General features: G+C 43.5%; 3 protein-coding genes, 1 long non-coding RNA gene, 1 other non-coding gene and 2 pseudogenes across 5 annotated transcripts; 3 read left to right on the top strand and 4 right to left on the bottom strand.

Annotated features, from left to right (window-relative positions):
- The first annotated feature begins 45,574 nt into the window (after window positions 1-45,574).
- On the top strand, window positions 45,575-52,687 carry LOC124033741. Its single transcript, XR_006838444.1, has 3 exons — window positions 45,575-45,704; window positions 49,138-49,400; window positions 51,542-52,687. It is a non-coding gene; the product is annotated as an uncharacterized LOC124033741 (long non-coding RNA).
- LOC124033740 (retinal dehydrogenase 2-like) lies at window positions 46,736-70,556 on the bottom strand. Its single transcript, XM_046345959.1, has 13 exons — window positions 70,341-70,556; window positions 59,909-60,013; window positions 59,241-59,381; window positions 56,490-56,619; window positions 55,021-55,082; window positions 54,147-54,275; window positions 53,767-53,880; window positions 50,595-50,697; window positions 49,161-49,345; window positions 48,628-48,792; window positions 48,235-48,392; window positions 47,923-47,997; window positions 46,736-47,723 (listed from the first exon to the last, which is right to left on the bottom strand). Exons 1-13 carry the CDS (start codon window positions 70,461-70,463, stop codon window positions 47,651-47,653), a joined length of 1,563 nt encoding a protein of 520 aa, XP_046201915.1. The 5' UTR covers window positions 70,464-70,556; the 3' UTR covers window positions 46,736-47,650.
- Window positions 70,557-74,609: 4,053 nt separating this feature from the next.
- LOC124033742 (aquaporin-9-like) lies at window positions 74,610-94,863 on the top strand. Its single transcript, XM_046345960.1, has 6 exons — window positions 74,610-74,963; window positions 76,379-76,505; window positions 82,851-82,988; window positions 83,203-83,321; window positions 86,820-87,037; window positions 93,624-94,863. Exons 1-6 carry the CDS (start codon window positions 74,847-74,849, stop codon window positions 93,784-93,786), a joined length of 882 nt encoding a protein of 293 aa, XP_046201916.1. The 5' UTR covers window positions 74,610-74,846; the 3' UTR covers window positions 93,787-94,863.
- A 4,716-nt stretch (window positions 94,864-99,579) lies between these two features.
- On the top strand, window positions 99,580-110,663 carry LOC124033482 (annotated as a pseudogene).
- trnar-acg lies at window positions 110,195-110,267 on the bottom strand. The gene has a single exon. It is a non-coding gene; the product is annotated as a tRNA-Arg (tRNA).
- A 3,530-nt stretch (window positions 110,664-114,193) lies between the features above and the next one.
- Window positions 114,194-243,578, bottom strand: LOC124033743 (disintegrin and metalloproteinase domain-containing protein 10-like). Its single transcript, XM_046345961.1, has 16 exons — window positions 243,415-243,578; window positions 212,863-213,013; window positions 172,800-172,918; window positions 156,433-156,591; window positions 142,723-142,823; window positions 141,888-142,055; window positions 138,013-138,105; window positions 126,223-126,406; window positions 120,740-120,903; window positions 120,317-120,500; window positions 119,909-120,059; window positions 119,575-119,758; window positions 119,351-119,459; window positions 118,966-119,186; window positions 118,622-118,748; window positions 114,194-117,609 (listed from the first exon to the last, which is right to left on the bottom strand). Exons 1-16 carry the CDS (start codon window positions 243,476-243,478, stop codon window positions 117,500-117,502), a joined length of 2,289 nt encoding a protein of 762 aa, XP_046201917.1. The 5' UTR covers window positions 243,479-243,578; the 3' UTR covers window positions 114,194-117,499.
- Window positions 193,230-193,749, bottom strand: LOC124033745 (annotated as a pseudogene).
- Window positions 243,579-243,793: the final 215 nt, after the last annotated feature.

Consider the following 243,793-nt stretch of genomic DNA (forward strand, 5'->3'; position numbering starts at 1 on the left):
AGTTATGTGTTCCAGGTTTTTTTGTTTCATTCATTGGTGTTTTGATATGTGGATTGTTGCTCAATTGTACATTTCAGTCTAATGTTCTATTTATGATGTAGAGCTTTTTCGATCGATGGTATTCACCAGAAATCTGTTTTCATAATAAATCCTGATGCGTGGAAGACATACGTCAAAGCAGGTCAGAAAATGGCAGTGTTTTGATAACAGAGAAAAAAATTATTCAGGGAGTGGGTGCTATTGAACTGCCATCCTGCTGTGTTTTCTCATGGTTGTACATGTAAGTGCAGATATTCAGTATTATTTTACCCTAGTCCGCTGCTGTTCATTAGTCTAGTCTGCTCTGTCCAATGAGACCAGCTAACTCATAACTTTAACAAGACAACAGTTAGTTTCTCAAGCCTCTGTCTCTGATTTTTTTTCTGTGCGAAAGTTGTGAGACAGACGGCAGTAAGGAAAAGGGTTGTTTATGTCATGCCTGATGTCTTCCAGAAGAGACATCGCACGTGGCCTCAACTGTTCTGAAAGTGTGTGCAGCTGCCCCATCATCAACACCATATGCAGATAAGATCACTGAATTCCCTGGCTGGTGTTACTCCTATTAAAACACTGCATTAGAGATGCACTACAGCTGTCTGGAACTGGGTCTCATCATGCAGGAAGTAAACATCCCCTTCAAAATGCTGCTATCTGGTATTTTTAGATGAACTCCATCCTTTACTTCTCCATGAGTTGAAGTTGATTTTAATGTTTGGTTTGTATGAAGACAATGAAAGGCTTGGTAGTATACATTTTCTTTGTCATATTGTGATTTAGTGCCTGCAGAAAGTGTTCATACTCTTTGACTTATTCCACATTTTGTTGTTCCAGCCTGAAATGAAAAAGCATTAAATAGATTTTCGCTCACCCATCTCCACACAATATTCCTTAATGACCTTTGCACACCTGAATTGTACAATGTTCAATATTCCAGTTTATATTTGGTCTTGTATTTTAGGTTATTGTCCTGCTGAAAGGTGAATTTGTCTCCCATTGTTTGTTGGAAAGCAGACTGAACCAGGTTTTCCTCTGGGATTTTGCTTGTGGGTAGCTCTATTTTATAGTTTTATTCTGTACAGGTTTCCTTCTTTTCACTCTGTCTTTTAGTTTAGTATTGTGGAGTAACTACAATGTTGTTGATCCATCCTCAGTTTCCTCCTATCTCTGTAACTGTTTTAAAGTCACCATTAGCCTCATGGTGACATCCCTGAGCGGTTACCTCCTCTCCTGCAACTGAGTTAGGAAAGACGCCTTTATCTTTGTAGTGACTGGGTGTGTTAATACACCATCCAAAGTGTAATAACACCATGCTCAAAGGGATATTCAATGTTTTTTTTGCCCATCTACCAATAGGTGCCCTTCTTTGCGAGGCATTGAAAACCTCCCTGGTCTTTGTGATTGAATCTGTTTCTGAAATTCACTGCTCGACTGAGGGACTGTATGTGTGGGGTACAGAGATGAGGTAGTCATTCAAAAATCATGTTAAACACTATTATTGTACATTGAGTGATTCCATGCAACTTTTATGTGTCTTGTTAAGCACATGTTTACTCCTGAATTTATTTAGGTTTGGCATAACCAAGGGGTTGAATACTTGTGGACTCAAGACATTTCAGCTTTTCATTTTTAATTCATTTGTAAACATTTCCAAAAACACAATTCCAGTTTGACATTATGGGCCAGTGACACATCTCAATTTAATCAATTTTAAATGTAAGGCTGTAACACAACAAATGTGAAAAAAGTCGTGGTGTGAATATTTTCTGAAGGCACTGTATGTTAGTAGATACATTAGAGAAGGCCCTTGAACACGCAGGGATAAATAGAAAAGCTGGTATGTGTTATGCAAAAATAACACAACCATATAAACATTATTTAGATAGAAGCTGATTATGACTTTTAAAAATTATGGCCATGAGTAGTATTTGATATCTTTAATATAGTGCTTTGCCAGAATAGCATTCTGAGTGATATATGTCAAGATATAAGCTACTGTACTGTATGTCCAGGTTACACATTGCATGCAGAACTGTATCCTACCGAGGTTCCATGTGGAATACAGTATGCCAGGCTCTGCACCCCTGTGGCCTATAAGAATAAGCCACGTTAGTTTCCCTAACAAAAATATTTATCTTACAGTAGCTGTATCCCTGACCACATATGGGGGGAAAAAACATTACATGGCTGTAATAAATTACTATGAAGTTTTCAAGCTTCCTCCAGCAGATGGGACTACAGACGCGTTACCTACAGTATGTAGCTTCCACAGTCTAACAGTAGATGGCAGTAGCACCACTTTGTGCCCTTACAGTACCTGGAACCTGTTGTCTCGCACCTTTTTACACTGGACAGACCACCAACACAGTAAACTTTGGATAAACATAGGAAGGTTTTTATTGGCCAGTTGACGATAATGATATGCACACAGAAAATAACTAGGTTCTGTTTTCATGCAACTGCTCTCATGAGGATACAGTCAGTGTTGTTTGTAGGAGTTGGAATGCAAGCACACCAGCAAGGCCTCGGCTATGATGACACCTCATCATAACTTTAAGTAAGCAACGAATGTTACCATTTCTGAATGGATCTGACTGAACAGCTGTCAGCTGTCATTTGCAGTCCTGAGCTGACATAATTGTGTTTAATTCCAGAACCTGCTGTTCTGAGGTGTGGTGGATGTCCCTCATGATTGGCCCAATGGGCCACAGCCCAGCATCTGCTTAGTCCAGATAACACCAACAATCAGCCCAGATCTACGTCTACAAATCTACCAAGAGGGAAACAGTGTGAAATCCCTGTCTACATCTGTGGCTAAGCAGACTCCAACAACTGTTGCTTGGAGAACTTTGCATAACAATCATGAGGATGCAGAAAGAAAAGCAGAGAAAAGAGGGTCTAGATGGGCCGAGGCCCATGGTGCGCGGAGAGGGCCAAGAAGCTGCCAGCGTCCCAGCCGCCCCATGTCTGGGCTGGCACGGCATTAAGCGGGCCGTTTAGAGGCCTGTCAAAAGCTCATCACGGCGAGGAAGCCGTCTCCGTGGGGATGCTGCGGGAGTGCCAGGGCACGGTAGGGGAGAGAAACCAGTCTTGCCCAGCAGCTTGGCCATAATGAGGAGGAAAATTCCCATTCTTGCATCCAGATTCATGTAACAATAACAATCTGCTTTTGTCCAACTTTTCTTCTTTTTTTTTACTCAATACCCATTTCCCCCCTTTAACTTTTGCTCAACAGCTATACCAAGTCCATTAATGATGATGGCTTATATTTTTTTTGTCTCTCACCTATTTATATTTAGTGGAGTTATGTTATGTAGTAACCTCCCAACACAAGTCCAGCCGCCTGGCTTATTAGAGGAGTTCAACTGTATCCTGGTGCATGAGACTGCTAACTCTGACGTTGTGTAACAAACATCATTACTTAATTCATGTGGTGTCTTATAGGGGTACAAAGTGAGCATGTTTCCATTCAAAGTGACAGATAGAACATTGGTTGTCTCTGTATATTTGCTAGTAGCCTGGTAGATGGCATTAGAGAGGTTGTCATGAGGCTCTGATGACTGTGGATGATGTCAGTTATGGCAATCAAGATGCAGAATACCAGTTTTAAGTAATAACTTCCTGGCTGGGGCATTTATATGTGACGTCAATCTAAAGTTGTCAGCAAAGAGGTGTGATGAGTACAATGTAATTCTGTTTTTCATTATTTTCATTATTTTTTAACTGAAATCATGCCTCTTGATTTGTGAACGCACCAATTGACAAGCACCAGGAGTGTAAATTAGCAGCAAATCAGGGAATGGTGCCAGACATTACACATTGAGAGCACTAACTTCATTTAAAGGGTCATGAAATACAACCTCTGAAATGTCAAATATAATTTTTGCCTACATTCTTTTTAATGTTGCAGGTGTGAAAGTTGGATGTGGGCAGGGAGTTGAAAGGGGTTTTAGATCAAATCTGAAGGACAGTTCTTCTCTCATAAGCTGCAGTCATGGAGTAGGCTACAGATGAGGGGGTGTTGCTGGGGAAGGTGGAGGGGGGTTCTGTACTGTATGCATTTTGGCGAAAATGTCTTGTAATTCTATGAAGTCTGCATTGTGTAATAAAGTTCTGATCTGGGCACTGTGTCTTACAACAGTAGTAAAATCTTGCTGTAAAAAAAGAGGCAATCCTCCTTAGCCCAGCTCATAACAATTACAGGGCCTCTATAAGGAACTGCAGGCTTGTTTATATGCTGTAATGTTGTGTCCACGCTAAGCACGCTCTGGGGCCTGGTGGTTTTGATTGCAGCAGGGAGTGTGTTGGAGTGCCGAGTCTGCAGCATGGTTCTGGCTCCATGGGGAGGCTCCTGAAGGGTGTGATCCGTCAGAGGAGACAGGGTGGGAGTGGGAGTCTTTTCCCTGTTTTCTTGTTTATTTGTTTGTTAGTTTGATACAAACTGCATCTGTCAGGGAAAACAGGAAGCCCCGCTCTCTTTTTCCTTTCACTCCAGTCCCGTCTCTCCGTCCCCAAAAGAAAACATCTTTGTTCAATGAGGAGGAAGACACTGTCCAATTCCAAACGTTAATTCTCTTAAGCTGCTCCAGGCTGTCAGCGTTAATATTATTCACAAATTATGCTTAGTCAGCACTTTTCTGATCAAGTTTCTGAACGACTGAGTGTTACATCTCTGTCTGATATCTCCTTTTGTAGCCTCTCACAGTCGTCTTAATGGTCCTGTGTGCCTCATATGACTGCACAAGTTGACTGCCACAAGTCTCCTACAAGTTGTTGGGGCTGAGGAAAGACATAATGTACCTGGGTGTAATGTCAGGAAGCCTCCCACTGGTCGTGACAGGAGAGAGCAGTACTGTAGTGTATGGCCCTGCTCTCACTGCGCTGCACTGGGACTGCTTCATATCCATTTACAGCCTGAGCTGCTGCTATTGTCATTAGGATTGGGTTCTATTATTAGTCAAAATCTCATGAAATCCAATCCCTTTTTAATGGTGAGAGAGTCTGGATTGGCCACCTTAATCATGTTCAGGAACATGGGCCATGTGACTGTGCAGTGTGAGAGTGTGTTACAGGATAGTATAGACTCCTGTATCCATGGCCCATTTAGAGGAATCAGTCTCCTGTTCCTGTATTAGATATTTTATTTTAAATTAACCTTACACACTCATCCTCCTCTAGTGTTACATACAAACATATACTGAACAAAAATATAAACGCAACATGCAACAATTTCAAAGATTTGACTAAGTTACAGTTCATAGAAGTAAATCAGTCAATTGAAATAAATAAATTAGGCTCTAATCTATGGGTTTCACATGACTGGGCAGGGAAGCAGCCATGGGTGGGCCTGGGAATGGCATAGGCCCACAAAAGGGCTTTATTACAGACAGAAATACTCCTCAGTACCCCCCCCCCCCCCCCTTCTCAGACGATCCCGCAGGTGAAGAAGCCGGATGTGGAGGTCCTGGGCTGGCGTGGTTACATGTGGTCTGTGGTTGTTAGGCCGGTCGGATGTGATGCCAAATTCTCTAAACAATGTTGTAGGCGGCTTATGGTAGAGAAATGAACATTCAATTCTCTGGCAACATCTCTGTAGGACATTCCTGCAGTCAGTATGCCAATTGCATGCTCCCTCAAAACTTGAGACATCTGTGGCATTGTGTTGTGGGACAAAACTGCACATTTTAGAGTGGCCTTTTATTGTTCCCAGCACAAGGTGCACATGTGTAATGATCATGCTGTTTAATCAGCTTCTTGATATCCCATACCGTCGGGTGAATGGATTACCTTGGCAAAGGAGAAATGCTCACTAACAGGGATGTAAACAAACTTGTGCACAACATTTGAGAGAAATAAGCTTTTTGTGCATATGGAATATTTCAAGGATCTTTTAATTCAGCTCACGAAACATGGGACCAACACTTTACATGTTGTATTTTTATTTTTATTCAGTATACACTACCGTTCAAAAGTTTGGGATCACTTAGACATTTCCTTGTTTTTGCAAGAAAAGCAACTTTTTTGGCTATTAAAATATCAGATTGATCAGAAATACAGTGTAGACATTGTTAATGTTGTAAATGACTATTGTAGCTGGAAACGGCTGATTTTTTAAATAGAATATCTACATAGGCGTACAGAGGCCCATTATCAGCAACCATCACTCCTGTGTTCCAATGGCACATTGTGTTAGCTAATCCAAGTTTATAATTTTAAAAGGTTAATTGATCATTAGGAAACCCTTTTTCAATTATGTTAGCACAGCTGAAAACTGTTGTGCTGATTAAAGAAGCAATTAAACTGGCCTTCTTTAGGCTAGTTGAGTATCTGGGCATCAGCATTTCTGGGTTCGATTACAGGCTCAAAATGGGCAGAAACAAAGGACTTTCTTCTGAAACTTGTCAGTCTATTCTTGTTCTGAGAAATGAATTCCATATGAGAAATTGCCAAGAATCTGAAGATCTCGTACAATGCTGTTTACTACTCCCTTCACAGAACAGCACAAACAGTCTCTAACCAGAATAGAAAGAGGAGTGGGAGGCCCCGGTGCACAACTGAGCAAGAGGACAAGTACATGCTGCCATCTTGTGGACACCAACGAAATTACAACCAGAGTGATGGCTAGATGTGGGATTTTTCTGTTGCATTTCAAAGATGGTGGTAGAAAAAACAGTTGTTTTTTTCTTTGTATTTTCTTCTACCAGATCTATTGTGTTATATTCTCCTAAATTCACATTTCCACAAACATCAAAGTGTTTCCTTTCAAATGGTACCAAGAATATGAATATCCTTGCTTCAGGGCCTGAGCTACAGGCAGTTAGATTTGGGTATGTCAATTTAGGCAAAAATTGAAAAAAAAGAAGACTATCCCTAAGAAGTTACAACATTAACAATGTCTACACTATATTTCTGATCAATTCGATGTTATTTTAATGGACAAAAAACAGATTTTCTTTCTTAAACACGGACATTTCTAAGTGACCCAAAATTTTGAACGGTAGTGTACATACATTTGATATTTTATTTATTTATTTTACTTCACCTTTATTTAACCAGGTGGACAAGTTGAGAACAAGTTCTCATTTACAATTGCGACCTGGCCAAGATAAAGCAAAGCAATTCGACACATACAATTTGTAAGTCGCTCTGGATAAGAGCGTCTGCTAAATGACTTAAATGTAATGTAAATGTAACAACAACAGAGTTACACATGGAGTAAAACAAACATACAGTCAAAAATACAGTAGAAAAATAAATATATATACAATGTGAGCAAGTGAGGTGAGATAAGGGAGGTAAAGGCAAAAAAGGCCATGGTGGCGAAGTAAATACAATATAGCAAGTAAAACACTGGAATGGTTGATTTGCAGTCAAAGAATGTGCAAAGTGGAGATAGAAATAATGGGGTACAAAGGAGCAAAATAAATAAATAAATACAGTAGTGAAAGAGGTAGTTGTTTGGGCTAAATTATAGATGGGCTATGTACAGGTGCAGTAATCTGTGAGCTGCTCTGACAGCTGGTGCTTAAAGCTAGTGTGGGAGATAAGTGTTTCCAGTTTCAGGGATTTTTGTAGTTCATTCCAGTCATTGGCAGCAAAGAATTGGAAGGAGAGGCGGCCAAAGGAAGAATTGGTTTTGGGGGTGACCAGAGAGATATACCTGCTGGAGCGCGTGCTACAGGTGGGCGCTGCTATGGTGACCAGCAAGCTGAGATAAGGGGGAATTTACCTAGCAGGGTCTTGTAGATGACCTGGAGCAAGTTGGTTTGGTGACGAGTATGAAGCGAGGGCCAGCCAACGAGAGCGTACAGGTCGCAGTGGTGGGTAGTGTATGGGGCTTTGGTGACAAAACGGATGGCACTGTGATAGACTGCATCCAATTTATTGAGTAGGGTATTGGAGGCTATTTTGTAAATTACATTGCCAAAGTCGAGGATTGGTAGGATGGTCAGTTTTACAAGGGTATGTTTGGCAGCATGAGTGAAGGATGCTTTGTTGCGAAATAGGAAGCCAATTCTACTTTTAACTTTGCATTGGAGATGTTTGATGTGAGTCTGGAAGGAGAGTTTACAGTCTAACCAGACACCTAGGTATTTGTAATTGTCCACATATTCTAAGTCAAAGCCGCCCAGAGTAGTGATGTTGGCAGGCGGGCAGATGCAGGCAGTCCAGTTGAAGAGCATGCATTTAATTTTCTTGTATTCAAGAGCAATTGGAGGACACGGAAGTTGTATGGCATTGAAGCCCGCCTGGAGGGTTGTTAACACAGTGTCCAAAGAAGGGCCAGAAGTATACAGAATGGTGTCGTCTGCGTAGAGGTGGATCAGAGACTCACCAGTAGCAAGAGCGACATCATTGATGTATACAGAGAAGAGAGTCGGTCCAAGAATTGAACCCTGTGGCACCCCCATAGAGACTGCCAGAGGCCCGTACAACAGACCCTCCGATTTGACACACTGAACTCTATCAGAGAAGTAGTGATTGACAGAGTCGAAAGCCTTGGCCAGGTCAATGAATACGGCTGCACAGTATTGTTTCTTATCGATGGCGGTTAAGATATCGTTTAGGACCTTGAGCGTGGCTGAGGTGCACCCATGACCAGCTCTGAAACCAGATTGCATAGCGGAGAAGATATGGTGGGATTCGAAATGGTCGGTAATCTGTTTGTTGACTTGGCTTTCGAAGACCTTAGAAAGGCAGGGTAGGATAGAGATAGGTCTGTAGCAGTTTGGGTGAAGAGTGTCCCCCCTTTAAAGAGGGGGAGGACCGCAGGTGCTTTCCAATCTTTGGGAATCTCAGACGACACGAAAGAGAGGTTGAACAGGCTAGTAATAGGGGTTGCAACAATTTCAGCAGATAATTTTAGAAAGAAAGGGTCCAGATTGTCTAGCCCAGCTGATTTGGAGAAGGAGAAGTGGTGAAAGCTTGGGCGAGTTGCTGTGGGGGATGCAGTGCTGTTGACCGGGTTAGGGGTAGCCAGGTGGAAAGCATGGCCAGCCGTAGAAAAATGCTTATTGAAATTCTCAATTATAGTGGATTTATCGGTGGTGACAGTGTTTCCTATCTTCAGTGCAGTGGGCAGCTGGGAGGAGGTGTTCTTATTCTCCATGGACTTTACAGTGTCCCAGAACTTTTTTGAGTTTGTGTTGCAGGAATCAAATTTCTGCTTGAAGAAGCCGGGCTTGGCTTTTCTAACTGCCTGTGTATATTGGTTTCTAGCTTCCCTGAAAAGTTGCATGTCACGGGGGCTGTTCGATGCTAATGCAGAACGCCATAGGATGTTTTTGTGTTGGTTAAGGGCAGTCAGGTCTGGAGAGAACCAAAGGCTATATCTGTTCCTGGTTCTACATTTCTTGAATGGGGCATGCTTATTTAAGATGGCGAGGAAGGCATTTAAAAAAAATAACAACCAGGCATCCTCTACGTACACTACATGACAACCTGCTCGTCGAACATGTCATTCCAAAATCATGAGCATTAATATGGAGATGGCCTCCCCTTTGCTGCTATAACAGCCTCCACTCTACTGGGAAGGCTTTTCACTAGATATTGGAACATTGCTGTGGGGACTTGCTTCCATTCAGCCACAAGAGCATTCGTGAGGTTGGGCACTGATGTTGGGCGATTAGGTCTGGCTCGCAGTCGGTGTTCCAATTAATCCCAAAGGTGTTCGATGGTGTTGCGGTCAGGGCTCTGTGCATGTTCTACTGACAATGTTTGTCTATGGAGATTGCATGGCTGTGTGCTAGATTTTATACACCTGGCAACAATGGGTGTGACTCAAATAGCCAAATCCACTCATTTGAAGGAGTGTCCTCATACCTTTGTATATGTAGTGTACATACAGTGCAACTGTGAGTAAAACTCTCCTGCTGTTGTTATTGGATTCATTGTTTATTGGTGGGTTTCGAGATGTATGTCATATATATGTCTAGAAATGGCTCACAAACAAAATCCTATGGGAAATGATTACATGGAATTCTCCACCCATAAACATATGGTTAAAATCCAGAATAACTAGCCCTTTATCTATAAACAATCTCTGCTGACATAATCACAGTACGAAATTTAAAGGTAAAAGGGGCAGAAAGAAAGTGCTGTCTTCCTGTTATGGAGGGCGGCCCTATGATTCAATCATATGAAGGGTGGAGTGTCATCCACCCATCCACTTAACTAAATTCATAAAGGCTGTTTGTATTCCTGTTCCTCTTTGTTCTTCGCCAGCACAAAACAAAGTGGAATTACACAGAGGGCCGTGACCAATGGAGAATGTATCACAACGTATCACACACTGGCAAACGCTCACAGAGCTGCAGATGGTTGTGTCTGTACCTCTCTGCCTGAGCCCCTACAGGTGCCACAGTGCTGTCTAATAGAAAGCAGAGTGTGTGGAAAAGGAGAGCAGATCAGGGCGAGGGATGATGGAAGGAAGGAGAGGGGAGGGAGGGGATGGCTCCACTCCTCTCTGACATGTTTTACATGCAGCATGGGGTGCCTCCGCGGGCAGGGACTGTCAGTCACCCCACGGCTGCAGTATCCACCCTCTCATATCGTTTTCACTTCTCGCAGATATACAGTGGGCTCCCAGAGAAATAGAGCCCTCGTAAGACATAGACAGGCTATCCACCATACCAAATGATCTCCCGTCTCTGTGTGTGAAGAGACAGTGTGTGTTTCAGATGTTGCACAGGAACAACAGTCTCAGATGGTGTTACACTGTGAGGTCTCAAGGGTGGAGTGTTTGTTTTATCTTCCGGAGAGATGTCTCTTCCTCTTCCTCCTTTCAACAAAATAAATATGTCAACTCTGACAGTTATTGAAATACCTTTAACGGCACAACATAATCTTCAAACCCTTCTGGATTAATATTTCTACTGGGAACAATCCACCCTTACATCTGCTGCTGAGCAGCGGCTTGCTCCATTCAACCTGAGTGGGTCTCCCCTTCCTGTCTGGCAGTGGATGGGGACTGGTGGACATCCTTTGGCAGGAGCTACACACGTCTCTTATGGCTTTCGGCTCGCGCAGGCCCCTGACAACGCTCTTGAGAGTTCTTATGTTTCTCTGACAGCGTCTATCAATCCGCTCCCAACAGAAGGGTCATTATCAAATCAGCCACATGAGAGCCTTCTTCTTCCCCCTCCCCCCGACTGGCTCTCCTCTTTAGCGCAAGAATAGGGTACAAGTGGTCCAAGAGATTGTGTTCTGTGAAATAACGCTGGCTGTATAAAACCTGCTCTGTGGGGTCCTCTTTCACTGAAGCACTTGTAAACTAACCCTACTTCCCACCAAACCATTGAGTTTCCTCCAGCTTTGTGGTAGAGGGGGGTTTGAAGTCAGTGTTACTTAAAATCTCTAAGAATTATTAAAGCAGTTATATATTAACATGGCTTGCTCCTCAGAGACCATATTGTACAATCCAATATAATACTGTCTTTTGGCACGCGCAGGATGTTAAAGACTTTAAGATTATATGACCTTTCATAAGATATAGGGTATAATAATGACTAGTATAGCCCATAGCTACAGTGTGTAGTATTATAGATGGTTCACAGTAATGGACTCAGTAGTCTCTCTCAATATATCAACATATCTCCATATTCTCTCCAGCCCTTAGCTGCAGACTCACCAGTGTGTCAGTGGTAATTTCAGTGGGGAGGTTTCTGGACCACTTCAGAATGCCCAGGGACTACGTCTCTCCATGGAGGCTGCTCCCACACTGTCAAAGCTGTTGGTTAATATTGTGGTTTCTCCTCAGCCGGGGAACAGAGCTGGCAGAACCACTCACTCTTCTCTCACAACAGCCTAGTCAGCACAACACAGGGGAGGTACTTAACTACTTAAAAAGCAGGTAATCAGGTACCCAGGTTCTTCAGAGAAAGATTGGAGAGAGAAAATTGTGTCCTCTTTTTTTCTTCCCTTTCTCTCTGTTTCTTGGTTGATTCAACAAAGAGTTTAACCAGGGGCAGACTGGTACCAGAAATCATCTCTGGCATTTTTATCACACCGGCCCATTTTTTGCCCATTTTTCTTTCCTCGTGGCCCCCCACGTGGCCTATTATTAGCCCATTATTAGCCAGATAATTATCATTTTGTGCAAAAAAGCCAAATTAGACAGGCCCAATAGGCTAAGAATTGACCAGTCCATCTGGCATTTTTGGCAAATGCACAGTCCACCCCTGAGTGGAACTATCAGAAGGATTCACTCAGCATATAGACACACAGCTTTAAAGTTCATTCATTTGGGTTTATACTTTGAGCGTGTTGTTAGCGCTGTGCTGTCAGTTTGACAGTTTCCACGGTTTACACCGCGGTCACATAAAGTAAAATTTTTGAAGCATCCTCTTCTTTGCGTAGCTCCTCTCTCTGTGCTGCTCATGGCTGCTGACAGGAGGATTTATTGATCCCAGAGCCTCTGGCACGGGGCCGGTGTTGGCTCATACAGCCAGAGATGTGTGAAGGTTATGTTGTTTAACTGGAGGAGGCAGGTATGCTAAACACCCTGAGAGGGCAGGAGGGACATCTGCTCTCTTACTCACTGGGCTAACTGAGTGCATAACTCAGAGCAGGCCCAGAGCCCCCCTGTCCCCCAACCGGCCCTGCCTTCCTCGGTGCCGGTCCCTGGTACTATACAAGGATCTCACAAAAACAAATAGCAACAGAAGACCTGGCAAAGGGAGGGACCCAGCTGGGGCTGGAGGTCCTGTGTGACTATTCTTTAATCCTGACACCTGCAAGCCATTTCATCATGATTTACAGTGGGGGGACGCAGGCTGGGGGCAGGGAGCCTACGACGGTAAATGTTTTCCTAGCAAATGACGGGGAAAGCACTGTTGTCGGTTGTTGTCCAGGCATTTGAAATGTGTTGCCCTCTAAACTACTGGGAACTCCTATCTGCCGTTTAAAAGCATATGAGAGAAAAACGACAAGTCTCTCACTATCATTCTCGGTGTGTGTGTGTGTGTGTCAGGATAAATAGGTGGGCGGGATGGGGACAGGAAGGAAATGGAGTCCACATGGACAGTCATTAGCAGGATCTCAGCAGACCAGAGCAGAACAGCTTAGCTGCTGAAACCCACCCAGCTGCTAGCCCAGAATGCCTTCATACTTGGGCCTGGTTTACACTTAGATGCATTCTCATGTAATCGTTAGTTGATGGATTATTACATTGAATCAAATGTGTTTTCTAGTGTGTTGTGCAATTCAAAAATGTGAATGGTGGTCTGTTGGCTGGTATAGCTGATATACTGACTGTTCACATGCCTTCTATGATGAAACAAGATTAAGTTGTCCACCCATTCAGTTTAAAGTGTACTCCCTGTCCAGTCCCACTACACACAGGGTGGATGGGAGGATTGTTGGACTGCTGATCTGCTAAGTAAAAGCCAATCTTCCTCTTTTACCTTCACCTTGCCAGACAGCAGACTGAAAGAACATCTGAGAGAACTGATGCCAAACTAAAAGGATTGACTTAATCTACAGCTATGAAGCAATTGTTTGTTTGCCGTTGCTAAATAGGAGCCCCTCAGTTTTCATCCACAGCGCTCTGTATGCTAAGTCATTTCATGCCTTATTTGTTAACACGGTTATTTGATAATGATGTCAAAACGCTCTACTATGTCATTGTTCACTAACCTCACTATTTATTTATATTATCCGAAGGGTATGGTAGTGGATGCTATTATATAAATATAAGGATTGCTCAATTCAGTAATTGCCTTGCATTTTCCATCCACATAATTGCACACTCTCTCCCACCGAACGTGGTGCGAGCTTTGGGCTGTCCGTCACTGGTGCCCATTAGAGCTGAGAAACATGTCAGCGATGGGGCAAACTAAAAACACATTGAGAAATGGAATTAACACCTTTCTCTCTCAGGAGCGGGGATGCAGGGCTCCATGTGGAGCGCCGTTAAATAATAATCCCCAACCGTTAAACCGACTCCTCGCAGTCTGCCCAGAAAAACAAATCCTGCCGCCACTCAGCTTGCCTGCACCACTGCTGCGGCCGTGGCGAGGAGGGGGCGAGAACGGGCTGCGAGTGACATCAAACACACAGCACAGAGCACTGGATATGAGTCAAACACATAGGATGGGGCCAGAAGGCTCATACCAGAGCCTGCTGGCCCCATCCTATATGTTTGACTCACATCCAGTGCTCTGTGCTGTGTGTACAGTTCTGAAGTATTAGGAGGAGACACTGGAAGGTGCCTGCACCTTCAGTGTCATCTGTTATTTTCTCCAACTGACAGGAGGTTTGCCAGTTAAAACTTGGGTATACAAATGACAAAATAAATCAAATATTAAGCAATAATTGGCTATAACTATGAGGCCTTCCACCTGAACACTGGGATATTTGTGTGACGTTGCAAGACAGCCTCCATACTGTGCAGTAATCGAGATGTTTGCTACCATAAGGGCTCTGTATGACATCACCCCTAAAGCATTGTGATTATTGTGATGATGTAAATCTTCTTTTCATTATCACCCATGTCATTGTCATAAAGCAATTATTCACCCCGTCCGCTTTCCCCATCCGCTCCCACGAGGGTCTCGGTTTCACAGGGCTCAGCCAAGCAGCTTGTGTTCCACCTTTGTGTTTTGGCATTAAGGTGGATGGATTTAAGATCCCAGACTGTCGGTCTGATAATACCACAGACAGTTTGAGTTTAACAGGATATACCAGTACCGTATCCCACTTGGCCGCTTCCCTGCAGCAGCTATATTTAGTGCTCTCATCCATTGTGCCATGCCAACTCTTCCTTGTTTAACCCAAACCCTTCCATTTTGTCACAATTATCTGATAATGTTCAGTCAAAAAAATATAAAATATGAGTCATTAATCATTCTCCTTGGCTGCACCTCAGTGAACTGTACTGTGTGACTGAAGCGAACACACATGGTTGTAGTGTGTTCATGTCTTCATAGTTTGGTCTTTGGGATGATTATTGTAAGTATCTACATTTAAAGTTGGTCTGATTGCAAAATGACCGCAAATTCCCATAGAGGGGAGAGAGAGATGAGTGGAAGTGGCATCAGTCTGTGTGGGGAGGAAGGCCCATTGGCTAATAAAAGGTACACAGATCCAAAATTATATTGAACCCATATCCAGAACATTCCATAATGTGAGATGAGTGTATGAAACCATGTATAAAAGACAAAGCCCCTTTACTGCTGTAATGCTCCAAATTGCCATTTGTTTATGAGTCTTTGCCTTTTTCAGGTACAGTAACAACTAAGGCACAAGGGCCCAGTGTCTCTCTCCTCTCAAACGCTCTCTCTAGCTCTTTCTCTATCTCCTTCCTCTCTCTCTGTCTACCTCTAGCTAAGCTCCAAAAGTCCCACTGGGCACAACACGTCATTTCAATGTGGATACTTGGGTAATATTTGGTTTAGACGTTGATCATTGAGATTACAACCTATATTCACCCAAAGTTAGTTGAATTGTCAATGTGTTATCATTATGCTTTCAAAAATCTTTAAGCACAACCAAATTCCAATGGAAAAACAATGTCCGATTTTTTTATTTAGCTGTCACCCAAATGTCTATCACTGATACGGAGGGGTAGTTCCTCTTGCTGCTCTGTTTGAGAGTACCATGGTCTTTTTGGTAATGTGAGCTTCAACTGGAAGCTAGTGGAGTGTGCAGAGGAGCAGGGTGTCATGGGAGAACTTGGGAAGGTTGAACACCAGGCGGGCTGCAGCGTTCTGGATAAGTTGCATGGGTTTGATGGCACAAGCGTTGAGCCTAGCCAACAGTGAGTTTCGGTAGTCCAGACAGGAGATGACAAGTGCCTGGATTAGTAGTACCTGCTCCACTTCCTGTGTGAGGTTGGATCGTACTCTATGGATGTTGTAAGAGCAAGTCACTGCTGTGATTTTAGAGGAGGACAGATCATGTTCAGGGCCACACCAAGGTTCTTTGCACTCTGGGAGGGGGACACTGTGGAGTTGTCAACAGTGATGGAAAGGTATTGGAGTGGGCAGGCCTTCCCTGGGAGGAAGAGCAGCTCTGTCTTGTCAAGGTTGAGCTTGAGGTGGTGGGCCAACATCCAAGCTGAGATACTGTATCTGCCAGGCACGCAGAGATGCGTGTCACCAAAAGGGTGTCAGGATGGTCGAAGGAGAAAAGTAGTTGAGTGTCATCCGCATTGCCATGATAGTAGAGACCATGTGAGGATATGACGGAGCCGACTGACTTGGTGTATAGAGAGAAGAGGAGATGGGCTAGAACCAAGCCCTGGGGGACACCAGTAGTGAGATTACGTGGTGCAGACACAGATCTACTCCACGTCACCTGGTAGGAGCGGTATGCCAAGTAGGAGCTGATTTGCTGGTGTTTTTTCAATCTTTAATGTCCAACAATTGAGAGGGGGCAAATAAAATCACCCACAGGCCAAATCCGGCCTCTGGCTGTCAGTTGGGGAACCCTGCCCTAGCCCTATTGTATTGCCTATTTTTGTTGAATTCTAGGTTGAATTGAAACAATAGCTGTTGATAACTTGGCAAATGCTATATACTGTAGGGCTAAATAGCAATGTTCATGATATGAGTGATACATAATAGTCACATTTAATTTGCTCTCTTAAACCTACCCATTTTTAAGTGGCAATCTCTCAAAAGCCCATTGGTAATAGTCATTGACAAATATCAAAGCTAAGCAGGGTTGGGCTTGTTTAAAACCCTGTATGGGAGATCAAAGGTTAGCTGTAGATAGATCAATACTCCAGTAGAAAGTGCCTATTGTTTGAGTTTTTTCTGATATTGGATTTAACGCTGAGGTTATTTTAAAGGTACAAATTCAACCTATTTTATACAAGGTTGGTTTATATTGAATTTGGTTACCATTATGACATAATCCAGTGGTTGAAATTTCACCTTCAAAGCAATCACATTGATGACGTTTTCCAAATCCAATGTATTTTCCACGTCACAATACATTGACAAATTACTTTGAAACTACGTTGATTCAACCAGTTTGTGCCCACTGGGTTGGAGACTTAACCTGGAGTAGGTTACTGGTTTGTAGATCCTGTTTTACATGTCTTACATTTTCTGGCCATGGAAACCTCCTTCCTCCCCCAAAAGACCTGATTATAACCACCTTCTTCCTCTCCTGTTGGCCAGAGAGCGCTGTATTTCACCCTTTCCTCCCCTCTGTGACCGCAACATTCTGCAAACCCTGGTAAAACAAGATATTATATATTAGTTTGGATATCAACAAATCACTCCCATCTGTGTGAGTGTAAATACTCGCACCCTTTGGCTTTTCATGAAGCAAGTCAACTGGTATTTTGGAGGCTATCTTATGTGTATATGATTGATTCCAGATAGGAAACTACTGATTTAGAGGTAGGGAAAAACTGTATTGCAGTAAAAAACTAAACACAGACACAGCTGTCTAATCAAATATAGACCAGTATTTCTGTGTTTTATCACCTGTGATCCGATGGCATGTATGTGAGTGACTGGTTCAAGAAACATACATTTTTGCTTGACTGACTAAGTTAGACTAAGCATTCTCTTTGGATGCGAGGTTACACACCCATATGATAGCAGAAAAACCTGCTTTGGGTATTCCTATTCCCCTCTCCTCTCTGTGACTCCCAGATTCCTCATCAAGTCTCAACAAACCTCAGATACCTTTGGCACAGCACAAGCTCGCATCAGATGGAGGGTGGGGAGATGTGTCCCCCTCCCTCCCACGCTGGAACAGAACGTTTGTCTCTGCGCTGCCCTTATCTCCCCATCCCTCTACTGTCTGATGTGGCATAAATCACAGGAGCACAGCAGTATTTACGATGCACGGCCGTTTATTAATCTCTCCCAGCTGCCTGTGTTTCACTGACACAACACCTTCAGGGCACTGGATCTGTACCATGTGCTCCGGAAAAGGCCGTTCTCTTCTCTCCATCGAGCAAGCCACAAATAAACCTGATTAAGGGATTTGTGCTCTTTATGGTGAATTTTCACAAACCCACATTTGAAGATCCAAACTGGTTTATGGTATTTATAGTCTACATTACTTGTGTTTTTATTGCAAAACATGATCCTCATCTCCTGTATGTGATGGTTAAAAAAGTAAAAATGTCTGTAAATGATATCACCTGTGTTTACTCTAGAAATAGGAAATGGGAGTTTGCCCTTATTAAAAGCTATAATATACTCCAGTATAATAATCTTACTGCTCTAATTTGGGATCCATGGTTTCAATGGCTCTCATACTATCAGCTCCAGGAGGGAAGCATAGTTCAATATATATACAGTACCAAACGTTTTGACATGCCTACTCATTCAAGGGTTTTTCTTTATTTGTACTATTTTCTACATTGTAGAATAATAGTCAAGACATCAAAACTATGAAATAACACATATGGAACCATGTAGTAACTAAAAAAGTGTTAAACAAATCAAAATAGATTTTAGATTTTAGATTCTTCAAAGTAGCCACCCTTTGCCTTCATGACAGCATTGCAGACTGCATTGCAGACACTGCAGGCCTCTCACATTTATCCAGGCCTACTAACAGGTACCTACTATAATATAGAGTTATTCCCCTGCAAATCCAATTGGATGCTTTAATTCACTCCTCCTCTGACACCTCTCACACTACCATTCCAACTTTGTCCTTTCCTCCCATGGCATGACTCACAACACGTCTCTTCCTAAGCTTTATTGTATTTTTTCTTCCACCCCCCCCTGCCCAGAAATGACAGTGTCCGATTTTGAAACATCTCTCTCCTAGTTGGCACTTCCCTACATTTCCCTCCATCTATCTGTTTCTCTTTTGTGAGGACCACACAGAGGGATGACATGCCAGAGGCACGTCCAGACTGGGTGGCCCAGCTGCAAAATGTGGGTGACAGGATCAGCCTTCAACCGGCTATAGAAGTAATGCGTGTAGACAGTGTAAAACCAGTCTCTAAGAGACCTAAGGAGGAAAACAACGCTGGCAGATCTGAATAAATGGACATTTAAAAAACCTGAGTATTTTGCCACTCTTTTCAGCTGGAGCCACATGCACTAACTCCCATGCACAGGACTCACTAATGGGTTCACACGTACACTGCCGATGTTGCAGGTTTTTCTACTTACAGAGCATGTAGAAGTCTGTAATTTTTATCATAGGTACACTTCAACTGTGAGAGACGGAATCTAAAACAAAAATCCAGAAAATCACATTGTATGATTTTTAAGTAATTAATTAGCATTTTATTGCATGACAAGTATTTGATACATCAGAAAAGCGGAACTTAATATTGGAATATATAATATATATATATGACCAAGGAATTGGATATGTAGTTATGTTGGATGGCCAACCTGTTAGGTTTACTACAGATGTTGCAGGAATCATGAAACTAATCATGAAAAAAACATTTAGTAAACTGAAATAAAATCATTAAGAAACCTCTTCAAAACTTAACTATACTGAAACTATCGTTGACTCCAAAATAAAATTAAAAAACATCATTTTCAGTTGTAGTTTTTCTCTTCTAAACGTTTTTTTTTCCAATTGTGTTTCAAGCTTCTGAATCTGGCAGGTAAATGCTGCCAGAAGTAGGTGATGTTTCAAATGGGCATAACTTGTGCATCACTATCACTATCTATCTTTCCAGACAGATGGGTTGCCTCCCACAATACACCAATGTTTCAGCATACATACAAATACAGTACATGTGTCAGTTGGGACAGAGAGGAAAAGTCAGAACAGTGAAGACTGTCACTGCCTTATCCGGTGACATCACCACCTTATCCGCTTGTTGCCCTAGCATAAACATCCCAGCCGGACACAAAGAAGTAGCGAGATGGAGAATGTGGAGGTTATTTTTAATGAGTGCATTTCAAGTGGCTAGTTTGCATCATCTACCTTCACTAAAACCACAGCAAAGATTTTGCCAGAAAACTGTTTCGTATCACGACGTTCTGAGATGTCTGCTTACAGGCTACGGAAAGAGTTAGATTTTTCAGGCTTGGCCCGCCTACTCAAACTTATGATTTGTTGGCAGAGTTGTCTGTCTGAAGGCGACCCTCCTTAGAACAAGTTTTTCTAAATGTCCAAGAGAATCTGACATCCTCCCCAGACCTAATGCTGAAAGCCTGGTCATGGTTCACATTAATACCTTCATCCCAGACCCACTGGACCCACTCCAATTTGCATAGTGCCCCAACAGATCCACAGATGACGTAATCTCTATTACACTCCACACTGCCGTCAACCACCTGGACAAGAGAAATACACATGTCAGAATGCTGTTCATTGACTACAGTTCAGCATTCAACATCAAAGTCCCCTCCAAGCTCATCACCAAGCTCAGGACCCTGTGACTGAACCCCTCCCTCTGCAATTGGATCCTGGACTTCCTGATGGACCGCCTCCAGGCGGTGAGGGTAAGCAGCAACACATCCGCTATGCAGACCATCAACACAGGGGCCCCTCAGGGGTGCTTAGTCCCCTCCTGTACTCTAAGTTCACCCATGACAGCATGGCTGCACATGACTATAACACCATCAACAAGTTTGCTGATGACACGGTGGTAGTAGGACTGATCACCGACAATGATGAGCCAACCTATAGGGAGGTGGTCAGAAACTTGTCAGTGTGTTGCCAGGACAACAACCTCTACCTCAACGTCAGCAAGACCAGGGAGCTGATCATGGACTACAGGAAGCGGAGGGGCGAGCACGCCCCTATCCCCATTGATCGGGCTGCAGTGGAGCGGGTCGAGAGCTTCAAGTTATTCAGTGTCCACATCACTAAGGAATTAACATGTTCCACACACACCCATACCCACACACTCACAGATACTTACACTGACACCCCAACACACACACACACTACATAAACCCACAAACAAATAAAATGCGCACACATGTATACTGACACCACACACACTTACACTCACTCGCACACACACACAAATGAGAAATATCTCGTTCATATAAGTATTCACACCCCTGAGTCAATACACCTTTGGCAGCGACTACAGCAGCGATTACAGCCATCTTTCTGGGTAAGTCTCTAAGAGCTTTGCACACCTGGATTGTACATTATTTGCACATTATTCTAAAAAATATTATTCAAGCTTTTCAAGATTTTCATGTCTTGCCATAGATTCTCAAGTCAATTTAAGTCAAAACTGTAACTAGTCCATTCAGGAACATTCAACGTTGTATTGGTAAGCAACTCCATTGTATATTTGGTCTTGTGTTTTCGGTTATTGTCCTGCTGAAAGATGAATTTGTCTCCCAGTGTCTGTTGGAAAGCAAATTGAACCAGGTTTTTTTTATCCTAAAAAACTCCCTAGTCCTTGTCGATGACAAGCATATCCATAACATTATGAAGCCACCACCATGCTTGAAATTATGAAGTGGTACTCAGTGATCTGTTGTGTTGGATTTGCCCCAAACATAACACTTTGTATTCAGGACAAAAAGTACATTTTCTTGCCAAATGTTTTGCAGTTTTACTTTAGTGCATTGCAAACAGGATACATGTTTTGGGATATTTTTATTGTATACAAGCTTCCTTCATTTTACTCTGTCATTTATGTTAGTATTGTGGAGTAGCTACAATGTTGTTGATCCATCCTCAGTTTTCTCCTACCACTGTTTTAAAGTCACCATTGGCCTCATGGTGCAATCCCTGAGCAGTTTCCTTCCTCTCGGGCAACTGAGTTAAGAAGAGCGCCTATATCTTTGTAATGACTGGGTGTATTGATACACCAATCAAAGTGTAATTAATAACATCACCATCCACAAAGGGATATTCAGCTTGTTTTTTACCCTTCTCCCTCGTCTTTGTGGTTGCATTTGTTTTTGTATCTCACTGCTCAACTGAGGGACCTTATAGATAATTGGATGTGGTGTGATCATTAAAAAATAATGTTAAACACTATTATTGGACACAGAGTCAGTCCATGCAACTTTTTATGTGACTTGTTAAGATAATATTTACTCCTGAAATTATTTATGTTTGCCATAACAAAGGGGTTGCATAGATTTTGACTCAAGACATTCCAGCTGTTCATTTTTTATTAATTTGGAAAAATGTGGAAAAACATAATTCCACTTTGACATTATGGGGTATTGTGTGTAGGGCAGTGACATAAACTCTAAATTGTATACATTTTAAATTCAGGCTGTAACACAACAAAATGTAGAAGAAGAATGAATACTTTCTGAATGCACTGTATATATTCTGTTGCCTTGTCACTTTACCCCCTCTTATATGTACATACAGTTGAAGTCGGAAGTTTACATACACTTAGGTTGGAGTCATTAAAACTTGTTTTTCAACCACTCCACAAATTTCTTGTTAATAAACTATAGTTGTGGCAAGTTGGTTAGGACATCCACTTTATGCACGACACAAGTAATTTTCCAACAGTTGTTTACAGAGAGATTATTTCACTTATAATTCACTGTATCACAATTCCAGTGGGTCAGAAGTTTACATACACTAAATTGACTGTGCCTTTAAACAGCTTGGAAAATTCCAGAAAGGGATGTCATGGCTTTAGAAGCTCCTGATAGGCTAATTGACATAATTTGAGTCAATTGGAGGTGTACCTGTGGATGTATATCAAGGCCTACCTTCAAACTCAGTGCCTCTTTGCTTGACATCATGGGAAAATCAAAAGAAATCAGCCAGGACCTCAGAAAAAAATTTGTAGACCTCCACAAGTCTGGTTCATCCTTGGGAGCAATTTCCAAACACCTGAAGGTACCACGTTCATCTGTACAAACAATAGTACGCAAGTATAAACACCATGGGACCACGCAGCCGTCATACCGCTCAGGAAGGATACGCGTTCTGTCTCCTAGAGATGAACGTACTTTGGTGCAAAAATTGCAAGGAAGAAGCCACTGCTCTAAAACCTCCATAAAAAAGCCAGACTACGGTTTGCAACTGCACACGGGGACAAAGATCGTACTTTTTGGAGAAATGTCCTCTGGTCTGAAGAAAACAAAAATAGGACTGTTTGGCCATAATGACCATTGTTATGTTTGGAGGAAAAAGGGGGAGGCTTGCAAGCCAAAGAACACCATCTCAACCGTGAAGCACGGGGGTGGCAGCATCATGTTGTGGGGGTGCTTTGCTGCAGGAGGGACTGGTGCACTTTACAAAATAGATGGCATCATGACACAGGAAAATTATGTGGATATATTTAAGCAACATCTCAAGACAGGAAGTTAAAGCTTGGTCGCAATTGCATCTTCCAAATGGACAACGACCCCAAGCATAATTCCAAAGTTGTGGCAAAATGGCTTAAGGACAACAAAGTCAAGGTGTTGGAGTGACCATCACAAAGCCCTGACCTCAACCCTATAGAAAATATGTGGGCAGAACTGAAAATGCGTGTGCGAGCAAGGAGGCCTACAAACCTGACTCAGTTACACCAGCTCTGTCAGGAGGAATGAGCCAAAATTCACCCAACTTATTGTGGGAAGCTTGTGGAAGGCTACCTGAAATGTTTGACCCAAGTTAAACAATGTAAAGGCAATGCTACCAAATACTAACTGAGTATATGTAAACTTCTGACTAACTGGAAATGTGATGAAATTAATTAATTAAAGCTGAAATAAATAATTATCTCTACTATTATTCTGATATTTCACATTCTTAAAATAAAGTGGTGATCCTAACTGACCTAAGACAGGGAATTCTTACTAGGAATAAATGTATTTGGTTAAGGTGTATGTAAACTTCCGACTTCAACTGTAGCTACCTCTATTAACTCATACCCCTGCACATCGACTGCACATCGGTACCGGTACTCCATGTTTTTAGCCATGTTATTATTTACTTGTTATTGTTATTTGTTATCCACTGTGTATTTATTCCTTATGTTACTATTTCAATTTTCTATCTTCATCTTTAATTCTTTAACTCTACATTGTTGGAAAATTACCCATTAGTAAGCATTTCACTGTTAGTCTACACCTGTTTTTTACAAAGCATGTGAAAAATAACATTTTATTTTATTTATTTGTTGCTCTAGGTTTGGGATTTCCAAGACTAATTGATAACACTAGCTAACAGGAGACTGCTAGCTATCACTAGCTAACAGGAGACTGCTAGCTATCATTAGCTAACAGGAGACTACTAGCTATCACATGCTAACGGGAGACTATTAGCTATCGCTAGCTAACAGGAGACTGCTAGCTATCACTAGCTAACAGGAGACTACTAGTTATTACTAGCTAACAGGAGACTGCTAGCTATCACTAGTTAACAGGAGACTACTAACTATCACTAGCTAACAGGAGACTGCCAGCTATCACTAGCTAACAGGGAATAAATAGATCCTACAACACATATAAGGTTCCTAGCCTCCAATGCTTGGCCTACTTTATGTCCCTAACACTAAAACTGAGACTGAATAATATAAAAACAAAATATAAATGTTTTATCAAACAAAAACTGAATAAAAACTAGTAAATCAAGTCGGAAGACTAACTGAAACTGAATTGAATTTCCCCCCCAAAATCTAAAACGAATAGAAATAAAAACTAACATAAAGACACAAAACTACAATAACCTTGATCATTACATTATCGGTAAGAAGTGACCACAGTGCATCATGGAAATATGTTCATCCCTTCAGCCCTGTTCTCCTCCTCCATTATTAGGAAGGGGAGACTCTGTCATACTCTGGACAGGATTTGTAAAAAGACCCAATGTTCACAATTCCCCTCCATTAAACCATGTTTTCAAAGCTGTGAAAATGTTGCATGATTTGTATCAAGGCAAAGTTGTGAAAGCAAACATTCCCCAATAAAGACTTGGAGCTCAGCTGTCTCCAAGATACAATGATAAAAACGTATCATATTTTTATTGTTTATATTTCCAGTCCAAAATATTTAATTTGATGTCTGTTGCCTGTATTGAGGCTCACTGACAGGGCTTGGGAACTCTCAGCACAGTGAGGCCTCGCCACTGAAGTTCAAGGAGGACTGTGAGAGTCACAACAGCCAAGGTGTTCTTACAGGACAGGGGGCAATTAGTTGCCCCTCCTGATAATCACCTTGTACCATTTAGCACACACTTAACAACACAAATGGCCCACAGTGTAGTAGGTGTGTGTGTGTGTGTGTGTGTGTGTGTGTGTGTGTGTGTGTGTGTGTGTGTGTGTGTGTGTGTGTGTGTGTGTGTGTGTGTGTGTGTGTGTGTGTGTGTGTGTGTGTGTGTGTGTGTGTGTGTGTGTGTGTGTGTGTGTGTGTGTGTGTGTGTGTGTGTGTGTGTGTGCGAGCGTGCATGCGTGCGTGCGCTGGGTGTGCACTTGTGCATGTGATACAAAGAGAGGGGGTTGATTGCTCTGTCCAGAAGTTAGAGAGATGTGCTGGGCTTCGTCAAAGGAGAGTGCCTGCAGAGGGAAGAGATCAGTTGTCATCACTAACCAAGACTCTCCATCCCAGTGGTTGGAGGCCTGGGACATTCTAGCACTCGCTGAAGAATGGCCACAGCCAGCGACTGTTTATTTTTTTTCTCTATCTTGTCTTGGCCACCTTTCCAAATGAGGATCTGCAGTTGTAAACTTAGCTTTTGCCCTCCTCCTCTCATCGGTTGTCAGAGATGAGAAATCAGAGGTAATGTTATTTTGGGGGGGATGAGAGAATGAAAAACACTGTCAAATCCAATTTCCTCTGGTTTTTATAGCTTTGCAGCTGTATTTTCTGGGGGGGAAATGGTTGAAGGACAGCGCCGTAAATCATAAGTCCCGAATATATAAACAGCTTTGATGTAAAATTCCATTAAGTTGCCAGAATATTGCCATAACATTCAAATCCAATCTACTAAATCTAAATCCCTTGCTACAGTATATCTGTCCAACAATGCATCTCCTTTTTGTTTCACAACTATTTTAATGTTAAGAGTAAGACTTGGAAGTAAAAGATATACAGTAATTATGAAACTATGTAAGTCAGACAGGCGTGCAGATAGATACGAAGGAGGGATAAATGGAGCGATAAATGGAGGGATGGTTGAGTGAGTGGATGAGTAAATAGATCTCTTATTCCAAAAGCTATTTGGGAAAAAACAATGAACTGGGAATTGATTATATTTAAGATGTGTTTGTGTGTGTGCATCAATACATAACAATACTCCTTAAATATAGAATGGGTGGGGATTTAATGAACACACAAGTGCATCTGCTGTCACTAGGGGGGAAGAGTCACAATTATGGTTTTCAGGCAGCTGTGTGTGTGTTCTCCAGGCACCAGTGGGAGGTCAGGTGGTCAGCTGGGCTCTCCAGTCAAGTGTCACGCCAGTCCACCATCCTCGCTGACGCCATTGTGGGTCACAGAGGCTGTGCGGATGCAGGGACAAAGAGAAGCACTTGATCTATTAAGATGTGAATTGTGTTCTCCCCACACTGTGCTGTGCTGCATGGTAAAGGAAATGAGTTGATCCTCTCGTGCAGACTATCACTAAGCTTTACAGCGCTAGTAGCTCCTAATTTACAGTTTCAGAATGAGGGAACGTTGAATATCTAAATAACATGTCTGTCCTCGAGTCTCAATGGTATAGGCCAAGCAATGGAGATTCAGCTAGGGTTAGGGTTAGGGTTGAGCCGGGGTTTGGACATGAAGCTAGGGTTAGGGTTAGGGTTGAGCCGGGGTTTGGACATGAAGCTAGGGTTAGGGTTAGGGTTGAGCCTGGGTTTGGACATGAAGTTAGGGTTAGGGTTGAGCCGGGGTTTGGACATGAAGCTAGGGTTAGGTTTAGGGTTGAGCTGGAGTTTGGACATGAAACTAGGATTAGGGTTGAGCCAGGGTTGGGAAATTAAGCTAGAGTTAGGGTTAGTGTTGAGCCGGGGTTTGGACATGGAGCTAGCTTTAGGGTTAGGGTTGAGCCTGGGTTTGGACATGAAGCTAGAGAATAGGGTTAGGGTTGAGCCTGGGTTTGGACATGTAGCTAGGGTTAGGGTTGAGCCGGGGTTTGGACATGAAGCTTAGGGGTTGAGGGGTTTGGACATGAAGCTAGGGTTAGGTTGAGCCTGGGTTTGGACATGAAGCTAGGGTTAGGGTTAGAGTGAGCCAGGGTTTGGACATGAAGCTAGGGTTAGGGTTAGGGTTGAGCCTGGGTTTGGACATGAAGCTTTGGACATGAAGGGGTTAGGTTTAGGGTTGAGCTGGAGTTTGGACATGAAACTAGGATTAGGGTTGAGCCAGGGTTGGGAAATTAAGCTAGAGTTAGGGTTAGGGTTGAGCCTGGGTTTGGACATGAACCTAGGGTTAGGGTTAGGGTTGAGCCGGAGTTTGGACATGAAGCTAGGGTTAGGGTTAAGGTTGAGCTGGGGTTAGGACATGAAGCTAATAAATAGGGTTAGGGTTGAGCCAGGGTTTGGACATGAAGCTAGGGAATAGGGTTAGGGTTGTGCCGGGGTTTGGACATGAAGCTAGGGTTAGGGTTAGGGTTGAGCTGGAGTTTGGACATGAAGCTAGGGTTAGGGTTAAGGTTGAGCTGGGGTTTGGACGTGAAGCTAGTGTTATGGTTGAGCTGGGGTTTGGACATGAAGCTAGGGTTAGGGTTAGGGTTGAGCCTGGGTTTGGACATGAAGCTAGGGAATAGGGTTATGGTTGAGCCGGGGTTTGGACATGAAGCTAGGGTTAGGGTTAGGGTTGAGCCGGAGTTTGGACATGAAGCTAGGGTTAGGGTTAAGGTTGGGGTTTGGACATGAAGCTAGGGTTAGGGTTGGGGTTTGGACATGAAGCTAGGGTTAGGGTTAGGGTTGAGCCGGGGTTTGGACATGAAGCTAGGGTTAGGGTTAGGGTTGAGCCTGGGTTTGGACATGAAGTTAGGGTTAGGGTTGAGCCGGGGTTTGGACATGAAGCTAGGGTTAGGTTTAGGGTTGAGCTGGAGTTTGGACATGAAACTAGGATTAGGGTTGAGCCAGGGTTGGGAAATTAAGCTAGAGTTAGGGTTAGTGTTGAGCCGGGGTTTGGACATGGAGCTAGCTTTAGGGTTAGGGTTGAGCCTGGGTTTGGACATGTAGCTAGGGTTAGGGTTGAGCCGGGGTTTGGACATGAAGCTAGGGTTAGGGTTAAGGTTGAGCCTGGGTTTGGACATGAAGCTAGGGTTAGGGTTAGAGTGGAGCCGGGGTTTGGACATGAAGCTAGGGTTAGGGTTAGGGTTGAGCCAGGGTTTGGACATGAAGCTAGGGTTAGGGTTAGGGTTGAGCCTGGGTTTGGACATGAAGTTAGGGTTAGGGTTGAGCCGGGGTTTGGACATGAAGCTAGGGTTAGGTTTAGGGTTGAGCTGGAGTTTGGACATGAAACTAGGATTAGGGTTGAGCCAGGGTTGGGAAATTAAGCTAGAGTTAGGGTTAGGGTTGAGCCTGGGTTTGGACATGAACCTAGGGTTAGGGTTAGGGTTGAGCCGGAGTTTGGACATGAAGCTAGGGTTAGGGTTAAGGTTGAGCTGGGGTTAGGACATGAAGCTAATAAATAGGGTTAGGGTTGAGCCAGGGTTTGGACATGAAGCTAGGGAATAGGGTTAGGGTTGTGCCGGGGTTTGGACATGAAGCTAGGGTTAGGGTTAGGGTTGAGCTGGAGTTTGGACATGAAGCTAGGGTTAGGGTTAAGGTTGAGCTGGGGTTTGGACGTGAAGCTAGTGTTATGGTTGAGCTGGGGTTTGGACATGAAGCTAGGGTTAGGGTTAGGGTTGAGCCTGGGTTTGGACATGAAGCTAGGGAATAGGGTTATGGTTGAGCCGGGGTTTGGACATGAAGCTAGGGTTAGGGTTAGGGTTGAGCCGGAGTTTGGACATGAAGCTAGGGTTAGGGTTAAGGTTGGGGTTTGGACATGAAGCTAGGGTTAGGGTTGGGGTTTGGACATGAAGCTAGGGTTAGGGTTAGGGTTGAGCCGGGGTTTGGACATGAAGCTAGGGTTAGGGTTAGGGTTGAGCCTGGGTTTGGACATGAAGTTAGGGTTAGGGTTGAGCCGGGGTTTGGACATGAAGCTAGGGTTAGGTTTAGGGTTGAGCTGGAGTTTGGACATGAAACTAGGATTAGGGTTGAGCCAGGGTTGGGAAATTAAGCTAGAGTTAGGGTTAGTGTTGAGCCGGGGTTTGGACATGGAGCTAGCTTTAGGGTTAGGGTTGAGCCTGGGTTTGGACATGTAGCTAGGGTTAGGGTTGAGCCGGGGTTTGGACATGAAGCTAGGGTTAGGGTTAAGGTTGAGCCTGGGTTTGGACATGAAGCTAGGGTTAGGGTTAGAGTGGAGCCGGGGTTTGGACATGAAGCTAGGGTTAGGGTTAGGGTTGAGCCAGGGTTTGGACATGAAGCTAGGGTTAGGGTTAGGGTTGAGCCTGGGTTTGGACATGAAGTTAGGGTTAGGGTTGAGCCGGGGTTTGGACATGAAGCTAGGGTTAGGTTTAGGGTTGAGCTGGAGTTTGGACATGAAACTAGGATTAGGGTTGAGCCAGGGTTGGGAAATTAAGCTAGAGTTAGGGTTAGGGTTGAGCCTGGGTTTGGACATGAACCTAGGGTTAGGGTTAGGGTTGAGCCGGAGTTTGGACATGAAGCTAGGGTTAGGGTTAAGGTTGAGCTGGGGTTAGGACATGAAGCTAATAAATAGGGTTAGGGTTGAGCCAGGGTTTGGACATGAAGCTAGGGAATAGGGTTAGGGTTGTGCCGGGGTTTGGACATGAAGCTAGGGTTAGGGTTAGGGTTGAGCTGGAGTTTGGACATGAAGCTAGGGTTAGGGTTAAGGTTGAGCTGGGGTTTGGACATGAAGCTAGGGAATAGGGTTATGGTTGAGCTGGAGTTTGGACATGAAGCTAGGGTTAGGGTTAAGGTTGAGCTGGGGTTTGGACGTGAAGCTAGTGTTATGGTTGAGCTGGGGTTTGGACATGAAGCTAGGGTTAGGGTTAGGGTTGAGCCTGGGTTTGGACATGAAGCTAGGGAATAGGGTTATGGTTGAGCCGGGGTTTGGACATGAAGCTAGGGTTAGGGTTAGGGTTGAGCCGGAGTTTGGACATGAAGCTAGGGTTAGGGTTAAGGTTGGGGTTTGGACATGAAGCTAGGGTTAGGGTTGGGGTTTGGACATGAAGCTAGGGTTAGGGTTAGGGTTGAGCCGGGGTTTGGACATGAAGCTAGGGTTAGGGTTAGGGTTGAGCCTGGGTTTGGACATGAAGTTAGGGTTAGGGTTGAGCCGGGGTTTGGACATGAAGCTAGGGTTAGGTTTAGGGTTGAGCTGGAGTTTGGACATGAAACTAGGATTAGGGTTGAGCCAGGGTTGGGAAATTAAGCTAGAGTTAGGGTTAGTGTTGAGCCGGGGTTTGGACATGGAGCTAGCTTTAGGGTTAGGGTTGAGCCTGGGTTTGGACATGAAGCTAGAGAATAGGGTTAGGGTTGAGCCTGGGTTTGGACATGTAGCTAGGGTTAGGGTTGAGCCGGGGTTTGGACATGAAGCTAGGGTTAGGGTTAAGGTTGAGCCTGGGTTTGGACATGAAGCTAGGGTTAGGGTTAGAGTGGAGCCGGGGTTTGGACATGAAGCTAGGGTTAGGGTTAGGGTTGAGCCAGGGTTTGGACATGAAGCTAGGGTTAGGGTTAGGGTTGAGCCTGGGTTTGGACATGAAGTTAGGGTTAGGGTTGAGCCGGGGTTTGGACATGAAGCTAGGGTTAGGTTTAGGGTTGAGCTGGAGTTTGGACATGAAACTAGGATTAGGGTTGAGCCAGGGTTGGGAAATTAAGCTAGAGTTAGGGTTAGGGTTGAGCCTGGGTTTGGACATGAACCTAGGGTTAGGGTTAGGGTTGAGCCGGAGTTTGGACATGAAGCTAGGGTTAGGGTTAAGGTTGAGCTGGGGTTAGGACATGAAGCTAATAAATAGGGTTAGGGTTGAGCCAGGGTTTGGACATGAAGCTAGGGTTAGGGGGTTGAAACTAGGGTTAGGGAATAGGGTTAGGGTTGTGCCGGGGTTTGGACATGAAGCTAGGGTTAGGGTTAGGGTTGAGCTGGAGTTTGGACATGAAGCTAGGGTTAGGGTTAAGGTTGAGCTGGGGTTTGGACATGAAGCTAGGGAATAGGGTTATGGTTGAGCCGGGGTTTGGACATGAAGCTAGGGTTAGGGTTAGGGTTGAGCCGGAGTTTGGACATGAAGCTAGGGTTAGGGTTAAGGTTGGGGTTTGGACATGAAGCTAGGGTTAGGGTTAGGGTTGAGCCTGGGTTTGGACATGAAGCTAGGGAATAGGGTTATGGTTGAGCCGGGGTTTGGACATGAAGCTAGGGTTAGGGTTAGGGTTGAGCCGGAGTTTGGACATGAAGCTAGGGTTAGGGTTAAGGTTGGGGTTTGGACATGAAGCTAGGGTTAGGGTTGGGGTTTGGACATGAAGCTAGGTTTAGGATTAGGGTTGAGCTGGGGTTTGGACATGAAGCTAGGGTTAGGGTTAGGGTTAGGGTTGGGGTTTGGACATGAAGCTAGGGTTAGGGTTAGGGTTGAGATGGGGTTTGGACATGAAGCTAGGGTTAGGGTTAGGGTTGAGCTGGGGTTTGGACATGAAGCTAGGGTTAGGGTTAGGGTTAGGGTTGAGCTGGGGTTTGGACATGAAGCTAGGGTTAGGGTTAGGGTTAGGGTTGGGGTTTGGACATGAAGCTAGGGTTAGGGTTAGGGTTGAGCTGGGGTTTGGACATGAAGCTAGGGTTAGGGTTAGGGTTGAGCTGGGGTTTGGACATGAAGCTAGGGTTAGGGTTAATGTAACAGTAAGGTTTCCCACTGGGCAGAGACTTCAGTTCAAAGTCTAGTTTTGATTTACATTTGGTCGAGGTATCAACTAACATGAGTTCAACGTGAAACAAAAAATAAATGTTACCAAGTCTTTGGAAAAAATTCCCTAACGTTGATGACTTTTGTAAATTCAGTCCGTCTTCCAAGTTGATTCAATGTCATCACATAGATTTTGTATTTTTTTTATTACGTGGAAACAACGTTGATTCAGACAATTTTTGTCCAGTGGGTTGGTTCAGGCCCAATTGAACCACTATGTAGAATGCTCAGCTTTTAATACAGCCTCTATAAATGTCTATAGCCATTTTAATTGTAAGTTTAAGTACACTGATAGTTTAATATAGACTGAATAAGAATGTGACGCAACACCCACTAGAGCCCAGCACCCTGCCAGGTGGGGTACTGCTAGTGCACCCTTGAGCATTGTACTTAAGCTCAATTATCACAACTTAATTCAATTGGTCCAATAAAACTATCCAGCTGCATAAACATGTTACAGAACGGGTGAGATCTAAAACAGAGAGCATCTTTAACTCTCCCTGGATCAGGCCGTCTGCTGTGCCAATCAGTCATTTCACACTGTAATGTAATGATTTAGGAGCTCCTTATTTGTCACGTAGTCCAGTGGCACCACACTGAGCCAACGTGTCGCTTTCTTATGAGTCTATCGACGTGAACGACCACTCTCCCAAATGGCTAGCTGGCCAGCAATTTGCCAATGGAGGGGACAGGGTGGCCCCATTTGGGCGGCTGTATGTCTTTGGGGGGTTTCTGCTTGTCACTTTCCCTGTGCCTGGCTCTGTGTTCAAAGCCAGGGCTTTTAAACCTGTGTGTGACTGTGACAGCAGGAAGGTAGTGCTGTGAGAGGGGATGAATGCATGGGGCCGGGTGGCCGGCCAGCTGTGCTCTCTTGTGGTAGCTCCAGGTATAGCTTGCCCTGCCTGGGAGGTGTCACTTCACTGTCATTTGTTTTGCTGTAAGTCGCCGAAGTCTTTTTAAAACAATGAACAATGTTTTTTACGACTTCTGAAACCATACGTTCTTATGATTCAAAGTGAACACCCTGATTAAGGAAATGCCAATGTTACATTGAGCCGTTTTCTTTATTTCCCTGCTTATGTTCTGTTCATGTTTCTCAGAGGCTGTGCATGCAAACGTTTAACTCATGAGATGAGGTCACGAGATTAACATTCCACAAGTTTTGGGGTTGAGGGGGACATTCCCGTTGACTCCCTCAGTCCTGTGAGATGCATAATTGCTGGCTAAATACCCATCTCTCAGGGGTGGCCAGCCTGCCTTAATGCAGAGGTCTGCTCTGTGTCCATCCACATTTGCAGCCAGTCTGACACGTACAGTGGCTTTCCTCTGTCTCACAGGACAGGTCCACTGGCTGCCTCATCAAGGCTGATTGCTGGAGACACTTCCTTCCCAGCAGTCATTTCACCTGACGTGAAGCAGACCTGTCTCCTGTAGACCCGCACTATGAATCAGGAAGACTGACTGGCTGAACTCATCTCCCCTGGTGAAGCTGGAACCACATGACTGAGGAAGGAGAGAATGTCTCTGTGGAGAGTGGATATACCAAGAAGTCAAAATAAAACTACCTTGTTTAATGCTAACATAAACATTCCACTGGGCACCCCAAGTTGTTTCAACATGGAAATTATGGTAATATTTGGTTGATCAATGATATTTCAACCTTTATTTACCCACTCAAAAAGACAGACAGAAGTTTGTTGAAATCCATATGTGTTATTACTATGCTTTCAACCAACTAAAGGCTTAACCAAATTCCTGGTTTAGTTGTCATCTAAATGTCTTATCACTGTGCTATCAACCATTTTAAAAGCACAACAAAGTTAAAATGGGAATACAATGGCAAATAAATTGTATTTATACAACTTAATGTGTTATCACTGTGCTTCTTCTAATAGCACAACCAAATGACCTGGATTGTAGTTGAGATTACATTAAAAGTACATATTGCAATGATCAATGCTTTTCAAGATTCTGCACAGATTATTAAAGCAACTGTGAAGATTTCCACAGACCTACGACCTTTGCATGCTATCTTGAACATGTACGCTTCTATGATGACATAAGAAGACATTTATAGTTACAGTAGGCTAACCTCAAAATGTGGCCAGCGATATTGAATTGTGTTTGGTTGTCAACAAATTCCAGTTTGTCTACAAAGGAATAATGTATGTGTTGGATTCATGTCTCCATCTCAACCAAGAATCAAAGGTAAAGAATAGGGCTCAATGCTAAGTATGCATAACTGGCTGAAAGGGAGTCAAGCGCAGGAGAGCAGAAGTTGGGTAGCCAAAGGAGCATTTTATTTCCGTGAACAAAACACACTGCACTAAGAAAACTAAACACAATATGGGTTGACATAACCCAGCGCAAACTAGTCTAGCGTGCACATACACAAAACAACAAACAATTCCAGACAAAGACATGGGGAGGGTTATATACACGTCTAATACTGAGGGAATTGAAACCAGGTGTGTAGGAAAACAAGACAAGACAAATTAAAAAATTAAAGGTGGATCGGCGATGGCTAGAAAACCGGTGACGTCGACCACTGAACGCCGCCCGAACAAGGAGAGGAACCGACTACGGCAGAAGTCGTGACATTCAAATTAAACTTTATTTAAAGCGGATTTAAAGTTTCCTATTCTTTAACTTTGAAGATGAAGATGTGAATCCAAAATATCGATTAAACATTTGTAGACAAACTGGAGTTAAAGCCGGACTAAGTCAGTGGCACAGATGGAACTATCCAAGCAGAAAATACATCTCCTTCAAATGTAATCTAATCAAACTTTAAATGCACTTCAAATAAAGTTTGATTCGATTTTGTGGTATTTTGTGGTATTTCTGGTTGACATGGAGACAACTCCAACATATTAGTGATAAACTTGAAGCCATAGGCCTATTTGTACATACAGCTATTGTCTATTTTTAGTTGAACCCTGTGTTGAACATTGTGTTGAACACTATGTTGAAACCTGTGTTTAATTGAAACAATAGCTGTTAATGACTTTGCAAATGCTATATAGGCCTAAATAGTATAATTGATGATATTTGACTTATAGAGAGAGTATGGTTACATTTAATTTGCTCTGTTGAACCTATCCTTTGGAATTACTTTTATAGCAACAGTAAATATATTTTGTTGAGATCTCTCAATAATAATTCTCACGTTAGCAAATTGGTAGTAGTCAGTGACAAATATAAAAAATGGGTTTGGTTAAAACCCTGGACGGGAGACCAAATGAATAGATGTAGATAGATCAAATCTCCAGTTTGAGGTGCTGACGAAATCAAATCAAATCAAATGTTTTTATATAGCCCTTCGTACATCAGCTGATATCTCAAAGTGCTGTACAGAAACCCAGCCAAAAACCCCAAACAGCAAGCAATGCAGTTGTAGAAGCACGGTGGCTAGGAAAAACTCCCTAGAAAGGCCAAAACCTATGAAGAAACCTAGAGAGGAACCAGGCTATGTGGGGTGGCCAGTCCTCTTCTGGCTGTGCCGAGTGGAGATTATAACAGAACATGGCCAAGATGTTCAAATGTTCATAAATGACCAGCATGGTCAAATAATAATAATCACAGGCAGAACAGTTGAAACTGGAGCAGCAGCACGGCCAGGTGGACTGGGGACAGCAAGGAGTCATCATGTCAGGTAGTCCTGAGGCATGGTCCTAGGGCTCAGGTCCTCCGAGAGAGAGAAAGAAAGAGAGAAAGAGAGAGTGAATTAGAGAGAGCATACTTAAATTCACACAGGACACCGGATAGGACAGGAGAAGTACTCCAGATATAACAAACTGACCCTAGCCCCCTGACACATAAACTACTGCAGCATAAATACTGGAGGCTGAGACAGGCCTATTATTTAGTTTTTTATAGTGGATATAATGTTGAAGATCAGACATTGTTTCAAAGGTACAAATTAAACATATTTTATACCAGGTTTGTCTATATTGTAAATTGGTTGCAATGATGACATAAACCTGTGGTTGAAATTTCACCCTCAAAACAGCAGTTGACATTGATTACTTTTTTCAAATCCAATGTATTTTCCACGTCACAATACATTGGCAAATTATGTAGAAACAATGTTGATTCAACCAGTTTGCACCAAGTGGGATAGCAGCGTGCACATACACACCAATACACGCATGCTAGTACACACACACACACAAACACACACACACACACACACACCCAAATATGGCAAAATATACACACTGAGGCAATAGCGCCAGCCATGATGTCATACCATATCTGTTAGGCCTTGGCTAGATGAGCTAATCTTCAGCTCCTTTATTCTGAAGTGGTGTGGATCTCCCAATCTGCAAGGTATCGCTTCACATGGATGTGCTGATTCTCTCTGTAACACTAAATCGCATTCTCAAAAAAACTCTAAATTAATTATTTGTCTTGCCTGTGAAAAGACTTTAACCCTTGAGAGCAGCCCTTTGGCCCTCCACGTTGACACAATACCAGGAGTTGGTCTGACCCAATTCATATAGAAATAATTTCATCAGAAAGAGACAAAAATATATTTATTCATGACCCCAACAGCGAGACAGGAATAGGTTCAAGCCCTTTTCCATCTGTGCGCAATCCTAGCGTAATGCTATCATCACCTGTTTCCATGCATCTTGCTCACATCTGGCTTGCATTAAAAAAAAATCACACAAGGTGCATTTTTTTCTGCCCCTTTTTGTGTGCACTTTAGCAGTTGGCTCATATTTCTAAAATAGGCTACAACAACAAATTAAGATCTGAGGCTTGGAGAAAAAAGCACTGATTTCAAACAGCAATTTGCTTTAAATTTCAGAACCAGACTCTCCAGGGGGTTCGATATACTAGACACAGGAGTTTAAGAGCTCACTAAGGTTTATTGCTGTGTGGACTGGAGCCTGGATGCTAAGATAATGGGGGTTTTAATTTATCAAGCTGGCACAGAATGGGTACAATTTTGTCATAGTTAAATCCATTTGGCTTGTAAATAAACCAGAATTCCCTCTTATGTTTGAATAATTTGAAGGTAGTGCTTCCTCATAAATGATGGTAATATAGTAATTAATACCAATACAGGATCCACATCACAGTAGATAGACTGTCACTACTACTACAGTGCTTAAAATGAATTGTATATAACTTTTTACTCTTCCCCAGGTCAAATTGAAAGGTTGCAATGTATCAATAGATGTCCAGCCCTAAACACTTCCCCTTGAGTACATTAGGAACTACCTGCACTTCATCATAGGTACAGTACATGTTGTGTAAATAAGTGTCATGTGAGCGTCTGCTAAATGACTTAAATCTAAATGTAAATGTATGTGAAAGAGATATTGGAGCTGCCTCTGTCATAATAATAACAGGGATGTAGCCTATGTAGGCTTCCAATGTGCAGTATGAGAACTCCTGCCCAATGAAATGTTTTTCCCTCGTCCATAACAGACAGGAATCTGTGTATCCGCTCTGCCTCTCCCATGGACACCAGCTGTGCAGCTGGTGCTTGCTGGGAACTGCAGTCAGCCTGTAGTTGTAAGGGATTTCTAACACAATTCTCCCATGTGCATTTAAGGAAGCAGTAATGTCATGCAATTGGGGTTATATTATTATTGTGTGGATCCCGGAGAGTGATGTCAGAGGAAAGAGGAAACTAGCTAACTCCCAAACCAAGAGAGCAAAGGTTACAGTCGAACTGGCAGAGACCCAGATTGACTTAAATACTTTCCTTTCTCTCTTCCCCCTTTCTTTCCTTAAAAAAGTAAGATGTCCCGGTTTGCTTCCTTTGGCATATCTGATTATGAGCTGTAATTTATTATCATTGAGTAATTGTCGTCACAAGGGGGTTTGAGATAACAGCTTTTCAAAAAGGAACATCCTGTGAAAATGTCCAACATAACTGGAACATAGTAGAGGGATGAAATGGAGACAAATGACTGAATGGATTAAATGAATTTAATTTATACATGAACGTTGACCTTTCATCATCTCTAATGAAAAATCAACACTTTTCTAGTCTATCAAAGGGAAGATCATTTGAGTGTTCCAGATACAGTTGAAGTCGGAAGTTTACATACACTTAGGTTGGAGTCATTAAAACTCGTTTTTCAACCACTCCACAAATTTCTTGTTAACAAACTATAGTTTTGGCAAGTTGGTTAGGACATCTACTTTGTGCATAACACAAGTAATTTTTCCAACAATTGTTTACAGACAGATTATTTCACTTATAATTCACTGTATCACAATTCCAGTGGGTCAGACGTTTACATACACTAAGATGACTGTGCCTTCAAACAGCTTGGAATATTCCAGAAAATTATGTCATGACTTTAGAAGCTTCTGATAGGCTAATTGACATAATTTGAGTCAATTGGAGGTGTACCTGTGGATGTATTTCAAGGTCTACCTTCAAACTCAGTGCCTCTTTGCTTGACATCATGGGAAAATCAAAAGAAATCAGCCAAGACCTCAGAAACAATTGTAGACCTCCACAAGTCTGGTTCATCCTTGGGAGCAATTTCCAAACGCTTGAAGATAGCACAGTCATCTGTACAAACAATAGTATGCAAGTATAAACACCATGGGACCACGCAGCCATCATACCGCTCAGGAAGGAGATGCGTTCTGTCTCCTAGAGATGAATGTACTTTGGTGCGAAAAGTGCAAATCAATCCCAGAACAACAGCAAAGGACCTTGTGCAGATGCTGGAGGAAACAGGTACAAAAGTATCTATATCCACAGTAAAACGAGTCCTATATCGACATAACCTGAAAGGCTGCTCAACCAGGAAGAAGCCGCTCCTCCAAAACCGCCAGACTACGGTTTGCAACTGCACATGGGGACAAAGATCATACTTTTTGGAGAAATGTCCTCTGGTCTGATGAAACAATAATAGGACTGTTTGGCCATAGTGACCATTGTTATGTTTGGAGGAAAAAGGGGAGGCTTGCAGGCCGAAGAACACCATACCAACCTTGAAGCATGGGGGTTGCAGCATCATGTTGTGGGCGTGGTTTGCTGCAAGAGGGACAGGTGCACTTCACAAAATAGATGGCATCATGAGGCAGGAAAATGATGTGGCTATATTGAAGCAACATCTCAAGACATCAGTCAGGAAGTTAAAGCTTGGCCGCAAATGCGTCTTCCAAATGGACAATGACACCAAGCATACTTCCAAAGTTTTGGCAAAATGGCTTAAGGACAACAAAGTCAAGGTATGGGAGTGGCCATCACAAGCCCTGACCTCAATCCTATAGAAAATTTGTGGGCAGAACTGAAAACGTGTGTGCGAGCAAGGAGGCCTACAAACCTGATTCAGTTACACCAGCTCTGTCAGGAGGAATGGGCCAAAATTCACCCAACTTATTGTGGAAAACTTGTGGAAGGCTACCCGAAAAGTTTGACCCAAGTTAAACAATGTAAAGGCAATGCTAACAAATACTAATTGAGTGTATGTAAACTTCTGACCCACTGGGAATGTGAGGAAGGAAATAAAAGCTGAAATAAATCATTGTCTTTACTATTATTCTGGCATTTCAAATTCTTAGAATAAAGTGGTGATCCTATCTGGCCTAAGAAAGGGAATTTTTGCTAGGATTAAATGTCAGGAATTGTGAAAAACTGAGTTTAAATGTATTTGGCTAAGGTGTATGTAAACTTCCAATTTCAACTGTATATACCAATATGAGTGTCCTGAAATGAAAAACCAAAGCTGAGATGGTACGTTTGCCTATATCTTCATTGTCTACAGTGCACATTTCCTTGTACTTGTAGGAGCAGTGATTTAAGCTTACTGTATGAGAACACTTTGATCTTACACTATGTACAAAACATTACAGCAGAAACATGAACCATGGAAGAGGAAAGAATGTGCTCTTACAGTGTGTCAAATCTGCTCGTAAAATGGTCACATTTCAATCTAACCAAACTTTATCTCCACCTCTGTCCAGTGGCATGTCAATAGAATCCACAGATGAGGAATCAAAACCTCCGTTCCAGGTGCTCAATGCTGCCATGATTTACGGTTGCTTTGCTACCTGTCGTGGTCACTTAGATTAGAAGAGCAGCTGCGGTAGGGAAGCAGCTTACCAGTGGTGGTATTAGGCAAACTGTTTATGTTGGAGGGAGTTGGAGAGCACAGACAGGTCTTGTGGTTTCTGCCAGCACAAGTTCCATCTATAAACTTTGGATTAACTAGGCTACCCTGTGAGCATTTAGCCAAGAGGGAGACTTGATATTAATATGTGTGTGTAGTGTGTGTGTAAACCTAGTTTACACCCTGTCTCTACCCAGGAACTAATTTTACCTAGGACAGCAGGTGAGTACAAGTACCTGCCAGGTAGAAACAGAATTAATATTTCGGACCTCCAGGACTGTAATTGATTTGCCCTGCCCTATTTATTTGAGTGATGAAGTCAGCATTGGCACACCTGTGTAATGAACCAGGGTCAGACCCCCATATAACCAGTTGGATGATTAGTCTACATCCCTACAAACCAGGACCGACCTGAGTTTGGGAAATCCTGTAACTGTTAGAGCATCATGAAATTATGAAATATTTCATCGGTTTGTTCTGGAGTCATCAATGGCCTTATTGCTTTATGGAAACTTTTTCAACAATTGAAATGAGTCACCATATGTCTAATTATGTAATTACATATAATATATCAGCTCATTGGCACAAGGTGGTACAGTTTCTCATACCAAATTTAAAAAATACTTAATTGCAATTATTTAAAGGCCCAGTGCAATAAAAAAATCAGTTTCTCCTGTGTTTTATAACATATTGCACAATAGCTGATGAAAATACAGAAACACTGTAAATGTGTGGAAAAAAATATTATTTCTTGATATTGCTGGTTGAAAATACAATCTACACAGGACCTTCTAATCAGCAGGTTTGCATGGGCGGGAGTTTCGGCTTTCCATGGTGACATCGGTTTATAGACCAATAGAAAATAGAGTTCTAAACCTTTCTCCCAATAACAGCTAGTTTTAATTTCCCTCCTCCCACTCAAACCACCCCCAGACAGTCTTAGCAAAATTCTTGCTTGAGAAATAGGTTTTTGCTAATGTAATGCATTGAGCCTTTAATGAGCATGATGACCAATGACAATTGTACTGGTCAAATGACCAAATGCATAGAGAAAATGTAAACTGTTAGTAGAGAAAGATATGTTTCATTTTCCCTCTGTCATTGGGGCTGATGTTACATTTAATTGCTATGGTATTAGGCCAGGCCTGATCTGTATTGAGCCCCAAGGAAGGCAGTGGTATGGAAATAGGTGTCTCCCCCTAGAGGGACAAAGTGGTAAAGTTTCTTCTGATCTCTGTCCATTAGGTGTCAACTTCTCTGTCCCATCACTACGGACAAGAAAGTGCTCGAGCTCAGGAATGGGTAAGGTCTCCTCTAAGCTTAATGAAGATAAATGACAACATTTAAGACTGCAATGTCACATTCTCATTTAGGTTCTTACGGCTTAAATGACACATTGCATTCGTCTCAGAATCTATTTGGCAAACCACGTAAATGATCCATAGATCATTTAAGTAATTTCATTCTTTGGAAAGTATGTCTCGTTGGTTGAATTTAAGAGATTTCACAGAAATATTGAATCCTTCACCCTATTCAATATATGTTAAGGTTATATGCAAATGGTTTTCATAAATCAGTTTAAGGAGCAAAGGGTAATGGTTAGTGAATGATACTTATCAGACACCATAAGTGCTATTTCCAATAAATACAAAGAGTGGTTCACTCATATGGGGATTCAGGTCCTGATGGATATAGGATCATCACCTTGGAGTGATTCCAAGACAGCGCTTAAATCAACCTGTACATCATCTGTCCCATAAAGGCTTGACCAATCTTTGAGGATAACACATCTTAATGGAAAAGGTATTTTATGTTACATATTAGACTTCTGGTGTCACTGATTCATTCATCATGAAGATCTATTCTTGACAAGGTATCACGGTGCCGTCTCAGTTTTAAGCAAGCTTTTAGTACATGTTTTTTTGGTTGCTTTTACAAATTTGTAAGAAAATGTGTTGTTCTAAACACGTACAGTTGAAGTCAGAAGTCAGAGTAAAAATTCCCTGTCTTAGGTCAGTTAGGATCACCAGTTTATTTTAAGAATGTGAAATGTCAGAATAATAGTGGAGAGAATGATTTATTTCAGCTTTTATTTCCTTCATCACATTCCCAGTGGGTCAGAAGTGTACATACACTCAATAAGTATTTGGTAGCATTGCCTTTAAATTGTTTAACTTGGGTCAAACATTTCAGGTAGCCTTCCACAAGCTTCCCACAATAAGTTGGGTGTAATGAGGTGCGTACTGGCAGGAGAGAAGTCAGGTGCAGGAGAGTGAAAACTGATTTACAACAGTGTTGTTTAATATCCATAAACCACCATCAACAGAACAATACAATAAATGGGTCAAACAAAACCCGGTAAATACCAGCATACCGTGCACAAGCACTACAATAAACAATTACTGACAAGGACATAGGGGGGAACAGAGGGTTAAATACACAACATGTAATTGATGGAATTGGAACCAGGTGTGATGGAAGACAAGACTAAACCAATGGAAAATGAAAAGTGGATTGCGATGGCTCGAAGGTCAGTGACGTCGACCGCCGAACGCCGCCCGAACAAGGAGAGGGACCAACATCGGCGGAAGTCGTGACAGTACCCCCCCACCCCCACCCCGATGCGTGGCTCAAGCACCGCATCGACACCAGCCTCGGTTAAGGCCCGGACGGTGAGGTGCAGGGCGATCCGGACGAAGCCGGTGGAACTCCTGCAGCATTGAACACGTCCTCCACCGGAACCCAGCACTGCTCCTCCGGACCGTACCCCTCCCACTCTACGAGATACTGAAGGCCCCTCGCCTGACGCCTCGAGTCCAGAATGGAGCGAACGTAGTACCCCGGGGCCCCCTCAATGTCCAGTGGGGGCGGGGGAACCTCCCGCACCTCAGACTCCTGGAGCAGGCCAGCCAGACCCGGTCCTCACTGCGGTGGCGATCTGCGTTCTCCTTTTGGCGCATTACGGCCTGCTGAAGGTGAACACGGACAGCTTCCCATGTCTCCTCCGCGCACTTGAACCAGTCGTCCACCGCAGGAACCTCGGTCTGACTCTGATGCCAAGGCGCCAGAACCGGCTGGTACCCCAGTACTCACTGGAAGGGAGAGAGGTTAGTGAAGGAGTAGCAAAGCGAGTTCTGTGCCATCTCGGCCCAGGGCACGAACACCGCCTGCTCCCCCGGCATGTCCATGTCCATGAAAGCAGAAACCTGCCCACATCCTGGTTCGCTCTCTCCACCTGCCCATTACTCTTGGGGCGAAACCCTGAAGTAAGGCTGATTGAGACCCCCCAGACGTTCCATGAACGCCTTCCAGACTTCCAGACACTATATCCTCAGGCACCCCGTAGTGCCGGAAGACGTGTGTTAACAAGACCTCTGCAGTCTGTAGGGCCGTAGGGAGACCGGGCAGGGGGAGGAGGTGACAGGACTTAGAGAAAAGATCCACAACAACCAGGATCGCGGTGTTACCCTGTGAGGTGGAAGATCAGTCAGAAAATCCACCAACAGGTGCGACCAAGGCCGCTGTGGAATGGGTAAGGGGTGTAGCTTACCTCTGGGCAGGTGCCTAGGAGCCTTACACTGCGCGCACACTGAGCAGGAGGAAACATAATCCCTCACGTCCTTAGCTAAGATAGGCCACCAGTACCTCCCGCTCAAACAGAGCACTGTCCGACCAATCCCAGGATGACCAGAGGAGGGTGACGCGTGGGCCCAAAAGATCAACCGGTCACGAACAGCAGACGGGATGTACAGACGCCCAGCGGGACACTGGACGGGAGCGGACTCTGCACGTAATGCCTGCTCAATGTCCGCATCCAGCTTCCACACTACCGGTGCCACCAGGCAGGAGGTGGGGAGTATGGGAGAGGGACCAACTTCGGCCGAAGTCGTGACATTGGGTGAATTTTGGCCCATTACTCCTGACAAAGCTGGTGTAACTGAATCAGGTTTGTAGGCCTCTTTGCTCGCACACACTTTTTCAGTTCTGCCCACAAATGTTCTATAAAATTGAGGTGAGGACTTGTGATGGCCACTCCAATACCTTGACTTTATTGTCCTTAAGCCATTTTGCCACAACTTTGGAAGTATGCTTGGTGTCATTGTCCATTTGGAAGACCCAAGCTTTAACTTCCTGACTGATGTCTTGAGATGTTGCTTCAATATATCCACATAATTTTCCTGCCTCATGACGCCATCTATTTTGTGAAGTGCACCAGTCCCTCCTGCAGCAAAGCACCCCCACAACATGATGCCACCCTCCCCGTGCTTCAAGGTTGGGATGGTGTTCTTCGGCTTGCAAGCCTCCCCTTTTTCCTCCAAACATAACGATGGTCATTATGACCAAACAGTTCTATTTTTGTTTCATCAGACCAGAGGACATTTCTCCAAAAAAGTTTGATCTTTGTCCCCATGTGCAGTTGTAAACCGTAGTCTGGCTTTTTTATGGGGGTTTTGGAGCAGTGGCTTCTTCCTTGCTGAGCGGCCTTTCGGGTTATGTCAATATAGGACTCGTTTTACTGTTTATATAGATACTTCTGTACCTGGTTCCTCCAGCATCTTCACAAGGTCCTTTGCTGTTGTTCTGGGATTGATTTGCACTTTTTGCACCAAAGTACGTTCATCTCTAGGAGACAGATCGCGTCTCCTTCCTGAGCGGTATGACGTGGTCCCATGGTGTTCATACTTGCAAACAATTGTTTGTACAGATGAACATGGTACCTGGTACCTTCAAGCATTTAGAAATTAGTCCAAAGGATGAACTAGACTTGTGGAGGGTCTACCAGGTCTTGGCTGATTTCTTTTGATTTTCCCATGATGTCAAGCAAAGAGGCACTGAGTTTGAAGGTAGGCCTTGAAATACATCCACAGGTACGCCTCCAATTGACTCAAATGATGTCAATTAGACTATCAGAAACTTCTAAAGCCATGACATGTTTAAAGGCTTGTTTAAAGGCACAGTCAACTTAGTATATGTAAACTTCTGACCCATTGGAATTGTGACACAATGAATTATAAGTGAAATAATCTGTCTGTTAACAATTGTTGGAAAAATTACTTGTGTCATGCACAAAGTAGATGTCCTAACCGACTTGCCAAAACTATAGTTTGTTAACTAAACAATTGTGGAGTGGTTTAAAAAACGAGGTTTAATGACTCCAACCTAAGTGTATGAAAACTTCCGACCTCAACTGTATATGCTTTCTATTGTAGGTTTTTGGGGCGTTGTGGCCTCTATTTTGATGTTTTGGTATGTTTTTACAGTGCACACAAAAAAATGTCCACGTGGAATATGTCTATCTTCAAAATGCCTGTGGAAAAGATGTTGCCCTACTGCAGGGGTTTTATGTAATTAGTGCTACCTGTACCATACAACTTTCCCATTCATATCAATTCAATTCTGTGTATTCACATGGACTTGTACCCATTTACTTTGTAGAGGGAGACATGAGGCTTTAGAGAAGCCTTAGAGAAGTTAGAGAAGCCTTTAGAGAAGTTCACTGAGCTTTGGCTCATACTCTGCTGGAGTGAAATGCTTGTATAGAAACTGTTGCACAACATTCTAGTGAGAATGATCAGACCTTTCCTGCAATCTCTTAGCTCTACGCATACAGTCCTCCCTCCTTCGTGAGTGTTCATTACACACACAGTGCCGCAATCCATCTCACTAAAGCTATAGCATACCATGGCACAGTAGAGGTCTGGGCTGAAAACAAAAAACAACCTTTCAGGAGGAAAGAAATAGAAGAGGACCGTCCTGAAGCAGACTCTGAGACAAACACTGAGACAGAAATTGATTGATAAGGTATGTGAGCACTTTGTTGAAGTTGATAAAAGGAATAGCTTCTCCACTATGTGGGGGATGACAGAAGTCCAAAACGTGGTGCTTGAGAGATAAGGAGCTGTCTGAACAGCAGGTTGAACGTCCCTGTCAGTGTGGTTTGTTTCCAAGCGGATGTCCTTAACTGGAGGTTATGTCCGTGTGTTCCTGGCCTGCTCTGACGTTCTCTGTTGAGCTAACAGAGTGCCGTAATAAGACGATCACTTTTTCATCTTCCCTTTGGAATGACTACAAATACCGACAGGGGGATTGTGGGAAAATCCACCCTGACATTTCAAAAGACCATTGCCAAGGGAAGGCTTCAGCGAAGGGTGCTCACATCTGCACAACTCCTCTCCTCCAAGGCGGCCTCTCGCACACACTCTGATTCTTAATCCCTTTCATTGGTCCCTTGGCCCTAGATCTCTTATTTTCATTCGGTCTTTGGCAAATCAAATAGCAATACTGTTTGCAAATGTATATGTGTCCAGAGAGCATAGTGTTTATAATGCTCTTGTGCAGGAGCTGCATGGAGGGACCTACCAGATGTATTGGCCTACGTACTGTAGAAATATACAATTGTCTTTCATGGTATGAATGTTAAGCTAAACACTATTATTCAAGACATTGTAATAATCACCAGAAGAGCATCTCTGTTAGCCTTGTTACTGCAGTTACAGTTTAGTGTCTTCCTCCTCAGACATAACATAATGCTTGCACCAGATGCCTCGTTAAGAGAGTAAACTCCTCTTGTTTTTCACCATGAGTTACAACAGCAGCCTCGTCTTCGTCTTGCTGATAGTTAAATATGAAACGAGACTTGGGGCCCTCCCTGTCTGCCCTCCTCAGATCTCTGGCCAGAACGGAACTGTAAATTGTGCGACCTCATGAAATATCTGAGCAATATGTCAGAGCTGAGATAGCTGAGGCATGAATGTGGAAACTGAGCTTTGACGCAAGTGACTGCACAATATATTACTTCCCATGGCATTGAAACAAACACAGCCGAGCCAGGATTTTGAGAGAAAAAAACTTTTTTTTACTAAAAAAAGCTATGGTCCATTTTTATATCTTATAATTTCATAGTACATAATTGTATAAACATGAACATAAATGGACATCAATAAGAAACTTACATTATGATTAAAATACATTACTCCTCTTCTTAGCAGGTATGACTAAAATGCTTTTAAGAGGTTAACCATTTTTGTTTTCACGTTTACATTGGTCATACATTGACATACAGTGTTAAGTGGTAAAATTTCAAATAACAACATGAACAATTAGATATCAACAATTAAAAATTCTAATTAACAGTTTCAATGGACTCATCCATTCATTTCTGAGGTTGAGCGCTTCAGTGGTCTTAGAATGAGCTGATATGCTTCCATGAATGTTACCTGGCAAATCAAAGCAATGACACATAATAACATACAGTGTGAGGTTTGACAATGATACCCCACAACACGACCACACTGCCTCCCAACACGCTACAATGATTAGCTGACATGGGGCAAAGCAGGGATGGCGGTGCGGTGCTTAAGTCTGTGAGTGTCCAACTCCTGGGGGTTAGGGGGGTTTTGGGGGGGACTTGAACAGAGTAGCCTCTCCCATCGTCTCTCCGAGTGCTTTAGTGTGGTTAGTGGAGGAGGTGGGTGATGGCAGTAGGTGGAGGTTAGGTTTGGTGTGAACTTGAGACCGCCGGTGGACACCGGGCTGATGGAGACAGCTGATGTTGATGTGAGGACTGCCCATGGGAGGTGAGGGAGAGGAGTGGGCAGGGAGTTTTCACAGCCAATAGAGTTAGTTGCCCATGGTCATGGCTAGTTGGGATGATCCGTGTGTTTTACCACCACAGACAGACACCCAGAGGGTCAGTGGTGCGCCTCAGAGGAAGTCCTCCTCCACTACATGTAGTGTGGCCGGCCGCCTTAGGAGTTCTTGGCTGAGATCTTTATGGTGATGGTCTTCACCTCTGAGTATTCCTTCAGGCCACAATCCCCCCTGCAAACATACACACACAATGTCAGTTGAAATAGATTTCTAATGAACTGTAGCAAGCTTATTGTGTACAACGCTTAATTTAGGAATATTTTGCAACCAAGCTTTTCTCTATTGTAAGCACACAGTTTACAGGAATACTTGCTTGGCTTTAGTCAAACACTTTCAGACAGTGGGCTAGGAACCAGAAAATAATACTTACAATTCACGCCCGTTGCCAGACATTTTATATCCTCCAAATGGACACTGCGTGCTCAGGGCATTGAAACAGTTTATCCTAAATACACAAAACACACATCAAACATCAGCTTTTGATTCTTCTGCATTGTTTAATAATTGTGTTGAATGGTAATGCTGTCAAGACTGGGTAAATGAAGAGCATGCTGAGGGAAGTGTAGTTGAATACTGTATGAGCTATTGTTTAAAAAGATACAGTAATATGAGTCAACCTTTTATACGATCTATGGGGTTAACCAGGGACACATAGATAGTTATGATAATGAGAGGGTCTTACCAGACGGTGCCAGCCTGCATGGCTGTGGAGATGGTCATGGCTTTGGTGATATCGCTGGTGAACACAGCTGCCACCAGGCCGTACTCTGTGTTGTTGGCCCTTTCAATCACCTCATCAATAGTCTTGAACTTCATGATCTGCTGAACTGGTCCAAAGATCTGGAGTGGACAGTCAGCAGTATGTGTAAGATGACATGTTGAAACATTCCATGATGACATCCTTGCTTAGTCACACCATTAAGTATGTGGGGGGCAAGGCCATTAATAGACATTTTAACTTATTTGGAAACCACCTTCCGTAAAATCATAGGGCATGGAAAGTCATACTGTGTTTCAGTCATACTGGGAGTTGTAGTCATAATTTGTATCAGTCATTCAGTGTACCAGTCAGTACCTCCTCTTTTGCGATGCGCATGTCATCTTTGACATTGGAGAAGACAGTGGGCTCGATGAAGAATCCTTTCAGGCCCAGGGCTTTGCCTCCACATTCCAGCCTGGCTCCCTCACTGATGCCACTTTGAATAAACTCCAGCACGCGGCTCTGCTGCTCCTGGCTGATCTGGATTAAGAGAGAGACGGGGAGAGGAGAGGAGAGGAGAGGAGAGGAGAGGAGAGGAGAGGAGAGGAGAGGAGAGGAGAGGAGAGGAGAGGAGAGGAGAGGAGAGGAGAGGAGAGGAGAGGAGAGGAGAGGAGAGGAGAGGAGAGGAGAGGAGAGGAGAGGAGAGGAGAGGAGAGGAGAGGAGAGGAGAGGAGAGAGAAAAAGGAGGAAGCAAGAAGGAAAGGCAAAGGAGTATATTTAACATACAGTAAATAAAATACATTATATTTGGTCATGCACATATTGTGTCGATAACTGATATGTTTTGACATAGAGGGTATTGTTTGACTCCTCCATCCCTTGCAGGGTCTATGGCCCTCTATCCTCACCTGTGGACCCTGCTCCGTGGTGGGATCGAAGGGGCTTCCTACTGTCCTCCTCTTGGCCCTCTCCACACTCCTGCGCACAAACTCCTCATAAATGGGCTCTTCCACGAAGATACGAGAGCCTGCAGTGCAGCACTGGCCTGCATTGAAGAACACTCCCTGGTGGGCCTGCTCCACAGCTAGATCCACTGAGGAAAAGGAAGAAGAGGAAAAGTCGGGCTCAGTATACAGTTCATTTTAGCGGTATGTGGTAGAATATTATAACATATTGAAAAATGTTGATGAAATTCCATATGGTTCTTATAAATGACATGAATTAAAAGTGAATATCATTAAGGCACACTACAAATGCACAAAATATATTTTCCAATCATAGTCAGAATGTTTTCTACCACTGTCCAGCTATTCTCTGTGCTGTGCATTTGCTATCTGACACCTGAGAGACAGGCCCCTGCCGTGGCACGCAAGGGGTTAACGGAGCCCAGTGATTTATGGGTCTCGGGCTGATGCAGGCGGCCGCGGCAGGTTCCATTCCCCTGATTTACGGGCCTTGGGGAGCCCCTCTCGCGGCTGCTGAAAGCATTTGAAAGCCCTGGCATCCCCAGTTCTGTGAGACACTTAGAGCTAACATGAGAGCCATCCATCCATTGGTTTTCACAGCCCTGTGAAGCCCAGCGGAAGCTTTTGAAGATGCCAGCGCTCTCACTCCATGTGGACATATCCGCTGTCTCATTTTGCATGTCAGACTAAATTATTGGACAAAACATTGTAAATATTCCCACTCAACCCTCTATCAAGACAATGTCTTTAAGGCAGGGGTTCCCAAACTTTTTTGTCCTGCGACCCCATTTTGATATCAAAATATTTTCGCGACCCCACCATGTAAAAGAAAATTCATTTAAAAAATCCTTTTAAAAATCGGGTCTGTGACAGTCTATTACAAATCAGCCTGACAGTGCTTTTGACAGTATTTCAATCTGAAGGAAGTACGGTTTAATGTTACTGAAATGCAGTAGAAAGATATTGAAAAGTTCAGAAGATCATCAGGCATTAATTTTGTATGATCTTCTGTGTAGAGAAGAACTTCGTCATTGATGATGTTATTTTCCCCCCAGTCTGATTTATTGCTTGGTCTTGTCCACTCTGTTCTAATGAGTCCTGGACGACTTGTGGGCATTGTGGAGGGAAACAGTGACGGGGGTCATAATATTTTTTGGCAGCTTAAAAGCTTCAAAAGATAGAGCCAAATTTGCCGGGAAAAAAACTGAAATGACTCTGTTAATTACAACCCCAATCTAGCGCATATTTTATATCATAATTTCTCTCGCGACCCCATTTTCAAATCAGGCAATGCCACATAGGGAACCCCTGCTTCCATCTGGACGACCACCTATGGGGAAACGGGAGGAACTAATAAAACAGTGTCATCAAACTTACAATCAGCGTCTGCAAAAATAATGTTGGGATTCTTTCCTCCAAGCTCCAGGGTTACTCTCTTCAAATTACTCTTCCCAGCTGCTTCTTGGATCAGCTTGCCGACCTGGGGAGGAAACAGGGCTTGGGTTTAGTTTACTCACGCAGACACAAGCAGACCTGTGGCCGGAACACTAAATGGATGCAGCCATTAAATAGCTTAGCAGGTTGGTTAGGCCCAAAACAAGGGACCACTGGGCCCGCTGAAACACGAGTGTGCCAAACACACAGCCAAAATATCTATTACAGGTTCTGGGAGGCTTCAGCAGGAAAATAAAGTGATGTTTCAGCAGCGAACAGCATCTCTTGTTTAATCAAGCGCAGGAAGAAGCAACCACAGGTTGTGTGGATGGCAGCAGCAGCCTGGGCTTGTGGCAAATTGAAGTACCTAACTGTGAAAAGTTGTAAAGTGGTGCCTGTTTGGTGCAACGTGGGCCTACACTGCCCTGGCTGGCAGCGCTGAATGTTGAGGATGATCTGAGGAGTTGGGAGTGTTTATGAAATAGCAGCAAGAGCTTTCCTTTCGAAATTCTCTGTTCACAATTTCTCCCTCATCAAAAGTGCTGCTCTCACCATTATCCAAATACTGCTGAATTCCACAGCCCTTTCCCGTCTCCCTCCAGACTCACACAGTGGAGACGTGTAAAAACAGTGGTTCTCTAGTAATGCATGGCGTGAGCTCTCAGTGAAAATGAATCCCTTGCGAGTATCTGAGTCTGCCCAGCTGCTCTTATTATACTGATGTATTGTATTGACCCCAACAATATTTCTCAACACCATGAGATGAGATATACCCTTATTACATAGAGACAAGCCTGAGAAAGTGAGCGAGCAGCATTCATAACCATAAACTAACAAGCACACTTCCTGTCCACCCAGGAGTTACTGACACACATGATTTTATTTTCCAGTAGATAGAGAGAAGACCAGCGCTGGGAGAATATAGAGGGAGTCAAAGGAGGAGGAAAAAACACATCTGAGACCCCCCCCCCCCAGTGGAAAAGAATGATGCCTCATCTCTTCGCACGAACAATGTTTAGCACTGGAATGTCTCCCTTTCCCAATATTGCCAGACTGCGTTATTCTGTGTAAGGAAATGAGCAGGGCAGCCTGCTGAGTGTTCTGGTTGGAGTGGTAGATCAGCTGTGTGATAGGGACTTCAGGACAAACCTTCCTCTGGCAGTCAGGCAGCAGGCAGGCAGCACGGTCTCTAAAGCTGTCCTGTCGCTGTCTTTGATGGCGGGGTTCAAGGGGTGCTGACTAACATGACGTTAGCATGCATTCACTGAAGTGTAAAGGAGACACGGTGCGCTGGCTCCCACTTGGGCCGCTACTGTGGAGAGTCATAGTCCGGTGTGTGTGTGAGAGTACAAGGATGAGGCACCCCTGACGCAATGGCCACCTGAAAACACACCCCCCTAAAAGCCTCTACCCATTCACCCCTCTACCCCCTCCAGCCTCTCAGAGGATGCTGTGTCCACTGTCCCCTCTCGCCCGGTGTGACTGAAATCCAAGGTGACTCACAGTCTGGGCATCTACATTCTCTCACAGCAGCGCTTCATCCACTCTGTAATTGACTCCAGATCACAGGAAACAACAACAGAGAAAGCAGTTAAAGACAACTGGCCACTTTTTGGGGAAATGTTCTGTAACCGCCGATGGTTAAAAAAAAGTTTTAAAAAGAGGAAGGCTCGTATGTGTGTGCTGCCTGGTAGCATGTACAGTGATGGTGGAGAAAGTCCTGTGGATGTTCATTGGTTAGGTAATGGAGCATTGATCAAATTATTAAATGACTTAAGTTCGGGCTGCATGAATGGACTCTGAGGATCAATTGAAACCCTATTCACTCTCATTAACTTTATTACTGCATTCAGATTCTCATTATTAACCGTTCAGATGATTTAGACATCTGAGTCGTTGTCATCCTTACAGTGCTTGACAGAGATGTTGCACCATGATGTAAAAAAAAAAAATGCAAATGAACAAATCCTGTATATTCTCCATAAAGGCCTGGATTTGATTCAACCACACAATTTAAATAAATATTTTTCTCCATAGTATGTGAGTTTGCTTTGGTTACAGTGTTTCTGTTTGTCCCCTTATCACCAAGAGCAATCTATTATGTCTGCACATGCGTAGCAGTGTTGGTGGGTGCTGAATACCACACACAAACAGTCACTCTCCTCCCTTTCTCTCCAAACAGATCTCCAGAGTCAAAGCAAAGACACTATAAACTCTAGGGCTTCTCTAAACACTACAAAACCCTGTTTCATTTACGACCGATACACGTGATATATACGCAGGTCATTTCAAAACATATCAAATCCATCGATTTATGGCACTTCATAATTATGTTAAGATTACTGTACGTGCTCTTACTGCCTGAGGGGGTGCATTTGTGGTTAGCAATAACAGATGTTTATAAAATGATCTACATGAATGGAATTGGTTGTCATTCTGACTGATCACACAAGACGGAGGAATTCAATCCAACCACAACATCTCCTAATGCTCACTGCCTAACACGGTGTGCCCTTGATCATTCCTAGTTTTCCATCAACATTTTTCCACTACGAAGGCGGCTGTTTTTCCTAGGGACCTGATAGACAACTCAATGTCTGTAAGGTACAGTAGCAGGTTGTCACTACACTGGCTGGGACACGTATGAGCCAGTTTGTCTGTGACTGGTCTATGCTATGTATGTCAGTATATGTACAGTATGTCTATGGTATGTGTGTGTGTGTGTGTGTGTGTGTGTGTGTGTGTGTGTGTGTGTGTGTGTGTGTGTGTGTGTGTGTGTGTGTGTGTGTGTGTGTGTGTGTGTGTGTGTGTGTGTGTGTGTGTGTGTGTGTGTGTGTGTGTGTGTGTGTGTGTGTGTGTGTGTGTGTGTGTGTGTGTGGTAGTCCAGCAGCAGACTGCTCACCTCTGATCCCCCTGTGGTGAGAAGTAATGACAGGGCACACAACTTATGTAAGCCCCCATTTGTTTGTCATTTAGACTTCAATACAGGAACCCAATGTCCCCTAATTACCCAGCCCTCCATCACTGCTGCTCTGCACATGTTGGCCACTGTGTCACTAAAGAAAGCAATAGGGACAGTGGATTATCCGTCAATCGTTTTGTTCAGGGAAATTACCTCAGTTGATCCTGTGAAAGCCACTTTGTCTATGCCCATGTGCGAAGCTATCGCAGCTCCTGCCGTTGGCCCGAATCCTGGCAAAATATTGACAACTCCCGGTGGAAACCCGGCCTGTCAAAACAATATGAGAGGAAACAAGCTTAAGAGGAGAGGACAGGAGAGCCAAGCAAAACCACAGGCAGTGTGGGGGAATCCGGACCCAACCCAACCTCCCTACCAGCAGACCAGAGAGAATGGACAGAACATCAAAAAGACAAGAGGCGAGAGAGACACACTATCAGTGAAGGGGAGAGGCCGAACACAGAGAGAAGACATGGAGGATGTGGAGAAAGAGGCTCTAAGGATTGGGTTACTGTGGTGATTGTGTTGTACTGTACCTCTTTGACCAGAGATCCGATGTACAGGCAGGTGAGGGGTGTCTGCTCAGCAGGCTTCAGGACCACCGTGTTCCCACAGGCCAGTGCTGGACCTAGCTTCCACGCAGTCATCATCAGTGGGAAGTTCCACTGTAGACACAAACACCCCCCCACACACACACAGGACATCAGACTTTTGACAAAGGGCGCTCACTCATACTCAATAACTCATCACTGCTCTCCCTGCTCTCCCACACATTCCGTCGCTTACTCACTCATAGACTCTCACTTTCACTTGCCCAACATAGTCATGACAGGAAATGTTCTCTCGCCCTATCTATTCTCTTCCCACATCACTGAGAAAATAAGGAAATTGCAACACATATGCAGTACTTAGAACATGTCATGGTACTGCACAGGAGGGTGTTATTTCTACTTTACACTGAACCCCAGTAGGCCTCAGCACAGACCCACACACGCTTCCTCAAGCTCTTGCACAATCAATGTTCTGTTCTTACTTCTGTCCTCCTATCCCTAGTCTCTTTCATAATGCCCCCCTCTTTCTCTCTTTCTCTCTCCCCCTTCCTCCTCCCTTCTCTCTCTCTGAGCTTATACTGATCTGACACAGTCTCTTTCTCAGCCTGCCAACAGATTTACCCAAATATACACTCACTGATAAGCACGTCAGAGACTTCCAGGAACCTGCACAATATGTTTTAACAAAAGGGCTGCCTCTGTCCCAGACCTCACAACAACCACCACCATCCCAACACCTTTCCTTCTATCCACCTCTCACTGCATATTGAGTGGGAAGCTTTGCAGATGTGGGAGATTGACTGTTTGATTTGTCCTCTGAGACAAGCCATCTGAATAGAAAACAAACTGGCACACTCACAGGGATGATCTGTCCACACACTCCTATGGGCTCGTGTCTAGTGAACGTAAGATAGTCTCCATCTGTAGAGGAACACACAAGAACAAGGCTCGTTACTATCCTCTGCTCTAGCTGGCTTTGGGAAATGAGCATGTATGAGACATTAGCAGAGCAGTGGCCGGATGACACATCGAAACATCAGGTGTCCTTGTTGTGCTTTTTACCAACACAATTCATGTTGATCGAAAAAGGCAATACATCACACAGTACCATTCTTTTGTTACGCTACATTGAGCAAAATGATACGTGTCACTGTTTAAAGTCAGGAGAAAGCAGTGGGTGTTAAGTTGGAAGGAGAGTTTCATTCCTCTTACATTACCAGAGTAAAGGGAGATACATGTTGAGGGTGTGTCATGTTTATTCGTTCCCTACAACAGTAGTAATAACAATCGCTATTGAGTGGTAGAAAACTGAACAGTGTTTATTACAATAGAGTTATGTGATGTCCATGAGAACAGGATGGCTAAGGCTTCAGCTGATGAAACATTGCTCCATAGAGGAGGAGGAGGAGCTTGGACCTGGAACTAAGGCCCAAGGGTGGACTGGCCAAGTGCTTCATCTTCCCTGGTGGCCAAGATAAGAACATCGCTGACATCTCAACATCATCCAGGCCACAGAAACAGGTCTATTTGTTTGTTCTGTAACACTGCTGCACATTGGAATAGTGCTCAAGCCAAATTCTGAACTAGCTGAGGACTGGCTGGGTTTGGTGAAGAAACACAGGAGGGGCTTGAAGAGCGACCAGACCACAGTGCTAGTCTCAGGAGGTTGTCAGTACTAGTACTGCTTTCTTAGGTCCTCTGTTTTCTTGGCTACTAAACAATGACTTAACATGCCTATTAAAAGAGTGTGGATGACTTATATAGACTCCCTAATGCCAGGCCCTCAATGACCAGACCACATCTGGTCCTCAGGTGGGTCCCTGAGAACCAACTACTACCCCAACACCACCCCAGCCCACCCAACCCCTCGCCCAGCTAATGGCTGCTCTATGACAGAGCTGCGGAGTGGCTGTCCTAACTCCTATAGACCCCCCGTTGCAACGTTTTCAAACGGCTAAATTAGGCAGAACAGCCAGCGGCCCTCGCTCTTTAGTCCTGTCACTGGGCTCCACTGGTGGCAGTCTCAACAGGAGGGCGACCATTAAGGCTCAGATTTACAACTGGCCAGGGAGCAGCCATGTTTACCCTCACATCACCTCTGTGCCCTCAGCACAGCTCATCTCCTGTCCCGCAGGCCCCCAGAGAGAAGCCTGGTGCTCCGCTTATCTGCTGCTAGCTAACTAGATTTCACCTGGCACTGGCATCCACCACATACCTCTGACCTGTAACATTCTGCCTGGGTTCTAGGTCGTTGAAATTGAAGAGAATAAGAATGTGCTTTTGGCTACATAACGTACAGTCAGGAAGCCTGAGTTGGAATAGACTTACCCATTGGAATGGACGTTCCATGGATCTTGTCTGCGTATCCAGCATAGTATCTGAGCGTCTTTATGGTTCCCTGGAGGTCCACAAACAGGGTGGGCAGGAAAGGCTTCCCACTGTCCATGGACTCTATAGTCTGGAGAGAAATATATATTAAAACACAATCTTTGTCTTTTTGTTTTTTCCAAGAAACAGTGGGTCTTAACATTATCTCCGGGGGGAAACGTGATCCTAAAATAACACCATGCTACAGTGCCTATAAGTTATAAATCATCCTTTAAGTCTTAGGGTTATTAGGTTGATTTAACACTATTATAACCACATGGGCAAAAACGTAGTGCTTTTCTCCGGCATCTTTTAAAACAGTCCTCTTGTTTTGACATGTCTCTTTCACAATACGTTTGTTTAAAAAAATGGTTTTTAAATATTAATTATTGGAAGCACATGCTTTAAATTGAAAACATCTATGTTAATGTAAAGTGACATAGGATGTCTAGAAAGGTGCCTAAAAGAATCAAGTTATTATTATTAGTATTATTATTTACAGTAAAACATTTACACATTTATATTTTAAGGGGGTCTGGTATTATGAAGATCCTTCTCTGATCTTCCGTGGTACATTACATGGCCATTAATATGGAGTTGCTCCTCCCTTTCCCGCTTTTAGCATCCACTCTTCGTGGAAGGCTTTCCACTAGATGTTGGAGCATTGCTGCCGGGACTTGCTTCCATTCAGCCACAAGAGCATTCGTGAGGTTGGGTGTTGGACTATTCGGCCTGGCTCGCAGTCAGCGTTCCAATTCATCCCAAAGGTGTTCGATAGGGGTTGAGGTCAGGACTCTGTGCGGGTCAGTAAAGTTCTTCCGCACTAATCTTGACAAACTATTTCTGTATGGACCTCGCTTTGTGCACTGGGGCATTGTCATGCTGAAACAGGAAGAGCCTTCCCCAAACTTTTGCCACCAAGTTGGAAACACAGAATCATGTAGAATCTCACTGTATGCTGTAGTTAATTTTTCCCTTCAGTGTAACTAAGGGGGGCATAACCTGAACCATGAAAAACAGCCCAAGACCATTATTCCTCAACCACCAAATGTTACAGTTGGCACTATGCATTCGGGCAGGTAGTGTTCTCTTGGCATCTGCCAAACCCAGATTTGTCCGTTGGACTGCTAGATGGTGAATCTTGATTCATCACTCCAGAGAACGCGTTTCCACTGCTCCAGAGTCCAATGGCGGTGAGCTTTACACCACTCCAGCCAACACTAGGCATTGTGCATGGTGATCTTAGGCTTGTGTGCGGCTGCTTGGCCATGGAAAACCACTTCATGAAGTTCCCGACGAACAGTTATTGTGTTGACGTTGCATCCAGAGGCAGTTCGGAACTCGGCAGTGAGTGTTGCAAACGAGGACTCACTATTTTTACTCGATACACGCTTTAGCATTCAGAGGTCATGTTCTGTGAGCTTGTGTGGCCTACGACTTTGCGGCTGAGCCGTTGTTGCTTTTAGAGGTTTCCACTTCACAATAACAGCACCTACAGTTGACTGCGGTAGCTCCAGCAGGGAAGAAAGTTGACGAACTGACTTGTTGAAAAGATGGCATCCTGTGACGGTGCCACGTTGAAAGTCACTGAGCTCGTCAGTAAGGCCATTCTAGTGCCAATGTCTGTCTATTGAGACTGCATGCCTGTGTGCCCAATTTTATACACCTGTCAGCAACAGGTGTGACTGAAATAGCCGAATCCACTAATTTGAAGGGGTGTCCACATACAGTTCCTTCTAAAAGTATTAAGACCCCTTGACTTTTTCCACATTTTGCTAGGTTACAGCCGTATTCTGTAAACCCAAAACAGGTTTTTATAAATTTTTGCAAATTTACATAAATATTCAGACCCTTTACTCAGTACTTTGTTGAAGCACCTTTGTCAGCAATTACAGCCTCGAGTCTTGTTGGGTATGACGCTACAAGCTTGGCACACCTTTATTTGGGGAGTTTCTCCCATTCTTCTCTGCAGATCCTCTCAAGCTCTGTCAGGTTGGATGGGGACCGTTGCTACACAGCTATTTTCAGGTCTCTCCAGAGATGTTAGATTGGATTCAAGTCTGAGCTCAGGCTGGGCCACTCAAGGACATTCAGAGGTTCTCCAATCTCCACAGAGGAACTCTAGAGCTCTGTCAGAATGACCATCGGGTTCTTGGTCACCTCCCTGACCAAGGCCCTTCTCCCCCAATTGCTCAGTTTGGCCATGCGGCCAGCTCTAGGAAGAGTCTTGGTGCTTCCAAACTTTTTGGTCTGACATGCACTGTAAACTATGGGACCTTATATAGACAGGTGTGTAATTTTCCAAATCATTTCCAATCAATTGAATTTACCACAGGTGGACTCCAATCAAGTTGTAGAAACATCTCAAGGATGATCAATGGAAACAAGATTCACCTGAGTTCAATTTCGAGTCTCATAGCAAAGGGTCTGAATATTTATGTAAATAAATATAAATAATAATAATTTTTTTAATTAGCAAAAATTTCTCAAAACCTGTTTCTGCTTTGTCATTATGGGGTATTGTGTGTAGATTGCTAAAGATGTTTTATTTATTTAATCAATTTTAGAATAAGGCTGTAACGTAGCAAAATGTGAAAAAAGTCAAGGGATCTGAAAATTTTCCTAAGGCACTGTATAGTGTATGTTTCTTTGAGCATGTTGCTAAAACGAAGAAGTCCGGGATCTGGACTTTGAGCACTATGGTAAACTCACTGCTAGATAGGCACTGTCCCTCTCCACCAGGTCAGCCAGTTTAGCCAGCAGTCTACCCCTTTCTGACGCATCCATCCTCCGCCACACTGAACCAAGGGTGAAGGCCAGCCGGGCCGCCTGCACCGCCTTGTCCACATCAGCCTGTAGAAGAGAAACAGTTTAATGAAATGAATCAGCCTGCGGTAGAGGAACCGAGAAACCGTATCCAGTACACAGTTTAATGATAGAACCTAATCCAGTTAACAGGTGTTTCTCCACCTCCACTGAGACAAATAAAATGTGTCTGTATATTCCGTATGATACTTAATGGATCTTCCATTAGCATGTTTAAGGCTTGTTCTGCTTCAGTTATTCCACACAGAGGTGCTGATTTAGGGAAGGAGAGGAGGAACTGCCGAGCCAGAGAACCAAACCACATTAGACTAAACTCCCAACCCGTTTGCTTTCCTTATTTTTTGGACACATAACTCACACATGGACAATGCATGAAGGAGGGGATGCCAGGGCAGAGGTGGTAGGAAACACGTGTGGAAACCCCAAGCATAGCTCTGTATAACAAACATCTAATCCTCAAACACTCCAAGGGAAAATACCTGTGTTTTCATTTCTGAAAATATAAGATATGGGGAATGCAGAAAGTACAGATTTGTTTTTATTTTCTACAATACCTTCTCTGCTTCTTGGACCTCACAGATCTGCTCTCCGCTGGCAGGGTTGTAGACTGGGAAGGTCTTTCCGCTCACAGAGTCTTGCCACTCATTGTTGATGAAAATCTGCAGGGAGAAAAGATGCAGCGTTCAGTGCACAGGATGGAGAGGCCCATGTTAGAGGGAAAATCTGGTTCTAGGAGCAGCTCTGTTTCTCTCCAGACACTATTCAGCCATTCCTGCTCTAAAGAGGCACGGGGGCCCTGGTATAACATTATACTTGTGCAGTTTTCTCAACACACAATCAAGACAAAAGTATTTATCTGATCGAATTAGAAATATGCTGTTCACAAACATGATGTGTTTTATGATTAGATTATTGGGATCAGTTTGAGAGGGAGCATAATTGGAAGGTTGATGTCCAAAGTGAATCATTGGCATTGTGTGTTATATTGTTACCGTGGCGCAAATAAACCAATAATCTATTCAGTAACTAATTGTAGTTCTTGATAAAACAGTCTAGTGAGAGTGTGCCTGGCTCCTACCAGTGCATCTCAGTTCTTGTGTAAGGGGGAGGGAGGCAGGCAGGCAGGCAGGCAGGCAGGCAGGCAGGCAGGGAGGGAGGGAGGGAGGGAAGGAGGTAAAGGGAAGAATCTGTGAAAATGTGGACAGAGATTCCTGCCTGCCCGGCATGGCTCTCTGGGGAGTACTCCAACATCCAGACAAAGAGGTGGGGGACAGATAAATCCCTATCAGACACTAGACACCCCCTCAATCTCTCACACACACACACACACATACACATATATACACACACACACAGAGAGAGACACACGTTTCACAACATCGCTGCTCGTTTATGAGATCATAAAACACAGGCCACACTTGGTTTCTGTGATGCGTTAAAGCAGGCCGTCCGTTAAACAACCACCTGGGATTCCAAACAGACTCTTTTCAAGCTCGATAAAGACCCAAAGAAAAATACATGTTTAGACAAAAACAGAAATGGGACATATCTCGAGGAATTGGCCTGAGTGAATGTGTTTCATAACAGTCGTGTGAGCTTTAAAAAATGTAAAAAACTAACAAACTGGTGTGATTTGATCATACAAATGTGACGGATGTCTTATGTAAGAGTAAGGTAAATAGAAGCTGTCTCAGTCCCGTTGGCTTATTGACATGTTTGGGTCTATCACAGCGCCTCCTAAGACACTGTTTTTAATTGATGTCAGTCTGTCTGATAGATGGGGTGTTAAGAAAACATCTGCTGGCTTAAATCCTCCTGTATACACATCTGCTCTTACCATACTTTTATTTGAGAGGGAGAAAAGATACACTGAGAGCAGAACTGAAAGCAGGGTTCAAGTGTCCCGCTGGCCCAGGCCTCTCTAGCTCTACAACATGGTTACCAACGTAAACTTAGAGGCTTAAGTACAATTTAATTGGCTGTAAACTGTGAGGAGTGTTTACTTTAGGGCAGGTATAAAATGCCAGCGTGCTTGGAAACCATTGAAGACTCAGCACACAGACATCACTCTCACTCCCTTCCACTCACTCTCTCCTGCAGTTGGCTGCTTTACAAGAAGAACCTTGCACATGAATAACTCATGTTTGAGTGTTCAGGTGTTCGGTATCTGCCTGTACCACTCTGTGGGCCATACCATACAGCCTTGTACACCACTTCAATGAATCTGCATTAGCCTGCTCTGAACGCTTCGTCACACACACAACAGATAGAAACAGGCCCACTGAGGGTCCTCGTCCAACACATCTAAGCACAGCACACAGAGTGGGCCCACAGCCATTTCAGACAGCAGAATCAACACAGGCCCCCAGTGGGCTCTCTCCCATCCACAACCCAGTCTTTATTAGTGGACTCTCTCCCGGCCACAGCTCAACCTTCTCAGTGAGTTCTCTCCCAGCCACAGCCCAGCCTTGTCAGTGAGTTCTCTCCCAGCCTATCCAAACCAAGTGTTCTCAGGCGCCTTCCATCGGGGGCCACCTTTAATCTGACTCTCATTAAGAGCACTTCATAAAAGTGTCAGTGACGACGAGGAGCTGAGGGCCTGCTACAAAAACAGAAAGCCCTATAGAGCACGGAATTAGTTTTAAAATTTATAGGGGCCACTGTAGTGGAACGCCCTAAATCAGGGGAGCCCCCTGAAAGCCCTGACAGTCTGAGCAAGAATGCAGTCCGTGGGTAGCTTTATGCACGGCGTAACCCCTCTCACAAGGCACCGCCGAAGGAGAGGGGATAAAACAGGGGAACAGTGGACCAGGCAGCCATCTAAATCATGGCTAGAAAAGGACAACCATCAGCCACCGTTTGGCTCGGCCGTCTCGGGGCTCAGGGGGCTGTTAGACTTTTGTCTCGTCCCATTCAGAGAGTTGATTAAGACGACAAGGCTGAACACTAAATCAACTCTCAACGTTTCTTAAAATTGCTTTTAGGTTCATTTAGAAACTAAGGGAAAAAAACAAAGATGGAAACTCAAGAGCAAAAGTGCAAATTTTGAAATGATGTGTTTTCTTTTTGTTTTTCCCATCCCCCCGTGGTGTCCTTGCTCTCACCACACATGGCGGGTTCATTTGTATACAAATCCTTATTCCCATATAAGTACTCACTGCATTTGATAATGAGCCACTATAAATAAGTTGAACATGTCTTAGCCCCAAACTGCTACAGTACTAGTCAAAAGTTTTACGATTTTCTACATTGTAGAACAATAGTGAAGGCATCAAAAATATGAAATAACACATACAGAATCATGTAGTAAGCAAAAAAATGTTAAACAAATCAAAATATATTTTAGATTTTAGATTATTCAGAGTAGCCACCCTTTGCCTTGATGACAGCTTTGCACACTCTTGGCATTTACTCAACCTGATTCATGAGGTAGTCACCTGGAATGCATTTCAATTAACAGGTGTGCCTTGTTAAAAGTTACAAGGTAACCTTGTGACAAGGTAGGGGTAATATACAGAAGATATCCGTATTTGGCAAAAGACCAAGTCCATATTACGGCAAGAACAGCTCAGATAAGTAAAGAGAAATGACAGTCCATCATTACTTAAAGACATGAAGGTCAGTCAATATGGAACATTTCAAGAACTTTGAAAGTTTCTTCAAGTGCAGTCGCAAAAAAACATCAAGTGCTATGATGAAACTGGATCTCATGAGGACTGCCACAGGAAAGGAAGACCCAGAGTTACCTCTGCTGCAGTTACCAGCCTCAGAAATTGCAGCCCAAATAAATGCTTCACAGAGTTCAAGTAACACACACATCTCAACATCAACAGTTCAACAGGAGACTGATTCACAGGAGACTGTGAATCAGGCTTTCATGGTCAATTTGCTGCAAAGAAACTACTACTAAAGGACACCAATAAGAAAAAGACACTTGCAATCACCCGACCTCAAACCAATTGAGATGGTTTGGGATGAGTTGGACCGCACAGTGAAGGAAAAGCAGCCAACAAGTGCTCAGCATATGTGGGAACTCCTTTAAGACTATTGGAAAAGCATTCCAGGTGAAGCTGGCTGAGAGAATACCAAGAGTGTGCAAAGCTGTCATCAATGCAAAGGGTGCCTACTTTAAAGAATCTAAAATATATTTTGTTTTGTTTAACACTTTTTTGGTTACTACATGATTCCATATATGTTATTTCATAGTTTTGATGTATTTACTATTATTCTACAATGTAGAAAATAGTGAAAATAATGAAAACCCCTAGAATGAGTAGGTTTGTCCAAACTTTTGACTGGTACTGTATGTCAGTCCCAAAACCTGTTTTAAGATGATAACTGATATGAGAAAGCTATATGTTGTGTGTATTGTGCAACTAGGCAAGAAAACAAGTGGTGGGATCCAGACCTCTCACAGTACACCAACATGAAGACAATTGCTAAAAATGCATAGAACCTTTACACTGAATGAAATCAATCGATTTGTGTTTACAAGGAACTGCTTCAAGCTGTGTGGTTTCTTATTATTTGGTAAATACGCAGGCCATTTTGGTATTACAGAAAGTTGGCAGAGTTTATGCTCCCGGTGCAGCCGTGACATCTGATCCTCCTACAACACAGAGAGAGAGAGAACTGCCTGGCGTGGATGGGAACTGGACAGTCTGCAGATAGGTCAACACTTTATGCATGGGCCACAGGACAGCTGCAAACATTTAGCAACCCCCATGTTTTTCTGTTAAAACTGTCAATCTCACAGTGCTGACAGTACTTGTCTGTTTGGCTGATGAAATGATGAGACATGCGCGCCTTAAGCCAACGACGAACATAAGGGCTACAGAATACACGTTTCTGATCACATCAGCGTAGCTCTATTATTCACTGTAAAGGGCACAACATTTCAAAATGAAAATATGCTCTGCTTATCTACAACATGCTCTCAATTCAATGGGACTAGGTGGTTATCATCTCGACCAAGCAAAAGGTAGATATACAGCGGAGTCCCCTGGGAATACATGTGCAATCAGCAGACATTGAGAAACTAAAGAGTAATGTTCCGTCAGTTCAGTGAAGTCAAAGCGCAGTCCTGCTGATCCATTTCTCATCTGCCACTGGGCTCTCTCTGGAGGCTGCTCTACAACTGCACTAGGGAGTGAGGGCAGGCAGGGGATGCCAAAGTACTCACAGCAGCCAGCAAAACATCTGTTTGGCCTCTAGCGTCTTCTCATGGCTCACACGCTTAAGGAATATTTAATGGGACTCATTTCTCGTCCATTTTCGGGAGGCAGAAGAGAGTAAAAAACATACATACATATATGTTTATACACAACAGGCCAAGATTCCACAGCCAGACATATGCTGATCAGGGCACCTGCAGCTTTTGTCTGCACAGGAAGTTTCATATCCTTTCCTATCACAGGACCTCTATTTCCGTTCTGTTTTCTGGATCTGTTTCAATACATTTATAATTACTACTGTTACAAGCGAGGGGAAGGCATGTGAAACTGGAGCCCAGTTGGTGTTTTTTCCCCAGTCTTCCTGACACCAAAGAACTTTCATGTTTTCCATTCACACACCCGGAGACAATGCCACCCTGCTCTACTGGGTGTGGATGGGATGACCCCGCTGTCACCGACTGGCAAACATCTTTGTCTTGACTGTGTGTGTGGTGAGAAAGTTGAATCTTTTCCCCCTCACTCCTTAACAAGAGAAATAGAAATTCAATAGGAAACTGTGTTTGAATATGAATTGTCATTTGTTCAAATGGATGGAAGATGTGGGAGTTGAAGTTGGGCAGCACAGACTCTTCTAAGCAGCCATGTGGTGCCAATGTCCACAGAGTCTGAGATTGACATTTTCACTGAGGTACCCTGAGTTAGTCTTTCAATCAGCTGTATCATCTGTGTAGAATTCAAACATAACATTTATCCTAATTAAATAAATATATGTGTTAAAGAAATAGCCTAATTTCATAAAATAATATTGTGGATATCAAATCTCAGATTTTCATAAAGAGCATAAGCCTTTAAGACTGAAAGACTTAACCATGCTTTTCTAAGGGTTCAAATTATCAAATTATTACATTGATGTAAGAATATAATATTCTATGCTTCCACTACATTCTGTCAGTGGGAGAAATAACACAAATAAATGTAATCTGGGTAGAATATAACTACAGTGATCCACTAGTGATAAGGGGTGACTGGGGCCTGGTGACTATGACTTCATGTCTGGCAGACTTCTGCTCTCTGTGTATCTAAGACTCTCTAGAGGGGAGAGTTTTTTTATGGATATCAGAGGATTTATGGAGCCAGCAGTTTTTCACAATGACACCATGTTCCATGTCAACCGGCCTGAAGACTTAAGGTATAGAAGTTAATGGGATAACCTCCCTGTCACCAGACTTCCTTAAAGAGTGATTAAGAGACAGGCGACGCGATGTTGACGCCTCTGCTCAGATGATAATTTAAATTTACACTCACTGCACAAACAGCCATTTCACACCGACGTACATATTGATGGTACCGCAAGCTCACCCTGTCACAACCAGGGATGTGTATAACTACTTTTGTGAGTGTGCATTTTAGAGAAAGAAGGGGGGAGAGTGTGAAACGAGAAAGAGAGGGAGAGAGAGAGAAGAAGAAAAAGAGAACACTCGCTGTGCTAGTTGTGATAAATCATTCAGGCTCCAAGTATCCTCTACCTTGGGGTTTGTTTGATGTTCATCGCAGTAAGATGGTGGTTTTGAAGTGAAAAACTCCAGAAGTGCAGGTCAGGCTTTGGCAAGGCAGGGCACTGACCCACACTGTGAGACAGGCCCATAATTTACAGCCCAGTGGACAGCACCTAGCATTGGGGAGCCCCAGCCTTCATCTGTACTATCTCAATCAGTGACGGATTGATGGGGCCTCTTCCATTCATCCACACTGACTGACTGACTGGACCTCTCCTCACAGATTAGTTTACAAAACTCTTCCTCGCTTCAATAGACAGGTTATAGGTTCCTATTAGGGCCAAAAGTGTCAGCAATTGCACAATGAGTTAACTTAAGCCAATCTGGAAAATAATAGCCATTATTTATATTGGGAAGCTATGTAATGAGCAAGGCAACTGCGTCTAGTTAAAGTCTGGTATGTTTGAACATTGTGAAGGTTGCATATGAATAGCTATTCCTGTTTTCAATGCATTTGACACATTTGAAAATTCAACCCTATTTGGATTACGGTCCAAATTCCTGTACCAGGATTCACTGATTTTACAGTCCTCATTCCCCACAGTCTATGTATGTTTACAGGTGTAGGATCTTAATTTAAGCACCCTGTTGCAGGAGAACTGCAATGCAGGAAATGTAAAACGTGTGGTGTATTTGAGGTTTTGAAAGGCTTCTGAAGTTTGTAATATCCACTTTGAAATGTTCGACTTGATTTTCCCTTACGAAAAATTGATCAACCCCGACAAAAATGTCCATGAATTATAAACCACATAATAATTCACATCTCCTGTTGCTGTAGGATTATTTTCTCAAATCAAGATCCTACATCTGTATTAGTACACTGAACTACAACCGTGCTACAATGACTCCAGTTAACATTAACTTCAGTTACTTATGTCCTGCTGACAATGAGGAATCCTTGCATAACAGTTTTGTAGTAAACAATGAGAGAAAAAATGTCTATAATCTTGGCCGTTCAAACATAATTAAGTGTCATACACAATAAGTATCAATTCAAACACATTTTGTGAACTCAACTTTGCATTTCCAGGTGTCGCTCTCAACAACCTGAAGGAGAATGTGCCAGAAATGCTCCTTCCCTCCATCTCTAAAGATTTATTCTTCTAGGTGTCTGGTTTAACGACTCCTAATCATTGAGCGGTGTGAGAAGCCACCCGGGCCAGAGAAATCACTCACTAAAACCCTGAGAACACTGGCTCTGTCTCCATTCATTAACTATACACCACACAGTTGATCCTTCTCCTCTCTCTCCCCGCTCTGCAAAAAGCTAAAATCATCAATAAATGCCCATCAGGGTAGGCTAATTTATGGCTTCCTTCGTGGTGCTATCAGCCCTGTGGACTACCTCACAGACGGAGAGCTCTAAAGCTGACTCTCCTGTGACCATTCAAATGCTATGTTTTTATACTAGCTTAGTGTCTTACTAGCCAGCTGGTTTCAGGCCACAAGCTATGGTGAAGTGGGGGTAGGGTGGATGGAGGAACCGAGACCCGAGCACCCTCTTTTTACGGCTGTAGCTACAGGAGAGCGGGGGTGTGAAAAAGGGAGATTTGTTTTTTATAACAAAGCAAAGGGAGACCTGAGCAGACCTTGAAAAGTCTCACTGATCTGCACAATCCCACGCAGGGAGGGAGATAGCTTAACTGACACGTTCACACAAATGTCTCTTTGACGGCAAACAGTTCATGGCTCAGTGAAAGGGACAAGGGGCAAAACGTCTATGGAGATGACACCTCTCTATCTCACACCTCTCTACAGTCACTGTTGGTGCTAAACATACTATGGGCATATCTTCAGGGACACACTATTGGTAACCTTCGTGTGTAAAACAAAACTGTTGACTGAAAAGAATGCATGCCCAGTCATGGTGACTATCTCAAAGTGTATTCACATTCACTTATCAATGATCATGTTTCACAGTAAGTAGAAAAAACATCAACATACTCAAGCTCATGTGAGACCAAGGAAACAATTCTAACCCTGAGTGTAAGGAGCTTCGTTACAAGCATGTTCATTCTCATCTCTCTACTGGACATCTGGCTGCAAAAGGCAGAGGCACATCACACAACTAGCCTACAAGGAGTGGAAGAATGCGTAGGGCTACACAGAGAGCATGCGCCCACAGTCCAGAAGGCCAGCTCTCTCCTAGCTAAGGACCCTGCTCGCAGTGTTCATTCTCCCCCTGGCAGGCAGGCGGTGGGGTGGATAGAACATGAACAGGGTGTGAGGAGAGGAGCGCCTGCGTCAGGGGTGGCCATAAATCAGTGATCTCCTGCCCCCCATGTCCACCAAACCAACAGGGACTGGAGGATTCAAATTCCTGGGGGTTAATTCACCAAGGCCTGCGCTCCCTAAAGGTTCTCCCATACATTCCACCCTTTGCGTGCATTCTTTTAAATAATACTAAGCATTAGGGAGGTAGAGAGAGGGAGAGAGGGAAGCAGAGCTGATAGCATGACTGTGCACATCAGGCAGGCATGCTAAACCAGCTCTCCTCTTATGGTGAGTAGACCACTGTAAGTTGCTTGTTGCCTCAGCGAAGTGCCCTTTGAACTTACAACAACGAGGTGTGAGGCTAATACTGATCATAACACTGTACTTACATATTGCGCTGTTATGGAGCTCTCCTCAATAAGGAGTGCCCTTTACTCACACTCATGGCAATAAAAGCGTTGGATTTCAAACTGCAGAAGGGACCATGCTATAGCAAACAGACAAACATCCACATATTATACATGTTCAGATGGTGACTCTACAGTCAGGTCCTAGTGATTTGATTGAGTGTATACTAGCATTAAATAAAGGGGAGTTTAGAAATAGCCTATACTGACATCACAGGGCCTATATAATTCTCATTAATGTAATCCTCAAAATGCAAGCATAAAATGTGTAAACAATAATGACCAAAAATATGACACTTTCAGAGGAAGCCCTTGGAGTCTGATTCCTGCTATTGCTGTGTAGGCCTAATTAAATGCCCACAGAGCCCATAATAACGAAGCACAAGTGTAAACGCACAAAAATAAATTAAAATACCATTCAAATACAATTTATAGGCTATAGTGTACACATAAAAATAAAATATGTAGGAAATATTAGACTTGTGATTGAAATGGGTCTTCTTCACATTTCATTGGGTGTTCTTGCTAATTTTGCATGAGGTCAGAAGAGTCAATCGGACTTCTAAGGACAATAATGGACTAGAGCACCAAGACTTTGCAATTAATTCCGTGAATCTAATAACTTACTCTGAATCACAGTGAAATTAATAGAATTTACAACATGCCTAAGGCGTTCTGAAACCAGCTAAATTGCTTATTACAGCAGGCAAAGAAACCAAAACCCTCCTCATTTTATGAGGAGGTTGAATAAAATTAGTTTAAATACATATTTTGAAACGAAAAAAAGCACACTTAACATAAAATATTATAATATGGCTATGAAATGTATATCAGACCAAACCATGGATTTTTGCAACAACAAAAATATCTTCCAAAGTGAATATTTTCAATTCAACCGTCTTTTGAAATTATAGGTGTTAATGAATCTACACTCATCACAGCAACACGGTAATTTTTCAAATGTTATGCAAGTGATATAAGATACATGGGAATCATGTTTCTAATCAATAAATAGTTAATTATTAGCAATCACATAACGGTAGGTTAAGGGTTTATTCTATCTGGACAGAATTGCATAACGGCAACATTCTATCTGAAAAAATGCTGACCTTTACTAAATGACTGCTGTCACCTGTGATAAATACTATTCATTGTAGCCACTGCAGATGACATACAGACTACATGAGTCATGGTGAATATAAAAGTGAAATAAAAACCACCTGTGCAATATAATTATGTTGGCAGCACTGTTAATCATTCAAACATGCCTTGGAGATGACACTCGATGTGGCCGTATGTGATAACTTTTAGAAAAGTTTCACACATACTGTACGCCACATGTTGATGAGCTATATTCTATGCTATGAGTTGAGCAATGAATGTGAGCAAAGATCTGAAACAAATTTTACGACGGTAAGTCCAGAACTTGAATGAACATTTCAAACCTGACTCAATCACCTGTACTGTGGGGAAAGACATTGCCTAAATTGGGCAGTTCCATACTTCGAAAATTGTGCGCTATCTATCATCTACAGACAAATACCTTTGGGGGGGAATATTCTGCATACGAGAAGAGATATGGTACATTGAACATAATATGTGACTCGGAGTAAAAGTTCAAGTTGTTTCACAGACCTTGGTGTACTTGATCTCCGCGTTGGGCACCGGCGAGGGCATCAGCTGGAGAGATGCCATGAGCGCAGCGGCATCGGCGTCGGTCTTCACTTCACCAGGGAGTTCAATTTTACTGGATGTCATCGCGCCTGCCTCCGTGTGTCTGTTGCAGATGCGTCTTCGTTTTTTTCTACTGATTTCTGATTAGGACTTTGGAATCCTTCCTGTGTTTATAACCAGGTGTCAGCCGCAGTCCATTTTTATTGGGTAGAGAACAGGGCCGTCCTCCTGATAGAATTAAAATCTAGCCTAATTTACATAAACGAACCCAGCCATCCATGTTGGGAGGGAAAGTACTTATCACAGTGTCTCTCGTTATAAGTCAAAAGGAAACGCATTGAAATCGACACGATATCTGTATTGAATAGATAGATCCAGTTTAAACACACTGACTTACATTTAAGATATTATAATGAATATACTAATACAAAATGGGATCAGAGTAAGATGTTATAATTGAAGAAGTGGTGCTTGTGGTATTTACGAGATAATTAAACACCTTGGTAAATGGTAAGTGTGAAAGCAATTCCTTAAACGACTCTTTAATAAAAACAACATGCACAGACTTGAGCTGTAAAGACTCCACCGTGCGCCTTTAAGTAAACGAACCTTCTTTATATGAGACTTGAGTGAAAGAGAGATTCTGAACTTTTTTCTCTCCAGATATGGGTCTATAATAGGCAAATATATAGAGTATTTTTAAGTACCCGGATAATTATTTTGTAGCTAACACTTCAATCTATTAATGAAATACCAGTGACCTTATTTCCATTAAAGGTGATAAGAAGCATAAGAATGAATCCTGATGCTGGACTACTTAGAACAAACCCGAATGACATCATGTATTTATTCTTCAGCTACACTTGTAATATTTAAGTGTGATGTCTATGAATAAGGTCCGTTTGCCACACATTTCATCAACTCACCTGTTACACCATCCCCACAAGGTCTTAAGATGTTATTTAGTGTGGATTTAAAGCTATCACTATTATTTCCTAATCTGTTGATGAGAGGGTTCTCTCCTGTGGTGATAATTCCCTGTTAGCATTCACTTCAAACTTCCCAATACACATTTGAACGATTTAAGTCGGCTCAAGCAATGTCTCAAAAATAAAAGGAATTACACGGATATTTACACCTCGGGAGTGATGCCTACTTGGCAATTGCTCACATCTCAAGATAGGCGTATAACAATTTTGGGCTAAAATAGTTAACTAATAAAACCAAAAATGACTGACATCGCATTATTGCTATTGGGTCAAACTTTTGTAAAAAAAAAATTATGTATCAATAATGATTGGAAGCAAAGCTCTTATACCGGCATGAGTAATCTCTCATCACGGAGATTTAGGCCTACGTCCTAAAATACAAGGTATATCCTTTACAATGTTGGTTGGGCGAGTTTATTTGAACTCTCTCGTGTGATTCCATGTTTTGATAATACATCTACAGGCTACATTAAATTATAGCCTACTAGGAAATCCACAAGGTCTAAATGTAGAATTTCATTGTCTTAAAATACAATGTTCTTGCTATCTTTTTTTTAGCAATAAAATATTGGATAATCCCATTTTTATTTATTTATTCCAACCTAATGGCTACTTATTGATGAACATCTATAAAATAGTCTATAGGTTACTGTTGTTGGACATCTATCTAGGGGAATATATTGACAATCCAAGAAGCGGCTGACAGAATTTTTAAAAAGTGGACGGAGTTGTATAATTTTGAAATACCCCGCAGTGGTGCTTTTTCTCCATCACCACAGCTCCCTTTTTTTCACAGCATGGGCAACACTCCTAACGTGTCTGTTTCACATCAAAGACGACAAAGACGAAAAAGTGACATTGATTAATGCAACCAAAACATCCCATCTTCTACCTGTCGCCTCTCCTTTTAAAAGACTACAGGGAGCAGAAGATAAGACGTACATGTAGACAGTGTCACTTCCCCGCTACCACTCCACTCATTCTCCGTTCATTGAGCTCCCTCTGTTGGACAAAACATCAACTCGAACTCGGTCTAATACAGTAACATGCCACCCTCTGATCCTAGTTATAATTTCATTTGGTGCCAACTTGATTGATCAGAAGGTAGCCTATATGATAGCAATGTTTTAAAGGTCAAAAGCCTCGAGGGGATTTATATTCCCATTGAAATAAATGGCTATTGAATGATCTGAATAGCATTGCTCTATAGGTGTTTGAAGTAAGGTATCAGGTATACGTGCAGGCAGTCACCCATGATATCAGTGCAGACAGGTGTAGCTCAGTTGGTAGAGCATGGCGCTTGTAACGCCAGGGTAGTGGGTTCGATCCCCGGGACCACCCATACGTAGAATGTATGCACACATGACTGTAAGTCGCTTTGGATAAAAGCGTCTGCTAAATGGCATATATTATTATATTTATTATATTAAGTTAGTATTCAACATCCATCTTTGAGATGACGTGGAAAACGGCCACTAGGGGCAACAGTGAGCGATGTTACCTTCAATCAGGTTTCGTAAGCATCTGTGACTGGTTTCAAAGGTTGCATGTTTGAATCCAGCTATAGAGAGTTGTTTTGATATATATTTTTTAAGCCAACCCCACACCTTTACAGTTACTTTAACCATTTGGAGTTGGTGCCTATAACCTTAAGAATTCGGAGTTGATGCCTAAACTTAACCCTAACAAACATTCTGAGTTAATGCCTAAACTTAACCTTAAACACTTCGAAATTAGACATTTGGAACAACTTAGAAATGTGATGTTTGAGAAACATGGATGAATGTCTAATTCTGACATGAGATGGTGAGAGTTTGTTGATAAGTGCCTAGGGTTAAGTGCCTAACCCTAACCCAACACTCTCAGAAGAGGACAGTGGTTGGCTCTACACAATATTCTCATTAACATCAAATGGATTCATGAAATTAAAATGGGTCAATATGATAAGACATGAATAGTTAACAACACATATGTATAGCCAAATGAGTCACATTATCATACAGGCTAGGCTACTGCTATTCCATGGCATTCCCTCAAAATCCTCATAGCCCATCCCACTGGGCACACCATGTCATTTCAACGTGGATAATTGAGAAATATTTGGTTTAGACATTGATTACTGAGATTACAATTCACCCACTCAATAAGACAGCAAAAAGATTGTTGAATTTCCAATGTGTTATCGTTATGCTTTCAACCATCTAAAATCACATCTCCATCTCAACCAAAAATCTAAGTTAAAGAATATGACTAAATCCATTCGAATCAAACTTTAAATGCACTTGAAATAAAGTTTGATTTGATTTAGTCCTATTCTTTAACATTTGGTTGAGATGGAGATATGAATCCAACATATCTTCATTTGTAGACAAACTGAAATTAAAGCCGGACTAAGTCAGTGGCACAGATGGAACTATCCAAGCAGAAGATAAATCTCCTTCAAATGTTGATATTAACTTGAAGATTACATTTGAAATCAACCAAAGTTTGAAACCATAGGCCTATATGTATTGTTTATTGTCTATTTTAAGCTGAACCCTGAGTTGAATTGAAACAATAGCTGTTTAACTCGATAGCAACAGTGACTTGAGTTATTAAGAGATTTCTCAATAATCATTCTCACAATAGCACATTGTTAGTAGTCAGTGACAAATATCAACGCTAAAATGGGCTTGGTTAAAACCCTGGATTGGAGACCAAATGAATAGCTATAGATTGATCAACTCTCCACTAGGAAGTGCTGCTCATTTTATAGTTTTTTTTTCTGATAGTGGTTATAACTTTGAAGATCTGACTTTGTTTCAAATGTACAAAATCAACATATATAATACCATGTTTGTCTATGTTGAAAATCCGTTACAATGATTGCAAAATCCTGTGGTTGAAATTCCACCCTCAAAACAACAGTTTAGATTATTTGCTTTAAAAAAAAATCAAATGTATTTTCCACATAGATTCCACACCACAATTACGTTAAAACGTTGATTCAACCAGTTTGTGCCCAGTGTTATCAACCATATAATTACAACTTGAAATAATGACTTTGTTGATCGAAAATAGACAAGTTGTGAGTAAAAGCACACTGTCTAAAATTCGCGCGTATAAATGCGCACTGTCCACATTCAGTCAACTGCTGACCATTGGAGTCAGTTTGACCAATCAAACACTTATTGACCAATACAGCACTTAGATCCAACGAGTGCACGGTGATGGGGGACAGATAAAGCACTTAGATCCAACGAGTGCACGGTGATGGGGGACAGATAAAGCACTTAGATCCAACGGTGATGGGGGACAGTTTCAAGAAAGAAAAAGATTAACAGGTCATGTCTGTCGAGTGTACATAATACACGTGTAGTAGGCTACTAAGGGGAGGAGGGGTTACGTCCTAAACTACCGGAGAGACGCCCATGCTGAAGCTCACGCTCACACTCACACTACTTATCAACTGTCTGTCCTGACAAGACTGAGACATCAGATGTCCGCGGGAAATATGGAACTTGAGGGAAAAAGAAAAATGAAGGAGCAATGTGCCCTGAGGAAGGACATCATCAAAGAGTTCCTGGCAGAATTTCTGGGGATATTCGTATTAATAGTAAGTACGTGGACACTACCCCTCATCACCTGACTGTCATTTAATAGCCTGCTTTAAAGCAGCAACAATATGGTAATAAGGTGTCAAAATTGTTCTCAGGGGACTTGATCTGTCAACAGGGAAATCATGTTTTGACATGTTTAGGTGCTGATAATATATCCTGATAATGTGGCTTCTCTTTGATGTGCTCATCCATAATTCTGGTATGAGAAAGTACTTGGGAGATAATTAAGACATCTAGAGAATGTTGTAATGGCAAGAATGACAGGTGGGGAATAGGAGGGGGAGAATGAATGGGATGCTTGGTGTTTTCAGCCATAAATAAAAACATGATCAAACACAATAAACCTTTACTGACATGCACCATTCACCATGCACCATGCACCATGCACCATGCACCATGCACCATTCACCATGCACCATGCACCATGCACCATGCACCATGCACCATTCCATATGATGTATGATCATCACAGTGATTTGACATTCACATTTCTTTAGAATGTATCTAATCTGTGAATAAATCGACCCAATTTATGTAGCATACTGCACACCATTATATTTCCGCAAAGCTTAATTATTTGATGAACAAGTCTACCCTATATGTTGCTTGTAGGCTGAAAATCATCATATGACAGCATCAATATGTAATACATTTTTAAAGCATACCCCCCCCTATCAATTGCAATCTTCTTGCCAATGAATACAGTGACTTGATATAGAATGAGAATAGATTTATATTACACTGAATACAGAGAAACCATTAGCATAAGATAGACCACCTGGTCCAATTCACTATTTTTCTCCTTAACAGACACACTCTTTCTCTCTGCATTATTACTGCAGTAAAAACACACACATTTCCCCATCATCACCAAGCTTGGAGGGAAACACTGTTTACTAAGGTGAAATCTACAGGGGTCCTTAATAAGCTGACATGTCTTTTGCCTTCCACCTGTCCCCTCTAGGTTCACCTCCCCATCCTGTCCTGTCTGTCTGAGTGGCACAGCTCAGTGGCTGGGCTTACTGAGGCTCAGTCTCAGTGGCTTCAATGAGTCAGTGGTCATCCTGATCAGCGCCACAACATAAATGGACTAATCCACTCCTCACAACAGAAACAGCTATTTTTGGACAAAATCATTCTTTCAACACTTTTGTTTTGATTTACTTGTCCTTCTCATAAAACAATGAAAGGATGAATGATAATTTCCCATGCTTCAAATGGGACATCTTCTATGGCATTCTTCTTACAGAGTTCAGGGGGAACGGACTGATCTAAAAGGAAATCTAATTAGAAATGAAGGCTGTAGAACTAGAGGACTAGTATTTTGTGCATAATTATAAATGAAAAAACAACGACTCTTTCTTCCTCCTGCCAACATGTTTTTGCTTATTGTTTTTTGTCTCTGTCTCAGCTCTTTGGATGTGGCTCGGTGGCCCAGACGGTGCTGAGTAAGGGAGCTCTGGGAGAACCCCTGACCATCCACATCGGCTTCACTCTGGGGGTGATGATGGCCGTCTACGTGGCTGGGGGAGTGTCAGGTGAATACCATACCTCCTTTACATAACTTTTGATTCACAACATCCATTTCTACAGTCCACTCTGCACATAGCCAGCATACAGTGTTCTAACATCCCAAAAAGTTGATTTTGCAGTATGATTGAAGTTGCAACACAACATGTGTGTTTAGTGTTGAGACTTTTCAGTTGGTCAGCACCTCACTTTATAGGTCAGGCCTTTTTTTATGTCATTATATCTTCTTTTGTATATATCATTTTATGTCATTATACCCTCTGTACAAAGGCCACAACTAGGTATTCAATGGGTTCTCCTATGGGGACAGCCTAAGAACCCTTTAAGGTTCTAGATAGCACCTTTTCTTTTAAGAGTGTACCGTTGCCCTAGAGCAAGGCACTTAACCCCCCACAACAACAGCTCCCCGGGTGCCCAATGTGGCAGCCCCCTGCACCTCTCCAAAAACCTGCTCATGTGTGTCTCAGAGGGGTTAAAAGCAGAGGTCAAATTTTGTGCAATTGACAAATTAAAGGATCGTAATATTAAAAAGGGTTTTGGGTAAAAATATGTGAGCAGGACTCAAAGGTCATCAATGGTTGTTTGTCTTTGACGAAACGGCTTTACTTTGCCATGAACTTTGACCATGAATGTCTGGCTCTCTTTGCTCTCAGGTACTAAACTCTTAAAGGACAACATGTACTTCCCACATGTCTGGGTAAATGTGTGTTATGCCCCCATGGATGTCCTCACATCCACATGTTCACCTGTTCATTGATTGAAACATGTTGTCAGGTACAGTTGAAGTCAGAAGTTTACATACACCTTAGCCAAATATATTTAAACTAATTTTTTCACAATTCCTGACATTTAATCCTAGTACAAATTCCCTGTCTTAGGTCAGTTAGGATCACCATTTTATTTTAAGAATGTCAAATGTCAGAATAATAGTAGTTAATAGTTGGATAAAAGCGTCTGCTAAATGGCATATATATATGTATATATATATATATATATATATATATTATATTATATTATATATTATTATGTTATTATATATTATTTATTTCAGCTTTTTGTCTTTAATCACATTCCCAGTGGGTCAGAAGGTTACAAACACTCAATTAGTATTTGGTAGCATTGCCTTTAAATTCTTTAGCTTGGGTCAAACGTTTCGGGTAGCCTTCCACAAGCTTCCCACAATAAGTTGGGTGAATTTTGGCCCATTCCTCCTGACAGTGCTGGTGTAACTGAGTCAGGTTATTAGGCCTCCTTGCTCGCACACGCTTTTTCAGTTCTGCCCACAAACTTTCAATAGGATTCAGGTCAGGGCTTTTTGATGGCCACTCCAATACTTTGACTTTGTTGTCCTTAAGTCATTTTGGAAGTAGTGCCAGTTGGAGGCCTCGGAAGGAGAGTTGTATGGCATTGAAGCTCATCTGGAGGTTAGTTAACACAGTCTCCAAAGAAGGGCCAGAGGTATACAGAATGGTGTCATCTGCATTAAGGTGGATCAGAGAATCACCAGCAGCAAGAGCGACATCATTGATGTATACGGAGAAGAGAGTCGGCCCGAGAATTGAACCCTGTGGCACCCCCATAGAGCCTGCCAGAGGTCTGGACAACAGGCCCTCCGATTTGACATACTGAACTCTATCGGAGAAATAGTTGGTGAACCAGGCGAGGCAATCATTTGAGAAACCAAGACTGTTGAGTCTTCCAATAAGAATGTTGTGATTGACGGAATGGCAAGCTTTAGCCAGGTCGATGAATACGGCTGCACAGTAATGTCTCTTATCGATGGCGGTTATGATATCGTTTAGGACCTTGAGCGTGGCTGAGGTGCACCCATAACCAGCTCTGAAACCAGATTGCATAGCGGAGAAAGTATGGTGAGATTCGAAGAGGGGGATGATCGCGGCAGCTTTCCAATCTATGGGAATCTCAGACGACATGAAAGAGAGGTTGAACAGGTTAGTAAAAGGGGTTGCAACAATTTCGGCAGATCATTTTAGAAAGAGAGGCTCCAGATTGTCTAGCCCGGCTGATTTGTAGGGGTCCAGATTTTGCAGCTCTTTCAGATCATCAGCTATCTGGATTTGGATTTGGATGAAGGAGAAGTGGGGGAGGTTTGGGCGAGTTGCTGTGGGGAGCGCAGGGCTGTTGACCGGGGTAGTGGTAGCCAGGTGGAAAGCATGGCCAGCTGTAGAAAAATGCTTATTGAAATTCTCAATTATTGTGGATTTATCGGTGGTAACAGTGTTTCCTAGCCTCAGTGCGCAGTGGGCAGCTGTGAGGAGGTGCTTTTATTCTCCATGGACTTTACAGTGTCCCAGAACCTTTTTGAGTTTGTGCTACAGGATGCAAATTTATTTTTGAAAAAGCTAGCCTTAGCTTTCCTAACTGCCTGTGTATATTTGTTCCTAACTTCCCTGAAAAGTTGCATATCACGAGGGCTGTTCGATGCTAATACAGAACGCCACAGTGTAACTTCTGACCCACTGGAATTGTGATACAGTGAATTATAAGTAAAATAATCTGTCTGTAAACAATTGTTGGAAGAATTACTGGTGTCATTCACCAAGTAGATGTCCTAACCGACTTGCCAAAACTATAGTTTGTTAACAAGAAATGTGTGGAGTGGTTGAAAAACGAGTTTTAATGACTCCAACCTATGTGTATGTAAAGTTCCGACTTCAACTGTAGATCACAGGGGAGAAAGTAAAGAGTACAGTCAAGAATCACTAACACTCTCCTGTGTGCTCCACCCTGACTTGTGTCCTGGGGAAAAGTCCACACACAGTAACAGAAATGGACTGTGGAGACCTAGGTCATCACTAGAGACTCAGCAACATGGCAAAATGATGCAGAGAACATCATCTTAGTATTCCATAGCAGTTTGGACTCAACGTGGGTACCATTTAGCATTACCCGAACTGGGGGAGAGGCACAGAGCAAATGGAAGAAATATGTAATAGCTCAATTACCCATTCCTAATGCCTGGCTGCTTCTTGGTGTCAGAGGATGAAGTGTGCCGGCTAGATTTACAAGGCTGGAGTTGTGTGTCCTCGTGTCCAGGGGGACTTTATTGGGTACATTCCATAGAGATTAAAGCAAGGAGAGTCCTCTCCCTCTCGCTTCGGCAGCAACAATGACACAGAGGGATAATATTAGGGGGAATCACGTTTTAAATGTCAAGCTGCCTTAGGTGAGCATGCTGAGCAAGGTGGAGAGTGGTTTTTAATCATCAATCAAGGGTTTCATTATGTCTCAGCAAGGCTTTACGTAATGGGAGATGATGAGTTGTAATTTGACATTTCCGTGGTAATTTCCATCACAATTGGGACATAAAAGAGCAACGAAGTGATTAAAGCTTTTAATGCTCAGCCCCGGGATAATATGAACACTGTAGCATATGAGCTAATATGAGTGTTATATGAGTCATACTCAATGTGCTTTCATCTTAGAAAATCCAATGTTGGCAGAGTGTAAGCTTAGCCTTTGTGCTGTACCTCTAAAACTCAACCCAGGACTCAACCCACCCCTCATCCTCAATGCCTGGTTTACAGCTACAGCAGATCAGACCAGAGTGTTGGAAAGCCAACATTTATGCCATGTTTGGAGGAGCTTCCTTGAGCAAAAATGACATTTTTATTTATTTATTTCACCTTTATTTAACCAGGTAGGCCAGTTGAGAACACGTTCTCATGTACAACTGGGACCTGGCCAAGATAAAGAAAAAGCAGTGCGACACAAACAACAACACAGAGTTACACATTGAATAAACAAACGTACAGTCAATAACACATCACAAAAGTCTATATACAGTGTGTGCAAATGAAGGAAGATTTAGGGAGGTAAGGCAGTAAATAAGCCATAGTGCCAAAATAATTACAATGTAGCATTAACACTGGAGTGATAAATGTGCAGAAGATGAATGTGCAAGTAGAGATACTGGCGTGCAAAGGAGCAAAAAAAGAAAAAAACAATATGGGGATGAAGTAGTTGGGTGGGCTATTTACAGAGGGGCTATATACAGGTGCAATGATCTGTAAGCTGCTCTGACAGCTGATGCTTAAACGATCGTTGTCCTCCTCGGATGAGGAATAGGAAGGATCAGACGAAAATGCAGCGTGGTAAGTGTCCATGTTAATTTTAATGAATAAACTGAACACTGCAATAACCAAAAAACAACAAAGAGAGAGAGTGAACGAAACTAAACAGTTCTGTAAGGTGAAGACACACAAAACAGAAACCACCTACCCACAAACACAGGTGGGAACAGGCTACCTAAGTATTGTTCTCAATCAGAGACAACGATAGACAGCTGCCTCTGATTGGGAACCATACCAGGCCAAACACAGAAATACAAAACATCGAACAAAAACATAGAATGCCCAGCCCAACTCCCGCCCTGACCAAACCAAAATAGAGACATAAAAAGGAACTAAGGTCAGGACGTGACAGTAACCCCCCCCCCCCCCCAAAGATGCAGAAGATCTGGGTGGGCATTTCACCGCGGTGGTGGCTCTGGTGCGGGACATAGACCCGCACCAGACGTCTTGGCCCACTTATGTAGCGCCTCTGGAGTGGCGACCCTCGCCACCGACCTCGGACTGGGGACCCTTACCGCGGGCCCCGAATAGTCGGGAGACTCTGGCGGCACCAGACAGGAGGGAGACTCTGGTGGCGCTGGAGTGAAGGGCGTCTCTGGCGGCTCCGGAGTGATGGGCGGCTCTAGCGCCTCTGGACTGGCGGTCGGCTCTGGCAGCTCCAAATTGACGGGCGGCTCTGGCAGCTCCGGACTGACGGGCGGCTCTGGCAGCTCCGGACAGACGGGCTGCTCTGGCAGCTCCGGACAGACGGGCTGCTCTGGCAGCTCCGGACAGACGGGCGGCTCTGGCAGCTCCGGACAGGCAGGAGACAGTGGCAGCGCCGGACAGGCGAGAGAACCTGGAAGGAGGAGACGGAGAGACAGCCTGGTGCGTGGGGCTGCCTCAGGACCCACCAGGCTGGGGAGACCTACAGGAGGCCTGGTGCGTGGATGAGGCACCGGATGGACCGGGCTGTGGGGGAGCACTGGAGCTCTGGTGCCCAGCCTTGGCACCACTCCTCCAGGCTGGATGACCACTTTAGCCCGGACCCTCCAGAGTGCAGGCACAGGTTGAACCGGGCTGTGGGGGAGCACTGGAGATCTGGTCCACTCACACCTCTCCCTTAGGCTCAATGCCCACATTTGCCTGGCACGGGCGGAGCACAGGCATAGGGCGCACTGCACCCTCCCAGCGTCCCGGAGACACAGCACGCAGAGCCGGCGCAGGATACCCTGGTCCGAAACGGCGTACCGGAGACCAAACACACTGAGCCGGCACAATACGCCCTGGCTGGATGCCCACTCTCGCATGGCACTTGCGGGGGGCTGGCCTATAGCGCTCCGGGCTCTGAGCGCGTACTGGTGACACCGTGCGCTTGACCGCATAACACGGTGCCTGACCAGTACTACGCTTCTTCCGGTAAGCACGGGGAGTTGGCTCCGCCCCCATTTTATTTTGGGGGGGGCTGCCTCTCGTGCCTGTTGCGCTGCCTTACCTCATATCGCCTGTGCCCAGGGTCCCTTGCCGTCCAATATATCCTCCCAAGTCCAGGAGTCCTGAACCCTCGGCTCCCTGTTACCCCGCTGCTTGGTCCGTTTGTGGTGGGTAGTTCTGTAACGATCGTTGTCCTCCTCAGATGAGGAATAGGAAGGATCAGACCAAAATGCAGCGTGGTAAGTGTCCATGTTAATTTTAATAAATAAACTGAACACTGCAATAACCAAAAAACAACAAAGCAAGAGAGAGTGAACGAAACTAAACAGTTCTGTAAGGTGAAGACACACAAAACAGAAAACACCTACCCACAAACACAGGTGGGAACAGGCTACCTAAGTATCAGAGATAACGGTAGACATCTGCCTCTGATTGTGAACTAAGATCAGGACGTGACAACAGGTCGCAGTGGCGGGTAGTATATGGAGGAATAATGGAACTGAGGAAGAATTAAACTGTAGAACAAGTCTCTCGTCTCCAACCCTCTTTGCTTCATTACAGACTATCTGATCACTCTGACACAGAGGATCCAGATCCTGTTGTGGCCACAGTTAGTGAACAAGGCTGGGGATTAGTGTTTGGGGCGCACTGACACCCCCAGCAGTGTTGCCCCGCTGAGGTCACCCAATGCCTCAGTCCCCACCTTGGGCCCCGCCTAGTGTTGTGCCGTAATTGTGTCTATGACTGAATCCACTAGATAAGGATAGTGGTTACAAATGAATGTGTCTCAGACTTTCTACATAAGCTTGAACCTTGTCTTTAATGCCAGTTTTAACTTTGTTCCAGGGGCCCATGTGAACCCAGCAGTCTCTCTGGCCATGGTGGTCCTGGGCAAGCTGCCTATAAAGAAGTTCCCTGTCTACGTGGCAGCACAGTTCCTGGGTGCCTTCGCTGGATCTTGTGCTGTCTATGGGTTGTATTACGGTAGGTGTTACTCTCATCATGTCCATCACCATCATCATAATCATAATCATCATCATCCTCATTAAATGGAACCCATATTCATAGCATTTAGCCAGGGTGATATTTGAATGGAAAGGTGTTGATCATTATTGGAGTGGGAACATTATAGGTTATTACTAACACTAACATTATTGGGAAAACTCAATGGCTAATTCTACTATCCTCTTTTCCATAGATGCCTTAATGGAACACACAGGAGGAGTTATGCAAGTTACTGGCATCAATGCCACAGCTAATATATGGGCATCCTACCCTGCCAAGCACATCTCAGTCCTTGGAGGATTCGTAGACCAGGTCAGAGATGCACCCTCAATGGTTATCTAACCATATCCTAATACTCTTTGTTGCTGAATGATATGAGCCGCACAGGCACACACCCTGATTTATGTTTGAAGTCCCTGAGCTAGAACATGACAGTACATGTGTAATAGTATGAATATAAGTCAATGTGCATGTGAGCATTAATGTATTTAACCAGGCAAAACACATTTTTATTTACAATGACGGCCTACCCTGGCCAAACTAACCCTAAACTGCACGACTCTGGGTTAATTGTGCACCGCCCTATGGGACTCCCGATCACGGCCGGTTGTGATTGAACCCAGGTCTGTAGTTGCGCCTCTAGCACTGCGCCCCTCGGTCTCCCGAATGCATTTAGATCAGTCATGTGCATGTAAGTAACTAAGCCTTCCCAATAATGCAGAGAGAGAGAAATAATAGGAAAATAATAACACATAATAAAAGTAATAATAAATTCACAATGAGTAACGATAACTTGGCTATGTACATGGGGTACCAGTACCGAGTCGATGGATATGAGGTAATTGAGGTAGATATGTACATATAGCTGGGAATAAAGTGACTAAGCAACAAGATATATAATAAACAGTAGCAGCAGCAGATGTCATGAGTCAAAAAGGTTAGTGCAAAAAGGGTCCATGCAGATTGTCTGGGTAGCTAATTGGTTAACTGTTGAACTAACTATTTAGACTTGGTGCATCGGTACCGCTTGTCATGCAGTAGCAGAGAGAACAGTCTATGACGTGGGTGTCTGGAGTTTTTGAAAATTTTCAGGGCCTTCTTCTGACACCGTCTGCTATAGAGGTCCTGGATGGCAGTGAGCTCGGCCCCAGTGATGTACTGGGCCGTACACACTACCCTCTGTAACGCCTTGTGGTTTGATGCAAAGCAGTTGCCATACCAAGCGGTGATGCAGCCATTCAAGATGCTCTCTATCTGAGGGCCCATGCCAAATCTTTTCAGCCTCCTGAAGGGGAAGAGGAGAGGAGTGTTGGTGTGTGTGGACCATGATAGATCCTTAGTGATATGGACACTGATTAACTTAAAGGTCTCGTCTCACTCCACTACAGCCCCGTCGATGTGAATGGGAGCATGCTCAGCCCTCTGTTTCCTGTAGTTCATGATTTGCTCCTTAGTCTTGCTGACGTTGAAGGAGAGTTTGTTGTCCTGGCACCTCACTGCCAGGTCTCACGAGGGTCAGCGTGGCGAGTGTGTTGTTGTCTACCCTTACCACCTGGGGTTGACCGTCTGGAAGTCTGGGATCCAGTTGCAGAGGGAGGTGTTCAGTCCCAGGGTCCTTAGCTTAGTAATGAGCTTGAGGGCACTATGGTGTTGAATGCTGAGCTGTAGTCATTGAACAGCATTCTCACATAGATACAGTGCCTTGCGAAAGTATTCGGCCCCCTTGAACTTTGCGACCTTTTGCCACATTTCAGGCTTCAAACATAAAGATATAAAACTGTATTTTTTTGTGAAGAATCAACAACAAGTGGGACACATGAAGTGGAACAACATTTATTGGATATTTCAAACTTTTTTATCAAATCAAAAACTGAAAAACTGGGCGTGCAAAATTATCACAAAGTTCAAGGGGGCCGAATACTTTCGCAAGGCACTGTATTCCTCTTGTCCAGGTGGGAGAGGGCAGTGTAGAGAGCAATAGAGATTGCATCATCTGTGTATCTGTTGGGGCGGTATGCGAATTGGAGTGAGTCAAGGGTGCCTGGGATGATGTTGTTGATGTGAGCCATGACCAGCCTTTCAAAGCATTTCATGGCTACAGATGCGACACGGGGTACGGGGTGATAGTCATTTAGACAGGTTACCTTGGCATTCTTGGACACAGGGACTATGGTGGGCTGCTTGAAACATGTAGGTATTACAGACTGTGTCAGGGAGAGGTTGAATATGTCAGTGAAGACACTTGCCAGCTGGTCAGCGCATGATCTGAGTATGCGTCCTGGTAATCCTTGTGAATGTTAACCTGTTTAAAGTTCTTACTCAAATCGGCAACGGAGAGCGTGATCACACAGTCGTCCGGAACAGCTGTTGCTCTCATGCATATATTGTGAGCAATACCGGCTGAGCAAAAACAACCATCTGTGTTGAATACCCAAGAGCTGAGTGTGCACATGCAGGTTTGGTTTCGAATTGAAGGCAGTGAAATGTATAGTAAATTAAGGATTTTAAAAACTTCTAATATAAATAGCTTTACTTTTCAGTTTATTGAGAAGTCTTTGAAAATAAATGATTTTTAATTGTAATTGTAGTTTACTTCCTAAATTGACTGCCTTCAATTTGAATTCAGCCCAACCCTGGTTTTGTGTGTGTGTGTGTGTGTGTGTGTGTGTGTGTGTGTGTGTGTGTGTGTGTGTGTGTGTGTGTGTGTGTGTGTGTGTGTGTGTGTGTGTGTGTGTGTGTGTGTGTGTGTGTGTGTGTGTGTGTGTGTGTGTGTGTGTGTGTGTGTGTGTGTGTGTGTGTGTGTGTGTGTGTGTGTGGTACGCGCGCGGTAGCCTAGTGGTTAGAGAATTGGGCCAGTAAACGAAAGGTTGCTATATTGAATCACCGAGCTGACACTGTAAAAATCTGCCGTTCTGCCCCTGAACAAGGCAGTTAACCATTAACTGGTTTAATAGAAGCAAACATTCAAGCAATTGTTTTCCCCTCTATGAACAGTAATAAATGCAATTGTTGAGTATTTTTAACCCAAAATATGGTTTGCTCCTAATATATAACCATATGGATACTGTTCAAAAGACTTCAAAGCTGCCTCATCTATCCTTCATCCAGGGGAAAGGGGAAGCCCCATTATAGGCTTAGGCAAAGGAAGTGAAGGCCACAGGTCATCACAGCAAATTAGTCCTTCTGGCCACAGACAGTCATTATAAAACCCAGACCATAACAACAAGCCATTCTCCCCCTGTCACTATCTGGTATCCAACTCCTATTATAATCTACCATTACATAAAAAGCTACACTGTTATGCTATTATGAGAGGCTGTCTTTTCAATATTGGTGGAGGCATCACAGTGGCAGCATGAGCAGTAGCTACAAATGGTTCATTTGGTAGTGATCATGAATATACTGAATGCAGATGTAGGATCTTAATTTGATCACACTTTTGTTGCTGTGAATTGTTCTGCACTGCAGGAAATGCAAATGTGCAGTGTATTCATTGTTTAAAAAGGCTGTTGGCATTGTTTCCAAATGCTATCCACTGCCAGGGAATCTAAACCAATGCGTGGACTGCTGTCATACCTTGTCCATAGACTGCTTACAGGTTGAGTAAATCAATATGTAATTTTGTAATTTGGGCAAATTAACCCTTTAATTATAATGTAGATCATAATTAAAGGGTTAGTTCTTGATGCTGCAGGATTATTTTCCTGCTGTAGCAAACTAGTTCAAATTAAGATCCTACATCTGTATGTCTGTCAATTATCTGTTTTGATCATTGCTATCTCAAACTCATGGTTGATACCTTGTCTCCAGGTGATAGGAACAGCTGCCTTGATCCTGTGCATTCTGGCCATTATTGATGGGAAGAACATTGGAGCTCCTAAAGGGATGGAGCCACTGTGCATTGGCCTGATCATCATGGCCATCGGAGTGTCCATGGGACTCAACTGTGGCTATCCCATCAACCCTGCTAGAGACCTGGGCCCAAGGCTCTTCACTGCTGTGGCCGGATGGGGCATGGAGGTGTTCCGGTAATTTCCAACAATGCTTATACTAGAGAGAAGACAAGTCCCACAAATGTGAGCTGGATGGCCTCCATAAGTACAGTAGAATTTCACAAACATTGTTAGATGCCTTTTGCCCTGAAACCCTTTGAAATTGAAAATGTGCTTTCTTCTCCAAAAAAATCAAACAGCCCATGCCCACTTTACAGTAGAACATTGAAAGATTCATAAAGACGCAGAAACAGAGTATGTGTGTGTGTGACAGGAAAGCCCCTCTCTGATCTGGGCATGCCAAGTGGAGATGCAGGCACATTATTCTGCTTTTCAGTCCTCCTCCCCAGCAGTGGCTGGGAGTTAGGCACGCAGTGTGAGAAACATGGGAGTGAATACCAGTGGCCTGGCCTCCTTCTCTCCTACAGGAAGAGGAGGAGTGTGCAGCTCTATCGCTCTATCTCTGCTCTTCTGACAATCTTAATCAATATTTTAGCAACCTCTTGCATCTCCTGCATTTTCAAAAAGGCTTGGAGATGTGAGTGGGCAGAGTAAGATTATTTCTCCGCATATAAATATTCCATGCCGCATATAACAGAAAAATGTCATTAGTTACAATGTCTGTACTTTGCCATGCAAACTACCATAGTACCCAGAGAAATCTGGGGGAAGCAATTCACAAGCAGTTATTTAACAATGAGAGCTGGGCTAAAGAAGAGTCACGTAAGATAAATGTGAAGGCTTGGAGATGTGAGCGGGCAGAGTAAGATTCTTTCTCCGCACATAAATATTCCATGCTTCATATAACAGAAAAATGGCACCATTGTGTGTCCTACTGCCAGAGGCAGACTCCCTCTCTCTGCCATCCGTCCTCAAAGCTGTCCCTGGTACGTTGGGTCCCTGGTACTTCCGAGGCCTCCAACAGCTTTTAAATGCAAGTAAAACTAAGTGCATGCTCTTCAACCGATTGCTGCCCGCACCCTTCTGCCCGACTAGCATCACTACTCTGGACGGTTCTGACTTAGAATATGTGGACAGCTACCAATACCTAAGTGTCTGGTTAGACTGTAAACTCTCCTTCCAGACTCACATTAAGCATCTCCAATCCAAAATGAAATCTACAATCTCGCAACAAAGCCTCCTTCACTCATGCTGCCAAACATACCCTCGTAAAAATGACTATCCTACCGATCCTTGACTTCGTCTATGTCATTTACAAAATAGCCTCCAACACTCTACTCAGCAAACTGGATGTAGTCTATCACAGTGCCATCCGTTTTGTCACCAAAGCCCCATATACTACCCACCACTGCGACCTGTATGCTCTCGTTGGCTGGCCCTCACTACATATTCGTTGCCAAACCCACTGACTCCAGGTCATCTGTAAGTCTATGCTAGGTAAAGCCCCGCCTTATCTCAGCTCACTGGTCACCATAGCAACACCCACCCTTAGCACAAGCTCCAGCAGGTATATTTCACTGGTCACCCCGAAAGCCAACACTTCCTTTGGCTGCCTTTCCTTCCAGTTCTCTGCTACCAATGACTGGAACAAATAGTAAAAATCTTATATCTCCCTCTCTAACTTTAAGCATCAGCTGTCAGAGCAGCTTACTGATCACTGTACCTGTACACAGCCAATCTGTAAATAGCACACACAACTACCTCATCCCCATATTGTTACTTATCCTCTTGCTCTTTTGCACATCTATCACTCCGGTGTTAATGCTAAATTGTAATTATTTCGCCTCCATGGCCTATTTATTGCCTCCCTACTCTTCTACAATTGCACACACTGTACATAGATTTTCTATTAAGTTATTGACTGTACGTTTGTTTATGTGTAACTCTGTGTTGTTGTTTTTGTCGCACTGCTTTGCTTTATCTTGGCCAGGTCGCAGTTGTAAATGAGAACTTGTTCTCAATTGGCCTACCTGGTTAAATAAAGGTTCAATTTTAATTTAAAAATAAATAAATATGAAGGACCTCGCTGTCAGTGCACTATAGACTTCTTTTCAGTAGATGGCACTGTCTGATCTAATGGCCACAGTCAACAGTTTCCCAATATGCACTTTGGGGAGCCCATGTTTGCACATATTTGTTCTATTCCAACACTAGCACAGTACACCTGATTCAAGGGGCTGGTTGGTTAAATCACAAGCTGAATCAGGAGTGCTGGACCTGAAATAGAACAATTGCGTGCAATGGTTGGGGGTACCATACTGGGGTGGGAAACGTTGACATTGTCACACCCTGACCTTAGAGAGCCGTTTTATTTCTCTATTTGGTTAGGTCAGGGTGTGATTTGGGTGGGCATTGTATGTTTTCTATTTCTTTGTTTTTGGCCAAGTGTGGTTCCCAATCAGAGGCAGCTGTCTATCGTTGTCTCTGATTGGGAATCATACTTGGGCAGCCTTTTTCCCACCTAATGTTGTGGGTAATTATTTATTTTCTGCGTGTGTTTGTGTGCGTCACGGTTGCGTCACGTTCTGTTTCTGTTTACCTGTTTTTTTTGTGAAGGTTTCACTTTTTATTAAAAGATGTGGAATTACATGCACGCTGCGCTTTGGCTCATCTATGACAGGGAGTTTTAAGACAGTGAACGTGACAGAATTACCCACCTTAAAAAGAACAAGCAGCGTGCGCCAACTTGGGGGACGAGCTGGACCGGGGAGGAGATTATGGCAGGGGACAAGACCCGATCATGGAACCCCAAAAGGCAGCTCCAAAAATGTTTGGGGGGGAGCCACACGGGGAGATTGGCGGAGTCAGGGTTAAGATCTGAGCCAACTCCCCGTGCTTACCATGGGGAGCATGTGACCGGTCAGGCACCGTGTTATGCGGTGATGCGCGCTGTGTCTCCAGTGAGCATTCACAGGCAGTGTCTCTGTGTCAGACTTCCAGTATGTCTCCCCAGCCTGGTAAGCCCTGTGGCAGCTCCACGCACCAGGCTTCCAGTACGTCTCCTCAGTCCGGTGAGACCTGTTCCGGCTCCACGTACGAAGCCTCTAGTGATGATCCATGGCACAAAGCCTCCAGTGATAATCCATGGCCGGGAGCCTGCAGTGATAATCCATGGCACAAAGCCTCCAGTGATGATCCATGGCCCAGAGCCTGCAGTGATAATCCATGGCACGGAGCCTCCAGCGACGGTTCCCTGTCCGGAGCCTGCAGCGACGGTCCCCGGTCCAGAGCCAGCAGCGACGGTCCCCGGTCCAGAGCCAGCTGCGACGGTCCCCAGTCCAGAGCCAGCAGCGACGGTCCCCGATCCGGAGCCTGCAGCAACGGTCTCCGGTCCGGGGCCCGCAGCAACGGTCCCCGGTCCGGGGCCCGCAGCGACGGTCCATGGACCGGTGCCCGCAGCGACGGTCCATGGACCTGAGCTCGCAACGACGGTCCGAAGCCAGCAGCGACGGTCCCCGGTCCGGAGCCTGCAGTGACGGTCCCCAGTCCGGCGCCTCCAGCGGGGGTTCCCAATCCAGAGCCTCCGGTGATGAACCACAGTCCGGTTCCACAGAAGCGGAGGGATCAGCGTGCGGAGCGGGGGCTACGTCCCGAACCGGAGCCGCCGCCGAGGATGGATGCCCACCTGGACCCTCCCTTTTAGAGTCAGGTTTTGCGGCCGGAGTCCGCACCTTTGGAAGGGGGTACTGTCACACCCTGACCTTAGAGAGCTGTTTTATTTCTCTATTTGGATAGGTCAGGGTGTGATTTGGATGGGCATTCTATGTTTTCTATTTCTTTGTTTTTGGCCGAGTGTGGTTCCCAATCATAGGCAGCTGTCTATAGTTGCCTCTGATTGGGAATCATACTTAGGCAGCCTTTTTCCCACCTAATGTTGTGGGTAATTATTTATTTTCTGTGTGTTTGTGTGCGCCACGGTTGCGTCACGTTTGGTTTCTGTTTACCTGTTTTTTTTGTGAAAGTTTCACTTTATTAAAATATGTGGAATTACATGCACGCTGCGCCTTGGCTCATCTTTAACAGGGAGTTTGAAGACAGTGAACGTGACAGACATACAGTATTTGACCCTCTACTTTATACTGTGTTCACATTACATCTTACCAGATGTTTCGCATACTGATGTAGAATATTAATTTGATCACCCTGTTGTAGGAGAACTCTCCTGCAATGCAGGACATTTAAAAATCGTAGTGTATTTGAAGTTTAAAAAGGTTTCTAAAGTTTGTAATTTCCACTTTGAGATTAAAGACTGTATTACGCCCATATTTCTAAAAATGTATCAACCCCTACAAAAATGTCCATGAATTATAATTTCCTGTTGTTGCAGGATTCCTTTCCATCTGTAGCAAACTGACTCAAATTAAGATCCTATGTCTATATGAGATTATCTATATACGTATACATTTAAGATTAGTTCTCTCTAATGCACACATAAACCTGCAGCCCTGAGATTTACATCATACTGTCAAATTTGAAGTAATCTGTCCGCTTGAAATATAGGTTTAAATACATTCCTTAAATCTCAGACATTTTAGCAGCACACACAGCTGTAATCACGATGTTAAGATAGAGATGTATAAGGGTGATAGTAGGATATATAGCTTACATTCCATCCACCATACATTACAACCACTGAATCTCTGTAAGGAAACTGAACGCAATAGGACCAGGTACAGTGGCACTTTCCTTTGACATCAGTAGGAAGAGCTGGCAGGGGGCCATGTCCATGAGACCTCCCCGTGTGACCCAGTGTGTCTGTCTGTCATCAGGCCTGATTATGGGATATGGTTAGTCAACCTGGCTCTGCCCATAGATTACACACCCTAATCCACCAGTCCTGTAGTCTGCATCCACCCCCTGGTAATTTAGCAGCTAAAGACAGCCTGTTCAGACGCTGTCTATTTTCCTACCTGGGCCTTGTCATGTCAGTGCTGGTAATTCAGACCCTTTCCTTTCGCCCACAGGGTCCAACCAGTCAGTACTAGCAGAGGGAGGCTAATCTTTATCAGGGAGTTGCCCTGAGGTGAGCAAGCGCTCAGTTCAGAACAGAATCAGGACATGTACTACGTAGGCTACAGTAGCAGAGAGTTGTTTAGGTTGGAGTTTGACTATTACCCGCTATTAAGATAACTAGAACATTTGTAAAGCACAATTAGAATTAGGCATTTATAGAAACGGATTGGTGGGCAGTAGGAACAGATCAACTTTATGTATAGTCGGATCAATAGACTAGTAGGCAGATTAATAGAGAGAGTAGAGTAGTGAGAGGTGGAGACTAGAGGGAGCCTATCCAGGGAGTCTTACTGTATAAATAAACAAAAGGTGTAGTGGAATCTGCTCCCAATGTACCAGTGGAGTCTGCTGAGGGGAGGACGGCTCATAATAATGGCTGGAACAGAGCAAATGGAATGGTCCATGTGTTTGATGTATTTGATACCCTTCCACTGATTATCGCTCCAGCCATTACCACCAGACAATTCTCCCCAATTAAGGTGCCACCAACCTCCTGTGTAATGTACATTAGCGTACCCCAGACCATGTCACGTTCCTGGGTTGCTTTAAAGCCCCATGCAGTCTTTGTCAATGTCACTGTATGTCTAATAAATCACTGTGTGTGTTTATTTCATGAAAATAACAGCAAATATATTTTGTATAATTTATTACCCTGAGCCTCCTTTCGCTATCAATTATGCTGTCTGATTGTGTGGGCATGTTGATACAAATGTAAATATATTTTCATACACATCCCTGATTGGCGGATAGGATGATCCCTGCTTACCCCTTCAAATTAGGAGGATACATATGCAAGTACAAGACAACTGGTCATTGTTCCGAATAATTAGATCAGATTATGATTTAATGCTGTCGGCCAAAAACTCCATCCCACCTGAACAGGCTGAAACTCCAAGCATTTTTTCAATAAGCTCTTACTCTTAAAGGGCATTATAATAATTTTCACAATTTCAGTGTTATTTCAACCTCATAGTGTGGAGATATCATTAAAAAAACTGGTAAATCATGTTTTTGACTGCACTGTCCCTTTAACGCGGGTGACCACTATTTACACTGTAGATAGTGTACAAAACATTATTGAGTTGCACACCCTCGTCGGGGCATGGACTCTACAAGGTGTCGAACACATTCCACAGGGATGCTTGCCCATGTTGACTACAATGTTTCCCACACTTGAGTTAACTTGGTTGGATGTCCTTTGGGTGGTGGACCATTCTTGATACACACAGGAAACTGTTGAGCATGAAAACCCAGCAGTGTTGCAGTTCTTGACACACTCAAACTGGTGCACGTGGCACCTACTACCATACCCCATTCAAAGACACTTAAATATTTTGTCTTGCCCATTCACCTTCTGAATGGCACACATACACAAACCCTGTTTTCTCAAGGCTTAAAAAATCCTTCTTTAACCTGTTTCTTCTCCTTCATCTACACTGATTGAAGTGGATTTAACCATTGACATTATACGGGATCATAGCTTTCACCTGGATTCACCTGGTCAGTCTATGTCATGGAAAGAGCAGGTGTTCCTAATGTTTTGTAGACCCCGTGTATTTGGTATTAAATGTTTATTTTAACTTACTCACTATAAAGTCAAATGTAAACTCCTGAACCCCTGTATATATATCTCCTCTTGTCTGTGCAGTGCTGGAGGCTGCTGGTGGTGGATCCCAGTAGTGGGGCCCATGGTGGGAGGAGTGGTGGGAGCCGCCGTTTACTTCCTGTTCATCGAGCTGCACCATGCCGAGCCTGAGAAACAGGGGGAGAACAACGTCAAGGACAAATACGAGATGGTCACCCTGAGTTAGACAAAGAGGCCATGAGCACCAATGGTACTGAGGCTTGGCAGCTTCCTACCCCTTTAACCCTCAACAGGCTAAACATTCACCTCAATGAGGCCACACTTGACACAACCTTCTCTGCTTGCACTAGAGTCATTTCCTCTGTCTAAGGGACCTGAGGTCAGGTCTCAGTCTCTGCACTCTCATGGACAGGTCTGCTGAAAGAATGCCAGTTGAGCCAACACATAAAAAATGAAAAGATGTATGTAATGTTAAATTCACAATCACAAGCTGAGATCTCAGGCATGTTTACTAGCCCATGACATCATCATCAGATTTTCAGACTATCCATTCGACTCTGAGGATAGTTCCTGAGTACAGTGATTTTTAATAATTTATATTGCATCTCTTGTATAGGGGCTATTTTTCATTGCAGGAGGAATTTGCCAAATTTGAAACCATCTCATTATTTTCCATCTTTCAGGCAGAGCTGATGGTAAATGTTATTAACCACATTAATGGCAAATGTTATTAACAACATAGAAAATAGCCAGTAACAGTTTCTGTGATGGAAGTGTGTATATTTTTTTGTTATTGAGCTAGTTTAATGGTATGCTCTTTGGAGTGTCTTCTGCTTCACTTCATCCATCTATTTGTTACAGTTATGTGAATCGCTCTGCCTGCTGCGACACACAGCCTCATCACTGCATGTGTGCTATAGCTAACACACATCTATATATTTGTGCTTTGAAATGCTCTTTTTTCCTAGCTTTTATTTTTAGAGTGCAGAAAAAAACAGACAATGTGTGTGAAATGAGCCTCCCACCGTTCTGTGTGTACTCTTTCTCTCTCGTTGAGCACAGAACTGTGTATCGTGACACGGCATCACTTCTAAATGATTTTTATCTGACTTTTATTTCCTCTTATATAACATTCCTGCTGTCATGTGCACACATTTTCATAGAAACATGAGTAGAGAAGCCTAGTATCTACAGTACCTAGCATGAGTAGGGAAGCCTAGCATCTACAGTACCTAGCATGAGTAGGGAAGCCTAGTATCTACAGTACCTAGCATGGACATGTTTTAATAAACAATATACTGTATGAAGAGTCCAATGAGAGATAGTTTACCCCACTGGCCAATGGCCATATGGGAATGTATAAAAATTATTTGTTTATCGTAATCATTACTTTATTCCTCCAATGATGTGACTAGGATTTAACCACTGAGGAACTCCTACACTATGACTAATAGTGAACTGGACAATAACAGAATAACATCAGTACAACTTTCAAGAATAGAGCCCTCAGACAAAAACACTCAAATGAACCAAGTCCTTCCATCTTAGTGATGTTATTTAGCCATGGGTGGGCAGAGGAACAGCGCTGGGCAGAGGAACACTCGTTCCCTATTCCCAGAAGAGCCTTCAACAATGAAACACATAGCATTTTATAACCTGTATGTGGCTTACTACTGAACCAGATATAATTCGTAGGGGAAAATGTAGCTCTTTAGAAATGATTTTCTCTATTATTTTACACCTTTGTTACTTAGTGGTTTAGTTGCTGTAGTTTCTTGTTGTAGTTCGTTTTTGTTTAAAGAAATTGCTACATGTACTTTGGATGACTACATGATGCTAGCTTGATTCTCCTGAGATTCAACCATTGGATGACTACATGATGCTAGATTCAACCATTGATTCTCCTGAGATTCTCCTGAACAACCATTGGATGACTACATGATGCTAGCTTGATTCTCCTGAGATTCAACCTTGGATGACTACATGATGCTAGCTTGATTCTCCTGAGATTCAACCTTTGGATTGGATGACTACATGATGCTAGCTTGATTCTCCTGACTACATGACGCTAGCTTGATTCTCCTGAGATTCAACCATTGGATGACTACATGATGCTAGCTTGATTCTCCTGAGATTCAACCTTTAGATGACTACATGACGCTAGCTTGATTCTCCTGAGATTCAACCATTGGATGACTACATGATGCTAGCTTGATTCTCCTGAGATTCAACCATTGGATGACTACATGATGCTAGCTTGATTCTCCTGAGATTCAACCTTTGGAGGAGTACAATGTTTTATGGCTGTTGTTTTTCTGTTGCTTCACTTGACTTTTAAAAAATGATAAAAGGCACTTTTACTCACACAATTTTTCTCAGATGCTATTTGATAAAAGTTACTTATTTGTGAAGGTCATTTTGTAATTTATACAACTGTAATGTAAATTTGACAAAAATAAATATTTGATGTGTATTTCTTTCATAGTCTGTCTTGATCAATCAATCCACATGATGAATGGTTTACTGATTAAGGGAAGTAACACACATTCAATGAGAAACTGTCACTAACCACTGTGGTCCACTAGAACTGGAATGGTGTGCTTTTACACCTGCATTGTTTGCTGTTTGGGGTTTTAGGCTGGGTTTCTGTACAGCACTTTGAGATATCAGCTGATGTACGAAGGGCTATATAAATACATTTGATTTGATTTGATAAGTGTAACTGGAAGGTAGTAACTGGAAGGTATTCAATATTACCCGTATACAATCCTAAAAATAACAGGCCAGAAAACCGGTCACGATCACTAAGTACAACCACTTAGTCACCCAGCGCAGTGTGGAGTGAATAAAACATTATAAAAATGCAGCAATCGGAAATGCTTATGTAATGTCATGGAGATTAGATGAGGCATGATTTCTCTCTCTCTCTATCTAGCTATCTCTTTAAGCCCAGTTTGTTGCCTCCCCTCTGCAGAGTTCATCTCACTGTATGTATGAATAACAGACAGAGCACTAGGACCCTCACAGTGGCTCATGCCAGCTCACATACTGTACTCACAGAGAAAATAACTCTTTAAATTCAGTTTCAACTGGTAGCATCCTACCTATCCATCTCCCTTTAAATCACAAATACAGGTGATGATTGACACAGCCTGTGTCTATCCAGTTTACTTGCAGGGGTCTCAGGACACAGGTAACTGCCAAAATACAGCAAACATCAGCATAAAGTGGTCACTCTATGGAAAGGGGAGACTCGAGTGTCAGAGGACTCTTCTGAAGTCGGTACCATCGATGTGCCACTTCTGTTTGTAGAGTCCAAACTGTTTGGGCTACAAACTAACGTGACCCCATTGTGGAAAGGGGAGAATGTCACAAACACAAAGTTGGCACATTGTCTGAAGGTAACTAGTACCTGTTTAACAAAATTAATGGAAGTATGAAGGTAGTTTTGTGCCTTCCCACAAAAGGGTTAAATGTGTGTTTATGAATGTGTTATTGAATGCGTTTTTCTGGGCTATAGTAGTAAAAGCCAAATTCAATATTTTATCAAATGTTTGTAAAATAATATATATATATATATCTACGAACCGTTCAAAAGTTTGGGGTCAATTAGAAATGTCCTTGTTTTTGAAAGAAAAGCACATTTGTTGCCCATTAAAATGACATCAAATTGATTTTAAAAATACGGTGCAGACATTGTTAATGTTGTAAATTACTATTGTAGCTGGAAACGGCAGATTTGTTATGGAATATCTACATAGGCGTACAGAGGCCCATTATCAGCAACCATCACTCCTGTGTTCCAATGGCACATTGTGTTAGCTAATCCAAGTTTATAATTGATCATTAGAAAACCCTTTTTCAATTATGTTATCACAACTGTTGTGCTGATTAAAGAAGCAACTAAACTGTCCTTCTTTAGACTAGTTGAGTATCTGGAGCATCAGGAGATGTGGATTTGATTACAGACTCAAAATGGGCAGAAACAGAAAATGTATTCTGAAACTCGTCAGTCTATTGTTGTTCTGAGAAATTAAGGCTATTCCATGCGAGAAATTGCCAATGCTGTGTACTACTCCCTTCACAGAACAGCGCAAACTGTCTCTAACCAGAATAGAAAGAGGAGTGGGAGGCCCCGGTGCACAACTGAGCAAGAGGACAAGTACATTAGAGTGTCTAGTTTAAGAAACAGACGGCTCACAAGTCCTCAACTAGTAGCTTCATTACCTGCAAAACACCAGTCTCAACGTCAACAGTGAAGAGGCGACTCCGGGATGCTGGCCTTCTAGGCAGAGTTCCTCTGTCCAGTGTCTGTGTTCTTTTTCCCATCTTAATCTTTTGTTTTTATTGGCCAGTCTGAGATATGGCTTTTTCTTTGCAACTCTGCCTAGAAGGCCATCATTCCTGAGTCCCCTCTTCACTGTTGATGTTGAGACTGGTGTTTTGCGAACCCACAAATGCTGATGCGCCAGATACTCAACAGTCTAAAGAAGGACAGTTTAATTGCTTCTTTAATCCTAACAACAGTTTTCAGCTGTGCTAACATAATTGCAAAAGTTTTTTTTAATGATCAATAGGTTAGGTTAACCTACCATAGGTTAACCTGCAGCTGACATCACAGATGACACAGGATGTTTCTTTCATGCACCATCACCGTAGGGATATTTTTTTCTCATGATCTGAGAGTCCTTTAGGTGCCTTTTGGTAAACTCCAAGCGGGCTGTCATTTGCCTTTTGGTTAAGAGTGGCTTCCATCTGGCAACTCGATTATAAAGGCCTGATTGGTGGAGTGCTGCAGAGATAGTTGTCTCGATAGTTGGCTTGGTTTTTGCTCTGACATGCACTGTCAACTGTGGGATCTTATATAGACAGGTGTGTGCCTTTCCAAACCATGTCCAATCAAGTGAATTTACCACAGGTGGACTCCAATCAAGTTGAAGACACATCTCAAGTATTAACATGATGACATTATCCTTTGGTTGAAATTTCACCCTCAAAACAAAACCTTTTGCAAATCCCATAAATTTTACACAGATTCCACTTCACAAATGACGTTGGAACAAAGTTGATTCAACCAGTTTGTGCCCAGTGGGATGTGTACTGGCATTGGACCAAGACAAACTGGACCAAGACAGAGCGGAATAAAGTACACCACGAGCCCAACTTCCAGGATTCTGCAAATACTGAGGTAAATACTCAGGTAAGTTGAGACAGAGTACATTGTAAAGTGGAACAGACAAAATATATGATTGTTAGTATGATTTATTTGAAACTGATACCATTTTGGAAATTTGGCAGATTTTAGACCCAGATCAGATACCTTAAGTATTATGATTTTTTCGCTGTATGGTGTTCTAAATTACTTTTGAAGAACTCAGCCACTAGCATAACTGAAATAACCATAACCATAGTGATTTAGATAGGCACAGACACAAAGCAAACAGAAGTTGAAATAGTAGAACTAAAATTGTTAGTGCTTTTATCCCTTTTGTTGAAGAGATATTGATTCAAACTAAGACAATGGAGGATGAGATAGAACTGACAAATGAATGTATTTTTTTCCAGAAGGTTCCAGTAAACTGAGGAAACACTAACAGGCATGGTTAACAATAACAGGCATGGTTAACACTAACAAAAGCTTGGGTTCATCCAGGATCTTTGCTCTCTGCTACAAAACCGTCTGACAATCAGCCCATTCTTCCACCCACCCAACACCCACCTCTGCACTTTTGCAATCTGGGACGACAGCCAATCAGGACCTGACTTGTCTCCCTTTCCCAGGTGCCCCTGCTCCTACTTTTTCCTACTCTGAGTGCAAAGTGTTCTTTACTCTCTTCTCAAGCCCACCCTGACTTCATGAATCACCCCCTGCACATGTCTTCAGTGAGGGTCTCACCTCCAGTTCACACTCTGCTTAAATAATTCCAACTCCCCTCTTCTATTCGCCTTATTCAGCTGCTGTGCTCTCCACCTGAAGTGTGTGTGTATGTAGGATTACCTGGGAGTCTGTGTCGACACCATGGCTTTGGTCCAGGTGCTCAGAGTCCTGTGCTGCCTGCTGCTCACTTATCACCTGGGTGATGCCAGGAGAATCAAGGGAAGTGGAACAGGTGAGTGTCTGATTTGTCACTTATAAGGAACTTCAAACCTGGGTTGGGTGTTAATCAAAAATATGTTTAAGCTTTACTCTAAAGACTACAGGCCATACTTTATAAAATACAAAGAGGTACTTAACTATATTTGCTGCCCCTGGGTGGAAACAATTGATGTATATAAACTCTGGATTGCTGATGCTGTGTATTGGCCATTGAGAGGCTTTGTAGCACCCGGGTTGGCCATGTTGACACTCCCCAGTAGGAGCAGTCCTCCATAGGAATGAATGGAATTCTACAGCATTTAAATTACATGTTTCAAGGACAAAATGACACATATTTAAGTATTTTTGTTGTAGTGGGGACAGTAACGTTAGTAATCTAAATAAATTATACTTTAAGGAAAATGTTTTATTTTTTTAAATATATTTTTTTCATTTTAGATTATTACAGTTTTTGGTGACTGTGAAATGACCAATTCTGAGAATGAAGATACTAACAGTGCTAGTTAGATGTAAAATATATTACTGTTGTGAAGGATCTACTACAATACTATCATTGTTGTGGCTGAAGTGACAACAATGTGGAGGGAGAGTTTGGCGAGAAAAAAAAAACACTGTGCATATAAAATATAAACACATGTTTAAAAAATAGGTATAAAAGATTAATATTAATATTAATATAAAATATTAATATAAAATATACAAAAAATACAGTCAGTTGTATGAACAAAAAAAATTGACCATCTCTAAGGACTGTTTCCCAACTCATATTTCTTGCAATTACAAATGAAAGCTGGATTACAGCATCACCACACAAAGTTATACTTTATATTGGAAGTGTCTCTAGTCTAGTGTCCACTCATCGTCAAACTAGACAAGGAATACACAGATTCTAGTCACAAGTTGTGAAAAACTTAGTTTAAATGTATTTGGCTAAGGTGTAAAAATCTGACTTCAGCTGTATATAGAATACATTTTTTTTATGTCTGTGTCCATATTATCCATGAGTTTCTAGTGGTTATGTTTCAAGATAAAAATGTTAAGAAATATAATTAAGAAAAGCAACTAATCAGCAATGCCATTATTTTCAATTACCTCTGCAAATCTTCCAACTATTTACCTTTTCACAACTGCTACAAGTTTGGTGACAAAATACATATTGACATATTAAAATAAATACAAGTGTATAAAAAAATAAAAAAAGGATATTTCATGCTGAAACCCTCATATTAAACACCAATGGTATTCATTAAATTGATGGTTTATATTTATGATAAAGTTTTACAGCTTTGTCATTCTATTTTGTATTTTAAAACTATGGTATTTGATTATTTGTTATATATTTGACATGTGATGAGGCCACGTAGAGGGCCAGAAATAATTAGGTACACGTGTGATGATCTGGAGAACCCCAAAAGGCCACTAGATATCATATGATAAAATTCCCCCAAAAACCTTGAAAGTTATCAAAATGTTGTGTTTACTGGTAAACTTAGAAGGATTCCAGTAAGATACCCTCCCTTTGCAACCCTTCAAATGAGACTAAAACCCGTTTCTCTTTTTCCAAGATAAATGCTCTGATGGAGAGCTGGGTGCCCGTTCTTTCTTCTGCTCTGAAGACCAGTCTTGGAGATGTCAATGTGATCGTCACTGACTGGCTTTTACAGGCCAATATGAACTACCCTAACGCAGCCCAGAACACTAGGGCAGTGGGGAAAGACATAGCATTCCTGCTACAGTGGCTGCAGGTGAGAGTCAGGAAAGTGTTCAATGTGTTCAACAAGGACTGTCATTGCAAAGTACTGTTTGTGTGACAGAAATGATAAGACAACCTCTTTAGGAGATATAATATGTCTCCTACAAAAGATGTTAATGTCACATCATCCCCTCCTTTTCACATCAACACTAAAATAATAACAATCTTTGTGTGTCAGGAGTTTTACCAGTTTCCTGCAGAGAAAGTTCATCTGATTGGATACAGTCTTGGTGCTCACGTCACTGGATTTGCTGGAAGCTACCTGGGAGGGCGTGGGAAGATTGGACAAATCACTGGTGAGGTTTTCTACTCTCTGTAAATATTTTGTCACACCATTTCCTGGCTAAATAATGCATTTGAGTACAATTCTTATAGAAGTATCCAAGTCTAATGGCACTCTGGTGAAAAGCCTGACATCCTTTGTGTTTCTTTGTACAGGTCTGGATCCAGCAGGTCCCATGTTTGAGGGCATGGCAGCATCAGACAGACTGTCCCCTGATGATGCCCTATTTGTGGATGCCATCCACACCTACACCCAAGAACGCATGGGGCTGAGTGTGGGCATCAAGCAGGCTGTGGCACATGTTGACTTCTACCCCAACGATGGTGACTTTCAACCAGGATGACACCCTTTCCAGAGCTTAATGGAACATATTGCCTTGCATGGAATCAATGGTGAGTCTGTCACAGTGGTGGAGTGGGGAGGAGAGAGTCATTTGGCATTTAGAGAAGTATTGATAGGGTATATTAAGGAGAAGAGCTATTTTTGATCAAAGTAAACCATTACCATTTACCTTGCAGAGAGGCACAAAATAAAATAATAAAGCAGTATTGTGTGAAAGCAGTGCCTCATCTTATATTCACGCTGCTCTGCTGAATATGTATAGAATTCCCAAATAGTCAGAAATAAGTGGTGATGGGATTTCAGGGGATTCAATCAAAAACGTTTTTTTTTCTTACATGAAAGACAGAAGCACATTATCTGTCATCCTCATGAGTTAATTAGCCAAATACGTCTCCCTCAGCCCTGTCCGTCCACTCTGCATTCTGCCTCCAGGCTATGACGAGATCTCCCCAGGAGAAGCAGGCCTGAAGACAGGTCTCAGATCAGTCAGCTCACAGATATAAAGAGGTTGACAGGCCTTTTTACCCAGAGAAGTGACAGGACATTATGACAGATCTGCTTTGGGGGTAATGACCAATCCCCAAATAATGACCAACTAAAAAGTATAATCAGGATCTTGTTAAGGCGTAGTCTGTATTCTGAGGAGAGGAACAGATTGAAGGCTGGAACAGATACAGTTCTGAATAGCCTCAGTCCCAGTTTAGTTTAACCAGGGCTAGAATGATGCAGTGACCTGATCACAAAGGGGAACATTTGAGTCCAAAGTTTGAATGCTCAATTCATATGTGTTACAGTCTTATTACCTGCCCCCTTTTTAAATTCCACTCACATTTCCACTCTTTCTCTCCTACGTTTTGAGCAGACAGTGAAATGTGCCCATGAGCGTTCAGTCTACCTGTTCATCGACTCCTTTCTGAACAAAGACAAGGAGATCCTGGCCTACAGATGCAGTGATCACAATGCCTTTGAGAAGGGTACCTGTCTGGACTGCCACAAGAACAAATGCAACACGCTGGGCTATAACGTCAGGAGGGTGCGCAGTGTGGCAGGCAAGAAGCTCTACCACAAGACCCGCTCTCACATGCCCTACAAACGTAAGTGCACACAATGGTGTCCCATGTCCCTTACAGACAAAACCCACTCTTCCATGTACTTAGGAAATACTGTAGAATATCAGAACTTAACAAGCAGGAAAGCGTGTAGTTGGCACAGGCAGGAGGCTAGAGTAATACATGTTAACTTCATGGCATTGTACTGTACTGTACAAAACCAGGAATAACATTTTGCACAAGAGCTTTCTGGAACACGCGTCCTTGGTCAATAACACCATAAAGTCTCATGGGAAGAGACAAGCAGGGAATTGTAGGCATGTTACATTGTTTGATGCAAAGACCATATTATTTGGGACACACTTTGATCAATATATGCCATGACAAGGTCTCACTAGGAAATAAGGGTCTAGGGTCTATTTCAGATCAAGGGGACAGTTGTTGGTTTCTGTAGAAGCACTTTGTGAAAGCTGCTGATGTAAAAGTAAAAAGGGATTTATAAAATACATTTGATTGATATGATGAGGTAAAGTCTCTGGAACTTTGGTAAGGTTGTAGTGACAGGAGCTTAGACATCTGAGACTGTGGCTTTATTGAAAAAGACTTAATCTGCTGTGGAGCACAGCCAATAACAGCCACTTTAAAGCGTCTCCTCCTCTGATGCCAATTAAAGTCCTATCCCAGTCTCCTTTTCACTTTTCTAACCTTTATTTAACGAGGCAAGTCAGTTAAGAACAAATTCTTATTTACAATGAAGGCCTAGTGGGGAAACAGTGGGTTAACTGCCTTGTTCAGGAGCAGAACAACAGATGCTTACCTTGTCAGCTCAGGGATTTTATCCAGCAACCTTTCGGTTACTGGCCCAACGCTCTAACCACTAGGCTATCTGCTGCCAACATCAACACCATCCTGACACCAACAACATCAACCCTATCCTGACATCAACCCTATCCTGACACCAACCCTATCCTGACATCAACCCTATCCTGACATCAACCCTATCCTGACATCAACCCTATCCTGACATCAACCCTATCCTGACATCAACCCTATCCTGACATCAACCCTATCCTGACACCAACCCTATCCTGACATCAACCCTATCCTGACATCAACCCTATCCTGACATCAACCCTATCCTGACATCAACCCTATCCTGACATCAATCCTATCCTGACATCAACCCTATCCTGACATCAACCCTATCCTGACATCAACCCTATCCTGACATCAACCCTATCCTGACACCAACCCTATCCTGACATCAACCCTATCCTGACATCAACCCTATCCTGACATCAACCCTATCCTGACATCAACCCTATCCTGACACCAACCCTATCCTGACACCAACCCTATCCTGACACCAACCCTATCCTGACACCAACCCTATCCTGACACCAACACCATCTGGACACCAGCACCATCCGGACACCAACACCATCCGGACACCAACACCATCCGGACACCAACACCATCCGGACACCAACACCATCCGGACACCAACCACTAGCTTCAGTGTCTGGAAAGTGTTGCTACAGCATATTACCACACTGCACTCATCTCTCACATACACAGACAGACACTACCTGACGGTGAGATGCATGCGTGTGGACAGCAGGCTTTGCAGGTATGTGTGGAGTTTGAGTGCGTGTGTGTGTCAGAGGGCATGTGTGTGTGAGCAGTAGGTGAGTCTGTAACAATAGCTAGTGTGTATTATGTCAAGGTGTGTGTTGGTCTGTGTGTCAGTGTGTGTGTGTAGGTGTGTGTTATGTCAGGGGGTGTGTAAGTCTTTATGAGTGTAACATCCTCTACCGTCTCTCTACTGGCCTCTCTGACTAGAGCATGAAAGTCTGCCTCCTGCCTGTCTGGCCCCGCCCAGAAGCTGATGTCATAAACAAAGCTCTGTGGAAACAGGGAGAAGGGATGGAATGGTTGCTCTGGCAATGGGCGGAGCAGGAAGTGGTTGAGGAAGTGGGGGTCAGGTGACCAGAACAGGCGCAAATCAGTGAGGGAGTACCATTATACTGCTGAACATTGCACCCCTTGTACACTGCTGCTACTCGCTCTTTGTTTGGTACCTATGCATAGTCACGTCGCCCCCACCTACATGTACAGATTACCTCAACTAGCCTGTTACCCTGCACACTGACTCGGTACTGGTGCCCCCTGTAGATAGCCTCGTTATTGTTACTCTCATTGTGTTACTTTTTATCATTACTTTTTATTTTAGCATACTTAGTAAATGTTTTCTTCTTCTTGAACTGCACTGTTGGTTAAGAGCTTGTAAGTAAGTATATCACGATAAAGTCTACACTTGTATTTGGCGCGTGTGGCAAATAAAGTTTGATTTAATTTGAGTAGACCAGTGACGCCAGGAGGTTAAGGTTCAGACACACACTGACATCATCAGTGAGGTCATCAGCCCACACCCGGCCTAGCCGTCCCATTGGCCCGGCCGCCAGCCACAGAGACCACTGCTCCTCAGCCAGGGAAAGCCCTTAGGGGGTCAGCAGACGCTCCAGACTCCGTCCCAGGTCAGGGACTGACTGAAAGGCTTTGGGCCATGCTCCCCAGACGAGGAGCTGGTAGAACTCTGTGTTGTCTGTTCACACTGCTATGCTTTATCTTGGCCAGGTCGCAGTTGCAAATGAGAACGTGTTCTCAACTAGCCTACCTGGTTAAATAAAGGTGAAATATTTTTTTTTTAAAGGCAGGCGAGGACCAGGGACTGATGTGAACTCTCTGAAAGACTAGGCCACTCATACCATGCAGAACCTCCTCTTTCTCTCTGTATTCTCTCCCCTCTCTCAGTATCTATATCTGAAGCAGTAGAGAAGGATGCAGCACGTATTCCCCCAACACCTACGCACTCCTCTCCCTCACCTTCACACACACTGACCTCTCCCTCACCTATACACTCCTTACCATAGCTGCTACAGTCTCTCTCGTTTGAGTGATGGTTGCTGATAATGTGCCTCTGTACGCCTATGTAGATATTCCATTAAAAATCAGCCGTTTCCAGCTACAATAGTCATTTACAACATTAACCATGTCTACACTGTATTTCTGATCAATTGATGTTATTTTAATGGACAATTTTTTACATTTTCTTTCAAAAACAAGGACATTTCTAAGTGACGCCAAACTTGAACGGTAGTGTATTTTGGAGCAGCTACATAAGTTCAGTTTGAAAACATTGTTTAGAGATGATGAAGATATTATGCACTTTTATATTTGGTATGTCTTGTCCATGTCGTCTTTCCTGACTTCTCCTCTCTTATTCTCCCTGCAGTCTACCACTACCAGTTCAGGATTCAATATGTCAACCAGATAGAGAAGACTGAGCACACTCTCACCATCTCTCTCACTGGGACAAAGGAGGACAGCCCTGAAATTCCCATCACTTTGTGAGTATCACACCACACCAGGCCCCTTCGCACAACTCTTAGGGCAACATATGTCTATTGTTTTTTATTAAATTGCTCAAGCTCAGTAAATTTGGTTGGGAATCATTGATGGACACTAATATTTAAACTTTGACTCTGATTTTCAAAGAAATTTAAGTTAGAACGTAGATTGGACCAGGAACGCTCAACACCTCTAGAAAAGCCATTCTAGTGTGTCTTTGGCATTAACATTTATATGTTATACATTCAGAAAACTGACACAGGGTTTCCACTAACTTTTTATCTGAGCTTTGCTCCTTTCATATATCTTTTGATCCTGACAAACTCCCCAGTCCCTGCAGGTGACAAACATACCTATAACATGATGCTGCCACAATACTTGAAAATACAGAGGATCAACAACATTGCATTCACTCCACATTACTGGCCTGTATGACAAAGTGAAAAGAAGGAAGCTTGTGTTAACAATTCCACTAAAAACATCCATTCTGTTTGCAACAAGGCCGTTAAGTAATACTGCAACACAACACGGCAAATAAAATAACTAAATTAAAAACTACAGGCTTGGGTCAAATCAAATACAACATAAAACAGAGTGAAACCCTCTGTAATTTTAAGTATTGTGGTGGCAGCATCATGTTATGGGTATGCTTGTCACCAGCGGGAACTGGGAGTTTGTCAGGATCATAAGAAATATGAAAGGAGTGAACCCCAGATAAAAAGTTAGAGGAAAACCCACCGTAGTCTTCTGAAGACCTAACCCTGGGATAGAGTTGTATTTTTCAGCTAGATAATTACACAAATGTTAATGCCAAAAACTCACCAAAATAACAATATATATTGAGTGTTCCTGAATGGTCCAGTCTCAGCCCTGACTTAAATCTGCTTAAAAATCAGAGACAAGGTTTGAATATTTCTGTCCATCAATGATTCCCGTCCTAATTTACTGAGCTTGAGCAATTTTTACAAAATAACTATGGATATATATGATGTCATAGGAGCTGTGCAAGGTTGGTTGAATCTTATTAAAAATTATTCACAGCTGTAGCGGCTGTCAAAGGTGCTTCAACCAAGTAATAACTCTGGGATGTGAAGACAATCGATACATCTTAATTTTGTTTTACTAATTTAGAGGATTTTCTAGAATTAGATTGTGTAGATCTATCTAATTGAATCCCTTTTAAGATTGAATTTAAAGTCAGCCACATGTGAAGACTGTGCAAGGGGTCTGTAGACTTTCACTAAAGACTGCATCCAGTCAGCTCTCACTCTGTCCCTGTACAACATAGGGTAGCCAGTAACGGAAGTACATGGAAACAGCTCATACCTCTGAATGAAATAGGACTATAAATGGAGAGGGAGATATCAATAATTGATGTGTGTGTGTATCACAAAGGAACACTCTCCCTGCCAACCTACATTTTTATCCCATTCTGCTCTATATTTCCAAATGAATGATTCACGTGCATCTACACTAAGAGTAGAGAGTCACGTGGTTTTTCCTCCCTACTGTCACACTTCTGGAGGGGAATGAAAATACTGTATTTCCTCACCTCCACCCTGAATGTCCTTATAAAAGAGGCTGCCCAAGACTATGGTTATTTCACATGCAGAGCTGTTTCAGCTAATAAATAACAATGTAATAGTCAAACCCTTCTTCTGCTTTTCAGGTTCATTACTTGCAGCCCATGTGTGAAAGAAACTTGGGAAAAAAACCTGAGGAAGTGCATCAAGGTGAATGTACTTCTCTCTAACCTTTCTTTCTTTCTCTCAGCATCGAGGAGATCTCAGGCAATAAGACATACACCTTTCTGATCACCCTGGACTCAGATGTTAGGGACCTGATGATGCTGAAGTTCCGCTGGGAGGGGAGTGTTGAAAACAATATGTGGCAAGATGCAGACCTTTAACCCCTGGAGCAGTAGGGGAATGAGGCCCAAGCTCACCGTGGGAAAAATCTGTGTCAAAGCAGGCGAGACACAAAATAGGTGGGTATCCATCCCTCTGGGGGGCAAGGAGGGTGTGAGATTGAATTGCATTAATAAAGATCAATAAAGGCAGTTGAGGAATGCGTGTGGGGGTGGGGGTGAGGTTGGGTAGGTGAGAAGGGAGCGGGGACACACTGAGAGCTCTGTCTGCTAACGTGCCAGTTTGGCTCGTTAGTCACCCAGCTATGAACTACCAGAGGGGCTCAGCTTTCTCTGGATGGCAAGGTTATGTAACACTAATTGTGATACGGCACACTGACGGCAGCCCTCGTTATATAACAAGATTAAAGATAAATAATGAAATAGATAGTTAGTGAAAGGCACGTAATCCTAATGGGTATACACCGGCAGAGACAGGCTTGTGGGGCATAGTGGAGTCTTGTCATAGTGCCCCCGTTATGGAAAATACACTGTATGCTACATGAGAGAGAGATCACATTTAGCCTATAGGCTGTTGGATGCTGTGTTTTAGTTGTCAGGATTTCCATGTCATATTACGTTGTAAATTATTTCATGCAAGAGCACATTATAAATCTTAAAGGTTAAGAAGGCTGTATAGGCTCCGCTGCATGTGTAGCATTCATTCCACCCTTGAGATGCTGTGCTATAAATATCAATCTTTCTAACAAGCACCACAAAATACCATAATAATCATGTATACTATGAGTTGATCAATATCAGCAGTATACTGAACCACACAGTACAGTGCATTTTTGTCTCTTTGAGGCCTATAGTACAGTATATCCGAAAAGTACTATTTCAATGGCAATTTACGCCCTCTGGTGTATGAATTATGAAAGTTATCTATCGTGGATGTACTTTTCTCCACACTTTGAATTTCAACGCATGTTACAGTTTTGAACTTTGATTCCGCCTAATCCGAACTGTTGATGTTGCATATAGCACACGTTGACAAAGTGTCGCTGATTTTCAAATCTTAGTCAAAATTACCGAGTTTGCTAGAAGTCGAACCTATAATTTTCTGAGCCTTAGTCAGACGTGTTACCCATTGCGCCACAAACCCGCTAATGAATGACAAACACCCTAACTACCCTCTGATTGGTCGATTCTGGATACTTGGTAGCAGACGGCAATATGATTGGTTATTATGGTCATTGGTCGCATCCAATTTGCGGACATTGAGGGGATTCGATTAATCTGGGCCAGGCGCCCGGTTATGGGTGTTTTGACCGGGTGAAAATTGGAATCGGACTGCCTCCCTGGCGTGACCCCCGTTCAAAACCAACGCCGAAGTCGGCTCAAAACAAAAGTGACGTAATTAAGTATGTCGAGTAATGAGTAGGATTCAGTGTTTTCACCTGCAAAAGTGATTGTTTTTTATTTTATGAAAACGATTTATCTGCCTTCCCAATAAAAACTACTTAGAAAATTCGAACATATATTTTATGGAAAAGTTATGTTGAATGTTTCTGGATGACGCACCATGCTGCCTTGTTGACAACATGATCGAGCAGCGTAGACTCGACTACTGTTCGATTTGAGAGCGCTCCTCCCTCAACGCGTTTGCCCGTTCACGTCACGTGTCACAGACCGGTAACCCCGCGACTCAGCATAATCGAATACGCCCATTGATTCCACATCACCGTTAATGGTGTATAAATGAGCTATACATTAATGGTGAATATAGGCAAAGACACTCAGTACAAATTCACAATATATCGCTAATTACATACATATATACACAAAATGCACGAGCTTGCCAGGAGTCGAACCTAGAATCTTCTGATCCGTAGTCAGACGCGTTATCCATTGCGCCACAAGCCCACTGCTTATAAGTAGCGCCACTTTAGCTTTCCTCTCATTGGTCAAATATAGTTTCCTGGCGACGGACGGTAATTTGATTGTTATGGTAATTATAACCAATAATTTTATGACAGAACAATACAATAGGCTTCATCATCAGAAATTACCCTGACGGAAACACACCTGATCATGTACAACTCTGTTTTTAGGAAGACTTTTTGTGCCCAGACAAGTGATGGAATATACATTCGGCCATCGCAAGAGAATGTCTTCGTGCGCTGTGAAGAAAATGCTCAAAAACAGCGCAGAAGAAAAACGCATTTGTCTTAAGTCGGATACTTCGATCAGCAGGGTCGGCTCTAGCTTTTTGGGGGCTTTAAACTAGATTTGGTTGGGGTCTCCCCTCTTCACCGCAAAACATTTTAGTGCCAGCTGACAGCTGAGATTAAATTGTATTTTTACATGTAATTTCCTGCAGTTCTACACATTGTGCCATGGGCCAGAAAGAAAATGTTGACATTTTATAACAAATGTAATGCAATTCTACACATTTTGCCATGGGGCCGATATATATATACATTTTTTTTTTGCAGTTTCACAACTAATTTCATGCAATTCTACCCATTTGCTATAGGGAAGAGATACATTTTTGCTATTTAAAAAAAAAAAAAATCCTACAATTCTACACATTTTGCCATGATTTATGCCATGTTAATATGAGTGAGAATGACTATCAAAATCAATGGGGGTCCCCTGAATGCCCAGTCGGTATTCGATTACTACAAGTTTAGATAGCTGGCTAGACCAACTACTAATCTAAGAATTGACATTGTAATTGGTAATTGTCAGCCAATCAAGTGACTGACATAAATTAAAAACTGCTGATGCAGAATACCTGGTGTATTCTACTATTCTTACTCTCAAAAGTAAGTTGAGAGCCTGACTAAATAAAACATTGGTTTGTAATATTTAAATTTTCTCCAACAACGGTATCTGTTTTCCAACCTAATTTATGTAAAAATATTTATTTTAAAAAATCTTGACAATCATACATTTTTACTAAGATTCAAATGTTATACGGATATTTTCAAATGGTTGCGAAGAAGTAATTGTAAATATAACATTTTGTCCAAATTAGGATTCACAACCTGTGTACAAAAAGTCATATTCATACATTTTTATTTTTTATCACCAACTATACTAATGTATGTTGGAAAAATATTCTGCCCAGGGGCCACTTTTCATTTGTCCTGTTATACCTAACATCTAATTAGAACCTTTTCCATCTCAATTTTTACTGACTCCCAATAGGCATATAAATCGATGGGCACACTGCATCAGAGATAAATTAATCATTTGCAGCATCCCAAGAATTTGTTGGCCACACAGTATTTCCACACACTGAGTTTACACAACAGCCATAGCCTTGGTAAGCAGACTGGGTGCAAAGACTACAGTCGAGCCAACAGTGTTTGAGCATCATCCTCTGTCCCCAGGATTCATTCACAGGCCTCCCTCTCTCCCTTTCTAATGAGACCCCTGCTATTTGTCTGATACCAGACTGGATCAGACAGCCCAGCACACAGCAGGACTGCTCATCCTGTCCCAGTTGTGTCCAAGGGAAATGAAATCCTATCCTGGACAAACTGTCCCCCTGGTTTCCCCAGAGAGCTTTGGCCCAGAGATAACTCGGTGCTATGAAGCAACTGTGCATCTGCAGCAGGCCCCAATCAGACAGCCTGCCCCCTTATGGGCTGCAGTGTTCAGGCATAAGACCAATCTGCAGGACAGGACACTGATTAGACAGGGACCATGGTTATATTTCACACAGCCTATAGCCCCTCATAGCCTTGCATACTGATACCCTGATTACAACCACTTACTTATTTTACAGCTCTTACATTTACATTTACATTTAAGTCATTTAGCAGACGCTCTTATCCAGAGCGACTTACAAATTGGTGCATTCACCTTATGACATCCAGTGGAACAACCACTTTACAATAGTGCATCTAAATCTTTAAGGGGGGAGGGGGTGAGAAGGATTACTTTATCCTATCCTAGGTATTCCTTAAAGAGGTGGGGTTTCAGGTGTCTCCGGAAGGTGGTGATTGACTCCGCTGTCCTGGCGTCATGAGGGAGTTTGTTCCACCATTGGGGAGCCAGAGCAGCGAACAGTTTTGACTGAGCTGAGCGGGAACTGTACTTCCTCAGTGGTAGGGAGGCGAGCAGGCCAGAGGTGGATGAACGCAGTGCCCTTATTTGGGTGTAGGGCCTGATCAGAGCCTGGAGGTACTGAGGTGCCGTTCCCCTCACAGCTCCGTAGGCAAGCACCATGGTCTTGTAGCGGATGCGAGCTTCAACTGGAAGCCAGTGGAGAGAGCGGAGGAGCGGGGTGACGTGAGAGAACTTGGGAAGGTTGAACACTAGACGGGCTGCGGCGTTCTGGATGAGTTGTAGGGGTTTAATGGCACAGGCAGGGAGCCCAGCCAACAGCGAGTTGCAGTAATCCAGACGGGAGATGACAAGTGCCTGGATTAGGACCTGCGCCGCTTCCTGTGTGAGGCAGGGTCGTACTCTGCGGATGTTGTAGAGCATGAACCTACAGGAACGGGCCACCGCCTTGATGTTAGTTGAGAACGACAGTTTGTTGTCCAGGATCACGCCAAGGTTCTTAGCTCTTTATAAGACTGTATTATCAACCCAAACTGCGTATACAAATACTTGACACACTTTCTGGGTACTTGATTATGATAATCAATTCTGCTACAGTCCCATGGGATATGATACATGTTCATCTCACTAAAGCTATATATTTGCACAAACTTTTCAGTGTAAGAGGAGACATGATAAATCATCAAATAAATCAATGAATGGAATCAATTTAATGCTGAAGGAAGAGCCCTATTTAACATGTTCAAGTGACTGTGGGGCAAGATAAGCATGGGGAAAAGAATTGGGAGTTTCAGCACACAACTGGTGTGGCAGAAATGGAGAGAAGTCATTGTGAAGATTGGAATGCAGAGAGCAATGTCAGGGAGGCTACAGGCAATTACCTCTGCTCTCAGTGCTGAGGAAATACAAAGGTAGACGGGTCTACGATTTTACTAGAGCTGTGGCTACCTTGGGGCTGTGTGATATAGAAAACAGTGTTCCAACATAATGAGAAATATGTCATTAGTTGTAAGGAAAAAACCTTGGGAGTTAGTATTATATTATCCCTTATATTGTATGCTGCTGAGAAATGTCCCCATCACTTCAAACAATCCAAACTAGAGAGACTAAATAATCCATAGAAATCACTGCCAATTTAAGACAATTAGCATGGTTCTTTTTTTTTAACAATACAAAACATTAACATACAAAAGACAACATTTAGACGCACACGAACATCAATGACATCACACCTGCCAAGCCCGAACCAGCTCTTTAATATATTTAGATAATGAACCATATGATTTTTCTATTGTCTTAACGATGGAGGATTGGTATATTTCAAGATAATGGACGAGAAGATACCCATTGGGTATCCCACTGCACCCTCATATGACAGGTCTTGAAATATGAACCAAAAAGTAAATTCACATTAATACTTCTGACAGCCAACTTTCTAACTCCACCCATTACTTTTGGACTGTTGCATTCCCAAAAGGTATGGATTATTGAGCCATTGTTAGTTTTACACTTAAGACATATGACTCTCCTTCTGCTGTAGAATTTGATCTCTTTTTAATACGTTAGTTTAGAAATTGCATGTATTTGACCATTTCTACATCGGTCAGTGCAAAATTGCTTTTTTATTTCTGTCATGGAAATACATGTCTGTCCTATTACCAAACAATTTATGATTTCTATACCTTTTAGCTTTACATGTTATTATCGGTGCATACTGAAAAGCTGTTCAAGGATTGTTTTTAGGGAGTGAGATTGGTTCTTGTAGAATCCGTTTCATTGTCTTCCATATCGTTATAGTGTTCTTAACAATGAAGTTGTTCATGTTCTTAGCTTTATCCTTTGAAAAATAGACATGTGAAAAGATTCTGGGGGTGAGCATGCACATCTTCAATAATTACCCATTGTTCCTTTTTAGTGCATTTAACAATGTCTCAAGTAAAAGCCTTGGGTGGGGAGTTGATGCAATTCCAAGTCTGGGAGGTTAAAACCACCCTCAGATTTAGCGAGATGTAAAACTTTTCTTTTATTCTGAGTTTATGAGCTTGATTTCCTTGGACGATAGCCCTGTCAAGCTGTGCGATATCTTTGAAGTGGGCCTTCTGTTTTGCTTATCCACTGAAAGTGACAATGAACAAACCAACCATGGAATGACTTCTCAGCCATTCTTTTCCATTCTCTGAATATTTTTTGATCAAGTCTATTTTTATTAAAGCATTTCAAGTAGTTAAAAAAACAAAACAACATTTGCACAATACTTTTTGCAATTTTAGTAAAATGTTTAAATTTGAGTAGAACGGGAAACAGAACCAAGAAAATAAAATCGTAAAGAAAATTGAAGATACTGTTTAAAACACAGCAGACATTCAAATCAGACAGCAGTATTAGACTTTTCCCATTCTAGATTCTCTCGGTTTACATTTCAGAGCAAGCGTTTCTCAAAACAAATGTAGCAAGACAAATTAAAGACAGAAATGTAAATCCCAGGCACCGCCCCCTATATACCCACCTATTACCTTACAACAGGATTGAAAAGACAATGAGAAGAATGAATTTAAGACGACCACACTCCGATGAGCCTTACTAAATGCCAAAAGGTAATGAGAAACAATATTTTATTATCCAGCACAAACCCATACTCACCAATACCAAACAGAAAGAACAGAGAAAGACATGTTAGAGTCAAGGGAGGATCAGTTTTTTTTCTCCATTTCAGAGGCTCTCTTGTTGACATTGTATGTGGCTACATGGATAAGAGTCATTTTTCCTCATTCAATATTGACCAGGTTTGGGAGGAAACAATGAAGGCATTAATATGTGAAGAGTCCTGCTTGACTTTAATTAAGCTCCAGGACACACTGCCTAGTGTCTACATACCTGATAAGGCATAATGGGCCAGAATCAGTCATATAATATCAATATAGTCACATCATTTAAACGGGATAAACAAAGTCATCAAAAATAAAAGGACTTAGGGTTACCTCCTGACCTTGAGTGCTAGTCTATGTGCTCATTCTGATTTGAGAGACCTTGGTAACGGGCTTCGAAAGACTTTCCACACCTGCCACACAAAGACAGGACAACAAACAGGATGGTACGTTTATCCCACATCCTCTCCTCTCCCTACAGTCAGTCAAGTTGTCCTTCTAAAAGACACCTGAAGACACCAAACCCCACTGACCTCCAGACAGACTGTGGAGTTGCAATGGGCTCAGGAGAATCAGACTCAACTCCATTTAGACACATTGTTTTATGTCTTTACACAAACCACAGACTATGACATATAGGTCTCTTTTGGTGGAGATCATCCCCAGAGCAGAGCTACGTACTTCCAATAGAGATGTGGGGTTAGGGAGAGAGACGGGACATGCAACACAGATACGCATCATAGGAGAGAGAGACACAACATGGAGATGATAGCCAAAGGGAGAGAAGTTACAGGCATTTGGTAGCCTTATCAATCTCAGTTCATATGTAACAGCTTGGCATAGCTGGACACTCAGACATTAAGCCATTGTAGGACTTTATCGATACAATTCCCCCATATACAAATATCTGAATTGCTCAAATAAGAAAAAAAAGAAAAAACAACAACAATCACATTAAAGCCATCCAGGATCTTCATCTGGCAAACCATTCACATTCCTAATGCATGCCATAAGAGTAGAAGATTCCTCAAGCTGCCTTCAAACTGGTATGTAACAGGGCATTCGGTTGTTCCCTGGTCAGCTCTTAAAGACTGTGTGTTTATTAAGGTAACAACATTGGTGAGGGCAGCCGAGCTAGGCGAGTGACTGTCTGTGATGCCCTCTGTAATATTGCCCCCCATGGACCCTGGCCTGTGTTCGCAGGCTCTGGCCAAGGCCCTGTGACTTGAAGAATATGATGTAACCACATTCAGTGGCATAGTCATGAGGTGTAGCACCAGCCAGCCCTTGGACAGCCTTGTATGCTAATGCATTGAAGATTCTCTCCTTTCTCCAACCATCCCTCACATGGAATGATCAATAGACAAGGTACATCTGCTGTATTTAGTGGTTCAGTGATTCACATCAATGCATTGAGTCAGAAAAAAATTGCTGACGAGAACAATATGTCATAATTAAGTAAAAAATGTAAAAGCTACAGTTGCATCCCCAAACTGCACCTCTAGAAGCAAACCTGTCTGAAAATGACACCTTCCACCAGCCCAATGATATCCTCCGATATCACATCTGAATATCACAGCAGTCTCTAAATCTCTGTCGCCTCTCTATACCCTGCTTTAATCACATTCAGCTTTATGTTTACATTCCCCCTCCATGTTCTGATAACTGAGGTCTGTTCTGATCCACCCCACAGCAGCTTCTAAATGTGACAGATAGGGCTGTTTTTTGTTTTATTAATCCTGAGAGAGTGAATTAAAACAGTAAATAATCTTTATCAGACAGCAGGAAAACAATCGATTTCATATGATACAAAGGGAAAATAATCTATATCTCAATACCTGTACAATTGCACGCAGAAAGAACACATGTATGCTTTGGAAATACAAGCCTGTGCATTTTCTCTTATCATGTTTTGATTACAAAATAATAATTACATTGGCAAATTAGTCTCTTCTGCTGCAATGTCTCACATCCTGGCTTTGCATGGCAGCAAAAACCCATGTGACCTGCAGTCCTGTTTTCCTGCTCAGGAGGGCAGCACTTCAGAAAGGACAAACAGATGAAACACGCTAAAAAGGAGGAGAGGAGAGGCTGCATTACCACAATGCTGCTGCTCCTCTGCACTCCAGGAAAAAAGAAAGAAAAAAGAACAACAGAAATCAGTCATTTTCTCTTCCCGTCATTGCCAAGAGCTTCCCTATAATATTCTCTGCTTACAGCTGTGTGAAGGACAGCTCAGCTGGCCCCCAGAGCAGTGGTGTTGATATAGTCCGTTAGGTCCTGGAACTGTATGTCTTGTCTATTGAAATCAGTTCTGTTGACAGTTAGTTTTGCAGATGGGTGGTTGCAATGAATGGTACAGGTAACTCTTTGGAGTGAAGTGTTCCCACTGTAGGCACTAGGAAGAACCAAGGCAAAGAGGGGCCCAGTGTCTCAACGTCTCATCTGACCCAACTGATAGTTCTCTCTGGGCTGGCGTTGGTTGCGCTGCTGCTGGGGCTGCTGGCCATTCGATTGCTGCCGTCTCCTCCTCTTCAATGTGCCTGCATGGGAGACACGAACACACTGCTCTCAACATCATAACACACATACCTGCTTGCATAAAATGAACCAGAGTTACACTTCTTCCAAACACATATGCTACGCTATACTAAGTTACACTATACTATACTATGCTATACTATACTATGCTACACTATGCTACACTATACTATACTATGCTACACTATACTATACTATGCTATACTATACTATGCTACACTATGCTACACTATACTATGCTACACTATACTATACTATACTATGCTACACTATACTATACTATGCTATACTATGCTACACTATACTATGCTACACTATACTATGCTACACGATACTATACTATGCTACACTATACTATACTATGCTATACTATACTATGCTATACTATACTATGCTATACTATACTATGCTACACTATGCTACACTATACTATACTATGCTACACTATACTATACTATGCTATACTATACTATGCTACACTATGCTACACTATACTATGCTACACTATACTATACTATGCTACACTATACTATACTATGCTATACTATACTACACTATACTATGCTACACTATACTATGCTACACGATACTATACTATGCTACACTATACTATACTAAGCTACACTATACTATACTACACTATGCTACGCCATACTAAGCTACACTATACTATACTACACTATGCTACACTATACTATGCTACACTATACTATGCTACACTATACTATACTATGCTACACTATACTATGCTACACTATACTATGCTTCACTATACTATACTATGCTACACTATACTATGCTACACTATACTATACTATGCTACACTATAGTATACTATGCTACACTATGCTATGTTACACTATACTATGCTACACTATACTATGCTACACTATACTATGATACACTATAGTATACTACACTATTCTATACTACACTATGAATATTTTGTTTCCCCCACATCTTCAGTCTAGCTGGGGAAATATGTTTCCCCCCCAGTGTTGAGGCGTAACGTACCTGGCAGTGGCTTGGGTGGGGGCAGTTTGGGGTTGCTGCTGGGTGTGTGGACACTGCAGATCTTGATGAAACCAGCCATCAGCATGATGAGAGCAATGCCCATCAGCAACACTGCCCACCAGTGAGCCTGGAACACAGATTATGCCAAGTCATATTTATTCCGTGTCTGACAAATTTCATATTGAAACTGGTAAGAACATTTTATAAATTGAGATGTATTTAGCTCCTGAAATAGTTTTAATGCAAACGGGAGTGACAGTTTCAGCAGTAGGGTGAACTAATATTCTGAACAACACAGGTAACTACAGTAGAACTAGGACATTGGCTGGGCCTGGGACACTAACCACTATCCACTCTGCGATGTTCTCGTAGAGCTCTGCGTTGAAGATGGCTTTCTTTAGCCTGGCCAGGGGGCCGTCTGCGTCCACCAGCCGGCACCTCATGAACACGTCGCAGTAACCCTTGAAGTCGTTGCAGGGGGAGCCTGGCTGCAGCGTGGTGATCTTCTTGCTGAAGAAGCGGGCCCACTTCTCGGAGCCCGTGCTGCTGCAGGTGTCGGGTTTCACTGCAGGGTGGGGGAGGAGACGGGGAACACCACTGTGAGGTCACTGCTAACAGGACAGTCCCAGTCTTTGTAGGGTCTTGGTGGTTTAAGATGCATGTCATATTGGGACGGATGGCCAATAATGAGCCAGTGATAGTGGTAACAGGTAAATAACAGACACTTACTTCTCTCCTGACAGCAGACGTGGCACAGCTCAGTCTCGTCTGTTCCCTCAATACTGGCACAGGTACACACCTCCAGACCATACTTCTCACAGATGGAGCCAGAGCAGCCCTGGTCGACAGAGACGTAGAGAGGGAAAGGGAAAAACAGGGTGAGTGTCAGCTATGCTCCATTGTCATGATTTAAAGCACTTCAACACACGTTTGGTCAGAGAGCTAGACCATACCCCGTTGAGGCAGACTTGTGTCTCTCCATGGCAGGCGGTGAAGTTGGCTTTGGGTTCAGAGGTGGGGCACTGGGCAGTGCCTCCGTTACACATGCCCTGTTCAGCACACTCCGACTCCTCCCTACACTTATCATTGGAGCCCTTGAAGTTGCACGTCGGTGTACAGCACGGACCCTGGCTGGGACTGACAACACAGAACACACACCAAGTCAGCTTCAACTTCCTTTTTACTAAGGCAGAAACAGAAACAAGTTGAATACTATATTTAATAAATACTACAACAGTACTAACCGTAAAATCAACAACATTTTGTCGTACATTATTGGCCACTTACCTACAGATTTTGCCGGGCTTAAGTTTGCACTTGTTGCCGTCGGCCTCGTTGGCGTTGTAGCAGCACTCGTCTTTACACTGGTCACTGTAACCACAGTCACACTGCTCCCCTGCCTCCACCAGACCATTACCACAGATGGGCTGGCCAGACTCTGCACAAACACACACAGGAAGGAGTGATGAGATGCAGTAGAGGACACATAACATTGGATGTCCATTCCAATGACAAGCGCACCCACACTTCCTTTGCATATGCAAAGATGGACGTCCACAGGTGCATGCGCGCGCGCACACACACACACACACACACACACACACACACACACACACACACACACACACACACACACACACACACACACACACACACACACACACACACACACAACCTCAGAAAGACGGCACTTACCCACAAAGCAGTTGCCCCTCTTCTTCTCCAGGACCTGGCTGATGTTCCTCACGCTGCAGATAGAGAACTTGTTGTTGTTGAGCTTGTCCCCTGATGTGGCCCGGGCGTACATGATGTAGTTCCCCTGCTCCTTCTTCTCCTGGGCCTTGGACTCTCCTGGGGTGCACTCTGTCCCAGAGTCATGCTGTCAAACCATAGGGAAGAGGTTCATAGGGAGCCAATGAGCATCCCTCTCCTCCCTCAGGAGGGCGTTAACATAGACTCCTCCACTACTGGGACTTTAAACCAAGACAGATCCTATGGTGAGTATCTCAACAAAGTGATATACAACTGATTAGCATGTGCAGTATGATCTGGTTTGTGCTGTGCACTGAGATAAAATACCAGACTAGAACCAGACAAGGCCCAGGACAGAATACTCACTGGAGAGCCAAAGTTGTGTCCAACCTCATGTGCGAAGGTGATGTGGGAGACCTTGGGGGGGACATGGGAGGCGTAGTTCTGCACCGTGATGATGCCGGTGTTCAGAGACTTCTTCTTCCCATCAGAGTACAACTTACTCTTCTCACAGATACCTCCGGAGCTCCCTAAGAACACAGTAAAACCACTCATCAAGATCACATACAGTACACACCATGGAGGATTCTGTCTTTCACACTGCATCCCACCCAACAAACTAACAGGACCATAGTGAGGATTTACATGGCATTGAGGATGTACTATTTCCAACTCTGACACAAGTGACAGTGAAATGATGTAACACTCTTATTGGAGTAAATTAAACCTGATACACTGCCTGGAGTGAATAAGCAGAGATCTTTGCTACTGTAGGGGAGCAGAGGGCATTTGGGCCCAGTTGCCACCTGTGTAGGTGAGACACAGAGACACAGACAGCAAAGCAGCCAGGTGGTGCTGAATATGCCCGCAGGGGGAGAGTGGCAGCTCGGGCACAGCAGGGGACCTGAAGGGCGCTGCGCCACAGTCACTGAGAATGCCAATTTAAACTTGCTCACTTACCCATTCTCAAAGAGAGAAACGCACTGTCTGGAACACACACATCGACAGACATGGCCAGCTAGCTGTAAAGCGCAAGTGTGGAGCATACTGACACTTAGATTTTTCTCAATCTATTTGGGAAACCTGATTGAACTTTGATTGAATAGTTGATTGAATAGTTTCATATTGTGTTTAAAGGGAGTGTTTAAAGTCCCACCCTACAGTACTATCAGATTCAGCTGGCACATTGCCGGTCTGCCTCTAGGCTCCCCCCTGCACTATACACTCAACACTGCCCTGTCTGAGATCACAGAGTGTGTGTATATGTGTGTGTGCGTGTGTGTGTGTGTGTGTGGGGGGGGGGGGGGGGGTGTACAGAAATAGAGAGAGAGAGAGAGAGAGAGAGCGTAGGAGAGAGAAGTGGAAATCCCAGTTGCAGTAAGGTCCAATCTCTCCTACAACTGTGGACTAGAGGATTTCTATTTTCTAACCAGCCAGGCTAGGAGGACTGGGGCTCTGCTGGAATATGAGGCAGTGGCGACATCTTTATCTGAGAATAGCCTGTGTGCTTAGTCATAAGGAGGCCACACCTTTGACTACAACAGATTTTAGACACACAGAGACATGAAACCAAAGCACTTTACAGTATAGGGACATATTTGTGTGTGTGTGTGTGTGTTGCGTGTATGAGGAATACCTCCATTGAAGCCACTTATGAGTGTGGTAATGGATCAAATCCATTAAGAAAACCATTACCCAGGCCTGACTGGTGTCTCTAGTAGCAGTCTGTTGTCAGTCCACTCCACAGGAGCGTTCAAGGCAGATCTCTTCTCTACAAGCCCGCAGCCTCCCTCTACAGTTATTATTATTATTATTATTATACAGACCCAGATCGATTCAGCCTGCTTAGAACATTGCTTATTTGCCTGTATTGATTCCTAGTGTTTGTCGTTGTTTTTCATCTTGGGTTCTGTGAGTTAGAAGTTAATTAAGATATGTTGACGATACCTGGGCCAACTGACACTGACCCTTCATTTAAACCTCACTAAGGAAAGCACAGCCTGAACTCTGACCTCTGGGGCTGCTGCTCATTGAAAGAAACTTATAGCAGTAACATGTGAACTTGGGATTCAACTACAGTACTGTCCACTCTCTCTACCTCTTGATTATTACTGTGAGGATATCCTGAACCAGGCACAGCCTGCATCTGTATGGACTCCTGTTCTAAATGATTATGACCCGTCAACCAGAACTGTAGAGCTCTGGGTCACCCCTGTCACTGTAGAGCTCTGGGTCACCCCTGTCACTGGAGAGCCCTGGGTCACCCCTGTCACTGGAGAGCTCTGGGTCACCCCTGTCACTGGAGAGCTCTGGGTCACCCCTGTCACTGTAGAGCTCTGGGTCAACCCTGTCACTGGAGAGCCCTGGGTCACCCCTGTCACTGGAGAGCTCTGGGTCACCCCTGTCACTGGAGAGCTCTGGGTCACCCCTGTCACTGGAGAGCCCTGGGTCACCCCTGTCACTGGAGAGCTCTGGGTCACCCCTGTCACTGGAGAGCTCTGGGTCACCCCTGTCACTGGAGAGCTCTGGGTCACCCCTGTCATTGGAGAGCTCTGGGTCACCCTTGTCACTGGAGAGCTCTGGGTCACCCCTTGTCACTGTAGAGCTCTGGGTCACCCCTGTCACTGGAGAGCTCTGGCTGGGTCACCCCTGTCACTGGAGAGCTCTGGGTCACCCCTGTCACTGGAGAGCTCTGGGTCACCCCTGTCACTGGAGAGCTCTGGGTCACCCCTGTCACTGGAGAGCTCTGGGTCACCCCTGTCACTGGAGAGCTCTGGGACACCCCTGTCACTGGAGAGCTCTGGGTCACCCCTGTCACTGGAGAGCTCTGGGTCACCCCTGTCACTGGAGAGCTCTGGGTCACCCCTGTCACTGGAGAGCTCTGGGTCACCCCTGTCACTGGAGAGCTCTGGGACACCCCTGTCACTGGAGAGCTCTGGGTCACCCCTGTCACTGGAGAGCTCTGGGTCACCCCTGTCACTGGAGAGCTCTGGGTCACCCCTGTCACTGGAGAGCTCTGGGTCACCCCTGTCACTGGAGAGCTCTGGGTCACCCCTGTCACTGGAGAGCTCTGGGTTACTCCTGTCACTGGAGAGCTCTGGGTCACCCCTGTCACTGGAGAGCCCTGGGTCACCCCTGTCACTGGAGATCTCTGGGTCACCCCTGTCACTGGAGAGCCCTGGGTCACCCCTGTCACTGGAGAGCGCTGGGTCACCCCTGTCACTGTAGAGCTCTGGGTCACCCCTGTCACTGGAGAGCTCTGGGTCACCCCTGTCATTGGAGAGCTCTGGGTCACCCCTGTCACTGGAGAGCTCTGGGTCATCCCTTGTCACTGTAGAGCTCTGGGTCACCCCTGTCACTGGAGAGCTCTGGCTGGGTCACCCCTGTCACTGGAGAGCTCTGGGTCACCCCTGTCACTGTAGAGCTCTGGGTCAACCCTGTCACTGGAGAGCCCTGGGTCACCCCTGTCACTGGAGAGCTCTGGGTCACCCCTGTCACTGGAGAGCTCTGGGTCACCCCTGTCACTGGAGAGCTCTGGGTCACCCCTGTCACTGGAGAGCTCTGGGTCACCCCTGTCACTGGAGAGCTCTGGGTCACCCCTGTCACTGGAGAGCTCTGGGTCACCCCTGTCACTGGAGAGCTCTGGGTCACCCCTGTCACTGGAGAGCTCTGGGTCACCCCTGTCACTGGAGAGCTCTGGGTCACCCCTGTCACTGGAGAGCTCTGGGTCACCTCTGTCACTGGAGAGCTCTGGGTCACCCCTGTCACTGGAGAGCCCTGGGTCACCCCTGTCACTGGAGAGCTCTGGGTCACCCCTGTCACTGTAGAGCTCTGGGTCATCCCTGTCACTGGAGAGCTCTGGGTCACCCCTGTCATTGGAGAGCTCTGGGTCACCCTTGTCACTGGAGAGCTCTGGGTCATCCCTTGTCACTGTAGAGCTCTGGGTCACCCCTGTCACTGGAGAGCTCTGGCTGGGTCACCCCTGTCACTGGAGAGCTCTGGGTCACCCCTGTCACTGGAGAGCCCTGGGTCACCCCTGTCACTGGAGAGCCCTGGGTCACCCCTGTCACTGGAGAGCCCTGGGTCACCCCTGTCACTGGAGAGCCCTGGGTCACCCCTGTCACTGGAGAGCCCTGGGTCACCCCTGTCACTGGAGAGCTCTGGGTCCCCCTGTCACTGGAGAGCTCTGGGTCACCCCTGTCACTGGAGAGCTCTGGGTCACCCCTGTCACTGGAGAGCTCTGGGTCACCCCTGTCACTGGAGAGCTCTGGGTCACCCCTGTCACTGGAGAGCTCTGGGTCACCCCTGTCACTGGAGAGCCCTGGGTCACCCCTGTCACTGGAGAGCTCTGGGTCACCCCTGTCACTGGAGAGCTCTGGGTCACCCCTGTCACTGGAGAGCTCTGGGTCACTCCTGTCACTGGAGAGCTCTGGGTCACCCCTGTCACTGGAGAGCTCTGGGTCACCCCTGTCACTGGAGAGCTCTGGGTCACCCCTGTCACTGGAGAGCTCTGGGTCACCCCTGTCACTGGAGAGCCCTGGGTCACCCCTGTCACTGGAGAGCTCTGGGTCACCCCTGTCACTGGAGAGCCCTGGGTCACCCCTGTCACTGGAGATCTCTGGGTCACCCCTGTCACTGGAGAGCCCTGGGTCACCCCTGTCACTGGAGAGCTCTGGGTCACCCCTGTCACTGGAGAGCTCTGGGTCACCCCTGTCAATGGAGAGCCCTGGGTCACCCCTGTCACTGGAGAGCTCTGGGTCACCCCTGTCACTGGAGAGCTCTGGGTCACCCCTGTCACTGGAGAGCTCTGGGTCACTCCTGTCACTGGAGAGCTCTGGGTCACCCCTGTCACTGTAGAGCCCTGGGTCACCCCTGTCACTGGACAGCGCACCGCTCCAGTCACACTCAACTTCATATTTTTCTAGTGTGAATCATTCATTCAGAGGTGTTGAGCCTGTACTTGTTTAGCCTACTTGTGTGTGTATGTGTGTGTGTGAGAGAGACAGGGCCATTTCTGTCTGTGTGCTGTTTCTGTCTCATTGAGTTCTCCCTTCTCACAGTCCACACTACTGACTGACTGACACTATGGGGTTGGTGGAGACCAGAGGGAGACCCAACTGCAGGCTATAGAAAGGGGTGTGTGATCATCTCCATTGACTGTTTCACATTCTACAAACGTCTATGAACTTCGTTCAGGAGAAGGACTCTGTATGTAGCTCCTTTGTCCTTGAGTGAACCTTGTTTGGAGAACGCTGCAGTTTTGATAAACACCCAGGGAGGGAGAAAGCGGAAATCACAAAACATGCTGAGTAGGCAACACCTCAACAACTTAAAAATGCATTTCAAGTGGAAACTGCGTGGAGACGATGCCTTAGCAAATCCAGTCCTCCTTGGCCTTGAAAATTAAATTACAGACATGCTGGTGGAACGAGAGAGAGGTGGGTGGTGGGGAGAAAGTAGGTATATTGCACTGACAGATGGAGCAGCTTATCAGAGGGCGTGTGCTGGGGTTAATGGACATACTGAGGTTCATTGAGTGTTCTGATAAACATCAGCAGATTGCAGGTACTCAGAGGGCAGAGCAGGGAACCTCCAGCACAGCTTTTGCTTCCTCTCCTCTTTACAATGGAGCGATCCCATTAGAGATACTGGAGCCAGGGAGTCTCTCACAGACCACTGTTCACTTGGGTGACTTCTTGGATGCTATAACTTCCTACTCTTTAAGTAGGCATAAATGTCCACTATTCTCAGTTTTCTTGTTTTAATTCTCGACTGAATTCCTACCCTGAGAGTCTTTATGCAAATGAGTGGAGTACACAAGTTCAATTGGTGTGTGTGCACGCACGCACCTGCAGGAGCTCCGACCCAGGCCAGGCCCAGCACCCCGTCGTCAAAGTCCCTGTCACTGAAGACGTAGGCCAGGCAATAGTCATCATGGTTCTGCTCTGAGTTGAGCTCCAGGAACTTCTCCACCCCGATGTTAGCGAAGCGGAACGGATTGGTGATGTCCCGCTCATCACTGGTCGTGTTTATCTGAAGAGATGGAGAGGAATGGGCTCATTGAATAGGTCATGAGTAGGTAATCACACACACATGCTTATGTACACACACACACACACACACACACACACACACACACACACACACACACACACACACACACACACACACACACACACACACACACACACACACACACACACACACACACACACACACACACACACACACACACACACACACACACACACACAGGGGTTTCCATTTGGAAAATGTTACACTGGATATTTGACCAGCAGCATTTTAATTTATCGGACAGTTGAGAAATTTACCGGACCCATATGCATTGGGTGTGTAACCTGATAAGTGCATCCACCCACAGTGCTCAGAATGACAGAAATTACTGTGGAAGGACCACTAGAGGGCAGGCTGGGCTCATGGATAGTAGCCCAACAAAGCATGGGAGACCAGGTAACCAGAGTCAATTAAGCACAGCTGAAGGTACTAATGAGATACTCTCCTTCCCCTATAAGAGAGAGAATGGAACCAACAGAGATGGGGAAAACTATCTCTGGAAGATGGCTACCGAGAGAGAGAAGCTGTGCTGAAAGAACCAGGAAGATGGTGACAAACCCATGATTTATGTTTGTTGTAGTTTAAAGATTATCCTATTGTGTTCTTGTTTCATCTGGAGAAGAAGATGTGTTTTTTTCCTTGGAAGATTTTTCATTGATTATGTTAATGTTTTTGTTGACAAAATACCCTCAATAGAGAACCGTGTTCAATCAGAAAAACCTACTCCTGACTCGTTTATTCCACCTTCCCGCTTTAGAGTGACGCCTAATTACTTGGTACGCTCACATTGGTGGAGGATGCGGTCATTAGGTGGACGAGTGACACAAGGATAAGTGAGTAAATTAATATTCTTCCAGAAGACCCGGAGGAACCATTCAAGAACGATGGATAACGCCCTACTACAACAATTGATCACGGCACAGCAGACAACCATAGAACTCCTGCAACAACAGCTGAGTCGACGAGAAGAACCTAGAGTTAGGCCAAGAGCGGCTGCTCACGCCATCTTATCTCGTCTCTCCAAGGAGGATGATATTGAGGCCTTCCTCATGACCTTCGAAAGGACGGCCACCTTGGAAGAGTGGCCGCCCACAGAATGGGCTAGCGCATTAGCTCCTCTTTTGACCGGGGTGGCTCAGGAAGCCTATTTTGACCTGGATTCCCGCGAAGCTGCGGACTATGGGCGACTAAAAACCGAGATCCTGTCCCGGTACCAGCTGACTGCCAGAGATAGGGCTGTAAAGTTCCATCAATGGACCTATACAGCTGATCAACCCGTTCGTGCCCAGATCTTCGCCTTAATACGACTGACAAAACAGTGGCTAGAACCTGGAAAGGGAGTAGGACATGTGATAGAGACTCTCGTAGTGGACAAGATATTGAGAGAATTACCCAGTGACTTAAAAAGGGTTGTGGGGCAAGCCAACCCGTTGTCAGCCGACGAAATAGCCCAGGCGGTGGAAACATATCGGTCTACAGGGGAGTTGTTAAAAAGTGACAAGGAGGAATGGAAGGAGTCGTCCAATCCCGTACCACGACTCACCCCGGCTTGCCCGCCACCAAAACGTCCAAGCCCCCCCCGGAGGTGGGAGAAGTCAGCCACCACACAGCCGGGTCGGTGTTATAAGTGTCAGTCTCCCAACCATTATGCCCCACAATGTCCTAGCAAGGATGAGCCCATGGTCACAGAGTCGTCACTGCCTACCCCCACACATCCCGTTTGAGGGGGCAGGATCAACACTGTTGGTTAGCAGAGATAGCCCCAGCCTCAGAGATTCCGGTGCGAGTTGAAGGACAAGATGTGGTAGCTATTCTCGACTCGGGAAGTATGGTTACGTTAGTAGAGGAGCGGATGGTGACCTCCGCAACACTGCTACCAGACAAAGTAGCCGTATCCTGTATCCATGGAGACACCCACTATTACCCCACTGTGAATCTGCCTATTCTCACTCCAAAAGGAAGGTGTACAGTCAGGGCAGGGAAAGTGCCCCAGCTGAAGGTGCCATTATTGATCGGGAGAGACTGTCCCCTATATAAGGAGCTTCGGCAGATGACGTTATGCACGGGAAGAAGGGGGACAGGAAAGAAGAGAATCTCCAAGCCCGAGGTAGTAGTACTACAAGGAGACGTAGCCGCGTCCTCGTCCTCTACTGCAGAGGAAGAAATAGCGACCCAACGTTTACGACAGATATTCCAGGAAACCACCGATGAAGACACCTGTGAAGGGTTATACACAACGCAGGAAGGAAGGAGCAACCAGGCACTAAGGGATATATTTGAAGCTCCATCCGAGGAGGGAACCTGGAAGGGATTCTCCTCGGTCTCCCCTGATGGGGATGTGGAACAACCTCCACATCCCTCTACTGAGGTTGACCTGCCCCAGGAATTAAAGGGACAGTTCGGCACCTCGCAGCATAGAGACCCAGACCTAAGGGAGGCCATGAGGAAGGTGAAGGTGATCGACGGGAGGAACGTCGACGGATCAGGTGAGCCCCCTCTTCCTTACTATGCAATCAGGCGGGGTCTCTTATACTGGGTCGTACGACGAAGGGGGGAAAACCAGGAATTACTAATGGTGCCTAGACCCTACAGGGATACAGTTCTACAGTTAGCCCATTCCCACGTCCTAGGAGGACACCTGGCACGAGACAAGACTATTGACAGAACCATGCAGAGATTCTATTGGCCCCGTGTCACCCGAGATGTGGCCAGGTATTGTAAGACGTGTGATCAATGTCAACGTACAGCCCCAAGGCCACACCTACGTAACCCTTTGATTCCTCTCCCCATCATAGAGACTCCCTTTGAACGCATAGCTATGGACCTCGTAGGACCCCTCCCAAAATCCGCCAGAGGACACGAGTACATCCTAGTGGTTATAGATTATGCTACCAAGTTCCCGGAGGCCATACCCCTGCGTAACATGTCGTCAAAGGGAATTGCCAAGGAATTATTCCTGATGTTCTCTCGTGTGGGCCTTCCCAAGACGATCTTAACCGATCAAGGAACCCCGTTCATGTCCCGGTTGATGAAGGACTTGTGTCGGTTATATCAGGTTCAACAGATACGTACAAGCATATTCCACCCTCAAACAGATGGGTTGTGTGAACGCTTGAACAAAACAATTAAAAGCATGTTGAGAAGAGTGGTGTCCCGAGACGGGAAAAACTGGGACATGCTCCTCCCACACTTAATGTTTGCCCTGCGAGAAGTACCTCAGGCATCCACTGGATTCTCGCCGTTTGAATTGCTCTATGGCAGACCCTGTCGAGGAATCCTCGACTTAGCCAAGGAGACCTGGGAGACCCAACCATGCCCCTTTCGATCCACAATAGAACACGTTACCCTGATGAGAGACCGCCTGTCAGCAGTGTGGCCCATAGTCAAGGAGCATATGGAGAAGGCCCAAAGGACCCAAGGCCGGGCCTATGATAAATCTGCGACCCCCGTGAGTTCACCGTGGGAGAGAAAGTGATGGTGCTTGTGCCCACGGCCGAACATCGCTTGCTGGCGCAGTGGAGGGGGCCCTACGAGGTAATGAAAAGGGTCTCACCGGTCAATTACCTCATCAAGCAACCTGACAGGAGGAAGAAGGTCCAACTCTATCACATAAACCTGCTGAAGACGTACCATGGACGAGAGGAGGAGGTGGCTTTGATGGCCCTGGAGGGCAAAGAAAAAAAAGAGGCTCTACCACAGGTGCGCCGTGGCCAAACTCTCCTACTGGAGCAGTCAAGACAGCTAGATAAGCTGATTATGAACTTTGGTCGAGTATTCTCTCCATTCCCAGGACAAACAGATGTCCTGTTCCACCATATCCACACTGAACCCGGCAAGAAAGTGCATATCCGCCCTTACAGGATTCCTGAGGCTCGCCGAGTCATCGCTAAGAAAGAGGTGAGGGAGATGTTGAGGATGGGCGTGATCGAGCCCTCGACGAGCGAGTGGTCCAGTCCCATAGTCCTGGTCCCCGGAGCCGATGGTAGTATGAGACTCTGCAACGACTTTAGGGGCGTGAATGCCATCTCTACATTCGATGCGTATCCCATGCCCCGTGTGGATGAACTCTTGGAGCGCTTAGGAAAGGCCAAGTTCATCACTACCCTGGATTTGACGAAGGGATATTGGCAAGTGCCGGTGGCTCCGGAGGATCGCTCAAAGACTGCCTTCGCCACCCCAGAGGGGCTTTTCCAGTATGTGAGGATGCCCTTCGGACTGCACGGAGCCGCTGCAACCTTCCAACGCCTCATGGATGCCATTCTACGCCCCCATCAAGAGTATGCAGCGGCGTACATAGACGATGTGGTCATCCACAGCGAGGACTGGGATAGTCACCTCCTGCGATTACGGGCGGTGCTCGTGAGTTTGGAAGCCACAGGGTTGACAGCCAATCCAAATAAATGCTGCCTGGGCCTGTCCGAAGCGGAATACCTGGGGTATACCGTGGGGAATGGGAAAATACGCCCGCAGGCAGAGAAGACCAGGGCAATTCGTGACTGGCCTCGACCCCGGACCAAGCGAGACGTTCGGGCCTTCTTAGGGATAACAGGATATTATCGCCGTTTTATCCCGGGATATGCAACCATTGCCAACCCCCTCACAAACCTCATCAGGAAAAACCTGCCAAACCAGGTAGAGTGGAAAGACGAGGCGGAAGAGGCCTTTCAATTGTTAAAAGATGGCCTGTGTTCTGATCCCGTTCTACAGGCTCCGGACTTCTCACAAGAGTTCATTGTGCAGGTCGACGCCTCGGATACCGGGCTCGGGGCCGTACTAGCTCAGGGTGAAGGTGAAGCAGAGAAGCCGATTCTCTTCATTAGTAGGAAACTCAGCGATCGGGAACAGAGGTATGCGACAGTAGAGAAAGAGGCCTTAGCCATCAAGTGGGCCCTCGATTATCTCCGGTACTACCTACTGGGTCGGAGGTTTGCATTAGTTACTGACCATGCGCCCCTCGCGTGGATGGCTGGTAAGAGAAACAATAACAACAGAATAGCCAGATGGTTTTTGTCTTTACAACCGTTCTCTTTCCATGTCATCCACAGGGCCGGATCGAGGAACGGGAATGCAGACGCGCTGTCCCGACGCGACCAAGACGGTGCGTCTGGCGCCCGACCCTCCGGTTCGGTCCTGGGGGGGAAGGTATGTGGAAGGACCACTAGAGGGCAGGCTGGGCTCATGGATAGTAGCCCAACAAAGCATGGGAGACCAGGTAACCAGAGTCAATTAAGCACAGCTGAAGGTACTAATGAGATACTCTCCTTCCCCTATAAGAGAGAGAATGGAACCAACAGAGATGGGGAAAACTATCTCTGGAAGATGGCTACCGAGAGAGAGAAGCTGTGCTGAAAGAACCAGGAAGATGGTGACAAACCCATGATTTATGTTTGTTGTAGTTTAAAGATTATCCTATTGTGTTCTTGTTTCATCTGGAGAAGAAGATGTGTTTTTTTCCTTGGAAGATTTTTCATTGATTATGTTAATGTTTTTGTTGACAAAATACCCTCAATAGAGAACCGTGTTCAATCAGAAAAACCTACTCCTGACTCGTTTATTCCACCTTCCCGCTTTAGAGTGACGCCTAATTACTTGGTACGCTCACATTACATTTAGATTATGCTAATTCACATTAACAGAACATGCAAGTCAAGAATGCAACAATGTGAGTTCCTTCTTACTGAATTCTGATGTTAGAATAACATGTACTGTTCCTCAGCCAACAAGACCAGTGACGAACAGCAGAATCCCTAGCTTTTGTCAACCTACTATCCCTCATAGTAGAAAAGGTTACCTATTCTGTTGGTCAGCTTGTGGAGAAAGAAATAGCCTATTCCAAACAGACTCTGGGACAGAGAATAAAAAGAAATAGCCTATTCCAAACAGACTCTGGGACAGAGAATAAAAAGAAATAGCCTATTCCAAACAGACTCTGGGACAGAGAATAAAAAGAAATAGCCTATTCCAAACAGACTCTGGGACAGAGAATAAAAATAAATAGCCTATTCCAAACAGACTCTGGGACAGAGAATAAAAAGAAATAGCCTATTCCAAACAGACTCTGGGACAGAGAATAAAAAGAAATAGCCTATTCCAAACAGACTCTGGGACAGAGAATAAAAAGAAAAAGCCTATTCCAAACAGACTCTGGGACAGAGAATAAAAAGAAATAGCCTATTCCAAACAGACTCTGGGACAGAGAATAAAAAGAAATAGCCTATTCCAAACAGACTCTGGGACAGAGAATAAAAAGAAATAGCCTATTCCAAACAGACTCTGGGACAGAGAATAAAAAGAAATAGCCTATTCCAAACAGACTCTGGGACAGAGAATAAAAAGAAATAGCCTATTCCAAACAGACTCTGGGACAGAGAATAAAAAGAAATAGCCTATTCCAAACAGACTCTGGGACAGAGAATAAAAAGAAAAGGCCTATTCCAAACAGACTCTGGGACAGAGAATAAAAAGAAAAAGCCTATTCCAAACAGACTCTGGGACAGAGAATAAAAAGAAAAGGCCTATTCCAAACAGACTCTGGGACAGAGAATAAAAAGAAAAGGCCTATTCCAAACAGACTCTGGGACAGAGAATAAAAAGAAATAGCCTATTCCAAACAGACTCTGGGACAGAGAATAAAAAGAAATAGCCTATTCCAAACAGACTCTGGGACAGAGAATAAAAAGAAATAGCCTATTCCAAACAGACTCTGGGACAGAGAATAAAAAGAAATAGCCTATTCCAAACAGACTCTGGGACAGAGAATAAAAAGAAATAGCCTAGAGAATAAAAAGAAAAAGCCTATTCCAAACAGACTCTGGGACAGAGAATAAAAAGAAATAGCCTATTCCAAACAGACTCTGGGACAGAGAATAAAAAGAAATAGCCTATTCCAAACAGACTCTGGGACAGAGAATAAAAAGAAAAGGCCTATTCCAAACAGACTCTGGGACAGAAAATAAAAAGAAATAGCCTATTCCAAACAGACTCTGGGACAGAGAATAAAAAGAAATAGCCTATTCCAAACAGACTCTGGGACAGAGAATAAAAAGAAATAGCCTATTCCAAACAGACTCTGGGACAGAGAATAAAAAGAAATAGCCTATTCCAAACAGACTCTGGGACAGAGAATAAAAAGAAATAGCCTATTCCAAACAGACTCTGGGACAGAGAATAAAAAGAAATAGCCTATTCCAAACAGACTCTGGGACAGAGAATAAAAAGAAAAGGCCTATTCCAAACAGACTCTGGGACAGAAAATAAAAAGAAATAGCCTATTCCAAACAGACTCTGGGACAGAGAATAAAAAGAAATAGCCTATTCCAAACAGACTCTGGGACAGAGAATAAAAAGAAATAGCCTATTCCAAACAGACTCTGGGACAGAGAATAAAAAGAAATAGCCTATTCCAAACAGACTCTGGGACAGAGAATAAAAAGAAAAAGCCTATTCCAAACAGACTCTGGGACAGAGAATAAAAAGAAATAGCCTATTCCAAACAGACTCTGGGACAGAGAATAAAAAGAAATAGCCTATTCCAAACAGACTCTGGGACAGAGAATAAAAAGAAATAGCCTATTCCAAACAGACTCTGGGACAGAGAATAAAAAGAAATAGCCTATTCCAAACAGACTCTGGGACAGAGAATAAAAAAAAATAGCCTATTCCAAACAGACTCTGGGACAGAGAATAAAAAGAAAAGGCCTATTCCAAACAGACTCTGGGACAGAGAATAAAAAGAAAAGGCCTATTCCAAACAGACTCTGGGACAGAGAATAAAAAGAAAAGCCTATTCCAAACAGACTCTGGGACAGAGAATAAAAAGAAATAGCCTATTCCAAACAGACTCTGGGACAGAGAATAAAAAGAAATAGCCTATTCCAAACAGACTCTGGGACAGAGAATAAAAAGAAATAGCCTATTCCAAACAGACTCTGGGACAGAGAATAAAAAGAAAAGGCCTATTCCAAACAGACTCTGGGACAGAGAATAAAAAGAAAAGGCCTATTCCAAACAGACTCTGGGACAGAGAATAAAAAGAAATAGCCTATTCCAAACAGACTCTGGGACAGAGAATAAAAAGAAATAGCCTATTCCAAACAGACTCTGGGACAGAGAATAAAAAGAAATAGCCTATTCCAAACAGACTCTGGGACAGAGAATAAAAAGAAAAGGCCTATTCCAAACAGACTCTGGGACAGAAAATAAAAAGAAATAGCCTATTCCAAACAGACTCTGGGACAGAGAATAAAAAGAAATAGCCTATTCCAAACAGACTCTGGGACAGAGAATAAAAAGAAATAGCCTATTCCAAACAGACTCTGGGACAGAGAATAAAAAAATAGCCTATTCCAAACAGACTCTGGGACAGAAATAGCCTATTCCAAACAGACTCTGGGACAGAGAATAAAAAGAAAAAGCCTATTCCAAACAGACTCTGGGACAGAGAATAAAAAGAAATAGCCTATTCCAAACAGACTCTGGGACAGAGAATAAAAAGAAATAGCCTATTCCAAACAGACTCTGGGACAGAGAATAAAAAGAAATAGCCTATTCCAAACAGACTCTGGGACAGAGAATAAAAAGAAATAGCCTATTCCAAACAGACTCTGGGACAGAGAATAAAAAGAAATAGCCTATTCCAAACAGACTCTGGGACAGAGAATAAAAAGAAAAGGCCTATTCCAAACAGACTCTGGGACAGAGAATAAAAAGAAAAGGCCTATTCCAAACAGACTCTGGGACAGAGAATAAAAAGAAAAAGCCTATTCCAAACAGACTCTGGGACAGAGAATAAAAAGAAATAGCCTATTCCAAACAGACTCTGGGACAGAGAATAAAAAGAAATAGCCTATTCCAAACAGACTCTGGGACAGAGAATAAAAAGAAATAGCCTATTCCAAACAGACTCTGGGACAGAGAATAAAAAGAAAAGGCCTATTCCAAACAGACTCTGGGACAGAGAATAAAAAGAAATAGCCTATTCCAAACAGACTCTGGGACAGAGAATAAAAAATAGCCTATTCCAAACAGACTCTGGGACAGAGAATAAAAAGAAAAGGCCTATTCCAAACAGACTCTGGGACAGAGAATAAAAAGAAAAGGCCTATTCCAAACAGACTCTGGGACAGAGAATAAAAAGAAAAGGCCTATTCCAAACAGACTCTGGGACAGAGAATAAAAAGAAAAGGCCTATTCCAAACAGACTCTGGGACAGAGAATAAAAAGAAAAGGCCTATTCCAAACAGACTCTGGGACAGAGAATAAAAAGAAAAGGCCTATTCCAAACAGACTCTGGGACAGAGAATAAAAAGAAAAAGCCTATTCCAAACAGACTCTGGGACAGAGAATAAAAAGAAATAGCCTATTCCAAACAGACTCTGGGACAGAGAATAAAAAGAAAAGGCCTATTCCAAACAGACTCTGGGACAGAGAATAAAAAGAAAAGGCCTATTCCAAACAGACTCTGGGACAGAGAATAAAAAGAAATAGCCTATTCCAAACAGACTCTGGGACAGAGAATAAAAAGAAATAGCCTATTCCAAACAGACTCTGGGACAGAGAATAAAAAGAAAAGGCCTATTCCAAACAGACTCTGGGACAGAGAATAAAAAGAAATAGCCTATTCCAAACAGACTCTGGGACAGAGAATAAAAAGAAATAGCCTATTCCAAACAGACTCTGGGACAGAGAATAAAAAGAAAAGGCCTATTCCAAACAGACTCTGGGACAGAGAATAAAAAGAAAAGGCCTATTCCAAACAGACTCTGGGACAGAGAATAAAAAGAAAAGGCCTATTCCAAACAGACTCTGGGACAGAGAATAAAAAGAAATAGCCTATTCCAAACAGACTCTGGGACAGAGAATAAAAAGAAAAAGCCTATTCCAAACAGACTCTGGGACAGAGAATAAAAAGAAATAGCCTATTCCAAACAGACTCTGGGACAGAGAATAAAAAGAAAAGGCCTATTCCAAACAGACTCTGGGACAGAGAATAAAAAGAAATAGCCTATTCCAAACAGACTCTGGGACAGAGAATAAAAAGAAATAGCCTATTCCAAACAGACTCTGGGACAGAGAATAAAAAGAAAAGGCCTATTCCAAACAGACTCTGGGACAGAGAATAAAAAGAAAAAGCAATGAGTCTGATGCAACAGATCAGAACGTTTAGCTTGAAATGTTGAAATGTATTTATTTACATTACAAAACGCAGCAATGCGCACAAGGCAGTAGGCTGCGTGTGAATGTTCCTTCCATAATGCAATTAGCAGGAAAAAGCTCACCAGTTTCATGTGACAGAGATGAAAATATCCGTTAGAAAGAGGGGAGATGTAATATGCAACAACTAGCTAATATGACTAGGATTGCACCTTGGAATACTGGACAATGAAAGAAAGTTGATATAAAATAATTGCCTCCATGGATATGGTCTGATTTTGGCTCGGCTACTTTGAAGCAAGGTAAGAGATGCCTCATATGTAACAATTAAGTATGTTTTCAAAGTGCATACTGCCTCCAGCTAATTGCAAAGTGGTGTGTGACACGCTGATGAAGTCAGCCTTCTGTTGCCTAAGCATTTACTGTTAGAGATGCTGTAGCAGCAGCTCTCGCACTCGGACAGATTTGACACTCATAAGGCTCTGTATCTGTATGCTGTAGGCGTGTGATAAATAAGATATCCATAAAAAACTAATAAACTGTACACAAGTGCCAATTTAATTCCACTAAATTATGCAAATGAACCTGTATTTACATCTACTGGTATTAACATAAATGAATAGGCTAAACAAGCATTATTTCACAAATGGGATTTTTTTCTTCCTCTCCCGGACAATTGACCGGCGTCAACTTTATTTATCGGCTTTCAAAATAAATGAATAAAATAGGTCCAAAAGCAGGCTATTACCGACTAACAGAAACCTTGAGACACACACGCACGCACGCACGCACGCACGCACGCACGCACCACACACACACACACACACACACACACACACACACACACACACACACACACACACACACACACACACACACACACACACACACACACACACACACACACACACACACACACACACACACACACACACACACACACACACACACACACACACACACACACACACACACACACACACACACACACACACACACACACACACACACACACACGACAGCTTTGTTAGGAGGGCCTACAGTAACAGGTCTCTGGGGTATTGGAGAAGAGACTTCAAACAAAGGCCACTGTGTCTACATCACTATAATCATTGCTAAAGGTAACTATGTTAATGTGTGTTTGAAGAGAGAGTGGGAAAAGGCTTTATACAGATAGAGAAATCATTCTACTTAAAAAGTTGCCAGCTCCTTGGCCCCAGAGAAACCTTTTGTGAGTTGTTTTGAATTGATTTTGGAATGGGGCCCAGAGCTCCCTACTTTAAATGGCAGCTGGTGTTCACCTGAGGATTTTAAGGATTTATTAGGTCTTGGAGTGTGGTGGAATACTGATGAGTGAGACAAATAGTGGTGCTCACCATCCACACACCCCCCAACCTAGAACACAAACTCACCCTGATCCTTTTGACCATGAAGCTGATGTTGCGGATCCCCAGGAAGTCAGTACCCTGGTAGATAGAGTCAATGGCCTTGACATGGCTGGAGATCTAGAGAATAAAACAGTCACCATTAGATTATGAGAAGTCTGGAACAACTGCAGTGCAGAGAGAACATCAGATAAATCATAGCATGGCATTAAAGACATTACATGTCTGTTAGCCCACCAATGAACACATGAATAATATCTCTAACTACAGAATCACTGTGTTCAGCCAATTGGAATCAATCTGTTGATGACTTGCTCCACACTGTCCAGCCCATCCTATAAACAAGCCTCTAGTCTCAGAGCTAAACCACAATCCTAACGAACACATTTACTTCACCACACTGAACCTTTTTTCTTTATCTCACCTATGTGGAGAGTGAGTGTCCACAGAAATGACATTTGAATCAGCTAGTCTCTCCCTTAACTGGACCCCTGTGAAAGGCAGCATTTCCTCTGCATCTGATTTGTTAGGCTATAGAACTCAGTCAGGAGGAACAGGTCTGCGATGCTGGGCAGGCTGGCTGGCTGAAGGAAGGAAGCCAACAACAACAACTGATCAGACCCACAGACAAACACTATTCTGTTTGTAATCCATTTCTTCTGGTGGAATTAAAGGGCAGGCCCTGGTTTCCCCCTGCTGAATGACTCAGAGTGTGTGTGTATTAGGGCTGACCCCATTTAGTCGATTGTTTGGTCGATAGGCTGTTGGTCGACTGAGATTTCATTAGTCGCGCAGTTGCAAATTGATCAAAATAATTAATGGCGCACAAGACACCGGTCTGATTCGCACTGGTCTCAGTGGACTAATCCATTGCGGAAGCCACTGGGATGGCACAGTCCATCCCTCGAAGACGTGCTACTGAAATTGTAAAAAGGCTATACTAAGTAAGAATAATGGCGCAACACTGATAATTAAAGAATATTACATTAATGCGCTTTCTCCCGCGATGGATAGCAGGCGCTGTCCACAGTTCTGAAACGTAATCTTCAGTAAGACGTTGAATTGGTGCCTTTCCCTAAAGCCAATTCCTCCTTCGGCCGCCTCTCCTTCCAGTTCTCTGCTGCCAATGACTGGAACGAACTGCAAAAATCACTGAAGCTGGAGACTCATATCTCCCTCACTAACTTTAAGCACTAGCTGTCAGAGCAGCTCACAGATCACTGCACCTGTACATAGCCAATCTGTAAATAGCCCATCCAACTACCTCATCCCCATACTGTTATTTATTTAGCTCATTTGCACCCCAGTATGTACTTGCACACTCCTCTTCTGCACATCTATCACTCCAGTGTTTAATTGCTAAATTGTAATTATTTCGCCACTATGGCCTATTTATTGCCTTAACTCCCATATCCTACCTCATTTGCACACACTGTATATATACTTTTTTCTATTGTATTATTGACTGTATGTTTGTTTATTCTATGTGTAACTCTGTGTTGTTGTTTGTGTCACACTGCTTTGCTTCATCTTGGCCAGGTCGCAGTTGTAACTGAGAACTTGTTCTCAACTGGCCTACCTGGTTAACTTCTTATGGCTTGGGGGCAGTATTGAGTAGCTTGGATGAATAAGGTGCCCAGAGTAAACTGCCTATTCAGGCCCAGAAGCTAAGATATGCATACTATTAGTAGATTTGGATAGAAAACACTCTGACGTTTCTAAAACTGTTTGAATGATGTCTGTGAGTATAACAGAACTCATATGGCAGGCAAACACCCGACAAAAAAAATCCAACCAGGAAGTGGGAAATCTGAGGTTTGTAGTTTTTCAACTCTTTGCCTATCCAAGATAGTGTAAATTTGGTCCGATTGCACTTCCTAAGGCTTCCACTAGATGTCAACAGTCTTTAGAACCTTGTTTGAGGCTTCTACTGTGAAGGAGGAGAGAATGAAAGCTGATTGAGTGAGAGATCTGGCAGAAGACCATCAGCTCATTCAGGCACGCTCCCGTGAGAGGTAGCTGCATTCATTTGCATTTCTAAAGTCAAAGGAATTCTCCGGTTGAAACATTATTGAAGATGTATGTTAAAAACAACAATCAAGGATTGATTCATACATCGTTTGACATGTTTCTTCGAACTGTAATGGAATTTTTTTATTTTTCGTCTGGCCTGTGCGTTGTGAATTTGGTTTCGTGAACTAAAGGCGCAAACAAAAAGGAGGTATTTGGACATAAATTATGGACTTTATCTAACAAAACATTTTTTTGTGGAATTGGGATTGCTGGGAGTGCATTCTGATGAAGATCATCAAAGGTAAGTGAATATTTAAAATGCTATTTCTGAGTAATGTTGACTCCCCAATATGGCGGGTATCTTTTTGGCTGCTTTGTTGTCTAAAGGCTGTACTCAGATTATTGCATGGTGTGCGTTCTCCGTAAAGTTTTTTAAAAATCTGACACCGCGGTTGCATTAAGGAGAAGTTTATCTAAAGTTCCATGTATAATAGTCAACATCTTTATCAATGTTTATTATGAGTATTTCTGTAAATTGATGTGGCTCTCTGCAAAATCACTGGATGTTTTGGAAGCAAAATATTACTGAACGTAACGCGCCAATGTAAACTGAGATTTTTGGATATCAATATGAACTTTATCGAACAAAACATACATGTATTGTGTAACATGAACTCCTATGAGTGTCATCTGATGAAGATCATCAAAGGTAAGTGATTAATCTTATCAATATTTCTGCTTTTTGTGACTCCTCTAGTTGGCTGGCGAAATGGCTGTGTTTTTCTGTGACTAGGTACTGACTTAACACAATCAGATGGTGTGCTTTCATCGTAAAGCCTTTTTTAAATCGGACACTGTGGTGGGATTAACAACAAGTTTCTTTAAAATTGTGTAAAATACTTGTATGTTTGAGGAATTTTAATTATGAGATTTCTGTTGTTTGAATTTGGCGCCCTGCACTTTCACTGGCTGTTGTCATATCGATCCCGCAATATCAGAAATTCGTCTGTTTTTCAATCTTTGCTATGCTGTAATAAAGGCTTTGCAATTTTTTCCGTTATAAGTAATACCAGAGTCTGTTCAATTTTATATAGTGTTGTTTACACTTCCAAACGGGCAGGAAAAAAGTATAATATTGTACTCCAACAGCATGTTTGCCACACAATACTCATTCAGAGCTTGCTCCTATATCCTCCTTTATCTTTATCTTCAATAGTTTCCACGGTCTTCCACACATCTGACTTTCCTTTTCCCTCCTACGCAAACAGTAAACATCCCCCATTTCGAGTTTATTTTTCATGTCCTCCTCATCCATTTTGCTGTCACATGTTATGGCGTTCAGAGTTTGTTAAAACCAATATATTGATGTGATTATAATAGGTTATAGGTCAGACCCTATTGATCAAGTGCATACATGTTTTACGTAAAGAGATGTTTTTCCTAAACAAATGAGGTATTTCGGTTACAGAACCTCAGTCAGAAACAAGTAAGACAGGAAATGCCTGTAATTGTGTTGCAGCTTCAGCACAGACAGCAGCGATAAACACTTGCTGTGCTGGGGTGCCTGTTCGCTGCAGCAGGGAGGAGAGCGAGACAACGCGCACCAGTCACACAGGCTCCCGCTGTCATTTCATTTTAACACAGCACGGCCATCGGGCTCCCGAGTCATTTGTGTGTATTATTTATTTAATCAAACAGTGAGCTTAAAGCATCAGACAAGCTCAGTGCATATAGTTGATTTTATTCAAACACTTTGGGTGTGTCTATATATGGAAAAATACACTTTTAAAATGTAGACCAATAGAATAGTTGAAAGAACAGATGACTCTCGATCAACCCATATATTTTTTTAGTCTGGGACAGCCCTAGTGTGTGTACAGCCTCAGTACCTGTGCGATGACAGCCTCTCTGGTGCCGTAGTACTTGAAGAAGAGGTGGTCAGTCTGGATGAAGAGCTGGCAGGTGTTCTTCTCTATCTGAGCTGCTCTCTTCTTCCTCAGGATCACCGGAGCATGTCCATGGGACCTCTCCTCTTCCTCCACCACACTGCTGGGCTCCTGCAGAGACAACAACCAGAGGAACGACTACCATTAGTCAACTAGGAGGGAGAGATGGATGTGATAGAGAGTGAGGTGGAATGAGGGGAGCTGGAAGAAGAGAGATAGGGGAGATAGATTGAGAGTGGGAAGCGGGAGGTTGAAAAAAAAGAGCCCACGACTAAGAAATGACATGAGAAGGTGACTAACAGGAATGTGTAAGGATTTCGGCCATTTTGGTCGGGACAAAATCCCATGTCTTCAAATGTGGAGAAAGAGGGCCCTGGCTTCTGAAAGGAGGAGGTCTTCCAGAACATGGGGAAACATTTCCTGACACACCCCTGGTCTGGTCTGACTCATCCCTGGGGAGAGAGAACACTAACTCCTCACCCTGCCAAATGATCTGTGACATCACTCTACTCAGTCATCCAATGTTCCACAGAGCTGAAAAGGATAAGAACCCGGGAACAATAAGATACATCTGGCTCTCGTTACAGCTCTAACAACAAGTTTGACTTAATCACTTCCATGTTTCCTTATCATGCTAACTGTTATTTTACCATGGAACAATAAGATGTGAGGTGGTTTGTATGGTCCTCCAGTACTGTGTCCAGAACGTTGTTGTACAGTATTAGTGAGTGCTGTATAGCTATAGAGTTGGTTTCACAGTGGAGTCTTATCAGCTCACCTTGAGAGGCTCCTCCATAGCCGAGGCCTGGTACTTCTTCATCCTTTCAAACACTGAGTGGTCAGCACAGCCCCCCTCTGAGCCATACTTATGAGGGTAATCTGGGAGGAGAAGAGGAAACCATCAATATGAGCTCAACCATATTACCAGTAATATTGGTTCTCAGCTTCAGGCTAAACCTGTTTAGAATGGGAATGAAAAAGGTTGTACACAATAGCAGCCATAGTGTGGTCTCATCTACTCTATGCAAGGCCCTCTAAAACATACCAGTATAACCTCATCTACTCTATGCAAGGTCCTCTAAAACATACCTGTATAATAACCTTACTATCTCTAGCAGCAACATTCATCTGAGTGTGGAGATATCAGAGCACTATATGTCAATGTTCATTAGGACAGAAAGAAGCTGTAGTTAATAACTCTCGCTCTCGGTGTGTGTGTGTAACAAGGCCTAACACACAGACCGTCTACGCTAACTGAAAGAATAAGCCTCTGTTCACCGCTGGCTTCTCCTTCTCCAGGCTGGAGAATAACAAAGCAGTCTTCCTCCCAAATTACATGTCACTGACTCACTCACTGCTCGACTTTCCTCTACCTTCCTCTGCCAGAGGCTCTGAAAAACACCAGACTCAATAAGGAGCAACACTACTACAGTATCCAGAAAAGTCCAGTATTCAGCAATACACCTTCACAATTACTAACACAGATCAATGTCAAAGAATGGCCTGAGATACCACAGATTTGGCCACAGAGTTCAGATTTAAACCTACATCTAAGCAGTGACCGTGTCCTTGCCCTCTGCAGAAAAACAATGCCATTGCCTAGAACAACATGTGGTGCTGTGTCCCTCTGTGGACTGGCTGGCTGCTGGAGCATTCCCCATAGGACCAAATCAGTAAAAACAGACACAGAGCTGAGTACTTTACAACCCAGCTAACATGGTGATCTTCAAGAACACAGTTTGTTCACAGGCATCTGCCTAAAGCAGGTGCACAGATCCAATTTTCTCATAAAACGGAACATCATTTTGATTAACGCATCCAATTCAAATCTATTGACTCTGCTCTGATGCCACCCATTGCAGATCAGCCAGCAAAGCAAGTTGGAGAGCACCCTCCCTGTCATCACCATCCTGTTCCTAAATGAGCCAATAAACAAGCAGTCTCACCATAGTACAGAGCTCCCCTGTAGAATGAGCTCAGCGATCACTATGCAGAACACATAACTGCACAGTGAAACACTAATGAAATCGAGTAAACCATAGTGACACATAACTCTTAGCAAAGAGTCCTAATTGCCTGTGGAAATCTGAAAACTCTTATAATGGGTTTTTGTAATCTACACTCTTTACCTTCACAGCAGGCGTGAATGCTAACGAACTCCAATTACGGCTGTGTGTTTAGTCAACAGAATAACACAGGACTTTCTACTTCTTCTCTAGTTGGCTTTATCTATTCACAGCAAACTACTTCTGCCATCTCTGTCTGATGTCAGTCCCTACAGAACAAAGCCATTTGTTCCAGGACGAAGACGCAGGGTTGGGAACAGGTATGGAGGACACACTGGGAGGTAGGCAGCTACTTTGTCCTGGTTAGGCTACGTGGCCATGGAAAACTTCTGACCCTTATTATGCGGGAGACGGAGGTAGGCAGCTACTTTGTCCTGGTTAGGCTACGTGGCCATGGAAAACTTCTGACCCTTATTATGCGGGAGATGGAGGTAGGCAGCTACTTTGTCCTGGTTAGGCTACGTGGCCATGGAAAACTTCTGACCCTTATTATGCGGGAGACGGAGGTAGGCAGAGTAACATATGGATATGCTGTTTTGGGTTTGGGCAGAGTGAGGTGAACTCAGCGGCCTCAGCCGGGGCTCTCTGGGCCCGGGGAATGGTGCAGTGTCAACCAGGCCTGACAGCTCTGTTGCTGTCTAAGCGGGCAGCATAACAGAGCAAGCAGGGTGAGGAGGAAGAGGCGGTGTGTGTGTGTGTCACTAATGAGGACTCTGGGATAACAGCGCCATCTCTCCCTCCCCTGGGCAACATGCCCTCCCTACTCTGCTTCAGATACCTGAGACAGGACTTCAAAACACAGGCCAGCAAACTCAGCACTTTGAATGTTTTAACCTATACACCGCAATACAACAACCCTGAATACACAGAATAACTGAATGCATATGCCATCAATCAATCAGGCCGTTACTGTACAATGTGCTGATAATAAAACAAGGTCAGGTCAGACTGCTCTGTGATCAGTTCCTAGCAGAGACATTATTCTCTCCCCAAGTTATCCCCAGATAGTAACATGCAGTGAGATGGAGTCAATAACGCTGACTGTACGCTTCAGTAGAGGTCTCCTCTCTCCACTGCATCTTTTCCCTAATGTACACAACACACAGTCGATGCCACTGCTCTAGTCAATAGCGAAAGCCCCTCTAATCACAACAAAAACACACACCAGTAAACACAATCAATCAATCCTACAACTAGGATAATGTAATTACAGTACATGTATTCATCTCATTAAGTCTACACCAATCAGCACTCTTACATCCATCACAACCAGAGCCACCACAACATACTGGCATAGAAATGGACTCCAAATGGCTTCCCGAGTGGTGTAGCAGTCTACGCCACTGCAACGCAGTATTGAGGCATCTCTACAGCCTGGGGTTCGATCCCAGGCTGTATCACAGCCAGCCGTGACCGGGAGTCCCATAGGAAGGCACACAATTGGCCCAGTGTAATCTGTGTTACACTTGTCACGAACCGGCTCAAAGCCCGTAACAAAGGGAGACAACGTGGAGATAAGGAGTAACAAAAGATATATTTATTAACTAAAGCAACTAAGGAAAATATCCAATGGTGTGTGTAATCAGTAGTCCGTAGTGTAAGTGAGTGTTTTGCATGCATGAATGTGATAATGCAGGGTGTTGAAAGGTGCCAAAGCAAACAAACAAAAGGCCACCAAGAACCACACCACAATCTACAACAGGTGTCTGCATGGAGAGAGTCTCCTCCATGAATGTTGAAGAGGTCTATTTATCCTGGGAGACACCTGGCCCAGGTGTTTCCCATGTAGCTGACGACCCTCTCAACTCCGCCCACCGGCATCCTAATAAGAAAACAAGAACAAAGACAGAATACGGCAGACAGAGTGGGAGGGTCGTCACATTCCCCCCCATAAAACCGGGGACCAACAAGGACCCCGGAACAACATACCAGCCTCCCGCGTCCCAAATTGACACAGGCCTCTGCGTCCCAAATTGACACAGGCCTCTGCGTCCCAAATTGACACAGGCCTCTGCGTCCCAAATTGACACAGGCCTCTGCGTCCCAAATTGACACAGGCCTCTGCGTCCCAAATTGACACAGGCCTCTGCGCCCCAAATTGACACAGGCCTCTGCGCCCCAAATTGACACAGGCCTCTGCGCCCCAAATTGACACAGGCCTCTGCGCCCCAAATTGACACAGGCCTCTGCGCCCCAAATTGACACAGGCCTCTGTGCCCCAAATTGATGAGGGTTTACGTGTTCACACTTACAATTTGCCCCAGCCAACCTCCTCCCCAGACCTCAGCAACCTTCGCACAGGAAGCAACATTTAAGAGGAAAGAAAACAAGACCAGGAGGGAGCAGACAGGACAGAGAGAACATGACAATACGAAACAATGGTTAGTCACGTAAACATTAGGAACAGGGCGCACGAGAGAGCGCATCAGCAATCACGTTTTCAGTCCCCCGGATGTGCCTCACATCGAGATGGAATGATTGTAAAAATAAACACCATCGCATTATCCTCTGGTTTGGACACATCATGGACCTCAAAAAAGTGAGGGGGTTATGGTCGGTGTAGACCACAATAGGTACTACCCCCCGACCCGACATACACTTCGAAGTGTTGTAGCGCCCAAATGAGTGCTAGCGCTTCCTTTTCAATAACCGAATAGTTCAACTGATAATCGTTAAACTTTTTAGAAAAGAAACTAACAGGCTTCTCAATCCCAGACACATCTGCTTGCAGCAAAACTGCACCTGCCCCCACATGACTAGCATCCACCTGCAAGGTAAATGACAAATCCATGCGAGGAGCAGCCAGCACTGGAGTTGAGGTAAGCAACCTCTTTGAATCTTCAAAAGCGTGTTGACAACGAGTAGACCAAACGTAAACAGCCTTAGCTTTCAGCATATCTGTCAAGGGAGCGACCACAGTAGAGAAGTTATTACAAAAACTACGGTAATAACCAATCATGCCCAAGAAACGCATCAGTTCCTTTTTAGTAGTTGGTGGTGGAAAAGCATCAATAGCCACCACTTTAGCCCGAACAGGACGCACTTCACCCTGCCCAACCACTTTTCCAAGGTATGTAACGGTCGCCTGAGCAAACTCACATTTTGCCAGATTGATTGTGAGGCGACCTGCAGCCAGACGTTCAAACAAGGCTTGAATACGGGACAGATGTTCTTCCCAAGTATCTGCATAGATCACTACATCGTCCAAATAAACAGCGCACCCGGTCAGACCGGCGACAACCCTGTTCATAAGTCGCTGAAAAGTGGCAGGTGCATTGCGCAGACCGAAACTCATAACTGAATACGAGTACAGACCAAAGGGTGTAATAAAGGCAGAGATTTCACGTGCCCTACTCGTCAGTGGCACCTGCCAATAGCCTTTTAACAGGTCAAATTTGCTCACAAACTTAGCTGCACCGACTTGATCAACACAGTCCTCCATCCGAGGAAGAGGAAATGAATCTGGCTTTGTGACACTGTTTACCTTACGGTAGTCCGTACAAAACGGTTTGTTCCATCCGGTTTACTGACCAAGATACAGGGAGAAGCCCAACTGGAGAAAGAAGGCTCTGCTATCTTACTCTCCAGCATGTACTTGACCTCAGCATCCAGACAACGTAGTTTCTCTGAAGAAACTCTATAGAACCGCTGACGAATGGGGTCAGCACCTCCAATGTCAATATCATGTTCTATTAAGTTTGTACGTGTAGGTGTATCAGAAAATAAACCTGGAAATCTCTGAATCAGACCAACCATCTCTTTCCGCTCATCAACAGGTAGGTGAGTGAGAAGACTGTCTAAAATATCCAGTGTTTCTGAATTTTTCAATCTACCCTGCAATATACAATCGTCAGGACCAGGAACATCTTCCTCCTCATGCACAGATCTAGCACGACAAGAACCCAAGGAAACAACGGTATCAGCCAAAAGAACAGGTTTACCGTCCTCTGTAGAATCCCACTGTTCAGTCTCAGAGGAACGTGCATAATAGGGTTTTAACAGATTTACATGGCACAGCTGGTGTGCTTTCCTCCGTTCTGGAGTGGCAACTAGATAATTTTGCTCAGTGTACTGGCGCACCACTGTATATGGACCTTGAAACTTGGCTTGAAAAGGAGAACCAACAATTGGCAGCAGAGCAAGAACCTGGTCACCTGGACTAAAGTGACGAGGCTCAGTTCGGCGATCAAATATGCCCTTCATCCTATCCTGTGAAGATGATAACTTCTCTTTAGCCATTTCACCAGCGGCATACAGCCGTCGCCGGAAATCACACACATACGAACACAGGGACTGAGGAGGCTCGGGAGACTTCCAGTCATCCTGGAGAACAGATAAAAGTCCACGCACCCTATGTCCAAACACAAGGTCATTTGGACTGAAACCTGTGCTCTCCTGTGAAACTTCCCTAGCGGCTAACAGTAACCAAGGCAACCCCTCCTCCCAATCCTTATCCATCTCAGTACAATAAGCTCTCAACAAAGACTTAAGTGTTTGATGGAAACGTTCCAGTGCTCCTTGACTTTGCGCGTGATAGGCGCTAGACACATTGTGTTTAATATGAAGCTGTTGAAGAACCTGACCAAACAGATTAGAGGTAAAATTAGATCCTTGATCACTCTGAATGACCTTAGGGATTCCAAACAATGAGAGAAACTGAGTCAAAGCTTTTAACACCGATTTAGTCGTGATAGATCGGAGAGGATAGGCAGCAGGAAACCTAGTGGTCTGACACATCACAGTGAACAGGTAACTGCTACCCTTTTTAGAATGAGGCAGAGGACCCACACAGTCAATAATTAGATACTCAAAAGGTTGGCTGAGTACAGGAATAGGAAACAATGGTACTGGTTTAATAGCTTGATTAGGCTTACCAGTTAATTGACAGGTGTGACAAGTTTTGATAAAATCAGAAACATCCCTCTTTAATCTAGGCCAAAAGAAATGTCTTAATATGCGATTGTAGGTTTTCCTCACCCCCATATGTCCAGCAACGTCACTGTGAGAAGTTTCCAACACCAACTCACGAAGCTTAACTGGTACAACAACCTGACTAATTGCCTCCCCAGAAAAACACTATCATGAGACACCCACTTTCTCATCAGGACATCCTCTTGGAGAAAATAGCCATGGGCGACATCTCCCAACTGTTCTATAGGCACAATTTGATCACGCAACTCTTCCAACGTGGGGTCATCCCGTTGAGCATTGATTAGATCTGAGCGGGTTACAGATAACGGGATAACAGGGAAAACAGTGACATACTTTGTATTATTATCATTAGTCGGCGCAGTGACTAGTTCGCCACGGCTCATAGAACGTGTCACTGCACACGCAGAGAACACCTCTGGGAAACTCTGTACACTCTCATCAGGAATCCCAACAAATGACGGCTTAGTGGAAACCACTAGAGATGGAAACACAACTGGCCATACCCGCTCACCTGCTAAGTTATTCCCAAGGATAACGTCGATACCCTCAATAGGCAATGAAGGACGCACCCCCACAACAACTTCACCCTTCACCAGCCCACAATCCAACATCAGTTTATGCAATGGAACTGACAGAGTGTTCAAACCTATTCCCCTAATTAGAACACTATTCCCGAATCAGTCTCAGCAGAAAAGGGTAACACAGACTCCAACACAAATGATTCAGAGGCACCTGTGTCTCTCAGGATCTTCACTGGCACTAGGTCTTTACTTCCTAACATAGACACAAAACCTTCTGTAATGAAAGGTAAATAGTCTGGATCAATATGGACTTTCACATTCTCCTGGGCCTGAGGAAATGAGTCAAGAATGAACTGATGTGGAACAGGTGCAGCTAACGCAGCAGGCTTAGATTTAGCGTAAGCACCCTTTGACCTGAGAAGTGGACATTCGTTTTTCCAATGACCTGAACCTTGACAGTAGTGACACTCCTGCCCAAAGTCAGCCTTACCATGGGAGTCAGGTTCAACCCTAGTTGAATAGAACTCTGCCCGAGAATCAAAGTATCTCGGTGAGCGAAGCCCAAATCTATCCGAACACCCCCACTCTTTCCGAATACGGGGTTTTGCAAAGACACTTTTGTGAGTCAACACATACTCGTCCGCCAAAACCGCAGCTTCAGCAACATTCTTTACTTTCTGTTCATTAATATAAGTGGCAATACGATCAGGAATTGTGTCCTTAAATTGCTCTAACATAATCAGATCACACAGCCCTTGGAAAGTCACAACTGCAGAGGCAGAACACCAGCGATTAAACTGTAAAGATAACTGTCGCGCAAACTCAACATGAGTCTGGTTATCGTCCCTTTTAAAGTTCTAAATCGTTGGCGGTAAGCCTCAGGGACCAATTCATAAATCTGTAACACAGCTGTTTTAACTTTATCATAACTGGCACTGTCGTGTACACTAAGAGCTGAATATGCTTCCTGCGCTTTACCAGTCAGCACACACTGCAACATTAAAGTGCGGTCAGAATCAGGCCAACTCCTAGCGTCAGCAACCCGCTCAAACAACGAAAAGAATGTCTCGGGGTCCCTTTCATTAAACCGAGGCAATAACCGCAAGTTCCCAACAATATCAAATGTCTCTGGGGCACGACCAAAAGCGGAACTACCCCTAGGTAAATCTGGGTCACCTTCCCAAAACAAACTCTCCCCTGAGATCTTTCCTTCCCTAACCAACTCTATACGTTCTTGTTGCAACTTGATTTTAGCACGCTCCATATCTTGTTTAAATGCCAATTCCTTTTCATATTTCACACGATCATGCTCTAGCTTCTCACGATCATGCTCTAGCTTCTCACGATCATGCTCTAGCTGTAACAAAAGCAGTTCTTTCTGCTGTTCAAAAAGAAGGCTACTAGGACTAACCGATGGAATGGCCATTGTAACGTTATGGGAGACAACAAATCCTCAGCAGAGGCTGGCCCGGTGGTAACTTCAAGAATACCACTATCCATCAGATTGGCTTTCAATATCAACCTAATAGAATTCTTTAGACGTTTATCACTAATCTCAACCTTGTAGTGTTCCGCGACCTTCAACAGCTGTTCTTTAGTACCTAAATCTAACAATTCCTCTGATGGAGAGCGAATGAACTTATCTACATAAGACGCCATAATCACACAAAAAACAATTCTCGCTCTTCCCTTCTGCTGAGCACACCAGAACACAACCCGAGAATTGACAATCACCCTGAGCACCACAGAAGAGAGATGAGATATGGAGCTTCCCCAAAACCTACAATAACTCAACCCTAGTCTTCGTGCAGATTTGCGGTGGGAATTTACGCACTGTAGCCCGCTGGCAAGGAAATAGAACTCCCCAGCATGCTGGCAAATTCCACCAAGCCACGGATGTGCCCCGAGACAACTGCTCAGTCCACAGACACCACACAAAAATAACAAACATTAACCATGCCCAACATATTCCAAAAATGAAACACGTCGCTAAACCTATCAGGGGAAAAAGGCTATAGCTCCGGGTAGCAAGTTCCACTACCCTACCCAAATCTCCCACCGAGGTACACAGCAGATTACTCACTTCAGACTGACGTCCCAACAGAAAGTAGAACAAGAGTTCAGGCTAGGCAGGGCCTGGAAACTAACCATTATACTCTCTCCAACGCAGCACACAAACCAAACAACAAAGGCAACCAATACTGGGCCGATCACACTCAAACACTATTCAAACCAAACACGTACCTCCACGGTCTCCCAAACCAATAGTTCAAAGATCCCTGACGAGCCCCCACTTGTCACGAACCGGCTCAAAGCCCGTAACAAAGGGAGACAACGTGGAGATAAGGAGTAACAAAAGATATATTTATTAACTAAAGCAACTAAGGAAAATATCCAATGGTGTGTGTAATCAGTAGTCCGTAGTGTAAGTGAGTGTTTTGCATGCATGAATGTGATAATGCAGGGTGTTGAAAGGTGCCAAAGCAAACAAACAAAAGGCCACCAAGAACCACACCACAATCTACAACAGGTGTCTGCATGGAGAGAGTCTCCTCCATGAATGTTGAAGAGGTCTATTTATCCTGGGAGACACCTGGCCCAGGTGTTTCCCATGTAGCTGACGACCCTCTCAACTCCGCCCACCGGCATCCTAATAAGAAAACAAGAACAAAGACAGAATACGGCAGACAGAGTGGGAGGGTCGTCACACACTGGGCTCCAGCAACTCCTTGTGGTGGGCTGTGCGCCTGCAAGCTGACTTCAGTTGAATGTTGTTTCCTCCGACACATTTGTGTGGCTGGCTTCCAGATTAAGCGAGCGGGAGTTAAGAAGCAGTGCGGCATGGCGGGTCATGTTTGGATGACGTATGACTCGACCTTCGCCTTTCCCGAGCCCGTTGGGGAGTTGCAGCGATGAGATAAGATCATAACTACATATTGAATATCATGAAATTGTGGAGAAAAAAGGTTTGAAAAAAAATACAAATTTTATTACAAGAAGATAAGATAAAAAAAATATATATATATTAAATGGACTCCAAAGACATAACACTCAGTACACAGTCCTATTCTTCAAAGTCCTTATAGGCATCATTTAGACGTATTGTGAGTGAGACTTAGTCCTCGTGAGTGGTTAGTCCTCAAAGCCCTCAGGCTGAGTCTGGCAGTGCTGGGAGGACATAGCGCAGCAGAGCTGCTGTTATAAGCCTCCCAAATGAACCTATCGGTCACCAGCCTGCATGACGGGAGCAGAAATGCCACCGCCACAAGCCAACGGGCATGTCACTCTGTCTTCCAGCGACAGCAACGCTTTCACCTCCTTTTATCACACACCGGCACACAGGAACACACACTCTCCCCAAGGAAATTCAAGGAACATACACACTCAGCTCCCAGAAACACAGTCCTAAAGAACACGCATCGCTGTAATGAGAACACAGTGCCGACAAATACACCTCAAAACTTGAGGAAAACGCACTCAGTCCCAAAGAACACAAACTCAGGCCCAACAAAAGCACACACACACACACACACACACACACACACACACACACACACACACACACACACACACACACACACACACACACACACACACACACACACACACACACACACACACACACACACACACACACACACACACACACACACACACACACACAGCTCTGCGACATACAAGTAAACAATACACTCAGCCAGCGTTTCACACTCCCTCAACCTTCATAACCCTCCTCTCCTCAAATTTGTACAAACAGACATTTTAATTCACACTCTTCAATGGCAGAAAAGTGGTAAAGGAATTATTTTGGCACATTATTTTATTTATATTTCGCTTTTTTTATTCAAAGTCAAGATAAGTGCTGCAGGATCAGAATGGTGTTCCTTAAAGCCTGGCCGTACTTATAGCACTATTGACTGACCGCAGTTCATTTGCATTCTGCTTTGCATATCATATGATGAGTCAACACAAAGCGCCACTAGTGAGCAGTCAGGTCAACCGGTTGGAGGGGGAGAGAGTGGGCTCAGGGTCAACCTGTCCCCCGTTGTCAATTGAGGAGAATGGCTCTGTACTGGACCGACTGGATTAACCGAACAACAAAACGTTCTGCCCTGACAATGTGTTCTCTATTTCCAGACAGAAAGCTGGCATTGTCCCTGCAGTGAATGCCCTCTCATTCAGATGCTAATCAAAAGGCCTTTGCGAACAAGAAGCGAAGAAAGGCAAAGTTGTGAAAGCCGGTGGAAATGGGAGTGACAGAGTCAGTCACGCCTTTTCATTCTTCATTCCATCCCTCCACCATTTGTCCTTCCTCTCGCTCACCAACCCTGGCTTCAACAGGAAAGAGAATTCTAAAATTAGGTGCCACAGTTTCTTCAAGGAAAAAAGCCTCCGCCACAAAATGAACCTGTTTGAAGAGTATTTGAAGTGTGTCTTTGATGTCTGAAAACATCCAAGTGCAGACAGGATATCTGTGAGGAGAGACTCATTAATGGATTGATAAAGACACATTCTCAGGAACAGCAGTTTGACTAAAACAACTACTGAAACCTGAATGTTACACTGAATGGGATGCAGCGGCAGGTAGCCTAGCGGTTAGAGCTTTGGGCCAGTTACCGAAAGGTCGCTGGTTCAAATCCCCGACCCAACAAAAAATCTGACAATATGCCCATCAGCAAGGCACTTAACCCTAATTACTTCTCTAAGTCACTCTGGGTAAGAGCATCTGCTAAATGACAAACACGTAAATGGAATGAAGTTCTCAAACAGGTCTAATGGAATATTGTCTTTATCCAGTCCCCTTGTATCAATATGGATTTGATACTTCATTGTGTCATAGGAATGTAGCCAAAGTCAGATTAATAAATGACTCAACTATGTGTTAATGTACTGCTGACAGCTATGCAAATATAAACATGATGCACCACAAGGAGGCAGTGTGGAGCATGTTAACCCATAATGGGGCCTGGTGGCACAAATGAGGTAAGAGTGTCTTTATAAGAGAGCTGCCATCAGTGCTATGACCGGACTTCACACGGCAGCATGACTTGACAGAAAATCTCTGTTTGGGGCATCGGCATTCACTTCATAGATTAGTGAAGTAAAAAATATGAAATGGGGCCCTTCATGTAATGTCTCAGGCAATACGATCTGCTAAGGAAAGAAGAAGAAAAATGTGACGAGCACAAATAATAGGTAGAGCATAACTACCTCAAATCCGGTACTGTGGCAGTCACCAAGCCCTGCAGTACTACTGAGGGGTTCAGATGACAGCCTGTTATTGGATGACACTGAGAGACAGAGAAAGGGAAGAGGAATAGAAAGGCTCTGTTCACACCCTCAGATAAACAGACAGAAAGAGAGGGATGGGAGGAGGAATAGGGTGAGAGCGTTCCTGACACCTCATACATACATAGAAAATTAAAAGGGAAAGGAGAAAGAGAGAGTAGGCCTACATTGTGGAGACGAAGCGTGAGAGAAAGGTTCTCTGATTGCAGGCTCATGCTGGGCTGGGTGTGCCTGTGTGTCAACAGGCAGGCTGGCTGTGAATCAGACCCATCTGAGGAAAAGAGGGCCAAGTAACACAGGGTGGCCCTCCACGCTGATTCCTCCCTGCCTGCCTGAGGGGGCTGCTCTCTGGCCTGTACTGGGATGGGAGTGGGGTCAGTGGTCTCTGGAACTTAGCCCACACCCACACCTCAGATCAACCTGGAATTGGTGGGCTGGTTGCTAAGGAAGATCACTCACTCCCTGGCACTGGAATTGGTGTCTCATCCTGACTCCACATCAATCATCAGGGCTCAGCCTAACCCAAACCCCTGTGTGTGTGTGTGTGTGTGTGTGTGTGTGTGTGTGTGTGTGTGTGTGTGTGTGTGTGTGTGTGTGTGTGTGTGTGTGTGTGTGTGTGTGTGTGTGTGTGTGTGTGTGTGTGTGTGTGTGTGTGTGTGTGTGTGTGTGTGTGTGTGTGTGTGTGTGTGTGTCTTGCCGCAGTGTCCCAGTGCAACCTTCCTCAGCTCCCCTTCCTCTGGCTCAGACTCATTCCACAGTTCATCTGACATGACCTTAACTTGACCTTATTCCTGGCTAAATGCCCAATGTAAACTCCCCTTGGATAGACCTCTCCTCTGACAGCTCTGCATTGTACTTGAACCGTAGACCTCCACTCTGCTCAGTATGCACTCCACAGCCTTGAAGACCTTACCTCCAAGCCTAGAGAAACCTGTCCTGTCCCACCCCCCCATCCTTCAGCCCATTTAGGCACACATTCATCCATCCATCATCGTCCATATCGCTGCTCTCAAGAAATACCTACAGCAGAGAATCGCCTTTCAGTGTCACTACCTAAAGTCCCTGTCCTGTCACAGTGTGACGCCTACTGTTCTCTATGATAGGGTGGGATGTGTATGTAGCAGTGGTGGAAAGAGAAAAGCTGGGACAGACGAGCCAGCATGGATTAGTCATTGCTGTCAGTGGCTGAACACAACTGTAATTAAAAAGAGCACAGCCATGGTACTGCTATTTAGAGTTGCTACAGCCAATTCAATCCATTTCATGCTCATGACGGAAAAAAATGCTTTTCAAAGCGAATAACACTGACAATACTGTGGTGTTAACAAGCCATCCACTGTGTATCCAATAATAACCATCTTTGCCTGCACAAAATGTGTGTTTTTGGAACAAAATTGTATTCCAACTGCTGAATAGGATAATGAACCTCTAATTTCTAAAGCTAGATCTCTAAAAAATTATCAACACTTATACGCACACCCAGAGTCATACTGTATATGGGCAATATTGTTTGAATCAATATAGCAAAAGCATTAAAGAACATGTCCTTTAAGTCTATAAAATATGGCTGTCATTAATGTAATAGGTAGAACTCATTTTAGTGCTGTGATGTTGGCACCATTACTTCAGCAGACCTGCAGGGTGACTGGTAGAGGAGAGCAGTGAATCAAGTATACTCACTGATGTCCCCTTCGTGGTAGATGACTGAGTGGTAGGGCACATCCTTGTCTCTGAGGTACCTCTCCGAGGGCTCCACGTAGTACATGCCCTGGTGGGTCTGGATGAAGCCTTCAAACCTGCCGTCCACCACCGAGCCGTGGGTCAAAGTGCCCTTCTCACCTGGAGGAGAAAGACAAGGTCAGGAAGGGTGGTCAACTCAACTCTAGTCAGTTGGGGGTAGGAAGAAAGTCAATGCTCAACGTGTGAGAGAAACACTCAAAACATACAGACCAATACAAGCTGACAAACAGAACATCATGCGGACACACACACACACACACACACACACACACACACACACACACACACACACACACACACACACACACACACACACACACACACACACACACACACACACACACACACACACACACACACACACACACACACACACACACACACACAGCTCTAGACATTGAGCAGATGGTAGACCGTGAGCTGTTCCTGGGGGGAATACTGTCTTGGACAGAGTCAGGGTGGAACGAAACATATCCCGGTCTGTCTGGATCATAAAGACTCATCCCTGCTCCCCTCATCTGACCTTGAAATCAGACAAATAATGACTTTAGTCAGAGCTTGGACTCTGGTTAGTGTCACGGGAAACCAAAGAATAGTTTCTTACGCAAAAGGCACAACTAAAGCTTGAAGAATCAAGGAACCAGTGAGAAAGAAGGATAAAGGGAGTAAGAGGGAATAAAACAAACCGCTGTCAGGGCATAGCAGAGTCTATTAAACATCATCTGCCTTTGAACCAGACAGAGAAAGTCTGGCCGACGAAAAGGAATGGTTTTTAATTCAGTGTTTGTCAAGAGCAAGCGCCTTGAAAAACCTTTTCCATCAGCAGCTATGCAGGTTGGAAGAAAAACTCCCACTCCCAATTAAACCTGTGTTATAAAAAATGCAGACTCTGGAGGGCTATAATTGAAAAGGACAGATGACTGGCAACTCAATGGGAGAAGATAACTAAATCAGGGAGAGAATAAGACTTGTTTTCCTCAGGATAGGGAACCCAACTTCATTTTATCTGCTGCTCTCCTCAGTTCTGTATTGGTTGCGAAAATGTTGGAGCGTTTGTCTCATAGCTATCCTGAGGGACCATTGCAGTTTAGCGTAGACAGAGAAACACAGCCAACCAGCCTCTCTCCCAAGTTAGGTTTCTGTTTCCAGAAGAAAGAGGCCCAGTAGACCCGCTGGGGGCCGTCTGCTCTGCTCTCCTGCTGGAGATAACAAGAGCAGCAGAACACACAGCTGTCCCATGGAGCATCCAGCTCTTTCTCCCTAAATATCTGTCTGTGCTCCAAGGGCCCAGAGTCCTCTCTGGTTTTCCAGGCCCTAGCCATGCAGTTTGTCAGAAAACGCTGGGACACTAACTGGTATTTGTAGCCGTTTTGATACTGAAAGTGAGAAAAACAGAAAGTGCTTTCCATTAATGCTACTGCTGTACATTAGGCACATATTAGATTAGAGTAATAGAAAACCACAGTCAATAACCGAGGTGCTTGCTCAAAATAATAATGTACTGTAAACTAGATTACCTCCATCTAAACAAAATCAGCAGGATACTAGGGAAAGGAATGTTGAGCTATGCTGAGACCATTCGTTGACAGTAATAACTGTCATTTTAGATGACTTCATGTGTCATTTCGGCTGTCCCATTTTCTTTCTTCAATAATACTTTCCCCACGGACAGCTTGGAGATCAGAGCGAGGACCAATTTAATCTGTTGTTTTATACTGGGCAGCTCTTGGTAACATTAAAGAGGGCCCTATGGTTTTGATATAATTTCAGGGACAGATTCCCCCTTCTGATCTCCAGAAGGCACCACGCATTTTCCCAGAGAGGAAGCCCTTTATCTGGGCATGAAAGGCCAGTGCAGAGGGGTTAGACCCATCCTGTGCACACATATGGATCAAGTCTGATTATTGTGCCAAGGAGTGCTCAGAACTCAGACACGGATACCCTCACAGCCTCAGCAAAGGGAGCACTAAAAATTCCTAGTTTAAGTCAGGAGAATACGGCGCTTCCCAAGGGCAACTGACAAGACTTTTGTATCAGAGAAGGAGAGAAAATAACACGCAACACTAATGAGAGCTGGGTTAATGTGGCCGTAGAGACAGTGGAAATTGAATATTCTTTACCCTTGTACCTAATCAGAAACCCTACTGCAGTCCAGAAACAAGCAGCTTCACTCCAATTATGGGAATTCCAGTAGACTGGGACCAAGGTAACCACCTAATTTAGTTAATGAAAATGCCTGGTCCCCAAAGTGCTAAGTGGGCTAATGTAAAGTAAGGAGAGTGGAGTCTGCTGGTCTTTATGAGGGACAAATGAGAAAATTAATGTATAGGCCTATCTGATCACACATAATAGAGAGGTCTGGTCTCTGGCTCTCTATTAGCTTACAGTACTTCACTAGCAGATGGGCTCTTCTCCCATCCCAGTACAGACAGCTATTAGCTACAGGTGGAGGAGAAAGGGACTCAAGGGAGAATGGAACTTGGGATATGACCTATTTACCTCCAGTTCATGGTTCTTCGATTATCAGGCAGAGGCCAACTGATGAGCAACTGCATTTAACACAACACACAATGCCGGAGATGTACAGTGCCTTCAGAAAGTATTCACCCCCTGGACCTTTTCCTCATTTGGTTGAGTTACAGCCCAAATTTAAATTTGATTACATTTATATTTTTGGGTCACTGGCCTACACACAATACCCCATAATGTAAAAGTGGAATAAAGTTTTTTTTAAAGGTTTGTTTATTAATTAAAAATGAAACCCTGAAATGTCAATAAGTATTCAACCTCTGTCATGGCAAGCCTAAATAAGTTCAGGAGTAAACAGTTGCTTAACAAGTCACATAATAAGTTGCATGAACCAACTGTGTGCAATAACAGTGTTAAACATGATTTTTGAACAACTACTTTATCTCTGTACCACACACATACAACTATCTGCAAGGTCCCTCAATCAAGCAGTGAATTTCAAACCCAGATTCAACCACAAAGACCAGGGAGGTTTTCCAATGCCTCACAAAGGGCACCTAATAGTAGATTGGGGGAAAAAAGCAGACATTGAATATCGCTTGGATTGTGTATCAATTAGGGATGCACGATATATCGGTGAAGATATCGGAATCGGACGATATTAGCTAAAAATGGCAACATCGACACCGGCCCGATGTCTAGTTTAATGCCGATGTGCAAAACAGATGTCAAAGCTGACGTGCATACCTACATAACGTAGGTACATGATGTAATGACACCACAAAAAATGTAGGAGCTACACGTGCAACACAGCATTCCTAACCGAGCCCACAATGTGTGCTGTGTGGATAGAGCAGTGTCTTCTGCTGTTTCAGTTAGTTATTGTTCTATTTCACTGTAGAGCCACAAGTCCAGCTCAACATGCCTTAAATAGCTCTTTTATCACACACCCCACACATGGGCAGACCTCACATGGCTTAGCTGGTGTCTCCAGAGATGCAAGCTCTCATTGTCTCTCAATGCCTAGGTTTCCCCCACTGTACTCACATCCTACCATACTCTTGTCTGTACATTAAGCCCTGAATCTATTCTACCACGCCCAGAAATCTGCCCTTTTCATTCTCTGTTCCCAAAGTACTAGACGACCAGTTCTTATAGCCTTTAGCCGTACCCTTATTCTACTCCTCCTCTGTTCCTCTGGTGATGTAGATGTTAACCCAGGCCCTGTAGCCCCCAGCATCACACATATTCCCCAGGTGCTCTCATTTGTTGACTTCTGTAACCGTAAAAGCCTTGCTTTCATGCATGTTAACATCAGAAGCCTCCTCCCTAAATGTGTTTTACTCACTCCTTTGCACACTCCGCCAAGATACAACTGCCAAACGGGGCAAAGTTACAACCTACTGCAGAGATAGCCTGCAGAGTTCTGTCATACTATCCAGGTCTGTGCCCAAACAGTTTCAGCTTCTACTTTTAAAAATCCACCTTTCCAGAAATAAGTCTCTCACTGTTGCCACTTGTTATAGTTATATTTTTCTATTGTGTTATTGACTGTACGTTTGTTTATGTGTAACTCTGTTGTTGTTTGTGTCACACTGCTTTGCTTTATCTTGGCCAGGTCGCAGTTGTAAATGAGAATTTGTTCTCAACTGGCCAAAAAATAAAAAACAAGTCAAGCAGTCATTTGAAAGAGTAAGAACATTTCAGCAAGACAACTCAAAACGAAATCCATTAAAGCCAAGATAATATATCGGTGAACATATCGGAATTGGACGATATTAGCTAATAATTGTTATGCAGGTGAATGAGGACCCAAAAGCGACTTGGCGAAAACAGAGTCTTTAATCCAGTTAAAGGAAATAGCAATACTCCTAGACAAATTGGAGCGGTAAATAAAGCATAAAAACAATTTCACTCGTAATCACGAGAACTGACTGGAGACTCGATAATAAACTGCAGGTTGCCTCGGGAAGGCACTTGACCGTAGCAGACTCAGACACCTGCTCACCACGCAGCATCTGAGGGAAACACGACACGACAGGGCGATACAAAGACACAGCACGGTGAACAATATACAAGGATCCGACAGGACAGAAACGGAAAACAAGGGCTGTCGTAAGAGGAAGGTTGCGAGTGGAAAGCCACACTCTCTGGCCGCAACAATACCTTGGACTCTTAATCCTACGTTTATTGGCGGCTCTCACAGTCTGTGCCCTGTAACGGCAAAGTGCAGACCTCACCCTCCTCCAGGTGCGCTCACAACGTTGGACAAACGCTTGAGCGGAGGGAACGCTGGACTCGGCAAGCTGGGATGAGAACAGAGGAGGCTGGTAACCCAGACTACTCTGAAACGGAGATAACCCGGTAGCAGACGAAGGAAGCGAGTTGTGAGCGTATTCTGCCCAGGGGAGCTGTTCTGCCCAAGACGCAGGGTTTCTGAAAGAAAGGCTGCGTAGTATGCGACCAATCGTCTGATTGGCCCTCTCTGCTTGACCGTTAGACTGGGGATGAAACCCGGAAGAGAGACTGAAGGACGCACCAATCAAACGACAGAACTCCCTCCAAAACTGTGACGTGAATTGCGGACCTCTGTCTGAAACGGCGTCTAACGGGAGGCCATGAATTCTGAACACATTCTCGATGATGATTTGTGCCGTCTCCTTAGCGGAAGGAAGTTTAGCGAGAGGAATGAAATGTGCCGCCTTAGAGAACCTATCGACAACCGTAAGAATCACAGTCTTCCCCGCAGACAAAGGCAGACCGGTAATGAAGTCTAGGGCGATGTGAGACCATGGTCGAGAAGGAATGGGGAGCGGTCTGAGACGACCGGCAGGAGGAGAGTTACCTGACTTAGTCTGTGCGCAGTCCGAACAAGCAGCAACGAAACGGCGCGTGTCACGCTCCTGAGTCGGCCACCAAAAGCGCTGGCGAATAGAAGCAAGAGTGCCTCGAACACCGGGATGACCAGCTAACTTGGCAGAGTGAGCCCACTGAAGAACAGCCAGACGCGTGGAAACAGGAACGAAAAGAAGGTTACTAGGACAAGCGCGCGGCGACGCAGTGTGCGTGAGTGCTTGCTTAACCTGTCTTTCAATTCCCCAGACTGTCAACCCGACAACACGCCCATAAGGAAGAATCCCCTCGGGATCAGTAGAAGCCACAGAAGAACTAAAAAGACGGGATAAGGCATCAGGCTTGGTGTTCTTGCTACCCGGACGGTAAGAAATCACAAACTCGAAACGAGCGAAAATAACGCCCAACGAGCTTGACGAGCATTAAGTCGTTTGGCAGAACGGATGTACTCAAGGTTCTTATGGTCTGTCCAAACGACAAAAGGAACGGTCGCCCCCTCCAACCACTGTCGCCATTCGCCTAGGGCTAAGCGGATAGCGAGCAGTTCGCGGTTACCCACATCATAGTTGCGTTCAGATGGCGACAGGCGATGAGAAAAATAAGCGCAAGGATGAACCTTATCGTCAGACTGGAAGCGCTGGGATAGAATGGCTCCCACGCCTACCTCTGAAGCGTCAACCTCGACAATGAATTGTCTAGTGACGTCAGGAGTAACGAGGATAGGAGCGGACGTAAAACGTTCTTTTAGAAGATCAAAAGCTCCCTGGGCGGAACCGGACCACTTAAAACACGTCTTGACAGAAGTAAGAGCTGTGAGAGGGGCAGCAACTTGACCGAAATTACGAATGAAACGGCGATAGAAATTAGCGAAACCTAGAAAGCGCTGCAACTCGACACGTGACCTTGGAACGGGCCACTCACTGACAGCTTGGACCTTAGCGGAATCCATCTGAATGCCTTCAGCGGAAATAACGGAACCGAGAAAAGTAACGGTGGAGACATGAAAAGAGCACTTCTCAGCCTTCACGTAGAGACAATTCTCTAAAAGGCGCTGGAGAACACGTCGAACGTGCTGAACATGAATCTCGAGTGACGGTGAAAAAATCAGGATATCGTCAAGGTAGACAAAAACAAAGATGTTCAGCATGTCTCTCAGAACATCATTAACTAATGCCTGAAAAACAGCTGGCGCATTGGCGAGACCAAACGGCAGAACCCGGTACTCAAAATGCCCTAACGGAGTGTTAAACACCGTTTTCCACTCGTCCCCCTCTCTGATACGCACGAGATGGTAAGCGTTACGAAGGTCCAACTTAGTAAAGCACCTGGCTCCCTGCAGAATCTCGAAGGCTGATGACATAAGGGGAAGCGGATAACGATTCTTAACTGTTATGTCATTCAGCCCTCGATAATCCACGCAGGGGCGCAGAGTACCGTCCTTTTTCTTAACAAAAAAAAACCCCGCCCCGGCCGGAGAGGAAGAAGGCACTATGGTACCGGCGTCAAGAGACACAGACAAATAATCCTCGAGAGCCTTACGTTCGGGAGCCGACAGAGAGTATAGTCTACCCCGAGGAGGAGTGGTCCCCGGAAGGAGATCAATACTACAATCATACGACCGGTGAGGAAGAAGGGAGTTGGCTCGGGACCGACTGAAGACCGTGCGCAGATCATGATATTCCTCCGGCACTCCTGTCAAATCGCCAGGTTCCTCCTGAGAAGTGGGGACAGAAGAAATGGGAGGGATGGCAGACATTAAACACTTCACATGACAAGAAACGTTCCAGGATAGGATAGAATTACTAGACCAATTAATAGAAGGATTATGACATACTAGCCAGGGATGACCCAAAACAACAGGTGTAAAAGGTGAACGAAAAATCAAAAAAGAAATAGTCTCACTGTGGTTACCAGATACTGTGAGGGTTAAAGGTAGTGTCTCAAATCTGATACTGGGAAGATGACTACCATCTAAGGCGAACATGGGCGTAGGCTTGTCTAACTGTCTGAAAGGAATGTCATGTTTCCGAGCCCATGCTTCGTCCATGAAACAACCCTCAGCCCCAGAGTCTATCAAGGCACTGCATGTAGCACCCGAACCGGTCCAGCGTAGATGGACCGACATAGTAGTACAGGATCTAGATGGAGAGACCTGAGTAGTAGCGCTCACCAGTAGCCCTCCGCTTACTGATGAGCTCTGGCTTTTACTGGACATGAATTGACAAAATGTCCATCAAATCCGCAATAGAGGCACAGGCGGTTGGTGATCCATCGTTCCCTCTCCTTAGTCGAGATGCGAATAGCTCCCAGCTGCATGGGCTCAGTCTCTGAGCCAGAGGAGGGAGATGGTTGCGATGCGGAGCAGGGAAACACCGTTGCCGCGAGCTCTCTTCCACGAGCTTGGTGACGAAGATCTACCCGTCGTTCTATGCGGATGGCGAGAGCAATCAAAGAGTCCACACTGGAAGGAACCTCCCGGGAGAGAATCTCATCTTTGACCACTGCGTGGAGTCCCTCCAGAAAACGAGCGAGCAGCGCCGGCTCGTTCCAGTCACTAGAGGCAGCAAGAGTGCGAAACTCTATAGAGTAATCCGTTATGGATCGATCACCTTGGCATAGGGAAGCCAGGGCCCTAGAAGCCTCCCTACCAAAAACTGAACGGTCAAAAACCCGAATCATCTCCTCTTTAAAGTTCTGGTAATTGTTTGAACAATCAGCCCTTGCCTCCCAGATAGCTGTGCCCCACTCTCGAGCCCGGCCAGTAAGGAGTGAAATGACGTAAGCAACCCGAGCTCTCTCTCTAGAGTATGTGTTGGGTTGGAGAGAGAACACAATATCACACTGGGTGAGAAAGGAGCGGCACTCCTTGGGCTGCCCGGAGTAGCAAGGTGGGTTATTAACCCTAGGTTCCGGAGGCTCGGCAGACCAGGAAGTAACAGGTGGCACGAGACGAAGACTCTGGAACTGTCCAGAGAGATCGGAAACCTGAGCGGCCAGGTTCTCCATGGCATGACGAGCAGCAGACAATTCCTGCTCGTGTCTGCCGAGCATGGCTCCTTGGATCTCGACGGCAGTGTTACGAGCGTCTGTAGTCGCTGGGTCCATTCTTTGGTCGGATCCTTCTGTTATGCAGGTGAATGAGGACCCAAAAGCGACTTGGCGAAAACAGAGTCTTTAATCCAGTTAAAGGAAATAGCAATACTCCTAGACAAATCGGAGCGGTAAATAAAGCATAAAAACAATTTCACTCGTAATCACGAGAACTGACTGGAGACTCGATAATAAACTGCAGGTTGCCTCGGGAAGGCACTTGACCGTAGCAGACTCAGACACCTGCTCACCACGCAGCATCTGAGGGAAACACGACACGACAGGGCGATACAAAGACACAGCACGGTGAACAATATACAAGGATCCGACAGGACAGAAACGGAAAACAAGGGGAGAAATAGGGACTCTAATCAGGGGAAAAGATAGGGAACAGGTGTGGGAAGACTAAATGATTGATTAGGGGAATAGGAACAGCTGGGAGCAGGAACGGAACGATAGAGAGAAGAGAGAGAGGAAGGGAGAGAGAAAAAGGGGAACGAACCTAAAAAGACCAGCAGGGGGAAAACGAACAGAAGGAAAAGCAAAATGACAAGACAATATAAGACAAAACATGACAATAATGCCAACATTGGTATAGGCCGATGTCTAGTTTAATGTTAAAAACCGATGTTAAAGCAACTGTGCATACCTATATAAACGTTGGTACATGACGTAATAACGGCACGTAAAACACAGCATTCCTAACCTAGCCCACACAATGTCTGCTGTGTGGATCGAGCACTCAACTGAAAGAGTAGGAAAATTTCAGTGAGACAACTCAAAGCTGAAATCCATTAAAGCCAAGATAATGGCATTCACTGCCCTTAATAACAAGCGGGTGATAGTTCTCTGTCGCGGGTGATGGTGGCTTTCGTCGACTGGTCAAGCACCGGGACACACTACCAAGTGCACTGTTTTTCATTTTTGGCAGTAATAGCGTCACTGCTATTAGCTCCATGACTGACATTCGGACCAGCGATATCAGCCCCATGAGCATGCTGAGTCTGACAGCACAGTGGGTCGTCGAGGATTTCGTACTGAGGAAAGTCGTATTTCATGCTCATGAACATGCTGGTTGTCATACCGCTGCTGCCATTTCAATGGCATTTGAGAACATGTTTGAAACACGAACCCACTAGCTAGCTCCAGTCGAACAACTGACTGGAGAAATAAGCTCATCAACTGCGCCTGCAGCAGATGTGATACCCTCCGTCATGGCATTGAAACACCTGCTCAACAGGCATTCTCTTTTACTGTGTCGCCACCATGCTCGATGCGATGTACAAGGGCCGATACTTCGATGCAGACAAGAAACAGGGTTTACGTGAAATGTTACAGACAGAGCTGGACAAGATGGAAATGGACACAGTGACAGTGTGCACCGAGGGAGAGAGGCCACGGACAGACAGAGCTGGACAAGATGGAAATGGACACAGTGACAGTGTGCACCGAGGGAGAGAGGTCACGGTACAGAAACTTCACTGCTTGACATGTATGATGAAATCCTGGAAGAGAATGAAACGACTAAACAAATGAACAACGAAACAGCACAGCAAGTAAGTGAAATAAATAGGTTTTGATCATGTTTTACTGGTAATGGGGAAATACGTAAATGCCAACAAAATAACTTTTTGGTCAGTGTGTGTGTGTGTGTGCAACCTTTACTTAACTAGGTCCGTTAAAGAACAAATTCTTATTTACAATGACGGCCTACCCCAGCCAAACCCGGAAGACGCTGGGCCAATTGTGTGCCGCCCTATGGAACTCCCAATCACGGCCGGATGTGATACAGCCTGGATTCGAACCAGGGACTGTAGTGATATCTCTTGCACTGAGATGCAGTGCCTTAAACCGCTGTGTCTATGTGCATGTTAAGCATTCTAGTACAGTTAAAAAGTTAAAAGTCCGCAAAAATGTTTAATATCGGTTACATTTATTTTTAAGGAACATATAGGATATCGGTAATAGGCAAAAAATGTCATGTATGTGCATCGCTAGTAGCAATACACAGAGCCACTACAAAAGATACAGGCATCCTTCCTAACTCAGTTTCTGGAGAGTAAGAAAACCACTCAGGCATTTCACTATGAGGCCAATGGTGACATTAAAACAGTTCAAGTTCAATGGCTGTGATTGGTGAAAACTGAGGATCAGATCAACAACATTTTAGTTACTCTACAATACTAACCTAAATGAGAGTGAAAAGAAAGAAGCCTGTACAGAATACAAATATTCCAAAAAGTGTTTACAATGAGGCAATAAAGTAAAACTGCAAACAACGTGGCAAAGAAATTAACTTCATGTCCTGAATACAAAGCGTTTGGGGAAAATCCAACACGACACATCACTGAGTATCACTCTATATAATTTCAAGCATGGTGGTGGCTGCATCATGTTATTGGTACGCTGGTTATCGGCAATGACTAGGGAGTTATTTAGGATAAAAATAAAAGGAATAGAGCTAAGCACAGGCAAAATCCTAGAGGAAATCCTGGTTCAGTCTGCTTCCCAATAGACACTGGGAGACAAATTCACACAAGACCAAATTTACACTGGAGTTTTCTTACCAACACTACCTTGAATGTTCTTGAGTGGCCTAGTCACATACTTGAGAATCTATGGCAAGACTTGAAAATGGCTGTCTAGCAAAGATCAACGACCAATTTGACAGAGTTCGAAGAATTTTAAACAAAATAATGTGCAAATATTGTACAATCCAAAAGCTCTTTAAGACTCCCAGCTGTAAGCGCTGCCAAAGGTGATTATTACATGTATTGACTCAGTGTCACACCCTGACCTTAGAGATCCTTTTAATTCTCTATTTTGGTTAGGTCAGGGTGTGACTAGGGTGGGTAGTCTAGTTTTTTCATTTCTATGTTGGCCTGGTAAGGTTCCCAATCAGAGGCAGCTGTCTCTCGTTGTCTCTGATTGGTGATCATATTTAGGCAGCCTTTTCCCACTGTTTTTTTTTGTGGGATCTTGTTTTTGTGTAGCTGCCTGTGAGCAGCCCAGAACGTCACGTTTCGTTTTCGATTGTATTGTTTATGGTGAGTTTCATATTTATTATACATGAAGAACTCTAAGTACGCTGCGCCTTGGTCCATTCATTCAGACGATCGTGACACCCATGGATGTGAAATGTTTGTATTTAATTTAAAACATTTGCAAAAAAAATTGAAAAACATTTTCACTTTGTCATTGTGTGTATTTAATAGGTTTTTGATTCAGGCTGGAACACAACAAAAAATGTGGAATAAGTCAAAGGATATGAATACTTTCGGAAGGCACTGTATTAGACAGAAAAGGGTTGAGAAGAGAAAGATGTTGCCACTTACTGCAATTCAACTCTGAGTGCAATCTTTATCCCTAATTGCAGTATTCTGGAGTATTACATTTTTGTAGCCCTTTGTTATTGCAGCAATTATGCCTTTGGCAAGCGGCCTTGCTTACTGAAGCGTGTTTGCATGATGATTACACGACCACTATTTCTCTGAAGATTAGCAACTGCCAAAAAGCTCATCAAGCTTGGGGAACATGGTCTTTGAGGACAATATTACGTGTTCCTTGCAGCGTATCATCTCTTGTATGGAAACTGTCCATAATACAATAACAATGTGGGGGAGCAAGGTTTTAGATTTGATTTAGTTAAGCCTAAGGTTCTCTGTCATACATCAAGGCCTCGGTAAACATGAACATCATCTTCTGACTATTCTAATTATTCCCTAAGTAAGTCAGAGTGAGTCTGGCAATTAAACTTATCAGTAACCACGATTCCATTCACAGTTCTTATGTGAGTAAAGGCATACGTGTATATTTAAAAACTCACGACAGCTGTGATGGAAACTGGATGTCTCGTTATACAGATCATGCGTTTGTTCAACAGGTGGGATCTTTGTGCCTAAAATTAATTATGCACGAAATGGCGGTAGAAATGCCATTATGTGCAAATATTGATATAATAACCATAATATTGAAGTAAACTTGGTGTCACGAGATGATATGGTGTGTGGTCCTCCCACTACGACATGGGAAACCATGCAGTTTATTAGACTGCTAATGAACTTCACAGCGTGGTGAAAGGGCACAGTGATGAGTTTCATGCTCCTTTCCAATAAATATCGAGGGTCTTATTCTGGTAACATGATGATCGATGCTTGAGAAAAAAATATTCTAGCTCTTATTCTTAATCATCTCATCATGCGGACTTGCCTACTCGCATTGTAGACCATCTGCGAGACCAGAGTAGGCACATTTACTATTTATCGCACCAGTTTGTGACAAAACTATCACAAGAGTTGAAAATGCACTGGAAACACATTGAACTAGGGATGCGCGATATAGTCAGTGAACATATCGGAATCGGACGATATTGGCTAACAATGCCAACATCAGTATAGGCGAATGTCTTGTTTAACAGCAATGTTAAAAACCGATGTCAAAGCTGCCGTGCATACCTATATAACGTAGGTACATGACGTAATGACGCCACATAAAAATGTTGCGTTTCTCGTGCAACACAGCATCCCTAACCTAGCCCAAAATGTCTGCTGTGTGGATCGAGCAGTGAACAAGTTGAGCAGTAATTTGAAAGAGTAAGAAAACTTCAGCCAGACAACTCAAAGCCGGAATCCATTAAAGCCAAGACAATGGAATTCACTGCCCTTGACAATCAACCGTTCTCCGTTGTGGGTGAAGTTGGCTTTCGCCGACTGGTCGAACACCGGTACACACTACCAAGTGCGCTATTTTTCAGATGTTGCCCTACCGGACAAGACAGTAATAGCGTCACTGCTATTAGCTTCACAACATACAAACTATGGAACGCTGTTTGGGTCTTTGCGTGTCAAAAAAGATACAGTAGCACTGTCAAAGATGTACAAATAAAGTCTGCAAACAAGCAAACACTGTCCACGAACAGAGTTGGTAATAAAGCATCATTTGTTTGACCGCAACTTCTGGGGTAGCTAGCGTTAGCTTGGTACCTAGCTAGCACTAATTATTCTTAGCAAGGATTTAAGAATCCTTGTGATTAAGTATTAGCTAGGTTGCCACTTGTTGTTCGCCTATTGATATTGAACTTCAGTTCATGAAAACAAATAGCTAGCCAGCTACTTAACCCTGTTGCCCAAAGCTAACGTTATAAGCAGCCAGCTAGCTTTATCTGTCTAGTGAGGCTCGACTGGACCGGGTAATGTGTTTTGAAGCTAGCCACAATAAGGATTAGGCACAAGTGGAATTTGCGGTTTGCCTTAAAAATAAAAGTATGTCATTGACAGTGATGCAAATGAATGCAAACAGAATTATGCCATACTTTTATTTTGAAGGCCAACCCCAAAGTCCACTATTGAGGCTAATCCTTATTGTGGCTAGCTTCACATAGATGGGTCTGACCACCAATAATAAAATAAGAACGGTCTTATAAATTAGGGTTATTTTAGATTAGCTAGCTAACTATAGCGATTGAAACGGATTATGTTGTTATTTGACACGTCACGTAGTGTTATCTTTTGACGTGTATCTTTTTTAACACACAAAGACCCAAACGGCGTTCCATATAAATCCTGGTTGAAAATGAAACGCTTGAACAAATGATCATTATAACAGCACAGCAAGTAAGTGAAAGAAATAGGTTTTTATTATGTTTGACTCGTAATGGGAACATACGTAAATCCCAATAAAATAACTTTTTGGTCAGTGTGTGTGTAACCTTTATTTAACAAGGCAAGTCAGACATTCTTATTTACAATGACGGCCTACCCCAGCCAAACCTGAGCGAAGCTGGGCCAATTATGCGCCGCACTATGGGACTCCCAATCACAGCCGGATGTGATAGAGCCTGGATTCGAACGAGACGCCACTTGCACTGAGATGCAGTGCCTTAGACCGCTGCGTCCATGTGTGTGTTTGAACTATTTAACTGTATTAGAATGCTTAAAAAGGCTGCTAAAATTTGAAATATCGGTTATAGGTATCTGTTGTTTTAGCAAGGAAAATATTGGATATCGGTATAGGGCAAAAATGTCATATCGGTGCATCACTACATTGAACTTTAGATTTTTATTTGGTACATGCAAACTTAAATTCACAGGTTTTATCTGCAACAAGTATGTTTGGTGGAAACACACCACTGGCGGGAAAATGTGCACATTTTCTTCATCCAGATTTTTGAACATTTGCATGAAATATTCCAATTGGATGGAAATCTAGCTAGTGCACAGCAAATGAGTGGGGCTCACTGTAATAGGATCTTAGCAGACATTTTAAAATATCTGAAAAACAGGGCCTCCCGGGTGGCGCAGTGGTCTATGGCACTGCATCGCAGTGCGAGCTGTGCCACCAGAGACTCTGGGTTCGTGCCCAGGCTCTGTCGCAGCCAGCCGCGACCGGGAGGTGAGTGGCGCGACGCAAAATTGGCCTAGCGTCGTCCGGGTTAGGCCGGTAGGGCTATCCTTGTCTCATCACGCACTAGCGACTCCTGGGGCGGGCCGGGCGCAGTGCGCGCTAACCAGGTCGCCAGGTGTGTGGTGTTTCCTCCGACACATTGGTGCGGCTGGCGTCCGGGTTGGATGCGTGCTTTGTTAAGAAGCAGTGCGTCTTGGTTTTTAGCTGCAACAAGTATGTTTGGTGGAAACACAACACTGGCGGGAAAATGTGCACATTTTCTTCATCCAGATTTTTGAACATTTGCATGAAATATTCAAATTGGATGGAAATCTAGCTAGTGCACAGCAAATGAGTGGTGCTATTATGACATCACACTAATAGGATCTTAGCAGACGCATGACTTTCGATCTTCGTCTCTCCCAAAGACCGTATGGGAGTTGTAGCGATGAGACAAGCTAGTAACTACTAACAATTGGATACCACGAAATTGGTACAGGGTCGTGTTTTCGGAGGACGCATGGCTCTCGACCTTCGCTTCTCCCGAGTCCGTAGGGGCGTTGCAGCGATGGGACAAGACTGTAACGACCAATTGGATATCATGAAAATTGGAAGAAACGGGGTAAAAAAAAAAAGTATAATATATATTTTTAAACACAGAGATATCTTAAAGGTGACACAAAGAGTATGGCCTTTACAGCAGAGCACAACTACAGAAGTTCAGATTTCTGATTCTGAAATTGTGCAAATAAATGAATATATCAGTGTGGTAAATGCAGTTATTCTGACTTAATCTAAATTCCACCTTTGAATGTCCACCTTTATTATTGACAAGAAAAAAGAAAAATCTATATGGATTTTTGGTCTGGACAAACCTTTCCATTGCATTACAAATCATATCTGAGAAATGGCTACAACATCGTCGTCCTTGGAACGACACAGTGCTGCTTCTCTAAAAGGAAACAGATCTCAAGATTTCCATTTGATAGAGATGAGAAGTGTTGCTCCAGTGAAGTCTGATTTGAATTACAGTCTGTTCAGCAGAGGATAAGAGAGATGACAGCATCTGAGAATGATGAGGTGGGAGTGGAGATGAGCCCGCTGGGATCTGAGAGCTTCACACAAACACACCACGTCACATGACCGGACAGACACACCTTGGTCTTGTTTTCCCTTGTGTTACATGTGAGCTCTGCTGCAGGCATGGGGAGGATCCTGAGGATGTGAGGCTGGAACGTGACTAAGACATTCTCCAAACGTATACGCACACACACCACACACACAGACAAAGAGTGGAGTGGAGAATGATATCCATTAACAACGTTCAAAAGCACAACTCCAGCCCGCCAACGCTATCAAACCCACAACAACACACTGGCGCACACCCACACACCACAGATCAACGCAAAAGCAAATAATCAAATTGGATGCGGGAAGCGTTTCCCTGGTAACTATCGTAATTATGTCTGTGTGCAAAAGGACTTTGTCGTTCCAGAAATAATTGCTGGACTTACCGAAGATTTCTCCAGTGTAAATGTGGGAGGGGTCGTAGGGCACCTCCACTCCTGATATCTCTACCTTGAGGTCTGGAGAGAACAGGCTGGTGTCCCTCTTCATCCGCAGATTGAAATGCCTGCAAGAGAGGAACATGAAAATACATTACTACACTACCCAGACCACGTTTAGTACCTCCAACATTCCTGCTCATGGTTCAGTAAAGATCTATGCAGCCAGAATGACAGGAGAAAGATTAGGGCAAGTAACAACGCCAAACCCAGTGTCTCCCAACACTGACAGACTACTTGGCTGTAAGACATTTCATTTCACATAGGCACAGGAAATGAAAATAAAAGGTAGACATATAGGGCCTTCATCAACTTCTCTCGGTGGAGACAGTAGAAAGTGGTTGTTAACTGAGAAACATCTTAAATGGATGGGCAAATGCTTTAGATAGTTCAGCAGCACAAGTCTATTTCAACTGTTCTGCCTTATTATTATTCAACCATGCTGGTCATTTATGAACATTTGAACATCTTGGCCATGTTCTGTTATAATCTCCACCCGGCACAGCCAGAAGAGGACTGGCCACCCCACATAGCCTTTCTAGGGAGTTTTTCCTAGCCACCGTGCTTCTACACATGCATTGCTTGCTGTTTGGGGTTTTAGGCTGGGTTTCTGTACAGTACTTTGAGATATCAGCTGATGTACGAAGGGCTATATAAATACATTTGATTTGATTAGATATTGTTCAGGAAGAATATTTCCCATAAAGTCCTGATGACTTAGATGCCTGGGCTGGAACCTTCAGAGAATCACACCAGTCTCTTGTCAAAACACAGGTCAAGCAAATCATTACTCCATATTTTTAAACGAGGCAAGCCAGTTAAGAACAAATTGTTCTTTACAATGACGGCCCTCACCGGCCGAACCCGGATGACGCTGGGCCAATTGTGTGCAGCCCTATGGGCCTACCAATCACGGCCGGTTGTGATATAGCCATAGGGTTTGATTAGAGTAGAAAGGTAGCCAAAGTCCTGCACAAAGTCCTGCACAGACTGTAGGATTTTAGCCGTTTTATGCCACCATTTTGCTTTACCAGACTAAATCTCCATGTTGTGGGCAAATTCTTAGGTTGTAAATTAATGTCGGACGTCTTGGCTCGTTCAGTGTGACAGGGTCTAGGTCTGCCGATTAAGTACCACTGTGTGCAGTCATAGCAGCCCCCCCCCCCCCCCTCCCCCAGTGCCCGGTCTGGAGACTGAAGTCACTGAGCTACGAGGAGGCTAGCACTATCATGCCATAGACATTAAGGTTGACTCGAGCAGGATGAAAATGGACTACCGACCATGATTCTTTGCCAGTTACGGCCACTTTCAACATTATCCTAAGCAATGTTTTGGTGCCATTCAGCCCCCTGGTGCATTTCAAATACTTTCCGCTTCATGCGCCATCAGGGGGTTTTCCATATGAATATGTGGATGATGTCATCAGCACGATCTACTTGTTTTCATGTGCATGGGTCGTAGGCCCAACAAAGTTCTCACAGTGGCAGAAATGTAGCCTTTATCGTATATTGTGGCTGGTGTTACGGTCAGCCACACAATAATATGAGTATTTTGAATAGTCAGATTAATATACGTTTGACTTAAACGTTTACAATTTTCCTAATATCTTGTTTACATGAAATAGGAATAATTTTTTTTTTTTAAATACAAATATATATATAAGGCTACTTGATGGGATTTTGATAAATGCACAAAATCCCCAATCAAAATAAACATTCTCTCACAGCGACCACGTTATTTTGGGGAAGTTTAGGACATATGAAGTTTGTATGTGAAAACTATTTCTATGATGCATACTTACATTTTTACCAAACTCACTTTGAGGCTTGTGCTGCTGGTGCTGGCACATGTGCAGATCAAATACACAGCTGCAGGCTGACAACCTCACAAGCCAATCGCAGAATGTGACGACAGAACTGAAGCAAATTTTAACATTTTTTACATCGCACATACAGTGTGGGAAGGCCGTAAGTGATAGACATTATTACTCTGTTTCATCAACCATTATTCAGGACGAGTCATGAATCATAATATCAATATCCTGGCTCTTAATCCATGTGAATAGGTTAGGAAATGGAACAGACTCGTAGGTTACATCTGTGTGAGTCCATAAAGATGAGGCTATTGACTGTGTTAGCAAATGAATTGAATGAATACAGGACTGTATTTGAGCTCCCCAGTGTCGCAGCGGTCTAAGGCACTGCATCTCAGTGCTAGAGGCGTCACTACAGACACCCTGGTTCGAATCCAGGCTGTATCACAGCTAGGATTGCACTTTTGGGGAATATTCAGAGGTGGAAACTTTTCATGGGAATTAACAGGAATTAACATAAATATATGCAAATTAATACGAAAACCATTTAAAATGTCCAGTAGTAGCCAAAAGTTTTGAGAATGACACAAATATTAATTTTCAAAGTCTGCTGACTCAGTTTGTATGATGTCAATTTGCATATACTCCAGAATGCTATGAAGAGTGATCAGATGAATTACAATTAATTGCAAAGTCCCTCTTTGCCATGCAAATGATCTGAATCCCCGAAAAACATTTCCACTGCATTTCAGCCCTGCCACAAAAGGACCAGCTGACATCATGTCAGTGATTCTCTCGTTAACACAGGTGTGAGTGTTGATGAGGACAAGGCTGGAGATCACTCTGTCATGCTGATTGAGTTTGAATAACAGACTGGAAGCTTCAAAAGGAGGGTGGTGCTTGGAATCATTATTCTTCCTCTGTCAACCATGGTTACCTGCAAGGAAACACGTGCCGTCATCATTGCTTTGCACAAAAATGGCTTCACAGGCAAGAATATTGCTGCCAGTAAGATTGCACCTAAATCAACCATTTATCGGATCATCAAGAACTTCAAGGAGAGCAGTTCAATTGTTGTGAAGAAGGCTTCAGGGTGCCCAAGAAAGTCCAGCAAGCGCCAGGACCGTCTCCTAAAGTTCATTCAGCTGCGGGATCGGGGCACCACCAGTACAGTTTTGCTTCCAAAACATCCAGTGATTTTGCAGAGAGCCACATATATTTACAGAAATACACATCATAAATGTTGATGAAAATACATGGACGGCACTTTAGATAAACTTCTCCTTAATGCAACCGCTCTGTCAGATTTAAAAAAAAGCTTTACCGAAAAAGTACATCATGCAATAATCTGAGGACGGCGATCAGACACAAACAAATCTGCCATGTTGTGGAGTCAACAGAAGTCAAAAATAGCATTATAAATATTCACTTACCTTTGATGATCTTCATCAGAATGCACTCCCAGGAATCCCAGTTCCACAAAAAAATGTTTGTTTTGTTTGATAAAGTCCTTCATTTATGTCCAAATACCTACTTTTTGTTTGCACCTTTATTTCACAAATCCAAATTCACGACGCAGGCCAGATGAAAAGTAAAAAAATTTAATTACAGTTTGTAGAAAAATGTCAAACGATGTATAAAATCAATCTTTAGAATGATTTTAACATAAATCTTCAATAATGTTTCAACCGGAGAATTCCTTTGTCTTTAGAAATGCAATGGAACGCAACTACCTCTCACGGGAGCGTGCCTGAATGAGCTCACGGAACTCTGGCAGACCTCTTACTCAATCAGCTCTCATTCTCTCGTCCTTCACCGTAGAAGTCTCAAACAAGGTTCTAAAGACTGTTGACATCTTGTGGAAGCCTTAGGAAGTGCAATCGGACCAAATTTACACTATCTTGGATAGGCAAAGAGTTGAAAAACTACAAACCTCAGATTTTCCTACTTCCTGGTTGGATTTTCTTCTCAGATTTTTGCCTGCCATATGAGTTATGTTATACTCACAGATATCATTCAAACAGTTTTAGAAACTTCAGAGTGTTTCTATCCAAATATACCAATAATAGGCATATCTTAGCTTCTGGGCCTGAGTAGCAGGCAGTTTACCTTGGGCACCTTATTCACCCAAGCTACTCAATACTGCCCCCCAGCCATAAGAAATTAAAGTCCCATGGAAAATGTCTGGAAATTTATCGGAAAGTTTCCGACCCTTTGCAACCCTAATCACAACCGGCCGTGATTGGTAGTCCTATAGGTCGGCGCACAATTGACCCAGCGTCGTCCGGGTTTGGCCAATGTAGGCCGTCATTGTAAATAAGAATTTGTTCATAATGGACTTGCCTAGCTAAAGGTTACACATTGTATTTCCCAAGAATGCAATGGGGAACAACATTTGAGAAAATCTCACATATTCGACAACATGCATCTTTAGTGAATAAAAGTAACCCATTGAGACTGCAACGATTGGACAGTGAAAATGTATCTTGTCATATTTCTCTTTTTGGATTTGTAAACACTGAGAACAAGACAAATAAAAATAAACAACTACTGACCATTTCCCCTCAGTATATCCTGAACTAAGAAGGAACAGCGGGCCATCTCAGGTTAATCACAGCTACAGCACTTCACAACAACGGCCCTCCTAATTTGCTTTGTTGATAACAGAGGGAGGCCCAGGCCCTCTCACTGGGTAACAAATGGCAGCTGTAATTGACGTGGGCATCCCTGCCCAGAGCAGCTCTCTGATTAAGACTCCCCTCCGGGCTGATGGGGTGTTAGTGGACACGTGGTTGGTTACACAACTAACCCAGTCAGGAGAGGATGACGTGATTCACAGACAACGCTGGCAACAATAGGTGTAACGGCGTTCGTCTGTTGAAGAAAGAGAGTCAGACCGAAATGCAGCGTGTTGGTTACTCATGACTTTAATGAACTGAATCGCGGTACATTAAATAACTGAATACTAAATACAAAAACAACAGAACGGAACGTGAAACTTATTATAGCCTATCTGGTGAATACTACACAAAGACAGGAACAAACACCCACGAAATACAAAGCGAAACTCAGGCTGCCTAAATACGGTTCCCAATCAGAGACAACGATAAGCACCTGACTCTAATTGAGAATCGCCTCAGGCAGCCAAGCCTATACCACACCCCTAATCAGCCGCGATCCCAAATAATACAAACCCCCATACGAAACACAACATATAAACCCATGTCACACCCTGGCCTACCCAAACATATAACAAAAACACAAAATACAATGACCAAGGCGTGACAATAGGAGTGAAAGGGAAGAAAGATTGCATATGTATATAAAACTGAAACAGCATATCTTGTGACTACTGTCTAGGCCTGTCCAAGAAAATGTATTGACAAATCTGTTGACATTCACACAGTCAGTGAGTCACAAAATATTGCCAACAATCAAATTCAGGAATGTTTGTTTTTGTCATTCAAACACACTCTTGACTCATACCACTCATAACCACTTCCCCTAAACCACACCCTAAGACAGTCTTAGTTACTGCTTAGTAGGGCTGTACCCACCACAAAAAAAACTTTGTCGATCGAGAGTCAAAATTTTTCAAAAGTTAAAGTGTGTATTTTTACATTTAGACACATCCCATGTATTTTAAATCAAATCAACTATATGCAGTGAGTTTGTCTCGCTCTGTAAGCCTATTGTTTGATGAAATAATATAAAAGACACAAATAGAGGGAGTCCGACAGCAATTGATTTGATTGTGCCAGGCTCAGACTTGCTGCGCTGTGTTAATCTCTTTTTTGTTTTTGTTTTACAGCAAGTGACTGTTGTCGCTCTCTCCTAGCTGCTGCAGCGACCACAACAGAACATTATTGTTTATCGTGCTGCTGAAGCTGCAACGTAATTACATCCATTTCTGACTGTAAAGTTATGGAAATCCCTCATTTGTTTAGGAAAAACATTCCCCATTCTCTCAACCCTTCCTCTCTTTACGTGACACATGTATTCATCACATGCACATGACCAAAAGTGCCTGACCTGTAGCATGTCATAAACACATCAATAAATTGGTTATAACATACTCCGAACACATGTAACAGCAAAATGGATGCAGAAGACATGACAAACTTGAAATGGGGGAACGTTTACTGGTTGCTCAGGAGGTAAATGGGAAGTCTGACGTGTGGAATAAATTTGACTAGTTGTGGAAAATACTGGAAATAAAGAAACAGAAGGTAAGGGGCAAGCACTGGGTGCATATTATATGTGCCAAACAGGTAGCTTTCTGACCATTTGGAAAACAGTAAACACTAAATAAATAAGCATACCCGAGTATGTTAATGTTATTTTTTGTTTTTGTATAGCCTTTATTACAGCAAAGACTAAAAACAGTCGCATGCAATTGCTGAAATTGAACAGTTTATTTATTGTTTACGCTAATTATTCAAGGTTTGCTTTGTTTTAAAATTAAAATGCTTGATTGTATTTCAAATCATGAATGACTCGCATACTGTGTGATGACATGAATGATTGATTGATACAGTCACCTATATAAAAAGTATTGAAATATAGGCCTAAGTAAGTTGCAGTATTAATATTAAAAAAGGGTGCGTTTTTAGGCCTACAGCTCGATGGTGGTTATACAAGTCTGCTATACTAAGCCTACTAATGATAATGACATTACTTATTATAATAATTAAGAAGAATGAGATCAAGAAAAGGAGGGTTATTATTAATAGAATTTCTGACTATTTGGAACAGTGTTAACACTGAATTAACTATAAGTAAAACCAGAGGATGTTCTAACAAGAAAAAAAGTGTAAAGATCCAAAAGTCTAATTCGTGAGAATTCTTTTTAACCTAAATATTGTGGTTGGTGCTCACGGAGGCTAGGTGCTCACGGAATCAGTAGGCTATTAAACAAACACTCAAACAGGCATAGAAGCAGGATCTATCATATTTATGTAGATATACAGTACCAGTTGAAATTTTGGACACACCTACTCATTCAAAGGTTCTTTATTTTTGCTATTTTCATCATTGTAGAATAGTGAAGACATCAAAACTACATAACAAATATGGAATTCTGTAGTAACCAAAACAGTTTTAGATTATTCAAAGTAGCCACCCTTTGCCTGGATGACAGCTTTGCACACTCTTGACATTCTCTCAACCAGCTTCACCTGGAAAGCTTTCCCAACAGTCTTGAAGGAGTTCCCACTTATGCAGAGCACTTGTTGGCTGCTTTTCCTTCACTATGCGGTCCAACTCATCCCAAAACATCTCAATTGGATTGAGGTCAGGTGATTATGGAGGCCAGGTCATCTGAAGCAGCACTCAATCGCTCTCCTTCTTGGTCAAATAGCCCTTACACAGCCCGGAGGTGTGTTGGGTCATTTCCCTGTTGAAAAACAAATGATAGTCCCAATAAGCGCAAATCAGATGGGATGGAGTATCGCTGCAGAATGCTGTGGTAGGCATGCTGGGTAAGTGTGCCTTGAACTCTAAATAAATCACAGACAGTGTCACCAGCAAAGCACCCCCACACCTCCATGCTTCACGGTTGGAACCACACCTGCGGAGATCATCCGTTCACCTACTCTGCATCTGACAAAAGACACGGCGATTGGAACCAAAAATCTCACATTTGGACAGAGGACAGATTTCCACCGGTCTAATGGCCATTGCTCGTGTTTCTTGGCCCAAGCAAGTCTCCTCTTCTTATTGGTGTCCTTCAGTAGTGGTTTCTTTGCAGCAATTTGACCATGAAGGCCTGATTCACAGTCTCCTCTGAACAGTTGATGTTGAGATGCGTCTGTTACTTGACCTCTGAAGTATTTATTTGGGCTGCAATTTCTGAGGCTGGTAACTCTAATGAACGTATCCTCTGCAACAGAGGTAACTCTGGGTCTTCCTTTCCTGTGGCGGTCCTCATGAGAGCCAATTTCATCATAGTGCTTGATGGTTTTTGTGACTGCATGAAGAAACGTTCAAATCTCTTGATCTCTTGAAATCTCACTTTTTCGTAATGACTGACCTTCATGTCTTCAAGTAATGATGGACTGTTATTTCTCTTGGCTTATTTGAGCTGTTCTTGCATTAATATGGACTTGGTCTTTTACCAATTTAGGGCTCTCTTCTGTATACCACCCCTACCTTGTCACAACACAACTGGCTCAAACGCTTTAAGAAGGAAAGAAATTCCACAAATTAACTTTTGAAATGCATTCCAGGTGACTACCTCATGAAGCTGGTTGAGAGAATACCAAGAGTCTGCAAAGTGGTGATCAAGGCAAAGGGTGGCTAATTTGAAGAATCTCAAATATATTTTGATTTGTTTACCACTTTTTTGGTTACTACATAATTCCATATGTGTTATTTCATAGTTTGTCTTCACTATTATTCTACAATGTAGAAAATGGTAAAAAATAAAGAAAAACCCTTGAATGAGTAGGTGTGTCCAAACCTTTGACTGGCAGTGCATATGGGTGATTTATAAAGCCAGGCACATAACAGTTATGCTATTGATTATAGACCTAATTAAATGGGGGTTTTCCAATCCTCACTCTTCTTCGATAATCAAGGGCTGTTTTCTCATCTCCTAAATCCGCTGCTGCCTCCGCCGCATTGTTCTCAACACCAATATAAGGTTAACTTTGGTATTATGCACATAGCAACATGGTCTAGGAAAAGGCATCAATTCCACAGCATGCTGAAGTTTCAGAACAGCGGTCAGCAACCGGTGTCAAACATGGGAGAACGTGCATGTGTTATAAAATAATCTTATTTTTATTAGTATTGCACCATTGTCCTTAACCATATACAATTTGTCTTAGAGTGAAGGACTGTTCCATCCCCACAGGCCTCCACAATGGACTAGTCCACTCAGACAGGCGCAAATCAGACAGGCGTCTTGTACACCATGAAAAAATAAATACGTTTTTGCAACTGTTGGACTAAAGAAATCTTGGCCGGCCAACAGCCTATCGATCAAACAATCGAGAAGTTGACTAAATGGAGTCAGCCTTACTGCAAGAAGATGCAGCCTGCCTATGATAGTGGTACTTGAGACCACCATAACAACAGAATGTATGGGGGAAGAGAGTTAAACACATGTACGTCCATAAAGTGCTGTCAGATGGAGCAGCCTGAGGTTGCTTTCATTTCCTTTCAGTCCAGCACTTAGAACACTACTTGACTAGACCAATAACTACCATCAACACAGAGTTTAGCCTAACTGACGTTGTGCCAAAAACGCTCTCTCAAACACACACAGACAGACAATATACAGTCCAAAATGAGACGGCGATGTTCGACAGGTGAAACGGTTGGCCCTCTCTGTTTGAGACCCTTCAGAGAGCAAAGCATTATGCTAATGTCTGTTACGGAGTGACTCAGCCAGCCATTAGACAGACAGCCACCTCCACCACCAGGGAGAACACACTCAATTACCACACAACACTTAACTTTGGCACACCAACCAGAGACACACTCCACAGTGCAATCAAACAAGCAGTGGCACAAGGACAGGTGTATTTAATTTCCACCCCTTCTCTAATCTATTCAGAAGAGAAAGCACTGGCGGGTTGACCGCGGAGCATCGACTATATGTGACACTTCTGCAATCTGTACCACTGTAGGTACTATATTCTACAGGATGATTTTCTTCAGCACTGTGCACCACTGGTAGAACATGCTCTACAGTACAGCCAAGTATTGGTCTCCAGATTCCCTACTCAGCACACACACAAACAGACAGCAGACGGATGTCCACCAGAGCATGGCTGCACCAAATTGGACATTTGTTTTCTAAAATGTGAAGCAGTATTTTTAGAGTGGTAATGACGGCAAAGAGGACAGCTGTGTGTGTAGTGAGCCTTTACTGCCAGCCTCAGCAACCAGACAGAGCACACAGGCATACTGAATACTGGGAGAGAAGGGGTGGGGGCTGCAGAGCGGTGGGGCGAGAGGAGGAGGGGGTGAGAGATGAGTCAACCCTCTACTTCCAGGAAAGATTTAACATACTCCCATGGGTTAGGGCTGTTCCCCTCAAAATCGTGCATAGGCCATGGATCTGCATCTATGGCCACAGAATGCTGTTGCAGGTCTGAGCATGAACTGACAATGCCTGTTAGAACATCTCAAATGAAGGGCCAGGGAAAACAGCTAGGCTATATCTACAGCTATACTGAAGCATTCTGCTGGTAAAAGAAAGACTATCAGTGTTACATTGTGGAGCAGGAAAATGGATCTGTTTCTATCTGACAGGCAGGCAGGGGAGATACTGATAGAGATGTGATGAAGTGCAGTGAATGACTGAAATTACCCCATTTCTATATTTAAAGTTGTTTGGTTTCCCGAGGACTACATTATCAACACAGTAATACACCTTCTTGAGCTCAGTCTGACTCTCAGACTGGGCAGCATCCCCATTGTGTCAGTCAGTCAGTGCCAGTGCTCAGTAGAACCACAGGGTATAGACTACCCTCCCTCCATCCATCATCACACACACTGTACAGCAGGCTCCCAGTCAGTTACTGGAACCAAAACAATATAATTATGATGTACTCAGGACATTTAACTATAACAATCCCACTAAATGAATGCATCCTCGTGCCTTCTGTCTCTAAGAAACAGAAATTCTTATACAATGTAATTATGATGTACTCAGGACATTCAACTATAACAATCCCACTAAATGAATGCATCCTCATGCCTTCTGTCTCTAAGAAACAGAAATTCTTATACAATGTAATTATGCCCGTAGGAGTATTATCATGCACCTTGCCCCCAGAATAAAACAATCTAAAATCAACCCCTTTTAAATAAAAACCAAAAAGCCACAAATTTATTACAAAACTATTTCCAGCAACATGACTTCATAGTCATATGACTGGAGTTAATGCAGCAAATCTCTGCACTGGGAGGGGGAGCCGTGGTGATGGTGAGGGGGGAAGGGAGTGTGTGTTAGGGAATGAAAGGAGGAGAGAACAAGATGATCCCAGCAACATCCCTTTAATGTCAGGCGAAGTAAATCACCACACTGGAGGAACACTTTTAGGGACTGAACAGATCCACATATTACACAACTCCTTCCTCACCTGAGCAGTATCGCTGGCTGGCGTATGTGCATGCCAGGCTGGGGGATGGTCTACCGTGAGGCAACCAGGGACAGGTGGTCACTCCACCTCTACTGACACCCAGCAGGTCACACTGCATGTAACTTTCCAGCACAGCAGCTTGTGATGAGAGAGTGTATGGTGAGTAAGTGTTTGTCTTACTATCTCTCCTGGCTTAACTTCTGGGCTGGCAGGATACACTCTGGTTAAATTCTGCTCTGATCCTCCCCGCTGTCGATAGAGAATGGCTCCAATGGATCCTGTTGCCGTGGAAAAACAGTGTCCCCTCCCCTTCCTGTGCTTTGTGAAGATCTTGGACATCAAGGTCCTCTGAGTTCACCAACCAGCCTCCCTGTTTCTCCCACCTAAACGGTCTGTGGGCGGGTAGATCAGCCTGTCTCTCTGACCTCTAGCAGCCACTTTCTCATTAAACCCTCTTAAGGAGGTTAGCCAAACACAAGGCATTTCTCTCCACAAGTGTATCACAAGCAACCTGACCAACTGCAATATTAATAACATCCCCTTTCATGTTCGCTCTACCTACACCTCCTCTCCGCGTGTCAGTGAGTTACAGTACATCCCCTCCTTTCTCCAGTCTCAGACAGACTTGCTAGAAGTGTGAGTAGAGATGGGTTCCGGTACATACTATAGTCCTGGTACACCAACAAAAACAACAGCTCTATCTAGGCTGGCTGCTTCCTTTCTGAAACTCAGGTCCTGGGGGATGTTGGTGTGAAATGATCTGTCAGTGGTTGCGCTCCATTTCTCTCGGCTTCAATGAGCCACAGCAATCAGATGCTGCCTGAAACAGGGCTGGAGAGTGTAATGAAATAACTGTTATGAAAGTTACAGATGAGTAGGGCTGGCACAAACGTATAACCGACGGTTATGGATGACTATCGTCGTGAACATAACAGTCGTATCCGCAGAAAAAAAAATAGATGTTTATTTTTGGGGGAAGAACAGCTGACTGAAAAACGGGATTGGCGGGCATACGTGCGGTTTAGTCTGTTTCTGCGGTAACATGGACTCACTGTGGAACGCTTTCGACACCTTATAGTCCATGCCCCGAAGAATTGAGGCTGTTCTAAGGGCAAAGGGGGGGTGCCACTCAATATTAGGTAGGTGTTCCTAATGTTTTGTACACTCAGGCTATTCATGGATTCCACAGCAGATCAGACATTGTAAAGCTGAGGTGAGAGAGAATCCTACAGAGAATTTGAGTTAAAAGCAGTGTTGTGTATTCACACGTCTGTGTGGCTAAATGAAACACTACTCAACTCCAGAATAATTTGAACCACTCCAATCCTGCTACAGGTCCCAGTAGAGATTTGTTTATCCCAATCTCTATGTGGATGTGGGGGGACAGAATATTGTCTTTAATCGCACAGCAGGCTCTGAGCTAGGGTTCACCGGAACAAACAGAACACAGAATAGAGCAAAATATCAACAGGACATGTGTAGACCAAAGCCGAGACTCTGGCAACAACAGTGTAGGCTGTGACTGTTACTTCAAACATGCTTCCAGAGAGGTTTCAGCAGTTAGAATAATTCCTGAAGCTCACCATATCGAGCTGAGACGCTTAGTCAGTACCAGTCCCTTTCAGCTTCTCTGAGATGACAGACACATAGGACAAATCAAAATCAAATCAAATCAAATTTTATTTGTCACATACACATGGTTAGCAGATGTTAATGCGAGTGTAGCGAAATGCTTGTGCTTCTAGTTCCGACAATGCAGTGATAACCAACAAGTAATCGCTTGTACATAAGGATATATGAATGAGTGATGGTACAGAGCAGCATACAGTAGATGGTATCGAGTACAGTCAGTACCAGTCCCTTTCAGCTTCTCTGAGATGACAGACACATAGGACAAACATGGAGTCTCTGTGTTTAACCATCGCCTTTGAGAGAAACGCTAACCAAAGACGTTATCGTGAAATACTACACATCAGTGGGCAAAAACATGAATCGGGCACAGACAGGGAATGTGAGTGAGGGAGTGGTAGACATGGAGAGCGAAATTGAGAGAGACCTTGCTGCAGGGACACCCTTAACCAGTAGAAATGTCATTTTGAACTTGTGAAAGTTGTTTAAAAAGGCAGAGGTGAGTGAAGGAGGGGATGATACAATGCAGAACAGATGAAAATGGGGAGTGGGGGGGATGATACAATGCAGAGCAGATGAAAACGGGGGGGGGGGGGGGGGCGATCGTATGGCGGAGTACACAAGCACAACAGAAGAGAAGGAAAGAGGAATCAGGCCACAATCTGTCTGGAACAGCAATGGGAACATAAAAACAAATTACTGATGCATTTGTTTCAAGCCTGATGTTCATGATGTTATGAGTTCAAGCGCGGCAAGATGATAAACCTCTATAAAAACTCATTAACAGGAGTCTGCAGGGCGGCTGTGAAGAATCTGACTTCTGACAGGAAATGATCTTCTCTCAATTCAAGATAGCATTAATTCCTCTAATATACTCCCAACGTCCCAAACGCACCTCAATGAAACCTCAAACACCCAAATGTCTGTGGGTTGATCATATTATTTCGAGCTCAGAGCTCCATAGCCACTCAGCTCACGCTTTAAACATCCTGATTAATTGCAACCCGGACACCGGAGACGGCTTACGGCTCCCCAGCCCATCAGAGTGCAGTGTGCTCCCATATCAAATATAGCCATTCTTCCCTCTACTTGTCACTGAATGGAATACATCTCTGTATTATTCATAGACAGAGTTTGTGTAAATCCGGAGCTCTGGAGAACAATCTGGATATCTCAGTCAGAAGGGAACAGAAAGTGCTTAAAGTTTCATTATGAAGAACCTGAGCAGATACGACATTTGAATATGGAATAAAAACAAGCGACCCGTCATCTCCTCCATAAAAATGTCTGGCGCTAGCACCACATCTCAAAGTATATTCTAACACCTCAGCTTTTGTCAGCACTCCAGAATGAAAGAGGTGATGTGACCGGCAAGTCTTTATATAATGGAAATAGTGCTCAAAGTAATGCTACAATAATGCTGACACCATCTGCCTCTTACAGAAAGTGAAAACTAGGTGTATTAGAGACTTCCAAATAGTCCCTAATGAGTTTATACATTATTAAAATACATTCCTACTACTCCAGGGGAAACAACTAGACCTAAAAACTGACGGTTCATTCACTGATCAGGTAAACAGAAAACTACATTTATGACCATTTCCAGTACCCAGACTCCAGAGATTGAGAGGGTTGATCATATAGTTGCATCATGTAAACACCTGTGCTTCTCTCGACACGACAGGCTAACAGCCCCATTCTCTCAAAACCCCAACAAAAACCTTCTCGCTCCAAACATGGTACATGTCTCTACTTGCCCAGTGGAGTCGTATCAGCACATTAACTAAAATGGGACGAAGTAGGAAACAGGCACTTGACGGTCAAGTCTGATTATACAGCCCTACTCCATGGGACAGATCTGGGTCACTGCAGTTCATCAACATTGCATCTCTCACATGGTGTCTGATGGCTAGCCAAGGCTGTGTTCAGGCTATAGGCTACTGGTGATAGATCAAGCTGATAAATCAGATTAGGATCTACTTGGTCTAACATTTCAGGCTGACCGTTATTATAACGTGGCACACATCCGGCCAATAGCAAAATACTAGGCCATTGCCAGGAATTAGCCTATTTATTTACTTGCATAATCCTCAAAATCAGATTGATCAGGGAAGCGAGAATGATTTGAAAAAATGTATACAGTAAACTGAGCCTAAAGGCATGCTTGTATAAACACTGTAGGAAAACAGCAGATCAACTCTACAGATCAAACCACTGCTGACTACTGTTCACCTTCAAAATGTCAGAGTGGGTGTGCTGTGTCTAATAAAGACTAGTTACACTGTATAGCCTACTACAATAGAGAAGAACATTAAACACTATGAACAATGAAAAGCGGGATTCATCTAAAAATATATATTTCCCTCAAATATCTCACTCCTTGCTTTGATCCCCAGCCAGCCAACTACCGCAGGTTGAGCATGGCTGATTTAAAACCTAATCAAATATGCAGCAGTACAGGCAGTGTGTCATTTCAAACCACACATTATTCAGAGCAGAGGAAGGTAAAGTACTGCGGGAGAGGGCTGAGGTTTCCGACAGGGATCATTGTGGCACGGGTCTGCATTTTTCATGATGCAAGCGGGTGCGGGCTTTGGGATGAACATTTTTTTTTTGTCCCCAGATTATTTGAAAACGGTCGACTCTCTGCTTTGTATCCGTTAGCCTACCTATTGTATTAAAAGCACCTCTGTCGCATTATTCAAACACAATCTCCGTATTCTCTGCTTCCAAGTTCAATAGCCTATCTCTCCTCTCCTAGATGGGCGTGCAAGTTCAATAGCCTATCTCTCCTCTCCGAGATGGGCGTGCAAGTTCAATAGCCTATCTCTCCTCTCCTAGATGGGCGTGCAAGTTCAATAGCCTATCTCTCCTCTCCTAGATGGGCGTGCAAGTTCAATAGCCTATCTCTCCTCTCCTAGATGGGCATCCAAGCACCTACAATATTTGGTCTCAATGAAATAGAGTAGACTGCCTATGAATGGGAAGAGAATCAAGGGCCAGTTATCTTTCAAAGAAAGATATATATGATTAGGCTATAGTTTCACTACAGTGTCTGTATATAAATATTGATAATGGAAATAAGTGGAGGAAGCTCAACCAACGTGAGTTGAAGAGCAAATCCTCACGCTCCTATAAAATCCTCACGCTCCTATAAAATCCTCACGCTCCTATAAAAAAGGTAGGCTACATCTTCTATGCAAAACGTAGCTCAAGAGAAAGTGCACGTGTCAGCTATCATCACTCTTGCTGCTTTAGGTTCAGTAGCCATATGTGTGTGATCAGGTGCGCGTGTGGTCTCAATTAAATAGAGTGGGCTGTAGCATATCCATGGGCGGAGAGGCACGGAGCACTTCTCTTTCCAAGGAAATTAACTTCTGAAATCGAATTATGCTATAGTTTACTACACTGCCTCAAAATATTGATCACCCATATTGGTCTCGGTCTGAAAATTGTCCACTCCTAAAGGTTAGGCTATTACACCTATTATGTTGCGGGCCAATTTGACCCATGTCCACTATTTATCCATGGAATTAAATTACTTTTCCTCATTTAGGGTCATGAACCTAACTACAAAATGTGGACACACTGATGTGTTGTGGAATGTCATTGTAGATTTTGTATACAACATGATGTTGTGGGTCATTTTGACCCAGAGGCTTTCATCTATAGAGATATTTGCACAGGTCCAAAATAAACAAGTGTCTTTGAGTGGCGCAGCGGTCTAAGGCACTGCATCTCAGTGCTAGACGTGTCACTACAGACCCTGGTTCGATTCCAGGCTGTATCACAACCGCTCGGTATTGGGAGTCCCATAGGGCGGTGCACAATTAGCCCAGCGTCGTCCGGGTCCTCATTGTAAATTAGAATTTGTTCCTAACTGACTTGCCTAGTTAAATTTTTAAAAGTTTTTTGTTTTGACTGGTTCTGGTTGCACTTTTATAGTTATGTTTGGGTGAAAAGGAGATTTCCCAAGCTTCTCCTTCTCAGTGCGAGAGCAGCAGACCTCTGCTTGTTTGTGACAAAGGAAATATGTTTAACAACTGGTTCTTAAATATCGAGTTTTGAAATGAAATGTTATTTTATTTCTTCTTTCTGAAAGGTCTGACAAGACAAAATAAAGTTGGGCTGTTTTTACTTGATTCTTTGTCTTGAGTGTGTTTAAACGGTGCGGGTCAATCTGACCCATACCACACTGGATGTCATTTCCCCCCTAGCAAAGCACAAGGGTAAACGTAGCTCAAGAGAAAGTGCAAGTGTCCGCTCTCCCTCCAACTCCGCTCTCTTCAAACTAAGTCTAGCCTATTGGCTGATATAGCCCAGTAATATAGATAGCCTAATATAATGGAGAATGTGAGACTCTGGAAATGTTACTTATTTCGTAGGTTATTTTTGGGCATTATGATATTGTCTATAGGGCGCAAAATTGCTGGGATCATGGCGGGCAAACGATCTGCACCAAATAGCCTACACCTAAAATAACATTGCAGGACTGCGGTTGGGTGGGAGTCGGACAGAAAACCAGTGAGAGGGGGTGGGTACAGGTATGAAAAGCTGCTTGTGCGGGCGAGATAAAGAAATCAGTCCCACCCAGACCTCTATACTGAGGGTCCTACCCTGTGATAAGACTGGATTCCAAACTCACTTCACTGAACAGGCTAATCACTACACTGAATGATTCCCATAGGGATAACAATAACACCTGCCTGTCAAGCGCGGTATAAGTAAAGGCTGTATGAGCGTACAGTGTGTTTGTGGCATTCCCTCCTCATGCTCCTGCTCTCCAAGCACGCTGTCAAATTCTGAAAAGGGCGACCTAGCACCACATGAGCTGCATATGACCCAGTCACCACCCAGAATGCTGAGATGTTCTGTTCACTATAGGCTCATTCCCAACAATCCTAGAGACATTCTGTTCGTCAGACATGACTCTCACATGGGCCACTGCACTCCAGCCCACACAAAATGAGCCACTTACTGATTGCGTCACTGAAGTGGCTGTCTATATATCTACAGAGAGGAACATACATTTCTGTGTATCTTTGATTCACTACAACCTATTTGTAATCCACACTGTACTCAAAACAGTTGACAAAGCAAGGTACCGGATCATTTCCTTCCAAATGCAGAAGGGTTTGATTTCATTGGCCATGATGTGTTTACAGACCCCTATAACCTTCCTATAATCCCCCTGCAATGCAGTTTTACTAATCCTCCATTATCTGTTCATCACCCCCCCTCCTTGAGTCTGACATGAGCACTGACATTTGGGGACACAGCCACTGACGCAACACACACCTTGTTATTCCTGTTACAGAGACTGACCAAACTGTCACCCTACTTCCCGCTGTGTGTGCCCGTCTGTCCTACACAATCTCCCTGGCTGGCAGTTCTCTTTTAAAGCTGAAGTGGCGGGCTGGGCTGTCCACCCTGTCACAATGATTGGAGATCAGGCAGGAACACTTGACAGCCTGGTGGGGTCAGCCTCAACATCTAGCCTGAGCCTCTCATCTAATTGTGTGATGATTAGGCTTCATGTGGACTGAAATGCCTCAAAACTAGCTTCTCATTGTCTGCCTAGTTTCTGCTATGAATGACTCAGTTGAAGCCAACGGAATCCTTTAGCATCCCCCATATACATCTTCTCCCACCTGCTCCCGGTTTTCAGTCAGTCAGTCAGCCCTGTGGTGGGCCTCTCCAACCTGCCCCGTCTGTCACAGAAGACCAGCTGAAATATGTGAGGGGAGCCTGGATAGGAGAGGTAATTCTTCCTGAGCTTCTCAGAGACTTAGCACACTATTAATATCACCCACAGCCCAGGATTTTATGTGAGAGTTTGTGTAGAGAGAGTCAGGGTGGGAAGGGCTGAGAGAGGGAGAGAGAGAAATGAGAGAGAGGGAGATCCACAGAGCGTGAGAGCGTGAGAGAGAGAGAGAGAGAGAGAGAGAGAGAGAGAGAGAGAGAGAGAGAGAGAGAGAGAGAGCACCTGTGTATCCACCCAGCAGCACTCCAGAGATAAGTGATGGTTAGGTTTACTGCTTGTTATTCCCCCTGGCACGCCCAGACGCTTTCATCCAGAACGATTTACAGGAGAAATTAGAGTTATGCGCCTTGCTCAATGGCACATTAGCAGATGTTTTCACCTATTCGGCCCGGGGATTTGAAACAGCGAGCATTCGGTTACTGGTCCAACGCTCTAAGACACAAGGTCTTGATATGGGGCTGAAACATTAGGCCTAGATCCTGTCCTACATAAAGCTTTCTGGCATATCAACGTCATCAATGCTACTAGGAATGTGCTTACTGAAATCAGTTAGGAGTGTCCATGCAGTGGCATTGCATCTAGAAATGTTTTTGTGCATGAATATGAGATTAATTGATAAGGTTATCTGGTGGGACAGTGTGTGTGTGTGTGTGTGTGTGTGTGTGTGTGTGTGTGTGTGTGTGTGTGTGTGTGTGTGTGTGTGTGTGTGTGTGTGTGTGTGTGTGTGTGTGTGTGTGTGTGTGTGTGTGTGTGTGTGTGTGTGTGTGTGTGTGTGTGTGTGTGTAAGTACGCTTCCAATGGCACTGGAGAGAGCGGGAAGCTGTGCTAGTCAAGTGGGTAATGTTGATTAGGGCACACTGTAGCAAAAACTTTTTGCAATGAACAACAAAACCCTGGGCCTCCCGAGTGGTGCAGTGGTCTATGGCACTGTATTGCAGTGCTAGCTGTGCCACTAGAGATCCTGGTTCGAGTCCAGGCTCTGTCAACTGCGAAGGGAGACCCATGGGGCAGCGCACAATTGGCCCAGCATCGTCCGGGTTAGGGGAGGGTTTGGCCGGCAGGGATGTTCTAGTCCCATTGCACAATAGCGACTCCTGTGGCACGCTGTCACGGATGCCAGGTGTACAGTGTTTCCTCTGAGACATTGGTGCGGCTGGCTTCCGGGTTAAGCAGGCGTTGTGGCAAGAAGCAGTGCGGCTTGGCCGGGTTGTGTTTCGGAGGACGCACGGCTCTCGACCTTCGCCTGTCCCGAATCCGTACGGGAATTGCAGCGATGAGACAAGACTACCTACCAATTGGATACCACGAAATTGGAGAAAAAGGGGTAAGTAAAACAAATAATAATATATATAAATAAATAACCCTGGCACTGGTAGACCCAAAAAAGGGATTTAATAGCGGGTCAGTCTATATTGTGCTCATAAACCAACTGTTGTATTTTTACTACCTGTACTACAGAATACAGTTGAGCCAACTTGAGGGAGTGGATATCTATCTAGCAGATTAAATTAAACTATTTTCTAATTGCAAGTCATGAATGGTTTCAGTGCACACAGCTCAAAGTGTATGAGCTCAAACACAAGGGAAATAAACACACTTTTGGGAGAAAAACATATCTCTGGGGTCAAATACAAGGGGTGAAATGTATCTAGTTTAGGGTGATTTGAGAAGATTTGTCATTCAGTAACATTCAAAGCAGTCAGTAATTAAACACCCACATCCCAAATCCACATGGACGATAAACACACTAAATACTAACCCAAATCAAACCATTGTCCGTTTGTCATAGCAATGTAAGATAACCGTCTGTCACACTACTATCGCCTTGGCTGTGTCTCATTACTTCAAAGTAGCTTCCTCCCCTTGTCTCCTTTCCTTCATCTACAATGAGAAAAACTTTAATGGTGGGACTGAAACGCACCCCTCACCATCACCTCTCCCTAATCAAATCCAAAAGCCTAGAACAACAAATACTGTATAATATTCTCTTTGCCTTTCAGTTGCTCCCACTGAGTTGTAGTAGAGGGGTCCAGGCAGCAGAGGGGGCTGGTCTGTGGTGTGCATGTTATTGTGTGGTTCTAAAGGCCTTTGTTGAAGAAGACAGTAGACGTGTACGGACTGCTCTGTCGTATCCTCTCCTGAAGATCTGGCTCCAGGCTGCTCACTGCCATAGAACTCATATGTGGGAACAGGGCACAGCACAGAGGAGTGGCAAACACCAAACACAGACCCACCAGTACTGAGGTGTTTAGGATTGGGAACCACTTCATGAAGGGCTTTCTTCCCCAGGTGTTTTCATTACCAAAGGGGGCACAGCCATAGCTGGCACAGCCATGCCAATCGTGGACTCCACTACCTGGATGATGCCTGACTTGGCAGCGGTGACGGACTCTCCTAACCAGTTCCCATTGGTCACTGGGATGCCGTATTTCAGCTCCCTCTGCCTCATGAAGGGGATGTTGATACAGTTGACAGCCGATACAGCAAAGAAGGGGCCGAACCGTCTCATGACGACTGGATGGTGTTTGGCTAGAGTCCCAGGGCTGTGACGACAGCTCCTGTGCTTGCGCTGACGTATGCGGCAGACAGCTGATTATTAATGGGAACAATAACAAATCAATATGGCCTCATCATTTGAGCCATTTCCTCATAACTAGACAGACCTTATTGCCAGGCATCGACTACGGTTCTTTCACAAGGATGAACACGGCAAGCTGGATAAAATATCTTTAGTATTACTGTAGAGGGTTTTACAGGGGAGCCTTACCTGAACAGCAGTAAGAATTTAAACTACTATGATGATAGTTGTCAGTGCAATGTTGATGACTCAGTTCACACAGTGATAAAACCTGGTGTGAAATGTTATTAAAAAAACTAAAAGTGAACATCTCTACATAGTGCAGGATAGTAGCATGAGCTCCAACACCACCACGGTCTCCCTCCACACCATCGTTCCCATGACTCCCAGGTCTCATGGATCACTGGCCTTTAGACAGACTACACTGATAAAGAGCAGATGCAATTACACTGTTCAGATTTATCCATTTGAACTTGGTGTCATCGATGGAGCAGAGGCAGCTGGGATCAGACACCCATAAACCCTAGGAGTGTGTGATCAAACCAGGGATAAGTGCTGGGCTGCTGGGTACCAGAGACTCAATTCAACACATGGCCAGCCTGCCTGCCCTCAGCTGCTGCCAACTGGGATAACCTCAGACTGCAACTCCATAAGAGAGAGGCTCTCAGACTGCTGCAACTCTAATCCAATGTAGCAGTGACAATCCTCCAGGATTTCAGGAGGCTGTCAGAGGTCTCACAGGGCCCATGGCCGTCTGCACCCTGCAGCCTCGCAGGGATGGGTGAGAGGGGTGGGAGGGAGGGAGACCATGATAGTGTGTGTAGAGGGCATAGTGTAGATATGTAGAAGACAGGGGGGACAAAGCGAGAGAAAGACACATTCAATTGACCCATGATAATAATCTCTCCACCCCAGTGAAAGTGAGGATCTGAGTTGTGAAAGCTGGTCTCAACCCTCTTGGTGAAACATACGGTGGAGTTTTCTGCACCCCTCTCAATGTTCAGCAGAGCTAGTTTTACAGGTAGTCAAGATGCACTACAAAGCCCGTCTTGTAGAAACATCAGTAACAACTGTCAACAACAGATGGAGTTCTAAGTTCAGGAACTTTTTGCATGTAGAGCAACACCGGATAATGAAAGCGCTTATTTACAAAGGCTTGCCAAATTTGTGCTTTTTCAAACTCTCAAAAGGATAGGCTTACAATTTTGTTGATTAAAGAATAAAAACATTAGCTCGTGATTTATCCTCTTAAAAATAATATTGCTTACATTTACAAACAGCAGGGCTTGACATTCACTTTTTAAGCCACGTGTCCTTCCGACAAGTCGGACACATTTTTTTTTTACTTGTCCGAAAGTTTAAGAGAAAAATAAAATATGGTCTGTAACACAATTTTTACATCATTGTATGATGCAAGGAACCAATTTACAAAAAATACATTATCATTACCATATAGAATCAGACAAATATATTTTAGGCTAGGATACACTCTGCCTATTGTCTTCTTTCTGAAAATGTCCAAAATACAACACTGCCCCTTTAAGGCTCTCCTGGAGGACAGTTGACAACTCTTTAGGCTTCTGCTTGCTTCAGTTTGGCTGGCAGCTAGGCGAACCAAACACGTGTGCTGCAAGCAACCTTAGAAAAGACCTTCACTTGAAAAAGCGTCAATAATACTGTTTGTCCAGCGTTAGACGCCGTAGGCAGTATGCACATCCACAAAATATTCAGACTTAATTCATTTTTGCCAAGGAGATCTTAGTCTTGCAATTTTACATCTAAGATGTTTGGTGCAGTATTTCTCAAGTGAAAAATGTGCATGAAAGCGAGTTGTCTATCGTTGAGTGACAACAAACACTTAAATTGAAGAATCAACACTGTTGACCAATCACAGACGAAGGGGCGTAGACTTCGGTTTGCCTCGATTTGTTTGTGTGTGCATGAACAGCCAGAAAAAACCTTCCCGAAGACCAAAACTAACAAACGTCATAATATATGCATGAACTGTTCCAAACGGGAAGCATGCGGACTCCTTCAGCAGCGTATAAAATATTGCAACATTACAATTAAATACTTTGTCTTTATAAAATAATTCCCAGAGATCAAATGGCTAAGGTAGGCTACTCCAAAGCAAGGTAGCTAATTAAGGCATGTTTATCCATAACCTTAAAAGGCTAAACTACTCAGGTTTCTACTGACAGTATGTGAGTTTGTTTGAATAGTCTAACTATGTTTTTATGTTGTAAGAATTACATCGCCAATGATGGCAATCCCAGCTCTCCCACGGTGTCAGATTGTATGCAGCATTGGTTTATTAACGCACCCCGTTCATCAATTGCGTGTCCGCCATTTGTGGAAGTGCCAACGCAATACAATTCCACTCCGATGAGCTCTGCAGAAATTGAGAGAACAGTGCGCAAAACATCGCATCCGGAGGACACTGATCCAATTCTGCTGAGTAATTGTTTGATATTGTTATGTGTGTGTGTTGACATTAAACCCTAAACAGACTCATTTTAAGTGTTTGACTTTGTGTTAATGTTTAAGAGCCACTTTGAGTCTTCCCATCAAGTTATCATACCAACACAGAACTTCACTGACTAAATGGTCACAGGGGGTTTCGACCTAGAAACTAAACATCTAAAACATAAATAAACAAAACGACTGAATACAGCATAACAAATCATCCTTCCTGCTGCTGGTTCTCAGGAAAGGTTCTGAACAACTTCCTGAGACGGTGTGGGCTGAGAGGAGCAGTACTGAGTACCACTAGCTGTGCACTAGAGGTCCACCTGAGAGAGACAAATGCTTGTTCTTGATCAAGCACCAAGCTGTCCTCACAACAGTCTGACCTCGCAGAGGGCTCATGGGAGCCATAAAGCATTGTGGGTAGCTGTGGCTGGGGCCGGCGTAGCGCTGCGTCTAGGTTGGTATGATATCGTTAGTGCGCCATGAAACATTCATCCAAGGGCAGAGAAACTGGGTTTTCAACAGCCAAGGCTATGAAAAACACAACCAGTACACATACACACACCAGTGTCCATGGCTAAACAAACAGGGCTGTGTTTCACAGTGGTAGAGGAGGTTTTTATAACCAATAGAGGTGCAGTTAGACTAAGGGTAGCAGCTGACTGATAAATGATTCAGTGCCTGACTGAGCGTCTGACAGTCATACAGCTGTCCTCTCTGTATTCAGCACAACCTCAAGCCCACAATCAGACCGCCAGTCAGTGGGACTGACATTCACACTCCCTTATCTCCTGTCCAAACCCCCGGAAACCAGACCAGGAAACTGGATAAAGGAAAGACTCCAAACTAACCAGGCATGAGATAATGCATTATCACACAGACAGGTATAGGCCCGAAGACAAGCACACAAATGAGAACCCACACCTACAAAACACTACAGGCTATACAGTGGGGCAAAAAAGTATTTAGTCAGCCACCAATTGTGCAAGTTCTCCCACTTAAAAAGATGAGGCCTGTAATTGTCATCATAGGTACACTTCAACTATGACAGACAAAATTAAGAAAAAAAATCCAGAAAATCACATTGTAGGATTTTTTGCAAATTATGGTGGAAAATAAATATTTGGTCAATAACAAAAGTTTCTCAATACTTTGTTATATACTCTTTGTTGGCAATGACAGAGGTCAAACGTTTTCTGTAAGTCTTCAAAGGTTTTCACACACTGTTGTTGGTATTTTGGCCCATTCCTCCATGCAGATCCCCTCTAGAGCAGTGATGTTTTGGGGCTGTTGCTGGGCAACACAGACTTTCAACTCCCTCCAAAGATTTTCTATGGGGTTGAGATCTGGAGACTGGCTAGGCCACTCCAGGACCTTGAAATGCTTCTTACGAAGCCACTCCTTCGTTGCCCGGGCGGTGTGTTTGGGATCATTGTCATGCTGAAAGACCCAGCCACGTTTCATCTTCAATGCCCTTGCTGATGGAAGGAGGTTTTCACTCAAAATCTCACGATACATGGCACCATTAATTCTTTCCTTTACACGGATCAGTCGTCCTGGTCCCTTTGCAGAAAAACAGCCCCAAAGCATGATGTTTCCACCCCCATGCTTCACAGTAGGTATGGTGTTCTTTGGATGCAACTCAGCATTCTTTGTCCTCCAAACAGGACGTGTTCTGTTTTGGTTTCATCTGACCATATGACATTCTCCCAATCTTCTTCTGGATCATCCGAATGCTCTCTAGCAAACTTCAGACAGGCCTGGACACGTCTGGCACTGCAGGATTTGAGTCCCTGGCGGTGTAGTGTGTTACTGATGGTAGGCTTTGTTACTTTGGTCCCAGCTCTCTGCAGGTCATTCACTAGGTCCCCCCCGTGTGGTTCTGGGATTTTTGCTCACCGTTCTTGTGATCATTTTGACCCCACGACGTGAGATCTTGCTTGGAGCCCCAGATCGAGGGAGATTATCAGTGGTCTTGTATGTCTCCCATTTCCTAATCATTGCTCCCACAGATGATTTCTTCAAACCAAGCTGCTTACCTATTGCAGATTCAGTCTTTCCAGCCTGGTGCAGGTCTACAATTTTGTTTCTGTTGTCCTTTGACAGCTCTTTGGTCTTGGCCATAGTGGAGTTTGGAGTGTGACTGTTTGAGGTTGTGGACAGGTGTCTTTTATTCTGATAACAAGTTCAAACAGGTGCCATTAATACAGATAACGAGTGGAGGACAGAGGAGCCTCTTAAAGAACAAGTTACAGGTCTGTGAGAGCCAGAAATCTTGCTTGTTTGTAGGTGACCAAATACTTATTTTCCACCACAATTTGCAAATAAATTCATTAAAAATCCTACAATGTGATTTTCTGGATTTTTTTTCTTCTCATTTTGTCTGTCATAGTTGAAGTGTACCTATGATGAAAATTACAGGCCTCTCTCATATTTTTAAGTGTGAGAACTTGCACAATTGGTGGCTGATTAAATACTTTTTTGCCCCACTGTATACGCAGCAGCAGAATCGTCCATCCTTCTGGCCAATCCAGTCATGGCAGGCAGTTCACTGCAAGGACAAACTCACCTTAGAGAGATTACAGTGGCAGGGTTCATGTTAGTTGACCTGTGGCATGCAGCTTAACATGTTAACCCCAGTCTGGGGTAGATAGATGAGCTGGACAATCACGCTGAACACACGCTCACTCGCACAAACAAACGGGCAACCTGGCTGAATGGTGGCCTGGAATAATTCATGTAGGTGGTTCCCCTCTGAGTCAGACCACTGGTGTGTTGACTGTTTGCGAGGTGACGCAAAGGTGTAAGGCCTCTCTCTGAACCATGCTGTCCTGTCCCCTTACTAAAAGGAATGCTCTACTGTAGCAGTTGTTTGTTTCAGTTAGCTAGGAACCTTTATTTGATCCCATGTCCTAGTGAGGTGAAATCTCTTCTAAGAGAGAAGCCGGTGCCCACTAATTCCCTTAGTCTCTCCCCTGGCACTGAACCCTTTTAGTATTCTGTACTGTACCCTGGCACTGAACCCTTGGTGTATTCTGTACTGTACCCTGGCACTGAACCCTTGGTGTATTCTGTACTGTACCCTGGCACTGAACCCTTGGTGTATTCTGTACTGTACCCTGGCACTGAACCCTTGGTGTATACTGTACTGTACCCTGGCACTGAACCCTTGGTGTATTATGTAACCTGGCACTAACCCTGTACTGTACTGTACCCTGGCACTGAACCCTTGGTGTATTCTGTACTGTACCCTGGCACTGAACCCTTGGTGTATTCTGTACTGTACCCTGGCACTGAACCCTTGGTGTATTCTGTACTGTACCCTGGCACTGAACCCTTGGTGTATTCTGTACTGTACCCTGGCACTGAACCCTTGGTGTATTCTGTACTGTACCCTGAACCCTTGCACTGAACCCTTGGTGTATTCTGTACTGTACCCTGGCACTGAACCCTTGGTGTATTCTGTGAACCCTTGGTGTATTCTGTACTGTACCCTGGCACTGAACCCTTGGTGTATTCTGTACTGTACCCTGGCACTGAACCCTTGAACCCTTGGTGTATTCTGTACTGTACCCTGGCACTGAACCCTTGGTGTATTATGTACTGGCACTGAACCCTTGGTGTATTCTGTACTGTACCCTGGCACTGAACCCTTGGTGTATTCTGTACTGTACTGGTACTGAACCCTTGGTGTATTCTGTACTGTACTCTGGCACTGAACCCTTGGTGTATTCTGTACTGTACTGAACCCTTGGTGTATTCTGTACTGGGCACTGAACCCTTGGTGTATTCTGTACTGTACCCTGGCACTGAACCCTTGGTGTATTCTGTACTGTACCCTGGCACTGAACCCTTGGTGTATTATGTAATGTACTGTACTCTGGCACTGAACCCTTGGTGTATTCTGTACTGTACCCTGGCACTGAACCCTTGGTGTATTCTGTACTGTACCCTGGCACTGAACCCTTGGTGTATTCTGTACTGTACCCTGGCACTGAACCCTTGGTGTATTCTGTACTGTACCCTGGCACTGAACCCTTGGTGTATTCTGTACTGTACCCTGGCACTGAACCCTTGGTGTATTATGTAATGTACTGTACTCTGGCACTGAACCCTTGGTGTATTCTGTACTGTACCCTGGCACTGAACCCTGGTGTATTCTCACTGAACCCTTGGTGTATTCTGTACTGTACCCTGTATTGTATTCTGTACTGTACTGGCACTGAACCCTTGGTGTATTCTGTACTGTACCCTGGCACTGAACCCTTGGTGTATTCTGTACCCTGGTACTGAACCCTATTCTGTCTGTACCCTGGCACTGAACCCTTGGTGTATTCTGTACTGTACCCTGGTACTGAACCCTTGGTGTATTCTGTACTGTACCCTGGCACTGAACCCTTGGTGTATTCTGTACTGTACCCTGGCACTGAACCCTTGGTGTATTCTGTACTGTACCCTGGCACTGAACCCTTGGTGTATTCTGTACTGTACCCTGGCACTGAACCCTTGGTGTATTCTGTACTGTACCCTGGCACTGAACCCTTGGTGTATTCTGTACTGTACCCTGGCACTGAACCCTTGGTGTATTCTGTACTGTACCCTGGCACTGAACCCTTGGTGTATTCTGTACTGTACCCTGGCACTGAACCCTTGGTGTACCCTGGCACTGAACCCTTGGTGTATTCTGTACTGTACCTGGCACTGAACCCTTGGTGTATTCTGTACTGTGGCACTGAACCCTTGGTGTATTCTGTACTGTACCCTGGCACTGAACCCTTGGTGTATTCTGTACTGTACCCTGGCACTGAACCCTTGGTGTATTCTGTACTGTACCCTGGCACTGAACCCTTGGTGTATTCTGTACTGTACTGGCACTGAACCCTTGGTGTATTCTGTACTGTACTGAACCCTGGCACTGAACCCTTGGTGTATTCTGTACTGTACCCTGAACCCTGAACCCTGGCACTTGGTGTATTCTGTACTGTACTGTACCCTGGCACTGAACCCTTGGTGTATGTACCTGGCACTGAACCCTGTACTGTACCCTGGCACTGAACCCTTGGTGTATTATGTATTCTGTACTGTACTCTGGCACTGAACCCTTGGTGTATTCTGTACTGTACCCTGGCACTGAACCCTTGGTGTATTCTGTACTGTACCCTGGCACTGAACCCTGGTGTATTCTGACTGTACCCTTGAACCCTTGTGTATTCTGTACTGTACCCTGGCACTGAACCCTTGGTGTATTCTGTACTGTACCCTGGCACTGAACCCTTGGTGTATTCTGTACTGTACCCTGGCACTGAACCCTTGGTATTCTGTACTGTACCCTGGCACTGAACCCTTGGTGTATTCTGAACTGAACCCTTGGTGTATTCTGTACTGTACCCTGGTACTGAACCCTTGGTGTATTCTGTACTGTACCCTGGCACTGAACCCTTGGTATTCTGCACTGATGTATTCTGTACTGTACCCTGGCACTGAACCCTTGGTGTATTCTGTACTGTACCCTGGCACTGAACCCTTGGTGTATTCTGTACTGTACCCTGGCACTGAACCCTTGGTGTATTCTGTACTGTACCCTGGCACTGAACCCTTGGTGTATTCTGTACTGTACCCTGGCACTGAACCCTTGGTGTATTCTGTACTGTACCCTGGCACTGAACCCTTGGTGTAATGTACTGTACTGGCACTGAACCCTTGGTGTATTCTGTACTGTACCCTGGCACTGAACCCTTGGTGTATTCTGTACTGTGGCACTGAACCCTTGGTGTATTCTGTACTGTACCCTGGCACTGAACCCTTGGTGTATTCTGTGAACCCTTGGTGTATTCTGTACTGTACCCTGGCACTGAACCCTGTATTCTGCACTGAACCCTTGGTGTATTCTGCACTGAACCCTTGGTGTATTCCTGGCACTGAACCCTTGGTGTATTCTGTACCCTGGCACTGAACCCTGGTGTATTCTGTACCCTGGCACTGAACCCTTGGTGTATTATGTACTGTACTCTGGTACTGAACCCTTGGTGTATTCTGTACTGTACCCTGGCACTGAACCCTTTTAGTATTCTGTACTGTACCCTGGTACTGAGCCCTTAGTGTATTCTGTACTGTACTCTGGCACTGAACCCTTGGTGTATTCTGTACTGTACCCTGGCACTGAACCCTTGGTGTATTCTGTACTGTACCCTGGCACTGAACCCTTGGTGTATTCTGTACTGTACCCTGGCACTGAACCCTTGGTGTATTCTGTACTGTACCCTGGCACTGAACCCTTGGTGTATTCTGTACTGTACCCTGGCACTGAACCCTTGGTGTATTCTGTACTGTACCCTGGCACTGAACCCTTGGTGTATTCTGCACTGAACCCTTGGTGTATTCTGTACTGTACCCTGGCACTGAACCCTTGGTGTATACTGTACCCTGGCACTGAACCCTTGGTGTATTCTGTACTGTACCCTGGCACTGAACCCTTGGTGTATTATGTACTGTACTCTGGTACTGAACCCTTGGTGTATTCTGTACTGTACCCTGGCACTGAACCCTTTTAGTATTCTGTACTGTACCCTGGTACTGAGCCCTTAGTGTATTCTGTACTGTACTCTGGCACTGAACCCTTGGTGTATTCTGTACTGTACCCTGGCACTGAACCCTTGGTGTATTCTGTACTGTATTGAACCCTTGGTGTATTCTGTACTGTACCCTGGCACTGAACCCTTGGTGTATTCTGTACTGTACCCTGGCACTGAACCCTTGGTGTATTCTGTACTGTACCCTGGCACTGAACCCTTGGTGTATTATGTACTGTACCCTGGCACTGAACCCTTGGTGTATTATGTACTGTACCCTGGCACTGAACCCTTGGTGTATTATGTACTGTACCCTGGCACTGAACCCTTGGTGTATTATGTACTGTACCCTGGCACTGAACCCTTGGTGTATTATGTACTGTACCCTGGCACTGAACCCTTGGTGTATTATGTACTGTACTCTGGCACTGAACCCTTGGTGTATTCTGTACTGTACCCTGGCACTGAACCCTTGGTGTATTCTGTACTGTACCCTGGCACTGAACCCTTGGTGTATTCTGTACTGTACCTTGGCATGTACATGTACACTGTACAAAGCCTCAGGATTGCCCTATCGGGTACCTTGATCTAGCTGCTCATAGTGTTGGAGTGGAAGGAGGGGAGTGGTAGTGATGTGAGTGTGGGCATACAAAACGGCTTTTCTGTGAAGAGCCTCATAATCAGACACCCCTGCCTTGGCTGTGACGGAGGCGGAGTAAGACTGCATGCTCAACACAATACAAAGGTCACACAGGGAGGAGGAAACAGTCAACAGTTCAATCTTCACGTTTTATTTTTTTATTATACCTTTATTTAACCAGGTAGGCAAGTTGAGAACAAGTTCTCATTTAAAATTGCGACCTGGCCAAGATAAAGCAAAGCAGTTCGACACATACAACAACACAGTTACACATGGAGTAAAACAAACATATTCAATAATACAGTAGAAAAATAAGTATATATACACAATGTGAGCAAGTGAGATGAGATAAGGGTGGTAAAGGCAAAAAAAGGCCATGGTGGCAAAGTAAATACAATATAGCAAGTAAAACACTGGAAAGGTTGATTTGCAGTGGAAGAATGTGCAAAGTAGATATAGAAATAATGGGGTGCAAAGGAGCAAAATAAATAAATAAAGTAGGAAGAGGTAGTTGTTTGGGCTAAATTATAGATGGGCTATGTACAGGTGCAGTAATCTGTGAGCTGCTCTGACAGCTGGTGCTTAAAGCTAGTAAGGGAGATAAGTGTTTCCAGTTTCAGAGATTTTTGTAGTCCGTTCCAGTCATTGGCAGCAGAGAACTGGAAGGAGAGGCGGCCAAAGTTAGAATTGGTTTTGGGGGGTGACTAGAGAGATATACCTGCTGGAGCGCGTGCTACGGGTGGGTGCTGCTATGGTGACCAACGAGCTGAGATAAGGGGGGACTTTACCTAGCAGGGTCTTTTAGATGACCTGAAGCCAGTGGGTTTGGCGACGAGTATGATGCGAGGGCCAGCCAACGAGAGCGTACAGGTCACAGTGGTGGGTAGTATATGGGGCTTTGGTGACAAAACGGATGGCACTGTGAATTTATTGAGTAGGGTATTGGAGGCTATTTTGTAAATTACATCGCTGAAGTCTAGGATTGGTAGGATGTTCAGTTTTACAAGGGTATGTTTGGCAGCATGAGTGAAGGAAACTTTGTTGCGAAATAGGAAGCCAATTCTAGATTTACCTTTGGATTGGATATGTTTGATGTGAGTCTGGAAGGAGAGTTTACAGTGGAACCAGACACCTAGGTATTTGTAGTTGTCCACATATTCTAAGTCAGAGCCGTCCAGATTAGTGATGTTGGACAGGTGCAGGCAGCGATCGGTTGTATTTAAGAGCAATTGGATGCCACGGAAGGAGAGTTGTATGGCATTGAAGCTCGTCTGGAGAGTTGTTAACACAGTGTCCAAAGAAGGGCCAGAAGTATACAGAATGGTGTCGTCTGCGTAGAGGTGGATCAGAGACGCACCAGCAGCAAGACCGACATCATTGATGTATACAGAGAATAGAGTTGGTCCAAGAATTGAACCCTGTGGCACCCCCATAGAGACTGCCAGAGGCCCGTACAACAGACCCTCCGATTTGACACACTGAACTCTATCAGAGAAGTAGTGATTGACAGAGTCGAAAGCCTTGGCCAGGTCAATGAATACGGCTGCACAGTATTGTTTCTTATCGATGGCGGTTAAGATATCGTTTAGGACCTTGAGCGTGGCTGAGGTGCATCCATGACCAGCTCTGAAACCAGATTGCATAGCGGAGAAGGTATGGTGGGATTCGAAATGGTCGGTAATCGGTTTGTTGACTTTGCTTTCGAAGACCTTAGAATGGCAGGGTAGGATAGATCTAGGTCTGTAGCAGTTTGGGTCAACAGTGTCCCCCCCTTTGAAGAGGGGGAGGACCGCAGGTGCTTTCCAATCTTTGGGAATCTCAGACGACATGAAAGAGAGGTTGAACAGGCTAGTAATAGGAGTGGCAACAATTTTGTCAGATAATTTTAGAAAGGGTCCAGATTGTCTAGCCCGGCTGATTTGTAGGGGTCCAGATTTTGCAGCTCTTTCAGAACATCAACTGACTGGATTTGGGAGAAGGAGAAATGGTGAAGGCTTGGGCGAGTTGCTGTGGGGGGTGCAGTGCTGTTGACCGGGGTAGGGGTAGCCAGGTGGAAAGCATGGCCAGCCGTAGAAAAATGCTTATTGAAATTCTCAATTATAGTGGATTTATCGGAGGTGACAGTGTTTCCTATCTTCAGTGCAGTGGGCAGTGGGTGGTGTTTTTATTCTCCATTGACTTTACAGTGTCCCTGAACTTCTTTGAGTTTGTGTTGCAGGAAGGAAATTTCTGCTTGAAAAATCTAGCCTTGGCTTTTCTAACTGCCTTTGTATATTGGTTTCTAGCTTCCCTGAAAAGTTGCATATCACGGGGGCTGTTCGATGCTAATGCAGAGCGCCATAGGAAGTTTTTGTTTTGGTTAAGGGCAGTCAGGTCTGGAGAGAACCAAGGGCTATATCTGTTCCTGGTTCTAAATGTCTTGAATGGGGCATGCTTATTTAAGATGGTGAGGAAGGCATTTTAAACAAATAACCAGGCATCTTCTACTGACGGGATGAGATCAATATCCTTCCAGGATATCCCGGCCAGGTCGATTAGAAAGGCCTGCTCGATGAAGTGTTTCAGGGAGCGTTTGACAGTGATGAGTGGAGGTCGTTTGACCGCTGACCCATTACGGATGCAGGCAATGAGGCAGTGATCGCTGAGATCTTGGTTGAAAACAGCAGAGGTGTATTTTGAGGGCAAGTTGGTTAGGATGATATCCATGAGGGTGCCCATGTTTATGGCTTTGGGGTGGTACCTGGTAGGTTCATTGATCATTTGTGTGAGATTGAGAGCATCAAGCTTAGATTGTAGGATGGCTGGGGTGTTAAGCATGTTTCAGTTTAGGTCACCTAGTAGCACAAGCTCTGAAGATAGATGGGGGGCAATCAGTTCACATATGGTGTCCAGAGCACAGCTGGGGCAGATGGTGGTGTATAGCAGGAGGCAACGGTGAGAGACGTTTTTACAGAGGTGGATTTTTAAAAGTAGACGTTCAAATTGTTTGGGTACAGACCTGGATAGTAGGACAGTAGATTGCAACACCGCCCCCTTTGGCCGTTCTATATTGTCTGAAAATGTTGTAGTTAGGGATGAAAATTTCAGAATTTTTGGTGGTCTTCCTAAGCCAGGATTCAGACACGGCTAGAACATCCAGGTTGGCAGAGTGTGCTAAAGCAGTGAATAAAACAAACTTAGGGAGAAGGAGGAGGCTTCTAATGTTAACATGCATGAAACCAAGGCTTTTACGGTTACAGAAGTCATCAAAAGAGAGCGCCCAGAGAATAGGAGAGGAGCTAGGCACTGCAGGGCCTGGATTAACCTCTACATCACCAGAGGAACAGAGGAGGAGTAGGATGAGGGTATGGCTAAAAGCTATGAGAATTGGTCGTCTAGAACAGAGAGTAAAAGGAGGTTTCTGGGGACAATAAAATAGCTTCAAGGTATAATGTACAGACAAAGGTATGGTAGGATGTGAATACAGTGGAGGTAAACCAAGGCATAGAGTGACGATGAGAGAGATATTGTCTCTAGAATCATCATTGAAACCAGGTGATGTCATCGCATGTGTGAGTGGTGGAACTGAAAGGTTGGATAAGGTATAATGAGCAGGGCTATAGGCTCTACAGTGAAATAAGCCAATAAACACTAACCAGAACAGCAATGGACATTAAGGAGAGGCATGCTTAGTCGAGTGATCATAAGGGTCCAGTGAGTAGTGAGGTTGGATGGGGTCACGGCGATTCAGACAGCTAGCCGGGCCATCGGTAGCAAGCTAGCATAGGATGGAGGTCTGTTATTAGCCACCTCGTGCGTTTCCGTCAGTAGATTAGTGGGGTTCCGTGTGGTTAGAGGGGATCAATCCGATTGGCAAAATAGATATAGTTATAGTGACCCAAGAAAAATAGTCTATCTCCTGCTATCTGAATGGATCTAAGACAGCTAACGATTAGCTGGCCGCTGATGGGCGTTCAGGTAACGTCGCAACGGAGGGGCCAGTTGGATAACTCCCTCGGGCAGATAACGTCGGTAGTCCAGTTGTGAAGGCCCGGTGGGTCTCTACATTGGCAGCAAAACGGGTCCGAATAGGTGATTGTAGCCCAGGAGTGACTGATGGAACTCTTCAGCTGGCAAGCTCCAGAATAATTGACCGTTCTACCACAAGTCTGCACTCGTTCACACTGGATGTGAAAAGATACAGACGGGTATAAGTCAATTTAAGTACATTTGGTAGAAGCTCCCTCCAGCTCATGCTAGATAGAGAAAAATTGGGGGTGGGATATGGAGGCTGAATGCCGCCCTTGGTGTGCTTGCTCAGACGTCACATGTTCTCAGTCATAAGGGCGGTGCTCAACAGCTGGAACGGAGATCTGAAAATATCTCAGAACTATCCAAACCAAATCATTCAATCATTCCACTACTATTATTGGAATTCTGGTAATTCAGGGAAATGTTAGATGGACTACCCAAAAAGGGTGAATGAATAAAGCCGTGTACTGTTGTGCACCATCCTCTCAATCATTTTTCTTCACAACAGACACTCACCTGGCCTGTTAACTTCTTATGGCTGGGGGCAGTATTGAGTAGCTTGGATGAAGAAGATGCCCAGAGGTGCCCAGAGTAAACTGCCTGCTACTCAGTCCCAGTTGCTAATATATGCATATTATTAGTATATTTGGATAGAAAACTCTGAGGTTTCTAAAACTGAATGATGTCTGTGTATAACAGAACTCATATGGCAGGCAAAAACCTGATAAAAAAAATCCAACCAGGAAGTGGGAAATCAACTCATTCCCTATTGAAGATAGTAGGATATTGGTCATGTTGCACTTCCCAATGCTTCCACTAGATGTCAACAGTCTTTAGAACCTTGTTTGATGCTTCCACTGTGAAGTGGGGCAGAATGAGAGGGGAATGGGTCAGGGCTCTCCCAGGATGCCTTGAGCTCGTGATGCTCGTGATGCTCGTTCAAGTGAGAGTTAGCTCGCGTTCCATTGCATTTCTGAAGAGAAAGGAATTGTCCGGTTGGAACATTATTTAAGATTTATGTTAAAAACATCCTAAAGATTGATTCTATACATCGTTTGACATGTTTCTACAGACTAATGGAACTTTTTGACATTGTCTGCTCTGAGTGAACGCGCTTCTGACACAGCGGTTGCATTAAGGAGCAGTGTATCTATAATTCCATGCATAACACTTGTATCTTTTATCAATGTTTATTATGAGTATTTCTGTAAATTGATGTGGCTCTCTGCAAAATCACCAGATGTTTTTGGAACTACTGAACATAACGCACCAATGTATACTGAGATTTTGTGATATAAATATGAACTTTATCAAACAAAACATACATGTATTGTGTAACATGAAGTCCTATGAGTGTCATCTGATGAAGATGAAAGGTTAGTGATTAATTCTCTCTCCATTTCTGATTTTTGTGACTCCTCTCTTTGGCTGGAAAAATGGCTGTGTTTTTCTGTTTCTCGGCTCTGACCTAACAATCGTTTGTGGTGCTTCCGCCGTAAAGCCTATTTGAAATCGGACACTGTGGTGGGATTAACAAGAAATGCATCTTTAAAATGGTGTGAAATACTTGTATGTCTGATGAATTAGAATTATGAGATGTCCGTTTTGAATTTGGCGCCCTACACTTTCACTGGCTGTTGTCATATCGATCCCATTAGCAGGATCTCAGCCCTAAGAAGTTAACCCACTTGATGTATCACACTACACTCCAGGATGAGACAGAAAACTGGTGAAGACATCCCAGCAGAAAGCAAAGGGCTTGCAGAAAAGACATGGCTGAGGAAAACGTTCACATGAAGTTAACGTTAGCTGTGACTGCCTCCCACACAAGCAGCTCCTGCTGTTTCCATGGGGCTAATAATGTCATGACGCAGAGTGTAAGCAGTACAGTAGGGGGTATTCTGATCAGTCCCCCACAAAAAACCTTCAGAAGACAGTGGTGAAGAAAGAAGGAAGGTGTTGAAAAATGACAGGGCTCCTGGGATAGATTATTTTTAGGTCTCACAGCACCCTTTCACACACACAGCAGGCCACGGAGAAGGAGAGAGAGAGAATGAGAGAGGGTGAAACACCTTTTCTAATAGCTGGGACAGTGACGCAACCACACACAATGAGAAAGATTGTGTTTCATTGTGTTTCATTGTGTGTGTGTGTGCACGTATATGGATGTACATTTGCATGTATGTATGCAAGTAGAGTGTGCATGTGTCCCAGTTTAAAAGTGTTGGTTGGTGATAAGCTCGTCCGAGGCACATCGAAGGGTGGGAGGTGTACAAGACGAGCCGGCTCCAGAAAAGCTGCATGTTCCCCTTCATGTCCAGAGGCACTGAGTAATTATGAGCTCTGCTCTACACAGAGGCAGTTTTTTGTGACTGCTAACTGACATACTAGCCCATTCCACCCATCTGGTGTAGCTACTGGGAAACAATGTGAACACCTGCAGGGCTATCTCCAGAACAAGCAGTGAATGAAACGGTCCTCTGAAACAGACGGAACCAGGAAGTGACCGCTGCAGCCTGTTATCTCACCATTCCTGGGAGACCACAAACCTGCTAGCTGGAAATACAGATAGCAGAAACTAAGCTGTGTTATCACTAGAGGTCGACCGATTAAATATAAATATATTTGTAATAATGACAATTAGAACAATACTGAACCACAACACTTATTTTAAATTAATATAATACATAAATAAAATCTATTTAATCTAAAAAATAATGAGACATGCTCAATTTGGTTTAAATATTGCAAAAACACAGTGTTGAAGAAGAAAGTAAAAGTGCAATATGTGCCATGTATAAAATCTAACGATTTAAGTTCCTTGCTCAGAACATATGAAAGCTGGTGGTTCAATATTCCCAGTTGAGAAGTTTTAGGTTGTAGTTATAGGAATTATGATGCGTCGACTATTTCTCTCTATACCATTTGTATTTCATATACCTTTGACTATTGGATGTTCTAATAGGCACTTTAGTATTGCCAGCCTAATCTCAGGAGTTGAAAAACAGCGCTGGGCTTCAAGCATTGCTAACAGCTGCTAGCAAACGCAGTAAAGTTTGAATGAATGCTTACGAGCCTGCTGCTGCCTACCACCACTCAGTCAGACTATTATAATTAAGTCTCTGATTTGATATAGCAAACACAGAAATATGAGCCTTTGGTCATTAATATGGTCAAATCCAGAAACTCATTTCGAAAACAAAAGGTTTATTCTTTCAGTGAAATACGGAACCGTTCCGTATTTGATGGAACGGGTGGCAACCCTAAGTCTAAATATTGCTGTTACACTGCACAACCTTCAATGTTATGTCATAATTATGTAAAATTCTGGCAAATGAATTACGGTCTTCACACAGTTCGCAACGAGCCAGGCGGCCCAAACTGTTGCATATACACTGACTCTGCGTGCAGTGAACGCAAGAAAAGTGACACAATTTACCTAGTTAATATTGCCTGCTAACATGAATTTATTTTATCCAAATATGCAGGTTAAAAAAAATATACTTTTTTGCATTGATTTTAAGAAAGGCATTGATGTTTATGGTTAGGTACATTCGTAAAACGATTGTGCTTTTGTTAAATCATCACCCGTTTGGTGATGTAGGCTGTGATTCGATGATACATTAACAGGCACCGCGTTGATTACATGCAACGCAGGGCAAGCTAGTTAACCTAGTAATATCAACCATGTGTAGTTAACAAGTGATTGTGAAGATTGATTGTTTTTTTAAAGATAAGTTTAATGCTAGCTAGCAACTTAGCATGGCTCCTTGCTGCACTCGCGTAACAGGTGGTCAGCCTGCCACACAGTTTCCTCGTGGAATGCAATGTAATCAGCTTCCAAAATCGCCAATTACCGACTGTTATGAAAACTTGAGAATCGGCCCTAATTATCAGCCATGTCGGTTAAGTAGATCGACCTCTAGTTATCACCCAAAGTAATTGTTTCCAAAACATAAAATGGTGCCATTATGAAAGAGAAACTAGGGTCTACTTGAACAGACTAGGACTGACGTGATTTAAGCCGGGGGGGGGGGGGGTTAAAACTGACATGAATATCATCATTTGACAGGAGTGACATGCACATGTTGTTGTACATACACAAAAAACATATCTTCTAAAGAAACATGGTAGCCTATGTGACAAGAGTCCTCTGCCCAGTAGCTTTGGGATTAGAAGGTAGGTAACACTATAGCAGAGATAGGTCTAGCTGTATTGCAGCTCCCAAAAGAACCTCTACTCTACAGTTTGCTCTGCCTGCCTCCACCTGAGGTGCTGCTGGTGTCCGTTACACAAGAGGACGATACCCCCTTCACTGGGAGTGAATCCACACAAAGGTCAGGACTCAGTACCGCTCCCGTGACAAAGGGAAGAGAAGGAGGACAGAGCTGGCAGAATAAATACACAGTCCTGTACTGTCAGTTTGTGAACTGAAGAGGACAGAGGATTTTGAGGGAGGGTGAAGGTCATCTTAGTTAAGAGACAGGTGGTAACATGGACTGCCAGTCCCAAAATCAGTAAGACTATCTACCATCTGAAATAGAAACAGCAGATTATATGGGTGAGGGGGGGGGCGAGAGAGACAAGCTCCTGGCCATCATTCCCCAAATAATGCATTTTGGATTAACCAGAAACCAGACAGCAGCCCTTCTCTTAGTTGTATGCACATCTTTTCTATCTCTTCATATTAACCTCTAGGTTTGTGTTTTGCCGAGATGTGATTTGGAAAAACTCCTTGGTGATCATATCAGTCAAAGTCAGAGATAGCTGGAGACTACAATCGGCTGGATTTAATAACCCAATAACCATCAACTCATCCCACATACAGACAGGCACAGAGTCAGCCTAGGACAGAATACTAAACATTTGATAGGAGTAGGTGGGGGCCTGTGAGAAGTAGTAGCTTGCTGCAGGCTGATATAACACTTTAGGCCTGGTTACCAGAGAACACCCTCTGTCTTCCAGTAGGCTATCCCTGCATCATGCTGGTGTACAATGCCAAGCCAGACTACCACACTGCTCTCAATGTCCCAGCCAGTGTGGGAAATACAATGTTCTCACAAGATTCCAGCGGTCAGGATGTTAAGATATTCCTGTAATCCAAAACCCCACACAGAGTCTTGGGCGAATCCTCCCTTAAAAATAACTTTTGATCATGCAGGAAAACACTTCACAGGTCAGTTCTTTACTACGAGCATCAACAGGTTTGTAGAGTTGGGCGTGACGCTCGACTTAACTGGAAAGCAGAAGCCAGATCTGTTCATATTCTATCCAACTCCTCTGACTGACATTGTCATGTCATTCAATAATTGGTCAATTAATGGCATGACAACAAAAATAAAAAATCAGATGAGTTGGCTAAAGCACTACAGATTTGGCAACCAGGCTAATGCTAGATCTCTAATGAACTTTTAATGTACAGTAGACTAAAGAGTGTGACGTACCTTCCATGTGCATGGAAGTCAAGCTGCAGGACCTTGTCCTCGTGGGAGACGGCCCTCTTGGCTCTCTGGTGGTTGCTGTGCAGGGCCTCGGTGTCGTAGGACAGGCCCTCATAGTGGCGGATGTACTTGTTCAGAGGGTTTCCATGCTGACCTGCAGGAACAGAGGTGAAAAAGGGCTTTTAATGGCCTTAAAATGTCAAACAACTCATTCCTGATCGGCATGGAGTGCAGTGTCAAAACTTCAGAACAGCACTACCTCAAAACGTCTATAAGGACTTATTTTAAACCCGAGAGAGACCATGACACATAATTCCTCATTATGAAAGCTTTAGCCTTCCCTAGATTCACAAGTATGTTATGAATAATACAACAGCAGGCTGTGTGAATTTCTCTCATTCTCACCATTGATTTAGACTTACTGTGTGTGTGTTTTCCATTTCATCCTTAAAGATGTTACTTCCTCAAGCACTATTTTTGGAACTAAAAACAGTTGCACTTTTGAAGGACACCTGCGCCAACAAGATAGTACAAAACTATAGAGGCCCAATGGTTATTTTCAGCTTAATATTTGGTTCATTCACTTTTCCCATTCCATCTAAAACTGCTGCAGCAATGGTAAAAACAATCAATTAAAACAATTGGCTACCGCAAACACATTTTGAATGTATTCTTTGAGGGTGTGTTAGATATTTAGTGTTGAAATGCTGGGTGGGAAAAACACCTTCCACAAGTTGAGTAGATGATAAGCACAAGACTGCAGTGTGCTGCCAATTATATCCCCACTCCCCTTCCCATCATAGGGACCTAGAGTGATTCCCATCAAGAACAACTAGCTAGACACACTTTACTCTACTGACTCAGACCACTTTATTATCTGACACAAACACCATTCTCATCATTTCCAGCTCCTAGCAGGGGTTCCAGGCATCTCTACACTGATGTGATCCAATCCCCAGCGTCATCTTCCCTCCACCTGCTCTCAGAAACACATTACAGCAGAGAAACTCCACCAACACAGAAAAATTGCCATTTGTCAAACTTCAGAGAGAAGATTGTTTCCCTCAATTTCGTGGGATATCTTTTTGAAATACATTTTAAATCACCAGAGCATTTTAACTTCTTATGGCTGGGGTGCGGTATTGAGTAGTTTGGGTGAATAAGGTGCCCAGAGTAAACTGCCTGGTACTCAGGCCCAGAAGCTAAGATATGCATAATATTAGTAGATTTGTATAGAAAACACTCTGACATTTCTAAAACGGTTTGAATGATGTCTGAGTATAACAGAACTCATATGGCAGGCAAAAACCCGAGAGAAAAAATCCAACCAGGAAGTGGGAATTCTGAGATTTGTAGTTTTTCAACTCTTTGCCTATCCAAGATAGTGTAAATTTGGTCCGATTGCACTTCCTAAGGCTTCCACTAGATGTCAACAGTCTGTGTTTTTCTTGGTACTGACCTAACATAATCGTTTGGTGTGCTTTCGTCGTAAAGCCTTTTTGAAATCGGACACTGTGGCGGGATTAACAACAAGTTTATCTTTAAAATGGAGTAAAATAGTTGTATGTTTGAGGAATTTTAATTATGAGATTTGTTTGAATTTGGCGCCCTGCACTTTCACTGGCTGTTATATCAATCCCTTTAATGGAAATGTCAGCCGTAAGAAGTTAATTTGATATACTGCGGGAGGGGGAGATAAAAAAAATATATAGCCTAATTCATATGTTCGCTTCACACGACACCAACTCCATCATCAAGTTTGCTGACAATCAGGCTGTTGATGCCCCCTTGTGTGGCCGTCATGCCCCTAACCCTAACCGTTGCTGCAAAAGTGACCGTTGTGCCTTTGGGCTGAATATAATGATTATAAATTCCCTTCTTCCGGCTGCTAATCACCGCGCTCCGAAGCACCTCTCACTCACATTCAGGTCCTTCTCACAGGCATTGCAGCGCCGAAGTAGGCTACTAGGGAAGACGCACAATAGGCATGCTGCAGCGCGCGTCCCTCTTATCAAATTCAGAGGCGCATATTGAAGATGTTAGAAGAACTGTTCACATTAACCATTCGTCAGCCAACAAGAATGAATTAAGAACAGCAAAATCACTAGCCTATGTCAATCTACTATCCCCCATGGGTAGAAAAGTTCACCTATTCTATTGGTCAGTTTGTCCTGTGCAATAAATAAATATTCCAAAACGTACTCTGGGACCATTTTGAGACGCAATAGAGCCCAATTTAATACAACCACTATACATCAACATTAAAAAAAAAAAAGAAATTAGGTTGATGCAACAGGTCAGAAGGTATAGATTAAAAATGTTGATAGCCTAATAGTTTATTTCTTCACATTCATTATAAGCGCAGCAATTCGCACATGGCAGTAGGCTATTGGCGCAAATGTTCCAAAATGCAATTAGAGGGAAAAAAACGTTCTCAAAGTGCAAATGCTAGCGGTTTTACATGACAGAAATGAAAATATGAATTTAGAAAGAGGTAAGATCTAAAGAGTTGTGTCTTGCATGGTTTGGTAATATGATTAGGATTGTGACTTTGGCTGCTGGACAAGGAAAGAAAGTTGAGAACATGAGAAACAGGTTTCGATGGCATGAGGACGTGTTAAACGAAACCCTGTAACATTCCTATGGTCAGAACACAGTAAGAGATGCTTCATAAAATGAAAAAAATAACTTCCAGATTTGAAACAATAAATTTATGGTAAAATAGTTACAAAATTTTGACTGGGTCCATAGAAAATTGCAAGGTGGGTGATGTTGCAGTGTGCAACAACCACTGTCACTTCTCTCCTATCTGAAGGAACAGTGCCTGAAGTATGTCAACAGAATCAAGCCAATAGATATTATTAATGATCCTATATTACATTTGCCAAACATGACTGGCGTTTAGCACACACACACAATTAAGTCATTAAAATTTGGCTACATTTTTCAATGTCAGTATTGGTCTGGATATGACAGCTTATGTGCATTGGCTACAGCCTATCGCCAACACTTTAACATGTTGGCATGAACATGTTTTCAATTTCATCCTTCCTTGGATAAAGAGGTTACTTCCTCAAGCACTGTTTTTGGGACTAAGAATAGCTTCACTTGTGAAGGACACCCACAAGATACTACAGAGACCCAATGGTTATTTTCAGCTAAATATTTGCTATATTCACTTTTCCCCATCTAAAAACTGCTGCAGCAATAGTAAAAACAATCAATTGAAACAATTGGCTACCGCAAACACATTTTGAATGCATTCTTTGAGGGTGTATTAGATATTTACAGTGTTAATGCTGGGGGTAAAAACACCTTCCACAAGCACAAGACTGCAGTGTGCTGCCAATGATATCCCCACTCCCCTTCCCATCATAGGGACTAGAGGTCGACAGATTATGATTTTTCAACGCCGATACAGATTATTGGAGGACCAAAAAAGGCGATACTGATTAATCAGACAATTTATTTTATTTTATTTGTAATAATGACAATTACAACAATACTGAATGAACACTTATTTGAACTTAATATAATACATCAATAAAAATCTATTTAGCCTCAAATAAATAATGAAACATGTTCAATTTGGTTTAAATAATGCAAAAACAAAGTGTTGGAGAAGTAAAAGTGCAATATGTGCCATGTAAAAAAGCTAACGTTTAAGTTTCTTGCTCAGAACATGAGAACATATGAAAGTTGGTGGTTCCTTTTAACATGAGACTTCAATATTCCAAGGTAAGAGGTTTTAGGTTGTAGTTAACATAGTATTTATAGGACTATTTCTCTCTATACCATTTGTATTTCATATACCTTTGACTATTGGATGTTCTTATTAGAGGTTGACCGATTAATTAGGGCCGATTTCAAGTCTTCATAACAATCGGAAATCTGTATTTTTGGGTGCCGATTTGCCAATTAAAACTTTTATTTTTATTTTTATACCTTTAACTAGGCAAGTCAGTTAAGAACACATTCTTATTTTCAATAACTGCCTAGGAACGGTGGGTTCACTGCCTTGTTCAGGGGCAGAACGACAGATTTTCACCTTGTCAGCTCGGGGGATTCAATATTGCAACCTTACAGTTAACTAGTCCAACGCAATAATGACCTGCCTCTCTCTTGTTGCACTCCACAAGGAGACAGCCTGTTACGCGAATGCAGTAAGCCAATGTAAGTTGCTAGCTAGCATTAAATGTGTATATATATATATATATACACACAATCATAATCACTAGTTAACTACACATGGTTGATGATATTTCTAGATAGCGTGTCCTGCGTTGCATATAATCTAACTGAGCATACAAGCATCTGACTGAGCGGTGGCAGAAGCAGGCATAAACATTCATTCAAACAGCACTTTCATGCGTTTTGCCAGCAGCTCTTTGTTGTGCGTCAAGCATTGCGCTGTTTATGACTTCAAGTCTTTCAACTCCCGAGATGAGGCTGGTGTAACCGAAGTAAAATGGCTAGCTAGTTAGCGCGCGCTTACTAGAGGGACGGAAGCTATACTGTTACACTGGCAATACTAAAGTGCCTATAAGAACATCCAATAGTCAAAGGTTAATGAAATACAGATGGTATAGAGGGAAATAGTCCTATAAATCCTATAATAAACTACAACCTAAAACTTCTTACCTGGGAATATTGAAGACTCATGTTAAAAGGAACCACCAGCTTTCATATGTTCTCATGTTCTGAGCAAGGAACTAAAATGTTAGCTTTCTTCCATAGCACATATTGCACTTTTACTCTCTTCTCCAACACTTTGTTTTTTCATTATTTAAACCAAATTGAACATGTTTCATTATTTACTTGATGCTAAATTGATTTCATTGATGTATTACATTAAGTTAAAATAAGTGTTCATTCAGTATTGTTGTAATAAAAAAAACGGTATCTGCTTTTTTGGTCCGCCAATAAATCGGCATCGGCGTTGAAAAAAATCATAATCGGTCGACCTCTAGTTCTTATAGGCACTTTAGTATTGCCAGTGTAACAGTATAGCTTCCGTCCCTCTCCTCGCCCCTACCTGGGCTCGAAACAGGAACACATCGAGAACAGCCACACTCGAAGCAGCGTTACCCATCGCTCCACAAAAGCTGCGGCCCTTGCAGAGCAAGGGGAATAACTACTCCAAGTCTCAGAGCGAGTGATGTTTGAAACGCTATTAGCTCACACCCAGCTACCTAGCTAGCCATTTCACATCGGTTACACCAGCCATTAGGCTGATAGGCTTGAAGTCATAAACAGCGCTGTGCTTGCAAAGAGCTGCTGGCAAAACGCACAAAAGTGCTGTTTGAATGAATGCTTACGATCTGAAAACTATCATTTCGAAAACAAAACGTTTATTATTTCAGGGGTGGCAGGGTAGCCTAGTGGTTAGATCGTTGGACTAGTAACTGGAAGGTTGCAAATTCAAACCCCCGAGCTGACAAGGTACAAAACTGTCGTTCTGCCCCTGAACAGGCAGTTAACCCACTGTTCCTAGGCTGTCATTGAAAATAAGAATTTGTTCTTAACTGACTTGCCTGGTTAAATAAAGGTATAAATAAATACGGAACCGTTCGGTATTTTATCTAATGTGACATCCTTAAGTCTAAATATTCTTGTTACATTGCACAACCTTCAATGTTATGTCATAATTACGTAAAATTCTGGCAAATTAGTTCACAATGAGCCAGCCACTGATTCTGCGTGCAATGAATGCAAGAGAAATTACACAATTTCACCTGGTTAATATTGCCTGCTAACCTGGATTTATTTTATGCCGGTTTAAAAATATATAGTTCTGTGTATTGATTTTAAGAAAAGGCATTGGTGTTTATGGTTAGGTACAGTCGTCCAACGATTGTGCTTTTTTCGCAAATGCGCTTTTGTTAAATCATCCCCCAGCGTTGCATCGATTATATGCAACGCAGGACACGCTAGATAAACTAGTAATATCAGCCATGTGTAGATCTAACTCGTGATTATGATTGTTTTTAATAAGATAAGTTTAATGCTAGCTAGCAATGTACCTTGGCTTCTACTACATTCGCATAACAGGCAGGCTCCTCGTGGAGTGCAATGAGAGGCAGGTGGTTAGAGCGTTGGACTAGTTAACTGTAAGGTTGCAAGATTGCATCCCCGAGTTGACAAGGTGAAAAATCTGTCGTTCTGCCCCTGAACAAGGCAGTTAACCCACCGTTCCTAGGCAGTCATTGAAAATAAGAATGTGTTCTTAACTGACTTGCCTAGTTAAAAGGAATATAAAAACAAATAACTAAAAAAATATAGGCAAAATCGGCACCCAAAGATGTCGATTTCCGATTGTTATGAAAACTTGAAAATCGGCCCCAATTAATCGGCCATTACGATTAATCGGCCGACCTCTAGTATGTGACCAATAAAATTTGATTTGACAATCTTATCAATTTATTTCCACTAATCATTTGTGTCAGTGCAGTACATGTTGAGTGGTCTTCTCTATAAATATGCTGAAAGTCTGTCACGACTAAGACATGAAAAAGGCTTACATACTTTTCAATAAAGCTGAGGAGTACCAACATTACTAACCAACTGCTATCAAAACCTGGTCATCAGTACGCCACACTCCAGAGTACAGCTGACCCAATTTAGTCGACTGCTGTAATAAAGGCTTTATTTTTTTTTTATAATAATGACTCAAACACATTTATTTTGTTTACATTGTTCCAAACATTCACAGAAATTATAGTCATCTATACAGCACCTGTTTGGCACATATTAACATGCACGTAGCACTTGATCCTTTTTCTTGATCTCCAGTATTTTCAACAACTAGTCACATTTATTCTACCCATCCGACTTCTCTTTTACCTCCTGAGCAACCAGTAAACATGGCCCATTTCAAGTTAATTTCTCACAGGTTTTTTTAAAGTCGAGGACAGCCCTACTCCAGAGTGAACCATACCATAAGACCAAAAGCCATCAACCACTGAGCTAAGGGAGTTTACTTTCTAGATTGTCAAGGTTGCTCATAAGGCATGGCAAAGACCTGGTGCACTCCAACAGTTGTAATACCTATGTGTATGTTTAGCCTATAGGCATATAGCGTAGATCAGAAGCTAGATATTTCCAGTTCTTTAGAATTCTCCTTACAGTGATTGTGGTTGAAATGAATGAGGAAAACTCCTTAACAGTTTGCGCAAAGCAATCCTGCACAGAGTAAAGAAAGGAGAAATCACTAAAAACTTTGTAGTCATCAGCAACGTTAGATGGAGTGCCCTCCCGGAGGCAGCAGCGGCGCAGCCACTGATTCCACCTGCTCGGCTGTGATAAAACTCTCCACTTATCTAGTTCTGACTAGGGGATAAACGCTGCTCATTAAGAGTGGGACACTGACATGCATCGCAATTCCACACGAGACTACGCTCTCTCTCCTGGGCGTCTGTCACTGTGTGGTACCCTGTTACATTACAAGAGAGTGACGGGACATTAATGTAGAAACAGGAGGCTTTTAAAGAGCTTTTAGATGCAACGGTCACATTTTTAGCAATCAGCACGGGATGGAAGCAGCAATCTCTTATTCATTCAGTTCTTTTTCAGGTTAAAATTAAAGCTAGTCCCATAGTGACAGCACACTGGCTCCTGCGCATATGTAGCTCAGCTGTTGGCTGACTGATGCCATGCTGGCTGGTTGCAGTGTTAGAGCCTTATTGAGACTGTATACTATACTGGCTGATGCTAGCTGAGAATAGTCCTCTGCCCAGACAGCTTGGCAACACTGGGCAAATGGTCAAACTGCTCCTCTCACTAGTCAGTCCGGACAGTAGGGATAGACTGTGTGTGTCCAGTCTGGCGTTTCCAGAGCTGCCCATTGGTGGGAAAATGATCCCACTTCATTCACACTGAGGGTCTTCTTAGGATCCTGCCGAAGTGGAAAATACAGCCTCTTCCCTGACAGCTGTGTACTATCAGAGTTGAGAGCGTTTAAACATTTGAATTTGAAAAGGGCTCAAGAAATGAGGGGAAAAAAATATTAATAAATCACATCTGCTAGATGAACACAAAAACACTTTAAGTGCACAACAGTGTGGCAAAGGAACAATGCTTTCCTATGAAGGGAGAGCATTGACAACAGTCCATTTCATCTGGGGAGAATAATCCTTCATCCACATTCGATTTTCCTCCTACCTCCAGAATGCATCTGTAGACTAGAAGTAGATCTGAGGAGATTAGATGAATAAACAGCTGAAAAAAAAGATGATCCTTAAAAAGGAGGGATATTTAAAAAAAATGTTTTAAAAAAATACAATAAAAGTAAGCTGGTGCCACTTTTGTGAAAAAACAAATGCTTAATGTTAAAACAAGAGGTTGGCGAGAGCCGAGGCAGGTAAGAATGTCTCCCAGACAGTCCCAAGCCTGGTAAATGAGCAAATCAACCCAGTCTCCAAGCTCTCTGCTGATGAAGCCCTCAGTTTGCAAGTCAAGAGTACGGCTAAGTGTGACAGTGGAGAGAACTGTGGAGGCAAAGCATAATCCTGAGAGGAGAGAACTCGGCTGCATAAAGACAGGCTCAGATTTAGACATAGGCCATCAATTTCATTAAAGCGCTGTGACACGGAGATGCTAAAGAGCACGCTCTGGCAGTGTGCCTCCACACAACTCTGGGTAATGAAGACAGAGCATGGCCAGGGAGGAACTGGCTCTCACAGTGACACCAGGGCAGCAGCTCAACTCTACCACGGAGTGCGGTAGCCACGCTAAACAGGCTTACACACACACACACACACACACAGAGAATCACCGCCACACAGAACAGCATATCCACCAAGCCTTATCATTGGTCCACTCCTTGTCAACAAAGGCTTTAAAGAATGGTCAGATACAGTCAGTCAAACACACCTGAGGATAGGAGCCAAATGAGTTGCTGTTTAACCAGTCCACCTGCTAGCTGGCTGTATACTGGTTAGCTGACAGTCATGAAAACAATACGCATGCTTCAATGGGGCAGAAGGCCATGTTGTTGTGATTCTGGATGGCCAGATAGCTAGCAACAATGACAAGAAGCTACCATGTGGGAATCATAGGTGGTCTTTTCAGCAAGTTTTATCTTGATACCATGTCTTGTTTTGAGGTGTTTTTACTGATGTCGCTAATATGGCTAAAATTCACTAGCTAGCTAACAAACAAACTGTAACGTTGTATTTGAGAGACAACAAGCTCATTGTGCAAATGTGTTTTCAATGAACATTGGAGACTAAATATAGTTTACATGCTGTTAATAATCTAAGCCAACCCTGGTCTGTCTTTCCCCATAGTTGACCCAGCACTGGTTTTGTTGCTGAACAACCAACCTGTCTATAATGTCATAAGCAAGTAGACTACGAAGTCGCCATACAAAATACAAATTCAAAAGAAATTGGCTGAGGTTCCTTTCAGAGATTCTCACAGCTGTTGGTGTGTTAGCCTACTACCTGAGAAGCTATTTTAAAACACCATTAACCTTCCGCTAGTGGAACCCCCAATGGGTTCCATCTGGCAACAGCCAGTGAAAGTACAGGGCGCCAAATTCAAAACAAAAAAATCTCATAATTAAAATTCCTCAAGCATACAAGTATTTTACACCATTTTAAAGATAAGTCGCATTAATCCAGCCAGTGTCTGATTTCAAAAACGATTTACAGCGAAAGCACCACAAATGATTATGTTAGATCACCACCAAGCCACAGAAAAACACAGCCATTTTTTCCAGCCAAAGAGAGGAGTCACAAAAAGCAGAAAGAGATAAAAATTAATCACTAACATTTGATGATCTTCATCAGATGACACTCATAGGACTTCATGTTATACAATACATGTGTTTTGTTTGATAAAGTTCATATTTATATAAAAAAATCTGAGTTTACATTGGCGCGTTACATTACGGTGATATTGCAGAGAGCCACATCAATTTACAGAAATACTCATAATAAACATTGATAAAGATACGACTATTATACATGGAACTTTAGCTAAATTTCTCCTTAATTTCTTATGGCTGGGGGGGGGGCAGTATTGAGTAGCTTGGATGAATAAGTTGCCCAAAGTAAACGGCCTGCTCCTCAGTCTCAGTTGCTAATATATGCATATTATTATTGAATAGAAAACACTGAAGTTTCAAAAACTGTTTGAATGATGTCTGTGAGTGTAACAGAACTCATATGGCAGGCAAAATCCTGAGTTGCAATCCAAACAGGAAGTGAGAAATCTGAGCTTTGTATGTATTCAGAGTCCCCAATGAAATCCCCTTGAGATATTAATGATGTTGCACTGCCTAAGGGTTCCACTAGATGTCAGCTCAGTTGGTAGAGCATGGCACTTGTAACGCCAGGGTAGTGGGTTCGATCCCCGGGGCCACCCATACGTAGAATGTATGCACACATGACTGTAAGTCGCTTTGGATAAAAGCGTCTGCTAAATGGCATATATTATTATATTATATATTAACCAATAATATACATTTTAACGAGACTTCTATGGTGTTGTGGGAGTGAATGAGAGCAGAATGCATCAGGTGTCTATCAAGCAGCCATTTTCTGATCACGCTTATTCCTCATGTTACCCACTTGCGTTCCATTGCTCATGAAGACAGGAAGGAATTCTCCGGTTGGAACTTTATTGAAGCTATATGTTAAAAAATCCTAATGATTGGTTCTGTACTTAGTTTGAAATGTTTTTGACCTGTAATATAACTTTTTCAAGTTTTTGTCCGATGTAACGCTGACCAGAATGAGCATTTGGATATGTATACCAAACACGCTAACAAAAGAAGGTATTTGGACATTATCAAACCTTTATTGTGGACTTGGGATTCCTGGAGTGCTTACTGATGTAGATCAAAGGTAAGGGAATATTTAGCATGTCATTTCTTGTTTATGTTGACGTCAACATGGCGGCTATTGTGTCAAATTGTTCTGAGCGCCGTCTCAGATTATTGCATGGCTGGCTTATTCCGTAAAGTTTTTAATATATATTTTTTTTTTTTTTAATCAGACACAGCGGTTGCATTAAGGAGAGGTACATCTATAATTCCATGTGTATAACTTGTATTACCATCTACATTTATGATGAGTATTTTGTTGAATGGTGTGGCTATGCAAAATCACTGGATGTTTTTGGAACTAGTGAATGTAACGCGCCAATGTAAACTCATATTTTGATAAATATTAACTTTATCAAACAAAACATACATGTATTGTGTAACATGAATTCCTATTAGTGTCATCTGATGAAGATCAAAGGTTTGTGATACATTTTCTCTATTTGTGCTTTTTGAAACTCTTCTCTTTGGCTGGGGAAAAAATGGCTGTGTTTTTCTGTGGCGACCTAACAATCGTTTGTGGTGCTTTTGCTGTAAAGCATATTTGTAATCGGACACTGTGGTGGGATTAACAACGGGAATAGCTTTAAAATGGTATGATATACATGTATGTTTGAGGATTTAAATATTAGATTATTATTAATTACTTTGACTGGCTGTTGTCATATCGCTCCCGTTAATGGGATTGCAGCCATAAGAAGTTAATGCAACCGCCTTGTCAGATTTCAAAGAAACTTTACGGAGAAAGCAAACCATGCAATATTCTGAGTTCAGCCTTTAGACAACAAAGCAGCCAAATAGATACCCACCATATTGGGTAGTCAACATCACTCAGAAATAGCATTTTAAATATTCACTTACCTTTGAAATAGAATGCACTTTAAATCCCAGTTCCACCATAAATGATAAACATCTTCTTTTGTTAAATATTCAGGTTGCTTCAAAAAGTTCAAAATGTTCCGTTACAGCCCGTAGAAACATGCCAAACTAAGTATGGAATCAATTTTTAGGATGTTTAACATAAAAAATTCTTAAATGTTCAAACCTGACAATTCCTTTGTCTGTACAAATGAAGTGGAACGTACCTTTCACGTGAGCGCGCCAGACAGAGGCTGTGGCACTCTGCCAGACCACTCACTCAAAGAGCTGTTATGAGCCCCTCCTTTAGAGTAGAATCCTCAAAACAGGTTCTAAATACTGTTGACATCTAGTGGAAGCCTTGGGAAGTGAAACATAACTAATATCACCCTGTATCTTCAATGGGGGCTGAGTTGAAAAACTACAAACCTCAGAATTCCCACATCCTGGTTGGATTTTTTTCTCAGGTTTTTGCCTGCCATATGAGTTCTGTTATACTCAGACATCATTCAAACAGTTTTAGAAACTTCAGAGTGTTTTCTATCCAAATATATTAATTATATACATAGTCTAGCTTTTACGGCTGAGTAGCAGGCAGGTTAATTTGGGCACGTTTTTCATCCAAGGTACCCAATACCCCAAAGAAGTTAAGAAATGTATGGTCATCAGCTAATGGCGTGTTTGATATGAAGGGGACACTCCGTGCTTCACAGCTTTGGGAATAAATACCTAAAGAAAGGAGCTCATACAGTGCTGCTGGGGTAATGGTCCCACAGACAGACACAGACTATTGTCATGGTGGCCCCAGTGTGTAGGAGTAAACTATTCAACAAGCAGGGTCACACCCAGCATGCCACGACATGTTTATGAACGAGGCCGGGAGAAAATATTTTGAGATTTACACTAACCTTTCTTCGCCCTCCCCCAACAAATAGACTAATGACAGTGGGCAATCTAGACCGTGGCACACTGATGGACAGAAACACATGAGTTGGTGGGCTTATTAATTTGAGTTCTCACAAGGTTAGAAGATTAATCAAAATCAGGAAACAGAGGAGCTTGTATGAAAACAAAAGAGCATGCTCAGATTGCCTCCATCAACCCCCATACATTAGAAATGACATCTCCTATGCATTGTCCCACACAGCCTATTAACATGCAACACCAGTGGAATAAAGCAGAATAGACAAGAGAGAAATGAAATTATTTGACTAAAAAGACAGCTCGTTGTATATGGCTCAATTTGGCAAGGGCTGGTATTTCTAAGAAGTGATACACATTAAATATTGGACAACACTCATGCAAAACAGCCTTTAGTTAATTAAAATGTTTGGTTAAAGAACAAGGTTAGTCCTCGTTTTAATATTTGCTCAGGCCGAGATGATACCAGTATGGAGATACATTAGTACCGTGGCAAGTAAACAAAACATGAAGCGGATTTAACTTATTTAGGAAAACAGCCCAATGTTGGAAACAAAACATCATTATTTTGTCATCCAGAGTGATATTTATTTAATTTCTAAGCTATAGCACACAACTTATATACAGCTAATTGTTAAAAGACCAGAGGCTGTCTGCGTCGTGTTTTCATTTTTGCCAACCCTAACCCAAAAATATTGTGATACTGGTATCATCACAGCCCTAGTAATTGCAACACTGGCAGTTTACAAGAACCGATGTTGCAACAAAGTAGATTTATTCACATTTACAAAAAAAATAAAGATATCTTAACCTCATGACAATGGAACATCTTTTGCCCTCTATTAGTACATGCAGTTTCAGGGGATATGCCTTCAAGCGATACTCATTTTATCATCATCAGTTGTTAAACCTCTGTCCTAAAAGGGAAATATTTAGCCTGTTATGCACAAACCCACTCTAGCCTAGCCTACAGCAGCAGGATGAACTGAATCAACAGGGTAAAGGTCAACTCGGAGGCTGTTGGTTAGAGCTAGAGTATGGCAGGCACACCACGGTCCCTTCAGCTGTCAGACCACATACGACTCCAGTGGATTCATGGATTTTTTCCATTGGAAAAAATAAAAAATAATAATAATAAAAAAAAAAAAAAAACTTACCATGGCATAGCCATGCCTCTTACTTTCCTTTCCGTATCACACCACGTGTGTAGGGTCCCTGCCCGGAGGAAGGGTGAGGCATATGAGGACTGTGACCCCAGTGCTGAATATGCCAGCATAAGGTGGTGTTTTCATGACATAAAAAAATAATAAACAGGGATAATTAGCAAGTCATTTGTTAAGATAATTTCCTCCCTTATCTAGCAGCCACAAAAAGTTCATGTAATATTGGAATATTCAAATCGAGGAACAATATAGGCCTATGCTTGGCCAATACAATATTTTTGTTTGCCTAGTCAATCCATTTGAATAGTGTTGCAAGTAGTCACTGACTTTGAATTAGTTGGCAGGGTAAAGGACTAGGAGGACTAACACTATTTGCAAGAGAAAATGTTGGCTAATCCTTATTTGTATATTGCTGGAATGCACCTGCTAGCCCAAAATTGCCAGAGCAGTCAATGACAAGTAGTGCATGTGGGCTTCATACTGTAGGCTTAGTCAATAGTATTTCAGTGAAGTCTTCATCCTCACTCACGGAGGTGCCAAGTTTGACAGGCCAGATAGAACCCATTGACAGGAATAGAGGAAGTGGAAACAGCTTGGGTCATGATGACTCACCCTCCACATACATTAACATGCTGGGAAAAGGCAGGTTGTTTGACAGGCAAGAGGGCTCAGGGCTCCACCACTTGTTCTCCTGGTTGCTATTGCACCATACAACAACACTGAGTGATGGGTAAACCACTAGCATACATCCCTGACAAGACATCCAGCCATTGACTACTGAGGGGTGGAAACATGGCATTGTGGTGTGGACCAATGCCATGTCCACTGGTCCACGTGGCTAGCTGCAGCCTTTGACCACTGAGGAGCTACTAATCCGATGGGCAGTGGTAGTAGATGTTTTTGGGCAAATACGCTTTTGTGTTGGGTCTGGGAGCAGCAGTGCTGTATGGGCAATTGTCAAGGGAGGAGTCTGAAATACCAAAGCATGATGTAGCTAGTAGGGCTGGGAATTGCCAGGGACCACACAATAGGATATTAGCACAATATTTAGGTGCAGATACGATATGCATTGTGATAATACACTGCAATTGTATTGTGATTTCAGGTTCCAAACATATTGCTCACGATGTCTGCTGCAGAGAGACGAGAGCATGAGAAAATCAGTTTTGATCAGTCAGGGAAATAAAAGTTCTGAAAACATGTTGGCTCACCAGTTGTTTTTTTTTTAAGATGGAGAACAAGCTATAAGATGAAAAATGCCAGCGTTTTGGCACAGGTACAGCAAACTGTCTCTAGCTGATGCTGCCTGCAGTAGCAAAATTAAACAATTGTAACTAGGGGTGCACGATATCGGCCGATATTAGCTAAAAATGCCAACATCGGTAGGGGCCTGATGTCTAGTTTAATGCCAATGTTAAAAACCGATGTCAAAGTTGCCGTGCATACCTACAGTGGGGCAAAAAAGTATTTAGTCAGCCACCAATTGTGCAAGTTCTCCCACTTAAAAAGATGAGGCCTGTATTTTCATCATAGGTACACTTCAACTATGACAGACAAAATGAGAAAATAAATCCAGAAAATGACTTTTTGGCAAAAACTCAACTTGCCGTGTTTGGAGGACAAAGAATGCTGAGTTGCATCCAAAGAACACCATACCTACTGTGAAGCATGGGGGTGGAAACATCATGCTTTGGGGCTGTTTTTCTGCAAAGGGACAAGGACGACTGATCCGTGTAAAGGAAAGAATTAATGGTGCCATGTATCGTGAGATTTTGAGTGAAAACCTTCCATTAGCAAGGGCATTGAAGATGAAACGTGGCTGGGTCTCCACTGAAGTGTACCTATGATGAAAATTACAGGCCTCTCGCAAGTGGGAGAACTTGCACAATTGGTGGCTGACTAAATACTTTTTTGCCCCACTGTATATAACATGACGTATTGACAAACGTAAAATGTTGCCTTACTCATGCAACACAGCATCCCTAACCTAGCCCACAATGTCTACTGTGTGGATCGAGCAGTGAACAAGTCGAGCAGTCATTTGAAAGAGTTAGAACATTTCAGCGAGACAACTCAAAGACGAAATCCATTAAAGCCAAGATAATGGAATTCATTGCCCTTGACAATCAACCATTCTTTATCGTGGGTGATGTTGGCTTTCGACGACTGGTCGAGCACCAGTACACACTACCAAGTGGGCTATTTTTCAGGTGTTGCCCTTCCGAAGTCACACATTGGTAGAGTCACAACATACATACGCAACGACCTAAACGGCGTTCCATAGTGTCAAAAAAGATACAGTAGCACTGTCAAAGCATTACAAAAAAGTCTGCAAACAAGCAAACACTGGCCACGAACAATGTGTTTACAATACCACGTTGGTAATAAAGCATAATTTGTTCGACCGCAACTTCTGGGATAGCTAGCTTTAGCTTGGTACCTAGCTAGTACTAATATAATCAGCCTGAAAACAATGACCAGTAGAAACTGCAGTCATTTTCATTATTCTTTGCAATGATTTAGGAATCCTTGTGTGTAAGTGTTAGTTAGGTTGACACTTGTTGTTCGCCTATTGAAATTTAACTTCAGTTCATGAAAATAAATAGCAAGCCAGCTACTTAACCCGGTTGCCCAAAGCTAAAGTTATAAGCTGCCAGCTAGCTTTATCTGTCTAGTGAGACTCAACCGGACAATGTGTTGTGAAGCTAGCCACAATAAGGATTAGGCACAAGTGGAATTTGTGATTTGCCTTCAAAATGAAAGTGTCATTGACAGTGATGCAAATGAATGCAAATAGTAGAATTATGACACTTATTTTGAAGGCTAACTGCAAAGTCCACTATTGTGTCTAATCCTTATTGTGGCTTGCTTCACATACATGGGTCCAACCACAATCAATCAAATAAGAACAGTCTTATGAATTAGGGTTATTTTAGATGGCACCTAGCTATATAATTAGCTAGCTAACTATAGCTACTGAAACAGATGTCGTTTGCTATGTTTTGGGGAAGAACACTTTACATCCATGAGTTAGCTAGCTTTTTTAAATGACCAGCACTGTAGGTGCGCGAGACAACTTTACCAGCATCATAGCATACGTATCGACAAATCGTTGTAACATATGAAATACGAGTGAGTGTAATCAATGTGTAATAATTACGTAAAAAATGTATGATCATGTGAAATTGTGACATGCAGTCATATTCAGATCCTGATTGGTCAACAAGCTAATTTGACACGTCACTTTGACATGCAAAGACCCAAACGGTGTTCCATAGAAATTAACAACGAAACAGCACGGGAAGTAAGTGAAATAAATAGTTTTAGATTATGTTTTACTGGTAATGGGGACATGCATAAATGCCAACAAAATAATGTTTTGCTCAGTGTGTGTGTGTGTGTAACCTTTTTATGTAGGCAAGTCAGTTAAGAACAAATTCTTATTTACAATGATGACCTACCCGAGCCAAACCCAGGCCAATTGTGCGCCGCCCTATGAGACTCCCAATCACGGTCGGATGTGATAGAGCCTGGATTCGAACCAGGGACTGTAGTGACACCTCTTGCACTGAGATGCAGTGCCTTAGACCGCTGCGTTCGTGTGTTTTAACTATACTAGAATACTTAAGGTCACTTTTGGCAAGGGAAATATTAGATATCGGTGTCGGTCAAAAATGTCATATCCGTGCATCACTAATTGTAACTACGTATTTTTCCCCCATCATTAGTAGCTAGGTACAATGTTCCTCCTCATTCCATGCATTTTTAGAAGAGGTTAATCTGAATTACTGTACAGGGTGTGGGGTCCATTGCTCATGTGATGCTAAAATAATTATGAAGTAGCTATTATGGCTCAATGTGTCTGCACATAATTCTAGGTTAGCCTACTGTGGAAAGTCACGTCAGAGGCCAAAGGAAATTGTGATGTGAAGGCATGTTTCTAGGTGCCGAGGGTTCAGCACAAAAGTATGGCTAGGCTAGCTAACACACACCTAAAAACATCGCGGTTTTGAGTGGATTTCTAAATTCTTGTCTTACTGCTCAACATCCATTTGAATATGATACAGAGAGCAAAGAGGCAGGGCAAGTTAGTAGTTGTGTTTTAACAAGCAGAGCCTACTGATAATGAAGTCAGAACTGAATGTGATGCTTCTGCGAAAAGTGATTTGACACAGGAACACGATTTAAAATGCAGGAACCATTTTCAGGTCAATGTTAGTTTACTGTTGTCTTTCAGGAAACTGATTGGCAAGTCAAAACACTAGTGGTAGAAAACCATGCACAGAAAAAAGCCAGAAAAACAAACTGACAGGGAATGTAAGAACACAGTCATTATAGAAATACAAATGTTACGCACCATGTAACAAGTCTCAGAATGAACAAACTAGCCAACCATGTTACAGTTTCTCCACAAAAGAAAGCAACAGAGGAAAACGGTGCGTCAACAAACCAATGTGGTGAGTCTGATAAGCAATGACTGGTAAGTAGGTAGGTCCCTGTCAGTAAAACATCACTGATATTTAAGCTTGTCTACAGGTTTCAGTTTCCTGAATTGTTGCTTGATGCAGTCTTCTGAGGGCCTAGGTCTAATGTGACTAGTACAGTGGTTGCCAAAGTTTTATAGTCCCCTAACCCATCAAACATTCAACCTCCAGCTGCGTACCCCTTCTAGCACCAGGGTCAGCGCATTCAAAAATATTGTTTTTTGCCATCATTATAAGCCTGCCATGCATGCACACAAATTGTACGATATATTTATTAAACATAAGAATGAGTTGACACAACCTGGCTCATGGGAAGTGACAAAGAGCTCAAATAACAATAATCAATGATTTTGCTCTTTATTTAACCATCTTACATATAAAACCTTATTTGTTCATCGAAAATTGTGAACATCTCAGCACAGGTTAATGAGAAGGGTGTGCTTGAAAGGATGCACGTAACTCTAATTTTGGGTTGTATTGAGAGTCTCAGTCTTAAATCATTTTCCACAGAGTCTGTGCCTGTATTTGGTTTTCATGCTAGTTAGGGCAGAGAATCCACTCTCACATAGGTACGTGTTTGCAAAGGGCATCGGTGTCTTAACATCGCGATTTGCCAAGGCAGGATAGTCTGAGCGCAGCCCAATCCAGAAGTCTGGCAGTGGCTTCTGAATCATTTAAATTTTCCCAGAACCGCTTGTTGCAATTTCGGTGAGGCTCTCTTGTTCAGATATTGTAAGTGGACTGGAGGCAGGGCATGAAAGGGATAACGAATCCAGTTGTTTGTCATCTGTTTCGGGAAAGTACCTGCGTAAATTGCGCACCAAATTCCCTCAGGTGCTTCACTATATCACATTTGACATTGTCCGTAAGCTTGAATTAATTTGCACAAAAAAAAAACCATACAGTGATGGAAAGACCTGTGTGTTGTCCTTGTTAATGTAGACAGAGAAGAGCTCCAACCTCTTAATCATAGCCTTAATTTTGTCCGCACATTGAATATAGTTGCGGCGAGAAAAAACATCATCCAGATAGGCCAGTCGTGTGAGAAACGTCATCATGCAAGCGGTCAGACAAATGAAAATTATGGTCAGTATAGATATCTTTAAGCTTGTCTATCAATTAAAAAAAACGTGTCAATACTTTGCCCCTTGATAACCAGCGCACTTCTGTATGTTGTAAAAGTGTTACATGGTCTCTGCCCATATCATTGCATTGTGCAGAAAATACACGAGATGTTCAGGGGCCTTGCTTTAACACAAGTTTACCATTTTCACTGTAGTGTCCAAAACGTCTTTCAAGCGGTCAGGCATTCCCTTGGCAGCAAGAGCCTGTCAGTGGATGCTGCAGTGTACCCAAGTGGCATCGGGAGCAACTGTTTGCATGCGTGTTACCGCTCCACTATGTCTCCCTTTCATGGCTTTTGAGCCATCAGTACAGATACCAATACATCTTGACCACCAAAGTCCATTTGATGTCACAAAGCTGTCCAGTACTTTAAAAATATATTCTCCTGTTGTCCCGGTTTCCAGTGGTTTGCAGAAGAGGATGTCTTTCTTAATTGACCCCCACAAACGTAACAGACATATAGCAGGAGCTGTGCCAGGCCCGCCACGTCTGTTGACTCATCCAGCTGTAATGCATAGAATTCACTGGCTTGTATGCGAAGCAGTAGTTGTTGCAAAACATCTCCTGCCATGTCACTGATGCATTGTGAAACAGTGTTGTTTGATGAAGCATTGTCTGTATGTTTTTTTTTTGCCTTTTTCCCCAGCCATATCCATGGCAGGAGAAAGAATTAAGTCCTCCACAATAGTATGGGGCTTGCCTATCCTAGCCACTCGGTAGCTCACCATATAAGACGCTTCTAATTAAATGGTATCTGTTGCTTTTATACATGTCTTACTACTCGAAAGTCATCTTAATTCTCACTCAAACTCCAATGATTATTTTTCAAATTGGCATGTTTTGTTTCTAAATGTCTGTGCAAGAGTGAAGGTTTCATCTGAGTTGTGAGATGTTACATGTGCAGAAGTACTACAACACACTGTGGCTGAGGAAAGGCACTTCTCCCAATCAATGTGGTTCTCATTTTGCACCTCTTCGATGGTCCAACGTCCCGGTCTGCTGCTCGGTGCCTTCCCAGGTAATGAGGCAGTAGCTCTTCGGCTGCATCAGATTTACAACTGTCAGTGTCAATGCTTGCTGGGCTAACAAATGCATTTTTCCGCTAACTTGTTTTGCATCTCTGGAGTATTGTTTTTATTGCCATCTACCTGTACTATTAGTTCATGGATTTCCCTTGTTAGTCTTGTCTCTTTAGCCAGAAACTGCTTTTTTATTATTGATGAATATTGAAATGACCTCTGAAGGTACAGTGAGGCAAAAAGTATTTAGTCAGCCACCAATTGTGCAAGTTCTCACACTTAAAAAGATGAGGCCTGTAATTTTCAAGAAGAAAAAAAGTTCCAGAAAATCACATTGTAGGATTTTTAATAAATTTATTTACAAATTATGGTGGAAAATAAGTATTTGGTCACCTACAAACAAGCAAGATTTCTGGCTCTCACAGACCTGTAACTTCTTCTTTAGGAGGCTCCTCTGTCCTCCACTCATTACCTGTATTAATGGCACCAGTTTGAAGTTATCAGTATAAAAGACACCTGTCCACAACCTCAAACAGTCACACTCCAAACTCCACTATGGCCAAGACCAAAGAGCTGTCAAATGACACCAGAAACAAAATTGTAGACCTGCACCAGGCTGGGAAGACTGCATCTGCAATAGGTAAGCAGCTTGGTTTGAAGAAATCAACTGTGGGAGCAATTATTAGGAAATGGAAGACATAAGACCACTGATAATCTCCCTCGATCTGGGGCTCCACGCAAGATCTCACCCCGTGGGGTCAAAATGATCACAAGAACGGTGAGCAAAAATCCCAGAACCACACAGGGGGAACTAGTGAATGACCTGCAGAAAGCTGGGACCAAAGTAACAAAGCCTACCATCAGGAACACACTACACCGCCAGGGACTCAAATCCTGCAGTGCAAGACGTGTCCCCCTGCTTAAGCCAGTACATGTCCAGGCCCGTCTGAAGAGCGTTTGGATGATCCAGAAGAAGATTGGGAGAATGTCATATGGTCAGATGAAACTAAAATATAACTTTTTGGTAAAACCTCAACTCGTCGTGTTTGGAGGACAAAGAATGCTGAGGACAAAGAGTTGCATCCAAAGAACACCATAACTACTGTGAAGCATGGGGGTGGAAACATCATGCTTTGGGGCTGTTTTTCTGCAAAGGGACCAGGACGACTGATCCGTGTAAAGGAAAGAATTAATGGTGCCATGTATCGTGAGATTTTGAGTGAAAACCTCCTTCCATCAGCAAGGGCATTGAAGATGAAACGTGGCTGGGTCTTTCAGCATGACAATGATCCCAAACACACCGCCCGGGCAACAAAGGAGTGGCTTCGTAAGAAGCATTTCAAGGTCCCGGAGTGGCCGAGCCAGTCTCCAGATCTCAACCCAATAGAAAATCTTTGGAGGGAGTTGAAAGTCCGTGTTGCCCAGCAACAGCCCCAAAACATCACTGCTCTAGAGATCTGCATGGAGGAATGGGCCAAAATACCAGCAAGTGTGTGAAAACATTGTGAAGACTTACAGCAAACCTCTGTTATATAGCCTTTGTTGGCAATGACAAAGTATTGAGATAAACTTTTGTTATTGACCAAATACTTATTTTCCACCATAATTTGCAAATAAATTCATTAAAAATCCTACAATGTGATTTTCTAGATGTATTTTCTTCTCCATTTTGTCTGTCATAGTTGAAGTGTACCTATGATGAAAATGACAGGCCTCATCTTTTTAAGTGGGAGAACTTGCACAATTGGTGGCTGACTAAATACTTTTTTGCCCCACTGTCCATTTAAAAAAGTATCCCAAACAATAAGAGGATTTGCTGAACCTATATTATACTGGAAAAATTCAGTTAAATTATTTTGTCTTATTTTTAACTAAGTTGTCCTCCAGTATACTTTGATTACATTTCCAATATCCCAGTCCACGTAGAACATCGATAGGAGTTATGTGAATGCCATTTAGATGATGATCCGATCGCATTCTGTCTCTTATTAAAATGTTTTTAACCTTTGAAGCAAGAGAGAAAGAGACAAGAAAGTAGTCAAGACGACTAGCTTGATTAAATCTCCATGTATCTCTCACTAGGTCGGGGTTTTTTAGTCTCCAAATATCCGCTATTTCTAATGTGTCCAAAATATTTGTGACTTCTTTAAGGGCACGGTGATGATTGTTTGTAGAGTGATTACCTTTCCAGTCCATTGAGGTACTTAACACTGTTATAGTCTCCTAACATAATGATATACATATCCATTTTATATATTCTCATCCCATTCCTTTACTAGATTGTGTGTATTAGGTTGTGGAATTTGTTAGATATCTGCTGCGCTGTCAGATCTAGAAGCATAAGCATGTTGATACACATGGTTAGCAGATGTTATTGCGAGTGTATGTGACCAATACAATTTGATTTCTTTGTGTTTTTCAACCTTTCAAACACACACACACACACACACACACACACACACACAGCAACGCACCCATTTCCTGTCACGACCCATTAATCTTACAGTGCATGTTGGTGATGCATACCCTAATCTGTCTGCTCACCCTGGGATGGAACAAAACGGAAACAGCTCAGCCCATCATGTCACGGTGTTTACACTACTGTACCACACACACACACACTACAACCAGCTGAGGGCGGGAGTGTCTTAATTGAAAGTTCCAACCCTACACGCACTACAGTAAGAGTATGATTAAATGCAGCTGTGGGTTAATCATGGCGTATTCAGAGACTTCAATTAGAGAAGCAAATAAACGATTGTCACATTTCCTCCTAAGGTGAAGAAATGTATTGCCTTGGGTATCAATTAGAGGTCGACCGATTATGATTTTTCAGTGTCGATACCGATACAGATTATTGGAGGACCAAAAAAAGCCGATACCGATTAAATCTGCCTATTTTTTTATTTGTAATAATGACAATTACAACAATACTGAATTAACACTTAACTTAATATAAAACATCAATAAAATCAATTTAGCCTCAAATGAATAATGAAACATGTTGAATTTGGTTTAAATAATGCAAAAACTAAGTGGAGAAAAAAGTCATATGTGCCATGTAAAAAAGCTAACGTTTAAGTTCCTTGCTCAGAACATATGAAAGTTGGTGGTTCTTTTTAACATGAGACTTATATATTCCAAGGTAAGAGGTATTCCAAGGTAAGAGGTTTTAGGTTGTAGTTAGTCCTATAAATACTAAATTATCTCTCTCTATACCATTTGTATTTCATACACCTTGGACTATTGGATGTTCTTATAGGCACTATAGTATTGCCAGTGTAACAGTATAGCTTCCATCCCCCTCCTCGCCCCTACCTGGGCTCGAACCAGGAACACGTCGACAACAGCCACACTCAAAGCATCGTTACCCATCGCTTCACAAAAGCCGGCAGTCCTTGCAGCGCAAGGGGAATAACTACTCCAAATCTAAAAGAGAGTGACGTTTGAAACCGTTTTAGCGCACACCCAGCTAACTAGCTAGTAATTTCACATTGGTTAGACCAGCCATTAGGCTGATAAGCTTGATGTCATAAACAGCGCTGTGCTTGCGAAGAGCTGCTGGCAAAACGCACAAAAGTGCTGTGTGAATGAATGATTACGGGCCTGCTGCTGCTCAGTCAGACTGCTCTATCAAATCCGACTTAATTCTAACATAATAACACACAGAAATATGAGCCTCTGGTAATGAATATGATCGAATCCGGAAACTATCATTTAAAAAAACAAAACGTTTATTATTTCAGTGAAATACGGAACCATCTAACAGGTTGCATCCCTAAGTCTAAATATCCTTGTTACATTGCACAACCTTCAGTGTATGTCATAATTACGTAAAATTCTGGCAAATTCGTTCGCAATGAGCCAGGCAGCCCAAACTGTTGCATTATACCCTGACTCTGCATGCGATGAACGCAAGAGAAATGACACAATTTCACCTGGTTAATATTGCCTGCTAAATTGGATTAGTAGTTATAACTAGTGATTATGGTTGTTTTTTATAAGATACGTTTAATGTTAGCTAGCAATTTACCTTGGCTTCTACTGCATTCGTGTAACAGGCAGGCTACTCGTGGAGTGCGATGGTTAGAGCGTTGGACTAGTTAACTGTGCGGTTGCAAGATGTCAGCTCGGGGGTTTCAAAGGTGAAAATCTGTCGTTCTGACCCTGAACAAGGCAGTTAACCCACAGTTCCTAGGCAGTCATTGAAAATAAGAATGTGTTCTTAACTGACTTGCCTAGTTAAAAAGGTGTAAAAATTAATAAATATTTTTTTAAATAATTGTAAAATCGGTGCCCAAAAATTCCAATTTCCTATTGTTATGAAAACTTGAAAATCGTCCCTAATTAAAATCGGCCATTCCGATCGGTCGACCTCTAGTATCAATACTACGTCACCACTAGACAAACTTCCCTGAATTTCGTACATGGGGCCTGTTTATAGCCTGAACATTAGGCTACACCGGAAACATGGAAAGGATGCCCTTGAACAGGGGGAATCCAATTAAGTAATCTCTGACCTTGGTTGACAATACACCAGACAAGAACACTAGCATTTTCACAAACTTGGAAAATGCACCGAAAATAAGAATGTTGACAACAAAGAGGGTGAGATGGGGGAGTGCTGGGGGGGAAAGAGATAGCTGCCAGCAGAGTGCACTTTATCTGATTGGATGAGTCAAGGACAATCCTTTGTGGACACATACTGTATGAAGTGTGATACCAATGGAGAAAACAAGATCCAAAATTAGGCATATTTTGCCCCTGTTGACTTGTTTTGGAAAAGATTGGGGCAGCCTTCTCTGTCAAGAGCTTTCAGGGGCAAATATGGAAAAACTTGGGGCACAAAGCCCCTCTGACCCCAAGTATTTCTGACACTGACATTGCACATCTTGAATATGGTCCATTTTTGCCTTTGTGAGTGTGAATATACTAGAATGCTGCTCTGCATGCTTCAAACTAACAAAATACAATATTAAGTGTTTATACACTGCTCAAAAAAATAAAAGGAACACTTAAACAACACAATGTAACTCCAAGTCAATCACTTCTGTGAAATCAAACTGTCTACTTAGGAAGCAACACCGATTGACAAATGTCACATGCTGTTGTGCAAATGGAATAGACAACAGGTGGAAATTATAGGCAATTAGCAAGACACCCCCAATAAAGGAGTGGTTCTGCAGGTGGTGACCACAGACCACTTCTCAGTTCCTATGCTTCCTGGCTGATGTTTTGGTCACTTTTGAATGCTGGCGATGCTTTCACTCTAGTGGTAGCATGAGACGGAGTCTACAACCCACACAAGTGGCTCAGGAAGTGCAGCTCATCCAGGATGGAACATCAATGCGAGCTGTGGCAAGAAGGTTTGCTGTGTCTGTCCAGAGCATGGAGGCGCTACCAGGAGACAGGCCAGTACATCAGGAGACGTGGAGGAGGCTGTAGGAGGGCAACAACCCAGCAGCAGGACCGCTACCTCCGCCTTTGTGCAAGGAGGAGCAGGAGGAGCACTGCCAGAGCCCTGCAAAATGACCTCCAGCAGGCCAAAAATGTGCATGTGTCTGCTCAAACGGTCAGAAATACACTCCATGAGGGTGGTATGAGGGCCCGACGTCCACAGGTGGGGGTTGTGCTTACAGCACAACACCGTGCAGGACGTTTGGCATTTGCCAGAGAACACCAAGCTGGCAAATTTGCCACTGGCGCCCTGTGCTCTTCACAGATGAAAGCAGGTTCACACTGAGCACACGACAGACGTGACAGAGTCTGGAGACGCCGTGGAGAACGTTCTGCTACCGGCAACATCCTCCAGCATGACCTGTTTGGCGGTGGATCAGTCATGGTGTGGGGTGGAATTTCTTTGGGGGGCTGCACAGCCCTCCATGTGCTCATCAGAGGTAGCCTGACTGCCATTAGGTACCGAGAGGAGATCCTCAGACCCCTTGTGAGACTGGTGCGGTTGGCCCTGGGTTCCTCCTAATGCAAGACAATGCTAGGCCTCATGTGGCTGGAGTGTGTCAGCAGTTCCTGCAAGAGGAAGGCATTGATGCTATGGACTGGCCCGCCCGTTCCCCAGACCTGAATCCAATTGAGCACATCTGGGACATCATGTCTCGTTCCATTGCACCACAGACTGTCCAGGAGTTGGCGGATGCTTTAGTCCAGGTCTGGGAGGAGACCATCCGCCACCTCATCAGGAGCATGCCCAGACATTGTAGGGAGGTCATACAGGCACGTGGAGGCCACACAGACTGCTGAGCCTCATTTTGACTTGTTTTAAGGACATTACATCAAAGTTGGATCGGCCTGTAGTGTGGTTTTCCACTTTAATTTTGAGTGACTCCAAATCCAGACCACAATGGGTTGATACATTTGATTTCCATTGATAATTTGTGTGATTTTGTTGTCAGCACATTCAACTATGTAAAGAAAAAAAAGTATTTAATAAGTATATTTCATTCATTCAGATCTAGGATGTGTTATTTTAGTGTTCCCTTTATTTTTTTGAGCAGTGTATAACAATGTCAATTGTGGAAACTCATTGAAGTTCTTTGGACATGTGAGGGGAAATATAATCCAGGATTACATATTTTTCCCACAACCCCACATTCTGAAAGGCTTTGCTATGACTCCCTAACAAGCCACTGTGCATTACCAAAGCACAGGACTCAGTGCAACGCCTGATGGCTCCAAAACACTGTTATTCTCCACATACAAGCAAGGCCTTTCGGCAGTCTCTCTCGGAGTCTTGCTGACATCTTATCTCCTCTTGGCAAATGCTGTCCAATACATTCAAAATGTCAGGGGAAGTTACACGCCCCATATGTCTGTGTGAAACAGCAGAATGGGAGATAATGAAGCCGGTGTGTGTAGTGCCACAGCGCTAGTGAAAAGACTGCATCTCAACAAGTGAAGAAAATATGATCCGTTGGAACATAGGGATGTTCCTAGTCAATTAACATGGTTGCCTACTCTACTTCCTCCTTAGAAATTATGGCTTTTGGATCAGTACCAGCTAAAAATGTTTCTCTCAACAAGAACAGATTAGCCAGATCTCCTTCTTTCCCTCTATGAATAATTAACTTCCAACCCTGGAAACATATTTGAGTCAAAAGGGAAGAATCTGTTACCACAAACCCTCATTAATATCCACCCATGATTTAAATGTGTACATGACACTGCAACAAAATTCCCCCATGGGGACAATAAAGTCAGTAAGTAAGTAATGAATCAAGCCTATGGTTTTAGGACAACATCTCACATTCATTATTAATTTGCATGTGGCATCTGGCATTGAATTATAGATAACATAATTTGCCTTTCCAGTAAAATGTATAAGATTATACACAGTGTACAAAACATTAGGAACACCTGCTCTTTACATGACATAGAATGACCACGTGAATCTTGGTGAACGCTATAATCCCTTATTGATGTCACTTGTTAAATCCACTTCAAATCAGTGTAGATGAAGGGGAGGAGGATTGTGTACCATTCAGAGGGATTTAAGTGCCTTTGAGCGGGGTATGGCAGTAGGTGCAGGCACACCGGTTTGAATGTATCAAGGGTTTTTCATCCTCAACCGTTTCCCGTGTGTATCAAGAATGGTCCACCACCCAAAGGCTTTCCAGTCAACTTGACAACTGTGGGAAGCATCCCTGTGGAATGCTTTCGACACCTTATAGAGTCCATGCAACTCAATATTAGGAGGGTGTTCCTAATGTTCTGTACACACAGTGTACAATGATCGGAGGCTCTGAGCATATAGCCTAAGCCTAGAGGACATTAATTGCTATAGTGGTGACCAAGTTAATCCCAAACTTTCCCTTTGAACACAAATCTGTGCTTTAAAAATTGCATTTGGAGTGGACATTGGTGGGCTTATCTTCTTAGTTTATGAAAGAACATTGTCATGGTCCTCTTAGAGAACTGTTTCCTCAGTAAACATTTGATTTCCAGTCACAGAAGGCAGTGCTGGGTCTGGGTCATATCCTCTTTTCCACAGAAAGCAAACATCATGGTGAACCATCACAGACTCTAGGCGGCATCCTCTCCATTCACACACTCTTAAGGACACACCAGGGAACATGTGCCTCACACACAGCTCTGCTGCTGCTCTGTTTAGTTCTGCCATTAGTCTGACAGCCCTGACATCAAAATTACTATCTGACCCAACATAACATTGGGTGAACCAATTCGATGCTGAGGCATTGTTTAAAGCATTATTCTTTACACCCTTCAAATGAACCGTGATCAGACACGGTAGGGTAGGTAAAACCAATATGGCGTAACATTGAGTTGATTCACGAATCAAACCACATGAGAAGAGTCATCACCATAAGGACAGTTGAAGACAGGGGGGAAGGATGTACTTTTACAGTATTTGAATTTGAGCGTATGTCCCAGTCCCTTGTATGGATTGGAGTCATTACTGCACTAAAAGACAAATAGGAAAATGAAAGGCTCAAACTTGGCCATCATGAATAACATAAGTCAACAAACACCCATGATTAATGCAAATGAGTGGGAATATTAGCTCACCACGGAGAGCCATGAAACATGGTTCATTCTACTTTATCAGCTAATGAGAGTTCAAGTGGAATCAAACAAAATAATTAATTAGGATGATAAATTATGCACCAGTAATTTCAACATGGGGATTTAACGACACAATAACAATTTATGAGGAGCAAATTAAATCCAAGTCCTGATAATTTAAGGAGCCCTTGCCATCTCTGAAACACTTCATCTGCAGTGGAATGTTTCTGTTTCCATCGTTGAACAAACAAACAGGACACCAGTTAGGAATTGCAGGGGAGCTCAATGCTCAGGGGAACACAAGGCCCACAGCAGCTTCAGGCAGATCAATTACTCACTTTGTGTTCAGACACACAAAAAAAAACAGACCATCAGAGCAGGTAAGAAAAAAACAGACCCGGCATATGTCTTTTATCCCATGGCAAACAGGTGAGGGAAATTAAAAATGCATTAGATGTCAGACAGATGAGGCGTATAGTCAACTCAGCAGTAGTCAGACCCAGATGGAGTGGGACCTTAACAGGGCGAAGAATAATGAGGTCAAACATTTGATGCCATGTTTATGAAATAGCCTACATGGGTCAGTAAAAGTATATTCTAATGCACGCTACTACATCACAGGGGACATCCTGTCTATATGTGTCATGTTTTCAGGAGGTCTGAGTGCTGAATGAATTCAAATCAGATTAGAATGATGTAAATACAGATCACTAACTACATGTAGCCTACCATATAAATCAAGTCATGTTTGCATCAGAGCCATAGAGATCTAGCTAGGCTGTGTAAAATACAAAAAGAAAAAAGTCAGCGAGTGGGCATATCATGAGAATAACAATTGTAATTTACAGTGTCACATTGTGTGATTAGCCTTTTAATTTCTGTCAAAATGAATAGAAAATTCTGTACATTAGCATGTAATCACTTTGCCAGCAAACATCAATACAAATGAACTTGCTACTAGACCAGGGGTTCCCAAACGTTTACTGCACAAGACCCTACACTAGAATATACAGAGGACCCCATTTGGAAAAAGTATACCCCCCAACGTTAGTGAATGCTGTGTGTTCATATTCACTCAATTTTAGGTCCTGTCGGATGTCCAGAACTATGAAAGTACATTCTAATAGCGTAAGAGGTCTTAGTCGACACAAACAAGTTGTATTCTAAACCCAGTTGAAGACAAAAAAAAGTTCTTAATTTGTTTGATAAGATCACAGTCTCAGGGTAACCCATTTCACGTTTGGGAACCACTGTAACATTACTAGACTCTCAGAACGAACAGTGCGTGACTGAAACTGCAGTGATGAGGACTAGTATGTTGATACTATATACAACTTTTAGTAAACATTACATTCTATATAGTTGAAAATGTCTTGGATAATTCTCTCATCACCGTTACATTCTTATTTCACTTCGGTGGACCTTTCGTAGGCTCTCTCGATAGAGTCCTAGCGGAACCATAAATGTAAAAAATTAAAACAGGAGCTGGACCCCTCCCAGCTAGGTAACGTTAACGCTGCTAGCCTAGCTCGCTTGCTACCATTTCCTCAATCCGATTAGCGAGCTAGCTAGCGATTAAACACTTTTCTTTCTGTATGAATCAGAATGCCCAAACTTACCTTTAATGGTCCATATGCCATTAAACAGCAAGAATTGAATCAAGACCATACCGATTAAATTCATTGTTAGTACATTGACACCGCGAATGCTTTACTGTTTCGATTTGCACTTAAAGGCGCAGTCTGCGCTCTGTTTATGGCAGTACCTTCACAACCGCCTTTCACCGCTTGTCTCCAACCGCCTGACGTCAAGCGCAGGCAAGTACTAGTCCCTCCTACCTCACTAGCGCAACAAAACCTGTTTACTTTTATTTGATAGGGCCGCTTATATTTGTTGAAAACAATTAAAGTATAATAAATTCAACAGCGACAAGCCAAACCACTTTTCAATATCAAGTTAGCCTACAAATTAATTGTATTTATTTATTAGGATCCCATT

The sequence above is a fragment of the Oncorhynchus gorbuscha genome, linkage group LG04 (assembly GCF_021184085.1).
Source record: "Oncorhynchus gorbuscha isolate QuinsamMale2020 ecotype Even-year linkage group LG04, OgorEven_v1.0, whole genome shotgun sequence".
Classification (NCBI taxonomy): domain Eukaryota; kingdom Metazoa; phylum Chordata; class Actinopteri; order Salmoniformes; family Salmonidae; genus Oncorhynchus; species Oncorhynchus gorbuscha.

Bases quoted from the DNA above. Each gene is read 5' to 3' on its own strand.
- LOC124033740 (XM_046345959.1), bottom strand. From the start codon at position 70,463: ATGACATCCAGTAAAATTGAACTCCCTGGTGAAGTGAAGACCGACGCC. The intron at 59,382-59,908 runs GTATTGTAGAAA...TCTCTTCTACAG, and splicing joins AGGTCCAAGAAGCAGAGAAG to GCTGATGTGGACAAGGCGGT. The intron at 53,881-54,146 runs GTACAGTACAAC...TTGTTTTGACAG, and splicing joins TCGGATCTCTGGTCAAAGAG to GCCGGGTTTCCACCGGGAGT.
- LOC124033742 (XM_046345960.1), top strand. From the start codon at position 74,847: ATGTCCGCGGGAAATATGGAACTTGAGGGAAAAAGAAAAATGAAGGAG. The intron at 82,989-83,202 runs GTAGGTGTTACT...TCTTTTCCATAG, and splicing joins TGTCTATGGGTTGTATTACG to ATGCCTTAATGGAACACACA. The intron at 87,038-93,623 runs GTAATTTCCAAC...TTGTCTGTGCAG, and splicing joins TGGGGCATGGAGGTGTTCCG to TGCTGGAGGCTGCTGGTGGT.
- LOC124033743 (XM_046345961.1), bottom strand. From the start codon at position 243,478: ATGAATTTAATCGGTATGGTCTTGATTCAATTCTTGCTGTTTAATGGC. The intron at 118,749-118,965 runs GTTAGTGTCCCA...TCTGTGTTCCAG, and splicing joins ACATCGCAGAGTGGATAGTG to GCTCACTGGTGGGCAGTGTT. The intron at 117,610-118,621 runs GTACGTTACGCC...TCTCCCATGCAG, and splicing joins CCCACCCAAGCCACTGCCAG to GCACATTGAAGAGGAGGAGA.